Source organism: Ooceraea biroi, chromosome 1, assembly GCF_003672135.1.
Source record: "Ooceraea biroi isolate clonal line C1 chromosome 1, Obir_v5.4, whole genome shotgun sequence".
Taxonomy (NCBI): domain Eukaryota; kingdom Metazoa; phylum Arthropoda; class Insecta; order Hymenoptera; family Formicidae; genus Ooceraea; species Ooceraea biroi.
Genome location: NC_039506.1, coordinates 17,538,038 through 17,823,996, shown reverse-complemented (window position 1 = coordinate 17,823,996; position 285,959 = coordinate 17,538,038). Strand labels below are relative to the sequence as shown.

The window sequence follows — 285,959 nt, the reverse complement described above, 5'->3', positions numbered from 1 at the left end:
CCAAAACCAAATAATGTTGTCTACGCTCACTATACTCCATAAGGAAATAGTACTATTTCATTCTATGTGTACTGCGACTAGTGGTCATTATCTGCATATATAATATTTTATATTATTTATTGCAATCTCTTTTTTTTTGTTTTTTTCTTTTTTTTTTTTTTTTTTTTGTTAAATCATTCGTTCGCAAAGTAACAAAAAAGTGTTAATTTTCCTAATTTTCAACAATAAGTCAAATATACGTCAAGTTGAACTGAGTAAATTAGTTGAACTAACTACATTTATAATTATATTCAAATTTAAATATATTTATTCAACTTTATAATTATTTAACTAACTACATTTATAATTATATTCAAATTTTAATAATTTTAATAATTTATTCAACTTTATTAACGAAAGAAATAAAACCAAATCTTTTATATTGTACTTAGTTTCTTTTTGTACTTATTTTTTTTTTTTTTTTTCTTAAATTATCCAACTTTCCTGAATTTGCTCAATTTTTTAATGGTTAATACACGGCTTTGTTTTTTAATCATCGGCCTGCGGCGCTTGAACAAAGAAAATTTCTTTTTTTTTTTTTCCTTTTTTCTCTCCCTTTCCTCAATTTCTCCTTTTTTTTAACGGTTAGGTTAGGTTAGTACACCAGGCTTTTTTTCCGATCATCGGCCTGCGGCGCTCAAACCAAGCAAATTTTTTTTTTTTTTACTTAATTTTCTCCATTTTTTTTTTTTATGGCTAATACACTAGGCTTTTTTCCGATTATCGGCCTGCGGTGCTCAAACCGAGCAAATTTCTATTTTTTTTTTTTCTTCCCTCAATTTTCCAGTGGTTAAATATAACAATAAACTATAATATAATAAACCACGCTTTTTTTCGGCTCATCGGCCTGCGGCGCTTAAACCAAGCAAAATTTACATTTTTTCTCTTCATTTCCTGCATTTTCTGCATTTTCTGCATTTTTCTTTTTCTTTCTTCTTTTCTCTTTTCTCTTTTCCCTTTTATCATTACCTCTCACTATATTGTTAACCGCCTGCTTAATTCCATGCAATACCAAACCATCATCTCTTCATCATCTTACCTTACCATCGTCTCTTCCTTTACTAATTTCCAAAATTCCCCCTACTCCCTTCCATTCCTCATCCTCAACCGGTCAACTAAACCTTACGAGTAGCAATAAATCTATATTTTATTCCTATTCCTATTCCTATTCAACCTTACAACGATCATCCAATCAATATCCTCTTCTAATAACACCTGGCTAATATTTTACAGTCACGGCTTCTATTAAACCTCCATCGTACTTCCAGCCACGTCTCCCATGCAATGTCGCTGTGTCGCCATGCTATGTCGCCATGCTATGTCGCCATTGCCACATCGCACCAACCTACGCAAATATCACGCAAACAGCCAATGGGCCCAATCCGGCAATAAGAATCACGGCCATTCCCGCTCCTTAGCTTAAGCGCCTCTTCGCCCAGTCCGTCTCCCGCATTCCATAACGCTTACTTCAGCCAAAACTTCCTCTCCACTCTCCACTCTCCACTCTCCACTCTCCACCATCCTCTTCTTTCCTCGCTATCCAATCTATTCTACATTCTTCTTCTTCACGCTCCACTATCAATACGGCCTGTATGCAGGGGGCATTTCGGTAACGTGTCAGCGATCGGTAGTCCTCCATACTCGTCGCTTCTCCATACTCCGAATAAACGTACATAGGCTATCTCTCTCTCTATCTCTATCCTCGTTCCATCTACCTGCTCCCATATCGCAATCCCTGCGGACACCATTTCCTCTTTTTTTTTTTTTTTTTTCCATCTAGTCCGTACTGCAGGCTTTTTTCACGCCCATCAGCCTGCGGCGCACGAACCAAGCAAATTTCTATTTTTCTCTTCCTTCCCTCAATTTTTCCACTTTTTCCGGGTCAGCACCGCCTATCTTTCTAATCGTTACTATCGCAGCCTTTTTTTTTACCACCAAGAAAACAAACTTCATTTTTCCCCTCTTTCATTTTTTTTTTTTTTTTTTCCTCCTTAGTACTGCGCCTATTTATATCGTTAGTACGGCATTCATCCCGGTTACCACCACGTTAAATCCATTATTTTCCCATTTTCTCTCCCTTCCCTTCCCTTCCCTTCCCTTCCCTTCCTCTCATTTTCTCCTCTTTCCTGCTTTCCTGCTTTCCTGCTTTTCTTTCCTTACCATCGCGCGCGCATTTCCCTTCTTAATGCCTTAACACGGATACACGGATACACGGATACACGGATACACGGATATACCGACAGCATCTCCGCCGGTCGGTCCGTCTATCACCAGTGCAGTACATCTCTATCATGTCCATGTCCATGTCCATGTCCATGTCCACTAAAAAAAAAAAAAAAAAAAATATCCAATATCCACCAATTTTACAACTATTTTTATTCTTACGTCCCTGTTACGTCGCTCCGTCAGCTCGACCAACGGCGCCCCACCGTCTCGCCTCTGCCTCTGCCTCTGCCTCTGCCTCTCCACGTACGTACGCACGCAACCGCCGTACCAAGTGTCTTCCAGCCCACCGATACGCTTCCATTCTCCGCTCCATTTTCCGCTCAACCACCAACGTCCATTTCACCCTCATATTTTTATTTTTATTTATATTTATATTTATATTATTCCACACCGTCTCTTTTTACTCCATCGTCCTTTTTACCTAAGGCAAACGTAAGGTCAATCCCTCTTACCAACGGGATCCTCCTATCCTCCTATCCTCCTATCCTCCTATCCTCCTATCCTCCTATCCTCCTCAGCAGCACCTGTACCATCTGTCCAACCAGAGGGTCAAGCCACGCTAATTCATTCATTTCATCAAATTTCCCTAATTTCTACTAATTAACCTCATATTCTTCCCATCATATTCCAATCAATAACTCTTACAAATACCAATCTTTATCATTTTCAAAACCGAATACACCATCCAACATCATTACCATTTTTTACATCTTTTCCATTTTTTCCATTACCCACTCACTTCCACCACTTCCACCCAAATCCACCCTACCATTTTACTTCTTTCCAAAACGCAAACATATTCCTGCAACGTCTTTCAATTTCATCCAAATTATTCATTCTATCTAAATTCATTCCCTTCTTTCCAAAGGTCATGCCTTAAGGCATATTTAAATATCCCTACCCCTACACCTTCTACGGATCTTTATCAGCCAACTATCATTTCCAACGCCTCATCCACACTAATCCAGCCACGCGGTAGCGTCGCCACGCCCGGTACGTAAACCACCACCTTCCGAGCAATCGGAGCCACTACATACACGTCGCGTGCTACCAACTAGCTTATCCGCAATTTCCCCTCTAATTCATGTCCAATCAACTTTTCCTTGCAATATCTCACCAACTAAACACCTAAACACCTAAACACCTAAACACCTAATCACAAATCTAATGTCCATGCAAGCTTTCCATTCCGACCACTTTCAAAACAATTGCTGCACTCCATCCTCCGATATCCTAATCGTATGCTAAAATTCTCGCTTTCATTCTTCTCCACATTCACGTTCACACTCACCTACGTACGCTCGCACGTACACAAGCAAAGCGACTTTGTCCCTAAAAGCGCGTTCACATACGTACGATAGGTTCACGTCGCCGGACGGCGACGACGTTGCACCACGTCGCCGAACGTCCAACGCCTAATGCCGAAAGTCTCGAACGCCGAACGTCCAACGTCCAACGTCCAACGTCCAACGTCCAACGTCCAACGTCCAACGTCCAACGTCCAACGTCCAACGTCCAACGTCCAACGTCCAACGTCCAACGGCCAAGACGCGTGCTCGCGGCCCGCGGCCCGCGGCCCGCGGCTCGCCAAATCAGCTCATGTGCCGTACGATACGGCAGCTGTCAATTCTGTCAAATTTCTATTCATCAAACACCATGAAATAAATAAATAACACCTATAGCGCCTTTTTTACAATACCATTTGTCTTATTTATTATATAATAAATAATAGATCAATATTATTATCCGAAAACATTATTAATATTCAAAAATTAAATAGCGCGCGTAGCGCGCGCCTCTGTTGCTAGTAAAACTCTACATAATTATATAGAAACATATAAAATTATCTATCAAATATGTCCATACATGTCCGTACATACTTCTTTCACTCTTGTATCATTTCTCATCACATATATGTACAACAAATAAGAAGAAAAATAATTGAAAAATAAGTAGGAAAGTCATTTGCGCGTTGTCTTTTTGTAAAATTATGATTTTGCATAATTGTGACATATAATTGTGAGATAATATTTCATACATCGGGCGTGCGCGTATGTGCGGACGTATGTGCGGGCGTATGTACGGGCGTATGTACGGGCGTGCGGGCGGGCGTGCGGGCGCGTGCTGCGGCGCATGATTGTCAGACGCGCCGCTGCACTGCTGCGGCGCATGACTTTGCCAGAGACGCGCGCAGCTGGCGAATAGACTTTGCCAGAGACGCCGCAGCTAGCGAATGACTTTGTCAGCTAACCGACTCTCTAGCTTGTCAGCTAGCTGACTCTCTCCGTTCGCGAGATATCCAGCATTATATACAACATAGTTTTTCGCGATTAACTCCGGAACGGTGCGTGTGACGGAACGTTTAATAAGGGTGTTGAAAAGGGCTCGAACAGGCCGAAACAATGCGCCCTGAAAGAACTCTCTATCTCTCACCGTTCCCGTGATATCGTCGAAAAACACTTGAAAAATGAGCAAATTTACTAGAATATTTATATTTTAATTGGTCAACACCTAGTGAATTTGCTCACTTTTCTCATTTTCACTCCGTGAAGAGATACGTAATAGACCTCAAGGGCGCTGGATCGGGCTTGAAAAGGAAAATCACGGAAAGTGCATGAAAAGCGAAGAAAATGCAGTAGAATCAAAGAAAATGGAAGAAAATCAAAGAAAATGCAATTAAAAGCGAAGAAAATGCAGTGAAATCACTGAAAATTCAGTAAAATGGATGAAAATGCAGGAAAATCCCTGAAAATGTACGTAAATCTCAGAAAATGCAGTAAAAGCAAAACAAATTTGCAGTATAATGAAAGAAAATGCAGGAAAACCTCTGAAAATGTAGTAAAATCACCGCAAATGCAGTAAAAGCAAAGAAAATGCTGTAAAATCACTGAAAATGCAGTAAAATCAAAGGAAATGCAGTAAAACCGAAGAAAATGGAGGAGAATCAACGAAAATGGAGGAAAGTCAATGAAAATGCTGTAAAATCACTGAAATTGCAGTAAAATGAAAGAAATTGCAAGGAAAATCTCTGAAAATATAGGAAAATCATGGAAACTGCAGTAAAATCAAAGTCAATGAATTAAAATCACTGATAATGCAGGAAAATAACTGAAAGTGCAGGAAAATCGCTTTAAAAAATGGAAGAAAATCAAAGAAAATGCAGCGGATTCCTTGAAAATGCAGTAAAATCGAAAAAAAATGCAATAAAAGCGAAGAAAATGCAGTAAAATCAGAGAAAAATTAGTAATATTGAAGAAAATGCAGGACAACCGAAGAAAATGATTAAAATCAAAGAAAATGAAATGAAATCTAAGAAAGTGCAATAAAATTACGAAAATGCAGTAAAATCAAAGAAAATAAAGTTAAATCAAAGAAAATGCAATAAAATCAAATACAATGCACTAAAATCAGAGAAACTGCAATAAAAAAATCAAAGAAAATGCCAGAAAATAAAAGAAAATGAAATAAAATAAAAAAAAATCAAAGAAAATAGAATAAAATCAAAGGAAATGCAATAAAATCAAAAAAATGAAATAACAATAGAAAATGAAATAAAATCAAAGAAAATAACATCAAATCAAATCAAATCACATTTAAAAAAAATTGTATTGAAGTATTAGACTGATCATCACAATCATTCGATGCAAATTTAAGGTAATTATTTTTACATTAGGGGACACCTCGCCGATATTTTGTGAGCAACTAATTTGGAAAATGTTAAGTTTCATCCAGGAACATTTTCTGAATTTGTTCCTCTCGAAATATTCACATCTAGACTATTTCTTGCAAAATAAGATTAAAAATAGCGGAAAACACTGAGGGCGCAACGATACAGTAGGAATCTATAAGATTCGAAGGTTGTTCCTAGCTTAAATTTCGTCCAGGAACATTTTCCGAATTTGTTGCCCTCGAAATAGCCAAGTTTAGAATTTGTTGCTATTGGTTTGGACAGAGGCGACCTGCTCGAACAAGCAAAAAAAATAAATGAATTGTTTCAAGGTGAATATTGGAACGGAGTAGCGACAATCGAAAAATAACACACTGCAATAAGGTATAAACGTTTCTTTATTTCTATATGTATGTATTTATACGTAAATGTTTTTTTTTACAGAATATGAACCACTTGGAACTCGTGCTTTGATTTACTTTGCGCTTTCAGCTTTCCATAATTATACCAATCAACAAAGCAGCAATATATTGTTGGTTTGTGATCCAAATCCTGTAACAAAAAAAAGTACAATCATTTATTAATTGTTTTCCATTATTTTTTTATTATTATATTTTAGTAATTTTCTGGTCCTTCTTTTTAACATTATTATATTTTTAATATTGTTGTTGTTATTATTGTTATACATTTTCGCAGACAGGTTTAAATATGTTATACACACATTCATATACATTGTATATTATACGAGTGAATATTAATGGCTGTCCGAATCTTTTACCATGACAGATGGGTTACCGACTGCAATTCTGGTTAACTTAACAGAACATAGATGGCAGTTGCTTGGATCGACCGCATAGACTTATAGAGAGTGGTAGTTATTTAGAGTTAATGGCGGAGAATACGATACACGTGCTCTGTTTCTGTGTAGTTTAATTAATTTGTTAGTTGATAAGTTGTTGTGTTGTATCGGCGGGCGCACAAAACCCAATTGCCTTAAGTCAGGATAATTTTTATTTTGAATAAACAAAAAAAAAGAGAGATAGACCGACCCTCACTGTAGAAAGCAGCACGGTGCAGACATAGTGTATCTTCAGATACTCCGTAGCCAATGAAATGATCTATACATCTGCAGATAAACTTAAGACGGTCTTAAATATAAGATCCGACTATGAATACCGGCCATAGCCTGTGAGTAGACCCGTCCTTCTCGCATCAGCGCTAAAAGAAAAAAGGTGCGAGAAGGACGGGTCTACTCCACAGGCTATGTCTGCACCGTGATGTTGCCGCGCTGCTTTCTACGGTGAGGGCCGGTCTATCTCTATAAGTCTATGATCGACCGTGATGTATGTACACTTAATTTACCTGTACATCAGGATTTATGCAACTTCCATGTGCCGTTTAGTTAACCAGAGTTGCAGTCGATATTCTAGCTTTCTGGTAAAATATTGGGACCCTCCTTAAGCTCTCTGTATGTGTGTGTGTGCTTGTTTCAACTCCCTTTTCCTATGGTACACGATTTTGCTAGAAATTCTTTTTTTTTCTCAATAAGACATAGACATTATTTAATGATCACTTGTGCGGTACTGTTAACAACCAGTGTGGAAACGGATAAATCTTTTAAAGTGGGAATCGGTGCCAAATACTGTTCAAATTCGTCGTTGCCCGTTTCTTGTTTTTCTCTGGCAATGAAATTCTCACTTACGTCAGAGTCCGATTTTTTCTCCGATATACTTGACTTATCATCTTCTTCTTGTATAATCTAAAATTATTAACAGTTATATCTGTACATATGCGTATATTATAAAAGTGATAGGAAGTGATATGAAAATAATTTGTAAAAGAAAAATCTCTTGTAAGGAGTGTATGGAAGGAATTGTTAGACATTGCGAGATGCTTCGATGTTTCAGTTCTTACTTATCGATTGTTTGTAATCTATCAATGATTTTAATTTTTCGTTTGCGTACCCACATCCATTGATCTAAGAGGAGCCATGCCTGAATAAGATATATAGTCATTACGAAGATCGATAATATACACATCACAAAGTTATGAATAAAAACTGGATGCTCCAGTATTTCTTCGTCAGTAAATTCAGTGACATCGATGTATATATCGGCGTGTTTCATCTCCATTATTCCTGTCACGAGCATCAAGACAGCTGCTGTCGCGCATACTACAAAAGGCTGACAAATTTCTTCGATTTTTTTTCATTGTAATTACGTAACGTTATTTCAGTGTCTAAACAAGATCTTTTGTTACGTTGTATTATCGGAAACTTCAGTATCCCGAGCGACACAAACACGATTTTATACTATATTGTGTACCATGCATCTTCATACAAATGCTTGCTTGCGAGAGGACTCACTATCACGGGGGTATCGTGGACTATCTTTTTGACCAGCCAAAGAATCGCGAAAACCAGGCTGACCAACATGCAAATCGGGTATACGAAGAAAATGGGATTCCTTTCCTCGGGCAATGGCGGACTCGAACTGTCCTTCTCCCGCGCACGTTGATTCACGTAGTGATGTACGTGATGAAATATTTCAATGGCCGATGTAATTGCCTAAAGGGATCTTTTGTCGTACTAATTTCGTCAAAACAGATACATGTTCCTCTACGAAAAGTAAAGTTACGCGCAACAACGAGACAAGTTGCGAGTAAACGCGTATATATATAATATTATACTTGGACATGCGTTAATTCGATTCGTAACGAGCTTCCAGTAATCGATAAAATAATCGATTGAAATGTAACGTCATCAAACATCACGGAAGCCACTTTTCTTTCTAAAGCGATTACTACTCGTCAAGTACGCATCCTTTTTTTCCCTACATTTATCGCTCCGCGTTGATGTGTCCGTCGTGCGTGGCTCTGTTCAAGATGTCATATCCGATTACGTAACGACAATATCGGTGTCACGATTATCGCGAGAGCGTTACTGATTCACGTCGCAACGATGAGGAACACGGCCGAAAAAAAGAAGAACAAAAACTAGGTCGTTTGCATCGCGTACATTGTTTACGCTTTTAAGTGTATTTTATATTTGCATGTGTAATGTGTATGTCCAGCACCTAAAGATAGCGATGTTATCTTGAGATGTCACGAATCACATGATTTTAAATTGTGACTGCTTATTAAATTGTAACTGAAATAAATGTTCCCTTTGTCTTTTTTTTATTTTCTTTCCCCTCTCCCGTCGTGTACGCATTTTCTTACGAATTGGACGCAATGCAAAGTGGCATGTACGACGTGCGAAAGATCCGTTCTTCTCTGAAACTTTCTTTCATCGCTGTGATAGATAGCAGCGAGTTTGGCAGCTTCTCGAAGCTTGCAAAGTTCCAACGCGGCTTCGTCTGCATTAATCGATTCTCCGTTTCCAACTTGACTCGTCATAAAGTCTCTAATTATTCAATCAAATTATGGTCCAATTTCCTCATCAGTGTAATCCAAATATAGCGAGTAAATTTGACATTTCTTAGTTGGGTGACGAATGAAAAATTATTGAACTCAAATGAAAATTACCTGGCCTTGGTAAAACTTGGAGTTTTCGATAGACGCAACTAGTGAGCAATTAAACCAGATATAGTGCAAGCATGTTTCTTCAATTACATCATACATTCTCCCTTACATCGACACAATTTTTTATACGACTAATACCGACACGATTGCTTGTGGCTGCTAAAATTATCCAAATCTTACTTTTTTTTCTGTATCTTTGTCTCTGTCAGTCAAAACGGAAAACAATGTCTTACCGATCCGATTTTACGATAACACGATAACACATGACGTGGTAAAAGCCTTTTTGGAAATTCTCCAACGAAACGTCTACGCTTCCGACAGGAAAATGCCGAGAACGTATTACGGAAGAAGCTAGCTGGTAATGATGTGTATCGTGTATTCATTTATTTCGATGATGTATTAAATGATTTTTGACATTGCGTAAAAAAGGAAAAAAAAATGAAGAAAGGGGACCCAAGATTAATGTGACAGGCGTGTCACAAATTGATGCATCTGACATCATTTCTACTCGGATTTTCCGATACGTTGTACGTATTATTATTTCATCCCTTTCTTTTACAATTTTTTTATGACTATTGACTGTCACGTGTGTTGATTGAGTCTATATATAATAACGGATCCACCACTGGCGGAGAGCCAAGATACTTGATCGTTTAGCTCATTCATCCAACTGCTGGAATCCAATCTGTAATTACGAGCGAGAACGATGCAACGTTAGCATATGCGTCTAGAAAAGAGAGCGCATACCTTATTTAAATTCATCGTCTTCTCATATAATCGACATTCTCTCCAGGACTGTCGAAGGGAGTGCACGTGGAAGCTCCATGTAATTGCATCTATCTGAATGGTGCGTGCGTTCCTTTCTCCACCGTCGTCCAGACAACCTTGGCGGTGCGATCGAGCAGAAAAATCCAATTTGTTTCTTTTATCGTTATTACCAATAAATCTGCGGATCGACGAGATGTCAGGAAAGGAGATGCCACAAATCAATTGAAAATCAATTTTTCAAATAAAACTTATTTATTTTTTTATGAAATGGCCTTCAATGAAATTTTTCTTGCGCGGTTTCTATATCTTGCACCTTGTTAAGTTCCCTTTAATAGGTAATAGGTAATCGTGAATGAACGAGTGACGCTGTGAATGGAACACACTTTGATGATGATATCAAAACGGTACAATGATGATACGAAAAGAAAGAAAAAGGTACTTAATATTTCTGTTCTTTTTTACAATGAGACATTGCGGATATGATTACTTAATTATAAATGTTACGCCAAACTCTCAACTTTTATCATCTATGTGTTTTACTGAATGTGCAAGTATCAATACGATTCAACACTCTGCATTAGATACATGCGCAATCGTTTCTCTTCCTTGCGTTTACGTCGAGACGAATGAACGGGGGACTTTTTTGTGTCTCTTCCTCGAAAAATATGAGACGTCCAAGAAACACGAGCGTACGTCTGGTAATATAGCTAGGATTTCGTATACGGTGCTAAAAAAAGAAGAAAGAAAAAGAATCCTCACGCGAAATAATATTTTCCTACGAGAAAAGAAAAATATAACGCGAAGGAAACAAATGCGCTGTCTTCTGGATCCGTGAAAAATGGTTCGCTTAACTCAACTAACAGCGAACAGTCCCTTATCGATTCAGAATTTTCCACAGAATTATTTGCGAATCAGACAATCATGCATATAATGCACGCAATGGGTACGCAAAGTTTTTCAACTTTAAATTAATAATGCTCGTTAGCAAATACCAGCGCAAACCTACGTGAAACGTACATGAAACATCCGCGTCTCGTTCGAATGCACGCATTTGTCGGCGGTAAAAGCGCATTTTCCTGAGTTTGCTTTTCGTCGGATAAAAGGGCCGCAACGAGTTAAGCGATGACTTTCTCGCTTCGCATCTACGGGAGTTTCATCGTCGTCGGCGGGGTTATTTTCGGTGGCTGCCGCTGCCGTCACTCCGCTTAGTACCGCGAAACTGTACTTCCGGTATGCGGTATCGCGGACCACATCGTCCACTGATGACCATTCCATTTTCGACCATGTTTTCATATCTCTCGCTGCCGCCGCAGTTAACCCAGTTACGGCAACGGTGATTACTTATTGCTTTATAGCGAGGCCGTAGTTATTAACGTAGTCCGCCCGTCGTCTGCCGGTACACTGTCATACGCTTCGAACACTAGGTTCTTTGTCGGCAAAAGAACTTGATATTAATGCTACTCGGCACAGCGGAGTTGTATGTATCTCCAGACATAGATCGGTCTGGTTTGATTTCTTATTTTACGCGTGACGTTAGTACGGCCAATCGAATCACCGGATCGAACAACTCGCGAGAACTTAATATAAAGAGGCGCGATATAACGATTGCTTATCGAGAAATAATTTCAAGTTTCAAGATTAGCGTATTAAGCTCCGCACTGATCCTCGAGGGTCATTAGAAATGCTAAACGCGAACATTCTGTACAAGTAGAGATCGTCGATCAAACACGCTTAATTGACCCTCGCAAATGTTGCGAGTCGTGTCAAAGGGATAGCTACTTTTCGGAATGGATATGTCTATTTCATGTCCATCTTTCTTTTTGCTTTCTTAAATTATATTAAATGATATCAGAACGATTCCGAACGCGAATTTCGCCTTGCGATTTGTACATCGCACCAGACGATCAGACCAGACCAACGCACTGTATTCGCCATGAACGAGCCGGCGCCATGCATGCGGTCGAGTGTCGACGGGCGCCCACCAAGTCATCCACGATGCAGGAAACAGGAAATCCTGAATAGTGAAACCGAGCAGAAACGTCGGGAGCGGACAGAGCCTCCACTGTGTAGAAATTCTTGGTCGTTGGAACGAGATGAAGCAAACGTCGATGACCAACAGCCGTCTCCTCTCCGTGAGGAGGTTCGCAAATGAGAAACTACCTTCTCAGGTACGTACGTATCTATCTATCAGGCACCTACCCATCCAACTACCCGACTACCTACCTACCTACATGTCGCGTCTCTTCCAAACAGCTCGTTGCAGAAATGTATTTCCGTTTGTAGCGAACGGCGCTGATTGCGAAAGTGATCGGGATGGAAGTGCGCACGCAGTGCGTGTACGTATGAATGCTAGGTACGATACACGAATATGACTAAAATATAACATGAAAAGGTATATATACCTTCACTAGTTTACATGGAGCCAAATATTTCTCAGGAAAAAAAAAACAAATTGAGTGAAACGATACGATGTTGGATAGGAGTCTGCTTGATAAGGAAGATAAGCTAAAACAAAATCTAACGTTTAACTTTTAAAGTGTTTAAAGAAATGTTACATAGCTACTCATATACGAATCTCAGCAATTTAGGAAAGTGTTACGAGCGTGTAACGCGCGATGACACGCGCTCTAGTGTCAGATTGCGCACTGTTAAGCGGCTGGATTGTATCACCTCATGGAAATTATGAGCACGGATTTATCTTGCGAACGCGATTCTGCTTTGCGTAACGTAAAGCGCGTGACCGAGTTTATGGGAAGGGGGGGGGGGGGGAGGGCGAGAAAGCAAAGAACAGCACATAAAGTACGCACATACAAACGATATCGCCGCAACTGTGGTTTGCACGAGTCGCGATCGCTAATCGTGAAGCAGCTGGTCGACTGTACATGGCACATTAAAGGTCGATCGATAACGCGAAATTGCGTTGAGAGTTGGACAGCACGTTGCGTAATGTCTCTCTTAACACGCACCGGATATCTCCGAGGTATATTTATCAATTTTTCGACTACCGAGTCGCGAGTTTGAGCATCCGATGATCCGTATACTTCTCGCTGCGCTGTTCCTCCATGCGAAATCGTTGCGATTTACATTTTTGTCTCGAATTAGCGCGATTGATCCCGACGGAAAAATTTTCACACGTCTGAGTAGTCTTTCCGATCTCAAAAAGAATGCCAGGAGCGCGAAACTGTCTTTCCTCTTCCTCGTACTCTCTGTATTTCCTCCCATTTTCTCTCCGTCCATAGATCCACCGTAACTATCTATCTGCCCAACCGACAATTAAACTTTCAGAACGTGTCCATTAGCGCGAATTAACGCGCTACGCTAACTCATCTGAATTCCGCTGATGCAACGCACTTAATTTAGGTGCGAGCATGAAGACTGAGCACGTGTGCGTGCGTGTCAACTATGCATTGGGGAGGAGAAGGGATACGTTTGCCCTCCTTTTCCCTATCGCGGGAAAGCGGTTGAGGGAACAGAAATCGAATGGATTGAGACATAAAATAGAAGAGAGAAAGATGGAAGAGCAGAAGGGAAGGTGAGAGAGAGAGAGAGAGAGTGTGTGTGTGTGTGTGTGTGTTGCGTGTGGAGCGAACTACAGAGGGACATTTAGAGACTGATGGCACAAACCTTTTAGGCAAACTAATGCATTGAACCTGTAACATCACAGAAGCTACTCCAACAGCTCGATCTGTCCCATCCCGCATCCCCGATGCCCAACAATGTCCGTATACATGCGTGTACGTGCCAGAGGGTTCATTATGGGAAATGTATCGAGTCACACGAGACTGTATATGCGTGTGTGTGTATACATATACATGTATGTTTGTGTATACGAATATTCGCAATGACATGTGTACTCGATGACAATCAACAACGTGCGTCATGCATTTTCTGGCAAACCTTCGAGGAGAAATATCGATTTGCGAGCATATCGAAAATGAGAGTTTACGAATTAACAACGATCATTCATGTCCGTTCTATTTCATTCAAGTTGAATAAAGATTAATGAGAAAAACAGTATCGAGTATGAAAATTATGTGTGCAAACTTGTGTATGTACTTGTGCTCATACCTGTGTAATATATATATATATATATTGAGATGTAACATATGAATAGATGATCCATCAAGTCAAGATAAGTCAAAGATAACTCTAAAATTATTTTCATATAATTGACATGTGTGCGTATCATTATGCTTTCTGAATATTTCTCCACGTTTTTCGCGGATTGACGGAAACACGCATATGCCGACAGAATTTATTACAGTAAATGTACCGAGAGACGTTTCAACTCCGTATACGCGTACGCACTTATGCGCGTTTGCATACTGATACGCGAGAATGCCCGCGTGCAATTACCTATGAGCTTCCCCCCCCCCCCGTTTTCATCATCATCGTCTTCTTCCTCCGCACACCCTCCTATGCACACAGGCGAGTGTACACATAATTATCGTTAGCAAGACGATTATCAATGTAGATGTTACTTCACAGACCTATATGTGCTCCGCGAATTCCTTTAAAGATCATTTCACGCAATAACAAAAGTTTCTTTTTTTCCATTAGTAAACTTTGAGAAGAGAAAGAAGGAAGGAAGAAGAGCGAAGAAAGTTAGATTAGAATAGCGGGAGAATTTTCGCTTTCTGGATGGAACGAGTAATGTAACTTGCGCCAATACTCTGAAAACGTCGAACGATGAGATTATCGTTTCATGCGTGTATTAATGCGCATATCGCATCGCGAAAAATACACGGGGATCGAATCTCGTTCCCCAACTTCTTCAATCCGTAACGAGGCCGTTAGAATTTTCAGCAATCCGCGTCATTATGTAGAGTGATCACGATTGGTGCATCGATTTATGCCTAGGGCCACGTCGCCCCGCCCCCGTGCAGCTCCATTTATTATTCTATTAAATTCGTAGTTTCCCGTTGGGGGTCCACCCTCCTTGCCTACGGCTATCTCTCACTCACGACTTAATGCGATATTCATATCAAGGCGAACGAATGAACCCCGGCTTGGGACCGGTCTCTATATGGCCATGCCGTAATTAAGTCGGACACCGCACGCGCGGAATCTTCCCTCGCGCACTTTTTCTTACTCCTACCCCTGCTCGCCAGGACTGAAAGTGGAAAGTTTGAAAAACTTATGTTTATAACATGTGATATTTTATAAACAAAGTCGTAGCGATAATGTCTGTCGACGAACGTCGTTCTTACTGCAACTGCGGCTGCAACCTGTTGTGGTATCTCTAAAAAGGAGATACACAGGATTGCATTATATTTCGACTTTCTCGAATAATTATCCGTTAAGCTCCAAATGTACACGATCCCTCTTCTTCGATTTCGAGATTTTCACGTGCATCCAACTTTTCGCAAACATAACATCTCAAAGCTCATACTTGTGGCAGGTCTAATGTATTATATAATCCGCGAGAGATTCAGCCTCAACGACTACCGCACCGCAGCAGATGCATCGTTCGAAAAAGAAAGAAGAACGCATGTGCTGTGCATGTTGAAAGGGCGACAGCTTGAGAGGGATGGCGGGTGGATGCACGGCGGCGTCCGTTGCACACTGATAACACAATTAGCTTGTCTCGTCATGCGCGACCTCCGATAAGGGTCTACTGTATCCCGCTGCCGCTCTTCCTTCCTTCCCCCGGGAACTCCCCGATCTCTCCACTGTGGTCCTCTATCCTTCTTCTTCGCCGTCCCACATTGCCCGCCAGCATCGTGCAACCGGCAGGATCGTCCGCGTCAGGCAGGATCATCAGGCGGCAGAGAACGAGAAGATCCCCTCGGGAATATGCGGCGTTTCAGGGACGCGCGATAAGGACACCGGCTTAACCCTCTCATCCCTCGGAAGTAAAAGGCTCTTCGTGATTCGACGGGACGCGACATTAATACCCTCCGGCACGTTTTCCTCGGTTGATTTCCTCTGAGGAGAGGGGGACGCGGAAAATGCACCACGCACACGAGCAAAGTTGTAAAGAAATTTAAGAGAGAGATACACGCTAAACGATACCGTATGCGCTAAAGACTGTGCTGATCTGAAATCTCTTTTCTGAAAATTTCTCCCGTTTGCCTGTAAATTTGTTTGTTTGTAAATGTCGCAATATATACTTGTTATAATATACCTATAGTATAAAATCTCCCTGAAACAGTTGAAAGGTAAATATGTGCAATGCTCCACATGCACTTGAAACCTGCTGGAATCGGGTGCATTGCGGTACGAAATAAAGATATTTACGATATGTCATGATAGTTCCCTACATACGTATCACTGATCCATGCTAACCAAGAGACAATAGAAAATCTTTACTCAGCAATAAAGATTTCCGTGTTCTTCGATGATTCAAGATAATCGTCTATTAATGTAATTTCTCTTCCCCCTTCCATCAGCGTTCAGCGCTATATATTCGACTAGAGGCCAATGGGTGGCCGCAGGAGAGCGTACCCCGACCATAGGGGGTGGAACATACACTGTGTGGTAATAGCATAAATCCGTGAACTGTGTGTAGTCGCAGTTCCCGATGGCCGCAAAGAGGGGGAAGGAACAGGCCGGAGGCCCGGAGCAGACCGAGCGTCGGAAGAAACGACAGTCGCTACTCGACTCCTGCATTGAACGGATGGTAGCTTTGCCCGAGAGTACTTTTAACGACACGTTGCTTCATATATTAATAATCATCGCGTGCGTTGCCCTCGCAAAGGAAAATCTCGGGCCGAGCTTTGCCCCCCGTGAACAATCGTGATAATCGCGAATTTATTGCGTTTCACTGAAAGATCAAGTTTAATAAGTGTAACCTTGTAACCCTGGATTGTTTGGTTCGTTAAATACGTTATCTTCGGGACGATGAAACACCGCGGAATCCTGGATCCGGTGTGAACGTCTAGAGGTGAGAGTCCGCCGGACATCAATCGGGACATCGATTGGTCGCGGTCGCGGTCGCGGTCGCGGTCGCGGGCCGAGAGCGGAAGCACTTGTTTCGGCCAGCGCGAATCTTGGCGAACGCTGTCGAGCGATCGCGCACGATCGTTCTCCGAGCAGATCGATACGAGTTCGAAGGAAACGTATATTAGACCGCGATCGTCGCGAACGCGCTTACGCGACCAAAAGCGACGTGAAAGTGCGTGACGGTGGCGGTGGCGGTGGCGGTGACGTTGGCCTGACAGGCTCAACCGTGCGAGGGTGAGTGACGCAAGGACCGAGCCAAGACGCAGGAGAGTAGAAGGAAGAGAGACTCGGAACGAGTGAATAAACGAGTGAGCGAGTAAGAGATTTCACAGCGAATTTCTCTGATCTCTTCAAATCCCCCGAAAATCTCAAAGACTAGTTATTGCGAATCGGGTATGTAGGAAAATAAACAAGAAAAGACGGCAGAGAGATCAGACGTGCTGTACGTGCGGCAACATTTAAATTCGCACGAGTATCGAAACAAATGGAATCATCGCGATAGTTTACCATCGAGGAGGAAACAGCGACGAGAGATCACGCGGCTGAAATAAATAAAGTGCAGCCTCTGACGGACGACGGTGAAAGAGGGACAGCGAGAAAGTGACACTTGTTCGACCTGCTGAGAAATACTGCGAGAAAGAGAAAAAGCGGACGACCGGTGGGCTGAAAACGGGTCCACGCGACACGTGACACGGACGCAACGGTTCGCCGCGCCGGCTGCAGGAAGAGATCGGCGCGACCCAGCGAGGGAAGCTGCCTGCCGAAGCGAGTGTTGACACGCTCGTTTCCTTCCTCGTGCCGCTTCCTTTTCTTTTTCTTCATTATCCCAAGAAAATTGTTCGCCGCAGAAACCACGCGCGGGTTATTCCAAGATCAGCGACGAGCCAGAGAGAATGTTCTCAACGTCCAACAAGCAGAGAAGGAGGCAGGCTGCGTAAATACGCGCACGCGTCAGAGAACGCGATAAATTAATACTGTTTTGTCGGGTCTCACACGAGAAGGAGAGGGAGCAAGAGCTAGAGCAGCGGATCTGCGTTTCCCGAACGAAACCGAACGTGCGGTAAGTGCGCTGTTTCGTTCAGACACGGAGCAGTAAAACACGCGACGGATAAACGGCACGCGTGTTGCTGAATAAAATTCGATCGTTTCCTTCGGATCGATCTTCGTGCCAATGTTACGCGAATTTGTTTGAAAATTCTTTATTTCGTACAAGTGCATCCAACGTGAGCCTAGGATCTCACGCGTATGTATAATCAAGATTACGATCGATATCAACATCGATCGGCAACGTGATGCCAAACGTGAACCGAATGCGTACGAGCGATTAATTAACCGGCGGTGTGTTGCCTACGGTTGGTTTGCTTGTACACAAATGACGGGGAATCAGGCTAAAAGCACGATTGTTGATACACCGACCGCTCTTTGCGCAATTACTCACCATCGCAATGAGCGATCGTCGCTCATTAATACGAAATACATGCGCTCGGCGCGCGCGGTGGAACGCGTGCCGTGTGTAATTAAATCCTCTTGTATCCAAGACCAATTATGCTCGTTAACGGAGCACACTTTTCGGGAGCATGTGTGCTTGATGAGAGACGGCAATCAAACTTTTCTATTCTATTGTTAACCAGGCGAACTTTTTTACTCGCCTCTCGATCGCTGTTGTAACTATCGTTACCAACTCGCGACGATGCTATTGCTGTTTAACGATATTACTTCTGGGCAACCAATTATTCATTATTATCCATCTTTATCGTCGTTGTAAATTAAGCGTGCTACGTGATAAGACTGATCGTTTAATGGCAATCGGCAAGAATGCATTTTCCAGGATTACTATATTTGATAAGCGAGAAAATTTCACCGAAATGACCAAGTGCAATTAGCGATCATAAAAAATAACGAGCTTGTGACTCTAGTCTAAGTAAGAGAAGAACGAGCCTCGTTAACATTTTAGTAGGAATGAATAGAAATCACATTTTTTAATTAATCAGCTAATGCAAGTCACTAAAAGTAACTAAAAGTCACAAGATTTTCATTCGCTATTTTGAGAATCACTGTTTGTCACTGGATATATCTTCATTGCCGCGCTATATATTAGGTATACCCCTTAGGGACGAGTCCCTTCTTGCGAAAGATAATAAACGGAGAAACGATGATAAACTGCGAAGAGGGATATTACTGGCCGGATAATTTTGTAAAATGATACCAACTTAATGTCTCGGGCCATTAGAAGGGAAAAGCCATTAGCCGGATGCCAATTAATGACGATCAAATTAATGTCTAATCTACGCTGATTACTTTCTTGCCTGTCCCTCGGATTCTTTGAGATTTCCATAATGTACGCTCGCTTACACGCATAGCGGATCTTGAGGACGTTCGTGTAATCGCGCAACACTTTCCAACGAGATTCGATCGGAATCGCACGCTATTGTGCAGATTCATCTCACGTTTTTCGATTCAACGACCAAAACATACGTGCCGTCGATTTGGGTCAGTCGTGGCCCTCTTCTCTCAGGGCTTTCCAATGCCTCGATGAACCAACCGGTGTTGATGCAAGAAACCTTCGTTTCATGGAACTTCCAATATTGGACTTTCTCCTGATAGACGCTCTAAGCTACAAGTGGCTGCATTTAATGAGCCATCTTTCCGTATGCCATATAGACATGGAAATTTTCCATAGCTGTTAACTAATTGTTGTCATCGGTAGTCGAGTCGTGTAAATCCTTTTGACTCTTACCTGAAATCGAGACTTGGCTGCAGCGTCAACTTAGTTTCGACTTACGATTACTCGATTGTATAACAGCTATTGTATAACTCGAGACGCGCAAACAAATTCCACTACTTTACCTTTTATCCTGTAACAATACTTAACTCTCGATGGTGCATCTCGGAATTGAATACCACGACATTTAGCTTTATACATATTCACAGCCACACACACACACACACACATCGTGAATGAATATGAAATTTAACCACGAGAAAGCATCTGCTTTCCGTAGAACCAATTTGACTATAGAGATCCACGCGATGTGTCGTACGTGTCGTTCAGAACTGTCGGAGACTCGTAGGTTCGCTCCCCTATGGAGCAACAGCTGCGTTTAGACGATTGCCACAGAATTCGTGACGGGTTCGTAGCGGTTCGCAGGCGTACGGATAAGGGGGATAAGAGGCAGGACGGGTCGATAATTGTGACAGAAATTCAATCCTTTGCAAGCTGGACCTAATGCCCGCCACTGACCGCCAATTCAATCAAGCGCCCACCAATCGCGATCCCCGGAACGGGATTTTAGTTGGCGCGCAGCGCCGAGGGATTTCGTTACGGTCCACTGCCGCCAAATAAAATTCCGCGGAACGTGTACGGGCCAAACGAAAATACGTATTAACTACTCGATAGCGTACGTGATGGTTCCGAAACACTAGTCTATGTAAATCGTTCGCTAACATCCGCCGAAGCGCGACAACGACGTATCCGCCGATTCGCGAAATCGGATTAAAACCGATTAAAAGTGAATTAAATCGGAGGACCGCGATCAACGGCACAGGCGGCTATAGAATCACAAATTCGAAACATTTCCGAACGATAAATGTATCATTTAAGTTCTGCGAACGCGTATATACTCGGAAATTCGTATTCTGTCAAAGGTCGCTGCATCTTCTTTAACGAAACTGTTTACGAGAATATACGTTATCAATGCGGAAAGATCGTTGCAATGGCAAATGTAAATTGTATTTCCTCGTCGACGTCGTGCGAGAGGAACATTCACGCTCTCGTGGCGAGATGCAAGAAACGATGACACGCGCGTTCGTCATGTTTTCCCGCGCGGAAAGAAACGTCCAGCTACGAGCCAGGAAGTGGCGAGAACGGTTCTCGACGTTGCGGTATATCGTCGCACGTAAGATCGTGCGTGATGTCACGTTACGCGTGACACGGTGTATATTTTCGATGCCTCGCCATCGATTCGATTTAATCATCGTTTCAAGATTAGTCGGCCATTGACCACCGAGATCTCCGAGCAATGGAATTGCACTTGCGTGTACTAACGCCGCTATACAGCGCGATGTACAATATGTATTGTTTCAATTTCGACAATAACAGCCACATTTTCGCGGATACACAGATAATACAGGATAATACATAATTGCACTCGATGCCATGTAACGCGCGTATTGCTCGAGGAAATGTTTGACATAATTTAATTGAGAAAACATTTTTATACCTACCTGCTTTGTGTCCTGCGTGCCTTGTGTCTGTGTATGGTAAATTGACTGTAGAAATTAGTGAATATTATTATCGCGTTCCCACAGACAACTGAAAGGATACCGTGATAAAGCTTGCTGGAGAACGCTTATTCATAACGCATAACGTTTACGTTATGCGTGGCTTATGCGATTCGTCTCAATTGATTCGAGACAAGGTTCTCCACATTTTCTTCATAAATCGCTTGTTAATTTCCGTCGAGTTAAAAGTTTATTAACGAAATCATTTCCTTTCTTTTTTTTCTCACATGATGATTTGATCAAATACAAAATATGCGACACGTGTGTGTTGGAAAAAGCTCTTAATGTATCGTGAGACCACGAGTGAGTACGTGATGTATGATCGATTTAAACGTGAGAATCAGCAGCCAGCTTCGAATGCGACCTGCAAGGAAGTATCGCTTTCGTACCTTTCTGTATCCCGTGGTTGCTGTTTCAGGTTCAAGGCTCTTACCGCTCTACTCATTACCGTTTTGTCGCGGTCCTGCTGACGCGTGGGTAGTGTCTTGATTTTTGCCAGCGACAAATTTGGCTTCAATATACGAGAAAGGGAGAAAGGAATGTGTCGTTGCCGGGGGGATCGGAAGGTTAACAACGCAATGAATTAATCACTGGCACTGGCCAGGAAAAGGACGCACAGTTACGTAATACCAGGATATCCGTTCGTTCGTGTTTCATCAGCATTCAACGCATGCTACTACCGCTTCCACCTTGGAACAGTTTCGTATCGTATCCAACGCGAAGCAATGCTACGCGCGTATAGAAATACGAAATAGCGTAGTGAGTCGGTAAGCCGTTAAGGTTAAGCCTGAAAAACAGGCATGTTACGTTACGCGTGCGTATCGCATGCTCGATTCTCCAATTGGGAGCGAGGGACGCGCGAGACTTGGCTATTCGAGTGATTCGTCAGAGTTGGCGCACAGGCTGCGATTATGTGGATAGTCGTTTAAGCGGCGAATACCTGCCGTCCGCACTAAAGGATGATTCAGCTTGGCAGTGGCGGGCAGTAGTGGTCGAACCTTCTTTTAGAGCGGACGTACCTGTGAGAATGCGAGATTCTCGGAAGTAGCTGTAAAGGATCTCGAGTATGCCTCGACACGCCATTGTCATGGGACATGCTCGAATGCGACGTGTACAAAGGCTGGACGAACGAAACACTCTAATAGCGCTCGTTCGGTGACGTACTGACGAAGCGACATTCTTGCAGCAGATAGGGAGAAGAGGATAATTGTCGGTCGATTGTCGGAAGAAGAAAACAACAAAGAATGAAGAAATCTGAAAAATAATGTGTAATTAAAAGTTACTCGACAAAAACGTCTCTTGAAGACTGCTTCGTTTTCTCTCGTTCCATTGTAATTGTACTTACTGTTTTCAAGTGTGATTACGCACCTATCGGTAGATGCTGTCAAAGTACGAGCAAACCGTTGGACGAATTGCACCTCTTTCTCTCAGTGCTCATCGTCGGGGAAGCTTCTGATCGATGACAAATTATTATTAATCGTTATTCGCTAGTGAATACGGCTTGATGATCATCGCTCGAGCATAATCCGCCGTCGCACGTTTTCGTTTCATTTTCGATGGAAGCGAAATCAATTAGACGAGGGTTAATTATAGGGGCGGGCGCGCACGCGCACCGTGCTCCTCTGGCGTACGGTGATTAACGGGAGAAACTATTTTCTGTCGTTTACCGCGGTTTCCCGCGTGTAACGGTTCCCACGGATAGGCCGGGAGAGTTCCCGTGAAACGTATGACGTTGCTCGTTCGCCCGTTGGTAGAGCGTTCTTCCTTTTGTCTTCGTGCTCGATTCAAGGGTCGACAGGAAACGAGACACACAGACAAACAAATACATATTTAATCGAGCTTTTATAACTTTTCCGAATCAAAGATATTACACTTGCAGATAATGAATTTTCCTGGGGAAAATTTCATGTGACGTCGGTAGTAGATCGTACAAGTCGAGAAATTTGTATTATCCGTGACCACGAAGGCTCCAGTCTTTTTTTCAGACTCGGGTCTCGAAAAAGAATTTACAGATCGACAAATCGAGTTTTATTGACTCTTGTCTGAGTGGAAAAAGCGTGATGACTATCGACATCGTCGACTGTACGCGTTATCGCGATATAGCACGTAAGTCGGCCAAACCCACATCGAAGGTGATTGTCGCGCGAGGGGATGGCTTTCTCGGGGCCAGCGATTCCAATCAAATGAACCTTGTTCGTTTTAGCATTATATTGTTCTTTTCGCGTGCAATCGCATTGATTATCCACGCGAGAAGAACGAATCTCACTAATGGACTCGTTTCTTCCCTCTATCAAGTCCCTACGTTTCGGTGATCGATATCGCGCGCCGATACAAGAACGACGGGACACGGGACGACTTAACGAGGCACGCCGGGTGAAAGCAAGTCGAATTTCTGACACTGGTGTCCTGCCTCGGTCTTCTAGATTCTCTGTTGTTCCCTGTTCCGCGTAATGTAAGAGCGATTGCATCCGTATCGATAGGAATGTCGCTCGGATCTCGGGTCGCTTTTTTTATGGTTCGGTGTGATTCGATACTCGAGTCATTTTGAGACGATGCTCTCTGTGCAAGGCGGTCTGGTGGCCTTAGGCTGTCGGTCACTGACACTGTTTCGCAACTCGCGCGACGGGCTTCGACGGCCCAGCTGCTCGTGTCCTCACGTGATCGCACAGCGGAACCGAAAAGCGTTCGTAAATCCGACGCTTCGTTTCGATTCATTTTCAAGACGGTAGAATAATCGGTGGGATCATCGATTTCGCTTCTCTCACGTTAAAACGTTAACGCGACTAAAATGTGTTAAAATGCGACTCGCCTTTAAGTTCTTTGAATTGAATCTGAATTGATCGAGAAATCTGTCGTAAAATTTCATGGCGGATATGATTGATCGAAGCGAGTGATACAGTATATAAGTTTTAGAGCAATCAACTTTCGATAATACGATAATATTTCAAAAGAAAATTATTTTCTCGCTTGTTGCACTAGTGAGCAAAGACTTTGAGGGAATACGCGCGGAAGGGAACACGGACGAGAAAGATTCTCTCGTGAGGCAGCGAGTCTTGCTGAAAGAGCTCGGAACTTTTCCACGACCTTGAGGAGCTTCGGCGTAAATCGTGTCGGCAAGCGCTGAGAAAGAATCACCGGACAACGTCTCGCGCTCCGTGATCCTCTTTCTAAAGGACATTCTAAAATCGTTCTAAAAGTCGTATTTAAAGCACGGAGTATCATTTATTTCATGTTCCCGTCGTGAACGAAAGAACAGAGTCTTCTCTTGTGAGACTAAGAGACTGAGTCAATTCGTCATCTAAATCAGTTGGTCGTGAGATACGTCGAATACGATCGACAGCTCGTCTAACTCTATTAGAATTATCTCTCGAACGATCGATCTAAAAGAGACCTGGTTTTATTTTATTATTTCATTTATTATTGTTTGTTTTCTTCAAAATTCTGCCAAGTCTCCGGTATTGTTGTTATATATTTTTTTACATTTCCTGGTATCAGCTTATCTGAGTTGAAGAAAACGAAACGCGCGAAGTGCGTGTGTCCGTAATTTGTGCGCAACGTCGCTCACCATATTACCGTGCTTCAAATTCCTGCCTTGGCGGACTGTTGTAATTGCGGCGTGTAATATCGCGATTGTGTAACGAACTCTCTTCGTTCTTTTCTCGCGTCCGTAATAATTCGCGCCAATAATGACGCCAACCGCCATCGTGCTTCCGGGATGACGAGCCGCAATAAATCTCAATCGAGAAAGACAAAAGCAACGCTGTCATTACTTGGAATATTAACGATAAATGTGCTTGCATTATGTCACAATCCGTGGAGTTTGTTACGATGCGCCACGTTCTCGTCGTCTTCATTCTTCGATTCAATATTGGATAATAATGAGTGACTGTTATGATGCATACCGCGAAACGGCTTCCAGTTAGAAACTTGTGCTCTCTCTAGAGAAAGTAAAACGACTGATCATAAAGAATGCAGCTTCCTGACCGGAGAAAGTGAATCGATAAGCGAGTTTTTAATTTCAGATATTATTCATCCTTCGATCCGATTTAGCCGGCGTTATCATAGTAATCACGTTGCGAGAGATTCAAGCTGTGAGAAATTTTATTGATTTATTTCTGCTGTAACTTTCATGTTCGTAACTCGCGTTTTTGGCAAGAAGAAACTTTTGTCGTTAACCTGACACGGTTCTATCGAAATTTTTATTTCTTTCTTCGATATAAGATGATTCTCGATCATACACATCGCAAATGCATGTACATCGTGCGCCCACACACGTGCGCGCGCGCGCGTGTACCTGCACGGCGCATAGGCATAGTTGCGAGCTGTCTTGTACGTGTCTTGAAACTCGAGAAATGTAACGGTCAAAGCCTTCTACTTGTGCATAAAACTCATCTTTCTTTCAGATACTTTTTCCGATGGAAATCGGCATTGACGATGATTGCAGATCCACGGCCTTTCCTCTTTTTTCCCACGTATCTCGCTGAGCTCCTTACCTTGATCGCGAATCTCCTGAATCCTCCGATAACTCTCTTGCCTCTCACTATTTTCTGTAAGGCGACTCACTCTAATCATTTTTCATTTCATTTTTTAGCTACATTGTTTAAACAATTTTCTTATAAACGATTAATATTTTTAACATGTTTAATTCACTTCACATAACTAACAATAAATGTCAAAAGTTGATTTTATTGTATTTTGAAAGTCGCATGTCGAGTTACTGTCTATTCAAGTAATTTTTCGAGTTTTCGTCCGCCATATTGGATCCGCCATATTGAATTTTGAAAATCTGATTTCAGATTCGGATTCAGCGACTTAAAGAACCAATCTATTAAAAAGATCGAACAGTTAAAAAATATAGTTTCACAAGGTGTTTCATGCGCAATGCCAAACGAACGCGGCAATTTAGGGATTGTTTACCCCCTGAATATTTATATAAAACAAAACAAAAAAATACGTGTTCCTTAATTAGCTTTCCTCTTAAAGTTTTAATAGATTTTACTTCGATCAGATCAAAACTGATTTTTTGCAGCAAGAAATTGGTCACTTTAGGGGTAGTTCACCCCCTAATTTTCACTCCCCTTCCAACATACCTAGGCCGATTTTCGTCTTCTATCGAAAGATACTTTCATACCAAAAATCATTAAAATCGCTTCACCGGTCTCAAAGATATCGCAATTTTTCCATTTTACCCCCCATTCTGGAGGGTCGTTTCACCCCCTAAATATGTTTTTCCGCCGCTAAAAACAAATACGTGTCCCTTAGTTTTTCATGTATTATAACATATCCAAATTTCAGAAAAATCGGAGAGTGACACTTCCGTAGGTTTACTTGTTGGTGCAACACGAATATAAATACAAAAAAAAAATACTTTTTCCTCTTTTATGCGACGCGTCGCCGACATTGTCCAGGTAAATTTTCCTCATTCTCGCCATTACGAAAAGAAACGAGGACCAGCCTCTCTGCTGGACGGCCTTAACGAATCCGGACAAAAACGCTTATTGAAAGCTGAGAGATGTCTAGTGGCGCAGCGATTTCAAGGTGGACTCGAAATTAAACCGTCAACGAGATACGATGGTGGATTTCGATATACGAACCGGACCTACTGTGTTCAAAGTAAAAGGAAAATGTATGCTATACCCATAGTGCTTTGATGTACTCCGTGCTTTTTTCTCCAGCTTACAATTTTCTATCAAAGGAACCAATACGAAGGAAATAATCGACAAGAAGAAAAGCGACAACTGTACCAGTCCTTTCTATGTAACGTACTTGTCACGTATTTCATGTCGTGTGCGTTCCAGTATTCAGAAGATTCAACTGTTCTTCGTTCTCGAGGAGAACGAGATAAAATACAAGAGACTCGCGAGAGTCGTGTTCCTGCGTGGTCAGCTTCCTCGTCTGAAATCTCATTCGTGTCATCGTGCGATTTGGCACGTTTTTCCAGTATTGCGGAGCATCTCGATTATCTCGGCCACAAGTTACTCAAGCAATTCCATGTTGCATCCAGTTACTCTATTCACTACCGAGATGATTTTATCGCCTTTTGTAATCCATTTACAACAAAATCGTGCTAAACTGTAAGATACTGAGTATGATTGCCGCAAATAATTCGTTCGTCGAGTAAAGAATCTTTCTGGTCTAACCGCAAAGTTTGTCGACTCGTGAGTGATTTGTATCTCTTCGTCAACCGGAAGTGGGTCGTATCAGCGACACATGATTGTGTCCAGTTTACGAGTTTGTGCGATACGCTTTCTTGCGAGCAAAAGCCAAAGAGTATTACTAATTACAATATTATACTAGATTATTTCAAGCTAGAATCGTGGAATGTAGGAAATTAAATGAAATAATAATCGAGATCTGTTTGCAATGTGTGTGTGTGTGTGTGTGTGTGTGTTTGTATGCCGTTACACTTGGAATAATTCGAATTCTCCAATCATATTTTTGATTTTATTTGTATTGCTTACTTTCTTTTTGTTCCCGTGCCGTTCTTTTAACACCTTGTGGCAATTTTACGAAAAATATGCTATTGTCTTAAATGCAAGCGGAAAAATCGATAAGGAAGATAACTGCTCCCACGTCCATCCTAAATCTCCGGTGAACTTTTGCCAACCCCTTCTTTCCGCCCTTCCCGTCGTTTCCGCTCGTCCGTTGAGCCTCGCCTCGCAAATCGTCACCGTTGATTTCCATAATTTCCGCGTGAATGCACGCGCGTGTCCCATTAACGCTCCGGCTACATCCGGCTTTTGAAAAAAGCCAAAGAAACGACATTTCATAACGCGCTCGCTTTTGCCGTTCTCCACACGCGAGTACAAGCACGTATATATATATATATATATATATATATATATATATTCATTGTATCAAAATGAATTATAAATTATAAATATATGCCAATAATAATACAAATTTGAATGCTGGTTTAAACAGCAAACAACGTTACTCTATTGCGGTTAATGCAGCGAATATAATGTTGTAATTAACGGTAATCAACGGTAATCAACGGTAATCACGATGCTAATTATACCCTATCTACGATAATAGTTGTGTAACGTCGGCGTCGGGTCAGATTGCATGAATATATGAAATAAAGCGTCGCTTTTCTTCTATTATTACTTTCTCTTTTACGTAAGTTCAAATAGCGCGCGCTATAGCGTATCGTACAGAGAATATCAAGGATTGAAATGTAATGTACTACAGCACGATACGCGTGTAACGATATTGCATGTTACAATCGTACAATGGAATTACAAAAAATATATCCTTTCTTATTAACTGATATATATGTATATGAGCTGATCACCCGCAGAACGTGGAACGTGGAGCTGTGGATATACACAGTAGTGCACAGTACACAGTAGTGTATATTCACATTATCAAATTGTTCTATCGTGAAAATGACGCTTTGTTTTCGTGTTTGTCAGACAAGTAAGAGAGAGAGAGAGAGAGAGAGAAAGAGAGACAGTATGGAATTTAAGAGGGACCAAGAACTGTGAAGACGAATAGGGCATTATCTAAACGGTGTCTCTGCTTCAATCGCTATCGTATCGTCAGTGTATCATCAATATAAAGTTCTTGTCAACAGGGATCGGCAAAATATTAATAATAAATTAATATTACTTGAGTATTTAATTATTTATTTAACAGGAAAAAATAATTCCCGATTAATTGATTAATCGGTAATCAAGATAAGCAATTTTTCAATTGCTCGGTTAATCAGTAATCAAAACGAACAATTTCTCAATTACTCGATTAATCAGTAATCACAATAAACAATTTTTCAATTACTCCAGTAATCAGTAATCAAAGTGAAAAATTTTTTAATTATTCGATTAATCGGTAATTATAGTATAAAATATTTTTGTTACTTGATTAATCAGTAATCAGACCGAAAAATTTTTCAATTATTTCATCACTCAGTAATCAGTGTCGGATGTTCCTTGATTATTTAGTTGATTTTTTTCTGGATTATTTTCTTGATTATTTAAGTCATCAGCGTACAGCAGCAATTATATACAGAAAAAAATTAATTCAACGCAATATTTTTCTAATAAAATTAGTTGAAGCAGGATTTTTTATGACTGATAAAAAAAATAATTTAAATAGTGAAATATTGCGTTAATTTCATTTTTTTCTCTATGGAATTGGTGCCGTACGCTGATAACTACTTAAATAATCAAGGAACATCTGACACTGATTACTGAGTGATGAAATAATTGAAAAATTGTTCATTTTGATTACTAATTAACCGAGCAATTAAACAATTGTTGATCTTGATTACTGATTATTAAAATAATTGTTAATCAAAGCTGAAAATATTACTGAAAATATCGTTGATGCCGATCCCTGCTTGTCAAAGAGTCCAAGTTCAATGAACATGGAAGCGCATTCAGGCGTTACATTCTTCATCCTTTCCTCATATGTACCGTCACGTACCGTAGCGACTTTTTTCTATTTATCGTAATCTCCATTTTCCTCGCGTCACGTCAGCGATATGGCGATTTACGAGTGTCCGCTGACTCGATCTTCCATGACACGTGATAATCTGCATCAGACGGGCTGCCTCGACGCCTCTAAACGTATTAGAGCAATTATCGGGATGATCAACACGACGCGGAGGTACTCGTCATCCCTCTAATTAACCAATACCGCAACTGTACATTATCGCAGCTTGAAAGTGGACCTTACGTTACGTCATGTCACGTTTCCACGCTGTTCACGTCGTTTAATCGTGCAACCAATCTTTGTGAATTAAACCAAATCGATCATACGCGATCGTTCCTACCTCCTAGTAATCTCTGTATCGATAACTGTGAATAGAAATGTGAAATAAGATTACTTAACGGTCGCGAGAATTTGAGGAATTCGTGAAAACTGCGAGGCGATACCGATCGCGGAGCGCGAGTACTACCAGCCAACAACCCGCTCCGGTGCGCTCGTATTATCGCCTATAATTTGATCGGCCAAGTATGCGAGCTCGCTGCTCTAATTATCGCGCGTGAATTGTTACCTCCGTATGTCGCTCCGGAGCAAAAGAAAGCACTTTGGACTAAGAGAGCCGAGGCGCAAGCGTGAGCGCGCGAGTTCGACGTCGAATTGCTCGCGAGGCTTGCGAGCGTCCAAGTCTATCAGAGCGTGTCTGAGAGAGTTGCATTGATTTTTCATCGATTCCAGTTTGCGGAGGCTGGCATTAGCTAATGGCCTTAGCTAAGCGCGTTACAGTCGCGCCAATAGCCGGGATTAACTTGGCTTTTATACGGCAGCCGTACTGTATAATGTATACTGTATGGGGGTGGTAACGTGAGCGATGCTTCTCCTAAGACTGATATAATTTTTCCAAGACTACTACTGGAACATTAAAAATGGGTATCATTCTCCATCTTTACTCCATTTTACCATTCTCGAAACTGAGAGAGTTCACAAGTCAGGTCTCACAAGCTTCTTAAAGGTCGGAGAGCGCACCCCTGCCCTGTTAAGAAAAAGTAATCTCACAGCTATTTTGGGTAGAGTGTACTCTTGTATTTCACGGCGATGGTAACGGTGGCCTCTCTCTCTCTCTCTCTCTCTCTCTCTCTACTACGTAGTTACGTACTACGTACGTTAACCGTCGATCAACCTGCTGTAATTCTGCGTAATCTGGTTCTGCGCATTAATAAATCAGAAAGCCCGCATTGTTCTTCTCGTTACTTGTTCTTTAGCGTAATTATTCATTTCGAGCTTATGATCTCGCAGGAATGCGCCCTAGATATCGAAATCGCTCGTCACTCTGTAACATTCATGGGTGGGATAGTTCTCCTTTATCTCGTCAGATCGTATCTACTTGGTAAATGGCGAAATGGAACTTGGTAAATGACTTGGTTAATGTTGAGAAAGAGACGAAAGAGACCGTTTTAATGTCGATTCTCTCTGTGCTGGACGCTCGCTCGCGTGGCGGCTCGCATGAACATGGAGATAAAAATAGAAATAATATGTTGCAACCATTGCCAGGTACATGTAATTAGGGCGATATTGCAGTTAACCAGTCACTAGCCAGCCGTCGGTTTGTACAGTAGGCATTTCGCGTTATGGCATTGTGTGCTTTGGCATTTTTCTTATTTTCAGTAATGAGCAACGACCGGCGCGACGACATTCGTCACGCGATTGGCCACGCGAACGCGCGGCGAAATATCGGAAGTGAACGATTTGCCGAACCAGTTTTTCCCGCGCTGGATTTTACTGCGCTCTTCATGTGATCGCGTTCTATATGTACCATTAAAGTTACGCGCCTCGCGGACGATAAACGGATTTACGCGAGCTTATCGTCGTCGCTTTTCATTTAAATTTTCGTCATTATTATATTTTTATTATCTCACATGATGGCGTCTTTAATACATCTCGAGCATTAACTCGAGCGAAGACTACCGTCATCGTCTCTCGAGACGACGTCGCCGCTCGTTTTCTTCCGCGCTGCTCTTCTCGATGGCCCGAATTACGTCGCGGATCGTCGTAATTTATCCGCGAACACATCGAGGATCGTTTTGCGCGATCTTTCATCTCGCTTTTCAACCAAGTACAGTCGCCATGACTCACGGAAACATAACTCGCGATGAAGTCGAGCGATCGCGCGAGCGGATAATATACGACGTTATTTTATGACACCCAGCGTCGCGCCGATTAATTAGTTTACACGAAACTCTGCTGATGCTATCAAAACGAGACAGTTGGCCTCAAGGTCCTCTCCCGCGCGCTGCGTTCCACAACCGACGACGACGATGATGATCGTTAAATAACGTTACGATCCACGCGCGTTAACTCGATCCGCCACGGCCGGTTCAACTTTGTCGCCGTTTTTTATTCGACATTTTATTCGACCCGGACCATGTCCGCGAACATGTTATCACCATTTTTCTGATTGGCCGAGTACGACGATGTATTAATCTTACTCAATTATGAAACGGCCGTGTTAGGCTCGTATCGTCATTGGTACTCCGTCATTGGAGCAAATCATGTAAGAAAGAAACATGATGAGAATATCGTGCATCCGTAATATTCTAAGCGAATCCTTCGTATCACGTCTCACTCGGAGACACTGTCTTGCCCATATCGTATGATTACGGTGACGAAACGGAAAGATGAGAGTACGCGTATTTCCTGAATAAATCGCTTGAAATCGGATAAACTCTGCGACTGTGTTATCGAGAAAAGAAAGGATAGAAAAACCTTGTGCTGCACCAAAAACTTTTTCTTCAGTTCTCAGCTTGTTACGATCAGGTACGCGGTAAAGTTCTTAAACGCATGTGAGTAGACACTAAGCTGGTCTCGTAATCCCTCGATACGCACCGATACCGATATCGACAGGGTCGAAAAAACAGGTTCACAGCTCCAAGAATGTTTCTTGTCAACTATGAGGAAAGTGCATTCTCCGATGTTCCTCTCATTTCGTATTCCAAAGCCGAAAGTTCCATCTGATGAAACATTTCATCGCAAATTATGAATAGAGTGCAAACAATTATGTACGATCTTTACGACTCGGAAATAACGTTTCTCGGCTTGGTGTGCCCGTCTCGGATTCACTATCCCGAAAGTTCACGGAAGGTCTACGAGATGTGATGTTTTTTCGATAAAAACCACGTACGATATGAGCACACGCTCTTGCATTAATTACGTTTTTCACCTAATATCTTCAAATGATCGATTCGCTGACGCCGATTTTTTTCGCAGGACCTTTTTTTTGCTGACGCGCGTAAAGCGTATGAGACGCCTCGTAAATGCATTACTATATCGCTGCTCCATCGGCATGGTAACGGAGTCTCATTTCTACTTTCAATTTGCCTTGAACTTCTTGGTCTTCGTTGCTCGCTGCGGCCCGATCACTTGTTTCAGAGTTTGCATAATCCTGCATAATAGTTGCCGCGCGCGCGCGCGCGCGCGCGTTCTTTCCCAACGAGTAGAGCGATCGAGACTTCGTTAAATCGTAAAATGTGAAAAGTTTATCTCCTTCCCATACGTATAACAAATACGATAATAAACCGTCTCTCGTAGAAAACATGCGTCTTTGGTTCCTATTTCTATTCTCAACGAGAATAGATGATACATTACGTTACGTGGGTTGAAGGAAACTTGATGATTTTCGCTCCGAGCGGTTCGTATGAACGAAAGTCATTCCGACGAGTGTGCATGTAGGACTTAGAAACCACTTGACGGGATTGACCCACACGCTCCGTGGGTTGTATAAGCGCCTTCGCATCTCGGCACCTTCATCTCTCTATCCGTTCGTTCGGTTCGAACCAACGTCGAGATAAAGTCGCGCGAGATGAGAACCCTGTCAGAGAAAAGTAGAAAAAAGAAAAAGATATGCTATGCTGTGGTCATATACCGTGCCGAGAAAAAGATATTTCTTTCTAAATATAGCCGGTTGTCGAACGGATTTAGAAATCCGGTTCGAGTCACGTTTTTGAGTATAGCCAGCCTGCTGGGACAGAGGAACCGGGCCTCCCACCTGAATTCCAAACATGCGTTATTTTCTGCGCTTGGCTGTTGAACGAAACCGTTTTTATCCTACAAAGGATACATTTTTACGGAGACATCAAGAATAATATTTTGTTATCTTCGATGAGTAACGAGCGCGTCTCGCGCAGCAAAATTGCAGGTCACGAAATCGTCGGAGATCCGTTACAGCATCACAGGTTCGCACGAAAGCAAATGGCACAAACAATGGGAAGGAAATCTTTTATCTTTATTATTAACAAGAGAAAGCCTAAACACCAGCGTGTTTCCAGCATTTCTTTTGCCATCCGCTTTCTTATAAAATCATCATGATGATATCCCGGTGACGATGTTAATCAAGTGAATTTGTAATAAGAGCAGCATTGCGTGTTCTCGGGCCTACTCTAAATGCAATTTTCATTCTTTCCCTTGTCAGAATCACGGTGTTTTTCAGTCCTTCCACGAACGTTTCTTCTCTCGTGCCGCAAGTGTCGGCTTCTTAGAAGCGATGCAAACGCTTTTTCTCAATTTTCCAGAAGTCAATCCAGCAAACGCGTACTAGAGCGGTAGGTCATGGGCCACAGGAGCACAAATGAAAGCTCGGGGTGAGGTTTTCAATACCGGGAACGCGCGCGCGCGCGCGCAATTTAAAAAAGTTGTTTGTACTTGAAAAAAGATTAATAAAGTAACGAGGTATGGAATTTCGCTATTGTCTGTAATCGATACCTGTGGCTTCGGTTACACGCGACAGCCAAGCTCGACTCAAAACTTGCGAACGTTGCTCGGTGCTATTATTAATAGTAGCACAATCCATTGAGATGTGCTAGTAAAGTTACAAATTGTGATTTTCGAGATTATTAGCGTTTCCCCTAGCAATTTATTTTCACAAGAAAATGCAAACGCATTCGTTTTCTCTCGGAAGCAGAGGAAGCAGCAAGTGTAAAGTAGCGATAGAAGCAAGGTGCGAGCGTTATCTGACCAACGGCTCCTTGTATTGTTTCCCGTCGGTGAGAACGTCTTCGTAATGCATTCTTCGAGCCGAAGTAACGCTATACTCTGCGGAATGTCTCGCCTCGCGAGAGGCGGCAGCTAACCTCGTAAAATTGCTGTTGAACTTGTAGCTCTGAGAGATATAGATGTGTCTCTTCTATTTCACGTACGAGCATAACTCGAGAGAGACCTCGAAAAGCACCTCGTTATTCCCGTCGTTGTATTCGATTGAAATATCGGAAAATTCGTGCAATCGACTATTTCGGCAAAGATCTCGCGTTTTCAAAAACATTCGACCCGTATCCAGTTCGGTAAAGATACGTACACACTTGTATGTATCTGGAAGATGTTCGTTTCTTTTTTACAATTCTGTGGCAATGTTGACTAGTCGCAATAAATGTCGGCGCGGCAGCATCTAAATACGCCGCTTACGAGATTTAACCGAGAAAAGTTTCGGCCATGCTGATTGTTACCGCCGTGTCTTCCGATCTCCTTGGACGACAGCCAGACATGTTGCAAACGCGTACTGGAATTCCCGTTGCGGACCTTCGAGTCGCACACGCGATATGTCACGGACTCGCAGGCAGAAGAAACGCGTGGATCGAAACGCAGCGGTACAACATGATCGATAAAATATATTCTTTTAATGCTTTATAATTAGTCGGCGAATTTGTTTAGTATTATTTCGGCTTTCTATTATTTTATTCTCTAATAAAATGCATTGCACCCGACCTGAATTCTCCTGAAACGTTCTGACGTTCGAAGCGACATGATTCGAAATGTTGCGAACGAGCTCGCGGGCATATGATTCCATTGCGACGTATCGGCGCTATGGAGTAGCACCGATATGATGTAGCGGGAAAAATAAAATGACAAAATAAAAGAAGAAGAAGAAAGAGGAGGAGGAATAGGAGAAGGAGAAGGAGGAGAAGGAGAAGGAGAAGGAGAAGGAGAAGAAGAAGAAGAAGAAGATGAAGCAGAAGAAGAGGCAGCAAAAGTCGCCGCCATCGTCTTCGGGAGAGGAGGCCTCGAGGTCGCGGCTGCGTATAGTTCCCCACGGCGGCGGCTCCCACGAGCTCAGCCACCGCGAGTACACGCCGCTTTCCAGATCAGATTCATTGACCCCGCTGAATCTCTCACAGCGGAGACTCGGCTGATCGTGTCTTTTCCTCCGTGACACAAACGCGGCCCGCCCGCGGCAAAGCGGATCATCAGAAGGGAATGCATACGTGTGTGCGTTTGGATGATACAAGACGTTAGCGTGACCAAACACACTGTAAAAATTAAAAATACTAAATAAATAAGATAAAATTATGTAAAGCGGGAATAAATAAATGTGTTACCGATTACCGGTGTAACTACGGATTCTTTCGTATCACAGCATCACTTGTCGTAATTTTGCAAGTGTTTGCGTCTGCTGGCATCGCGACGGACGACATGCACCGAGAGAATGATAGAATGGTAAAAATCGTCAAGCGTCTTGTCAAAAGTCGACATTAGCTCGATTTGGACCGTCGGTCGTCGATCGTCGGTCACAATCGAGGCCATTTTAGACGGCAATTAAGCCGTCACGTTTGCTTTGAGCAGCATCGAGCCTAATTTCACGTTTAATAGCGCGCGCGCCAATTACGTTAACCTGGGTGCCGACACGATCTGATCCTCTCACTGAGAGAAGCCGGTCAGCCTTCGCGGCGTTATGACGAAATTTCGAATTCGCGGCTCGAATACGTCTGCTGTCGATCGCTGGTGGTTTACGTGTCTAGAGTTCCGACAAGTTCTATATCGAACAACACACGACGAATAGTCCGTATGGTACAAGTTGGACAAACTTCCAACTAATCGTGTAACACGATTGAAAAGTCGAGATGATCCGCGCAACACACATACGTACACACATGTGCGTACATACATACGGCCAGGGTCAAACCTCGAACGCGTGCAACCTCGGAGGATAAATGCAAACTCAGCCAAGTTGCCTCGGCTCCGGGATATGTCCGAGACCAGACAAAGTGCATACCGCGTCGTAGATACAGTGGAATCTTGGCGAGGATGCACCTGTTGTGCGAGTCGTAAGAGAGTCTCGGAGGTGTCCCAGAAACGTTATGGCATGAAAAGGGACAAGGAGAAAAGACGTCGGAATAATTTGCGCGACGGAAGGAATCGTTGGAGTTGATTCTCGAAAACGTCTCATCCGTCTAATGTCTGGTATTTTTTTCGTAGCGAGAGCGATTTGACATCGTTAGACCGTCTCTTATATGTTTTCCCGCTTATATATATATATAGAAGCACGTATTTTCGTCAGGTACGAGATCCACGTTCGAGATCCTTTGAGATGTTACGACAATCACATAAATTGTCACTCTGCGACCATTAATTCTTTTTCGCTGGCCTCGAGCAATCATCGCGCGCGTGGGCGCGTCCGACGAGCAAATTTTAATATAAATTTTAGATATACTATATTTATTTTGCTCCATCCAGATATTTGAATTTATAGCTGAATACACGTACGTTACGTACGTTTGCTTGTGCACCGCGATATTAAAATCGATGACAAATTCTTTTCACATCTTTTTCTGTCCTCTGTCTTGAATACAACTTCCAATCTCTTCGAGCAATATTTCGAAGCTTTGTTCCTTCGCTTTATGTTGCATTTGAATCTTATTGTAATTGTCAGAATTCACTAAAAAGGATAATTTCACCGTGTGAAGTAGAGATTATTATCTCGCGTGTATCGATATTGTCATCTGTTGATGATGCACCCACTGACGTACGGCGCTTTATGATCTTTTATCAGCATAAAACACATTGAGTGAGCCGATTATAACTGAAATAGGAGCCATAAAGGATAAGTATCCTAGTTTAGCGATCTTGTACCGCGATCGACCGGCAACATTAATCAAACGCCCTTAATAGAGACAGCTCTTGACAGAGACGCTTTCACGTGCTTACACACCGCGTCGCCGTCGCGAGATAGGATCGTTCCGAAAGAAGAATCACACCGATATCTAGCAGCGCTCGAAAGATATTCACTATTTGCTAGTCGGTATCCTTTCTTCGTTCCATAGCAGTCGGCTCTCTCGCTTGCGATAACGATTATCGATGTCTCATGTTCGAAATATTCACGGTCCACGTTCGTCCGCACCGCTCCACACCGTTCCGCCTTCCCAACGTATCGCCGATAGCGGCGATCACCCATACCGAGCGTTAATTCAACTCGGATTGTCAATATCGTGCCGCGCGACACGGAAAATCGCATTTTCCGCCGCCGGGCGAAATTATTGTACGAGGCAGCGACGAGATACGCGTAAACGGGACAAGCTAAATGACGGTACTTCCCGTCGCGGTCTGACATTCACTTCGATGTTATCGCATCGACTTTCGTTGATTGGAAAGGCAAAAGGATGAAAAAAAAAGATACGCTCGGACGAAATATATTCAATCTCCTCGGCCATTACGTACGGCGTACGCTTTATTTGTGACATCGATCGCAAAACCCCGCGTAGGACGCGCTAAAAACTTTACGCATTGTAATGAATAATTAAAAATTAAACTTGATTACACTCTATCGTTACATATATTGGTTCACAAACTATTGCATACGTTGCTAAAGCCCAAGATGATATTGGCGTTGGGTGTAACATAAAATCATTGAATCCAAAATAGAAAGTTGACGATAGAAATTCAATCCAGCTGCGTAACGGTAAAAATAGATCCGCGTGTACTCACTTTTTCTCACATGTTGTACAAGTACGTATTGTTGTACATACACTCGCAGATGTCGCATGAGACGCGCACTTTGCAGCGCATCTTTTAATACGAATATACATACGAATATACGTACGAAGTCTCCGCGTATCCTTCTCGAAATGTCCGAGGAAACTCGCGATCCCAAATTATCTCGAGGAACGATGCGTTCGGGGTTGGTATGTGCGCACCATCGGTCAAGTGACGTCTATTAAGATTGGAAACTGGGTTAACGTTGCCCAGGATGAGCTACTACTCGAGTGAAAGCCCTAGGCGGTTCAAGCTAATTCAGCTCAAGTCGCGTTGCGCAAACGTATCGCCAATTCCGGCCACTTAAGTACTTAGTAGCGCGCGGGCGCGCGCACACGGCGGCAATTAATAATTTCGTTCCTTCCATCTGTTAACAGACTGATCCGATGCTTCCAAGGACAAAGGACAGGTGACGAGCAAGACTCAGCCGAGCGTCCCCGAGACATCCCCCGAGACATCCCCCGAGACATCCCCCGAGACATCCCCCGAGACATCCCCCGAGACAACTCTGCGAGAACAAGGAAGGTTTCGTCCCGGAAACACGAAAAAGATGTCGAGTCCACGGGAGGAACTATCTCGGTGGAGAATTTCCCTCGTCCTCTTGATGTTTCTCGGATTGATTCGCAGTGGCGAACTAACGCCTCCGAGCGTATCATCCGAAACGTCATCGACCATGTCCCCTTCCAAAAGGAAATCGCAGGACATCGGATCCCTGAGCGACTTCACTTGGCACACTTGGCTTTTGGTGGACACGCAGGCCGGCATACAGCCCGGCGTAGACTCGACCGCTCTGCTGCGAAGGATAACGCCCAAGAGTGTATTCATCGCACCGGCGTTACCCGCTTGCGCGGAGGGTTATCGCGCCGATGCCATGGGCAGGTGCGTGAAGAGCGTCAACATCGACGAGAACGCGCACATTAATTTCCTTCTCGAACGACTCAACGCTCTGTACGCGAATCAAGACAGTGCTTCGCAAGCGGCAACCTCGAAGAATGACGAAAAAAAATCGACCGGTCCCCTGCAGCTCAACATACCTCTGGTACCCGATTCGAACCCTCAATCGACCAAGATCGGCCTCGAGCACGCGTTCTCGGTGAGCGATCCGATGGTCGCGCCAGCGCACGATGAGACTCAGCCGGGCGACGAGGGCGAAAGAACAAAGCCGCACGAAGAGACGACAGTGACCGTGTACGGGATGAAGAACGATACGACATTGAGCGAAAAGACGATGTTTCTTCCTGGAAATTCCAGCAACGCCAACGAGCCTGAACGGAAGACTGATGCGATGGTGGTTCCGATTGCGGAGTTTGTCGACGAGACAAACGACACCAATTTCTCGGAGATAGTGGACTACAAGATACCGATAGTTCTCAAGACACTATCGAACACTTCGAGCGTGAAGGGACTCGACGTTACAGGGGAAGGTATCTCGACGGAGAAACGACGGGACAATTCCACCACCGAACTGTCACCCACGCTGGTACTGCTGCTCTCGGCTACGAAGCTACCAAGCGTGATTCCGCCACATACCACGGTAAATGATAACGTTACTACTTTGGCATTAACGCGACCGCATAACGCGACCACCGATCGTGCACCCGTGTCGGATCTCATCTCGAATGCTACTATCGAGGACGTTATTACCGTCGACATGGCAGACACCGTGCATTCATCTACGAAAGGATTGCCTGAAGTTTCGCAGCCGATTATAGTAGATGAGCAAGCTCGGAATAACGAGACACACGCGGAAAAGAAATCAACGGAGGCGACGGCGGAGAATCCCAGCTTGAAGGAGTCACGGGAAACCGAGTTCATCTACGACGAGGAAGAAGAGGACCTGGAATATACGTACGGCACGGACGTGCCGGAAGAGGAAGAATCAACGGAGGTGGAAGGTGAGGAGATCCTGAAGCACGGCGAGGCTGGTATGACGTTTCCCACGCGAAACGTCGAGCGATTGCATCGTGATCAGCAACGGACGCAGCAACGGCGCGCTAACGAGACGGCCACGGATGGAAAAACGACGCTTGCTACCCCTGATCAGCACTCGCCGATTCGCTTAAACGATTCGACACTTGCCGAGGATAAGGATGAGACGGGCAGTAATGTCTCCAGTGAGGTCAGTATCGACGGTGACCTCATTCTGGAAACGACCCTATTGGACGTAAATACGGAGAGTCTGCTAATCACTACCAGGTCGCCGGACGTGACTCGGAAAGTCGTGAAAAGCAGTGGTAACGATGATTTTGAAGAATCGTTTGGCGAGAGTCCCGCCTCCGTTCGCAGTCGCGAACCAGAAGCCGTGTTCTCGAGAAATGCCCACGACACAATACCCGCGGCAGGTTCGCACGAACGTAAACGTGCCGAACATGAGGAGCTAGAGGCCGCACCTTCGTCATCCGAGTCGCTTTTGTCGAATCCCGAGAAGGAGCCGACGCCCGAAATTCGCACGATCGAGCAGAAACGATCCAACGACAACGCCGAAGACAACCACGCAAACTTTCCTGGTTACATGAGATTTCCGTCGAGCGAAGTCAATAGTATACACGGCCCGAGTTACAAGCAGCATTCGCTCTATCCTTCGGACGATCTCGGTTCCTACGACAGCACCAGCACCAAGAGCAGCGTCCCCGTCCGTCAGAAACCTGTTTACTATCTGGCGGCGCCGAGCTGGAAGCCGGACCGACCACAATCCGATCGTGTCCCAGCGACGACGGTTAGCGAGAGCCCGATGTTGTTGCGCTTCTGGAGCAAGATGCCACTGGTCAGGGATCCTGCTATCTATCCCGTCGATCACAATCCGGACGGTGAAACGATCGACGACGTACGGAAACAGTCCCGTGATCGATTCCTGCGGACATTGTCGTCGCGAAGGGTGGATCTACATACGGAATCGGCATCGAGGAAAATCAACAGGCTACTCACGCAGAAACGCGGAACGCCAGTCGACGGATAACTCGGTCTCTATGAAAAAACGAAAAAGAAGGAAAAGAAGAAAGTAGTGAGAAAGGGGGAAAAGTGAGAGCGAATGTTGAAATTGTGCCAAATTGAGAATTCTCTCGTGAAGAATACGAAAATCGATCGGATAGAGCCGCGCGATACGCATGGGCTTTTTGTCGAAGGAAGCTCGATCGAGTCCACTCGATACATAATCGAGGACGATCGTTAGATTTCGCGCTCCTCTTTGCGATTTCGTTGAAGGATTCATGTATCGGTAGTACTGGTACATCTAGTATTTTCTAATCCAGCGAATGTTGAAAATCGTCTGGATATTTTGACGATCTCGGAAGGAGTGATCGGGAAGTGTAGGTTTGTCTTCCGAGCTTTTCTATCGGAATGTTAGTCGATCGTACCCTGAATATCTTTTTTCGTAGAGAGTCAACCGCGATATTGTAACCGCGTTATTGTAACAACGATCGTTTCCGACAGTCCCACGAGGAATGTGCATCTCGGTAATCGCTGTACTGCGCAATCAATCGCGATAAGCGTTGAACGGAAAAGGTAAAAACAAGAAAAAAACTTGTGCAATTCCGATGACGAAATTTGCCGCATCAAAGAGACGAACAACTTTCAACGGAAGCCTCGAGGAAAGTTATATCGCGTGTTTGAATAAAGACGCAAAGGGGAGACAGTTGTTAACTCTCCTTTACGAACTTGTTGCAATTAGTTATGACAGTGAAGAAACGCTGGCGTTAAATTAATTAGCGTTGCTGATTGATTCGCTAAACGAGCAAGTGATCTTTTTTCACCGCTACAGAAATTATTAACGGCTCGTATTCTCGTCGTATGTTTCGTTACACGCCTGACGTTCTTCCATTTTCTTTTTACATTTTTCTTTTTACCGTGGCTCCATTGAGATTTTTATAAATCTTAACAAAACATTACACAAACGTTGCCTCCTAATAAGATATTTCCTTTACTGATTATATTGACCACAGTCGCTATTGGATCGTTTATTGGATAATAGCATTGCATCGTTCTCATACGAAGAGTAGCTAGTACACTTGGCGTGAATTTACGATGAAACGCTCGTGTTTTACCGCGACGCGACGATGCGAGTATGCGGGATAATAATTTCTTCGTGCCAGATATATCTGATTACCGATAATGATAATCACGCGTTTGAAAAAATCATTCACTGAGACTAATGCGAAACGTCCTGAATTTCTTATTCTCTGTACAGATTGTGCGTGCGTGCGTGCGTGCGTGCGTGGATGAATCATTGTTGGGTTAGTCGATGATAACGTTATTTGGAAAATGTAACGACGCGTAAACGGTATTTACGTGTTTGTTAACGGTATGCTGAGCTAATTTACTAATGGAGGTGTTACCGAAGCAGACTGATCTTTTTAGGATTATTATAGAGTAATAAAAATGATGATTTTTTTTTTCCCCCGTAGTACGAAATCTCAAGAATCTGTATACTGCTCTCTACAGCAACGTCGCGTATGTCTTACGGCGTCAATTTCAAGATTCCGAAGGGGGGAAAGTCGCTCTAGTTATAATCCGCATAATTCCGAGTGGAAATTTGTCCTTACAAATCGATCAGAAATTGTATCTACATTGTCTAGCCCACTGTTACATGTATATGCGTTTTCGGTATGACTCGGTTGGTCGTAATCGCGCTTGCTTGAAAGATAAGCATCAGGCGAAGAGGCTCGAGATAACTGAAATTCGCTAAACGGTTTATCGATAAACGACGTTATATTTCTACCACGATGTCACAAATCGAGTGATATACGTATATTGATGAAAATTTACTTGGTACAGTTTCTTCCTCGGTTACTCTATCTCCGCACGTAACGTCTTGGAAGGCCGTGGCCTTTTTAATTATAGCGGTCAAGTATCATCCCGAGACTCTCCGTCGAAAGCGCGTCGAACATGAATTAGCTCTCGTTAGGTGTACGCGTGTCCCACTACGTGTGCGATAACGAAACCGAAAGCTGCACGATACTCGCGTGACACCGTGCAGTTGACGACTCTACTGCTCTCTGTGTGCGTTTCAACGTGGTGTGTAACGTCTCTCTCGTATTGTTCATTGTCGATTCGTGTACATATTAATTTCATCATAGAGAAATGTATATATTATATATACGCGCGCGTAGCATAATACACAAGTAGCGTAGACACACAGGATTAGGCATTAACGGCGCGGGCGTACCGATGCGCGTTAATCGCGTTAACTGTATATTGAATCTTACTGTATTATTTATAGCGAAATCGATGTATGTAGTGTACGTTGCGTTTGTCGTGTTGTGCAAGGCCGCCTGTTGAGTAACGAAGTGGAAGGAATTATAAGAACAAACACGATACCCGTATATAGTGCTAAATTATTGTGAGTCTTTATTTTTACAAGTTGCCCAGACATTTTCAAGTGGTTATATTTAGCGGCGAACGAGCAAAGGATAACCGGACCGAAGGATATCACTGAGTCTTGATACCCTTGAAACCTCTGGCCAGGAAAAATTGTTCAGTGGATTCGTCCCTCGTTGCGTCGGGTCTGATCACCTTAACGCTGTCATAAAATCTCAGCAAATCTTGCTCCAATTCGGACGATTTACCACCGTCCCATAATTTTATGACGAGCGCACCTTGTGCTTTGCTGATTCGCAGTGCAAATTTCATAGCGGCGTATGCCAGTGCTATTATATTGTCATGGTCCAGCTGCTTCATCCCGGATGCGTTTGGAGCCATGTCGGATAAAACAACGTCGACCTTGTTGCCGTGCAATAATTTCAACAAAGTTTCCTGCGTTTTCGCGTTGGTAAAGTCCATGTTTCCCAAAACGGTTGCACCTTCCACGGGATAAAATGGCAACTTATCTACGGCGTAAACTTTGCCAATAGGACTGTTTTCTTTGCCATGTGCATTGGTCGTATTGACGGCGACTTGCGTCCAACTGCCAGGTGCCGCTCCACAGTCGACGACGGTAACACCCGGACTGAGGATATTGTGTTTCTCGTTGATCTGCAAGAGCTTGAATGCGCTTCTACACCTATAATTCTCCTGCTTTGCCTTTTCCACGTAGGGATCGCGCAATTGCCTCATCAACCACAACTGCGAGTCGTGTTTCTTGCCTTTCAAGTTACGCGGTGTCTCTTTCAAGAGCGTGCAGCAAGTGTGCACGTTTCTCGTCCGCGAAATATCCTTGTAGAGGCGATTCATCTCTATGGGCAGCTATAACCTAGCAGTGTCCGCTTGGTAAGTTGCTCCGTACGAGTTACACGCCGTGTATACTCTCGCACGAGTGATCGGAGAGAAGATGAACGCGCGTGTGTACGAATAAACAGCGGAACTAGCACCGTGACTCCGTACGCGGCCATTGCTGCTTCGATCATGCCGCGCTCTCTCATTGGCCGTCGCGTTTGTCACTATCAGCTGGCCGACGTCGATCGTACGGTTGGCACTCGTGAAAATCGTGACGTGAGATGGCTCGCCGTACGGTCGGTACGGCGTATCTCTCGTATCTCTCCTCTGAAATTCTGAATCTCGACAGCTACAAGCTGCACTGCGTTTCGCGTACGTGCGGACTCGTATCGAGTATGGAGTAATTGTCGAACATATCGAACCGATCGTTTAAAAGATAGGAATTTTACCAACTGTTCGATGCACGATCACAACGTTAAGGAGATAAAACGTGAGGTTGGCTGGTATCGTCCGAGGTGACGAGAAAGAAAGGAGAGAGAGAGAGAGAGAGAGAGAGTGCGTGTGTGTGTGTGTAAGATTCGTTAAGCGTACATGACGCAAAGCGTACGTACGCTCTCGATTACGGTTCTCTCGTAGCGGCAGGGAAAAGCGCCGCGTAGCTTGCCGGCGAGAATGGCGAGAATGTAACTGAATATCTGGATCCGAATGTTTTCATGAACGAGTGACCCATGATGAACCTCACCACGGGCAATCCGCATAGTAACGGCCTGCTTTACGCTGGCTTTAATCAAGACCAAGGTACGTCACTCGTGTCCGACAACGTTTCTCGCACGCACTCTGCTAGATCCGCTTTGCTAGCCGTGTTTAACCCAACTGTTCGCATCGTGTTTACGTTTACTACAAGTGTTAGCGTTACTTCAATCTCGATTCTGTGTGGCTTTACGCCCGTCGGTCCGTGTCCATCCACGCTGCAGCAGTAATTCGATCGCTCACGGACTGCGCGATGTTGTCCGCCTCTCTTAACCCTTCTCCTCGCATGAGCATGCACGAGCACGGGCATGAACGTAAAGTAAATACCCATAACTTCATGCACGGAAAATAAGTTGGTGCGATATCACATTCGCATGTGTGTTTATCACGCGTGTTTGTATCGATGCACATACGTGAATATTGTGAATAGTCTGTAGTCTATAGATAGTAGTAGTTAGATAGTGAGTTGATATTGCTAAAAAAAACAGGACGTGCATACGTAAATACAGATTAAAGTATCACTCCGGTTGATGTAAATGACGCATTTGCAGGATGCTTCGCTTGCGGTATGGAGAACGGCTTCAGAGTGTACAATTGCGATCCACTGAAGGAAAAAGAGAGACACGATTTCAGTGATGGAGGTCTTGGATACGTAGAGATGCTCTTCAGGTGTAATTACTTAGCATTGGTTGGCGGCGGAGCAAAGCCGATGTATCCGACAAATAGAGGTTGCGAATTTTATTTTCATTTTGATCGTTCACGACGACATCACCGTGAGAATCGAGGAGAGGAATCGTGCTGGCTGAGCAATGACGTCAATTACGCTTTCCTGATTACAGTCATGATATGGGATGATTTAAAAAAATCTCCAGCAATCACCTTGGAGTTTAATGCACCTGTAAAAGGAGTGAAATTGCGGAGGGACAGAATAGTGGTGGTATTGGAAGGCGTTATAAAGGTTTACACGTTTACGCAGAATCCACAGCAATTGCACGTGTTTGAAACTAATCCTAATCCACGAGGATTGTGCGTTCTGTGCCCAAATAGTAATAATTCTTTACTCGCTTTTCCTGGGCGAAAGAACGGCCACGTTCAAGGTAGAGGAACGACATTAATGCACTCGCGCGTATATTATTATATCTAACACTACGTGCGCAATTACGTTTATCTTACGTTTCAGTTATAGATTTGGCCAATACGGAGAAGCAACCCTTGAATATAGAGGCACACGAAACGCCTTTATCTTGTATAGCTTTAAACCTACAGGGCACTAGACTGGCCACTGCCTCGGAGAAGGGTACTTTGATAAGGGTGTTTGATACGCAAAGCGGCAGCATGATCAACGAATTGAGAAGAGGGGCAAATCATGCAAATATCTATTGGTAAGAGACGCGAGACGGAACGCACGGAACGCTCTAACTAGCGCACGCTTAACTTTGCAGCATAAATTTCAATCACGATTCCACGTGGTTGTGCGTCGCCAGCGATCACGGGACTGTACACGTGTTCGCCGTCGAGGATCAAAAGTTAAATCGTCAATCTAGTTTAGCGTCCGCTACGTTCCTGCCAAAGTACTTTAGCTCGAGTTGGAGCTTCTGCAAGTTTCAAGTGCCAGGCGGTCCGCAGTGCATGTGCGCGTTTGGTCAGGATAACAATAGCATCATAGGTAAGCAAACATTAACGTACCATCCATCGTACAACGTACCATGCATAAGCTTAATCTCACGTTTACCATTCCTTGTGCAGTGATATGCGCGGACGGTAGTTACTACAAATTCGTATTCAACAACAAAGGTGAATGCACGAGAGACTTTTACGCGCAGTTTCTTGAAATGACGGACGACAAAGCGTGATCGAAGAACGTGACGACGGTAGACTCGACCGATCAGAGAGGGAGAGAGACTGCTTTCGTGGTTCTTTGTTGTTTTCACGTATGTCCGATAAGATCGAGAGGTGCGGAGAGAGATACGTTGCAGGTATACGTACAATATATAAGACTTCCAACATGCGGGCTGTTTAGATAGAAATGTTGTCCGCACCACCGGACGATATAATAGAGGACCAAATGAAGAGTTTTATTCATTGTTGCTAATACCTGATCGTTGATTGTGCGTGTTGTATGTGCGCGGCTTTTTGAAGAAAGAAATAATAGGAGAAAGATTATTTCAACCAAGCTTGAAAAGCGCATCAGCAGAGACTGTGTCATAAACTTGTTACACACGAGCCTACTCGCTGGCACCTAGTAATAGAAGATTGAGTTTTTAATAACAACAAACGGAACAAATACCTCGGGTAACACCTGGAAGACAACCAGGTGCGAATTACTTGTTGGTACGATACTCACGTTTTCTTACATAAGGATGCTGCTGCAGCTAGTTTGAAAGCCATAATGTCATTATGGCAGAAAGCGAATAATCATTTCCCGTAGATTTACAATGAAAGCTTCACAATGCAATCATGTATCATCCCTATTGATCATATGTTTTGTAGTTCCAATTTTCGTTTTTTCGGAATTTCGTTACGTAAATGCGTTATATCCAAGTTACATACATACACGATATGTAGGTACGTATTATACATGTGTGTATACGTATAGCACTTGGCAGTTTCCGGAGATTCGACAATTGTGCGTATTTTTTTCATAGTGGAATCACGTATATCACATCATACACGTATGTACGTCGTAAGAGTATTGTAATTTTTATTTTCATGTTTTTCCATACATTTAATATGCATATACGCAAGTGATGCTACACTTTATATCGGGATATTGCCGCAAGTAACAAGAATTGTAATTCACAAAAGAAACTTGAGTTGGACGACAGATACGAAATAAAAGTAATGATGTCACGACTCGGAGTCCCGCTGTTATTTCTCTCCTGACATTTACGATTCGTCAGTGTTGTTGCATCGACCTTCCGAGCGCGTACCATGTACTAAATTCAGTCTTGCGCATGAAAGGTAACGCGCCTCATACGCGTATAGCAGTGAGATTAATTTTGGAATTGTCGCGTCAAATCTGCCAAAATCCGCCAGAACGCTGACAGCAGACAACGGATTAATCTAGTACGTACGTGCGTACTGCGGAGATGCAGTTTTCCGATTAAATCGTTCAAATACGATACTATAATAGTATCTGTGCGCCGAGTTAAAAGACTCGCCTTAACTTTAGCGGAGGGAGATGTAAAACTAGCAGACAAGTATGAAAAGCACGACCCTTTTGCAGAACCTGTTGTGAACTTTGTACAATAAAATCCTTGTAGTTTAACTATATACTTTTTATTACGAAACCTTGCGGTTGCTCTTAATGAATTTCTTTTCCTTTTCGAGATGGCGCAATGTTATTTGTCGGAATTTTACACTCGTCTCTACATTGCCGTTCCGACTTACGACTTACGACTTACGACGTCCGAAACTGTGATCTCTCCTCGATCTCCCAAATTTACCATGAGATTTCGGCCTCATCCTCGTTAGTCAAGTTGGAACGAGTTTCCCGTTACCTCGTCTTTTCGTTGTGATAATATTTTTAAAGCTCGTACGGCTTGTTCGCCGAGACCTGGATCGCCTTTGGAGCTTCCAACGGCACCGGAACAGCGTATTTTCTTTTTACACCGTGCACCTCGTGCGTCAGCCCCTTCTTCGTCTCGAGGCTCTTATAAGCACTATATACCACGAACCAGACATAAAAGCTCATGATTATCAGGAAAAAGGCGATTAGACCTGGAAATGACATATGATTATGATTTTTCTATATAATAATAAGATAATATTAATAATATTCTTCGGTGCGATAAGAAAATGTGATGGGGTGAAACACGTGGCGCAGAATTGGCGCGAATTCTGAAGCATTTTTCGCCCAAAGATTACGTACGTTCGTAAATACCAGCTCTCCCGCCTAAAATGGCAATGAAAGGACAGTCTTCCTCTACTAGGAATAGTGAGATCACTAAAGCCGATATGATGGTGATCTTGACCATCATCCAAGGTGCCATAAAATGACGATTGCTCTAAAACAAATAGCAAACGTTGACAGTTAAGACCATAAAGCATAGAAAAGTACGTGGATATCGGGTTACCGTGAGAGCTCCATAGAGGAGTAACATTGTAGAGATAAAGTGGATAATCGTGATGACGAGGCCGCAGTACATTGCATATACCATTTCTGCAAAAATTCATATGAAATATATAAAATAGGCTTTTCGGACATATTGTTACGCGCGTGTGTGCGCGCGCGTGGCTGTTGTATAATAAATAATATAACAAGCAATGCTTTCGCCGTTTGTAACGTGTTACTGTATGCGCGGATATAATAATATTTCTCTAATAACCGGTTGCGTTGTGATGCGCGAGGTCCATCTTTTTAGTATTGAGATGGTTCGACGATATCTCCTCCAAAGCCTCTCTCTCGAGAGCATCCTCGGTGTCCCTTACCACCATTTCTTGAATTCCCATTGCGTGCGCCAATGCCAGAATGAAGAATATCATACTGAATCCAGATGAAAACTGCGTGTTCACATTTTTACAAAAATTACATTCATTGTAACACACGGATTAATTGTGTTTACGAGGCACTTGCTAGAGAAATCTTGTAGAAATTGTAGAAATTACCAGTTGGAATATGGCGATTAGTATTGTTCCTTGTCTCAAATTGAAGTAATGCAAAAAATTCTTCAATAATCCAATCTTCATCTTGATCTCTCGAGTGTCGGAGAAGTCACTAGTTGCTCAAATACTCCGAAATACACACCACCTTTTCCAGAACTGCCCTGTACGTGTACGCGCGCGTGTATATATGTGTGTGAGAAAATTGATAATTATTATCTATGTAAATTACTATAAAAACAGTGGTATACGTATATGCATCTATACTGTCACTGTGTGTTTACGCTATTCACGATCCCAAGATCGGACGTGAGTCTCTCGGTGTGAGTTATCGCTCAACTGTCAGTCCGATTTTGGCACCCCTCGACAATCCTCGACGTCGTGTTCACGACGTAACATGACGTTCGGAAGTCGAAGTAGCGGTAGCGCGATGCGAATCCTACTTTGTCGCTTACCCGTTCGTCGTGGCTGCGTGCCGAGTATGCTTCTATAAGCTCTGTTAAACGACACCACCGTTCGTTCGCAATCGATAACTCTCACTGGCTCGCACGGCGAAAACGTGAAATCTGTACAAAGTTCACGCCGAGGAATCCACGAGGCGTGCTCTTGGTCGCGGATCAATCGAGTAAAACGCGTTTCGTGATTCGATGCTACCGTGGTCGCGATGTGTCGCGCTTAGAACGCGCAAAACGTCAAAGTGGCTGCTAACGCACCAAGGGGATGGAGCTTCGTCAGTAGGGTCCGCTCGACAAAGGCACGCATGCGCCACGTACATGGCACGCACCAGTTACCTCATCGACTGTCCCTTCTTCGAAGGAAATGTTACCATTAGACATTTTACAGAACTCATGATCTGAGCTTGCAAATTTCTTTTTTACAGCCGACAATTTTGCGGATCGATTGATCGCAAAGCACAGCCATTTCTCGATTAAGAGATATAAGATGGATGAAGACACTAGAGGTGTAACAAAAATCTCGGTAGAAATTCAATCAAATTTTATTTATGCGGGAAGATGGAAAAAAAGATTATAAGAGAAATGAAAGAGGGTTTAAGCGACAATAACACGCTCTTGACAAAATGTGGATAATGCGCAACGCAACGGACAACAGGCTGCTATTACGAATCTTGGTTTGAAGTTAGTTCGATCAAATCGAGTCATTTTTGTCAGAGTAGTCATAGAAACGTGCCGCGTGCGCGCGCGACCCGATGTTGAACGTTGAATCACAATCGCGGGGAATGAAGCATGCAATGAAGGTGTGTTGTGACTAGAGCTGTAGCGAGCCACGAGGCTCGTGGTGATTTGGTCAATTCGCCGGCAATTAACCAAGCTGTTTTCCGTAGAGAGCTAGTGCGGTTTTATACGGTAACTTTGAAAAATGGATCGAAGATATCAGAGGGTAGGTCTGGGAGTGGGCGCGTTTCACAATCCCCCAAGAGCGAGATATAGTGATGAAACGAAAAATCTGATCGAGCGTAAGTACTATTTACTTGTGTCTATACGAGTTTAATAGAGTCAACAGAGTAGTTAATAGATATATATATATATATATACATAATATAATTTCCTTCTTGATGACTCAGTGTTGATGGAGGAATCAAAACTAACGGTGTTACAAAAGAAAACTATTCAAGAAGCGGTGGAGAAAGGTGAATCCTTACCACCTTCCATCGACGTGATGAAAACAAATCAAGATTATGTCCAAGATGATGGAGTAAATATTTTAATGCTGTAGCGTACGTCATTATCCGAAGATGATTTTCCCTAAAGATAACCGCCTATAGCGCATTCTCTTGCTTGCAACAGATAAGACTGCCCAATACCTGGAGAAGGCGTTCACGCGACACGATCGTGAGTAGCGGTGCTTACGAGAGGGAGCAATACAGGAGGACAGCGCCTTTACGTAAGTACATCAAAATGACAGGGATCACAATTCTCTTTAGATACGATCAATTTTGTACAATTAGCCAACAAGGAGAAACAAAAGCGTCACTTGGCATGTATGATGGCTTACGGAAAGGATATGCCGGAAACACCTCGTGGGCCCAAGATTCTTCATGGGATTAGACGAGATCCGCAAACATCTGAAAATGTGCAGGATCCTCTAAATGAATGTAAGTTGTCGCGATTCGATTGTACAGAGATTACAGAATGATGTAGAAAACGAGCAACGGGTTTGATTGATCGAAAAAACGATTATATAATAACGAAAAGAAGAAACGTGTTTCTTTTACTCGCTTTCTTTGCATTTCTTCGCAGTGATACGAGGGATTCGAGAAAGGATGGATTTCTTACGCGACATGGAGAATCTCGGATTGGGAAAGAAATATCGGCCCATGATGCAGCAAGAGATTGCGCAAAAAATACGGCTAATCGAATCGATGGACAAGCGGACGTGCAACCAGTTGCGAAAGGAGATTCGTCAATTGAGCCACGAAAGACCATCACCAAAACCATTCCCACTCGGAGAATTCGATGAAGATTGATCTCCGCAGTTGCGGAATGTCTACAAGATAAAAATAAATACGTTTGACAGATCGATTTACGCGCGAGAATGAAACGATTTTTCCGCAATTGCTCATATAGTGCATGTCGCAACGCGATTCTCGAATCATAAATGCCGCTTTGCTCCGCGTTTCCGCTATGCCGCTTCGCGCAAATTCCGCGCCGGGACGCCGCAATCGTGCGCCGAGGATCGTACACGGCCACGGCGTTCCGTCTTCCGTGTTGTCGACAGTTGTGCGCCGTGCGGCGGTCGTGTGTGTCGTGGCATATCGCGTAACGTCCTCGTCGTCGTCGTCGTCGTCGTCGTCGTCGTCGCGTTTCCGTTGTGGTCGTGGTTGACGTCAACGTGACTTAACGCTATCCGCACGCGGGTGCGCGGAACTGCAAATGCGAGTGCACGTGGCGCAACCACCTTTCGAAATTATCGGCGCGTGCCGATACAAGATCTGAAAGCGTGTCGCTCTTGGACACCGCCACGACGACCGATTCTTTGCCACCGATCCCGCGCGGATGATCCAACATGGCGTCGACCGATCTGTCGTTCGGTAAATGATGAGCGTGCTCAGCCTCGTAACGTCCTCGCGACAAGATTTCCCGCGAGGTGTTAAAACGCTCGATCTCGCGCGTTTCGCGACCGTCTCGAGACATTTGCCAGATTCGATCGGAATGTTGCAACGAGATGGAAAATCTTTGTTATTTCCTTAGTCTTTCGCCTCTGTCTATCGATGTTGTCTCGGACAATGTTCGAATGTGCTTTGGCACGGAACAGTAGCGTTTTTCATTGTCTTGATTGTGAAAGACAATGAAGAAAATTGCACGTTCAAGGATGCGTCCTGTCCGTCGATAATCAGCTGATCTTTCGACCGTCTTGACGCTCGCGACGTAATCATGCGTATGACCGGTCGACTCGACGATGATAACGGTAACGGTGCGCCGCGTGTTTAACACCAGCTGAGGTATCTGACGTTAGCGTGGCAGAAATTTCACTGTTGTGAGCGTCCTTCTTTCCCGTAGCATATGGACGTGTAAGCAAATCTGACCGAGGAACGTTGCAAATTGCTTTAAAAGCCAAAAGTTATCGTATACGTGTAATGTAACAATAAATGTATTTATATGAGATCACAATTCTTTCGTGATTCTACCGGTTTACCATCAATCGTATTCGCATAATCGCATGTCGCATACATACATGTATATGTATATATATATATATATATATGCTCTCGATCGATATATGCTCGCGGACGCTTCACGAGAGCGAGCGAGCCTGTTTCCTGTTGCGTCTCTCTTACGTTTTTCTCCCTCACAAATTCCCCAGGCTCTATACCAGCGTTCTACAGAGAAGTCTACGAGAAGATCTGCTCGCCCACCAGCGGAAACGTCAAACTCGAGGTGTTCAAGTCCCTCCTGGTCAAATCGCGGCTAAACGGCTCCATTGTTAGTCAGGTACGGCCACCGGGATATCTTTTTTGTAATTATCATTTTTAATTATTTCCAATTAATACAATTTCACTTGTTATTTCGGCTCTGATCCGTTAGTTGCGGTATTGCTTGCGTCATTCTACGATTAATCGTTCTCTTACTAAAACGACATGCACTCGACGCGAGATTAACAGTTTCGGAACATCTTCCGCCTCGTGCGATAAGAATTGACGTTAACCCATTTCTGAATCTTCAATCTTTACGTATACATATATGTCGACAAGTGGCTACATAAATATACCACTCTAAATTCAAATATTCTCCAAGTGTCGCATCGCGGTAGAACTTTATCATCTTTAACAACACGCCCGTCGATGATAGCGCGTATGGACGCCCCTTCGTAATGATGCAAGATTACGTGGCAGGGTCAACTGTATCGTCGTATACAGCCTGTTGGCCGCACAACTACGCGTTCATAAACATGCGTTCCAGCATGTTCGCGACTGTCAGTAGCATTGAAAAATGTTGACCTGGCGGAATAAAGATGTACAGGAATGTAAAATAAGAAATTTCAGAATATCTATTTCTATCAAGTCGATAATGACTCTTCTTTTTCTTTCTTTTTTTGCAAAACATCAGAGCGGGCAATATTTTCTTAATTGTCTGAATCAGAGTGTGTGTGTGTGTGTGAAAACAAGTACGATACAGCAGCCGCATGTTTTAACGTACGACACACGGGTCGTCTTCCTGTTAGGTGAAATCATTTGATTGCCGTCTTCCGCATTGGAACGCAATGTACGTCTACTTTTCTATCTGAAAGTGCTCCGTAATAAAACGGTTAATAAAACATAGGAACCTTGAATCGCTTGATATCGCGAGTAAGCACGATTCTTTTCGTCAATTTTCTACTTCTCCTTATTTTCTATCTATTTCTTGCGAATATATCGATTCGCATGCGTGATCAATCTGCGCGCATTTTACATATTACGTCGCGATCACGACCGTTTTCCTCGGAGAGATACACGTCTCTCTGTGCTAGACCAAGTCCACGTACGTTCGCGTATGCTGCTCTCACTGCAGCCTGCGGTTTCCCCGAGATAGACGAGACGAGAGGTCGAGGGAAGCGAGCAAGGGTACCGAGAGAAGGAGACGCCGTGAATCGAAACAGAGGTAGAATAACGCGGCAAAGTAGAAAAATCCTCTCGGAATGCAGTTACTTTCATTTATGGCCTAATCCTTAGGCTTCATTCACAGAGAGTACCGTTATCACGGAACACGGTGTACACTCTCTGATTCTCTCTCAAGATATTATCTCAACACCGTGACAACAAGGGGGACCAAGAAATATATCATTGCCGCGATGCGATTGCGGTATACTTGAAGCGTGTCCCCTAAAACGGTTTTCTCCTGCGCTTTCTCCACAGATATGGAAGTTGGTAGACAGCAAGACGGGTTATCTCACGAGGAGCGGTTTGTACAAGGGCCTCGCGCTCGTTGCCTTCGCTCAACAGGGAAAACAACCGAGTGACAAGCTTTTGGAAAACTCTGAATCTCAAGGTTAATTGAAGCAGCTCGAACTTGATTGCAATTGCAAATAAATACGCCCTGTTTGTCGGTATTCGCAGAATTACCGGTCCCTGCGCTGGGTGATCTGTCGGAAGTCACGCTTTTGGCACAGAGACTGCACAGAGGTAATCCCGCCAAGCTGAGTCACACGTACTCGGACATATGCAATCTAGACACCATCGAAGTGAATCTCGTTCCCGAGAAGAAGGGTATCTTTCTCAAGCACGTCGAATATCAAGTCACCAGCAAGGTATCGTACAGTGTATGCATATGTGATATTATTCCGAGTACTCGCTACTTTTCCGTTTCAATGAAGAAATTCCATATCGTTCATATGAAATTTCACATTTTTAGAGATTCAATTCTGTGGTCTACAGGCGTTACAATGACTTTGTGTCGCTGTACGACCTCCTCCTGGCCCGATTTCCATACAGGTTGATACCCAAATTACCACCGAAGAAGATCGTGGGAGGTAAGCATGCCCTATCTGGTGTCAGGCCATATCTGATATCATACATAACTTTTATACGTTTACTGTAACTTGCTAACTTGGTCGATCGATCTGTAGTATCTGTAGTATCTGTATTTTTCTTTACAGCGGATTCGCAATTTCTCGAAGAGAGACGGCGCTCTCTCCTACGATTCCTCACGCTAATCGCTCGTCACCCGGTAGTGAGCGAGGACCCGATCGTACAATTCTTCTTCACGTACACTGGCGATGAGACGCAGCACAAGATTCGCGAAGTGTTTAGGCGCGTGCCGGACGAATTCGCGACGTCGGAGCTGTCGTCCAGAGCGAAGGAACTGGTGCCGCCCGAGACGCTGACCGAGTTTGCGAATAGTCGCGATCAGATTCGCGTGATACTTCTCGGGATTTCCCGGTTGAAGCACATCGCCGATGGTCTGGCAATCAGATCGCACAATTACGCGGTCGACATGGCCGAGCTCGGAACTCAACTCAACACTCTAGCTGCGGAACAACACGGTACCGGTGCTTGGATCACCAGCGGTTCCAGTCTCTGGCAAGACATGAAGAAAGGCTTCCACGCAATCTCCAAGTAAGACTATATCTATCGTGAATAAACTTGGAGCTTCGAACTTGATATATAAATATATGTATAGATAAGGACTGAAGAAATCGGAAAATTCTCAACATAATTACGATAATTACAGAGAATTCAACCTGCTGTCGACCAGAGCGCTCCAACAAGCGGTTAGAGAGGAGACCATGGTCTGCGAGAGATTAAATCTTCTGCTCGACATTTTAGTCGCACATAGAATGTTGTGCGAGAGACACGAACGAGGTGTCAGCGCCGATCATCAACGCGCTCTGTCCACGATGTTGTCCCTCAAGAAACGGCAGATGCAAGGCGTCATTCGTGGGACCGACGTACGTGCTTATTTAATATCGTTATCGTTTGCCGGTAAATTGTATTCGATGCGTAACTTATCCGGCAATCGTTACTATATTATCTTGCATGGAAGGTCGCTAAGTAGGTGTTTTTTTTTTTTTTTTTTTTTCATGTTCGACGCAGGCCGACACCGTCGAGTATCTGGAGAACAAGATGGTATCCCAAGAGTCGGTGATCGCCAACGTCGAACTGAGAAATTGTTTCTCGCTGCTCTGCATGCACATGGAGACCCAACTCGTGCACGCGCATCTCGAGATACTCGCCACCGTGCTACAGAGTCTCGTGAGCGTGCAGATCCGCGGCCATTCCGAGGTAAATGTCATTGTTCAATTCCATCAATCGATTCTCTCGCCATGTCGAACGATGTCGTTGTACTTTTCTATTGATAAACATGTTCGTTTCGCATACGCGGAGAGACGCAAAAAGACTTTGGTGAGTCGTTCTTCTTTTTTGCTTTCTTGTGTTCTGCTATATTATTTTCTACGTGTTTGCATGTCTGTTAATGGTAAATGTTTAAAGATGAAATATGACACTCGTATTAATGTCTGCGTAATGGAAACGCGTGAGCGAACGGATCGAGATCGCTAATCTTGTCCATCTTTTTTGCAGTTGGCTGAAGTGTGGAAACTAATCGAACCAACGATAACGAAATATTTACCGGAAAAATTGGCGAGTGGATCCAATGGAGGATAGCATAAGAAAATCTTCTATTTCGTCCCGCGGGATCGCGGGACCGTGCACGATCCCTGACTGACATGACCATCGACCGATGTGGAGAATGTGGAGAAAGAGACTTGCCCGCGCGGTATTTCCTAGATATTTATCGTCTTGGGTCGATTAAGCTCTCGTGTATGTTGTAACGCGTGTTTTTATACATTCCTTGTTGAGTACTTAATATATTTTATGAATTACCAATGATATTTTGGATTCTAATCGTTGTATCGCTCTGTGTACATAAAGACTTGTAGGTTGTATATACACCTTGTATAGGCTCCTGTATCTGAATACCTGAGCCAATTGTTAATATACGTATATACACATATAATACATAGTACGTACACTCGTACCTACAATTTTTAACAAACAAAGAACTCGTAGTGTGCATTTTGTGATGCACACTTTCGTAACGCGCCTTTGAAAAGTAATCTGAAAAATCTTAGGCGCGTAGCCACGTTGATCGTGGATGCAATACGTTTTCTACGTACAATGTCTCGGAATTGTACCACACCACACATCACTCTACGTAATCGAATACTCGATTTTAACAAACTTTTCGCACAAATTTAGATTTATCGACATTATTGCCTCTTTTCAGAAGAAAGATGTAAAGAATTAAGAAATTTTCGAAAACCCAGTGTTCAATCAAGTCTTTTTATTACGAAAACTTAATTTTTCTGATGACTAACAAGCTTTTAAATGCAAAAATCGACATTAGTTCTGAGATGTTCCGCATACGATACTCATGTTTGTGCAACATAATGCTAATAATAAAATATATTGTTATTATTAAATTATACGTGCAATGTTCATTTCTCATTCTCTTCTTTTCCTCCCGAAACCCAAACTACTTTCCACCTACCAAATGCTCTTTCGAATGCTGTTTCGTCACGTTAGATTCGGAAGATGTGCGTGTGGTGTTTGAAATTTCAGAGTGATACGTCGCACGCGAATGATTATTATCGCGAGGAGATTACTATTACGCGGATCCTTTTTCGTCGTACTTGAATGACAACGTCATCAGATAACGTTCTGTTCCTCGACGCGAGCAATTGAAAGCTCGAGAATAAATCCCTCGTGCGCATCTCCTCATTGTCGAAGAGTCGAGCGGAAGCTACGTAAATCCACGCGAGAAAGGACGGGCTACTGAACATTGCAAAGGCAATTTTCTCCGACAATGCCAGCGGCTTTTATTCGTTCGCATGTGCGTGCTTTGACGCCGTGACTCATCGTCAGGTATATTTCATTTCTCGCGGCAGCGTCAATGTCAAAGGGATTCCGCTCTTTGGACAAACGGTGTCGTGACTTTTCTCTCGTAAAGACGAGAGAGGAACGCGCGACGGTCAATCAGTTGCCTGTCTTGAGCGATGAACCCAACTAATTCGTCTTGTATAACGTTATACATTAGAACGATCTCAATTTCTCTCATTTCCGCGAGTTTCAGTACAGTAAAGAACAATTTCTGCAGTTTTCGTCATTTGACACTTGATGTCAATGGACATGGCTAGGCAATGGTGCAGCGAGCTGCCGAGCTCCACAAAACAGGATCGTCGAGCATCGTCTCGTTATGCCTGTGCGAATGCGGCCGGTTAAGAGGATTCCCTTTGAACGTGCTCTTTTTTTTTTTCTTTTAGCCTCGTCGTTTCTTCTCGCGCATCTTGTTTGTAGGATTTTGCGTTGCATAAGATGATACGATTAAAGTCGCGCATTTATACCTTATAATTGGACGTACGTACGGGGCAACGCGATTAGATGTAAGCCTGTTTATCCGGAACGATGTTTCGCCCGTTGAAACACGCGTACAATACGCGTTGTCGTGCGTCGTCGAGATTAAATTCGATCAGAATCCTCTGTTTGCTGAAATTGACTTAACAAGTTGCGGTTTCTTCTTGCCAGTAACATGGTAGGCGCTTAATGGATCAAATCACATTAATGCAGCAGAGCGATTGTTCCGTTCGCGTAACCGAGCTATTACAAACTTGTTTCCACGTTTTCAAGTTATGATAATGTAGCTGGGGAACAAAGTTCAACGTTATCAAGTATTGAAATTTGATAGGGCGCAATAAAGCGGACAAGTTAGAAAAAGATGAATTGAGAAATTTATAATCTCTTTTCTTTCCGTCTCGTTCTCGTTTTCCATCGTTTCGTGCATATGGAAAGAGTGGTCGAGTGCCGAGAAAAACGGCGAATGTGCGCGCAAGGGAGAATCCCACTAGCGACGGTTGATGCAAAAAGGACGGACCCGGTGTCCAGGATCGATAAGCATTAGCGACTATTTCACAAGCACAGAATCCATCCCGGTCTAGACCACACGCATACTTCTAGCCCTTTTTCATGCTTTTCACCTGCCCAGTTAACTTTCTCTCTATACTTTGCCCTCCTGAGTACATCAGCACCGAGGAGAACGTTCGAGTCTTCAATTCCAAATTGAATTTAATCATTTGTCATGATTAAAAAGAAAATGAAATAAATGCAGAGTCCTGCATTTTCAAGTTGTATGGATTGAACGGAAAACAAAGCGAAGGAGGGTTCGTGATTACCTCGATACGTTCATCCTTGGTGGGAACCACTCTCATGGTGACCTGATTTCGAAAAGCTGCAGTCGCGCAAGAAACTAGTTCATCCGTAAGTTTCGCGCTAAAAACCCATGCGGCCTGCATCGCCTTTGTTTTCATCTCGTAGGAATATTTGATTATTCCGTCTAACGATAATCCCGATAAACTCGCCAAGTGATTCCTTGACGAGAAAAGTCGAAGAGAAAAGAGATTATGTTACACATGTATAAGGATACACAGATCGAACGGTAAGAACGTGCGGTTAGTCGAGCGTCCTGTATATTTGAATACCGTAGCGGATAAACCCGTTTGTAATATGTACGATGCGATGCATTCTTGAAAATCGTGCAAATCGTTTTGCAGCAGAAACACGCGCAGCGCAGCAAGAAATTGAGGTGACATGCTCTTCATATTAATGCAACGGGTCGACACGCGGGCCGATACAAGCGCAAAGTCGGTGCGCGACCTGATTTCGTGGCGTCGCAGCTGGGTGAGAGAGTGGTTAATCAAAAGTAATATTACCTCGTTACGCGCTCGCAAACTCGCGTACGACCAGCGATACATGCCGCATATTACGCGTGCTTAATTGTCGTGCATTTCGAAATATTTATCGTTTGCCGTATTTCGTGCATCACGATGTTCCAAGTCTACCATTAAGGCTGCCGCGCCGTGCAAATTAACGCCAGACGTTATGACCTGCCTTCTTTAGCCTCCTTGAGGGAGAAAACGAGCAACGTACCGCACGTATAGAGACACGGCCGTGCAAGAGAGTGGATATTATGTTACCTCCAGAGCGTCTTGCGCAGCCACGTGTAAAATGTTCGGCTAGTGAACTCCTCTCTCATTCAAAGTACCGCTACAAAGGCCAAGTCCGACGTACCGCGATTTATTCGAAACGTAATTAGTTTCGTTATTGTCTCTTCATTTTATCTTGAATTTATTTCAAGTACATTGCACATGTCTATATATTCGTACACAAAGTCGAGGAACGTACGAAAACACCTTTTCATTTTATTTTTTATTTTTCCGAAATGTGAATGTACGCGTTCGGGATGTTGAAGCGCCCCAGATTCAAGAATGCCAAAGGATTCACGAGAGAATTACCAATTTTCAGTATTGCGAAATATGAAAATTTCTGAAAAACGTACAAGAATGAAATTTCACGAGTAAAAACGGCAAATACCTCGTTACACATCGTGTCTTTTTAGCCGGAAAAGTTTTTTATCAAAGTAATTACACTTTTGATTTTCCTCGCGGTTAATGAAGGCGCTGGACCGACGGAGTATGCAAAGAGTAAAGTGCTAATTTACCATATTCCTGTTTGCTGTGCAGAGATTACGCGAATAATGCTAAAGTTATGACGACAACAAGAGTTAATGTACCTTTGACAAATGAGCTTTTAATTGTAATTTGTACATTTTCATTCGTACACTAATAATGAGATACGATCATTGTTACGAGATGACAATCATCAGTCATAGCGATTATGGTTCACCCGTCACGAGAATAAACTGACTTTTATTGATTACAGGAATACTTGATTAACGTTACATCGCGCTTTTACCTACTCTTATCATAAGTTCGCTTTGTGCCACGTGTTTCGATTACGCAATTTATGTTCCCGCAAATTATCTGCTTGATTAAACACGCGAAAGTTTCCTGGGAGAATGTGTGAACATTTTTATATTCCGTCTCAACTTTTCTCCACTTACGCCGGCACGAATGTACTGCATGTACCAACTACAACGAAATATTTCTTTTAAATATCTTATCGATTTAGCTCATTAAGAAACTTTCTTTGCTTTACGCAAGTTTATCATTAAGATTACAAAGTCGTCGAAAGCGGCATCGCTTTTTCATTCCTTTGAACGCGATCGATCGCGTTCGTTGGTAAACGTTACTTTCCGTTTATAGCGTTCATTGTGTCAAGATGACGAGCACGGTACGATTCGTGAATCACGGACTCGCGCGCGTTTGTGCCTATCAATCAGAATTAACGGCGGCGCGGCGGCGGCGGTGGCGGCGACGGCAGCGTATATTACGCATTATTCTCGCGCTCGAATCTATCTGCTCGAGCGTGTTGGGCGAGTAGCGTAGAAACGCTCGCGCGGGTGCATTATCGGAATTATTTTAACGCACCGCATTGACCATTGGATGCATAACGGGTATTTTGTGTTAATATCCTTCCTAGATCCGAACGCGGCTTGCACATTGCTTTATCGATAATTGCAAGTTCTAGCGATCATCATTATTAGCACTGACGCGATTTCGCGCTTTCGGAATGCAGTAACACAATGATGATGACAATGTTGTACGTCGCATCGAATATCACGAGATTTAGTAAACGAGAGTAAACGTCGTAAACGATTTTTGCACAAACACAAAACAGCGTGTAACGCCGGTATCAATTGCGCACGCAGGCTTAATTAATTGCAGCGCGTTCGCTCGCGTGCAGGTCCGATGAAACGGGTAAAACTATCTGTCCGAGAGAGACACGCGGAGGTTGCATGTGCATACGGGCAAAATCAATGGCCATGGACGGTTCCCTCTGCCATTCACCCTGCCATCCCTTGCCTTGCCCTCGCCGCCCTCTTGTTCCTCTGTACCGCGATCTCTGTCTTTCTCTTTTCAACGACGATATATATCGCGATACGTATGTCACCCATTCACTCGGCTGACAGTCGAGCGGTGCACTCCAATTAAGGCTAATGACTTTACGCGTCCATGCGCGCGTCCCCTTACCTTTAATTGTCACCTCTTGTTCGCGTTTCTGCTTTACTCTTTCGGTCTTTCGCATCCTCTGTCTCTGTCTTTCTTTTTTTTTACTTTCATCGATTGCTCACATCCAGTGTTTCGTCGGCATACGAAGGCCAAGTCGCCGATAAACGCGTCTGGGGGGTTGGCGGGCGGAAATGCGGGAGTGAATTAGAGTTCGAATCAATGAGGTCCATCGCGACAAAATGAAATTGAGAACGTGAGCGTAATACGCGATAGGAACGATACCGAAGGCGTAATTTGTCTGGCGCGCGCGTTTGCGATGACGAAATCGAACATTCCAGTGGCCGGTAAACGTTACTTCTCGCGCTCGTCTATGCGTACGTACCTACGTACATCCGAAATGCCAAAGGCTTACTTATTACCACGGAGCAAGACACGGCAAATGTTCGTTACCGTTACGTGAGAATTCCAATACACTCTCACACATGGCCGCAACGCGCGCAACACTCTCTCCTTCTTTTCCTCTATCTCAAGCCATTAATAATTCCATTCGCGGTCGTTTCCTTTGATTACGAAACGAGGAGCGGGCGTTTGTCTGCCTGTCCGACCTCCGCTCGATGTGTTGTACGACACCCAACGGCATTGCTCCATCCCACCGCGGTAGGATTTGCGCGGTACAATGGCCCATTACATAATGGAATACGGACGTGTGATATACACACACACACACATATCACATACATATATGTATAGGAACCGCTGCCTCGATGCGGAACGCGAAGATCCACGTAAGGTAGATCGCCGCTACCTTTGCGGATTGCACGCGGAATTTCTCTCGTGCATTAAGGATCGCATTCCCTCATCGAGTGCAGGAAATTGTCGTTGGCGATTCTCACGATATGACATTATGCAAAACACGCAAAGCGCAGAGAGACAACGTTCAACTTTATCTTACAGATCTTAAACATATATTTTGTATAATGTTTTGCCAACTGTGACACGTACGCATTTGTCGGATACTTGCCGATACTCGTGTCTTGTCTGGCCTTGATCGTAACGAATAAAATAAGAAAGGTAGAATGAGCACGTTATAGGAATGCGAACTCTTCGAGGTTTCGTGCATGTCTATCGTATGAGAGCCGTTTTCCTTCCCGAAGCGCGACATGATCTCGGAGAAAAAAGCATTCGCGTGTGATTGACAAATCGAAGTATCTCCCTGTCGACGAGAGATACGGAATATCAAGGTGGGTCGATAGCTTTCCCACCGTGGTAAACACAGTGAACGGATGTGCAGGCGTCAGACGAGAGGCCAACCAGACGATACCAAAGCCCGAAAAAGCAACGGAAGGTGACGTGACGAAATAGGGGTGGATTTACTGGTGCCTTATTTACTCCGATCTCTCGATGCCATCAGGTGCACCAGATGCACTAGTAACCGACTCTTCGTCGATTGGTATTATTTCATCCTCGTTGTTGCATTGTTGTTACCGAGAAAGCGGACGGATAACGGAACGCATCGAAAATAGGCCTGCGGGACTAAGCGTCTTAATTGTTAATGATGACAAGCGAAGCACCGTTTCGTTGCTTATAATCCCTAATTAAACCTATCTCCCGAGAGAGATACCTCGACTTATGATCCTGTTGCAACATAGACGAGTCGTGACTGGATATCGGGAGCGTTTAACTGTCAGAGAGCAAGAGGTTTGAGAGATTCGCTGAATCCGATAATCAGCGACGACACCGCTGCGAAACGCGTTAGGTTGAAATTATACGCGCATGCGATTTCTGGAAATACGCGACGGAAGCTGTCAAAACTGTGAAACGCGAGGTTTATCCTTTGGCAGTATACGACGGCCTTATTTGCAATACTCTTTGCGACAATATTAATTATCTATCAAATTAATTATGTCACTGGAATGAATGCAACATCAACGATTTGTAGCAACGAGATTAATAATTGCAGTGATATCGGTGATAAAATTAATAATTATCATTATTTTACGTGATAATATTATGAAGTAACGGTAATTATGAATTTTAGTGATGCGTAAATATCAAAGTGTCAGGTACAGCTCACTATCACGCGATTATTTCGCGATTTACCCCAATGCCTGCTTACCAATTTTGGTAAATATCAGCGCGGAACAATTGTTGCGGATCACGGGTCATACCAATTGAATAATCGTACGACTCTTGCCGCTGTCCCCTCCTCCTCCCTCCCTTCCCCCTTTAAATATCTACGTTCGATTGTACTTTTCGTACTGTTACGATAATTTTGTAATTGCTCTACAAGGCCTCGAGTACAACGATAGTCATCATAAAATATTCATATTGAATGTCACGTGTTGTTCCATCAGCAATATTTGTAGCGACGGTCACGTCGAGGTAATATCGTTTCAATCTCGTGTTAAAAGTTACGCGATATTTCGCGATCCATCGTATCAAAAATCGTCGAAATTTTAATCGCACGAATTAATCTGATTGCCGTGACCGTCAGTAAAATGAATTAATTGATTTCGGTCGGAATAGCCGCGGTGTGTATATAGCCGCAGATTCGCGCACATGCAGTCAAATCGACACGGTGAAATACTTTGATCAATATGGAACTGACCGATGCTTAACGAAACTTTGATTGGACGTCAATCTTTTTTCAATGATTCTCTATATGTACTTTTCATTGATTGTGAGAAATTGAAAGAAAACTTAAGATAAGCGCACGCGCAACATAGCGATAAACGTGGATAAAAAAAAAGATTGCGACACTAAAAAGTAATAATTCCTTTAATTGGTGCGTATATTCCATAAGTCTACGAAATAGATTCATTCAATAATCTCGTAACGTGGTGTGTGCCGGCATGCAGTTGCTGCATCAGAAGAAGAGAAGCAATATAATATAAAGATTCCCCGAAATAAAGTTGTGCAGCTCGTTTCACAAGATCGTTAAACGCCGACGATAAAGACCTTAATCTCGTTTCCATTCTCCTCGTTCACTTGATCCATTCTTTTTCTCCGTTTTGCAGATTCGGATGTCCTAAATAGACTTTTCATTTGCGTGCATGTTGCTTGTATCCCACTTGCTTGCGTGGACCCAAGTCTGAAAGAACAGGCCTCGCATATTTCGAGATATATGGTTAAATCGCGACAAAGGTAGTGTGCGGGGGTAAAGTTTTACGGCAAAAAGAAAACGGTAAAAAGAATGGTAAAAAAGAGAATGCATCGATACGATATAATTCCGAGAGGAAAGGACGATAAACCGTCGAGGAATATCAAGGTCGACGTAAACGGTATTTTCTCGTCGTTTATTCCTTCTTGCAAACATAAAGGCAAAACAGTACGAAAAGAAGGAATATTTCGGCTCTAAGGATAAGTGAAACTTATAGCACAATAACATAAAAGCTCAGAGTTTCATTCTTTAGACTTACGATTGTATCGTTCGCAGGTATTAGAAGCGGTACGCCGGCCGCCACGGTATTTTATTCATAGTATTACATGTACGTCAGAAAGGGGATAGCGGTCGGAGAGAACGCAACAGTTTACGAATCTAACCGCATTACTGACTAACCGAACCGTTGCGTTGCTGAATTGTACAGGCATAATTCTCTCCGCGGGCAAACTTGCACGCGCGAGTTGCGGTACCAGATTAATATTAAGAAAAACAATGTGTACCGCGCACGTCCATGCATCACGATATAGTGTATAAAACGCGTAATCAAGTACGATCGATCCTTTTTCCAATTGTACACACAAACAAAGGTTTACGCCTTTTGAAAAATAAGCGGACGTCAACTGCGATAGAGCCGAGCTCTTGGCTACAGAAATAAGAATACGTGCATGCGAGCATGGGTCGCGGGATGAAATATGCTTGCGCGCCTCCCAGTAGTACGGTCGAGTCACTGGTCAGACGCGCGGACGATCCATATTGTCGGGACGTGTACGGGACAGGAAATTCCGCGGACGTGAGAACATCGCGTTCCTAATATACGAGTACCTATCTGGCACCTACGGGAAAACGTATCTCTCTCCTCTCGAGAAATGGCAGCGCCGCTAGGAGAACCGAGCCGCGTCGTCGTAAGCCCAGTGTCCTGCGACGAACGAGCAGCTGCATACAACAGCGAAGAGATTTCGGAGCACGCTTTACGCCCTCTCTATCTCTATACCTGTGAGAAAAGTGGGCCGGTTGCCGTACTCGAGACGCAAGTATACGCACCCTCCTTATCGCATCCTTCCTTATATAAATTATATAAATTATCATCTGTAATTCATCAATTGCGATCACCGTGCAAATACGATCGCGCATTCTATACCAATATTAAATCGGTCTTTTCACATGCGTCGTTGCACGGAACGGAACAGACGACTCACGAGAATGTGTAAAAAATTGAAGAATTTCGAGTTTTGATAATCCTGAGAATCAGCTAACTAAAATTTCGAAAATCTGAAGCTCAGAACGCGTACGAAATCCGAAGGAATTCTTCACGAAAAGAATGGAGTTTGTTTTACGCGAATTCCCGCGTGTTTCTTGGCGTGTCACTATAGTGAAGGCAAATTCTTTGTCGGGATGATACGGCAGATATGAGCGATCACGGCGTATCAGAATTTGATCGAAACAGCAAAAGCTCATCAGCCGTTTTGCTTTGTCACGCGAGAAGAAAGGATCCTGCTTTTCTTCGCGACCGTCGCAACGGGATATCATGGTATTCTCTTCTTCCTCGTCCCGTTCCGTTAAGCTGTTGTTCTCCGTAAATTGCGGTGGTCGCGTTCGCGACTAAAAATCAATGAGAGCTTGCGTCGAAACGCACGACGAAAAATGAACGAATAAACCTATACACTTGTTAGAAACACTCTGTTCCCGGCTGTGCAATTTACGATTAAATGGAGCTAGCAGTTTTCAAAAACTGCTGAAAAATCGCTGACTTTATTGGCTATCTGTGACGCGCCGCGTAATGCTCGTGAGCAAACCCGCGTAATTAATTAATCAGGCAATTTAAATGCGCGTACTTTACCGTGATGCGACCCCGACACATACTTGTTGCGTTCCCTATTGTGTGTGCCGACAGCGTTATATCGTCAACTGGAAAATATTGATTTAACGTGTGGCATCACGACACTCGCATGACCGTCATCGGTCGCCTCTACGAAACGACGAGTTACCGCAATTTGAAACTATTTGAAACCATCGCGCTTTATACGTATTCTTTACGTAAGAGTTCTGCCCGTTAGATTTCTAACTGATGATATGTTGTATTCTTCACTTTGTATGGACTTTGTACGCGGTCCAAAGTAGAGACACGTGGAACAGAGCTTACGGGCTATTATTCAGCATGATCAATCTCGTTCTTTGCAACTGATGGATATCTGCATAACAGATTTCTATGATTGACACGTAATATACGCATGAAATAACCGCATTCCATTTGGAACAGACTGGCGTATGGACTGTCCCGAATCTAGTCTAGCGCGCAATATCGCGCGACGTCAATTAATTAAAATTAAAATTTCACGCGCGCCGCGGCTGAATTTTTGGCGAGTCATCCGAGAGAAATTGCGGCATGAAATTCTAATTTCAATCATTCAAAATTGCCCGTGGGTCGCTGTCAGTTTCACTACGAGACGTCGCTTCGTGTTGCATATGGGGACACTTTTAATCTCTAGGTACACTCGTAGTCGTTTACGGAGATGAACGGAATTAAAAGTCGCTTGCTTCAGGAAGATAATCGATGTTTAATTCCTTCCTTTGTCCAAACTGATCGTGCAGGGGAGAAACGTTCTCTTAAATAACACAGACAAAATTAATCACCTTAATTTCACGGCGCGGCGAGTGAGAAGCGACTGTGAAACGAAGATGTTCTTATTTTGTTCTCTCTTTTCGATTTTGACGACGTGCTTTCAACCAGAAAACAATTAAGCCGATCGAATCGACGATAAGTCCATTATTCAGCCGACTTGCGGATAATCTTACAAGTCGATTCGTTTCCTATCCGCGTGACATGGCGGAAAAGAACGTTTTCGTACAGGCCGACTATGAATATAACTCGATGTGATTTTCACATTGGCCTCGTTTTCAATTTGTCCGTCATGCGCAAGTTTGATGCGCGAATAACGTCACCGCAAATGACGATGCAATGAATTATCGAGCGAGCAAACGAATTATTTCAAGGCGAGCACGACATTAAGATATGACACTAAGAAACGACGAAACGTCCTGAATTACAAGTACATTATACGTATCATGTATCGTAAATTGCAAATAAGAAACACGTTGCAGGAATAAGAGTAACCCGCAAATATGTTCTGGCAAAGAGCGTAGCAGAGCTTGGCCCGTCGAGGATTGCTGACGTTTAAATATATTATTTGGCGCGTGACGTAGAACGCGTGCGCTCTCTCTCTCTCTCTCTCTATACCTATACCTATACCTATACCTATACCTTCGTGTATCCGGCAGAATGGAATTTTATATGGCGAGGAAAGGAGGCGAGGACGACTTTTGCGACTGCGATATCGTACCTTTGCAGATGAAAATAGCAACAGTATATTGTGTACTTCAAGGAAATGTCTTCCTCCTGCGAGCCACCAAATATGTATGCAATTACGCATTCGGCATATTTATATTCGCAGAAAAATACCTTTTCACAATTACCTTGTGTTTTAAAGTAACGTCACATTCATAGAAACGTTCGGAGAAACAAAACATGCATAGAGTACATAGAACAAAGGTAGGCTATTATCTTAGCTCTGTTATCGACGTGTTATCACGACATTATTCATTTGTAATTCAATTAATGTTTATTCGCTATGCCAAGTAAATCATGTTAAAGTTACACTGCCGTCTTATGTTTTCACCTTTTCTATCCCGTGTGTATATTCTACGTTTATGCGGTATTTATAAAAAGAGGACCACGTATTCAGATTAGACTTCATAAAAAGAGACAACCGTACAGCAGTGGCGTGCGCTTGCAAATGAATTGAACGTAACGTATCCATCTTTGTGTGTACGTGTGTCACGGAGATGCGCCAGGCATGTACGTTGGATCGAAGAGAGTTGCCGGCTCGTATTTTACTGCTGCGACCGGTGATCGCGATCCAAAGGTCCTCTCAAAGGAGGCTGCTTGAGCTCTCGCCGCGCATACTTTTGCTCGCGATACTCCCTTTTCGGGATGGACGGATAAAGGGAAACGCTTGGAAAATATAGTTTCTCGATATGCGTATTCTTACGAATGGAAATACGTCCCGGTGACGCAAACAGCAAAGTTTCGTCGCCGGTGGCTGGTGCGGTACTTTCTCCTTCTACTTTCCGTTACATTGACGACAAAAATCGAAACCGAGTAAGTAGTCATAGATGCGACATGTCCCGCTTGTGTGCTGCGCGTGTGATCACACAGAAATATTAAATATTTTCTATTATTGATATGAAACGAATTAAATCATACCGTTTCGTGAAACGTAGGTGATAACAGTTTTAATTTATATGTATATTTATCAGAATAACATGTACAATGAGAAATGTTATTTACGGAAAAAGAAATAAAACAGATTTTATCGTTTCGAAAAATGGAAAATAACGATTACGTCTGTTGTGCGGCGCATGCGAATTGTAACAGGCAAAAGAAATTTTAACGACCGCATACACATTTAATTTCCGTAATGCATCAGATATTGAATTAATTATTAATTGTTGCGTATATTTTATGGAATATTAGCAATTGGCTCACGAGGCCTAAGCATAAGAATTAATTATTTGCTTTATTGTCATAATGTTATATCGGAGAATCTTCGTACGGTCACATCATTATCGGATATATGATTAATCTGTGCTAATTGCACATGTATACATACGTATGTATGTATGTATGACACATCTACAAAATGATACGAGACAAATCGTATCCAATTTCGCATTGATTAGCGACGGTTGCTGTCGATGCTGGTGCCATACGTCACTTGTGAACGCGGTTCGATATTGGTTCCCTCGGACTGGGTTGTCTGATCAAGACGGTGCATACACATATATACTGCATAATTGCATACACCTATACTGTCAATTCAGTGTATATCAGCCAAATTTGAACGTCTGTGTATACTTTATAACATAAAGCAGATGAGATAAAACTATCTTGTACTATAAAAATATATCATTGAGTGAAAAATTGTCATGTACCATTTTCGAATTAAGAATGACGTGACGTACTTAAATTTGCTATTTTCATAAACGTTAGAGTGTATACTTTTTAATAGACTGTATAATAGACGTTACTACCATTTCTCTAAGCTGAGATATTATCATTGAATAAGATTCTTTTTATTTTTTCACGTATAAACGATCGATTTTCGGGATAAAGTTAATTTTACTTTTCTAATTAATCATATCGATATCATATCATGTTAATATCTTACAAAATAGTTATCCGAGGTAAAAATAACTGTAAGCTCATCGGCAGTGCTTGACTTTTAACTTTCGAATGAAAACCTGTTTCATCTTGCTGTGATTTTTGTGTGTAAACGTATTGACAATTATATCGATCCGCGATCACACACGAGCTCTAGCTCTGGCCGGGCTAGCGGATAGGGAGATCAGATGACTGACGCAGCACGTGCCGTGACGAAAAACTACTACTTGTAATCAACTCATCAGCTGAGCGTCGATTATGTAACGGTGACGTAATAGATCACGTGCGCGCGTACACGTGTTCGTCATGCTTATTAATAACTGATATGCACGTTAGATATTTGAAATGCTATAACTTGGCGAAAAATTAACGTAATAACATGGAACAAATGCAAATCATCTGCTTTAAACGTTACTTTGCTTGTTGCATATCTTCTCATCTTGACAAGTATATATGTGCATATACAAGGTGATACAAGGTATAAAAGCGTAGAAAATATTAAAAAGTTTCATCGTCGATAATTAAAATAAAAAAAGTGGAAAATAAAATTCTCTGGCAATCGCTTACGACACGAAATAAATATAAACACGCTGCGAGAGAATTGGAATCGGCATCACAGGAAAAGAAACACCATCGAAATTTGATTTAATTTCACTTTTTAAATGAGTAACTTGTACACATTAAGGTTTTAATGGATTGTACAACAACTAATCTGATCATTTTAATCAAACTCTCGTGCAAATCTAGTGTTATCGAAAACAATACATTGCTAAATAGTGTATATGATCAAGCTGCATTATAGAATATGCATAATTAATACTGGAATTAATATTAAATATTTTGTACCCAATTGCAGTTATATTAATTAAAATTAAAACGTATTTGATGCTGATGCGTGTGTGTGTGTGTGTGTGTGTGCGCGCGCGCGCGCGCGCGCGCAGGCGCGTATATTTGCTCCTTTTTATAAATGAACAATGTGACAACTAAAATAAGTAATTTAATCAAAATTATATTGTACAGTAAATCCAATTTTATGTGTAATTATCAAACAATAAACGAAAATGTACAAAAAACGAATTATCTAGACATATGAGAAAATAGCGATGTGGAATTCCTTGATGGCATATCGATGATAAAAGATACGCGACTTTAAATCAGAACATAAAATTAAGTAAATGCCTGGATAATCAAGTAAATATATAAAAAAACTAAAAACTATATATGTAAAATATAAAATAAAAAAAAAATATTAAATCCTTGCGGTGTTACGTTGCTTGCAGATTTAAAATTTAACTACATAGTATATTATTGCTACTTCACAAGCGAAAGAATAAAAGAAAAGCTCAAAGATCGGACAGAGACAAATGAAGAGCAAACCAATTCGGCATATGTATGCCCGTTATGCATATCTTTAATGACCTATTATAGTGGCGTGTTTACTACTGTATATTAATGTGCATCGAAATTTGCATAAATAAACTCGCAGAGGCAAAGAAGGATTTTTCTCGCAGTAATATTATATGAACGTTAAAATGGTAAACGAACATAATTTAATATAATTTAATTTAAAATATTTAACAGTGCAGAAAAAGTGCACAGCAAGTTAAAATCTTTTTCGTTAAAATCCTACAGACTTCACACACTTAATTTGCCATTACAGTTAAATAACATCTCTACAATTAGAAAAAGGATCTTTGCGGGTAGTTGCACTTGACGTAAAAGCTATTTATATAATAACGACGACTAATTCACGGCTTCAGGAGTGCAAGATTTAATCGTGCGAACAACTTCCGCTGCGAAATGCTCTTTATATCTTTTGAAAAGATAGATATTGGTATATAAATTAAGATGTGATATGAATTCTGGTCTATTTAGTATCGTTACATTCTGCGCGTATTTATGAGATCAAAGTGTCCGTATTCATTTACATACTTTGTGAAGGCTGATCGAATTTCATAAAAGTTTCAGCACGGTACCGACCAATATGCGCCTACGGATATCTGTCGAGTGCCTTATGTTGTAATATGCACGTTGCAACGCCTCGATATCTGATATTAAAAGTGCTTCAGCGGATCCTTACATTTAAAGTGACGCGATATCGCGCATACCTTGATGTAACGTTGTGATATGATACCTTTCGATCGGTAAAACTTTAAGTAGAACAATCAGTTATAAACGATAAACAGAAACTATACTTTTTTTTATTTCTGTAACATATAATTCGAAAGATACGTCTTGTTTTGGAAATAAGTTGTTTCGAACTTTTGTCGCAAGTTGTCGCAAAAGCGACATAAACTTTTGTGGGATACGGGAGATGGATGAGAGCAGTGCGACCGATATCCCTCGAGAATAGCAGACGTATACGATGACAATGTGCGGCACGTTGACGTTGCTATTTTCGGAGGGACATTGGCTAAGGTTATCGCGATGCAAACTGGAAATGTTCTCAACTGAATTCGTGGTATTACTGAGAGAACATTAATGTCCCGCGACCACGATACATTCTTTTCAGAGTAAACTCTGCTTGATCGAATAAGATTCGGAAACATTCTCGAAATTCTAGGCGCATAATTCAATGGTGTATAACTGAAATCGAACCTGATTTGTCGAGTGAATGGTAGTGGCTGCCGAGGAACTATCGGTAACAGCATTATCATTAGCGCGAAGCTTGAGTGAACAGACGCAGCATGTTGCTCCGACTAAGCATCCGATCTCCTTCGCGGTACGTTGTCGCGTCGGAAATTACCGGCATCTAGAAATAAGATGCCAATCTTAGGAATCTATATCTCCGAACGTTCAATTCCACGGTCCATCGACTAATAACAAACAGTCCATCAACGATCACCACAGTGACAGCCAACAACGACAAGTCAGTCGTTTTCTCGATAATGAACCTTTATTTAAGGTATCGAGGTCGCCACTTCGCGGGAGAGTCGGACAGGCGGAACAAAGCGACGCGACAAGCCCTGCTGGAATAACTTGCTCGACGTGTGGATGACAACATCGAAAAAAGGGGTTCCCTCCACCCCTAGTTCCTAATGTCGCTCGTGCGCGCGTTTTGGAAACGTTAAGAAGACGCGAAAGTCGATACCATCGTTTCGTCGAGACCAAGTTGAGTCACTCGGTCACTTGAATATAAGCGCATGGCAAATGTAAAGTCTGGGCGGAAAAAGAAACACGCCGTGTCTCTCAAATCCTTTCTCGGAGAAGTTGGTAGAAAAAGAGAGTTTCGTGAATGATAAGATTACGTGTGATATTGCGACGTTCGCGATGATGATATCATTCGACCGTTGAGCTCATCAGTTCATCAATAACTTTTAGTTAATCAATAACTTTTAGGAAATCAACAACTCTCTCTCTCTCTCTCTGAACCATCATTAATTTAATATCTGACGAGACAATTAACGGGCAGAAAGATGTTAAAACTCCACAATTGAATTATTTTCACTCGTTAGTTGTGTGCGCGGCTCGATCGTCGCGGAGAATTTTCCATTTTTATTTTCGTCAAATTAAGTGCAAAGCTGCTCTCACGTGAAATTGAATACTCTTGTTTCGACATCGGCCATTACACGACCATTATATGACCTAATTGGATAAATTTTTGCAAAACATCATTTGTCGCGCGTTATTTTTGCAACAAAGTGATCGTGGATTCGTCTCAGGCGCATTAACGCTGATAGGTAAGACAAAATCGCGGATTTAATTGATGTCGCAAAACATCGCGAGAAACGCGCGTTACGACGCGACGAATTTCCTCTATCGGAACGAGGATTTTCTCGTCAGCGACGCGGAAATACGACAGCGAGAATCACGCGAGTTGGATCCACGAGCGAATTAATTGCGCCAAAACCGAAAAATGCAATCCACGACGTGTTATCGTGGTCGGACACGTGTGCGGCGTTCTGTGTAGCGTGGGGCCGTGGGGCGTTGCGTGTCGCGACACGCTTTTGCCTTAATTGCCACGTCAACGGTAAAGTCAACCATAAAGCATTACACGTGTGTACAATATGGAGATTTGCGCGTTGCTTCATAAACGCGTCGCGCTTGACAAAGTTACACTCTTCCTTCTTTTTTGGCAAAACTTGATAGATACAAGGTATCCGCTGTTTTACGGAAGCATACATCGTGCGAGTGACACGAGAGAAACGAGTGTTGCATCAAGAGACATAGTCTTACCGAGCAAGAAATTAATGATGAAGCAATGTATAAAAAGACATATTCGTCTGCCCGTCTGCCGTCCATGTGGGTGTACCATATATCGACTATATTAGTAGTCATTACTATAATCGGTTTAACAGTAAGTAACGTACGATTTTCTTCACAATTATGTTACGATTAACCGTATAGCGGAAAGATCCTGCCGGACACAAATGATTCTGCAGATTCGCGTTTTGTCAGTGTATGTAGCGCCATCACGAATAAAGCTTCGACGACGAATTTAGCGACTCAACGAGCACGCGGTTCGTCGCGTCGCGCGGAACACCGCCACAATCGCGAAACATGAGTCCAGCAGTTAGTCACTGTTAGCGGTTAACAATCGGATCGCAAAGTTCCCACGGTGTTGTGGCGTGTCACGGCAAAGCGAGACGCAAAGCCATCGCGGATTGACCATTCGTGCGTAGCAGCGTCGAACCAAATTCTCTTCACGCTCGTTGCCACGTTTGTTTACCGGGTCGGCAAAATTGTATCTTTACATCCTGGCACGTTTTTCTCCGAATTTTGTAGATTTTGTCAGAAATTCCTGCAAGCTTGTCATTAAAAACGTTGCGCGTAATGTCACTGATCTGATCTCGCTTCATTCTTCTGTGACGTGTTCTTTTGAGCCGCACTCTGTATGTCTGTATGCCCAGTATGCCAGATAGGATCATCGCTGCTGCAAGCGGAAATCGCTGGAAATCGGATGGCAAAGTTCTCGTGGTGCGCATAGTGTCGCATCAAACCCCCAAGCGGATTAATTTAAGGGACAGATAAATCATGGCGTGCTATCTCGGTAACCACGGCAAAAACATTCATCTTCTGGCTACTGCGGCTGGAAGCGCGAACGCGTACATTCCGCTCGGTCGCAAACCAGCTCCGTTATAATGACGTGAATTGCGTGCGACTAATTCAGTGCTACTGTACATTCGCGTATACGTTCGATATACATTCGGTTTTTCGGTATTCGGTATTATTTACGATTGGATCAATACGGGGATCGGTCGTTTCCTCATCGCAATTTCATATATTTTATATATTTACCTATGTCAAATTATTTATATCGATACACTTTGACACATGTATAAGGGCGCGCAATAATTAAAGTAGAGTAAAAATGTCATGAATGAAGCTAAACACTTGGCAACAAAGTAGAGAGATCCAAGTTTTGTCCAACATTTCACCCTCGACCTTTCGACTCTCAACACTTTGATATCACCACAAGGACTTGGCTTTCCTCGGCAAGAACTGACGGTTCTATCGTTTAAAATAGTCGCCAGCAGACCAGCGGAAATAAATGCGAGCAACGCAAGAAGAAACACTTTGCGCGATCACCACCGTCCGCCGGTCGGTCAGCAGAAAAGCTGTGACCATTAGGGGATTAACGACGATAAAGTGACGTAATAAGGAGAGACAGGACATATCGTTTCAGGGGACAATGTGCAATCCTCCGCGATCGTAATGAATTACAGCTCCTTTTAAAGAGTCTTTTATTGTCGGTGCGAGGTAATAAGGACGAGCGGTATGTTATAAAGTGATCAGCATCTCTCTCTCTCTCATTGTCAGTATGCATCTCAGTACGCTATCGCGGAAACAAATCTTGACTTACTACGAGTTACGGACGCGCGCGTCGATAAAAGTTTCGGCGTTTCATCATCTTGGTGAAACATCGGTGTCGTTAGATTCTCTCGTCGCACAATTTATTCGACGGGTTACCAGAACGAAAATCTCATCGGTGAGTTTCGTTGAATTTTCGAGCACGGTTTTCGTACGCGCGGATGCATACGAAAAATGAATGTGCGACCGCGCCGCATGTAAAACTCCATTATATTTGGCATCCTTATCACCAGCCATGTAATATTAAAACTTGCACGTGAGGATACGAATAAATGCATGAAGGTTTTATATAAACCGGATCGCATATTCCACGGGTCTCGATTGTCTGAATTCCTTTTCTTATAAAAGAATTCGAAGCCGGGTAAGCCGCGACAGCAAGAAAACGTCTCTGAATGTCTGAAACCTAAAATGTATGTTTATCGATACAGCACGTACAATGCACTAAGTCATCGAGTATGTAAGATCGATGTCCCATCATTTCATTCGAGAAATACCGATATAGTAGACTGATATGAGCACTAAAATTACAGAACACTGCGTAATATAATAGCATTTGGTAGTGAATGTTTTAGAATTATAGATAATATTAAACACTGCATCGATTGATCGGTAAATACTGCGACAGACACACACATACACGCGTCCCTCGAGCGAGTCCTTCTTTATGTTTCCCCGTAAATAGTGTCTCCGATCGTTTCTCTTCGGGATCTGTCGCCTTTCAGGGCTGGAGAGCCCTGTGATCCATTCGTCATGGCCGCAACGCGGACATTTCATCATTAATTCACACGTGCGCGTATCGTCATATTGGTGCGCGTGCGTGACGCTTACCCAAAAATCGCGCGTAACGAAATAGTGATTCCTCGCGTGAAGCAAGATGTGAAGCAAGCGACAATGATGGACATAGCTTTCTGTAGTTTCGTCCTCACGAACAATATCCTCTTTTTCATTGGCGAATGCTTTGATCTCGAGCATTATCGTTCGCTGTTGTAACATAACACGATCTCGGAATTTGGTTTTTTGAAAATTCCACTATTAATGTGTTGACAATCATTTGGGAATTGTCGAGATTTTCCTACCGAGGAGAGATTGCAGATCGGGAATTCTCTCTCGCACAGGATAACATTCAGCGGAACATTCGGACGTGTCAGATGAATTTAGAATGAATAAACGAACGAATTCGGCGCGCGCGAGTGTTGGATTCCGGGATTCAGCGTAAACACGATCGCGATCGCATCTGAACCTCGAGCGAGCTTCATCGAGCTTTTCTGGCCCGTCTACCTACATTGTGAGGCAAAGTATAGCTCTTCGATTTTATACCCACGCTTGCCGTGTTCGCGAGAGCGGACCAGCCGGCGTGCGTCCGAGATTTTTATTCCATCGCCGCGGGGAGTCCAGAGAATATTTTTTTTATCGACATCCGGTCTAACTGCACCGTTTGTAAAAGCTACCTTCCTCGACGAGCATCCCCATGGTACGTAAAGAACGACGAGTACGAGCAGTTACAACGCGTGGGAAGAACGTTTATTACTTCGCGGATGTTTCTCTTTCTCAGCGAATCTGCATGCAAACATCTCTTTGCAGACGACTAAAGGCGAATTAAAATCGTGATTAAAAAAATAAGATTCTTCGGTACTTTTCTCAAAAGATATTTTAGTACTTTCTAGTATCATCTGTAAATGAGCATTTTCCAACGGAAACAAACGGACCATTTGTTTCGGAAAATGATTTGTATTATAAAATAGCTGCAGAAACAAGTATAGATACAAGAATGATAAACTGACAGCACCGAAATTCGAAATTGTCGTAGGCTATTTTTCTCTCTCTTTCCCTCTCTTGGATTCTGCGCTGCGCAAATAAATACTCATAGCTACACGAATCCGGTAGTTTTGTCCCTATAAGCTCGATCTCTATAGATACGTTTCACTTAGAGTACCAAACTGTACCGAACGTTCGAAAAAGACGACAGGATTTTCTTGGTGAAATTCTCCGGAAATGTATAGTCGGAAATGGTCGGTAATTTTACTTGACGTTAGGTGCTGATGAGATATGATCTGGATACATTTTTACACACCAATGGAAAATCTGGCTCTACATGTTATACATACATGTACATATCACACATTGAAATATATTTTTAACATTACTAAAAAATACTCTATATATATATATATATATATAGGTACCTGTAATCCTCACAATTTGTAACTGACAATGAGACGCATTACGCATCTTATAATACTTTCTGTCGCTATTTTAAAATATTATTTTTACATTGGATTTATTCTACAAGTCCCTAACGGTTCTTCTCCATGTTTCTTTAAATTATCGTGGCCTTAGGTTTTTTTATTATTTTCAAGGGCTCCTTCTGTGTTCCGAAAATAATCTCCACAGGCGGCATGTCACAAACGCGCGCTCAAAGGGCACTCCACGAGCCACCTGACGCAACGGGTCTCGATCCTCATCGACGTCAGGCGATATTGGAGCGTGGCTCTGTCATATCCGGAGCGGGATAATAAAACGGAGACGTCGAGCGATTATTTAATTAAGTTGAAGCGAGGCGGGAGCGGGCGAAACTAAGTACGAGCGGCACGATAAATCGTAGTGCGGACTTATTAGCCTTTCATGTGGATCTCTACCTCGTGCCTCCGTTCTTGCTCCGTTGACCCGAGAGATTCTCAATTTCCTGAGCGCGACGACGACGACGACGGCGATGGCGGCGACGGCGGCGCGGCGGCATCGGCGGCAGCTGGGGTGGCTATCTGTGTACTCTGCGAATGGAGTATAGCGCTTGCTCGTCGCTGCTGCATTATTAACCGGGACTTGTTAACGTCCTTTCTTCTCCGTCTTCCGTAGGAGCGACCATCCCCGCACCGCAGTGTACACCTTCCTCTTGTCCCTCGCAACCATTGCGTACTCCTCACGGACATTGCGGTCTACCACTGGGTACACGACCTTACGTAACGGTGACATTCCGCTACGCGCGACATTAACCCCTTAACAGCGGGATTCGTCTCAGAGAATGCATACGCGTTTGGATAAAGAGAATTTCACTTTTCCTTTATTTTCCTTGCATGAAAGTTGCATGAAAGTTGGATTTATCAGGACTGCGCTAGAGAGCAATAACAAAATATTTTGTACATTGTACACGTATATATGTGCTGCGTATAATACTTACGTATAATAATTACGTATTATATCCATAATATTATACAATGGCAAAATGTATGCGTACGGAGACAACTTGGTGTTCCGCCGTTGTAATCGTTATGCAGTGATGGAATACAAGTTTTACATGAGAAGAATCGTTGTGCTTACTCATAGTAATAAAGTTTTACGCAGAATACGAGACGAGCAGATTTGAAAGCTTCCGCGTGCAGGAAGCTGCAGAGCGCTGTTGAAAACCCATATTTAATTACGCTCGGCGAACGTCACGCTTTTCCCTGCTCTCGATTTTAATAAGGATTCCGACGGAGACATAAAATTTCACGACTATCCGCTCATTGAAATTCTACTCGTTCCAGCCCGATCGGTAGACACACGTGACGGGGCTGACAACCCCTTTCTTGGCGTAGTAACCGCTTCGGAGAAGAACGAGACGAGTGTTTCATAAAAACGATCACGAATGAAAATCCAATCAAGATGGAGCTCGGCTCGGCGAGTTTGGAGATCGTAGAGGGCTCCGGAAAGGTAATGATTCTTATGAAAAATAGAAAAGACGATTAATAGTCTCCCAAGAGTTGAACACGCATCTCGGGGCCGTTTCTGTTCAGAGGAGCTAAATAGTACGATTCTTTGTAAATAGTTGTAGCATATCGCGTCTATACATATAGCGTAACATTTCGATACTCAGTTTGCAATTTGCAATTTGTAAACGACACAACATTTTCTGATAAAAGAGAGTTGAGTAATTTATCCGTTTAAGCTGTACGAAATAAAGATCCCCTTTCAGATTCAGGACAAGTTCGCTGGCGCTGTCGCTGTTGCATAAAAGAAGAAAGACTTACCATAGGGGAAGGAATGGGGGCGAGGACAAAGCGATGGAAGAGGATTGAAATATATTCCTTCGTAGCCCTGGAGGCGGCATGCTCACAGTTGCAGTTGCATCGGGCGCTAACGCTGTTCGTTTCTTCCTCTCGTCTCGTCTGTCCACTCTCAAGTCTTAGTCCTTCCGGGTAAAATCCCTTTGCGAGGGGCAGTTGTCTTTTGCGGGAGTAGGTGGAAGCAGAAAAGAAGCGATGGAATAAAGATAGGAAGAGAGAGAGAGAGAGAGAGAGACTCGATTTATTTATAATTAATATTTCTATTATAATTAAAAAAAGAGTCGTCGACAAAAAGATAATAATCTGCCAGTTCCGCTTGATAATGACGACGAGACTGCCGAGAACAAAGTTTGGATCATACCTTTCGCGAAAACGAAAAACGAGTAGCAATAGACTGAGAAACTCTTGCAGATTAGCTCAAATTCAAATAGTCTTCGCGGTGACAGGTGTGATTAGTTTCGCCTTTCGTCGAGGCCTTTTGTCTCTATGTCAGTTTTACCATGTACAGTCAGGTTCCTTATTAGCCGGAGAAATTCCAGCGTACTTTGGCACAACGACATTGCACATGCGAGTGTATCGCTACTAGCACAGTCACGCTTTTATGGTCTGATCGAACTTGCTTCAATGAGCGCCATTCTCGGGAGCATTACTCCCCCGAAGAGGGATCATCGACATACGTTGCATAACGAGGTAGAATTTTGTCTCGGACCATAGTTATTGCTCGATATTGTCGTCGTACAACTATTGTACATCAACTTGCCTTTTGGCACAACGAAAAATATTTCCATATGAAGATGGTGCTTTGTACCCAGCTTGTCACACAGTTTGTAGTGATCGTTTTTAATTAATCGACATCGCTTTGATGCGAGATTGGATTGGCGGCTGCAGGGAAATAATAACGCGATGCTAGATCCTTTTATATATAGGAATATAATTAGTTTATTAATCCGTTATAAATAAGCTAAATTTAACTGGCTTAAGAGAAATTCAATATCATGAATTGAAATACCATAATACTAAAAATAGCGCTCTATAGTGTTGAATCGCGGCATAATATAATTATCGGTTGTGCATATTGCATTGTGCGACAATTTTAGCGGCCTGTTTCAACGGATAGAATCGAGCACGGCACCGAAAATAACGTCGGCAGAAATTATTACTGATCATCATCGATGCGAACACTAGATAATATTGAAAGGGCGTTTCGCTCTAAAATTGGAACATAATTTTTCAAGCAGACGTGACGAGCGATCTACAATTTACCTTGAACGCTGCTGTTCCCAATACAAGGAGCACGTTACCGCGCGCGATCGATACATGAGTGCCCAAAAGTCCGATACACATCGCCATACAAACAACAAACAAAACACAATATTGGAGAATATTTTCATTGGAAAATCTGACGGCAGAATTGCAAATAAATGCAGATTACGATTTGTCAAACGCAAAGCGATCGACTCGATAAAGACGACTATCCGGAAAGTTAAAATTGTGCAAGAGTTTTCAGTTTTTTATGTTATCTGACGTCAAGTGACGTCAAATGATAGGTGGTGGTTGCGTTTACGAAATGTCGCTTCTCGGCGGGCAAGCCGATGAAAGGAACCACGAAATGACAAGACAGACAGAAAGAGACGAGGAAATCGTTTCTTATGCAACTACTACTGGGTTGCAAGGAAATGGATGAAGGCGGATGGCAAACGGAGAGATATATATTTTAACCGCAACAAAAGCTCACGCGTCAATCTCGAGTCACCCGGTATAAACGAACAGTAGAGATGTTTCGTTCGTTCACGTCCATTCGCCTTGTTCAAAGTAACAATTCCCCTTGACTCTCTTGACGCAATGTGTTCTTTCATCAAATGAATATCGATATAACAAAACCTTCAGTAATTATGGAGTTCTCTTATCGTTAGATTAATCAGAAGTATCTTTTACACACACTCACACACACACCATTCCTTATTCCTACGCTTATTCGACGATCGCGATACGCAACAGTCCATTAAGGAACGTTGAATGTACATTCATACGACAATCGAAAATTCTGCAAGATTCGCTGTTAATATGTCAGCAACAGTCATGCACTCGATAGCGATATCCGACAATGATAAATCTCATTAGTCATTTCGTCAGTCAGTCGATTCGGCGATCATCGGCAACGTCGTAATAGCGTCTCTCGCGCGATAACAGTTTCAGGAGAAACGGACCACGGTCTGCCACTCACGGCAATCCATCTTTACTCGTAGAGAGCATGGTGAAGAGGACCGCGAGAGAGGGTCGTCGCCGCGAGCGAGTCGAGAGGAGAGAAAACGAGGAGCGCGCGGACGACGTCCGAGACTCTAAGTGAATACTGAACAAACACTAGAACGAACGAAGAGACCTTTGCGAATCATCTGAGGGACTCTTCTTCGTCAAAACGATGTAGAAACGATGTAGGATTATGCGAAAGCAGAAATTGGAAGAAAGAGAGAGAGAGGTAATTGTAAGCTTTATCCAGATACTCGTCCGAATAAAATGATTGAAATGGATATAATTTTGTCAAATCTCAGTCTCGATACTGATAAAAACATATGGATTATTTCCATGTGTGATTGATTCGAAGGATAATGTGCCTTCATAATCGGCAAACTACATTACTACGTTGAGTATCGAGAGACCTCGTTGTTCACTTGAAGATACAATTTAATTTTAATCCATGCGAGGATCTCGCAGCACAATTTGTAAAATATCCAATTAAGATACCATCAACCGTTCCGTGGAATAACGCGACTCTCGATATCTCCCGCGATCAATAGTGACCCCGAAATGCAAATAGCGGCGACATTTGTCAATGGTGTTTCCCGCCGAACCGAGCTTAATGAGGCGAATCAGCAGCCAGTCTGATTTCCACGTTACAATCTCGCGATGGTCGCGATGCTGAAAATGGTGTAACGAGCCGTATTTGTAGTAGAAGAATGCCTTGATTAACGCGCTGCACGGATAGCTTGAAAATGCCGTTTGTTTCTCTGAGTTCCTAGGACACGCATATAATAGATTCAAAAGTGATTAAAAAAATATTTACGTGACATAAGGACATGTCGCAATCTCGAATCTCGCGCGAATCATTTTAAGCGAGCATTCAACAGGGTTGAACACTTGCTTTCCCATATCGTTGACGCGACTCAGAGCTAATCTCTCTTGATGGTTCTGCGACATTTTCTGTACGATTAACGGAAACGGAAACGATTCCCGTTCCAAGATCTGATTATAACGTAACTTCCATTATTAGTTGATTTCCAAGAATGTTATACCTACTGATTAAAAATGATTAAATGATTTTCGAATAAAACGGCATCGTCGAAGCAGTCGATCGGTTACACGTGTCGATTGATGCGTATCGTGCGGGATCGATATGATTGAAACACTAGTCGTGAGCAATCGGTTTAAGCCCGGTGAAGGAAGTAAATAGCGATGTTAAAACCATGTCCAGCCATGTCGGCAGACGCGCACCGATGATGTATTTTTAGTCGATGAATATTGTACGCCCGCGCTCTCTCGATGGACCGCCGTTGTCGAAGCTGCAACTGCCGTCGTTCCTCTCGTGCCCTCTTCGGAGTATACAAGCGTCAGGGCGACCGCGCAGTCGAGACACGGACACAACGCGGTTCCGGCCCCGCGTCTCTAACGAGATAATCAAACAAAAATCGATGGGGGCCGATGGGCCGAGCCGTGCCGGGTTCGTCATTTGAGCCCTTTGGGCTAGTGCCCAAACCAACCGTTCTCCAAGCGGACGCAAAGCCGGCAGAGCCGAAGCGTCAGCCGAGCGAACGCGAGGGTGACTAATGTGTATTTAATCGCGACGACCTCCTTGTCGATAGTTTCGGAGTTGGTGTAATTAAGGCCGTGGAACTTTGAATCTTTTCAAAGCGGAAACGTTGAATAAGCACGTGTCTGCAATTTGATTACGCCTTCGTTCGTCCACTTGGACAAAACATCTAGAATCGAGATCAGAAAAATTGAATCACGAGATCGCGTTAAAATGGAGATAATGGATATTCTTTGCTCTCCATGTTCCATCGGAATCGTGATTGACGAACATTTAATACACGTGTTCAGTACATTAGGCTCTCGATGACGATGGTTGATGTATCATCGATATACGACTTTGATTTAATCTAACACATCTATATAACGCGCGTCAAACGTAACACTTCTTTGTTCGCGAACGAGAAGGAAGAAAGAATCAAATAAAGGATATGTTTAGTATTTCGTGACTCTCGAATTTATTACTGACAGCAAATAAATCCGAGACGGATTTACACTAGTCTCTCTCTGGTCACTCGCTATTTCACGAAATAGTGATCGATGGGCAAATACGTCTTTGCCAATATCACCGGATGCAGCGCGTAAAGTACAGTAACGGCCAATAACAAAAGGATTACGACTTTTTTTCCGCGCCATGGTTGAACTTTACAAGCGCAACAACAGTGTTGCCGTGATTCGCGAGCAATAGGCATAGTTTTAATTAAAAACAGAATGCTCGGTCTTGTTAATCGATTACCAAGCCGGGAATGGAAATATTACATGTCACGGGCCGAAGCAAGACTTTAATTGGTATGAACGTATATCGCAGGTAAAAATCTCGCACACGGTGCGCAACATTGACTTAATTAATTAAAACCCGGGGTTAAATATGCATAGGAATGTGCTCGTGTATTATCTGACATTTGCATATTGATGTTGCAATAATATTCGCATAATCTTGGACGTTGGGGGAAATCATTCGTCGGGACGTGCTTCTAAGGCCAAAGGGACGCTCTTACAAATCCAAGATACATCGATTTTTATTTGACTCTGAATGGAGATTTATAGTTTGTCCTACATATCTGTTATGTACGATACGAATAATTCTATTATCTTGATTGTCTGCTTGATTGCAATAAATTGTCATTAAAGCAAACAAAGAAAACTTTCATCTTTAATTTGCTCTTGCACGTTAGATATAATAAATCTTTGCTAATTGGACCATTTGATTAAACAATAGCGCGAAAGAATTGCACGACAAATCAACCATTAATAGAGGAAGAGAGGGGGGGGAGAGAAAGAAGGAGATCGTAACAGATCCATCATCGAGAAATGAAGAAATTGGCGAAAAGAAGCGATTGAAACGATATTTTTGTCTCCATCGTATTGGGCAACGTTACGAACGCACGAGTGTAGGTGCATGGTGCGTTTGGCAGTTTCGCGCGAATTCGATGATCCGAAAAAGCGTTTACGGTCCGAAAGGAACGTAAACAAAGCTACTGTCGACGCCGGCGGAAACCTGCTTTTCCGAATTGTGCACCAATAGACGAACCGCTCTCTTCCTCTCTGACAACTCTCTCGACGTTTATTTCTATTTGGCTTCTCCGTTATAGTGTATGTTACATCAACACGAAATGCTGGTAACGCGGGGTAAATTTTTTTTATCAACACCTATTGGCAACGGATATAGTTCAAGTGTACATAAGCGATGTTACAGATTCGTTAATCCGTTACAGCGTGCTATGAAAATCGAAAGGCAGACAGGCGCGCGCTTCGTAAACTATATAAATTTCGATACGAATAATAAGCCGTATTTTTCGATACGACGCAACAATGTAATAAAGTGTGACTAACGGTTTTCGATCGTAACGCAATATAATCTTTCAGCGGGATTTGCGAAAGTCACGCTCGGTGCAAAGCCGAGCGATTGACAAGTTTCGCGCTCAGATGCGACTCACGTAGCGCCCGACTGGATGAAAAATCTCGACTATAATTCATCTCGAACTGTACTTGTTCCTAACCGGCATACGAGTATCCTCGCGTGCATACGTGTACGTGTGCACAGATACGGACGGAGATTGCTCGAGAATATAAAATCACGTAATGGAAAACGGTACAGGAGACGACATTACGGATATACGCGGTGTACGCGCGAAATTCTTTTATTTTATAAATCTGCCAGTATATTCCCATACAGCGCGGCAAGATTGCCGCAATATTGCAGCAACATTTTTCGGTAAGATTGCAACATTGCAGAACCATTGCGAAATGTTGTTGCAAGATTGCAGCAACGATAAAATGTCCGCTTTCAGAAATATTGCTACATAACATTATAGCAATATTGCAGTACTACTTTGGAAATGTGAATGAAACCTAAGCCTGCAAACCTGGAAAGACTGCAGCTTGAAATGAAACGTGATTGGTGGAATGGTGTACTAATTATGCGTACTGATTAGGCGTAAAAATTATGGAGCGGCTGCTATACACTAATCTGATTAATTCAAAAAAATGCATAAAAAAATTGTGTGAGTTTTTGGCTTTAATATAATATATATAACAACATAATGGTATATATATATATATATATATATATATATATATATAATAACACAATTCCGATAATGATACAATTCCGTGATCCGTACCTTTTTCCTCTCATTTTGGATGATTCAATCATCGTCAAAGGTAAACCGTGCAAATTGGCTTGAAACGCGCCGACTCCCACTTTCGCCGCGAACGCTTCGCGATTGAAATTATTTCAGCCCCTTCGAGGCGCATATCTGTCAACGTCGCTCAAACGTCGGCACCCTTTATATCTTTCTAAAACTTGTGAATCACATCGTTTTCTCACGAGAGAAGGCAAAGTTGGTCAATGTGTACTAGCGAGTATAACCATCATTATGTGTTATTTATGCCGTTATCTAATTCATATTATTTCCTTACTTTTCAGATTTTTCTTTTACCTTTACTACATTCGACCTCGGGATTCAAGAAAGGAACCAGAAGGAAAGGAAGGCCGCAATAATCAAGAACGTTCTGCACAGCCAACCGTCGCGAAGAGTTAATGTCCGAAAAGCGAGATTCGCGAATATTCGCGGGATCGGATGCACAGTTTCGCGAATCAGGACGCAGAACAATCGAGAGCATTATTCGTGCCTTCCGAGATGAAGAAGATACTCTCGCTCTTTTAATCTCACGACATCCACTCTGACTGTCTCCGTGCGAAACAAATCATTCTCTAGTATACGTGTATGTATGTACGCTTGCCTATAACTCGATATCTGCAGGATACATGTACGATGCAGAGCCATGTACGATGCGGTCTCATTGCGAATGAAATGTAGCACGTAGAAACGTAAGAGAAACGCATTCGAGTATGCATTCGAGAGTGATAAGAACCAGCATAGTTAATCCACGAAACGAACGTTTCCGTATCTCGTCATGTACATGTATCGTACGTGTATATGCACGCATATATACTATAAAAGTATAAATAGTGATTAAAAATTGCAACGAGTAGTTTCCCCGAACAACAAAAGTTTTGCCGAAATAATCTCGTGTCAATGTTACATAGAGAAAATAACAATTTCTTATGAATAAATTGTGAATCAATATTATACATGCGTATTTACATTCTACCCCTCTGACGCTTACGGACGCACGGATCAACCTGTGGCATTCTTAACGATTTCTTACCGAAAAGAATGACATTTTGTGAATCATGGCTGTTTTAATAGATAATTTAGAAATAATCGATGAGTGTGTATGTGGTTATACTGGATGGCGTCAAGAACAACTACCGCGTTTTGATCGGTATTGTCTGCCGATTGCGTATCGTAACTAATGACCGAGTTTTGCCTCTGTATTGTCCGCCACGGCCTAACGCTGCCGACTCACCGTGAACGCAACGAGATCAATTATTCCGGTTTCCAGCTGCACGAGGATATGAGTCGAACTCGACACGCGCGCGCGCGCGCGACACAATCATGCGGTTACGCAATTGGAATCGAACAAATCAGATTATTATTTCCGAGAGCAAAACTGTAAACGTCCATGATTTTCGAGACCGGACGTAATCCGTAATCCATACGTAATCTGTCGTTCTATCTCGAAAATTCTGCAAGCTTTATTTGTTGGTAGATCCGGCGGTTAGCGCTCATTGTGCGAGCAACAGCGTGGTATCTTACAAAAGGGGCCATAATGTTTAAGTAACGCTTGATCCGTGTAGCAAACTAACGACGATAGCATTTGCTCCGTCTCTCACACGTTTGTTGCCGTAAAATATTTCGCTGGGTTGCCCAACGTGTGGAAGCTCAGCGAGTAGTTAGAACGGTAGGAGGGTTAAACGGCGCTCGATCCAGAGTAAGAAGCAGCCAACCGTGTTGTTCCCACGACAAGTCCACGCGGCATTCCGGTGCGTTACAAATGACCAGTACGCTGGCTTATAATTGGTACGTGTCGAACCGATACCCGAATACTCGGGATACCGGATACCGTGACTCTAGGAATGTTTGCTTTTGGCTGGCATCGCCACCGCCACCGCCACCGCCACCACTACCACCACCCGCCACCTGTCCCGCAGCTTCTTGGTCCGCTGCAGCGGCATTAATTACTATTCGCGCCTCCGCGCTCAACCCTTGGCGGCCACAACTGGCCGCCCAACTATGTCTCTCGATGCGGCTATCGCTGACAAGATGGCATTCGGAGCAAACGCCTCTCGTTAGAGAACCATGCAATTATATTGCATTGGGGGCGAAACGTGGATATGAATGTATTTACTAATTCCATCATCAGCATCATTTAAAAACTCCCATGAGAAAATTACGGAAAGCTGTGACGACTATATGATAGTGTCCTAAAATCACACGGTCCAGTAATTATGATACAGTGACTCGATAGACTTCAACACTGCGGTACAACAAGATCGATCGTGTCACGCCACGAGACGGATTTTATCGCGTGTCGCGCGATATGGAGCGTATAGCGAAATCGATAGCGCGACTGGCTGTTTCTCCGAACACCGTACTTTATGGAGCGCGCTGTACATCCGATGCACAAACGGAACATAAAGGCGAATTTATGTATTTCGCTGTAGACGTAAACTGTCAAGAGTGTGCTTCGGCATGTTTAATCGGTATCTAAGGACGTTTTATTTGCGTAAAATCGCACGCGCGCACACATATGTATCTTCGTGCCAGGTGCGCTTCGCGAAGAGGTGTTTCCTCATAATCTGCGGCTATTGTTGGGTTACCTTGGGCTCCTTCTGAAATTCCTCTCGGTGGTCGTGGTGCAGTTCTGGTTACCAGCCCCGACCGACCTCAAACTGACATCGTTCGATTGCACGACGGGCACGCACGCATCGTAATGGATACTAACCGCGTGCGCACGATTATGCTTCGGCACGCTCTCGTGGTATATCCTTAATCCCTCCGTCGACCATGGATCGCAGGGCGTTGCGAAGGAATATGTTCGCGTCTCTTGTGGTAACAAGTCCGAATATGGGCGAATACGATACTGGGTATCTCTAGTAACGTTACTTAATGATCCTCGTTGAGAGAGAGAGAATGTGTGCGGTGTAAACTTTCTTACAAACTCATTAGAGCACAGAAAACGTTTATCCGGTATCAGCAGATTCTTCGAAATCAAGCTTGCGCCGGTCGTTTCGAATTTGCTAAAACATCATCAGAAACATTAACGTGAGGTAAGGTAAGGTTCTGAGAGCTGAAAATACATTTTGCACTTTCTCTGGCGAGAGGACATTTGCAGATAAGAAGCGAGCAGGAAAGATTGAGTATGATCGGACGTCGGATCGTTCATCGTGAGAAGGAAACGATGAAGAATAGTAGCAAAAGTAGGGAGAGAAAGTAATAGTAAAACGTTTGCAAACAGCAAGGCCGGCTTATCAGCTTTATTTATTGCAATGGGAAACCGCAGCCGGGAGCGCTTTCGGAGCTTTTCCACAGCTTAACTCGACCGTGGCCGAGCTTTCGTGCGGCCAGGTTGCAGGCGAGGGTCGTCACGAACGGGCAAAATTTCACTTCCATCGACGTGGAACGATTTCACCGCACCGAGGAGTTCGTAATACGGCGGAGCAGCGAATGCTATTGTGAAACTAGAAGAACCGATGTCGCAGTTCAGCCAATTTCCCACGGCTTATCTTCTCTCTCCTCTCTCTCTCTCTCTCTCCGTCTGTCTATATTTGATTCCAAAACATTATCTCTTTTTTCTTTCATTCCTAGAAATATGTCCATATCTCTAAAGTCCAACATAGTCATCCGATCGAATAGCGATTGAACGATTTAAATGATCCAAGTTTATTTGAAATCTTATAAACGGAAAGATATGGTTATACATGTATGTAAACATTTTTCCCAAGATCTTTCCTTACCATGTACCTTTATCATTGAAGCTACTAACTTCGTCATGCCTGGAACATTGTTTCGTACCACAACTATGCTGTGTGATGTGAATTTCTCTGCTCTCTTAAGCATTCATAGAGCGATGGCAGAGCACCAAATTCCTTATATAAGTATAATCTCCACGATAGTACGTTAAAAATATATCTGGTGAGACAACCTACTTGGTAATGATAATACTTTCGCGATAATAAAAATATATTAGAAAAATATAATATTGCACAGGCGATTCGTCGGGAGGGAATTATCAACGTTCACCCATGATTTCGAGGCTTGATCAGTATACATCAGGCAACTGTGTTTACTCATCTTCGCATTGATTCACGCTGGGCATTGATGTAATGAATTCATTAGAGGATCAACGTTACGTTGTGTTGCAGTTAAAGGCTATTTGCTTTGTACATAGCGGCGAGATCACTTCAAATAGAAGAGCCAGATATGTTTAACTGATCGGTCCGGAATATTCATCTTGTTACATTTCATTTCACGGTCATTGTTTACTCCTCCGTATATATACAAATGTAATACATATTATAAATACAATAATTCACATAGATACGTATATACAATAGTAAAATAATAAAATCAATTCTTAATTCTTATAGGTGCATTCGCGAGGACATTTCAGTTAATGACATAACGGAAAGATACAACTTGTTTAAGATAGAGATGCACACGCGTCAAGGAAATTTATTATAGCACAACTTTACACAATATCGCGTAAAAATGACGAATTTGATTGAGGAAATTTACGCGGCGAAGAGGAGAAAGGGGAGGAGAAAAGGAAGAAGGAGAAAAGAGGGAAGGATAACGCTGTGCGTCGGAGAGAAGGTAGCTTAAATTAGAGTTTCGCGATAAAGTGAAAATAATGCTGGGAAAGAGGAATCCGCGAGTTGATAGACCGCGAAAGAGACGGACAAAGAAGAGAACCGCGAGAGAGGTGAGTATTCGAGTACACGGCGAAAGGCGAAACACGCGTATCCAGCGAGATGAAGACCGTCGGAAGAGTGTCGAGCGCGGAAGAAAGAAATGCGAGGGAAAAAGCACTCGCGCACGAGATGGAACAAGCGACATTCCTAGGAGCGGTTCGTTTGTAATCCATACCGGTCGACTAGGAGAAACGAGAAAGCGGCTCCATTCGAAGGTACATCTTTTTTTTCATCGAGAACGATAAAACGACGATGCATTCCGTGGATAGCGCGGACGTTTAGCTTCGTTCATAGGTACGACTATGGAACAAGTAAGAAAAGCAAACTTGCTCGCTCTGTCTTAGGATGTCTCCAAACTGTCTCTATAATAATGAATAAGAGGAAACCCGGAACGCGAACAGGTTTAAAATACCTGAGCTTACTGATGACAAGTGAAATGATAATGAAGACAGATGATGAGAGGAACGTTCGTGTTATTCCTGGAATAAATTGGATCTCTTTTTCCTTTCGCGTAATTTTAGTAATTTGATAACTCAAATAAAGCGCAATAAAATACTCTAGCTTCGACCTTGCTCATTTCCCAGCATCGCTTCTCTCATCGTTGCAAGTATCCGGATAAATTCGCGGGCTTTACGCTCGCCTCGGCACGGCTGTGCTAATGCATTTTGCGTTTACATTAACGCCGATCCGCGTAAATGGCAGCGTAGAGCTGCGAAAATATGGAAACCGTGAATCGTAATGTTACGGCGCCTATTACCGTATAATGCAACTTCCGAGTTATTCCGACTTGTAAATTTGAAAAATTGCAATGTGCTTCGATATTAATGATCCGATTAAAAAAATGTTTTAAATATTCTTGCTCAATTGTTCTCGTACTTTTCTATTCAATGTATATTAATAAATAATGTTTTGTATGCAAGTCCTAGTTTGACCCTTTACTGTGCTTTTACGAAATGAAAGAAAAATTTCACAACGTAAAATTTCATAACGTAAAGACAATCTCACTCTTGACTCGTGAAAATGTTGCGGATATCTCGTCAAATATCTTGTGAAACAACTTGAATCTCGTTACTCGTGGCGCAAGAGTAACTGCTTAAATCGCAGCATGCAAGTATCGACTAAAAAATTTATAGACTGAGAATTCGTTCGAGTGCTCCACTACTTTTACGAGCGTACACAAAAATGCGAGCGCAAATATTTATGCACACCTAATTGTCTTTTTTCGCATTTCCAACTATTCGTCACGTCATGTCTAGGTGAGTGAAAGTTTTCTAAACAAATGGAATTAAGTTGTTCTCTCTGTATCACAATAACAAGAGATAGAGAGAGAATTTGTTGAAAGTACTCGAGGTCCAAGGGCGTGTTATTCGAGTTGGTCCATAGATATGTATTTAACAGCGTTAAAGTAACTCAATTATCGACGGAGATCGAAAATTCTATACAGATGAAAATTCTCGATTATCCTTCAGGTAACCTCGAGATTGCAGAGGGTACCTTTAAAGGAAAACCGCGTAATAGTTTCTTACGTCGAGTCTAAGACCGTCAGAATACCATGCGCGTCTTTGAGACTTGAAAATGACTTTCACCGTGGCGCCGTGCCTGAAAGGGGACTAAATGCAAAAATGCACAAGAGTAACGAAAATCGAAAGCTATGAGGAATACCTATGGAAAGTTGCTCCTTCTCTGTACTTGTTCCCCTGAGACATGTCTCGGAATACTTGTTTTCTCAAAATAGAATGCGCTCCTTTACACGTTGCTGCATGTACTGATAAATTGGATACATTGAAACTGATTTTTCGACACGTTTTACGCCCTTCCAACCTTGCGTCGAAATTTCTCACTGGTACCGCTTTAGGCTTTTTTTTGTTGGCGTACAAATCGTTTTGCAAACGATCTTTGCATCGTTATTCCGGAAACGTTATTCTGGAGAAGATAAACAGGACTTGCTGGAACTACGAGTTTGCGGCAGGTCACGCGCTGGAGAATGCTTGGATGAAAAGTCTTTTCGGAGACTGTGAAATTCTCTCTTCCGAAACACCACGAAAGCTCGAAAGCTAATGTTTGACTTGACATTTGAGAGAAAAGTATGAACGCAAAGACGAAACTGCGCGTTACATATGAGTATTGTAGAGTATCGAATGGCATCACTTACGATAGTAACGAATGAAACAATTAACGACGACATCGGAATGGAAGAGGGCACAATCATGAAAGAGTGATGCTAATGATGCTCTTGAACCTTATGATACTCTATGATACTCTATGACTCGGTATCATCGGAATCAGAGTATCGATACCTGCAAGCATGTCGAGGATCTCTAAACGCACCGCAAACGAGGTGCATCCTGTACCGGTTTCGGACGAGCACTCCGTGCACTCGGTTTCCTCGAGAATCGTGGATGGATATCGGTTTAATCGTCGCTGGTAGCAAAGATAGAAGCAGAGGGAAGAGACGCGCCGCAGCGCCGCAGCGCCGCAGCGCCGCAGCGCCGCATCCACCACCGGCGCGGTGGAGGAGAGCGCGAACGAGGGTGCGCGAGACACGAACGGACGGACGGACGGACGGACGCACGGACGGACGCACGGACGGATGGGAGAGAGGAGATGAAGCTTTCGGGGGTGGTCGGGTTGCCATGGCAGCTACCCCGGCCGGGCACAGCAGACCCCAGTCTTGCCGCGGCGGTCGCCGAGTACGTGCCGACGGTTTCGTTTTTCATTTTTCCTCGCGTTGTTGGTGGCTGCGCTTTCAACCGAGGAGGCCCTCGACTCTCTGTGTGATACATTCTCCGACAGGCTGCGTACTAGTTCTTGGTGAAAATCAACCCCCAGTGTGTTACGGGAATCTTGTGTGAGCGGAATCAGCGACGCGATCGTACGACGTACGATTCGAATCATCCGCCGCGAGTCCGCGACAGAGATGTAAATGCTCTCTCGCTCACAATCGTGGAAAACATGAACGACATAGGCACACAGGCAATAGCTCTCGCGTCGTCCTCGAAAAAGCTGCTCGTCGGAAGCTTCTCTTTCCCTCTTCCCTTCGGACCTTCTGGCTGCGCTCCGGACTCCGGAGCGCTGTACTCGCAACCTCGATCTCGTGCACACGCGGTGCTCGATCCCTCGTCTACGTCTGGATCGTGCCGGCATATGCCACGGGGCGTCTAACGCCCGAACCTAGCCCAGTCTACGAAAAGTCCAACAAAGAGATTTATTCATTAATTTTACCCGTTCCAATTCAACACTCGTCCACGATGAGAGTTGTATATCGTTGGGATTCCGGGCAATTGTTCATCATTTGAATCATCATGTTTGCGAGTTGTCTCGTCATCTTGACAAATAATTATCGTTCAACTCTGTCGCCACATAGCCATGTTGAGACGCCGCGAGATACATCGGTTTGTAAAATCGAGTTTGCATCATAACGTATAGCAGTTAACGGTTACCATTCGAGCTTTCGCGGTAGATCCTGTCTTAGCGCGGTATTTGTAGACCGCGCAGCGACCTACTCTTATCTTCCATTTTCCTCCAATGGTGCAGCGGAGTTTGAACGAAAGTTCCCTACGATGCGTGATGAATTCAGCTGAAACGACTCGTCTCGGCAGAGAAAGCCACATGTTACGAATGTTACGATGATCGATCGCGCACGGCGATCTGCCGTGCGATTTGCCGCTAAATTAAATTCACGAAATGCAATTACACATCAATCGCATCACAGTGATATGATCGCTGCCATTTCCTTTCTGATAGCTGATCTTGAGCTGAGCGGTGACTAAAGATAAGATATTTAGAAACGAGAAAACGTTTGTTTGAGCAAATGCCGATTCTCTGATGACACAAAACACAGAATTACATAGAGACAAAGAGAATTCTCCGCTACATCTTTTCCGGTAAAATAAATTCTATAGATGTTTTATGGATGTTTTACCCATGGGATAAAATAAACGCTCACCGGATGTTCGTCTAATTGATTGATTAATTCCGATCAAATGGCACTGCGTTAGCGTAATTAAAAATACGCTATGCTCTTTGACATTCATTTATATTAATACAGACATTATAAACGATGCATCGAAACAGCGTTCGTTACGTTTCGCGATTCTGATTTGCGATCCATAATGCGGCATACTGCGCACGAATATTTTATTGGCAGTTTATGATATAAATATTGCAATAAAATTGATAATTGATCATCCTCGTTATTGCAAACACGAGCATTGTATATATTATATTGCTTTTCGAAACTGTGCGCGCGATGAGAAGAGAACAATAATCGGCTACATTCAACCAAGAATCTTTTCTTGATTAACACGTGCACGTATCTGGATAGATGTACCTAAATAGTTGCGATCAGATGAAACATCGCTATGATATGATATGATAAAAATGCGATTGACAACATTAAAAGGTTTTTGTCATTTTTTAATCAGATGGAAACTTTTATCGGTGCAAAATGTACTTACTTACTCGAACGATTATTTTCGATTTTACTTTTCGGTTGCATCTGTACGACTCGCGCGATGAACATTTTCTATTCGCGTTCCCGAAACGGGGGAAAAGTATTGTCTACTTCAATCAATCTCTGGATTTACTTCGTCAAGGTGAATTTAGGTCGCGGAAAGGGTTTCCTCGATTGAGTTCTCTTGAATGACACGCCTGCGCTGTCATTACCATCACGAATCACATCGTTATGCTTTCACCTTCCATCGCAATTTATCCATATACATTTATCTATATGTTCTAGTTTTCAATGTGTAAGATTTGTGCATGTGCATGTAATGCGTGCAAAATCACCTAACTTTTGTGCTTGAAATTATTGACGGAATTTTCTAACGACAAAAAATTAATGATGCAAGCCCAATTACGATCCATTACCGATAGATAATTTGTGAAAAATTTCCAACATTTTATATATTAAAATACCGGGGTCAAATTATCCGATACAGTTGCGCACTCGGCAGAATCGATGACAGTGTCACGTTTGTACGGTGCGCCACGATGTTTCGTTTCTCCCGCTTCATTCGCGCAGATTGATGACAGATCGTCAACAGCTCGCGAGGAAAAGACAGAAAAGAAAAGAAAGAAAAGGAGAAAAGCAAGAGATACATATTTGATATCTCAAGACAAATTAGAGAGTAAGGAGCGAATTCCATGCGTGGTGCGAGCATCCACCAAGTGCTCGTTTTAAGCACGCTCGAGAATTTAATTGCTGGCATTCTTAAAGTTCCTGGCGGAAGTTTCTTTTTTATACCGCTACACATCTTTATCGCGTTTTGATTATGAGAATTAAATTATTATTATTATGGATTATGGGAAAAAAGGAAAAACATTAATTTCTATTTCATTGCCATTCTTTAGAGCAATGCTTTTCCGCAAACAAACTTTTTACCGCAAAATAAATAAAGTAAGAAACAATAATTAAGGTAATACTGTAAGAAAAAATATATATTTTATTTTATTGATTATCATTTCGCTGTCGTTTATTTGTTTCTATCATTTTGCGCATCGCAAACGGTAGTGAAAAAAAGAAGATTAGATTCTAAGCTCTCTCTGTCTCTTCCTCTTTTTCGTCCATATATAGATATTTTAATTCCTCTCTCTCTCTTTCTCTATTGAATCAACGGTGTCCCGCCGTTGTGCACCGTGTATGAATATTGCATAAACGCGACGCGCAATTTTCCCGGCACATCGTCGGATTGACAAATTTACCGCGAACGCATCAGCGGAACTTTGCGAAGTGGACACTTCGTTAAAGATCGCTCTGCGACTCGGTTAGCCGACTACTACGCAACTACGCTCGATTTTCTCTGATAGATGAGCGCTCGAGTTTAATTTGCAAATTTCAAATGATCCATACTCTCGGGAGAGTTATTAATATTCTTAATATTGTTTCTTGCCAATAAAAGTCACATGCATGGCTTAAAAGATTTCATTTAATCGAAATCTTAATCTTATATCATGTGTGAAGACACGATTGTAACTACACTCTACGCGCGTGTCTCTAATTGTATTAACGCGACATTTACGCGAAACTTTTGCGCAGCGAACTCAGTCTCTTTTATTATTATTATTATCATCATCCGCATCCTTCCGCAAGATATCGCACGCATTCGTTCGCGGCTGGAGGAGCTTATTTGTTATTCAAAGGATGTCGTAGGAAGAAATGCAAATGCTGCTCGGTTAGGAGTTTCAACGCTTTCTATGCGTACCGCCATGGCTTTACATTTCCCCACACGCCACATACATTCATTTTCCTTTCCTCATATCGCAACGAGCTGATTCGTGTCTCTCTCTCTCTCTCTCTTTCATCACTTTTCTTTTCTACCAAGGTACTACCATTATGAAGAAATATTAAAAATCCAACAATCAAACAAGAGCCTATCCTTTCGAGAGATTCTCAACAATTAAAGTCATATGGTTTTGATATCAAATGTGTCCGCGAGCGAACGTTCAGCTAAATTATCGCTAAAAATCGTTCAACGAATGATTGATGCTGCTTGTACGCTATCCGGTTATACGATGATGTAAGCGAGAATGACGACTCGCTTAATATGTATGCGAGTAATCGAGAAGGTGACTATAGTTACTCGTAAGAGGAAGAGGAAGGACTTTGCACTTTCACACGCGCGCGCGACTGATTAGCCGCTTTCTATGTAAATCGTATACGGTATATTGTGGCGAAGGTACTTTCGATTTTAACCCTGAAATGTGCCCAGCTTTTAGATTAGGGTGAACAAATTAAAGTTTCGTTTCCCATTTCTGTTTAACTTTATAGCGGAGAAAAAAAAACACAACGATACATAAAGTCAATAATAAACTATGAATTAACTGCATGTTGATAATTAATCGTTGGAGTGATTTGCCAGATTGCGATATATTATCTGTTATAATATACCTACAGCCTATTTACCGTATCTCTTATACCTTACTATCACCGTATCATTTGGCACTATTCATATTGATTCGGCACCAGAAACCATCGCAAGCGATCTTGATGTTGAAACGCCGCTTTAATCTTTCATTGCGAGACTATCATCATCAATCACGCACGAAATCAAAGTTTTCGTGGCATGCGTAAAACGGAATCGTGACGTTTATGGTTAACGCCTTATACCTGGCGCATGAAATATGAATCGAATTTTCGTTGCGCTCGATGTACTATCGACTTTCTGCTTTATAAATTTCAGTTATGAAACTTGACTTAACTCGATATCGTATGTAAAACGCTACCGTAATCTCTATCTACGTCCCACGGCGTAGATCGTGATCACTTTGATCTACAAAGTTATTCAAGCTTATAATTATTTTCAAACTTGTCGTCGCTACTCGGTGAACGAATATTCCACTTGAGCCACTCAATCATATTTTGCCTTCTCAATGGAGACTGAGATAAATAAACAAATATTTAGCATGCTGTCGCGTACACGCGTATTGTAAGAATAATGGCAAATTTGTAAATATCCCTTTTACAATTATCTCAACAACGCGAAATTAAGGTATAACAACGTACAATTTGCGATAGAGCTTTTTTCCTGGAGAACGGCAGGTTTAATCTACTTCGGCGGTACGTTAAACGTGCTTTAGTACGGCCAGCACTAAATAGATACCGATTATAGACGGTATTATCTAATTACGCGATTATCGGACAGAGTGCGCGGAAAGGGAGTCTGCCTCTGCTGAAGTTGAGGCTAAAGTTGGGGCAGTTTGTGAACCACAGGCTCGAAGCTGAACCTCGACGTACTGAAATACCGCTATAGGCGTTGCGAGGAATTTGACATTTTTCGCGAGAAACATTACTAACGCGCATCTATTATAACAGGAACAGAGAGATGACAGAGTTCTAAAATTCTCACGGATAGAGGTTTTTTTAATTATCAAGATTTTAATAATCAAGATGTATCTTTCTGTGTTGAGATTTCCGTTTTTTATCATAAAATATCAATAATCTATCGACAATACTTGGGAAATCATTAGTATTCGTCGTTCGTTTGAACTCAGTCGAGAAAGAGAGAAAAGAAGGCATAACAAGACGTCGCGAAAAAGACGGCGGAATCGGGTGGGAAACTCCGAGCTCTGAAGGAAATAGCCTATAGACTTTACCACAACCCGCTTAAGCGTGGCTGGGGCGATATATAGTAAGAAACTCGGAGCTCGTTAGCACGTGAAAATTGCGGGAAGATTCGCGTGTGTCGCGAGTTCGTGCGAAGAATCGACTGGAATTTAAGCAATAATAACCGAAATTTCTTCGACTTTAAATGAACGTACAATCTCGCGAAAGAGCGCAAGAAAATTTCAAGAAAATGAAAAACACTTTTTGGCTTCTTCGGCTACAAGTTTCCTCTTGCAACGTATACGTTTCTTGGTGTATATTGAAATCTGCCATTTCCGGCGAATTAATTATTTATACAGTTAACGTGAAATTCAAATTCTGGAATTAAAGATTCGTGAAAGGTGAGAAGTCGTTTCGAAAATTTGTTCAAGCTGTACGCGCAGTTTCAATGGTGCGACATCTCGTAACAGTCTGCCGCGAGGCGTACCGAAATAGGAAAACGCTTGCAAAAGTAAATAGTATATTCATCCTGGGAGCAGTGAATCGTCGCATTGTCGAATTCATCGTCTCGAACGCAAAGTTCACTCGCGCGCAACGATGGCGCCTTTGCAGGTACCATGTTGCACACATTATGTCCCGAGTTTTCGTTGTCGCAAACTTATCCAATTACTAACGAAACTTGACGACACCTAATTAACGATTAAACGCTATGAAATTATTACGACTTGAAACGATCACGTGCATACGCGTATAAAAGTGACTCGGTGTCATCGAGAGGATAACTGTCTATTCTTATTTTCAATGGTTCAATGTAGTAACCCCAGTAACGCATCAATCGGACAAACAATTCTCGGTATTCAATTATTTCTATTGAAGAATATTCGTTACACATTATTAAACAGAACGAAATCCCGCAATTGATTCTTCTCTCGCAGAAATGTTGCAGAAACATTTTGTAACAACTTGTTTGAATGAAATTTATTGAGATTATTCAAATTATAAGAAATTAGCGATCGGTTTAGCGAATACGGAAATACGGAATGAGGACCAACGATTGATCTTGATCTACATTTAGATTGATAAACGTGACAACGAAATTTGTTGTTGACCATGTATTCATGTGCACGAGTATGCTCTGTCACAAAGTCGAATTCGATCTTTGTCGAGACGAAAGCTCGTCCTCGACAATCCCGTTCCACTTACTGGTATAACGACTTTGGCGGGATTCAAAGGGGGTTACGGTAAGACCCGTCGTCAATTTCCAAGCTCCGTACGGAGCGACGGAGCTCATCGCGGCAACAACGGAGATACACATGAAAAATTCAGAGCAACAGTAGACTAAGTTTGCAAAGCTTAACTTTTCAGATGAAATCGCAATAAAACGAAATGGAAATATACACAAAGCAGTCGGATCGAAAGACAATCATAGTAGGAAGAATTTACAAAAGTTTTTTACTCCAGAGAACGAGTTGGCCGCATAAGGGCACGTCGTACGATTAATGTATTACGAACGCAGAGTACGTGGAAAGGCTTTGTTACATCGAACATACACGGATACGCAAACGTATCTAATGCACGTGTATTTTTCGCACGCTCGTTCAGAGAGAACCGAATCGTGGAACGCTAAATAAATGTCTTTCTCTTTCTTGCTTTCCATTGGACTTCTCGCGGATGTCGTCCTCGCAAAAGCGGAGAAATGGCCGAGTCAGCGCAGATACGGGGAGAGTTATCGGCAGGATTCCCGGGATTCCTGCGAAATATCCCCGAGTTTCTTACCCGACCGAATCGAGCTACAGGTCACGTGACCGTACTGAGTCGCGAGAGTATGCGAGAGGCCTGCAAAAGAGTTTCCGCGTTTGGCGTTTCGCTCGTTCGCGAGGAGAGCCAAGCGGATTTGATTTTTTGCCGAAAAGGAGGAGCTTATTGTTGATAAATGACGTTAACCGAATTTCGACAGCTAATTTGATTTAGATAAACATGTGTGCGTGTTGCAAAAGAAAGAAAGAGGGAAAATGTTTCAACATTGAAGCACAAATACGAAATACAGACGTTCTTTCGGAAGTCAGCATCCGACGAAAGATGCTACTCCGTTATTTGACGTCCGTTCTAAAACGGCGGAAGCGAGCAAGGAACGTAGACTCGATAAACAGGATTCTCGAGCTACGATCGCAACGAGAGACAGTCTCTCTCTCTCTCTTCCACTGTCTTGTTCTTCTCAACGAACTCGTAAGAATCCCGAAATTGTTCACCGACGTGTCTTCACTCCCGTTACGATACAACGAAAGCGCAGTTATATACGCATTTTAGCAAGCAAAGATTAAAGTGTACTCTTGCCGTAGAGTTACGTTTCCAAATGAATTAAATGGTTGTCAAATTAATCGGTTAAGAGTAAAGCTTGTAAACTTGCAACATGCTATATGTGATAATTATGAATAGCGTGACACAATCTACGTATCGTAACAATGTATCATCGTGATAAGAATGCGCGATGCATCGCGCAACTTGCTGATCTCAACGGGAAAGGTCATTAGCGCTTCGTGCACTTGGACTTGGCAGCAATTAACGTTTCACCCACGGTAAGACCCTCTTTCGCACCGTTCAAGAAACGGCGTGTAATTAACGGACAGCGCGTTCAGGCTTTTTTACGTTTCAACTTACGTAACTAAGATCGATGAGGCTTCTGCCATGTATTCGCCTATACGACAGATTGTACAATAAGATATGGATATGAAATTAGAAGATCGCGCGATAAAAACTAGCTTTGAAATTGTCTGCGAAAGAAGAAGAAAGCAGGGAGACGACTTTCAATCCTGTTCGTATCGTAAAGATGCCAAGTTGTCGGGGCTATCCAATGCGTCTTTCGCGTTTTCTGTTTTTTTTTGCGGATGTATAGATAATTCCAGCTCTCTCGTTTAGTCGATCTGTAATTTAGTAAACGTATTAGCATTCTTTGGATTCTATGATTGCGATCGATCGGGCATTACGATCGAGTCGCGCGAAAAGCTGATGCTCTTAAAAACGGATCTAGCGTGCATAACCTGTATCGCGATGCGAGGTTACAGCTTGTGTAATTTACGCTAAAAACGATTACGTCGCAGTAGTCGTGCAACTGCAACGACACGATATTATCTGCGTATAACGTTTAAATTAACAAACTCTATACACATAGATACATCTATACATGTACCCTCTTGGACGATGTGTATTCAAAACGATCGAGAATCTTTGCAAATTTTAATCGTTACAAATTGCATGAAACGATATTTCGCCCGAGCGTTACTTTTCGATTCGCGTTGACACGTTTCTATGCTGCGAATAATTTTGGATATGTAAATCGCAAAATTGACATGTTCCTCGATCAAGACGGAAAAGAACTTTTACAACGTTTTTACTGAAGATTTATCAAATAATATCAATAAGTATGCATTTACGTTTAAAACGAGAGAGAGAGATCAATCTTGATTTGCTGAATCTTTATAAATCAACCTATTTTATGAGAAACGCGTACCTAACGCAAATTTGAATGTCTTTGTAACGTCATTGATAGTCGATTCCAGCGAAAAGATGCAGCTACCTCTGGGATGCAAATCTTCCCTTCCGGAAGGAAGGAGGCCTCGTAATTGGGAGATGAACGTGTTACCCTTGCCTCGCGAAGATTGATGATCGCGTCTGACGGAGAGTCGGGCACCCTCGGTTCGTCCTTAAATGATGAAGACTCCTCTCGCTACGACGGACCACCCTCGGATCTATCGAGAAGAGAGAAAATTATCTGGCCGATCTAACGGCAATTTTGCTACGACGGTAAAACGACGAAGAAATTGGCTCGGTCGAGTGAACGACACCGACTTTGCCTTCGTATCGTCCATTTTCACGATATTCGTGTAAAATCAAAAACAAATTCAGTAGCAAGATACTTTTTTATTCGGACGAATAAAGGGAATCTGTGTCCGTACAACATTTGTAAACAATAAATAATTCTACAAAATGCTGATTGCAGTAATTATATAACGATTTCCTATTTTTTAATCGCTATAAAGTCTCGATTTATAATCGATCCTTACAAAAGAAGAAAAGTCTTACCATTCTGCGATTCGATAAAGACAAAGACAGATCAACAAAAAGGTGATGACTGATGAAGCGATTGATTCCAGATACGAGAGAGAGAGAGAGAGATATTTGCAAATAATGGAACGAAAACAAAATTCTAGTCGATTAATTGAGTGCCAGCGAAATCGATCGGGATGCAGTCCAGTCCCACAGTCTTGTCGGTGACTACTCGCGATGAATAAAACAGTGCGCGAGAGAAGTCGCAGTCAGAGGAGCTTCCCGTACTATCTCATCCTCTCTATTCTCCTTAGTCCAGCTGCTATTCCGCTGATCATTGAGAGCCCGAAAGAGCTTTGGTTTTCATGGACGAAACTCCGTTCGTTGTTCGCCAAACGAAACTCGCAGTCAAAGAAAGCGGCAGTAAGAAATCGAGGATAAGATATGCGTCAAAAATGTTCTTATCGCATCAAGAATATGAGTTATAGATGAAAAGTAAATAAAATAAAAATAAACCAGGTCCACCACTAGACACTAGATACACGACCGCTACGCGCACATACGTCGAACCTGCGACGTCGAAAGATGGAATATAGCGCGTTTTAAAAATTATCCGTAAAATATAAGCCGAGAAGTGATTAAGTTGAGTTGATTGATTTAAGAATTACAATTGTCTAATCACGTGTATGTTCATATATCTCTTCCTTTCGGCCCGTCATAAAGTATAAACTCTAATTTTCTCTTTTATATATATATATATATATATATATATATATATATATATATATAGAGAGAGAGAGAGAGAGAGAGAGAGAGAGAGAGAGTTTATTTAAGAATCTTTGAAATCCCCATTTCTTGGGTGGAAAATTTTTTTCCGATATTTTCTTAGCGTCTAATTCACTCGAGAGAATCAGCGGATTTGTAGGTCCGAGCACGTTCAAGTTTGTTGGTCGAAACAAGTTATACCGTCTCTGATACGGCACAGGTAGAATCGCTGCTGATATTTCCCAAAGTATTTGCGGAAGGATTTTTGATTTCCGGTAATCGTCCGAAACGTGATACGCGACCTAGGCAGGTATGGAGCGATATTACGGATATAATAATGAATTAATAATGAACGTGCGAGAATAAGAGAATGCATATTCCCGGCAACTTTTTAACATCTTTTTACACGTCGTTGCACGTTGCACTAGCGCTCTCTATTAAAGTTTCAACCGAGAGTGAGCCTGTATGTGGTCGCGTACGGTAAATTAAGAGGTGCTAATTACAACCTATATGTAGACGTATCATCTAACTTTGCGTTACGCGTATATATACCATATATATATATATATATATATATGCAAGATTTATGAAGAGTCTGTAGCGACGCGGCTCGAAGCAACGTCACGCAAATACTCCAAGTTTAGATTAGGGAAGCCTATTGGTGACTTATAACGTGAGCGAGCATCAGCATATACCGAAAGATGGATACATTTTCGATAAAAAAGCTCTGCATATAAACTTGTCGAAACTCATGATCGATACCGTGGAATATCCCAGCGATATCAGCCGTTGATGTAACCGACAGAAATGGGAGACTGTCTCGAGTCCCAGATTAGTTTACAATTACCTAACGCTGCACATTAGTGCCCTTAACATGTCAAGATTGCGTTTGGTTTCGAAAGGATCGATTCTTCATCCTTCTATTCGTAAACTCATTAGTTTGCATAGCAACAGTGCACGCTTTGCCAGACAAGGGGTCAGACAAGATCAATGGGCGGATCAAGTCTGACACGTTGATCGAGCATCGCCGTTCCACGAGTACGAGTATCTAAAAGCTTACACGCGGGGCGACATTGAAAAAGTGCTCGCAGAGACTAAGATTAAAAGAGCCCGAGTAAATAACTCAAAAAAGCCCTGGACTCGTAAATACATGCGCGCAAAGTAGGTAAAGAAGAGAGCCGGCGTTTATTTTCGGCAGTTAAGAGAAAATGCGGATAGTTCAGAGTTACAGCGTTTGCTGTAATGCGATGCATTAATTTTAGTGAGGTACAGGTGCACCGAACGCGCGCGTTTTAATTAAACGACCGTAGACGACATTCGTTGTATCGTAAAATTCGGATGCGAAAGGTCCCAACGAATCGTGTAATTGAACGAACTGTACGAGGTAGAAATGATCTTCGAGCGTCGATTCCCAATGTTTGAAAATTTTACTTTCCGAAAATGTCATTGCACCGCGTTTCACGGTTTCAGACCAAGGATTTCAGATTAAGGAGAAAATGTAACGTAAAACCGCATTTAAAACATGCGAAATTGAAGTAGAAAGAAATAGCAGCAATCAGACTCGACTCTTTTCGCATGATGCAACGGGTTTATCATTTTATTTAAATTCAGGCTGAAACTTTGTTTCGATATACCTTTGGGTTCGAACGATCCGACAGTTTCCGAACGGGCTTCAAGTTGGAATAGTTCGATCATTGGGAAATTTCGAACGCTGATCCTGTGTGCATCCGCACACAGTAGACCTGACGAATTGATGCATACGGTGACATAGGCAAAGATGACGCGATTCTTAGACGCGACAATATCGCGCAGATGCAAACCGGAAGTGGACTAGAAAGAGCCTAGACGCTCGCAGAAGTAAGACTCGCGATACATGGTGGAGTGACGGACCAAGAGAATGGACCCGTGCGAAGAGGGCTGCACTCGAGGGACGAGGCTCGTCGAGACTCGTCGATTTGATTTCGCGTCGATACGCGCTTCGCTTATCGACATGTGGCATTAGAATGCATTGATCGAGGAAGGCAGTGCGGTGAGATTAGGAGAGAGGAAGTCCGCGTGGAGAGTGGACGACGATGCATCACGCAAGCGGCGGTGGCGGGCCTCAAGAGCGGGTGCACCAGGCCCCACGACCGACCCAGCCCGACAAGTGTCCCTACGAAGTGTCCTATCAGGCGCAGATCCCGGATTGCTGCGCGGCCGCAGTAGCGGCACAGGACCCGTATCCACGTCCGCCCAGCGGCTACGACGGCAGGTGTTACGATGAATGTCATCGCGGAACGCCGTATCAGGAGGAAACCTACTCTCAGGTATACGATTATTTATTTAATCACGGTTATTTGCAACCAGCTTTAGTGTTACGGCCCACCATTGCGCACCTCATTGTCGATTCAATTTCACATCATCTACAGTTGCGAGAGTGTGTTACACCGCAATTATCCAATGGAACCGAACGGGTTCACCCATGCGTTTTATAATGAACGTGCCACTCGATCTGGTATTTATGATTATTGGCGATGGCGAAAATTCAATTTCTCACCAGCATGGAAATGAGAGTTAAAAATCTTAAGATCGTCATGATTCAGCGAAACGTGAAAACTTTTCCACGCGTGAAAATTCACTCTCTCATTCTCTGTCTCTCTCTTTCTTCAAATATCAAACGACACAAACACGTAATAAAGATAATAATGATTTATAAAGCTAAAGCGTGTCGTTCCACTGACAATGAGAAGAATGCATTTCATTTAGAACTGATCGAAGAATATACTCGTACCATAACTTTTCAACAATTTTTAAACACCCTGTATACTCTGTCACAGCACGGAAGACAATTTAGATTTTTTGCAATTAGAACTTGCCAGGTGGAAAAGAAAACGAAAAAAGACTATCTTCGCGAAATACCGTGGAATCGAAGTTTAATGCAGCGTCGCCGCTAAAAGCGTCGCCTCGCTAATCGCGATAAACTTATTTTTTCCAACAGCTCGACGCGTTTATTAATATAATGTGCTCGTGTTCGTACAATGCAGAAAGCTTGCGCGAATCGGCTTCGTAATAGCCGCATTAGTTTCGACTTGGTCCATATATCGCTGTGTAATTCATATTCACAAACTATCCACTCAGTGAAGATTGTTTTACGTCGAAGACGAAAAAGCAGTTAACTCTTGTATCGTTGATTTGTTTATTGCAAAAGAGTTTTGTACTTATCTATCGCGTAACATCGCGTAACGTGGATATCGCATAGTATTGATACGGAAGAAATACCGAGTAGGAAATGTCGATACTTGCGGTATTTGATATTAAAAAGTAAAAATATCGACATCCTATTAAATTTCAGCATCGCGCTAGCCGCGGGCCACATCGCCTGCGGATACAATTTTGCGGATGCATTACGCATGTACAAAACGATCATCCGTCTATGCCTCGACGTTTCCTTCCAGGCGTTATCACTATAGGTGACTTTCCAAATTTCGCTATATTTAATTTCCCTGTCGGATTACACGCTTTCTCTTTCCAAACCAGGATTTCTTTACGATAAAATTAAATAGAATCAATTTTTAAATTATGGAAGAAGAGCAAAGTGTGGAAAAGTTTCATCCGACTTTCGATAATATAACGTGATGTGAACAGTAGCAGATAAACAAGTTGTTTAAAGAAAGTTTAAGCAAAGAGAAAAAGAGAGGGAGAGAGAGAGAGAGAGAACGGCGAAATTTCAATTACTACTATCTTTTATCGTGACAATAGTTTTAGATTATTTTTAACGAATATTTCCCGTGCATGTAGGCACACACAAATTACAGTTTTTGTTGAACGTACAACAGCTATCACAATCAACACTGACATGATCTGGAATCATGTTCGATTGTATCTCCATTGTTTATCATTGAAACAAATTGAAACAAGTATTTGTACGCTTTCATACATGGAGAAATAATTCAATACCTTATACTCGCTATATTTAATTTCCTACATGTATAGAAAATAAAAAAACGTCTTGCCAATTGTCGATCATTCAAGTGTAATGAAAGTCATTGTGCCAAATTGGTGTCATCAGAAAATACGTTAAAATACTTTTCTCTTTCAGGATGTATCCTCGACATTCCATCGACCACAGTCTAGACTGGGCTACGAGGACCGTCCTCAGTCCCGAGTGGGATACGCCTCGGATTCCAGGTGTGCCAGCGGACTCGGATACGATGATACCGGTGGGGGTTACTTGGATCAGAGTGATCCGAGAATGTATTGCACCGGCGGTTATTGTATGGGGGACACGATGATGGCTACGAGTAGAGGCGTGTGCGGCGAGGAGGTCGAACTCGACATGCGGAGGCACATTCAGGCTTGCGCCTGCACATGCAACCACATGGGTTACGGGAATTACATGGACTATCAGGTGGGTCAAGACATCATATCGATTGATAATTCCTTCTTCGGAGGAAAATTCAATGTGTCTGAATTAACAGCGAAAGATACATCCACTGCTAATTGACGTATCGGACTCGTCATCTAACTGTTACTGCAAAAAAAAAACGAGAGTTTGAAAATTGAAAACAATTCAATTGTCCGTAGCTGGTCTTTCTTCCGTAGAAATAGGTATTTTAAGCAGCGTAATGTAACATGTTACATGCGAGGCGTCCATATAGTGTACATTTATAATCTCGCGATGTGATATTGAGTCTTGCTCAGGTCATTTTACGATAGAGATCCTTCTGTCCGGAGAACGTTTCGTGATAATGATGGTGAGAACTGTCTGTGAGCCTGTAACTTTGTAAATACTAAGAAAATGATACATCCAGACACGAAACGTAACGACGAAATTCGTTTAAAAAATATTTCTTAAAGGAAACATTTTGTGTGCAATTATGCACAACGAAATGCACGAACGAATAATATTGTTACGGAATATGAAGCTTCCACGATATCTCAATTCAGTCCGTAAATTTGAAGTGAGTTGTTCCACGTTTATAACAAGTATCTGCTTATCTATTTAACTATTTATCATCGTCACAGAAATACCGTGTCACCGTTCTAAAAAATCACGAGCTTGCCCGAGAAAGCACACGCGGACTCGCGGACTTGGACAGTGCAGTCTCGTCTTCGAGCGGAATATCTTGCGCAAACGAGAAAAAGGAATAAAGGAGAAAAGGGAAAAGAAGGAGAAAGAGGAGAGAAAAATTCATTTTGAAATGGGTGCTGCCTAACGGATCCGCGCGTCGAACTTCAGAGTCCGCGTCCTGGTTCGGACGAGTTGTGATCCTGGCCAGTTGCCAGGGGATCGCGAAGGGATCGGAAAGAGAGGCGAGGATAAATAAAAAGAGGATATGCGCGCACGTATCTATCATCGCTATACCTGTCGATGTCGACGTACGATGGTGTATGAGTGTGCATGCGTGGGTATGCATAAATGTGTCTGTGGCGAAACTACACGAGGACTTTGGAAAATCTGGAAATTTCTAGACAGACAGGTGGGGAAGGATCCATTCTCGGCGCGAGAAGGCGCGTAGCCACGCTAGGCAAAGTCGTTACCACTGCAGTGCGGCGAGTAAACTTGGTCGAGAGCATAGAGTGTACCGTTCGCGAGCTTTCGTCATGTACGTTGCTACACATGATGCGCGAGGAAGACAGGCTCTAGAAAGAGGGTAACATTTCATAAAACTTATACTCCTCCTCCTCTTCATTTTGCATGAAGAGAAAAAAAAAGGAAAACTCTAGGGTAGGATATGTGCTGGACAAGAATATGTTTTTACGTTACAGCTTATTTTTCAATGAATAGATTGTAAGCGAGAGACCGTATCTGTAAAATGACATATCGAAATACATCGTTTCGGTACAACCACTGTTTAATTAAAATAACTAGACGTGATACACAGAGTTTGAAACACGGACGAGACTATCGCAACGAATCGGACGTCTTCTCCTCCGCGAATACGCTAACGCGTTGGATACATGGTCCAGTAGCGTGTGTTAGAGATCTCAACGTTCCGAGTGTGTTTGGGAATTAGGTAAAGGGATTCCGTGGATTATATTCGAGAACTTGGAGCTCTCCTGGAGGATTTCGGATGGATTGAGATTGCTCGAGTTTCTCGGGATCACAAGCCAGGATAATAATGTCAAGGGATAGCCCAGATAAATTCATGACAGCCTCATTAAAAAATCACGACAAGAATCGCACCGACACGACATTCTGCATAGATGATATCCGGAGAGATTTTACGATATGTATACAACTATATGTACATGTATACGATATATACATATATATATATATATATCGTAACCGCGTCTGCCGATATAATTACATGTAGCGCAATTATAAAGCGGCCTATTGACGACTTGGAAACGCAATTTATTCAATTATTGTTCAATCACGAAAGAAATATCGTCTAACCGCTCGATATTAACTATCATTGGTTCGAAATGCTGTGTTGATCACGAATAAGTTATTAATCGCTGCATCGTTATCGTTAATTATATTTTAGTGCAATCGCCGAGTGATTATGCAATAAGATACTTTTCATAGTATAATTCATACTATTCATAGCTTGAATAATTCGTCTAATTTTTTAGTGTAATGCAGTTGTACGGCAAATAGGCAGTCAAGATTTTCAATCGTAATTCTTGAGTACGTAAAATTTTGACAAAATATATATACATATACCAAGAGAACGTTATATGGCATAGAAGAAATGAAAGAGAAATTTGATGAGACCAGTTTATGGATTTCACGTAAACTTATTCGTCTTCATTAGTCTCCTCAGAAATCATTGGTTTCCCAAGGGGAGTTTAGATTTACGAGAGATTTCAATGTAGGACGTATCAAAACTTTATAAAAGATAATAAATGCAAATTACAATTCCAAAGTGTTCAGCCAGAGACACGGCATCGTAAGTATGGTGTTTTCATTAGCATACAACGGAATCAGTCTGCTATTTACTTTCAATAGGAACGTCCCGGTCCATTAAATTAGTGCTATAATATAATTATATTGATTTAACGTAATAATACGAAAGTAGGAGATTGTACTATAATAAATGATATTGTTTCACTGAATGAGAAACACGACGAAATACTTGCCAATATTATCTGGTTCACGTAATGACGCAAAATGAATATTTCAGGTATTCAGAAATGTGATTGCATCGGCAGAGATACAAGATACGTGATATAACATATTTATGTGAACGGATGAAGAGAAGTTGGCATTCTCTCTTTCTCTCGATCGAATGTTCGATTCATGTTGAAGAAACTGATTTGAAATTAATGAATATGTTTAATACTACAATACTACGCGCGTACATGTATCAATGAAAAAAGCGATGTGCCAGTGCTACAATAGTCGAGATATATGCGCTGGTCGAGTATTACGTAACTGTATAATGTCACTATGTTTACCGCGCGTGTGTCTCTTCAGGAGAAAAAGTTACGTCGTGCTATTCCTCCGTTATTAACTCGGGTCAACTTGGATTAAACACGCGGAAATACGGAAAAATCCGATATCCGTTGTGACATTCGAGCGTAGTAATCCGCCATGGAAAATGCTTCAATGAACGTACGCTCTACATTTAGAAAAAAACGCGACATTACATTATTATTGCCTCTTTATCGTCGAGGAGTGACCTCCGATATTAGGTAACGCTTTAATTAGAAAAAGACGGCGCAGCGAATCCTTAATCTACGAACGCATGGAGAAACACTCACTTATAGGGTGAATGCACCGTTTGTGGCCATTGCGCCTATTTTGGCCATCTTCGTCATTTATTAAGATTTTCTAAGTTATAGGGTTGGCTGTAGTGCGCAGCAATCGCGAAATGAATATATAAATATATCTTTCTCCAAACTCCAAGCGCGACTCTGAAAAACCTCTCTGCTCCTCGAGAAGAAATCTGTCCTTATTATCTGTCCCTTTTATTATTCTCATTTTCTATGAGATATTTCATTAATCCAGCACTCGCTAGTAGGAGTTTGCAGACGGCAGTAGTAAGGACTCGAAATATTTCCAGCCGTGACTCGTCTCGTATAGGCGCGGAACAAGTACAAGTATCAAATGTGGAGAAGAGAGATTGAAGCTTATCTAGTCATCTTTTAATCGAGCTTGCGAGATCGATTCGCCTTTAGAGCGAAGATTCAAGGGACACGAGGGAGACTACCGTTCCTTGCGACTCGATAATTTTTTAAGAAATTCAATCCGGGTCATCATGAGAACATCCTCGATGCGAATGCATCCATAGAGCAATGGAATGATTCCGCGGGCATATTTTCGCCGAGAACACACAACATCACAGTGGCAAAACGAATCCGCTATCCTCACCCGCGCGGAAATTAGAAAACACCGGTGCGCCGCGGCGAAATCTATTTCTCGCTCTTCCCTTCTCTTAGAACTTTCTTCGGAGCTCCGACCGTGCCGACGACCCTCTTTCCTTCTGCGTGAGTGCCTTCGAGACGACCAAGGGTTGTGCCTTTGTTCGCACCCCCGGAAACGCTCTCAGACCGACCCTTTCTTTCCTGACGCCCTCGTGCCACCCCTGTCGTTTTTCACTCTTTAGCCACCACCGGCGAGCTAAATATTTAGCTCGAAGGTGAAAAACTGGAGATAGAGAGAAAAAGAGTCAGAGAGACAGAGCATGACGAAGGATCCTCTATCAAGGAAGCTCGACGAGTGACGACGAGCAGAGGTATGCGATCATTGGATCCAAGGCAAAGCGAAAATGGTACAAGTCGAATGCGCGACAGGCATTGTGGCGGCTAATCGAATTTTTCCAAACCAACGCTATTACCACCGACTCTAATTGAACGCCACGTCGCCATTTTTGTCACTGAGTGACCGTGCATCCAACTCGGTCTAGCATGGTGTTATCTTGTATCCTTCTCTGTCTGTATCCTGCTTCTCGATGAACCGTCTCTCTTCCGCACTTCGATCACCCTTTAATTGGATTACGGTCGCGCCGGGACGAAAACCACCTTCTCGCGCGTGCAACCGACGAATTTAAGCGACTCCAATAACAGTAATTTGCAGATTCGTTATAGCGAAGTGACTCGGCAATAATGTTCTGTTATCGCCAGTGACAGCGAGCGGCACGCGTCAGTTCTGAACCCTTTTAGCGACACGGACGAATCACGGTATCGAAGAAATTCGATTCAACGATCAACTGGACTTGAATTAAATCCGAGTATTCGCACGGACATTTTTCTTCAAAGTTACACGCGTGTGAAAGCTAACAATATGTCTGAAATGTCAGTTTCGCAGCAAGATCACTATTGTCGCAGGGTTAAAACGTTGGGAAAGCGAGCCTGTTTTTTTTCCCTTTTTGTTCGAATGAAAGACAATAGATGGAAAAAGAGCCGAGGGGATACGAATAATGGGGAAACATTAATGGAAAAATAAAGCACACAAAAGGGAGAATCGCACGACGTACTTGACAGGCAGACTGCAAGAAGAAATTTTCTCGTCGCTCGTAGAAATATTCTCGCCGCGAGAAATCAAACGATGGCGGCTATGTTTCAAAAGCCCACAAATGTAAGAATAAATGGATATCTCTCTCTCCCTCTCATTTAGACGCGCGTACACACGACATTCTTGTAAAATTCTTTTCAAATGTACTCTCTGAAAAATATGCATGTCCAAATTATGCCCGTTTCTTCTTTCGTCGCTTATGACAACAAAGTTTACGAAAAACCTGTTATTTGTGGTCACGACAGTACAGAGAGTTTGTTGCAAAACCATCGATCGCCAAGTTTGTCAAGTTTCGAAGCCTCTGAAATTTGAAACTTTTCTCTTTTTTTTGCGCGATTCACCATCTGCCCCGGATTATCCCATTAATGGAAAATCCTCGTAGGACAGATGCACTCTCCCGTAGATTTTTCCCCTCTTGCACCTGTTGCCGATGAAATCGCTTTGACTGGTTGATCGACGAATGAAAAAAGCCGTTATTTATCTAATGGCTCGAAACCGCGCGCATCTTAATCAGATCGCTCCTTAACGGAAGTTAAGAATTAAGAGCGATATCGTCTTAAACTGCGCACAATAAACGATAACGACACTAATATAATCAGATACAACTTTGTTCGTAACTTTTAATTCAATAATTTAATCATTTATCCTCTCAAATGCTAAGGTAGAAGATCATGCCAAGTAATTACAGATCAGTGGAGTCTCACAGAGACTATCACTTTGTAAATTCTTGTTGACTGTTAATTCCATCTCACCTAAAATTCAGCGTATGTATAAACTATAAGGTATAAACGTCCGATGATACGCTCAACGACATAAGTCTTACCATATTGCCTCGATAATTTATCCCAAGTGTTGTTCATTGTTAGAATGCTGCTACAAAACTAACTCGTAATAGTATTTACAATGACCAACATGGATCAATTATAGAGAAAAATTCTTGCTTGAGAATTTATTCGGCGTAACGTCATCGACGTGTGTAAAAAGGGAAACAATCAGGCATAGGCACAAAGCGCAAAGTATAATTTATTTATTTATCCCGCGAGACGGCTGCCTCTCGCGGAAGGGATCTCGGGGGAAAAAGTCGCATGTGATAAGTGATAACACGGGAATTAGAATCGCAATGATGAAGCACTACTGCTCACGAAGCGTGTCAACCCAAGTACGTGATAATATTAAATCACATGGGAATTACGTGTGAACTTTTGTTCGGGGATAGGATTCTTCTCGGAACAAGTGAGAATGGCGAAAGGATTGATTTGATAACTCTTCTCTCTCAATGCTCAAGTAGATAAGTTACTTTTAACAGGGGCAATTAAACAACTCTGTTTGCAGAAAATTTGCAATTTCCAGGAAACAACGTAGTATCTCGTTCTCATTTCTTACGTCAGAATGACAGACAACCTGCTCTCCGAGACGTCGTAATTTTACATTGTATACCGTAACGCTGTCCGTTCACGTAAACGGTGCTTACACAAGGGATGCAGATTCGGGGCTTACACGCCAGTGGGATATTATTCACATTTGTCTATTAAGATTATGTCACGCGCATTATTTACCATCGTGAGACTATTATACACGCGTTATTAAAACGAACGTAGCAAATTGCTGGAAATCTGAATAAACTCAGATTCATCGTTAAGCCAAGATGTCGGATTGGAAATTAAGATTGCATCGTGATAGCGTATTATATTATAATTTGATTATTTATAATTTGATCTGACAAAGTAAGAATGAAAAGAAAAGAAAGTTGACCAAGTCCTATCGATCACATTTCCACAATCTCCAACGTATAATGACAACTCGGCAATCTCAATCGGCAATATCGGATCTGACACGAGGTTTACAGCAATAGTCCTCCTGGACCATTTAAGATGTCACCGCATGAATGACGAGAGCATGAACGCGTATTATACATAAGGATGTGACCAATGTCCGTGTGAGGAATTTCAACAGCCATCGAGTACGCTCAACGCGTTCAACGCGCTAAGACAGAATCTAACACACTATTATTCAGATATCCCATTCGAGTATCGAACGTGTTTTCTATCGAAAGACGAAACTCGTGCAAACTAAACGGACCGGATGCAGCGCAGCTTTAAACTCTCTGTTCGTGATACACACGATTTCGGAAATTCCCCGAGGGGCAGACTCGACGGCAGAAGTGGTCCATGAGGCGACTATACGGAGCTGCCTGTTGGCGACGATTTTATCCTATTGATTTTGCGCGCGCCCCAGGCCGGAGGAGAAGAGTACGACCGAGATGAAGGACCTTGACATCAATATCGGGCACAACAGGGAACCCCCGGGGCCCCACCAACGGCGCCGGCGGTGGCGGCGCGGGCGCCGCGCATGGCTATCGGTTCCGTTTCTCCGCGCGCGCCTTACCACCCACCCTTCTCGTTGCTCCGCTCCGTAGGGCCGACCACCACGTGACGATGCGCATCGAAGACGGTTGAGGGCGAACCACCGTCGCTCTTGGTGTCGCTCGATTCCGCTCGTACGCCATTCCGCCAGCTTCCAGAGAAACATCTGGCTCGGGCGGCCGGACGTAAGTTACTGGCGTAATATGGCGCGGAGCCGTGAAATATTCCCGCTCGAAGCGTTCTCGCCTCCGGCGACGTATATTTAAATAATTACTTCTCCATCCCCTTCTCTCGTACAGCCCATATCCCCTCGCTTCCGGGCCTGCGACCATATTCCGCCCTCCGCGCGTCCTTCCGTCGTAATTTCTTACGTGATATTCGCCCCCTTCGTCCTCCCTCACTTTGCCGGTTCTGCGCGATTTCTCGCGACGGAAGAACGAGGCACAGCCGGTAACGGTAACTCGAGGAAAAATTAAAATTCCACCCGAAGAACGCGCACTGCCGGATTTTTCCAAAGAGGATGCTTCTTCTTGCATGATTCTGAGATCGCAACTATCGTTGTTCGTTGTGACTTTTTCTAACGTCCAAAGATAGCTCCGCATGTAATTGCTGAACGGTATCGTCGTCCATGATTTATGATATTTTCGGATACAGCGACAATAAAATGATGCGTAAATTTCGAAACTCTCGGCGCAAAATCAGCACGGTGCATCAATTCATTAATTTCTCATCAAAATTTATAATGCGAAATGCATAATTTCATTTTTAAAATAGATTGTTCTTGATAATTTAAATATTACAAAAAATGTTTTAATTGTACTTATTTTATATCCTCGTTAGTGGATTCATTGGACATTGGTATACCTATATACCGAAGATGCGCGTATTTCACATTAACAGAACGCATTACGTGCAGTGGTTCGTCAACGAGCTATTGGGAATAAATTAATTGAGAGCGATTTTGTTAAATTGAATTTCTGTCTTGATCTTGGGCTAAACTGATGCGGACTTTGTTTTAAGAAAAGTTAGTTTTAGAGCTTAACGTGCCGAAAAACTAACGTTTCTGTGAACGTCCCGCTTTAGATGTTTAAATCATCTTAAATAAACGCGAAATGAGTTAACAACGAAAATTGAATTTCTGGCTATATCGGCACTCTACTCTGACAGAGAGAGAAGAGCTATCATTCAGAACATTATATGAAATACACACGAATATAAAATATTATATATCCGCGTTTCTTCATACATACCCGTACACACGTAATCTTTAGCTTGAAGAGACGCGTTTCCACTATCTCTTCTGTGAAAGGTAATCACGACTCTGAGAAAACGGACCATCAGAACGAAATGGTCCAATATTCTTTTGACCCCAGGTATCCGCGCGCTATCCCAGGAATTTCAGAGTTAACTTGCGTCAAGAAGAGGAATATAACCGAATCCGGAGTACATATCGCGCGAGGTAGCCGTGCAAAGGAGGAGCGAGGTATCCGGAGGGTTTGAGACTTTATTGCGCGTAAGCTTAAATCGATCAGCAAAGTGGCCGCACGCGCTCAATCGCTATCAGAGTCTCAAGCATAAATTTGATGTACGCGCAGGAGTGCGTACGTACATACAATACATGCGTATAGCGTATACATGTGTACAGCTAATAACATCGAGTAATACGCCAAGTAGTACACCGAGAGTGATTGTGCCAAATCAAATCTCATTAACCATATGTCTATGCTAATGCTGCACACGCTACCGCAATGTCTGTCTGCGAAATGCATCCGCGCGTTCTGGGAGATTAGAATATTCCGTGTTATATAATAATATCCCGGAGTAACGTGTCGAGAAGACACCTTAGTAGAGGAGAATCAATCTATCTGATATTTCGAATAGTGGCGAAAATCTAGCGTGAAGAATACATTATCGCCAGATGAGTACCGTTTTCATCACTGGATGTAACATCTATTTCTTAAATAGTTTCTTAAAAACAAGTACACTCTCAAAGTTTAGGCTGCCTTCAAAACAGAGTTTCTGAATAATAATAAGAATGATCGACTTGTACGTCTACGTTTGACTATACATTCCGTAAAAGTTCAAATAATTGGAAAATTCAATCCTTCGTGAAACACGCATTCGACGAATTTGATGAATGCTAGGCAAACGCGTCCGTGCAACATTAAACGAAATTTATTTGCTTGCACCATCCGAGAGAGATGTTTAGTCAGGACGGTAATTTCGGAATCAACGCACAGCGCAAAATTATAGTCCATGTAATGCTATTCCGCAATATCGAATCGCGCACACAGCCATATTCTACCTTCGTCATTATTACCAGCGTTATTCAATACATTTTCATATGCAGATTGCATGAGATTTAATCAGTCGTCGAAATATATTATTTGCTCGCAAGATGAGTACTTAATATACTCGTGTGATAACCTCCTAATAAATATATTAATATCTTCTATCCTATTATTCGCGCTAACGTTTTCGAATTGCGAATTTATTGCAAGTGTAATTGCTTAAAATATTATAATTTTTATTAGGATAAAGTGGTGCGTCAGTTTTTAACAGAAAAAAGACAAGTAATACATTCTCCCTTCGTACATGAAATATATTATTCGCGGCAATGTTGAACGCTTTTTTAATCGAATTATCAGGTCCAAAATGGACGAACCGGTTGATAAATGCGCGCGTTCGTCTGGCTCCTAGGGTATACCTTAGCCAATTTGAGAGCGGCGCAATGCCGTATAACGAAATTTATGGACGCCACAGGCGCGGCCTGCGCTCGTGGCTTTCGACGGTCTGCAAGGAGAGTAGGGAGAAGGAGGATAGCAATCCCGTTGGTACTGCAATAATTATTATCGAATTTCCATTCGACTCTCGTTTGCCTCCTTATACGTCGGAAGAATGGAGGTCCAGACCGCTGTATCTATGTTAGTAATAGATCCACGCGAATCGATGCAAACGGTTTCACTAACGCGTGCCAACCCGAATCATCGTTTAGACGTTCCGATCATTATCGACACGTAAGGACTTAGCTCTCTAAAGAATCCACAAGGAATGCAAATCTCTCTAGATTATCAACGCAATTTCACAAATAACTTTTGCTCCAGGCAGAATACTTAATGTTTCAGAAAAAAAAAGAATAATTCAAGAATTTTTAGACACTATACTCTATACGTGTATACATGTACGTCTTTGGAATTGCATATTCTAATGTCTGCTGCATGTACCGTCGAAAAAGTGTGACATGCGAATGAAATTTATGATAACGATATAAGCAGTCGTTTTATGATCGCGCAGATTTTATACTATGCGGTATTTCTCTCTATAATTTTCAGTAAATTAAGTTGTACGAAAGCCCCGCGTGCAACTTAATAATATGATCCTCTTTACAAGATATAATAATGACGGCTGATTGGAACGGAAGTCTTTATTGAATTTTTAATTAAAATCACGTTATTGCTCAGCTGTTACGCGATTCAATTTACTCCTCTCGTGTTGCTCTGGCTTTCCAGGGTATTGCCAGGAAATAATAAATTACTCTTACGTACAATCACCGTACTCTTGTTGTAAAGTAAAGCAAATTTTCAATTTTAATTTCATTTATCCAACAATCCCGTTCAGCTGAGAGATGCACATTATAGATTTTATAGAAATCACTATCGAGCGTGTCAAATTATTATTTTATCGATTACATTGTCTATACAATGCTAAAAATGAAAATTGAAATTGAACTCGCGATAATAACTTGTTTCAATCGGATGCTTAATTTTCGTGATTATGTGTATTTGCTGACTATGAAATTCGTATGAAAGTAAATTGTAACAAACGAATTGTACATATATACGAAATACGTATGAATCGTCAATATTTACTGAGCTGACAATGACCTAAATCATTATCGAATAACGAGAGATCCCCTTGAATTCTTTGTACATACCTACGGACCTACCCACGATAAAATGCGTCAGATAGCGCGAGAATTGTTAGTTCCGCTACTACAAATGCAATTGCGATATACCATCGAACGAAATAATGCAGCAAAATTGAACGATTAGCGGTAAGCTTCTTATTTCCACAAGCAATGCCCTAGGGAATTACGTTCGGAATGAATCGGGTCCAATTATTCTATTCGTGTAATTATCCGATTCGGTCGAGAGCCGTAGTATAGCACAGTAATATTATCTGCGGTTGAACTTGCATTTTACGGAGTTTCCGACAATAAAATGATTCACGCGCTATAAAACGCGATTTATCGCGTTTCACCCTCTCGTATTAAGAGAAACGTCGATTTATTCGGCGAGAGTATGCAATTTTCGGTGAAATTTTACGTATATCGAGCGACCGCAAGGAACTCAATACCACACAACGGCAGTAATACATTTTATTATTCATCATATTGCACATTACAACGGTCCCGCTGCGTAACGTATAATCCGTTTGCATAATGCGACTCATACATGAAAGGGAAGGAGAGAAACAGAGAGGGAAAGAGAGAGAGAGAGAGAGAGAGAGAAACACTCTAGAAAAACCTTTAGTACCCATGCGTACCGAATGACACGGAAGAACTGTAAGAAAAATCAATATTTCATTGCACACAATAAAACTGCTGTCGAGACACAAACGAAATCAACAATAATATAATTAGCTGTCTGATTAACTCTCGTGATTGCAATTCGGCGGTGTACCTGCGACAAGCTTTATCACCAAACGTGAAAATTGTTTCGCAACAACGTACGTATCACTTGTGGCTGATCGATTAAAATTCCCGTTTAAAAAATCCGACGAGGCAGAATGGGGACAACGTTTCACTAGAATGCAGCGGATAAAGTGCAGTCAGTGCAAGTAACACGATAGACCGATAAAGGTAATATCGGCGACGGGCAGCTTTAGGTATGATCAAACGCTTCAATTTGTCGTACCTTTTGTAATCGCCTTTTTAGTATCGCTGCAATTATATCTTCTATATCGAACACATTCTCATCATCGTTCCTAAGAATGAACTCGATTAATTAAATCTTGCTGACAACTGCTCCGAATTGCAATTTGAAATAAGAAATATCAACATTATCTCAACTAATCTAAAGTTATTTCCTCTTGTCGCGTACGTTGCATTTAGAGAGAAGGGAATGCAAAGCTCACTCTATTATTATTTCATAGAGGAAACGTTTAAAAGGGACAGCAATTTGCGAGAGAATTAGATCCTGAAATCAAAATTTGTATTCTGAATAGAAAGATCGCGGTGCGATCCAACCAACAACAAGCGAGCAAGATAACGTCTCTCGAGACGTGAGACAAGTTCGAGAGCCACTCGCGACTACACAAAGCAATCTTCCGTTCTTGCGGATTTCTATCCTTAAAAAATCTTGAGCTTTACAACAAATGAATCCTTTCTCTTGCGAATGTCAATCTAACGAGATGATTCCATCGCAAGCGTATTTTATGTTTTCGGAGACTACAATCTAGTACTGTAACTTGCTGGAAATTAGCCAATCCAATAATATCCGATTGCATCAAATGAGTGGAAGACAATGGGAAAATGAAAAAGAAGATCAGACACGCCGAAGGTTTGCGACGAATTAACATTAGAGAGGAGCTACCGACGCGACGAGAGATCGTCGACCCTTGTGCGCCTGCTTGTAGGGCTGTCTGGCGCATCTTTCTCATCCACGTGTCCGACCAAATCGCGGGGACCATGACAAGCAATCGTGTCGTCGAGGCGGAAGGGAACGCTTCACGCCTCGTAAGTTACGGCAAGTATCGTTGTATAACATTGTCGAGGGCCGGTTTTCACACATCAGGTTTGTGAGCGTTGTTCTGAGGAGCTTGCTCCCACTTTCAACAAAAGTGAACAATAATTGATATTTTGGAAAATTGACATTTTTCAAAGTGTAGAGGTTTCACAGAGAGAAACGATCAAGACGGAAGCGGTCAAGATTATTAGCGGTCGAACACGCGATAAAACACGAGAAACGTTTCGTTGCAACGCCAACGTGGCGAGGAATGACGACGGTAAGGAGTGGGTCGTAACCCGATTCATTTTCTACGGACGTTTTTCATAAACGCATGGGGAACGCACGTGCGCGCGTGCGAGCCGATTCGAGATTCGGGAATGGTAAGAAGATAGCTTTTCAATGAAAGGGCGACGGATGCTGACCCGCAGCTAACGGAATGCCGATAATGTTTTATGCATCTTTCATCCTCGAGGCGACGAGGGAGGAAAGAGGAAGGAAAAAGGAAAGAAAGAGCAGGCAAGTCGGCCGGGCTTCTACAAGTTCGATCACTCGCCCGGACTTGGCCGTAGAGTTTTCCTCCCTCGGGGTGGAAAAATCGCATTTCGATGTCGATGCTACAGCGAAAGATGACGTCGGCCTTCGATCTCGGGGTCGTGCATCCCGCACTCCCACAGCTCGTTCGAACGATTCCCTGCTTGTCGCGGTATCAGATTATCGTCATGTCCGCGATTTCATCACGCGCACCATTGCTCTCTGCCGTCCTCTCGCTGCATCTCCCTCGTCCCGACAAATTAATTACGAGAAATAAGTCGCGCACAAGCACGTAATCGATCCGAGATGGCAAAGCGAATCAGGCACAGCGCCAAGCAACAACGTCGATAATGTTTTACGCATCTTTCGTTTACAGTAGTTGAAGAAAGATGCATAGGATGCAAAACAGAAGCAGCGTATCAGTCACGCTTAATATCCTGCTCTAATATTAATATCATCTTTCTTCTTCGTGCTTTATTTTTCAACTTTTAATTGTTAACATGCTCAACGCGTAAAATTATTCTTTTTAAGTTACATTTCGTCGTAGTTTTGGAGGATCATCAAAATAGATTCTACTTGACTTTTGATCGTTTGTCGAAAGTAACATCTACCTTCCTTGCATATTAGTTATTTCATATTAGTTAATTTAATATACACATTGTACAGTTGTACACGAACACGAGAATCACACAGAGATGAATTATTTATTTCGGAAAAAGTCACACTCGGGAGGAATTAAAAGCGCATTGTACAAAAGTACACTGCTCTGCGGAGGGAGGTGGGGGAATAATAATAATAATAATAATAATAATGTTGTCACAATACTCTTCATTTTGCCATTGGTATTGACGCAAACGAGTTTCCTTTTCTAGTTTTACCGTAACGCGATGGATTATTGCGAGTAACTGTTTTTTGCTAAAATCGTGAGAATCGATTGTTCCACGCGCGCGGCGCGGTGGATACGAAGGAAAACAACATCTCGGACGGGTGCAAAGTAGTAGCCATGAATCGTGTTTCAATCTCTCAAGACGAGACTCGCTCCCAAGCAAGATTTTGCAAGGATGCACCAAGCATTGTGTATTATGCGTCATCGTGAGAATGACAAGCGCGAGAACTTTGGTGAAATTTATCGCCGAGATAGGAAATGGGCCAAGGCGAGGAGAAAATATCTTTCCGCCGATGCACGGAAGCATGAAGCAGTCTATCAAAAGTATCGCATACTTTTCTCGTACAAATTATACAGATTTTCAAAACCGATTTCTTTTATTCATGTGTCGATGTGTCGAAAAAGGAGGATATTATCCTCGGAATTGAATTATGTCTTGATCGAATTGCGGAAACGGAAACGACAGACGAATGAAAGAGAAAGGCTCGCGGGAATGGAGCGTTTGCACGCGGTGCGAGAGACTTCGCTTTTCAAACGCTTAAAAGTTAATTCAACAACGCGCGCATTATTTTGCTCCGTCGCAGGAAGATATCGAAGACCAAAGTTTCAATTTAGATTTAGCCGAACAACGCTCAGCCAGACTTTCCGGAAGAACTCGTGGAATTACGTAGCGCATTAAATTATTTAATTCCAATGAAGAGATGGCTCCCTTCGACAAGAGAGCTTCCCTCTTAGAAAGACGATTCGCTCTCGTCTGCCTCTCCGCTCTTTCCCACGCTGCTGGTCGTATAATTGTTAATTAACTAAAAGCACCGGAGAAGGCCCTGGTCGTTATTAAGGCGAGTGGTCTGAAGACAAGAGTCAACGCGTGTCAATACGCAGCTCTTCACGTCGCGACGTATCGGTTGAAGGAAGCGTTGCATTTCCGTGTCGCGCCTTGTACAAAAAATATTCTCCATGCATAATCACATGGAAAACCGTGTAACGGCGTGTCAACGGATGCGAAATGATCTCGCGTGCCTTTGGCGACGAGAATGTAAATTACTGTCCGGCTGTCCGATAGACGAAGCATCGCCGTTTTCGAGCTTAGACAAAAGCTCCTTTCTGCTCCCTATTTTCTCCCCATTTTCTCCCTATCCGCGTGAGTATTTGCGCCAATTGCGGTGCGCGCTCATTACTCAAAACAAAATGTACGCGGATGTGCGAATTCGCGTGCGGCGGTCGTGATGGCTCGTGAGAACAAAGCTCGTCCTTAATTCCGGCTAAATGTCCCGTATGTTAGCGCGTCTCCCCATCGTCGACATTCGGACCGCCAAAATGGCGTAAATTCATTAAGTTTAATCCACGCGCGCGCGCGGCTGTCGTTTCGTTCTGTTGTCACACGTGGAAAATTTACATTTAACGAGCGGCTTATACAATTGAAGACAGAATGGCGAAATTAACGTCCCGGACGATAGGGATTAAAAGAGTCGAGGGAATACGCGCGCGTAACGTTTCGAAACGCGATGCAGCGCGAGATGATTATAAACGATCGGAGATATAAACTACGGTATTTGTTCGCCATGTTGTTAATTGCGAACAAGCGCGTTGATAGTTCCGAACGAGGCACAATTCTCCCGTTGACCATAATATTTCTCGTTACTTCCTTTCAATCAGCTCGCGCAAAATAGCGCCGATGGCAGGTCGGCTGAATTTCCGACAAATCAAAACTTTCTTTATATGTGAATGATTTGTTTCATCGTTGACAACATTTGGAAAATCAAATCGTTCCGGCTCTCTCGGCTTATTTGTCCGATTCAACAATGCATGTGACGTAGCATTGAATTAACGATTAAACCGATTAATATAAAAGCCAACGTTACGCTCGCAATGCAATGCTCGGTATGCAAAGTAAAGACCTTGTTGCGCGCAAAAATTGAAGAAGAAAAGAAGAAGAGAGAGCGAAAAAAAGAGTCAGAAGAGAGAATAGAAATAAGGGCCAATTTCTCTCGGCGGCGTGAACCATTAATTGCGCCGGAATGAAGAGAACGAGAAGACGGACGAGGTAAAGGCAAGAAGCTGCAGGGTGATCATAACGGGGGATATACGCACAGGCTCGAACAGGCCGTCTCTTCTTTAAAGCAGACTTCGCTCTCGTTTCGTCTCGACTACCCTTCCGGCTCGTTTTATACGAGCTGCTCAGCGGTCTTTGAATTCACGTCGAGGAGAAATTTATACGAAAACTTGACAATGCTCTCGCAACGTCGGTCTGGACCTACCGCCTTTCGAGCCCTCTCTCTCTCTCTCTCCCTCTCTACGGAATCTCTGTGCATGCGCACACGTAAGTCTGCAAAGGGATGGAGAACGTTTTCGATGGCGGGCGTTTGGCGCGACTTTGAGCCAGACATGCGACACTATGAATTGTATTTCTTATGAGAGTTTTGCTTCCTACCTTTCTCTCTAAAATTCCAACAGCTACTTACGCCTTTCTTGGCTTCGCGCCTTCATTTCAAGACGCCACAACGGCGCGCTATTAATGACGAGTACACTCCGCGAAGAGACTTAAAACTTATCGTCCATCCTCTCTCGCAGCGGCACGTTCCACTTGTCCGATTTCCAAAATTATGAACGGCGGAATAAGCGTTCTCCAAAGTCGCGTGGCTTTTATCTCTGACCGCCGCGCTACGTGAAATTTAGCGCGCTTCGAGAAACTCGTAGAAAAGCACCCTATTACAAGAGTTTGGCCAGGATCCTCGTAATGAGACTCATTTAGCGAGAATGCGTTTTTAAGAAGAAACTCAGAGCTTCTTGTCACCTCGAAGGGACTTGGAAGTACAAGTTGATCCATCCTCTCTCGCGTATTCCCTTTCTTTGAAGGCAGTTAAGACAGCGAGATTTGCGTTGACTTAACATTGATTGTGCGTTCTTGAAACGTGACGAAATAGAAACATATAAAGTAACATGTACTATTCCAAAGCAGATCAAAAGGAAAGATCAAAGCCACTGTCCTTTGTAGCGGTTAATATGTTTACGAGCTTCTTAGTTTCGTTCTTAATCACGAGGCGAAATAATGTTTTTCCGCGCATACATAAAGAACCAATTATGAATTTCGCACTTTGCGTCTCTTCGAGAAAACTTAATCACATAACAACGCGTCGGATGCTTGTGCATGTGTGAGCGTGAAAGAAGCTATTACAATTTTCGAGTGCTACGAATAATATGAAACGAAACGACGTAATCATGACAAACAGACGCAATGACTGCACTTGAAATTGAAAAAAATTTCGTATTCATGTCATTAAAATTATGAACAATGTCCATCACGAAGGTGCTGGCTTTGTCAGTTATATGTACGGAAACGCTCGTAGCTTTTGTTTTCATTACTCTCAGACAGCTGTAGATTATCCGTAGTATCGATAACCGATTCTCACTGTGCGGAATCGCAAACACGAAAACGGAGGGACGACTAAAAATGAGAATCGCGTTCGCACCGTTTCGCACTTGGATGATAATGCCTACCGTTTCTTTCATGTCACTAATGCGACGATAACTTTGACGGTTAAGCTCGTTGCTCGCCAGGGAATTTACCGGATTCATGCGCTCGTCGTTCGAGTTTCTCCCGTACGAACGTTTCGCGAAACTTCGTATCCCTCACATATCCGCATTATCGTGCGTTATAAATACGCGAAACTCAACGTTGAGGTTGAGTATGCAAAAAGAAAATGTACATCGTTGCAATAAAAGTTTAATCACCGAAAAAGAAGGAAAAAGTATTCTCGTCGTGTTGACGTCTCTCAATATTTTCTGATGATTCTTCTATCGTTAATTAAACTCTCCCTTCCTCTTTCTGTCTACGATAACAAAACAACTAAATTAGTTTCCATGATCTTGTCAATCTCACTGAGCAAGCGTGCAATTTTCTTTATTTGATTAACTAGAGCAGATAATTGAGCTGTAAATGTGAAATAATTCAATTATGAAAAGTTTGGTTGTTACGTATTGTGAAAAGAGGTACACGTACAAGTGTACTGTATAGAGAATTTCCAGAAGTCCGGCAAGTCACCCCTCGTCTTTCGCGGTCTTTGCAAGTACCTTCTGCGCTATACGCTGTGTGCTTGCAGAAAATTCGTAGCCAAGCGTTAACGTATTTTATGGTGGTCGAAAGGAGGGCGAACAAAAGTTTGCAGGGTTGCCTGCAGCGTTGCAGCAACGCCGCTCGAAGGAGTCTTCCTTCGAGGTTGCACTTCCGCCCGCGGTGGTTGTATAATATTTTTCCGTGGACATGTTGCAACCGCTGTTACCTCGTGCCATTTCGTTTGCATTATATTCGCGCATCGGCGTACTTTATCATGTACAATGTCTAAGATACGTTCAAGCAATCGTTAATGCGTGATTGTTGGACTTTACTTTCGTGCGAATGAAAAAATTCCAAATTTACGAAATATAAGTACGCTGTGACTGACAAACGAGTACAGGAAAGAAAATAGAAGATCATTGCTAAACAACGTGATTTCTTTCAGACCACGTGCCTAACAGAACTGCCAGACGTGGCGCCGTGCAACGGCACCGTGCGACTACCGCCGCCGTGCGAGGACTCGCCCAGCAGCGGCAGCAGCAAGGACCGCCGAGACGAGAGTCCTCGCAGGAGGTGTCGGCTGTTGGCGCCTGTCCTGCTCCTAGTGGCCTTCCTGCTCCTCGGAGGACTCTGTCTGCCGTTTCTCCTTCAATCTGCGCCTGCCACGCACCAGCAAAGACTGGACGTGATCAGGAGGATCCTCACTGAAGTGCCTCTGATCGACGGGTAAGTGCTCGTTATTAGACTCCAAGATCTATCTAGGAAATTCACAAATTATTCACGTATTAATGAAATAAAAAATGTAAAGCTTTTCACGAAAGCATCGATAAAAGCTTCGAATAGAAATTTTCTTGCCAATTTTTCAACTGCAATCTCATGTACAATGTATTCTCCATGTGCGTATTTTATGATATCTCATCAACATTGAACGCGTTATAAAGTATCACGCATCCAATATTACTGATATTGTTTTTGGATAGCCGAAGCCAGACAAATTCCCTCAGATTCTATCTTTCTCATTAATTTTAAGTTATTTTGTATAATAATTTACAAATATCGGACATAGAATACGTACATATACGTAAAATATTAAAATAGTATTCCGTTGATTATTTCGGAATTTTATTTCGAATAAATAAAGAAGCTTAATAAGGGAGATGTGTCTGAAATAAATGATAAATTTCGATGCTTTTACCTATTTAGTAATTCGAAAATCTAACATACACATACGCACACATACGTGTGACACGTTACAATCTTCAGGCACAACGATTTGCCCTGGAACGTTAGAAAATTCGTACACAATCAACTTGGCGAGGTGAACCTGAGCAGCGATCTTGGCAGGGTCGACCCTTGGGCCAGATCGGACTGGAGTCACACGGATATTCCTAGATTACGCGCTGGCCTCGTCGGTGCACAGGTGAATTGAACGCGTATTACTCGTTAGCTCCTTCGTTTCATCCACTATTGCGATACTGTTGCAATTTTCAGATTGATTCGAGTCAAATATAGAATTAGAAATCTCTGTTTACCATCAGCAATCAATTTTAACTTGCATACTCAAACAATGCACTCTTCGGGATATCATTGAAATATTATACGGAGTGAGTGATTTTTTAAATAGATCTTTTCATTGGTTGCGCAGAATAAAAAATCCTTTTGCACGATATCAAGGAACTAATCTTGTGCTCTTGGGACACAAAAATATATTCACACAATTGTAGCGCACAGAAATCTTTTTATTTACACTTCTAAAAGCATCCTCTAGCATTCTAAAAGCAATACTTATACTTTATTTGTGGAAAAGGATTTGTTATTTTGTAGAACCAATAAAAAGAATTCTGTGTGCTATAATCCTGAATTTTGTCGGTACAATACAGACGACTCCAGCAGTCCAGCTTCCCCTTAACGACAACTTGACGTTTAACGTGCTGATACTAAAGTTGCGGCTTGATTGAAACTATTTGATACAGCGCGAGTTTACGCTCGCAACTGCATAAAGGTGATCTAACTGCGGTCAATTGGAGCCATGCGGAAAGCAATCCAACTTGGACAAAGACGCTCGCCGCGGTGTATGTACGTCTCGCGGCATATCAGCAGATTTTACTGACAACGTCCATACGATCCACCGTAGAAATACAGCTCCATACAGTTCTGCAATGTCAAATCCGCGTGTAAAAGCAGCCAATTATCAAAACGTACTCTGCGCAAACTGAAGGACTACATATGTGCGCGCGCGCATGTACCGAGTAGAATGTTATTCACATGATTGCTAAATGCATATTTAGCAATGTAGTTTCAAACAATTCGAATTCATTATCAGGTTCATCTATATTCGTTGTAACGGATCGCCATTGGTCAGCGTACTACGTCTGTAATTGTACTTGACTACGAGTGCGCCCATTCAATTGGCTCGTGCTAAACGATGTGTCGAAATGCCTACCTACGATGCTTTGCATGCAAACGATAAAACAGAACATTTACTCGCTCGTAATGCCACTTGGCGTAACGCTGATCAGCGACTAATAGCTCTGCATGAGCCAGCAACCAACACCACCGATTAGTCGAGATCGCGGATTATCTCCATTTGCCGTGATTCTCGACGAATCGAGCATCTAGTAGCCGATAACGCGTATTCTTCGCAAATGTACACACAAATAATGATTTGCCGAGATATTGGCAATGGACAGCGAGAAGAAAGAAACGAGGTTTTAGTTGAAAGTATAATATAATGAAAGTGCGCCAACACGGTACGGTCAATCGCTCACCGTAAAGATGACCACGCGCGCGCGACGTTTCAAGTATTAAGAATAAATGTTGAACTCTCCTGGCCTGACTCTCTGATGTGGCCTCACTCTCAATCGCCATCGATAAGTTACGATCGTTGAAACGGGTCAATAAGTGAGCACTAACTCTTATCGATACAGAAATCCCCGCCGTCTGTTGGTGTCTTGCCGAGATATTGGCAAATATAGGCGTAGGAAGGAAGTATCGTCTATCTTCGTCACTACATCTACGAGATGTTGCGAAAATTTCAACTAGGAATTATCTGGGAAAGCTTACCAAATTTTATTCGTCTCCACCAATTCCCGCATGGCTCTTTAAGTAACGTATGACGTTACGACTGTAAAAAGTTATTTTGTCGATTAGAAAAGACGCATCTGCTGGTATGTAAGAACAGTCTCTTGATTTCTCATTGTAGCTATATTTACAATTATTTCGTCTTTTCTCTTTCTTTTGCTGATTGATACGGATGTCGCGGGTGTTCGCTCTTGGCTCGCGGAGGATATTAATGGTCCTCTGGGCGCGTTCCATGACAGAGGCAAGCCAATTTCGATCTGGATCAATAGCGACACCATAATCAGCAAAGCCCTCGGCAGAGCTATTCACTTAGGCCGAGGCTGCTGGTGGCAATCGCGGCGCTAATACGTCGCTATAGAACGTCGGTACCTAAACTCTCCCTTTCCCTCTGCCTTTCCTTCCTCACATATGCGCGCGCACGCACACACACACACACACACACACACACACACACACACTCGCATCCTGACTGCGTGTATGGCTGTCGCGTTCACATCGCTTGCATCATCGCCGAACTGCGCCTGCCTTGAAGATTAAGCCAGAAATTAGATCGCGTCCGAGTCACTTGACGAGAGATGATCAGCGTGACGACAAATTATCTAGGAATGCTCGATTCCATGCGAGAAGTATTTCAACGACGAGCAACGAGTAAAGCAGTAAAGTAAGGGATTGATCTCTGTTTAAAACTCTTCAACGTTTGTCATTATCAAATCGAACGATTTCATCATTGTCAATCATGTTTTAATCCGAAGCACTATCGAATATTAAAAAACATTTCTCAATTCGCCGAAGCAAACGCGGTCACTCGAAGCGGTTTGCTCGAACGTAAATCTACAGTATCAATAGCTGCACTGTGATTCTTGTACGCGTATGAGTTTCCTATTCGCCACACGAATGCCCGGCTAAGACTCGATAGCGCGACATAGCGAGCGATTAGTCATAATGGGCTGGCTCATATAATGGTCCAAAGTCAAGAACCCACGTACTCATTACGTATTCTACCGAGCTTGAGCTTGCAGCAGTCGAAACTTGGACAAGTTTGCACCGACACTATTTGGACGTTGAGAGAAGGGTGAGGGTTAGCTGGCGGACTTGGTAACGGCGCTCTGCCAGTGTCAATGGGGCCGGTAAGGTCGAGGAGAAACTTTGGGCTTCGATTATCGAGCCGCTAATTACGCCGAGTCGCGCTCACCTCGCGTGAATTTGCCTTGTATTAAAAAATTTCTCCTTATTAATTATTAAAATTACTAAAAGATACAATTTTTTTCTGTTCAACATTATAATAAATACATATTCGAAATTCTAGAATCACACAATTTTTGTCCCTTAAATCCGATTAGCGATTAGTAATCAAAGATCTCGATTCAATCACGGTAAATGGTACAATTCGATCAGAGATGTCGATACATCAGCCAAGTATCAGATTATCCAGACGCGAGTGACAATTCCGATCTGTTTCTCTTGACAGCCATCTCTCACTCGAATTCCTACGTTTGGTAAACGTACCTATACTTTGCACGCGTTATTCGAATAACGTCGCTACGCATACATTGTATCCTATTTCTCGTTTTTTTTTTACCAAAGCTTGAAATAAATTAAATATTATTTCTTGAAATTATATCGTACGAGCCCGCGCGCCCGTCCAATTATATTAAATCCTCGTAGTCGTCGTGCGAGCAATCCGCTTACCGAAATTATAACGCACTCGGCGAAATATGGTGATGCGTTATTAAGTTTTAATTGATTTCAGTAATTCAATTAAAATGGCAATAGGGGTAAGAATCATTTGAATGCTATATCGACTTTTTGTAGTGGAGCAATTTGTGCAATGTAGAAAAATCGATGAAGCGTCGAAATTGCACGATACAATAACGAAATCAAGCGGTACGGATGGCAGATGTCGATATGTCAATCACTTTTGAAAATCATTAGAATTCAGCCTATGTTCTTGTTCACCTTTGATTTCTGCGCGAAGATATTCTTGCATTACGAACATTGACTGTACCTTTGGTAAACAATACTCTTTGAGCGATATATGCACAGCGTATTTCATGCATTGCTCAGTTGCTATGACACGTTACAAATGCCGCCAAAGTATGCGTAATTACAATTAGAACAAGAGAGAAAGAAAGTGTTTTGATATAATTATTATGTACATATAATTTGATAGATAGACTTGTAATAATAATGTGTAATAAATATTGATAAAGATTAATAAAGAGAGAGTTAGCGCCTGGTCGAGCTTCTTTCAACTCGTTGTCAATGATCGATCGCGCAAAGTCGTTTATCACGAAGCCGATTTGGAACACGCGGAGAATCGCAATCGGCGACCTGATTGGTCGTGATCCACCACGATGCCAAGTTTTACGAAGGTCTGTGGTAGCAGCGACAGGTGTCGATACGTCAATCAATTGGACGGATCGATATGATTCGGCATAGCAGGTACGCGTTACGTTCTCGGCCGATGAGAAACGGAGCGTGCGGTATGAGGACCCACTGGGGCGGAGGACCGAGGCGAATTGGCCGTTATTACTAGAGGGGTATTATAGTCGGTGTTGGCGCACGCAGGACTGGTTTACGCGGGTCCATTTATAGCGGGTGCATGGCGCTCTGATGGTCTACCACTATCATAATTAGGTCATATTGGATAATGGCATTGCACCTGGTCATTCTGAGAGAACGGATCTATCTACTGCGAAAAAGACGTCGTATATCGTATCATCGAGGAGGCTTTGTCCTTTACTTGATTTGCACGCATTCCCTCTGCACGGACGAGCGAACACTGACAGAAAGGAACTTTACTCAACCTGTTCCATTTCGACCAACCTGAATTCGAGAATGTCAATGAATTAACGAAAAGCGTATTCGCTTCCTCTCTGCCTGCTCTCAAATCCCCTGAGTTATTCTTTCGTCGTATCTTCCATTTGCCGATTGTAAAGCGTACCGTGCTAATAACGAGATATTGATTATTCGGGCTTTTTGCCAAAAGGTTCATTTCTGGCATCGTGTTGAAGATGAGTTACGTCGACGATCGCGGCATGACGATTTCGGCCGACGGAATACGTGACCGTTCCGCTTGTACGATTATAATCGGGAGAGACGCGAGATATTTTTTCAACGGAAACTGGCTCGATCTCGCTGCATAAAGCGCGGAATGTAACAGCGGCGCGGCGCGCACGCTGAAATGCTCTTTTTCCTCACACCGAAGCGAGAGAGAAAGAGAAACGTTTTCGCCGCCATTATTCCTCCCGCCTATACAACGAGAACGAGCCAAATCGTTGTTTACCCGATTCTCTAACTTGGCATCGGAAGCATCCGCTTTAAGATGGCCGATAAAGTCCCGCGTACTGGCGAAATTCAATTCCTTCTGTTGAAATAACGGAGATGCAGATGATACAACAGGACAATTATAAATCTGAATTTCTATTATTTGTTTTCTTTCTTCTCAACTCGTCAAAATACTCGATTGAATCACGCGACAAATCATGAGAGACATCAGTTTGACAATCGTACTCGAATCGAATTTGAAATTCTGGACGCGTTATGAAAGGGAATAGCGAAATAACCTCTTTCTCGAATCGCAGATACCGGGGACTCCTAATTCAATTATCGAAACAATTGCGACGAAAGACGTGGCCATTGTCGCTGACGAGAAGCAGACTACGCTGATGAAACTCAATTTTTTAGTTCCCTGAGGCTGCTTGTCCAAGAGCTCTTTTGCTCTCGTCCTCTCCTAGACTTGAATAAATATTAAGATTCGATAGAAAAAAAAACTTGGTGCGCGCCGCAAACTCTAGACATTTATTGCATCTTCGTCTGTGTTCGTGTGGTCTCGTTTGTCGAGTTGAAAATACCCAGATGAAGCCTCGGACGCGACAAACGGATCAAAAAGTTCCTTCGTGTACACGAGGAAAGAAAAATATATACTTTTGCGAATACTCTGAATTATCGAACGATTATTATCCGATTATATAAGAGGGAAAAAATACGCTGCGATGGAAAAGGAACATGGACCATTTGTGTGTAAATTTCAACAACTTTGTTCGTTTTCTGAAAGACTACACATATCCATCGTTGAACCATTAATATTTTTCAAACAACAATGCACCATTTAGAACGCTATCGATCCACGGCTCGTCGAGTCCCTTCCAGATGTACGCGTTGACGTACGCAATATAAATTTTACGCACAACCGTTTCGCGTTACAGGACAGCTCCGTCGCATCGCGTCGCGCCCGTCAGCTATGATTTACTGTCGCATCTATGGGCGCGCGATTTATTTAGCAATTTTACGACCGACAGCAATATAAATAACGCGCCATAGTCACGTAAGCCCTACGACAAATCCATCGAGGGTTAAGCTGGAGTCCGCCCTTAATGGTGGGCCCAGGCAGAGCGGTAAGCACGTCCATACGGACCAACTTCGTTGCTCCTGAGTGCTCGTCCGCAGATAAAAGCTTGCTCGGAAAATGGAGGGAGGGAGAGAGAGGGAGGGAGAGGGAGAGAGCGAAGGCTCGAAAACTGAATGCGGAATCGCTCTCCTCCCCTAAACTCGAAAAGAGAACAAAGATACCGTAACTACGGAAAGATTCAAATTCCATATTCTTGGTTGTATAAATATCGTTATCAATATTATTATTAATACCAATGTAAGCGTTAGCCAAACGCAATGAGCACTCGCTAAAGAGAAATTCTTTATATGCTAAAAGTTCACGATAGATAACTCGCAAAGTCAATGTATCAAAATGACTGATAGCTGTGCTTATTTTGCATTCACTACGAAACAAGAGAATCGAAGGTGCATTAGCGCGCAACGAAAATTCACATCTACAAAGTTCAAGGCTCAGAGTACTTGTGCATAGAAAAAAAGTATTCTGAGAGAATGGCGAACAGAGTTTGGTGGCGAAATGGTTTTCTCACATTTTCCGTAAGAAGTCGAAGGAAGCAGCGCGAAAAAGCATCGCGACTCATCCGCTAGAAGCGGTGCAGAAAAGCGTCCGGGGAATTGCGAAGTAGTTGACGCAAAAGTTTTTCGCCAGTGATGGAAATTTGACTAACTGCGTTTTGATGAGAGACATGATTGATCTACGTGCAGGAGATCGCACGTTGACAAATCAGTTACTTTTGTTTCAAGTTTGACAAAATCCGAAAATAAGACAATGCGATACTCGTGGCGGAAATATGAAACGACAAATCTGGTTTTCGGCTATCCGGTGCAGCATGGAGGAGATGCGAGACAAGCTCTAAGTGAATAGCTGGATATCCTTAACAATGACAATTTTGTTCACAAACAAATTTGCCACAGTAGAAGCATGATGAAACTCCATTTCTTCCCAGTTGGTTGGGACGCGGACAGAGACGGAAACGGAATTCCTACCCCGCTTGCTCTCTACCTTCATTGCCCTTCCTCCAGCCCTCGACTTCTCCTCGAGCCGAAAACGCGGAGAAAGTACCGTGACCGCGAAAAGATTGTCAAAGTTTGCAACGAGGGAACCGCGATAAGAGATAATCAGCGAGTTGAAAGCTTCATCCGCAAAGCAAAGTTGGTCGCGCTGGACCAGCGACCCTATCGTGCTGTTGTTCGCTCCGACGTTATACCCTTACCACCTGACCTCCTACGAGGTTTCCTCTATTGCGAGATAGCGCGCTCGTGATGCAAGCCATTCCAAAAGCAAGAAAATGATTTTCTTGTAGCGAAAACGCTGTTTCGACGGAATACGAAACGAGAGAACTCTCACGAGTTGTGAGTGCACTTGCACCGCGGAGCGACTTTGTCTTAGCAAAAAGAAGTATGTATGACTTTCGCTGATTGGCGCATATACACAGTCACGAGTTTTGTGAGTTTTACATTTTACTCTACGAAATAATACGTATCGTACTGTATAGTACATCGTAAAAACGATGAAGCTTCTCACTGAACTCTTCATGTACCTCTCAACGATGCAGGGATGCAAAGAGGTGCAAACATAGCCATCGCGCAGTTTTCCTACATGTTCTATACTCGTTCATGTAAGTATCTTGACGTTTATCAGCGCAATTAAGTTTGCAAAATTTCACGTTATCCCAACGGCACAACGACGAAGCATTCGTCGACTTCCATTTAATCCACATGGTTGTTTATCCTTCATCCAGTTTGCGCAGACGCTCTCTCGCGATACGTTTTCTTCGATAAATACGTTTCCGGGACAGATTTCTCGAAACGTTGCACAGCCATCGAGCGGATATTCCGTCGGCAGCCGTCGCATGTTTTGAAGCCGAACCTCGTCAGTATTATCTGCTTTCCTTCTGCAAGAAGGCACGTAGCTTTCCGGTTGGACGGTTTTATCTGCCGTATATTACCTCCGTGATATCATTATTAACTGCGATTCGCCATGCAATCGGGGGAAAGGGTGTCCGGACGATAGGGAGATAGGGAACGTCTGATCAGCTCGGCGTTTGCTGCTCGCGACGCAAACTCCATCAGTTAGCGGCATCAGATTATTAGCGTCCCTGCGTCTATTTCGCCATGACGAATAACCCTCTATCGCGCGCATCTGCCGCGCGATCTACCGGAAAGATGTCTACACGCGCGTCCACGCACTCGTGTAAATTAGCCCGCAAAATACTGTGTGAATTATTTGGATTCGCAGCCGTTTAGCAGCGAGTGCGATGAATCGTGGGCGTTTGTAACCTCACCGATTAATTGTTCCAAAGCGATGCTCAATGTCTGACAATATTCTTACAGTCACACAAAATACCGAATCCACTGTCGTTGTTGCGACACACAACGTTGCGAGTAAAAATCCGTGATAAACTCGCGGCATCGGCATCGGTGCAAATGCACGTTCAGAAACGCTAGTCCAGAGGAGACATCCGCGATGAATCCGAGCGACGATACCTCTGCATGCTTCTACGAGAATTCGTTTTAGTCGCACAAACGTCACCTCGCATCTCTCCTTCTTTTTCTTCTCGGTCGATTCTCTTTTCATCTGTATCAGGCCGCGCTGTCAACTTCGCTACCCCGACGCATCACCCCATCCATGTCGTTATGCGATTAGTATAATAACGTTGACGTCGGGAGAGAGCCGCAGTGCGCGAGAATGCCAATCGCGTTAGACTACACCAAAATTCAATATTTACGCCAGCGCGCGGCAACTCGGCGCTAATTAGACCGCTGGGTAATTGGTAACGCTAGTTCTCCCTCAAAGCACAGTGAAATTCGGACCGAACGTATTCCCGTGTTCCCGCAGCTAGCTATCCCGCGTGCTGCGCGTCACGGGACGATATTGACGTTCGATTGCTCGACGACGCACGTCGGATGCTTGCCCGATCCGCGGAATTCGACATTCGCTGAGCACCGCGAGCGTTTAACCCAACGGGTTGAGTGGATCTATGCGCGCGCAACATCGAGATATTCCGCGCCACGGATAAGCGTTTCCATCGGGTTATCTGGCCATCCGAAACGCCTAGTAGCGAAAACGTAGTAACAAAATCCCAAAATACGTGAATACGTTTGTACCCGACCGACTCATTTGGAATGTGTGCGATACGACGAATATCTTTTTCTAGTTCTGGTCCGCCTACGTTCCTTGCGGTGCCGCTCAGTTAAACGCAGTCCAACTTTCGCTGGAACAGATCGACGTGATTCGTCGTCTCGCCGAAATGAATGCTCAACACTTAACCCTGGTTACCTCCGTCAAAGGTGAGTATTCAGCACTGATCTGCGTTCAACGCTTCGCGTGAACCGCATTACATGACATTATATGGTAGTTGTAGCACACGAGACACACACTCTCTTGGACATTCATTTTCCCAATCTCGGAATATCGGATATCCCAATATCGGAATACCCGTCAGGAGTCCCGACGTTTCGCGACGTTTGCGCGCGGTATCGCTCGCGAAAAGCAGAATCTTCAACCCTGCCAAAACGTATGACAAATTGAATCCAGTATTATTAGGAATCCTCCTTTCCCTCTGCTCTCTTTCCTCCGTCGTGTCTTCCGACAATCCAGTTAATCTCGAGTCTATCTAATCTTTCGTAAACTCAAAGAATTCTCTCGTGGCCAGCGTGCATTACATATTATTAAACGTACGTACGCTAATCGCCAGTCCCACGGACAATAAATATTACGGAAAACGACCATCTTGGAGACAGTTTCGCATTGAGACGATTTGAGAGGATAAAGGACTGCTATTAATTGCTCCGCTTCTTCAAAGTTCAAGAGGAGAGTCGTTATTGGAATCGATTCAATGGCATAACTTTGTGCTGTGAAAGATTTATCACCGATGAACGAAAGTATTAAGCTATCGGCCATAATCGGCGAAGGTTTCTACTGATGAGAAAGACCCGGCTTGTTTGTGCACGTTTTACGGATATCGATCCAACGTAATAACGATATAAAATGTGCTGCTTGAGACAGGATGTAATCCTCCCCCTCCCCTGTCCGTCAAAACTTTTCTTATCAAGATACACCAATTGTCGCAGATGCAAAAACATTTTTGCAGTAAACCTGTGCAAACGAATGATCGATGGTAGCGCGCGCTTGAGATCAAGTTACGCACATCGAAATATAGATAACAAGCGAAGAGAAGTGAGACTGATACTGGTACTGGTTCGCCTCGCAACGAAAGTCTGCCAGTGGAACTTATCGCGAGTAACCCGGTCCGGAAAGCTGTCAGCCATTTTCATAAGCTCGAGGAACTTGGCCAAATGGCAAAGAAGGTCGCGACACGAAGAAGGCAAAAGGTGGAAAAGCCAGTGGCTCATGCACGCGAACTTGTCTCGCGATGACGCTTGGGTGGTGAAAAGCGCACTTTCGAAAATGATTATAACGTTTTTATTTGTAAAACCGCTCTTAGACGTGATTGTACGTGAATAGAGACTCGTCGCGTGAGATGCAGCAATTAATTGTAACAACGGCAGAAATCTCGTTAAAACGCGGAAGAGCATTCATTTAGATTCGTTTTATTTTTGGAACGAGGCAAGCTACTTCCGAGCGAGCTTCGTTCGAAGCAGTAAAGGCGAAGAACAGTTACAAAAGGAGATTACCGGTTTTTTAATTTTCGAGATCAGTGGCCTCAGAAGATAGTATACGGCTTTCTTCTGTCGAGATAAAAGCTATCAAGTCCTATTAAATGTTATAAAATGCTTTAGCTTAGTCTTGCATGATAAAAAAGTAAATCGAGAGAACAAGCGCGTAACAACTTTGAGGATTAACATTACTTTCTTTTCTAGCTACGCGTGCTTCCCCTTTCTAATTATTCAACATTTTTTAATTATCTGAATTATTCGCACGCGCACCAAGTTGCTTCTTAAATCTGAACGTGTTTCATATCCTCATATTTTTGAATTAGCGTCTGCTGATTGCTGTGCAAAAGAATAAACGGCATGGATCTAGTAAGCGCGGCGTGAGAACGGATTTTATCGACGAACGAATAGGAAGCAACAGGACGATAAAAGTTTACGAGTCTGACGGATCCATCATTAATCCTCAGTACATACATATGCGCATACGCCCGCGCCGTCAAGATCAGCGCAAAATCTACAGCAAAGTAAAAAACTAAAATATGCGATTAAATAAATATTATAAAATCGACGCGCGAATCGACATATTCGATGTAAAATACGATAAATCAGCTGGCTTAAAATCCCACTGTCGCCTGATGTGATTTAAAAGTTTCAATGAGGCGACAGCAATCCTGGAAGCACTTCCGAAGACGGATCTAAAAGCTGATTTTTATCGATCTTTTCATTCACTCGTATCTCACCCGGAGCGACCGACCTTCTGAGATTTCATTCCCGATCTCTTCTTCGAAGATCATAAATAATCTATGAGCACCATGATTCTCCGATCTAGAGACCTCGCTTAATCTCACAAAGTGTTACTTTAATTTTGACCAGCGAAAAAAAGGAGGGATTATAAAACTCACGCCGAGAGACGACGAACAGGTACGACGAAAAAAATGAACGAAACTTTGCTCTCTGATTTACGGAAGAATTGTGATTCGGTCGACAACAAACTTTGCCAAAGATGATTCCGCAAGAGGAATACCTAACTCGTGTACTTGGATTTCCCGAGGGTTAAACGCGTTTCGTTTTCGGATTTTCGATAGCATTAAAGTAGTGACACTTGTCTAACGTCTTTTCCCGAATTAAGAAGCATCGTACCGTGCTCACCATCTGACGCGATGATCGATTGATTTTACTTGAACAATGACATATTGTAAAATGCAGAAAATATAATAATAATCATCGATGGAAATTTGCGGCGTGTATACAGGTCTCATCGAGGCACACCGAGAAGGCAAAATCGCGAGTCTGATCGGAGTGGAAGGCGGTCATTCCTTGGGGAATTCTCTGGGTGTTCTCAGGACATTTTACGGCCTGGGAGCGCGGTATCTTACTCTGACACACGCGTGTGACACTTCCTGGTGAGTATGAATCGCGAGTACCTACGCGTGAATTTTCTTCGAAATAATTAACTTGTTGTTAACGATGCAAACCTCAATCGGGTTTGTCGTCGAAGTTTACGAGACAAGCAGTTATAACTAAGCAAGAAAAAAATTATTAAGAATATTGAAAACCGAGTTACGACACTCTGTAGGAATGATTCTTGAAGATGGCTCATCCGCTACCGAGATATTGATTTATTATCGAATGTACTTCAACTTTAACACGAGTCGCGATACCATATACCGCTTGCATACTTCATTAAAGTTAGGAGATTGCATTTTCTCATTCGCGAGATCAAGATTCTGCGGGATATTTCGTTTCTTTGGCATCGCTTCTTGTCGCGTCTTCTCTTATCTCACGCTCAAGAAGTTTCTTCGTATACAAGCCGCTCGTTCATCGAGCATCCGGTTTTTTTTACTCGAGACTCGTTGTGCTTCGTATCACGATCCACTCTTAGAGGCAAACCAATTCCACGGTTGATCGGCTTAACCGAAAGCCAAAGTAACCTGAAATCTGGACTCTCGAATCGCTCGCGAAAGTTCTTTTCAGTAATTTCGGAAACACCCCAAAGCCTCCATTTATTTCCTAGTGTACTCGAAAAAGAAATTGCGAGAAAGGAACTTTGTTTCGCCAAGAGAGAGAGAGAGAAACCACGCCTCTTATCAAAAAGAGATTCAGTGTCATTGTCCTTAGGTGAATTTCTTAGACATCTCATTATCGCGTGCATGTACGTGTGTGTAATCGGTTACTAATATATCTACTATTATAATGTATCATTCTCTCATTTCGCGATCGATCTCAATTTCTCAAATTTTATAAAGATTTAATGACGAATTCTTTATTCATTATCTATTATAAGTATATTTGCAGTTTTGCACAATTTTTCAGACAATCAAACAAGGGACCAAACACAGTCATTAAAAAACAGGAAAAATTTGTCATTATACGCACTCTGGTTTTCGAGATTGCACAATGTCGCGACGGAAGAGCTTCTCCTCCAGCATTGAAAAATCGATTCTTACCAGAGGTTTATGATGCCAAGTATCGCGTGGAGTTGTAAATAAAGTTCGCGCTTTTGTGCGTCCGTTTGCGCGAAAGTAACGTTACCTGCGAGTTGCGTTTTCACAAAACATCTCATCCTACGTTATTTGCAGCTCGCAAATTGCAAGGACGAAACTTCACGTATACGGAACGATTGGTAATCACGCGCAATTCAGTTGCCATCTTTGCGATGTTTCTCTGACGAGTCGAATTTCGGACGTCGGACGACACGGACCGTGCGTGCGTTTACCGACCGCACGTATGATCATTGTATCTTTTACGAGCGAGAGGGATCACGATCTAATGGCAATAATCTCACCCCGTGTATGCCCTGCCATACGAAATAGGATTTACACCTCGAGGAGCAAAGTTAGATGCCTCGGTGCTTTCGGGATGTAAATTACGACGGTGACCGCCGATATCACTAACTCTGACGTCGCTTTAAGGTCGAGTCGTATTATACGACAATGGGCATCGCGACCTGGTTCACCGTGCTCCTTTCGAGCCTGCTTTATGTCTCCCTCGACGCCGTGACGCTTACCGCAGTAAATAAGAATCGGAGTCACACGTCGGGCCCTCGTGCGAATCTCTCCTCGGATAGTACATATTTTTCTCTTCTGACCTCCCCTTAATTTACGCCAATGCCGTCTCACGACACGCGAGGATAATCTTTCCTCGGCATTTATTTCTCAACTTCTTTTGGAATGAAGAAAACGAATTATTGTTTATTCATTGGACAAACGTGTCGCTCGAGTAATTGCGCGGATCGACTACGAATTAATTGAACGGAATGAAAATTTTATGCTTTTTATAAAGTTAGGCGCTAAAATTTTGTAATAAACATAAAATACAACACAAATATCTCACGTTAGAAAGCAGCAAAGACGTAGTAGCTACATACGACGATAGCATAATACTTGTTTGTCGGTATGTTGGAGGGGACAAAGGCGATGCACGTCTACGAAGGCGCAGCGCCTACGAGGTATACAGTCAGCGTTCGAAGAAAACTTGTCGTAAAAATGCGGTTTCATTCCTGTGGCCTGAGATTTCCGGCATCTATGAGGAAAAGCGCGCTTTTATTGGGACAATATCCGAATTGCTTTCGGACGTGTACCCAGAGCTTAATATCAGCCTCTGACCCTATTCTCTCTCATCTCTCTCTTTCCGTTTCAGTCGCGTGCCGTTCCCTTCTCCTCCCTGGGGATGTGAGATCGTCGACCCGATTGAATTTTCCACAGTTCTAGATGACGATGCCGAATCATCCCTAGCGTTTCCATCACCCGTCCGGTCCGACGATCGGCTATAGAGAATTATCCAATATTTTTTATACCATTCACGCTTTCACTCGATAACCGTACCTTGTACCTTGAGATACGATTTTTCGAGATGTCACCTCCCCTGTCTGACTGATTAATTTGTGTCTGACAGATGACATAATCAGACGGAACTCGAAAGAGCTTCGAGTTGCTTCGATAATATTCGAGACAACGTGTACACACACGTACGTAACAGCCAAGTGTCTGATTGGAGAAATAAAGTTTATGGGGATTCGACCTAGTCGAATTTCTCACGTGAAATTTATGACGACAAATGTATATTCGCACAGTGTATGGTAGATACGTACGAAGCTCCATACGCAACCTGATATTTTAGAAAATATTATTCCATCCAAGCTCACGTGTCCGAAAGGAGAAAAAGCAAATGCGAACACTGCTCGTAGCGCGACTGCTGGATTTTCGCGGTGCACAGACGCAAACCGACATTCTAACAGACATTTTCTTGGCAGGGCAGTCTGTTCGGTTGGCGAGACGAACAACACTCAGGACTCCACGCCGGGCCTCAGCGAATTTGGAAAAGTGAGTCAACGTTTACATTGTACGTTGCGTTGCGGATTTGTCTTTTTCGATGAACAGCGAAATATCACGTTCGTAAAAAATGTGCTCGCGTTACACACACACGCGCGCACTTCCGAAAGAGCTTCCGTTTTACGATCGCGACATGGAAAAATAATATCGCAGACTTTCGGCCAAGACGCGTCCCGCCGTATTGTAATCCGTGGCATGGTCGCGCGGCCACAGTCTACTTCATAATTTCATTGCAACTTTCATACATACTTATTACTATTATCTGTTGCATGCAAATAAAAGTATTGTGAAAAGTGAATCACTGGTCGTGACTTGTAAATGATGCACATTCGATGATTATTCGTGCTATTAGTAGACATCGACATAAACAATCGATACGTTCAATAGACGATTAAGCTTCACATCAACCAATTGCAGCCAGTAGCTGAGCACTAGCAGCTCAAGCCATGAAAATTGCCCAGTGGCTTTACGTCTGGAACATTTAGATAAACGAGACGTCATCGCGCACATTTGCACCGAGATATTCCGATTTTTGCGACGCGATTTAGATCGCGGCACCACCACCGTCTCGATAGCTCGAATTATTTATCCATGACGTAACCGGGGAAATGATCGTCAACGAACGCGCGACCGATCGCGTCCCACCTACATTCCCGTTTATCATTCCCGTCACTCCGCCGCGTTCGTAAAATTATATCTCGACCCACTTTCGCGCGGAATTCGTCGAGGGATTTCGAGCGTTAACGCACGGGTTCGACGATTTTGTCAGAGCGAGTTTCCGCCGTTGTACCGTTGCGCGAATCCCGAAATCCGCCCGAAAAACCGCTCAAAAGAAATAAATTCTTCCTGCATCGGATGATTTTACGCCGGGTTGAGTTTTCGTTGAAATTCATAGTCTCGCTGCGGTAACGGCAGCTTCTGATAAAAGAAAAAAAAAGAAAGGAAAAATGGAGAAAGAAACTTAATGGGAGGAATAGGGAGAAGAAGGAAGGAGAAAAACGAACGAGGGAAACGCGTGAGAACGTAAATCAAATGAGCTACCTACCCATTATCTCGCGTCTCTTGCAGTGGTTAAATCTCGCATTAATAAACGACAGGTCTTCCAGGGGGACATTTTTCGCGTGACACTGAATGTTCCGCGGTTTATCACTGACGTTCGTTACAATATGGAGCGTTCAACGAACGTGCCGACCGACTGGAATTTTTCGACAATTACAACTCGTAAATAAGAGCTCGTATTTACAAATCGTTATTTCATATTTAGGTTTTAATCTCGTTTCCATTTATTACGTACATGTACTTGTGGCTACTCTTATTTCCCGTTATACGTAATAACAGACACCGTTGTGCATGATTCACGCGTGAATAATAATTGACTGTGTTGCAATCTCCCGATATCAGTGATTCTCATCGTAGGTGATTATCGGAAAACGGTAAATACCTGATCCTCCAATCCGAATTATTATAAATTAATCCGGGAAACAGGTATTCCTGTATCCCTGCAACACGATATTAAATGCGATATTAAATGTGTTCGGTTTTGTTTGCTGCACCAACGAAAAGTCGCATTACCCTCGCATGTTTGGACTCTCGACTGGTGAGTGGTGGCGGCACACCGGTGCGGCGGTACGAAAATGCTATTGCTGGTAGCGCGGCATCTCGGTGAACGTTTCGCCACAAAATTCTGATAATCTGCGAGTTGCGGCAGTAATATCACTTTGTCTACGATGTATTTTCGTCAGACATATATATTTTCGGTAAATACAAAATCCAGTCTTTCGCGAAAAAAAACTTAATCGAAAAATCAAGGGAAGAGCAACGCTTTTTAACGCTCTCGTCTTACTCGAGATTGGAGTGTGAAACAATTATTATATCCGCAAAACTTGATAAAAGATTAGACAGAGAGTATCTACGTGTAAATGTACGAGAGCATCAACGAAAAGAATTTCACGTGCCGTTTCGAAGAAGAACATGACGAGCTCGTTCGAAAAGATAAACGGAATTATCTCAACATTTCTAGGGCTCGTATTCTCACTCGTATAGTTGAACGCTCTCTGTAACATTTTCCCGTTGTAAATACCGACATGCATTTCCGGCAATGAACGGCACACATCCCGGTGAAGAGAGTTCGTCCGCTGCATGTACATGTATGCGCAACGCGCAATTGGACGAACATTTTTGCCCTTTACTCTCTTGTTCCTTTGTCATTCCTATTGAACGACCCATATTTTCCGGCACCGTTTAGCAGGTGCGGCAGTACACGACGCATTCACGCTCGCACCTTGAATCACCGTTAATACGTGACGCCGTGGAATTATGGCGATAACTCGCGGCATTATATGTATATACGTATGTCACGATTGCAATGTATGCTTGATTTTATTGCGACTTTCGGATGCGACGATTAGTTTCGCAGCCTAGCTGCATGCGATGCTCGGCAGCAGGCGTTCAATTACGCGCGAAAATTTGCCATTTCTGCTATTTTTCAAAACGCTCTGTTACTACAATGACATTCCTTGGCTATTTCACCGGCGAATTTTCTTGACGGATGAGATACCGCGTAATCATCAGCCTCACTAAAACAACGTGCATCGCGGACGGTTCTCCTACAAAAACAATGCACAACATTCGCGTCGTTTGGATGAGATCGTGCGCGCCGAGAAAAGCAAAGTGTACACCCTCATCCTTAAAGCCAGAAAAACGAGACCATTGTGATTCGTTCTTCCAGCCACCTTCCATTGCTTCCTTTTCCAGTTGCATCGACAGGACTGCCTTTACCGGGATTCGTGTCAAGAAAATTAATACGACAAATTCCTAAATAATTATTAATAAATAATTATTAATAAATAGTTTTCTGAAATTCACTTTATGTTATAGTTAGATGAAATGTTATGCTACTTGAATGTGTTTTGCAGTTTCACATTAGTAACAATTCTCAATGTCTCGAAAATAAAATTTAATTGCGCTTGAAAAGAATTCAGATTAACGCTCATCAAAGCCTGCGTGTCGTCACCATTGTCGCACTAATACGAATGAGTATAGGGTTGCCGGTGCATCTTCGGCTAACGTTTATGACCGAAACCTCAGCATTTTCTTCATTTTTCATGCTATATTTTTCTCACCCGCACCCGCCATCCTATTCGACATTCCGGTTCATCACCTTGGACTTTGTGGAACGCTTATGACACTCGGATTGTTTCGATATTTTGCTTTCCTTATTTATACTGCAGTATTTAAGTATTTTCGGTATCGGTGTTATCGATGATCGGTGTACGAAAGTCAATGACGCTTGAATCGAGAGCGTGTCATTGCCACGTGAATTAGCGTTAAGTCGTCGTACGCGACATTTTCTAGAAAGGAAAATTTCAAACGCGCATTGGTCCTCATTCATTATTCCTCAGGCAGTCGTGAGGGAATTGAACAGGCTAGGCATGTTGGTCGACCTCTCGCATGTCTCGACAAGAACGATGAGGGCGGCCTTGCAGACGACGAGGGCACCGGTGATCTTCTCGCATAGCGCTGCCAGGGCGCTGTGCAATTCTACCAGAAACGTGCCAGACGACGTGCTCAGAAATCTGGTGAGTTCTTCAACATCTCGTGGACAGAAATGTGACAATGCAATCGCTCGCGCGCCCAAAAAGGCGAATCAATCCGTTGTTGCTGTATCACGTGCCTCCCACGATAATAGACAATCAGAGAGCGAAACGGAACTAATATATATAATATATATTAACGGCCAAAAGAGCGTTAAATGCGACTTGCGCAACTGGATTTATTTACATATTTATTTAGGTTTTTCCTCGATATCGCGCGAGTCATCGAGATCGATCAGTCGAGAGACTGCGAGCACGCTCGCGCGTACGTTATACGTTCTGCCATATGCTACGAACGACGGACGCGGAAATCAAAGCACACGTTTGCGCGTTGCCGAAAATGTAAACCGGTACGCGCGAAAGTTACTCGTCGTCGCGGCGTTCAACCACAGCGAGATTATTTGATTTTGGCTCGACGTATATTCGCGTCGCGCGGGCCAATCGGATCGATGAGGCCAAGTTCAGTATTGGTGCATGACAGTCCGAGTTCGCGTAATCACGAGATACCGATATAAAAAGCATAATGAAATATATCTATATCTGAGAAAAACCAAAGGGAATAAAAATCATATGTGCGAGAGAAAGTAAAAAAGGTTGAAAAGTAGAAAAAAAAGCGAGTTATAAAACTCGCGGTTGATTAAACGCAAGTTTTATCGACAGATCCGATATCCGCGAGATGCGTAACGTCGAAATGAAATTCGCGAAATACGAATCGTAAATCGTTGGTGCAAATCGAGCGCGAATGGCAGAGTGGTTGGTAATCCGCAAAGTTGTAAAACGTGTGCGAGAAGTGGGGGCGGGGGTGAGAAGCATGCAAGAACGCGTGGGATCTGTGTATCAACGTGCACCAAGTATCAGCGAACAAACTGTTCGAGTTGGAGTAGCAACGAACGAGATAATCGCCAACTATTCGCAATCGACGAAACTCGGAGGAGATATATCAAAATGGTTTCTAACGGCGCCCGGAAACAACGCGCCAAAACAACGTGACTATATTTAGAGAATAGGTGTTATGGAACAGCGTGCACACGGGAACTTTGAAGCATAATCCACGTCATTACCGGTAATTCTGCACACACCTCTATCTACCGCGATTGGCGTTAATCTCGTACTCTGGTGCGTCCATCGGAATTTTTGCTCGCCTGTTAGATTCGCGTGAGCGCGGCATGACGATTGGTAATTGGTATCTCTCGGTAATAGCGTGACAGTTGGCTCAGCCAAGTTAACCATATGGTATACGAAATTTTTTGTCCGGTGCGGTTATTCGAAACGGTTATTCTTTAGAAAAATTACATCAACGTTGATATCGTTCACAAATTTACTTTATCTTTAAAAGAGAGAGAGAGAGAGGGATGCCTTCTTGCAAGATAATGTACATGAAAGATTGTTAACCGACCATAAGAAGAAAAAAAGAAAGAGAGGAGGAAGACAGTTACTAATTAATTAATAGCAAGTTATCCGACGTTTCTCTTCGGCTTTTTCAAATCAGTCTAACATCTCCACGTCCGCGAACTTTACTTTCTTCCACGATCGATATTCCCTTAATTATACCCGCGAAAAGATAGTGACGGCGATCTAACCTCAGGTGGCTCGGTCCGATAACGTGTTATTAACCGCGTTGTCTTGCTGTCCTTATTAATATTGTCCATGTAATTCAAGTAACGTTAGGTCGCCCGAATTAGGACGAACAACGTTTACAATTTTCTAATAGATTCCTACAATAGAATCGAATTTTCGGGATGATAAAAAGAAGACATTTTTTTGCCAAACGAGGTTTAATTCGGCGAAGAAGGCGACATATGAATTTCCTTACGAATATGTATTCTAGTTGTATTATAGTAATTAATTATGTATGTACATACATCGTAACGCTCTTTACTGCAAATGTTACTATTCTCGTGCTATGCATTTGACAGTCGACAGAGAAAAAAAAAGAAATACGCGATTGCGACACGCATGACATTAATGCATAATTTACTCGCAGGCTAAGAATGGCGGAGTGGCGATGGTTCCTTTTTATACGTACTTCATAACGTGCAACAGTACCGCTACCATAAAAGACGTTATTGGTACGTACAACGCTACTCACCGAGCGGCACTCTCTAAGCCATGCTTTGGCAGCAAGCTATAACGTATCGATATTCGCATGTGTCAAGCGCGTGATCATCATTCCTGTATTTTAAATCATGAGACTTGATCGTAAACTTTGTTTTCAAAGTCATTCTTAAAGATAAATATGTTGAGTATTTCTTACGAAATACCAAACGAAAATCGTGCATCCATCTCAATTTTGCAAGAGTTCTGCAATTCGTCTCTATTCATTTACTTTTAATACAAGAAACATAGTTGTCTCTATCTTATTTATTTATCTTATTATTTGATTATTCGACGTTGACGAATATTCGAAACGTTGGTTGTCGTGACAATATCTCAATTATACAATAATATAAATATAATAACTATAAATATTGTTTGTGTCTTGCGTGCGTGCATGCATAAGAATCTTCCAAGTGGGTTACCTCACGCACAATCAGTCGCATTTACATCTCATGGACAAGTGCACGTGCATTTGTAATGAATGAGCATTTTGTCATTTTGACAAAAGCTGTCGCTATAACGGAATGATTAAAATCTTTATATTGTTTCAGCACACATCAATCATATACGTAAGGTGGCGGGGATCGATCACGTCGGGATCGGAGCAGGCTTTGACGGGATAAATTTGTAATTATTCTTTCACTGTGTGTGTTTATTCTTACACGACATGCAAGATGTTCAGAGACGACGTTGCTCAATCACATAATCACTTAACTCAGTCACATTACGAAAAGTGCAACACTCGATCGGGCGAGCGATCAGTGTATAATAAAATTGTATTTTTAGCTACTTGGATAGAATTCCGCTTTTATAAAACACATTTTTATAATTGCTCGTTTGTTTTGAAAAGACTATGGATCCCGGGAGGTTAATTTTACGCGGAACGCAAGAAACAATGCCGGAGGAACTGCTTTTGTTCCATGAAACTTTCGTACAAGAGGTACCCGTAATGCATAGTAACATACATATATCATCACTAACTTTCCCAACGTGACTCTCTTTTCGTGTCATGATACTTGTTACAAAGTAACAGTTTCCCTCAATTTAACACGCATCTAATGTGATTCTTAACGTTTTATTACATTAAGCGCGAGACTAAGGATAATTCATATCCACGTGACCAATTATCTTCATCAAATAGGCATGGAAAATTATGAAAATAAAGTTGACGCGTAGCATGAGGTCTCTGATTAATTGTACAAAGTCTATATCTCCGCACTCGACACTCTTGCATCCCACTTGAATGCTTGTTCACAGTGATAATCAGCCTGTTTCTGCGGGTACGATAGCGTACATGTCGATCACGAATACAATACCAAAGCAACATGAAAAATGTAGCAAAATCTCTATTACCTACGATATTAATTATATTGTAGCTACCTGGTATTGACTAACTTTCGCAAAGTCAAAACTTGTACTGTTTTTCAAAATAAACAATTTAGTTGTCACGATCGACACGACCGCGACGGCGACGCCGGCGTCGCGCCGTAAGCGTCGTTCTCTGAACGTCAATTCGAATGGACCAAGTTGGAAAAATCGTTCAAGCCTCACGAGGTTTGTTCCCTCCACAGCACTCCCACGGGCTTGGAGGATGTCTCGAGGTATCCGCAACTATTGGCTACTCTGCTAGAAGATCCGACATGGACGGAGGAAGACATCAAGAAACTGGCTGGCCTCAACTTACTCAGAGTATTCGCAAAAGTCGAACAGGTGATGCATCTGATTTTTTTTATCGAACGCAGGCTATCGTTTCTACGACTTGCGTTCACGACGGTTATGAATAGAAGATACTTTAGCTAATTGGACGCGACATGACTCGACACTTTTGCACATTTATCGTTGGAACATATGAAATTATCTTGTCACAACGCACTGTTGTAAAAGAAATTCAGAGAAAAATATCTTTTTCGACAACAGGTTCGTGACGAGTGGCACAGGGCAGCGGTGTTACCCGTCGAAAAGATCAGCCCACCGGACAACTCGGCCTGTGTCTACGGCGCATCTTGATCCTCTTTGAGGACACTGGTGCCGGGATTTCTCGACTTTGTGCGATCATCGAAAATTCTGCGAGTATCACGGTATTACTGGAGTCTGTGAGGACAAGGCGTGCCCCAAATCGTCAGAAGCTGCGAAAAACTCATTCTATGAGAAGGCTCCACGGATCCATCTCTAATCTCTCTAAAACGGCCAAACTTGATCGACGAAACCGCAAAATGACTGCCGATTTTTACTTCGAGGATCTCATCGCGCCTTAAATAAAATTTTACCGCGAGACCAATCTCTCCGCGGAATTGATGGCATCGAGGATCCTTCGTATCTCTCTACTCGTCCCCAACAGTCTTCAAAATCTCAGGATTAACGCTGTTCGCGATGGTGTGATGCCGATTACGACGAAAAATTTTTCAATTTTAAATCGATACTTTCTCCATGCTCGTAAATTATTGACATATAACATATTGCAATTGTTCGCCCGGCGTTTCCGTCCAGATTCGAAACTCGTTTCGAATATATCCGGAAACTTGACCATTGCTTTGCAACTTGCATCGCAAACGATATCATTTCAAGTATGCGGTGCATTCTAATTTGGAATAATCACAGACACAGAATACAAGTTTACGAATTGCAATTTTTGCAATCTATCAAGATACATTTAGAAAGATTTGTTTTAAACAGCTTGTATAAATTATTTCGCGAATCTCAAGAACGATCGAACGGATCCTCGGGAAAAACTCTCTTGCAAGAGATTTATTCTTTGTTTATTCTTAGCGTACATTTGATACCAATTATAGCCGTCTGATTCTCGTATCGTATTTATCACCAGCACGAACTTTACACGTTAGAATAATAAAACAGAATCAGAATGAAAACAGATAGCTATCTGGGTGTAGTACAAGTAACTACAAACAGATTGCAGCAACTATAATGCTCGATTACAAAGAATTTCCGACAGCAAAACGCTTCGGAAATAAAAGCCGACATAACACGATTATCATCTCAGGCATTATACTTGTTAGCGTTCTTTATATATACATTCAGCAGGAAGATCACAATCACACATCAAGAGGCAAATAGTACTTTTGTAATTTTTAGGTAAATTAACGAGACTATATTGTACATATATTTTGAAAAAATGTCCTGAATACTGAGAAATATTCGTTCCTACGTTATGCAAGAGTTATAAACTCATACACATTTTACATACTCATGCAAAATTTATAGATATTTCTATCATCTGAGTTGTTTCATGTAGAGAAATTTCCTTTTTAGATTTTTCAAACTTAATATACGGAAAACTATTCGTATTCAAACACTTATATAATTTTATTAAGAGAAATTATTGATATTTTGATGGTTGTTAAGAAGAAGTGACTCGAAATTTGTCAATAAAAATACCATTGATTACTGCGGTATTTGCCAACGGTATTTCGAAACTTCTTATGTCTTATATGAATGTCGAATCAGACAAGTGCACTTATATAATGTGCAAATGTAACGAAATCCTGATATAAGATTAAGAATTCGATGAAAAGAATATAAAATCTTTAGCGATTCACTGAAACTTGAAAAAATGTTTGTATACGCGTCAACAAAAGGAAGGAAAACAAAGTCTTGTTTTATGTCAAATTTCTGTAATAGCAACGCGATAAATCGACAAATTTTCGTGTCAGTGTCAATTTTCGTATCTCTTTTATTTTCGTCTTTTTCGAGAATTGATTGCTTTATACAAAATATGAAATTAACATTACTTCATCTAACATGCATCAGTAGACGACGGCACTTGACGCTTTTAATTAAATCGATTCACCAGAGAGCGTCAGCTATCAACGTGAAATGTATTCGGCACGTAGCTTGCATTACATCGCATATCGTACTAATCCGCGTTCTATTTCGACTATGCTTACTCGAGTGCATACGTAACCCGTGAGTCTAGCCGTTATCAATATACCGATGAACACTGCCATGCTTTTATCTTACAATGATCTTGACTCCTTTGAAATCATCAGTTTCGAAAACATCGCGATAGATTGTTCACATTGACAATTTAAACAATACAACAGAATTGCGTTAGGAAGACTTCATTGATAATTTCAAGTTGCAATTCACATGCGCTTACAAGTTTCTCACAACGTGATAGGTCCGATAGTACGCACTATCCGACACTATCCAGCTAACCAGCCAGCATCTGACTACACGAGAAATCTGTCATCCTGAATCGTCGTATAGTCACAAGTTTTACGAAAAAAAAATAAAACGTTAATTAAACGAATCACGAAAAGAAAACTTAACGCAATCTATATCTTTCGAGAACTATCGCTACGCGAGTTGTCTATACCGAAAATGACATATAATAATTTTCAGTATTTACAAAAGAACGTTGCATTCGCACGAATCTAGGATGTATCAACTTGCGCCATTTAAAATAATGACCAATAACTTGTGCATTTGTGAGAACAATCAATGCCTTTAACCTGCGACGTCATTTCACGAACAATGGAATGTTTGTTCATAGAAATTGTCAAAGAACTCTTGACTCTAAACTCCCGACAAACGACATGCTTTTGCAATCTGTTAAGAAAAATGCAAGAATTTAAAGGATTCGATCATTAACATACCAAAGATATGTGCAATCGTTGGCTGAATTTCTCTCTGCGACAAAATTCGATTTTCGATTGAGCAAAAGACCCAAATTCCTTTTTCCTCAAATTAAAGCTAACAAAATGCATTTGTCTCAAGAGATCTAGCAGATATGTTTAAAATGGTCAAAATAAAAAAAAGGAATTTACGATTAACCATAGTAGCGAGATACAGTTCTCTTTTACATACATTTTAGCAGCAATAATGCAAGTAACCGCCAGGTAGTCTACTATTAAGTAGCATAAACGACCAATAGGAGGATATGCATAATTTCTAATTCGTACAGAGTAAGTCTAACAAGTATGTAATTACGGCACTTTGCTCAATACCACCGATTAGGGCGTCAGGAAGATATACGTGCATACCGTTCTTTCTACAGCGTTTCTGTAATGTGTAAACCCTTGATGAATCCTTCGACTACGTTTCGATGAAGGAAAATGATCGTCACGATTATTCTTTATAAATCATTTGTAAGATGTTTCCTTCGCGCGTGGTGAAACACGAGCGAACGCTGAGACAAATGCTGTGAACCGATTTGAGTCGAAGGAATACTTAGATAATCATTCTCCGAGAGCGATATACGAGCGAGTAATATAGCCGAACGCATGGGCATTCATTCGGGATTGAGAAAAGAGATCCTATTGTCAAAGGTATCGTGAAGAACTGGAATAATTTCGAGCGTTTCGAGAATGTGGACGCGAAAATCGTCAAATCTAATTGTAAATGTCTGTTATTTTTTATTTATTGATAATATCGGCGAAATTAATTTAAATTAAACGAATCGACGTACCGTGATTCTCGAGTTTGATTTGTCTCTTTTGAAATGACGCTTGCGTTTACATTTTACCTAAGCCATTATACAAAATACAAAAAAATCAAAAAAGGAACATTAGAAGAAAAGAGACAAACGTGAAACATTCTTTTCTCGAATAGCTCGACGAATTATTCTTCCGATAGATGAAACAGTGTTCATTTTGTAAAACGTAACACAAGTAGAATGATCACAATTGTGTATGCGTAGAATTCATTTTTCTAAGATGATACATAGCGCGAATCGAACATAGAGCGAAATCAGAGGAAAAGTGCAAGAAAGTGATGAGAAGAGAAAAGAAAAGCGAACAAGAAATCTTAGCTACATAAAAACGTGTATAACATAAACAACTCACACACGCAACTGCCTAGAAACTCAGATTAATGATATTATACTTATTATATTATATACAATTAATAATATAACATGTCTAAACGCACAATAATGGGCGAGTTTGACGGGACGTAGGATGCGTCCGTTAGATACAATAGAATGTATTCAATCATGACTGAGTAGACGCGTACGTGCTTGTACTCGCAGTGCGCTATACGCCTGCAGTGTCCCAAACAACTCGGAACATATTTCAATGACAGATACTAAGGGCCAAATTTGCCATAATGCCATAATTTTAATGCTGAGCAGTCGATAGCCACGAACAATCCAAGTATTGCGAGCGGAAATATAATTAACTTTAATTTCGGAAATTTTGATTAGCCCGATATCTTATGCTAGAACGTAAAAATTGCGGTACGATAAGCTGTTTGACGATATTTTCGTTAAAGAAGAATTAGCTTTGCATGAATATTAAATATAATAGAAATGAATAATCGGTTATGAAAATACTGTACTGGTACTGGTAGTTTTGAGATACAACCGTACAGCCGGCAGAAGGAGCGAATCAGATCGTAATAGTACATATGTACTCGAGAGAGAGGGAGAGAGAGAGAGAGATCATAACGCGACACATTTCTGACCGTAGCTACGATATTTTTCACTTCATTCGATGAGGATAATGTACTCCCGATCACTTACCGCGAAACAAGTTTTGCGGTCGAATACCGATATATCGAGTAATACGAGCGACAACAAATCACTTGATTCAGTCTTTACCAAGATTGCCGATTTCGCTATCTCGGCAAAGGTATGATTTGGAAAGGTAAACCACTCACACGGGAAGGGCTCTACATATCTCTCTTTTTATTACGACTTTCGGATAGTTCAATGATGTAAATGCAAGAAAAATCAATCGCGCTGTCACAATGCTGTTTCGCATAAAACGCACGCCTATGAACACCAACGAGATATTCGCCGAGATATTGTCCAAGTTTATTTTGACTTAACAATTTCCACATTCGACCAAGATGATACTTTCAATTTAATGAAAGACAGATTGCAACTTTCACCGACTCTTGAGATAAAGACTCTTTGCAGGAGAAGTAACATCACCGACTGTCACCAAGCTAAACGCGAGAATCGAATCAACGTTGAACACTCGTACATGGTCCGAGAAAGAGCGGGTAGCCGTAAATTTTCCATTTTGCAAACTTTGTCGAGGACGTGAAACTTTCGTGCGCTCGCATTCTCGATTTATCGCTTTGTCGAACGCTCGAGATGAATCCTAGAAAAGGTGACGAGTTGGAGCATTCGGAAATATCGTTCTAAAGAGCGTCGCCGTTTATCGTTGCGAAAACTTGGGAACGAGAGACGGAATGGGAGGCGTTTAAGGAGAACTTTATTATCAACAAATACAAGTACAATCAGCAGGATGCCTCGAGCTGTTCGATGACTATATATACAGCGTGTAAAAGTTTTTAGAAAAATTGATTATGTGACAGGATGAAAGCAAGATAGAAAGAGAGAGAGAAAGAGAACGAAAGAAAAACGAAATTTAACTGTGTGTGTGTGTGTGTGACGAAAATACATTTAACATTGCAAGGATTAACATATGGCCAAATAAAGACATTATGAAAATGAAGGCGATATAGAGAAAGTTTTAATAAACTAATTCTTAATGCTATAGACAAGAGACATTATCGATACTTATTATCTAAGAAACATAGTATATATATACATGTGCGTAAATATATATATATATATATATATACATATACGCATATGTATGTGCATACATTACAAATAGACACACACAATCAGGAAGAGAAAAAGGGAGAGAGGAAATGAAAAAAAGAAACATACATGTACATGACATCCTATGAACGTAATTATAGTGTATATATTAATATGTGCGTAATTACATTAATATCTATGCAAATTAGGCATCAATGTACTTGCGCACGTAAAATGTGCATGAGACTAATTCACTTGCTATTATCCATATGACAACAGATAAATATATACCGTATGCATATGTAGGATGTCCAGAAAAAAACTATCGCCATTCCTCAGCTATGAATTCTTTGATAAAATTTTCATATCCAGAGAGAATTTTTAATTTTTTATATTCAATGACTTAAATATCTTGATGAGAAAAATTAGATTAAAACTTTGTGTCTATGTGAAAAAGATATCTTAAAAGTAGACGTTTTAAGTTAGAAAAAGAAAGATCTTTCAATTTTTTGACGAATCAAAAGCTTAACAACTTTTACTTAAAAAATCTGAAATTTGCAGTATTGAAAGAATTGTTAAAGAGAAAGGGCGGTGATAATTGTGGAACATTCCATATATAACGAAGAAATGCGTGTGTGTGTGTGAGAAAGAGAGAGAGAAAGAATATAAATGTATGAATGAGAGAAACAACTCATGCGGAAGAATGCAAAGAGATTAGAAATGCAAATTAATTGAGAATTTTTTAAAGAAAGTCGAACCACATTTTTCGAGTGTACACACACCGGTTTCGATAAATTTACGGAAACACATTTACAAGTGGTACATTTACTTGCAGTTTTAGTTAGAGTGCGAGAAAGGTAAATTTAGAACACGCGCGTACGCACTAACTTTAGACGTTTGGGTTGGTTTGATGTTAGAAACGATAGAGAACGAAAGAGAACCTCTCGAATCGATCGTCGTAGATGCGTCTGAAATGCGGCAATAAAATCGAATCGTATCATGAAATGACGAGGTTGTTTCCGCGAATAGTTAATTAGTTTTATTGGACCCTTATCGTAGGGACAGTTTGCGCATTTTTAAAAAACAATCTTTTTTTTAAATATGCTGCGTATCGGCTTATCGACGAGATATATGGCGCATAACTCGCCGTTTGCTAAGTAGCTTTACATTAATTAGACGCGCTTACTTCGCTATAAAATTCAATTTCATTCTTATACTACTATACGCCATCGATATTCTATTACAAACCATTTTAGCCAATGAATTAACAGCATTTATACTCGAACTTTCTTGATAGTAGATTACGGTCGTTAAATTTTGGTATACAAGTAAAAAGAATAAGCGATAAAGCGTGATAGGTTGAAAGAGATCTTTCGAAAACCTTTAAAAGCTTGCAAATATCGCACATGATACGTCGAGTAAATTGTTGCAGCGTATAGGCAAATTATTGAAACAATTAAATAATCTTGCGCAAACTTTGCACGATAAATGCGAAAGGTGATAAACTCGTCAACCTCGGCGAAACAAACAGATTCGATTTTAAATGTCAAATATTCAAACAAAATTGTTATTTCGCGTAAGGAAACGAGTTTTGCGAAAAGCGGCCGACGAGCGGAAGACGATCGCAACGGCAGCGATTTTATCTACGTTAATCTAGAAGACATTGCTGGAACAATGATTTGTACGCCTTCTATGAAGGACCCTAGAGTACGTTATGTTACCTAATACCCATAAGCACACATTATCTAATAAATATTATTTACAAAATCAATCAAACACTGTTGTTTACTCGATTATTGTTTCCCAAACGCCGTAATAAAATTTCTTAATTATTATAGAAACATTTTAAAGTCGATATACAATAGGACGGTAATTAATTGAAACTTTACACGAATAGTTGCGAAAAAGTAACTGATATCGGAAAAAATCTAGTGTATAAATTTCGATATTTATTGTATCTCATCACTACACGTACGAATGAATAAAAATAGAATCATGCTACGTTGTAACGTATAATTTGATCAAATTAACCTGGTATAACTTTCTGCACATCTAAATACTTGTCACGGGAATAACTAGGCTCGCATGTATAAGTACGAATCTACCAGAAAGATTGTCATTCGCACGCTACCTGGCCGCGACAGGCATAGCATTTGATACGCCGTGAAATCGACGGATAAATGCATAACAGCGGTGAACCAGCGTATAACCGCGCTCATAACCGACCGTCGAGAGAGAAGAAGAGAGAAACGCTTGCGAGGGATCCTTATCCTCTTGGAGAGTGGAGAGAAGCTCTCGCGATATAACACACATCGATCTGCCGTGTCGGCGAATGCGCACTGGTAGGCGCTGCGTCGCTCACGGATTTTCAGCGTGCCACCCCGTATAAAACCGTGACCGGGGTCACGGCGCGATACCAACAGGTGATGCCGAAGGAGGAGGACACTCCCTCGAGCGGCATCTCTTCGAGAATCTCCCCCGGGTCCCGCTGCCGCCGACGACGGTGATTTAGTACTGTTCTCTTGCTCTCTCTCTCTCTCTCTCAAACCTTTCTCATCGTTTGTCCTATACTCTATACGGATATACGGATTGCCGACAACCGCGTCAGGACCATCTACTACACGGGACCTACCAGGATAAACGCGTGGAGATCGGATCATCTCACGCCGTGTCAGTGGAATACGGGATGAAAATCGAGCAAGAGAGATACCTTGAGGAGAGACTAGTGGCGAAAGTTTCGATCGGTCGATGATTTAGTGGGCAGACCATTTACAGTGCTTCCCGCGATTCTCACGAAGCAGTTTTTTCTCGTACATTTGTTCTCCTCGCGAGGAGATACATCGAAATACTCGGGATGTAGTTACGCAAGTTAACACGAGCGCGGGATCGACTTGCGACGTGCAATGATCGAGTGTTCTCTTACACCCACTGGATTTTCGCAAGGTAAGCGACTTTAAGGTCTTTAAATAGCAACGGATAAAAGGCGATCTTCGAATACGCCAATGTACGACGCAACGATAAGCTGGATCGACCAAGAGAAAGAGGGAATAAATATTCTTTGTGATATTTTTAACGTTTCGCGACGCACTGTGTGACTCCCGACACCAATTAATCGGAATTTCATGAAAGAATCATCGAGACAGAGAAAATCTGATGTGCGTCTCACTACGAGATACTTGAATAATTATAACACTGTCGCGTACAACAAACATCTAAACACCGTATAACGTGCCGCTGTTTGCTGTTAGTTAAGTTAGAAATATATTATTCGTTCAATTTTTCAGTCATTTGCACGAGTTTGTGAAAGTGAGAAAGATTCCTACGTGAATTGTTTCGCCAAAATATCGATGTAACAAAACTACGTAATTGCGAGTGCAAACTCGACGAACGGTATAAATGTGAGATGAATGCAGAGAAATGCAAGCGAGATGCAAAGATAGAGAAATGGAGATGTTTCATTGGCAGAGAGGTACATTAAAGCGATTCTTATGGAAATACATAAGAGAATGCAAAACGGCATTGTCAATCAGATAGGACACTTGACTGCTCAACAGACTCCATACACGGACAGCAACATCTTCATTTATATATGAAATCATTGATTTCCTCTCGTCGTCGTTTTACATTCAAAGCGCAATATCAGAGCACGGTGCTCTGATTTAATAATAACTGAGTTTTTCTCCCAACTTTAATGTAATTTTCTTTTCTTCTGTTTTTGGAATTTTAAGATTAATCGATCGCCACGGTTTCTTGAATGTCGCTGCATCTTTAGCAAGCGGAGAAGATGTACAAAAATACTTTGACTTTGAAATCGGTATACGAATGACGTGTATGTGGGCGCGCGTATGTATGGGTATGCAACTACTAATTTATGCAATGTAATATAGATAATAAATATATCAACGTTTTGTCAAGTATCAACGTCGTCATCATCGACAAAACTCGACGAAATCGGCTAAATTATCACGACGGATGAGAAGAATCAAATGATAAAATGGGAGATATGACATCAGAGTACGAATCGTCTTGAATATCATCGTGTTGCCTTAATTAATAGTTTAAATTACGCGTCACGATCTTTATTGCATAAAGTGACTCGATTACACGTGGAACCTTAGCGAAGAAGAGTTGAAAGGAAAACAAACAATTCGGTAATTTTGAAACTTTGATTCTAGTATCTGACTCATCGGATGAAAAATAAACGATAGGAACGAACATTATCATGATCAAGTGTCAAGCATGTATAGATGTATTATATGTATAATATATGATACGACACATTCATTAAATATAGATTAGTTTTTTCTCTACGAATCAAGTATAGATTGAGATAGACTCGATATATCGTAGGAAAAATGTTGTCAACGCCAATTATAAAACTGCTCAGCTTTTTAAGTAGTTGGATACGGATGACTTATTTTCGCAGGAATTTTATCCAAAGTAAAATTAATGACGTAAAAGCGTATAATACGTACGATACTTTTCCGCGACGTAAACTGTGATTGCATCGCGTGGATCAACGAAACTTCGGAACGATATTCTCGACATGAAAACTATTTGTAAAAATTTGCGAAATACACGATGACGTCACTCAAAACGTGCGGCACACTCGCGACGCGCACACTGTTCTCTATTGAAATAGTGGTTACGAGTTAATTCGTCTTGCTTGTAGAAATGCTTGCACTGGAAACATAACGAATAGAATAAAATTTTATTCCCATCTGATTGATCACACAATGAATAATTATTCGTGGAAATCCATTAATTGGGCACACAAGAGACAAGTATAAAAGAATGCTGACAATCGTGAAGAATGATCGAATAAATTAGACGTAGATAAAGTAGACGGAGTAAAGTTCTTAACATGTTAAATAAATTCACGCACGTGTCTCGTACTCTCGTGTAAGCTACATGGATAGAGACGTTACATTTTATTGGTGCTTGATCAAGATATTTGTGCGAAGAATCTGATAAAAACGAAAATGGCCAACTTTTTCAAAAAGGAAAAAAAGGTTTGCGCGAGATGTCAAAGCAAACAAGGATTTGAATCGATAGAACGCGCATAAAGTTTCAACATTGAAAAACGAAATGCGAGAGACAGAATGCGGCAGTAGCATGAAGCACAATGTGTTACTGCCGCATTCGCCATATACGAGGGAGCGATGCACACCGACGACATAGTCAGATAATTCTCACGTACACATTGTGCATGGCTTCGAATAACGTCTGCGGGACTAGATGATGGTATACTAGTACGGTATACGAGCGAAGACCGATGTGTTGAAGGCACACCGAGCGTTCGTTGTACGCATCAAATTAAAACAGTGACACAGAACGTTACGCGATGAAACGTGATGAGAGGTCGAACGTATATATACGTATTTGAGCGTTGTTACGTTCTTACATTCTCCGAGAATGAAAATATTATTATATCTACTTGTTATTAAAGAAAAACTAAAAATCACGCGTAAATAAAAATTACTCGTGCAAAACCGTATCTTGTGTTACTGTTTATTTTTCTTGTGTACTGTATAGTTTTTGGTCTTTTCTGTCTTATGCATTATTAGTTTGAACTCGCACGTTTGAAAATCAGCTCCCTTTCTAAAAATTAAGTTGCTGAATTAATTCTAAATGCTTTCTAATGCTGAATACATTCTAAATCTTGACTGAAATTTTTGCAGAACCAGAACCTGCGGTACGACACTGAGGCCTAAGGATCTGGAATACGTGAGGGTGAGTAGTTTAATAAATTTAATGATCAACAGAAGAATATCTCACAATCAGATATGAGACGTGATGGACTTTACAAAACAACGTTATAATTAGTGTTATAATTTACGTAACAACATTTTACTCTGTTGCGATTAAAACTCGATTTGATATTTTACATTTTTTTCTTTGGATTACTCTTTTGCCACACAATGTGTTACAGTAAAATATTTCTTTTTTTTTTAAACGCAGTATGCCACAAGGAAGCATCCAATGGCAGGGGACGCAGAGGAGAGCCTGCGGGCCTGGGGCTCATTGGAATGTGCAGGTATACCCTCGTTGTGAAAATTCGAGGTCGATATCGAATACCATGGTATTGTATATTGTACGATCTCACGAAATTGGGACTCTTTATCGGCCTCGTTAATTGCAATTGCTATAGGGAGTAGATTGACAATGTGGGACAAAGTGAGAGAGAAAGAGAGAAGGAGACCAATAGCGTGCATACGTAGACAGCATGTACACACTATGGACACTGCATATCCATATTCTCTCTCTTTAATCATAATTAGCATCATTGTTCATAATTTCTGTCAAATAACAGACAGAAAAATTGCTTTCGATGACGAATCAGCTTCGAACGAAAGTAAACGAAACGAAAGTAAAGTAAACTAGGAATATAACAATTATGCAATGCGATAATTTAGATTACGTAAGTACTATGCTCATGGGTACCAGCACCGAGGGGCGTTACAATGCCATTACGCACCGTAACATTGTAATGTAACACTGTAAATCGTACCGATCGATTTACCGTGCGTAAACGCAATCTACATCAGTTTGCCGTTACAACTGGACAATCGTCCAGATTTATTAACTGTTAACGACGGTAATTAAATCGAACAGGTGGTGAGAGGCAAGGTGACAACGCGGTGCTTGTGGCACGCCTGCAAAGCACTCGGAATTGGGCTGCTGTTAATGCTTTTAGGAGCTTGCATGGCGACGATAGGTGAGTAGCATTACGTAACTTAAACATTCGTCTATACTGGCTACCCACTAATCGCTTAGAGGCATCTGCAAACGAGCACTGTACAAAGCACTGTATCAACTTTCTGTGGTTCATTTTTTGTCTCTGCTTTAAAAAACCTCGAAAGTCTGATGAACTTTCTAACAATCTTTTCTCGACATATATCTTTGATTTCTTGTTTTATTACCATGAGTCTATACCATAGTATATATCTATGAGATGTGAGAACATAACGAAAAAGATTATTACAACTCTTAATATACATTTACGATTACCGAAATCTTGTGACGAAATCTCTTGTGACATTTGTGCAAAGAGTAAGACATTGATACACAAGACATTGAACCGCAAAAAGTAAATCTTTCTTTTTTGTTACGCACAAGCGCCTTGCAGTTAATGCTTACTTATGTGCCTATGTGCATGAATTGGATTTTTCTTGAGGATTTTGCATATTCGTAAAATATCGACTAAAATATAATATTCATTAGAATATTAAAACATATACTTATCGAATATGCATCTCATCGCGTATAAAATCTCCTTTTTTTTATTCTTCCGAGACTCGTACATTGTAGATAAGAAAGTAGACAAGAACGTACATCCGAGCGCGGGACAAAGTTTAACTCTTTAAATAAATTTTCATTACACATTGACATCGAAACATCTTTTTATTCCAATGCTATACAGTGTCTCCTCATTCTCTGTCACTACAAACAATGCAAATAAAAATTCGTCATTTCGTTAAACAGGATATTACGCGGATCAGCTATCAGTGGCGCAGGAAATCAGAGGTAATATCACAGTAAAAGTGAAGAACGAATCGCGTGGGTTTCATCTGAATAATCTGAGTTATGCTGGTCCCGTCGTTATGGGTCTGGGAGGTAATGAACAATATATGATATAATTTACGAACGCGGACACTCACTCGTTCAATCGAACAATGTATAAATGTGTGCTGATGAAATTGCTGCACAATATGACGTAATATAACGGAGAAGAAAATCGTTTTCAAGTTTTCGAAATGAAACCGACTTTCTTGATATATCAAAATTTCCAAGCTTTTGCCCATTTAGTGTTGGCATATTTGAACTATCGCTTCAATGTAAAATACTCCAAAACATAGATAAAGATATATGATCAATATGAATTTTACAGGAAGACTGAAAACGTGTACACAAATAATATTTTTATAAAGTAACCAATATAGAGCGAAAAACTGTAGAAAAATATGAAATAGATTGCAGTGCACATCCCATCAAATGAAAATGCTCCATTAAAACGAGAAAAAAAAAAGTATTAGTTATTGCCCCCAGAGAGATTTGAACTCTCGACCCCTGGTTTACAAGACCAGTGCTCTAACCCCTGAGCTATGGAGGCTCACGCTCGAGTATCGCCGAGAAATACTGGATATACGCCACATATATTTTAATCTTGTGTATACGTTTTTAATTGCACACGTTTTTTATAAAAATGAAGAAAAGTACATTTTGAGAATATGTCACGAGTTTTCTAATTTGCGAAATAAATTTTCAATGACTTGAAGTGAATTAAAGTTGAATTAAAATGAAGCAGAATTCTTATTGCATTATGCTCTTTCGCTTCGCTTCGAATCATGTATTCAATACATTGTATTGTATCAAAGTAAGACTGTAGATTATACAAATATGTATAAGTAAGACTCGAGCACCAATTTTTCCAAAGTTTCCAATCTTATGCTGGTGCAAATGTAATACCTTTAATTTCGATAAAGAAGAAATTCCAGGACTAGATGATGACGTACATGAAATTTCATTGAAACATCATATGTAATTAACGATGCTTTCAGGCTTCATTGTAGTAGCAGCCTGCGTGATGACTTTCGAGGCACGTGATAGCGCAGCCAAAGTGGTACCAGCTCGTTATCGGTTTAATCAAGCGTCGACACTGAAAAGCTCAAAGAGTCAACGCAACAGAAGGTCGACGTCGAGCCAGACGACAAAATGGGATCATCAGCTGGGCGTGTTTAGGGTGAACCGCAGTCCGAGTCCGAGTACGCACGAAGTCTCCAGGAAACAGCTGACGGCAGAGTTTATGCAATTCTCGAAAGACCTGCAAGAAAAAGGCGTAGCGCATTCCATAAAGAAAAGTCCGAGTGCACCGACGTTGATCGACAAGAAGTCACCACGACGAAGGTCGCCTAAATACGCGGGTTGCTCGCTGTTGAATCCCGAATTACTGCAGAGACACGCTCTTTCGGTCGACAATCCGAGTTACAGCCCGCATCAGGTAATCGAGGAAAGATGAAAAGGTTCGCTTTGCGAAGAAAGCAATGTATGTATCCCCTGGATTTTCAAGTTACATATATGCTAACGAAAAACGTTTCTTGTTTATAATAATCAGATTAGCAGAGAGAGTCTAGAGCATCAGAAGATGAACGGTAGCCAAGTATCAATGGCGATGGATCTGCACATTCCGAATAAAGGTCCCGTTACGCTCAAAGTGAAGGACCGATCCGATACAGCGAGACGTCATCAGTTGCTTCGTCAAACAAAAGTAGAAGACGTCGAGGAAGTGGACGAAGCTACGCGTCCACCACCGACCCTCGTGCACTCGCCTAAATTGCCAGGTGACTATAACTTGAAAATGATATTCGTATATAGATTCTCGTATAGAGAATTGATGGAAGACCGGCAATAAATAATAAAATAACTAGAATCTTTTGGTCAGGTGCCTATTGCAGATATCCGGACGACTTTGTGCCAAGGAAAAGAAATTCGATAGACCTGAGATTGTTGGAGGAATTGACGGCGGTATCGAAAGAGTTGGGTAAGGCCTCACCGCGAGACTTCCGCAAAATCTCATCGCCAAACTTCCGTAAAATGTCCTTCGACAGGATCGGCTGTGATCGTCGTTTCGACAGGACGATGGGACATCGGAAAGCTAGTCTCGAATTCCGAAGAAGCCCGGATTTTCGCAGAGGGGACTACAGGTAAGAGTCTTTAAATCCGATTGTAAAAAAGAGAAAAAGAGAAGCTGTTTAGCCTGATTAGAGAGGCTCATTGTAGGACGCAACGACGGACAATGAGATTTATTTATTCGTTGATTGTGACTCGACAGGAAGCTCTCGGTAGACAGATTCAGCAGCGTCGACTGTACTCGGTACACGCTTTCGGACGAAACGGAGATAAAGTCACGAACGAGCAGCGGCGAAAACTTGCGAAGACAATCACGTCATCCTAAACTACACCATTCGAGATCGGACGACAACAGGAGACGATCGTTCGACAAGCATCCGAAGGATCCTCAGTCGAGTCGACACTCGTTGAATACTCAGACCATGGTGGAAGGTTCCGGGTCCGATTTCGAGCCAAAGTATTTTACAACCGTGTCTCTCGATACCGAGGAGAGCCGCGCCGATAATTCCGACGAAAGTCACGCAATAGACATCGAAGACGCGAATCCTTTGTCGTCCGAGGGACCTACGGAAGCAGACATGCTCCTCGAGGAACCGGAACTGGAAAACGTTACGGAAATCGATGTGGAAGATTCGGGAGATGATCTCGATGATCTCGTTGGAAAGTGCGAATCGCACGGATCCACGAGTGAGAAGAGCGATGCAACGTTACCGATGCGACGACAAAATCCCGTAATCGTTACCGCGGACGTGGATTCGCACGCAACCTGTGACGAAAAAGCAGCACGGATTTCGGCACAGATCAATGACGAGAAATGCGAAACGACTTTGTACGTAGAAGATGATGAGGTGTGAACGAGTCCTTTGTATTTGAGTATGAATGCAACGCGTCTCAACAACGGATCATCCCTGAAAAGATGACGACATTCGCGACGTAGGAGGATCGATGGTGTTCAACGTTACGGCGACTCGGCGAAAAGCATGTCGAATGTATAATTGGACGTCTCGCGTTCCGACCTAGGTTCTGTCGACCGATCACGATTGTCTTTGGATACGACGTTAAACATACGTTACGTCGTGAAACATGCTCAACGACTTAAGATTTAACACACGGCATAAATAATAATGAGATCATGTACGAATTGCGTTTTGTAACGAGACAATCATTTTTTATGACTCACGTTAACCCTTCGTACCGAGGTAACGAGCGTGTAACATTTGCCACATTGTTGACAAATAATTGTTACCAACAAATTTTGACGTAGCACATAGACGGTAATAGACCTAACGTGAAGTAAGATCCAAGTAGAAATGCATATGTGATTGATTGTATCAAAAAGAGATTTTTGTACTTGTATTAATGGGAAATCTAAGCTGTTGCAAATATTTCTGAGTGGTAATTTAATTTTGTGACATTTTCAAAGTACATCAGTAGATGAAAGAGAGAGTATAATTCTTCGATCTTCAAACATGTGTATGGAAACTGAACGTTTATGGATCTCAGGTCTCTTTCGATCTGTTGTTAATGCGTTTGCCGCGTGTGTACGCAAAATTGCGGCCTATTCCGTGTTTCTTCGTTAGACACGTAACCGGCACAAGATTACGAATCGTATACGAATTTAATAAGTGCGGCGAATTCAATCTCTCGATACATGCGATACACCCAATGAAGGATGAAAATATAAAGCGAGATGTATCAATTTTAATCGTATCGAGCAAAACACCTGTTCTTAACTAAGACGATGCAGCCTGCGCGTGTAATATATTTTTATATCCCAGCGATGTAATATTTCATAAATATGCAACATTAATTATACATATTGACCATCACTCATTATCGACGAAAAGGCAGAGAGAGAGAGAGGGGGGGGGGGGGAGGAAAGGATCGTTTATTATGGCGTATATCGCCATAATAAAAATATTCCAATTAAGAATTTAATTTTATATATACCTATATTTATATTTAAAAAAATCCGTTATAATAAAATTAAGGGAAATATAAAATTATGTATGAAAGCCTGATTGTTTGGATCATTACAGTTGAGTGATTGAATCGTTATATTCATGAAAACTTAATGCGAAAAATTAAAAAAAATGCAAATGCGTTTATATCAGAGGATAAATGCAGTCATTACGTTATATTGTTAACATACCGTAAATTTACAAATTCAATGTCAATAGGCACATTTTGAAATAATAATATGATTTTTTCTTAATTAATGGTATGCTATTTTTCTATCGGGAATAAAACCAAGTACGTATTGCGTACGTCATAACGTATGAAACTGCAAACGGAAATTCATCAATGTCTTTCATAGCTTTTTAACCCCACCGTTTAAAAGACGGCTTACGTAAGTCGCCAGTTAAATCGCGGTTTTACATAGCAAAATGTTAAATTTGATCTATGATTATTATTCTCCGTAGTGAATACACACAAACGTATAAAGTAATAAAATATCATAATACATAAATGATATTTAACGGAGTAAACATAATCGAACTGTGATCAAGATATTATATTCGATAAGAAGCACTAAATAATGTTTCTTGCAAATGTGATCTTCGATCGAGCGTTATCTCAAATCGAAGAAATAGATAGGCAAATGATTAAATAAAGAATTGTCAAAATTTATATATAACTCGATATTGAGAATACCCTCACGTAAGAAGAAATGAAACGTACTTTTCTTCCGCACTCGATTGTATCAAAGAATTTTGTTAACAAGGCCAATTCTCTGTCTCTAAAAGACATATTAAATGTATTATATATTCTACTTGCGTTAAAGATATGCAATGTGCAATGTGTACATATTATTACCTACATTATGTAGATCCACATAATTTAAAAGAATTATTCTGTATTTATCTGTATTGATGAGTATTTTCTGAAAAGAGTCTCCATTTGCTAAAACTTTCACGATCATTTAATCATTGCGTTAATGGAAAATCTAGACGGTGATAAACAATATTTCTTTGCAATCGAATACTCTGAGATACAATGTGAATTTTTTCGATAAATTTAACGACACTTTTTGCAGCACTGCACACAACACGTATCTCTAGAGCTGAAAATGTTCCGCATAGATTGCGGTCAATTCTACTTTGTACATACTTGATGAAAATACTGAAACGTATAAAAGTATCAGTGTAAACCTCTTAAGTCGGTATAATCCTGCATGCTAATTGTTGTAGCATATCAATAAAGGGATATTCCAGGACCAGTTGCAGCCGTATGTTTTTCAAGGAAAATTACTCCCCACGCAACATAAGAGAGTTGATTAATAAAGTGCGTCCTTAATTTGTATTCTTTCATTATTTATTAATCGCAGGAAATGTGTGAAATTAAAGTGAATCTGTTTAAGTATGCAGTTTGAATTTACATCTTTTGTCGAATTTGTATATTGTTTATATAGTTTATATAGTTTTACGGAAAGTTTACTGCAGGTGGCGGATGATGCTAAAACAGAGCAACTCGCAAACGGCTCAAAGTACCGCGCGAGCGAAAGGTAAAGTCATCGAATCGACGGAGCGAGGCTTGATAGCCGAACCATGGGAAACGAGAGCCTCATCGAGAGGGAGCCCCCCATACTCTGTGGGGGCCTCAGGTAACTCGCCACTCGCTCGAACAGTGCACTGTCGGACGCAATACTTGACGCTTGTGGTTTGTGTTTGTGTCGTTGGATATCGCTGTCGCTCCTTGCCTTTCGATTCGCGAGAAACTTGTCGAGCGTTTCCTCAGTTACGAGTGATGTTTGCGTAGCCAGATCGGCCAAGTAACGAACGATACACGAAATGTCGATCGACCGATTTCACAAGTGAGTGTAATTGTTTGCGAGGAACATTGCGAGTTTTTGTTCTTTTTTTCCGATTCTTTTTTCTTCGCATACATGCACGTGCAAACTCGTACACTCTCTCTTTTGTTATCTCTTTGCTCTTGTTTCATTTATCGCGCATTCATACGTGAAGTAAGAACTCGTCCTGAGGTCCGCGGAAAGCAAAGAAATGTCGGAAGAGGCGAGGTATTCACCTTGGAATTGAAAAAAATGTTTGAGTCGACTATGCAGTCGATCGCGCCAAGCGATTCGAAGCACCCGGACGAATAGCAGTTGAGCATGTCACGAGTGTAATATATTGAACAAAATTATACTAGTGTTTCAAAGGAAATAGATACAATTTGAGAAGTGCATTGTGATTTATCATTTAATTTTAATACATCCTTCCACGTGACGAAAAATATGAAGATGTTCAAGTTGCATCTGATTGCAAGTAACGTAAAGTCACAAAGTAGAATTATAAATTAAATGTTTAGCAAAAAATAAATTGGAAGAAAAAGATATTGAAAAATCAGAAATGTGAATTCTCTCTTGACAATCAAAAGGTGTCAATGGTAAGACGTTAGACGTCGAATGCACATTCGCATTAGAGTATGAAAGAACGATAGCAACCACGCGAATACATGATAATACAGATAAAACACGTGTTCTAAATCTAGATCTCTTTGTTGTTTTTTTAGGAATTTATCACATTCTTCTTTCTTTCGAATCATTCATTGAAATGTTGAGCGAGCGTTGAACCAATGTTTACTCGCAAAGATGAGCAGAAGAGAAACATTAATGAAATACCGAGAAACAGGACATGCTGACGCGCTAAAATTGCTTTTCACGGAACGCAGCATCGACGAGTCTATGTTGTGCATCGCTTCAGAAATGACGCGTTTCTGTTTCAACATTCCTCAATTTTCGTTAGAGCAGAGGCAAATGAAAAACAAAGATAAAAGAGGTTGGCAAATCGTTGTTAGAGAGGTGCCATTTAACGGTTATACTCGTAATTAAAGTATCACGGATGTTGGAATATACATAATCAGATGTTGAGACGCGTGGATATACGAACCACGTCTGAATATTCCTTGCTTGTCTGTAACTAACGTAGGACAAATGAAAGAATATCTGGCAAATATTTCTCTTTGTGTCAAAGGGCCGCGAGAGAAGGTGCACTGGACATTCTGAAGGAAGCTACGAGGAAAGATTGTAACGCGCGAGACGAAGGAGGAATGACCCCGACGTTATGGGCAGCCTTCGAAGGTCACATAGATGCCCTGAGACTGCTGGTCGCCCGAGGGTATGCACATCTATTTTATTCATCTTCTGCTTCGATGGATCGATTATATTATTATTTTACAATGACACCTGATGATATAAAATATAAATGCACTACGATAAGAGAAATAATGGATCAAGACCTTGATCGCGAGTTGCGGAAGCAAAGTACGCTTGACGAAAAATGTAGCTTTGTGTTTTATTCATTCGTACGAGAGACAGGTGCCCATCAGGCACGAGGTCGTCGTGCCTCGTGAGCCCCACTGATACTTGATAATTACTACTTACCACAATGGCTGCATGCGGGGACCCTCCACTCGTGCCAGCTCCAAAATGCGAACGAGTCCCCCGACAAGTTTCCGGCCGCTTATCATCAACGACAAATTTAATGTTGCTACAACGAACAATCGCCTTTCAATTTCTCAATTCTTTGCTAAATTGAAATTGTTACGGACGTTAGAAATTTCTTTCCGAACGTCTCTTGTCGAAAACTTTTCGATACCTTGTTTAGCGAACTTGCTGAAAGTTTCGTCGTCGGGCCTATCATTGTACGTGTAGGTGTTTTGTGTGCGGAACCGGAAGCACGCATTACAGGTGTCCATTGGCTGCGTAACGGCGGATATCGCGGTCGAGCGAACGAAAGACAATGAATCGCGGATACGACAACATGTCGGTCCGCGCGAAACAGGTTGCCCTTTCGCAGAAACGCGAATACCTGCACGTTGTGCATGTTAGAAGTGTTTGAAAACCGGAATCTGCAATTTATTCAAAAAGACTTGTTAATTTATTAGAGAAGATTCGGAAAATGACGAAACGACGCCATTTACCCATCGGTGTCGCGATGTTCGCTCGAGTAATCACGTTCAATTATGAGATTCGAGAATAGATGCGTCCTACTCACGATATAATTCGGTTCGGATGTCCGTTTTGTTTCTTATTTCGGCACTGCAGATTGGCAATCGGAATCAAATGAAGCGCGAGATCGATCGGATTCCGCGAAATCGGAGACGTCCGTATCCTTTGGACATTTCTGACAAAGCGTACCGTTGAATTTGAATTAAGGACAGCCAACGAATAATTAGGGAACGCTCGGACCGCGGTCGGTGACGCGCTTCACAGAATAAATATATGTGTAATTAACGCGCCAATTGTCCATCTTGCCTTTTCTTATTTTATTTGGACGGCATGATCGAGATTGAGAATTAAGATGCGGTGTGATCGATTTCGTCTCGGAAAAAAAGCATGGCGCTAATGAAGCGAAGTTTGCAGCCGGTGGAATTTACGTTTAAATGTGCGCGTACGACGCAATTTAGCAAGAAATACAATTTATATACTTGAGAGATTCGTCCATGAGAGAAATTACTTGTGAGAGAGAGACATTACGCGCACCAATTGATCGCCACGTGAGAATTTCGCAGGTTTCGCTAATGTTTGGAACGAGAGCATCTCCGCGATATGATTCATCGGTGAAATCGTATGCAACAAATGGTAAGATGATTTTATCGTTTGATCGTAGAGGCGATCCGGACAAGACCGATTATTTCGGCAACACTTGCTTGCACCTCGCAGCTGCGAGAGGCCACGAATTTTGCGTGAAATTTCTCGTAAAGTTCGGTTGCAATATCTGGTCGTTGGACATCGATCGACACTCTGCTCGGGAACTCGCGGCAATAAACGGCTGCGAGAGGATCCTACAGTTCCTGGACCTCGCTCAGGCCGATCAGGAATTGAACAATCGCAAGAAGAGCCGGCTGCTCCGGGAAAAGGCGGAGAAGGATGCGGAAAAGAGGTGCGTAGTTGCCTGCTCCAGGAGCGGCCAACTTCGACATAGACGATATACTTTTTCTCATTTGAAACCTATATATATTTGATAGCATTTTTATCGTATCGTTGTCGCTAATTACGTCGAAAATATTTCTCTGCTTCAAGACTGAAAGAGTACATGAAAAAACAAAAGATGGCCGAAATTAGGGCGGAGAAGGAACAGAAGAAGCTGATAAAGGACCGAGAACGCGCGAGATCGGATTTTGACGCAATCAACGAATTGAATGCTCAAAGGCCCGGGGTATTGACCTTTAGAGGCCGAATGAAACCTTCGCCGACTTTCAGCGATATCGTCGGTACTACTACGAAGAGGCACGGTAGCACGGTTTGCCGGAAAGCTTTAGCGAAGAAAGCTGTCAACGACTTTAAAGTTGTAGAGGTAAGAGAGACGCCGCGCCGCGGCGAGAGCTAGCAAAGCTTTTCAAACTTTGCTTTCTTTATCGTGATTGACAGGTCGAAGTGAACGGGAAAAGATCCATTCGAAGTTTGACTGGTGTCCGTCGGGATTCCGAAGTTATCTACGTAGGCACGTACGTAGACACTTCTCAGCCTCAGCAGATGGGCAGAAGAGGCAAGATCTCCGACGTATGGGGCACTCTGAGCAAGTCGCAGAGCACACCCGATTTGTTGGGTGAAAGGGTATACGAGGACAAAGAGCAAGAGGACTCGAACGTTATAAAGGACACCGCTTTCCTGCAGGAACCGGCTAGCATCTTCAATCGACCTGGTTTTGGATCGGTGGCCTTCAGAAGAGCAGTCAGTACTTGATACGATTCTTCTGACTAACGAGAAATCAGAAATCATTTTTGAGCGCCATTATGCGCGTGTCTGATGTGTGACGATAATTTTCAAGATTACTTGTACTTACGCCGTTACGCGTCTTGCACGCGCTGTAATCATCTTTATCTGACGCATGCAATCGGGTTATTGGGTTTCGCACCGTTATTTACATGATATAATCATTCTGGATCTCATAGAAATCGGTTTCTTTGCGCAACCACACAGATTTGAGTCGCGATTCAAGAGAAACAAAGAAACGAGCTGTGGGAATTGTTGCGGAAGCGCTAATGATCTTTTAAACGATTGCATCATCGAGATACGTAATCACGTAATTATATAATGACAAATACGTGGAAAATAATCTCAAGTGGGCTAATTAAGTTTCCGTAATTCCGCAATTTTAATGTTGTTAATGAAGCAATTTTCATGTTCAGATAACATCTACACTGGACAACCTACCAGTCACGCAGGCGGACCCTCAACTGCAAAACGACAGTCCTTCCGCGAATGGTTCTACAAACGGATCTATAAACAGTAACAAGTTCAGCCCGAACGGGCACAATGAGGAGATCAGTATAGGAAGTGCCGGCAGCCTGGCGCGTAGACAAAGCTTATGGGACGAGGATCTGCTTTCAGGCAAGTTGAATCTCGTACAACTGTGCGTCGCGTCTAGTGCAATCGATAAATTATTGTATGGTATGGTATGTTAATCTATAGAAGGTGAAGAGACGGACGAGGAATGGACACCTCTGCAGAGATTTTTGCTCGCTAATAATCTCACGTCGATACAGCCTATTCTGGAATCGGAGCAAATTGATTTGGAAGCTTTAATGCTACTTACCGAGACGGATATAGCGGCCCTCAAACTTCCACTCGGTCCTAGGCGGAAACTCACCAACGCAATCGCAAACCGGAAGAAAGCATTAAACACGCCGGAGAATGTAATCAGGGACAGCAGATTGTGAAATAGTACATTCCATTAATCATAGGGGATGATGTACCGTCGATCTGGCAAATCAGTTTTCATGCAAGTGCAATTTCGTACAAGAGATAAGAATACAAGTGAGAATTTTAAGGTTGCTTATTAGAGGTCTATAAAACGAGCGAGTAGAAAATTATTAAAATTACAATTAAATGATTCAACAGTTGTCAGAGTCAAGTTGATGGTGAATGGCGCTACTTTAACTTACTTTTTGCGCGCACGTATAGAGGTATTTTATACGTCTCTTTATACGTCAAACTGTTTCCATCAAACTCTCTTGTGTGCCTTGTATCTATTATTATACTATATTAACGCCTACTTTTATTATAATATTTACTGTAACAAGATATCGCTATTGATTTTCGTATACACGTAATCATTGTCAAGTAATTATTATTGGCCAAAACAATTCAATGAAAAACGGTAGAAAAGAAAAGGAAAGAAAAGAAAGGAGAGGAGAGGAGAGGAGAGAACCAAGTACCGATGGCATTGAGTAAATAATAAATATTTTATGCCATAATAAAAGTAACAAAATACACTGCCATAAAATGCCGTTGTTCGGGATCAGTGTGCGAAACTTGAATTGGAGAACAACGTCTACTGTACAAAGTGGGAGAATAAAAATATATATAGTATGTACAGCACGTGTAGTCTCCATCGATATGGATTTGAATGGACAGGAGAGAGACCATAAAGTGCAGTGTGACAAGAGAACGCAGTTTCATGTTTTTTCTCGTGATTTATTTGTAAATGATTATCTTACAAACAAGAGGCGCAAAAATATACAAGCTTCTTATGTTCGCAAGAAAGTAACAGCACCATTTCACGCCTTGCCATTGATGAACGCGCGTAATGTTCGATCAAGGCGTCATGTCAAGTGCAAGTCTCATGTCACGGTACACTCGTTCTCGCAAAAGTGCACCAATGCAACTTGCAGCATACAGTGTGCATCTCTCATCTGAATCGAATCGAAAAGGAAAGAGGGAGATACGCTAGTAAAAAATTCTTTTTGGTGCTCTGCGTTCATCGAATATACGTTTCTGCGTTTCTGCACGCGTCTTGTAACATACAAAATGTAAATTCAATTACCATGAGGGATATGATACAGAAGTGATTCCTCCCGACTCTTTCATCTTGTTGGATCTTTAGCCTACGAATACGCGATTACACTGGTTCCGTATCTTTGTACATCCTCAAGTACGTATGTCCGTGCCTTTTGGGAGAGATGGATGTCGGGGGCTTTTGTCGATCCACCATATTTACATTGATGTACATTTATAAATGTATTTCCTCGCATTTCATGCAGTTATCTGATAGACGTGCTTTTGACATTGTATGCACCTCTTTTATATATTCAATCATCATGAGTAATCTCATGCAATTTCCCTTGGAGAAATTGTCAAATTACTTTAGACGTGTTTTTGACATAAATTAAAAATTACATAACGTGTCTAAATAGTCTTAATTAACAAACCTACTTTAGCTTATTAAACATGTGCTCGAGAGATGCATCCGTATGTGTACGTGTACGTGTACGTGTATATGTAATCTGTTACAACGACCTGCAGATTTCCAGGGAGAAAGAGCGAGAGGCAGGTTGTCCTACGCAAGAGGGAAAACACCACGCAAAGATGGCAAAAGATTTTTCCTGATCTCGAAATGTCGTCTTTTGCGCTTGGGACGGCGACTACGCAAATTAAATGCCAATTACACTGCACGAAACTGCATACTCGAGCAATTTACTTTGAGCAAGTTAAGGAAAGGAAAGATGCTTTTAATGAAAGGTGGACATTATACAGCCAGGAGAATCACAAACACATGGAAACGAAGACAGGTCGGCGTCTATAGAGTTGCTTCGACGTCCGTTCGACATCCGACATCGAGTTTGGTGCGCTCGCTTACGGATAAAAGTGTACCTAAGTATGGCATCTTCACATACGATATATAATGTATTATTTCCTATCATATCGTTACGCGTTAAGAAAAAGAACGACATTTATACAAGAAGAATAGTCTCGACAGCTGGAACGCAGTTTCAAGAAGAAATGTGTTAGGATCCGCGATATGAATGTACAAATCTCTTCGGATCGATTTTTACATCATTCTCGAAAGCTTTCTTCCTTTCGTTTAATCTGCACATATACAGTAGACACTAGACACAACGGTAAACGATTCATTTGCGAAAAATAAATTTTCCACGGTTCCTGCAGCTTTTCGCTAATTCGCGAGACTCGATCCCGAACTCCTCCGTCTCATCCAGGGAAGTGTAGTTGAGAGTAGAAGAGTAGTTCTCTGAATTTTTATGTAACTGCCGATCGTACGATATATATATATATATATATATATATATATATATATATATATTATTGTTAAAGCTATCGCATAGTCCACACTATGATAATGATAATAATATCAGCGACATATCTGTTTTATAATTTATATCATTTATCGTTATTAAGCATATACCCTATATATTTACAACTGAACAATTTTTATTCCTCTCTCGAAAGACGCTCAAATTCTCTCGTGAAGCAACGAATAAAAATATACGTGATTGCTTCTATGTGATTTTCAAAGATCCAGTCAAATGAGTGCTATGGATGAGTGCCATAGCAAATACTAGACGTTGCGTTTTAATAAATCGATCGGTAACGCGTAACACGGCCATGATAATTTGCCAATTAGCATGTAAATAAACGCCTTTGAAGATTCAAGTAGAAGCAAGATGTGTGTGAAATATACTAATTAGAAATAACATACTTTTACAATTATCCACCGCCGCGAGATGAGATATTCAGAAGAATTCCCAATTATGCTCTCTTGTAACTCCGGCTAGTTTTTTTCCTTTTTCCTTTTTTTTAATAATTGCGTAATAAACTGTTTTAAATTCTCTATCGTTTTTTTGCCTTTTTTTAAAATCTCAATATTCGACATAATCGCCCTAATCATGCAAGTCTAGACACGCAAAATTAAAATCAATAATTTGGGCAACAATCACTTCATGATTCATTTCACGATAATGCACACGATGAAGGGAGAATGTGTTAAGTATCTAGAGATGCAAGACAGGAAAGAATATATAAAGAAATTACTAAGAGATAAATTATAAAATTACATGTATATGTGTTATACGAAAAAAGATTCGCAAATTCGCTGTACATTCGCATTGCAACAAGAATTTCGAGAAACGGTTCAAAGGACCGTCAAGTCGATAAGTGTGGCGTGCAGTGCGATAAAAATAAACAAATTGTCATCGCACTATTATTACTTTCTACGTCTCGTCCACTTGCTCTTCATTTGCTATTTGCTCTACTCTTTGCCATGTCTGCCCATCATCAACAAAATAATATGAAATAATCACTTTATCGATAAAAAGTTGTCTAAAGCATCAACTACCTATAATCACGATGAAAACGGTATTACATAATGACCGAATAACGATATCGTTTAACGAGAGAAGAAGTATTTTACAATCGTTTACAATCTTCTCTCTGTCGCTTCTCGACGTGAATCGTCATTATGACGTGACAAGAAAGTATCTTTTGTTCCGTCTATTGAAAATTTCGATGATACGTGATACGAACAGACCGACGATACCGACAAATATCAGGATGCTTATTAGTCATTATTTGGATATACGTATCGATATACATATTGAAGTTTATATAAAGACTTAACAGTTTGGATAGCATTACACATCTGGCTAGTTCTCATAGGTTGATTTACAGATTGAGAAAATGATCGACAGTCTCGTATACAAATTTTTCTTCTGCGGATCAAGCAAGACCAATCATCGTACAGGGGCACTTTAAATGGGGCACATTAAGACACGTTCGCGTGTTCTCGTTTCCATGATTTTGTATTGCACTAATAATAACGTAAGACGATTGACTGGAGACACGCACGCGTGTAAATCAATTTTATGTTGCGAAAACAAACATATTTAACAAATATATTACATTATAACATTAAATAAAGTATTTCACTTCACTTTTCCGTTTCATTTCAGTATCGGCCGAAATCAGCCTCTTGGTTATCAAGAGATCAGATGATTTGTTTTTCCACCATATAAAACAGAAACTTGGCAGTAGAAGCTACCAGAGATACAAACGAACGTGCTCATCTGGCAGTGCGAATCACTACCGTCTCTTTGAAACAATTACGCGTAACTGAGAGTTATATAGGGGAGCTAAACTATTATTCGTTAATCGGGTCGGTTAATTAACAGGGAGCGAGGGAGTAAAGCTACCTTACGTGTCGCGCGCCGTTACAGTACACGCATACGTTTGTGCGTTGGCGATCCCATATCCACGTCATGCGAAGCAGGTCGTTTATGATGTCGAGCCAGTTCGTTGTTAATAAAGGCCGACAGTTCGGCTTGTCGTCCGCTGCGCCGAGACATTGGAGAGCCTATTTAAAAAAAAAAAACAAAAAAAAACAGAGTGTTTGATATTTCTTTCAGAAGCAGTGATAGCTCTACCGCGTGGACATTTCTTTCTCAACTCCAACGCAATTGTACATTTTGTGCAGTGGTAGATCATACATGTAGTAAAGAATGAAATGGACACTCAACTGATGGTGAAAACTTTCCGAAATAGATACTGGAAGCGCTGATTCATCATCAATTAGTTGGAGCGATTGCTGTACCTGACAATGCGATGGCTTCTCTGAATGTATGTAACTCGGGATCGGGATCGTTGCCTGCCGATGGTGCTGGAGCAATAACCATACTTGGCGTTTGACTGTGCGACGACGGCGAACCACACACCATCATACGTGGCTTGGGTGAACTTCTGCAATACCGAGATAATTATATTACACCACTTGACTTGACATATGACGTCTAACGACAACGCCGAAAACCTTTCGGAAAATTGCAATAAAAGCAAGAGTGAAACCTGTGTGGATGTGCCCGAGGTGGCGGTGGTGGCTTTCCAGCGAGATACGCGAGAAGATCTTCCCTGCGAATCATACGCCTTTTTTTCCTAGCCCAATTCATTATTTCTCTACTACGTTTTTGCCTGCCCATTTCCACTCCGAGATCACTGCAGCGTCTCATACAGTCCACTGAATCTATTTAAATAAATAATAAATAATAAGTAATTTGCAGGTTTACACGAGGGAAAAGAGTGGTGTCTAGACTAGAGCGTTTTGTTTATGGTCTTATGGTTTTATCACTGCGTCACTTTCCTCTCGTCTTGTCTAAAGATTATCATGATCCTGCCATCGTTGAGCCGGTTCGACTCAACATGATTGAACTTTTCAATTTCTTTGTCACGTTTGTCACATCGTGTTGCACAATCGATGCCTGATTAACGGTTGATCCTTTCCTAATGGTTTGTCAGCTATTATGAGCTTGATCCACTTTGATTGCTTGAAACGCTCTTGTAGATATTTGGAACATGTCTCATATGTATAGATAAGGAAGGAACAAAAGAACAAAGTTAACCACAGTGAAACCACACTGTGCAAAGCACATGAAGGAGGAAAGAATAAAGGAAAGAGGAGGAGAGGGAGGAGCGAGGAATAGGGAGAAAGCTTTACTGTGCATTTAAGCAGAATACATTGTTGGCGATAAAAGAACCATAAAATGGATAATAAATTGTACCTTTGTACAATGACGTGACTGTGCCAGCGGCCGTCTGAAAAGGCACCCATAATGAGATACCTAGCGTGCGATCTGGAAAAAAATAGAGGAAAGGTTAGGCGACCGCATCATCGCGATCGGTCAGAATAATTATGGGTCAAGAGAGCGATTGAAGATCGATCGAGATCGCGAGAACGAAAGTTGCGCGAGTTACGTTCGCGTTCTTGTAACGTCGCGACAAAATGGATGTCACACGAAATGGTATCTACGTTACAGCGACATGGCATGGTCATGGCCGGACAGCGTTATCGCACATTCCGAAGAAAGAAAGAGAGCGAGAGCGAGAGCGAGAGCGAGAGCGAGAGCGAGAGAGAGAGAGAGAAGAAAAAAAGAAACGAATGCATCTCTCTAAACGCGTAATCGTGGCGTAACGTCGCAAGGACAGATACCTTTGTACAATTGGGCGATGGCCGACGCGGTGGTCTGGAAGCTCGTCCACATCTGCTGCGAGTAGAGTTCCTTCTCGTTGTGCAGCTGACTCTCGTAATCGGGCTCGGACTCGATCGCCTCGACACATTGCTGTTCCCAATTGCTGTACCAGAGGTCCATTATCGAATCATCCTCGCTTCTGTCGTCGTTCATCGCTGCCGATCGTGCGATCGACGCACCACCGCTCGAATAAATGCACACACGCTCGAGCCTCGACACGCTCGCACGATTCTCGATTCTCGTCGTGTGCAAGCACCAGAGCGAGCACACGCCTCGCCCACCCACTCGCACTAGCGATACGCACGTACGTACGTATGTATGTAAATGTGCAAGTGTATATGTGTAGTGTGCGCGCCGTGTGTGCGCGCGATGTGTCTGTGTACTTTAAACTAGACACTCGTCGAAGCGAGCTGGAGCAGCTATCGACAACTACGGTGACGTCGATCGCACTTGCTCGATCCGCTCAATCCACCGAGCTCAAGCTTGTTCCCGTCTTTGCGTTGTTTCGCGTTGCGACTTCACGTAACGCGACTGGCACGTATGGCCACTTCCACTGCACCTCGCTTTGCAAGTTTCTACGATCATATGATAAAATACTAACAATAAGTCCGAACTCAAACGATCATACGATGAAATACAAGGTCCGAACTCGAGCTTCGTAGATGCTAACTGATGCTAACGCAGAGACACCAGAATGAAAAGTGTGCCGTTTGGTAGAGCAACTGCAGCTGGAGGTACCAGAGGAGTACGCACGGATCCAATCTACAATGATCGGAACGATCCTAGCGCCATCTATCAAGATGGACATACATATAAAATGAGTCACCACATGTAGAGAAAATGAAAAAATAACCATGCACAAAGCAGCGCGAGCACTCTTTTACTCGTTACTTGAGATTTGTCGTTCAGTGCTGTACATATAATTCGTTTAATTCGTCCGTGAATACTCGCGAAACGTTCTGTCATCTAGTTGCATGTCTGAAAATCAAACTTGTCATTCTGTTGAATCGTTATTTAAACAAATTTCTCTGTTGCGCCGATGTAACTTTGCGATAAAAAGTTGTTGCAATCCACCGTTAAGTCGTACTATTTGAAAGTAAACTACGTTCCAGTCGTTGACTCGTACTACTTGTCTCGGAACGTTCACGGAACACGGGACTATAGATGCGATCCACTTGGCGTTAGATGTGCTTCAAAACACGTGCTATCTTCTTTTTGTTTGAAAGAAGAAAAAGGATAGAAAGTGTTGCGAAGCATTTGAAATGGCAGCTTAATAAATTGTACATAGGAGATAATAGGTTCCCTTGAGAAAAATTTATTAAAATTATTAACTTTTTTTTTACAATACCGCGTTTAATAAAGGACTTGTGACAAATTAGAGAAAATCTTTTTGACACGAAATGAAAAGTTTGATTTTCATGACAATTCTTGATTTCTAAATAACGTTGCTCAACAGTAATTCTCTTAGCCAGATGAAAGATGCTCTCTTTCTTAAACTTGGACGTTTCTATAACGTTTCGATATAACGTCAGATGAAAAATAAACGAAAAAAGTGAAATATCCTTAAGGGCTCTGAAATGCTTCGAGTCGACTCTGGCAACTGCGACGCGACGTGTTGTGACTGTGAGTGCCGAGTGGCAGGCTGGCAGACCGATGATGTCAACTTTCCAGCATTGTACGATGTACATTGTGCAGTAAACGTAAATTTTATGCTGTTGGTGGATTAAAACTGTAGGCGGGAAAAAAGATTAGATAGCTTCCTATCGGTAGAGAGATATTTTTCAGCGTGTTTCGATTAATTAGCCGTTGAATTTTGCAATTCATAGCACGGTGACAACTGTCACGCTCACGCAACAAAGATGCCTAATTTGAGCAATCTATCCCATTTTCCCTTAAAGGTACGTACGTGAGACAACGTGTCGTTCTGTTGCTTCGATCGCAGCTGTAATATTTTCACGTTTTGCATTGTGTGTTTTCACAGTGTTACGAATACGTGCTAGTTAAAGTTAAACGACATTGGTAGAAACGGGCCGTATACGTATATCGCGTGTATGCGAAATTATAACCTGTGTTTCTTGTTTCGTTATAAACTTTTCAAAGTTTATCGCTTACTGTGATCTAAACTGATATCTGGTATCCTGATATTTTTCCAGATGATATTTACAATTCACTTGATATTCATAACATGGTAAGAATAGCTTTGTGTTTATGCAGACTTGTAAATGTTCGCTCATTGCAATTTGTAATATTAAGAGAGTAAAATTCTAGGGTATGTTACAAAGAAAATTTCAATCTTACAGGGGTGTTCAAGGAAGTTGGTGTCCAAAATCTGTAGTATTTTATAACTTTCTATTCTTTGTTTGTATATTATGGGCAGTTCATAATATCGAGTCAGACGAACCACTTCAATTTGTAAGTTAATAAAGATAGAAAAGAAAAGAAGGACGAGTAATTTGTCTTATTTAAAAGTGTTATCAAGTATTTGTCCTATTTCTTATAGGCACTTGTCATAAATGTGCTCTCTATATTCCTCGACGTGGTCGTTTTAGCAGTGTATTACCCGACAGAGGGATACAGTAAGTACATGTTGGATTAATTTTCCTACCTACCTATTTAAGAAAGAGAACGAGTAATGAGATATCATAACGAATGATTTGCCAACCTATTTATGCACAAGATATATTTGCTTGGTCGTCCAACTTGTAGGTGCATCCGATAAGTTTAGTGCGGCATTTATGATTATAAACTTGATCGTCCGTCCTATCTCGAGTATGTACCTTCTGCGAATAGGCCAGGAAAGAGGTGGTACTTTAGCCACAGTGTTCACACCGAGTCCAGCAATGGGTCAGTAAATCACTGGATAAGCATCCATGCTTTTGTAGTCAATGCTGCAAATGTCAAGATTGATTTGAAAGTATGTGTGCGGTATTTTCATGTTTTCCTGCAAATCATTCCCAATGTTGATCAATTATATCCGATTGTGATGTTTTCAAGATTACTTTTGGCTTCAATGTATGTCGCATGAAACTGTAACATCCCTATGGCGGTGTAAGTCAATCAATTTAAAGCTGTTATTGCGTAATCTCAACTGTTTACAGGTTTTGGCCGAAAGGATTATGAAGACATATCTCATCCTATTCCACAGAATTCTGATTTTGAAGGGGTTTAGATAGGGGTTTAGAGAGCAGAGTTTTCAAGTCATGTAACATACATATGTGACATGATTGATTGCAAACATATGTTGAACGTCTTGTTTATATTAACCAATTAACTAGAGATTATATATATATTTTTTTTTTTCCAATTTACTGACAAGTGTTTGTTTTCTGGTCAAGCGTTTTGCAATGTATTTGATATTGATGTACATATATACATAACTCTAGCAGTTGTTCGTATTTTACTTAGTGATACATGGCAATTTCGGTAATAAGTTTTTAGAGGTATAAGCTACTTTAATCAACTAGTAATATTTCAATAATATTGCTTTTAGTCATGAATTAATTAGTCAATATTGCTTAAAACTTGAGTATTGTATAATTTTCTACATAGTTGTACCTAATATTTTCATATTTACAATTGAGTCTGTATAATATTTCCATTTTCGATTTGTGAATAAAACATTTCAACAAATGTGTCATCGAGAGACAGTTACTTTTGAAACACAATCGAATCAAAGTTCATTATTGCGTATTGTATATCCACGTATCGTGTCTAAAATATTTAATACAATATTTTCCAGAAACATTTAGTCGAAGAAAGAAACTTGTAAGTTTTTGTCGTAGAGTCGCAAAGTAAGTATTCTTGGTCGTGCGATATTAAGGAAAATGGAATGTGGAATTTTCGTATAATGATAATGATTTCGATTCAAAGAAGGCGCACAACATGGCGGTGTCGTACGCGACACGGTCACACGGTGGCGCCAGCCGCGCGGTATAAGACTCGCGTACGTGAAGCGGCGTACTTCAGTAGTGTGGGTGATCGTACGGTCAGGAGGGTGGTTTCGTGCGCGGCCACACCGCGAAACCGTGCCCACTCGCCTCGACCACGGAACGTCCACTCGTTTTCACGTCTCGTGCGAAAACATGGCGGCCAGCGACGATGAGCCGATGCATCTCTACGAGGTCTTTCAGAACTGCTTCAATAAGATCGCCAACAAGCAGCCTGGTGAGTGTGCATTGTCGCGACGATGTCGTGTCTCTCGCGCACGGGATACTCGCGCCGTGCGTGGCCCGTGTGGAAAATAAAGCGACGGATGTCTCCGTTCTTTCTCTCTCTCGCTCTTGGCCTCCCTCCCTCTCTCTCTCTCCCCCCTCTCTCTCTCTCTCTCTCTCTCTCTCTGTCCGTCTGTTTTCCTTTACTGATTTATTTCATATTTCAAGCGGAGTATCGAGCGCATCTCAATTCTGTCGCTATTAAATCAGCCGATCGAGTTTGCGATCGTGCCGAAAATTATCGCGTTGAACGACCGTTTCGTTTGGAAGCTACAGTGGCTACTTTGCTCTATGTTTTGGTTCGCTTGTCAGTGCCCTGGACAGTGCTGCCCCGTCGACGAGAACTAGCGAGTAACGACTCCCTGCCTCGTGTTCCCCGCTAGTCTGGTTACACTTTTCGACATTGCATTTTCTCTTTTTGTCGCGTTTTCTTTTTTTTTTTATACTCCCACGCATCTTTGCGGTGCTGCATCGGAATGTCCATGACATAACCTAGCGACTAGGCTGAAAAGACATCCGTTGCTGTCATGTGCAACAGTGTGAGCGATTTTATATGATGTGTGTGTGTGTAGGTCCGTCGTGTGCGTGTACAACGTGTCATATGTATGCGAAGGTGAACGCCAATAGGGTAGCTTCCGGGGGAAAAAGGCGATCGCCGTCGCGAGTTCCTCCACTCTTGTCAAGGGCGATTGGCCGCGATTATTTGCTCGCGTACGTTCGTACGCCACGTGTTAGGACGCCAATGTGACAGTAAGAAACAGAAATTGTTAATGGTTAATTGTTAGTTGTTAGTGATTAATCGCGCGGATGTAGTACAAGAGTTTATGAAAGCAATTCTTTTTTTCTGTTTGTTCTCTCATTCTCGCGGTCGGTATCCCGCTCTCTTGGCAGCCTCCGCGCGCACAAACGCCGTTTTTCTTTTATTTCTCGCTTCATACACCTGCCAGAGAAGCAGCCACGGAGCGATGCGCCGTTGCGTGCCGCAGAATCGTGCGTTACCTCTTTTCAAAGAGGTTCTCATCCTTGGTAAATTTCAATCGCTCTGACACGTGTCTCAAAGTCCTGTCAAAGAGTTTACATCTACTACTCACTTTCCGTCACAACGTCGTTACGTTTTCGTAACAACTCTTACCTGCGCGACTTATTGACTAAATTGAACGTTACGTATACAGGGCTTCACGAGTGCTTTCGTGCTGCCCGAGATTTCCCGTGCTAATTATCGCTGTTGAACGTACAAAGCGAATCGACATTACGATTCAGAGAAGGCGCGAGAGAACGTGTTTGCGCGGTAGTCCACGCGGCATAGTTGGTAACTCAGTCTGAAACGTTTGTTTGGTTTGAGACGCTGTTTGGAAGACGATGGTGCTGTAGGCCCTCTCATGGGCTAAGTTCGGCACAGCCGCTTGGAGCGGCTTGGAGAAACCGCAAAAACGCCTTTTAGACGCCTCGTCCAAGGCGTTCCCACATTTCCTTTGAAACTCTGCGGGAACTGTAAGTCGACTATTCAGTTAAATATAAATTACATCGTGGCATTTTCCATAAAATGTTGAGTTTCCTTTTTCGTAATTTCACAACTATAGGACATCATTTCGTTCTAGGACCATTAATATGAACACGATTGTCGCTTGTCGTTAAAAATGCGCTTTGCATCGCAGATCGCGCATATTGCGCCGCGATCATTTATTAAGGCTCGTATTACTTTACTATACTACACTCAACGACCCGTATTACCCGATAGTCGTGAGCATTCAATTCATGGCATGATCATGGCTCTATTCATTATTTTGCAAACAATCCGTATTTCGGTCTAATCGCAATTGTACAGAGTAACAGGACGCGTAAAAGTATTAGTTGACAAGAGAATCGTTGAATTATACAATTATTATTATCTTGAATAAGCGTTTGAGATTGTTTCATCACTCGGTTGAATCAAGCGGCCGCCCTGAAAATGATTTTGGCGCTGCGCTGCATTTCGTCGTCACGGCAATCAGATGCATTCTAGAGAACCCATCGGCAAAGATAAGCATTCGCGCCGGCGTGAGAAAATAATCTGATTTGAAATTACGCGTAATGCGGCGAAAACACGGAGGTGAATCTAATGGATGATCGAGTCTAAAATTAACGGCGTGACTCACGAGTAAATCTACCTGGGTACGAGTTTGTTTCAGGAAGTAGCGAGCTCGATAAAATATAGTTTAATAAACACGTATGATTCACGTATAGCAAACGCACCGACCGATTGAACACTGCTCTCTATTCGTGCACTGTTTCGTGAGCATTTAGCTGCCTTGGTTACTCCAATGATTGTCAGTCTCTCACATCGTCAGATATATGCGATACTCTAAAATACTATTAAAAAAAGATCAGATTTTCAATATAACGTAAAATTGTCTTTCGCGAGCGCATTTTCGCAATTCTCCTTTTATCGCGAGATATCCCGTATCATCAAAAGTATCATTGCTCGGCCGGGCCCGAGTCCATCAAACTCCACGGTGGTGCCATTTTCGAAACTCTCCTTCCTTGGAGCGAGAGTTTAAGTGAACGACCATAAATGAGCTCCAGACACAACACTCGTGACTTAGGTCCCTCTCTCTCTCTCTCTCTTTCTTCCCCTCTTCCCCCTCACCTCTCTCTCTCTTTCTCTCTCTGCGAAGAATTATCGAGGGAGTGTCACCGTGATGCACCTGCCTCTCGCTTCATCTCTCTCTCTCTTTCTGCGTTTTTTCTCACTTCTGCTTACCACCGCCTCATTCTCGGCCTTTCTTTCTCCGTATGCACGCGCCTCGCGCCCGTCCTCCAACTTATAATGGCTCATGTCGAAAACCCACATACTTAAAATATGGAGGAGGGTACGTCATCTTCCGCCGATTTCGGAAAAATACAAACCATCGCAAAGCCCGACAATTTACAAGTTTCACGTTCGAAACCTGCAAAAGTTTTTTGTTTTGTGTGATTGTGTACAAACTTTGTTTAACTATATAGGAAAGCGTAAGAAATTGAAACCATAAAAGACGAGATTATCCGATTATCGACGACATCGAATCAGTTAATTCTTCCACGTGAATCCGCGCGATATTCCACAATCAGACGCAATTTCGTCAATTAATCGTTTCGTTTATTAATATCGAATGGCACAACTTTGTGCAGAACGCGTTTATGCGAGATGCAGGCAGATCTCACGAGGGAGATAGCAGTATCGCGATTATAAGTATATTTGGGCGAATTTTATCAGGCGCGGCTTCCTTGAATGCTTTTCAATCCTCTCCTTAGGAAAGGCCAAGTCCAGAGTGCGTTCACGTATGCACGCACACGAATTAAGGGCACGGGTATAATCTACATTTACAGCGGGGACTCGATGAGCATCTGCTTCTACCCCTCTCACCCTCGACCCTCTGTTCCCTCCTCGTCGCCCTAAACTCCAATCCCTTTCCCCGCCAACGAGCATCCTCTCTCAAACTGCGCATTCTCCCAATCAGAATCGTTTCCTCTTTGTCGGTTGCATCGAGCTTATTCTCTCGTCATCTCACTCATTCCTGCTCTTTTCCTTGCGTTTTCTTCTCGCTCTCTCGCCAGTGCAGTGGTGTCGATAGGTCACGCGAATCCCTGGTCGACCCAGCGCTTTTATCACGATATTATTAATGTCAAGTGACAAGTAAAAGCGAATCAAACCTTAAAACATATTTACAATAGATGCATGTATGAATAGGATTTTCGGAAGATTCATAAAGGATATCGCGTAAATAATTTAGTCATTGTTTGACGTTGTCCACGATATATCGATACGGATACGAAGTCGAAACGATTTCCTTTTCTCAATATCAGAGTATCGCCGCGAGGTTCTTGTACACCGCGTGTGCGCTCGATCTCATCGTCGTTACTTTAGGCGGCCAGGAACAACTGGCAGCGGAAAGTAAACGACGGAAAATGGAAGACATTTTAAGGCTTTTTGCGGAAAACACGGACGCGCGCCACTCGAGAATTCCTGACTAATGCAAGTCCCTCGTTACCGAACCGCGTATACGCTATTCGCCTCGCTCCTGTTATGGTCGATATGAATTTGCCACTGCGTGAAACTCTCGTTCCTGGTCCTCTCTCTCTCCCCCTCCCTTCCTCCTCCCCTCGCAGCTTTCTTGCTCTTGCTCTCGTTACTTTGCCCTCTGTCTCTCCGTTTCTGTACGTCCCTCTTTCTCTCGGTACCTTACTCTGTCCTCTCTTCAAAGTTTCTTTCTGTTCATCTCTCGGTACGTCCCGCTCTCCCATCACTCCCATTTCCTCTCCGCAAATTTGCGATGCTTCACCGAGAAGAGCAAAAGTCCATTAGCCGTCACGAGAACTGGGTTACAGAAACGAGCTTGGCGCGATAAAAAAGATGCCGGATGGTCCGCGTATCTCCATGTATCATACATCTTTTCCAATCGCGTAAACACCTTGCGATCGGGATTTGTTCAATGTTCAATGGACACCTCAAAGATTATCGCAAATATTTTTAATAATTATTCACGTGCAATTGGACAATTGTATTTTATCATCGATATTACATGTGTGAATCTAGGCTGAAAGGGACACGTATACTTACATTTTCAAGATTGTCGATAATGAAGAATACAGTTCATCGTCTTTAAAAATCTTTTCATCGAGACACGATCGAATGGCATCCTCCGCGAGGACAAATATCTATCGTTCTAGAGAGTCGTGTCTCTTACCAGCCTGACTGAAAGCACCACCCTACAAGGGGCACCATATCCTGGTATCCCCTTGCTTCATTGGCGTAGGCACGACGGTTCTCAACCGTTGTTCTGTCGTTACGTGTTACGTGTATGAGACATCGTAACGTGTTATATCGGAAGATTTCATTCTTTGAAATTCGTGCCTCCAATGTCGATCACTGTAACGTCAATTACGCGAATAGTTTAGCGAAGCCTGCTAATTGTACGGCTGATCAACTATTTTTTATCATGACATAAAAGTTGTAACACACTTTGTCTTTCTATCCGTATCTCCTCTTGCTTCTGTCGACTTATACATTAAAATCGGAATGAAACGGTGCAATGCCACCTGTAAGGCACCTATGGCACCGACGGGCACGTGCAATCCCATGGAGAGCGAATCTGGCCGGGTACCCCGTGTATCGGCACGCACGCACGCATGCACGCACGCACGTACGTACGTACGTACGAACGAACGAAGCGCATATGCTCTCGTGAACTTTCGGTGGTGCACAGCACCGACCTGCGCCACGTTCGAAATAGACATCTGGCCAGATTTCGTTAAGTCTGGCCCATATACAATCGCGCGTAGTACGCGTACGCGTAGTACATGTGTGCACGCAAGCAAGCACGCACGCACGCACGCACGCACGCACGCACTCGCGTTGTGTTGCGTGATACATGTATGCGTCCACGCGACCGGGGTTCGAACAACAAATGTGCACTCGGGGTTCTCTCGGCGCCGCCAGCTCCGAAAAAGGGGCTCCGATTTTTTGGCAGGTGCCACTGTCCTCGAGCGCGCGACGTCACCTTCTGACTGGATGGCTGACTCAATAACTCGCAGCAAACTCGAAAGGATGTCACTCATGTCGCGTGTATATAGCAAAATTCTTTTTTATTCAAACAAACGTAATAATTTTCTCACGTAATAATTTTCCGTAAAATAAGGATGATGTTTCCTCTTCGAGCTTGCTTGCTACGCTCATTGTAGTTTCGCAGTAGTAAAAATGGCGTCAGGAGTGCCGCGAGATCACCTGTTGAATGTATACCCGAAGGGCAACCACCAAGATTCGCACTCCTGCCTTCGAACCTTCGTTCTTCCGTTGTCCCGCGTCTCGTGCGTTCCTGCGTGAATGAACGCGCGTGTCAAGAACGTCGCGTAGAGACATCGTCGTGAATGCGAGCAAGATCAAGAGAAACCGGAACACGTGTGTGCCACGTGCCGATGGTGGCACGCGCGCGCACGCACTCTGACCACTTTGGATTCTCTCCATCTCTCTTCGTCTTTTTTTATACACGCAATTTGCACGCATACACACACGCCTTTCCCGTTTCCACCGATCGATGGTGTCGTACGCGCGACTCGGGCGTACTTTTACTTGCGAATCGCCATGAGCGGTCGATCTGATCTCTTCTCGTTTTCGGTCCAACGATTATATCCGACGATCGAGAATGTTAAGCAGCGTTTCGCGAATACGTGGTAAACGTCGCCGCGTGCAATGTTTTACCAACGAGCGTGATGCGACTCGGGTTTAACCCATATTCTCGAATACTTGAATTAAATGCAACCGTCCGACGCGTGAAATTGGATTGTACTGACGTTGCAATTACGTTTTACTGAAATTTATCTCTAACGTTAACACCGAGAGATCGACATCCTTTACAATAATGTTTCTAGTCCTCCTTCCACGTCTGTAAGCACGAATTTCTTCATTTCTGTTCTACTTCTCTCTGTGGATCTTCGCGTTTCGAGGATTAAAACGCGCGCGAACTACAGGTTGAGATGCACTGGGGCCCCCGTGGTCTCCGCCAATGTCCTCCAGTGGGCCCCTTCTAGGGTAACACGAAGGGGGGCACTGGCAGCGACAGCTGCTGCTGCTGTTGCTGCATTTTCCCCCCTTTGCTTCACCACCTTCCTTCTGCACCTCCTGTTTCCCTACGCGCAAACACACGCACACGTCCACCTTCTCCTCCCTCTTGACGCCCCATGGTCGTCTTGGTCCCGCGGGCCTCTTGGCACGCCGACATCCCCACTATGGGGCCCCATGGTCGCGTGGCAGGCAGCCTTCTCCTCCACAAAATACACCTTTGCCGTTCCGTTTACTCCCGAACGCAACGGACGATTCCCTCTTCTTTCGTTTTCTCTCTTTCTCCTCTGCAGCCTTTGCTGTACGTTTGTCGACTTTGTCACACTTACCACTTTCTTTCAGCTCTTTCGTTTGCCCGTTCGCGACAACGTGATGCTCATGCGAGTATCTGTGTGCATTCAAAGTTTCGGATATTTTAACTTTTACTCACATTTCTCTTTTAACATCCGTTCGAGTAAAGCCATGATGCGAGATAAAATCCTTTCTCCGTGAACCAATTGTCTTTTATATTTGCTTCCTTCTGCTTCCACGGGACACGGGCGGTTTTTGAAATCTGCGAAGGTCATCATCGTACGTAGGTATCAGTATAGGACCAACGGATATAATGTCTGAAAATGGAGCGTGCACGTTCTTCTTAATCTCGATTATCCTCTCTTCGATGATTCATTATACGCCTGCGATTTGGATCTTTCGGTTCGTAGGGTTATCGATTTAAGAGGTGCTGCATTTCCTGCAAACATAAAGCTATCATTTCTCACGTCTTTTAGTTTGAAACGTCGTATTTCTATCTATTTGTTGTAATAAAACTTGGTTATAGAGGCTTCGCGACTATGGTTTTGTCATTAATGTGGAATAAACTTCTTGTGATACTTGAGGAATGTAGATAGAAATGGAAGGAATCGCGCCCAAGCTCGGTTGAGCACCAATGGTTACCTGAGTCCTTTTCTATGTTTTTTTTTTCGTCTTTTTTACCTGGTTCTATTCTTTACTACCTTGGTAAAACTCTATATCCCGTCTCTTCTTAGGGTCGTAGGCCCCGAGGGTGGCGGGTCCGCCGCTACCGCCGATTCTCTGTACCTCAATGATCGTGGCTTCTTTTTTCGCTCACCCTGCTCTTATCTGTAGCAGCCTCGAACACCCTTTTGGGTCGCGTGGCACTAGGCGCATTGGCGTGATACACGCACGCACGAATTTCACCATAGGATTGAACTCACTGGTGGAACCTCAATCGCAAAAGATTACTGATTTAAAAAAGTGAGAGCATGAGTTCACATTTTTATTATTATGAAGTGTTAAATGAGAAACGATACTATTAGCGTGAACGCATCAAGTAATTATCATTCTTGATAATGAGAGATTTCATCGAGAGAGGTGGTAGAGTCGAGATTGTCACTGATAGAGTTCAGTCCGATTCCGACGTCTCGCTCGTGACTAAAAAGTTTGCTTACTCCATTGCGATTCTTTTACATTACATTGCACATTAAAGATACTTAGTGACTCTTAAAGTGATCGTACGCAAAGTAGCTAGAGAGCTGCGGCGCTGATCGTCGTACCCAGATTTACACCAAAGGTCCCTGCAAGAGCCATTTGTAAAATTTACATCGAGCGTACAAAGAAAGTGTCGGACATTTGTCGGGCGAGCTAATTGAATTAAGCCCGCCTCGGCGCGCAGGTGTTCAATTATTTCCTTTACCGCTTTACGAGCTCCGCCTTTGTCGTAATACACCCCGCGAGATTTTTCTTGGCGCTAAAGCCGCTGTGTAAAACCTGCGTACGAGACATTCTCGCTCCTCGTTCTCGGCAGGTGATCCGATGAGTACCGCGAGAAACGACGATAGAACGACGATTCGATCGACGTACGAGATAACCGACTGAATTATTTTTCGGCCAAACGTACCAACCGGCTGCTGCGATTCACCTGTACGCCGTTCTTCTTGTTCATATAGTAGCTTCCTCGACTTTCGTTACGTCGGTGGATTCGAGGTATGTCTGAAAACTGACAAGTTTTTCGAGGCCATCTCCGTGAGAGTGCCAGCTCGACGAATGGATTATTTTTCAATGCGAGAAAGATCCCTGGCCGAAAGCAAAGAGAGTTCGAGTCCAGACGGCGCGCGGTCATTTAATCCAGAATCGCGTTAAACATACTCGATCGAGCGTTCTTAATGCGATCCCGATTGTATCTTTTCGCGCGGATTCCTCGCAAGGATCGTTGTTCTCAAACTTTTGAAAACTCGCAGACGGTCAGCTTCATCCGCATCACTGACGTTTCCCGGCTGGTGACTGCTTCTTCCGTAATTAATCGTTAGGCCAAACGGTAAATCCCGACATGGTGAACCTCGTAATGTCAAAATTCTTCTTGACTCTAGTCGGCTATGCCATCGACGATGCACCACATCAAATCGCGAAATCCTCAGGGCCATATTTCTGCAGTCACGAAACGCAGATAACGCGAGGTACTTGGATGTCGCGGCCGCGCACGTTCATACTCACGTGTCTATTTGTCGCTCTTTCCCTTTCTCTCTGACATTCTCCACTGTTTTTACGCGTGCACTTTTGTTTCGGGACGTCGCGCACTCCACACGACCAAATGCCTCTCTTTTTTTTTTACGAGATCGTCAACGCTGAAAGTGTCCGGCAGTTTTAGCCTCAGCGTGCACATACGCACCCACGATACTCCACTTTTCACGTTCCACGTTTTATTCGATCGCGAACACCCGCGATGCGCTCTCGGTCATTAGAGGAGAGATGTTTTTGCTTGAAAATTAACAGCATCAGAACAAATGAATTCCGAGTCGAACTTAATTAAGGTTATTTGATTAGACGTCTGGTCATGATGACGGACGTGAAAGGATTCACCGTCGTTTACGTGTCGTGTCAAACCGTTGCTTCCGACCGTCTCATCGTTCGAATCTGGAGAATCAAGCGTGAAAAGATAGAAGAAATATCACTTCTCGCGAAAGTTTTTCACTCGATATCCTGTCATCGTCGACACATGGTGGCACGCAAATTGCGATCGTTTCTCAGCGTTTCTCGGCTAGTGGTTCGTACGTACGGTCCAGATCGAGGCAACACTCGCAACCAGCATTCCCGACTAATTCTTCATCGAACAATTACCGAACGGATGACGGCGGCAGAGGCAACGCGGAAGACGAACTAGTCGTGACATGGAGGCCCGGCGCCCAGCACTACGTCATAACGGTCGAGCGGGCTTGCACCGGCTCTGAGGATGACACGATGGACCATGGTTTAGCTTGTCCTTTGATGCATGATATTGCGGAGTCGGTGCCGCACGCTTCGGCAAACATGTCACGAGCAAGCCGAAACTGTTAGGATTCATAGTTATCTCCGGGCAATCGTGTGCCGTCCGAGGACACTCGCCCTATCGTCCACGCGCGACTATACTCTCCATAATGTAATACGTATATTTGCACGCGCGCGCGATATGCGTATATGCTGTCGCGCGTGTGTGTCCATACGTAAAACGTAAGTAGTCTTTTCCTACAAGATTTTGCATCGATTTGCACATTTCGCGTCCTTTAAAAGAATTGTCACAACCCGATGAAATGGAGTAGTCGATGGACGCAGTACCGCCGGTGCGTCGTATCTCGTCGAATTAATTTCGATGCGGTGCGTCGCCTTGCAATTCTTTCCGGGTGGTTTTCGAAACGTAAATCCAGCCGATCCTCATAAATTTTCCGCAAGAGACGGTGCGCCTCGCGCATAGGTTTGCGCTCTTATACGTGTGCGGGGGTGGGCATTAATAACGGATGAAGCCCCGGACTACGGCAACCTCGTAATGTTTATCTCGTTGTTTATTCCGCGTGCGTAGCAGCCGCAACGTAGAAAACGCGCGCGCATACATCCCCGTGTGCGGATTCTTAGCGCGATCACGGTTTTGATTTATAAAGACGCATCGCGAATTTATGCTCGGCATTAATTTTACATCGACTCCTTTCGAGAGAGGGGAACTTTCTTTTCGCTCCCCCCTTTCGCCCGGCGACTCACGCGCTAAGAATATTGCGGGTTGCGAAATATTCCTTTTTTATCCTCCACCCCATTGCGGATATTTTTTCAGATATGATGCTCTCTCTTTGTTTCTCTCTTTTAATATCGTGGAACGTCTGCGCTTTTATCGGTCGAAGGATTACGCGCGAGCAGAATGCAGGATGTTTAATTTATGTAACAAGTTCCGTATACGTGTAACGGGCGTATACGTGTCATCCGTTTTTATGATATTTCGTACGAGTATTTATTCGATTATTTAAACTTTGGGAGAGTTGTCTTTTATGCGATCAAATCGTGGATGAAAAAATGCCTTTATAAATCCATTCTTCTTTCTTGATGAAAAGCACATTGCTTAGCTGGAATTTGTTTTCAGGGACTTGTTTTATTTGTTTCAGAAAAGCCAGGCTATCAGACGCCGTATGGTTCCACGATAGACAACGGAATGGTGAGTAATCTCATTTGATATTGACTTTCACACCGACAATGCGATTCGCAGCGATTTCTTTGCTCGGCGTATCATCGCGCTTTGTTCCTCCCTTAGTTCCAGGCGAGATGCTGCGGGAGATAAGTTAGAATATCTCCACTCCGAGATCTCTTTGTCGTGCGGCCGACTTGAACCTCTAAACGAGGCGGGATTATTTAAGAAATAGGAGCATAATAATTATTCCAGTCGTAGAAGCAAATTTATTTGAGAAAAAGTTGCTCGCTCCACCCGACTCCACTCTCTCCCTCGGGTACATCTCCTCGACGTAATCCCAAAACTTTACCTCGCCTGATACTTTCGGGAAGCGGTTCTCATTTCTTCACGCGCATTGGAGAGATCTTTTTCTGGAAAATAAATTACTTGTTAAACATTTTTAAACATGATGCAATATACGAAAGGTAACAACGCGCGGTTAATTGGCTCGTTCACTGTAACTGTTTCGTATTTTAGCGACTTTTTCTCGTCGTCGAAATATTTCTTGGTTCCACGAGATTGAGCGCCCCCGCTCTCTACTTTAATATCACTTACGCGTTCTCTGTCTCTCATCCGTGGCGACATATCCGTGTATACGGTGTATCAAGAGATGCGAGTCTTCCTGTTTTCGTTTTTACAAAGAGTGCATCTATTTCAGCAAAAACATGCTACTTGACAATTTGGAAACACATTACTGCACATTAATGTAATATATTGTAGCGTTTGTTCTGTTTTTATGAAATATGCAAGACCTTGTACCTTATAGTACATCTATTGAACGTAGATTAAATATAGTTTGCAAACATGTAATCCACTCATTATTTTTTATAATTATTAATTTATGTGACGTTTTACACGTGAGACGCGTCATCAACCAAGCAAGAATATAAATACTACACTTTTGATTTTTTCAAAGCGTTAGAGAGAACACGATATCTAATCGGCAGTCATGTTAAAGCACAGCCGATAAGGAATATTGATTTCGATGGATGATTTATTGAAGCTGCCTCTGAGTTATCGCTGTCGCATTTCCTCTGTTTCGCGTATACTCCTTTCGCGCATCATCCTTTCCTCTCTTCTTGCACAACTAGCGGATACTTTCATAAAAAATAATAAAAACTTACAGTAATTTTCTCTCAAGTTAAAGGTAATTGAAGAAAAATCTAAACATTACGGGATGTTCTGCAATATAACCTTTATTAAAATAAAGCAACAATTTCTGTAACTTGGATATTCGCAAATATTTTCGTGGTCTCATTATCAATGATTCGTTGCTACGATTATTGCGATTATAATTGTCGCTAGCAGAGACAAAAATGGAAAATCGAGAAAAAAAGAACATTTCTGTTTCGTTCTGTTTCAGGCATACAGCGGTGGTGCATTCGGTCCTACGGCGGATGGACCGGGCGGGGGGCCGGGTGGTGGCGGCGGCGGTGGTGGTGGTGGTGGTGGTGGCGGCGGTGGCGGCGGCAGCGGCGGCGGCGGCGGCGGTGGTGGTGGTGGTGGTGGTGGTGGTGGTGGTGGTGGTGGTGGTAGTGGCAGTGGCGGCGGTGGAGGTACTGGCGGTGGCGTTGAGGCCGCTACTTATCCCCCTGACTCGCCATATTTTCCATTCGGGACCAGGGGTGTACCCGTCACCGTAGGTACTCCTACCCCCGTCGTGAATCCGGCAACCCCCGCTGGTACCAACGGCGCACGGTTACCTAATCCCACTGGCGGTGAGTCCTTCGTGTGTTATCGCATTATCTTTAGAATTGAAGATCGAGATAATGAAATAATCAAAGTAACAACGGACACGAAAAATAAGAAATAAATTACGCAGAAAGTAATTAAAAAATTGGATTTTTCGAAAGATTGTACATTTTTATCTTTATTATTAGCCGGGATTTTCTCATCTTTTCAAAATAGGCTTTGTATTTTGATTTCAGGTGCTGCAACTGTGAAAAGAAAGAAGGATGTAAGTATTCGATGTTGCACTTGTTTGATCCGTGATGATTACTGAAAATTAGCAGATGATGTAATTACATTAATTTCGTTGCACGCGAGATTAGACTTGTCGCGCGATCAATTCCGCTTTTTTTGCGATATCATGTACACGGGAGCGACGTACGCGTCGAAAACAAGCCGCGTGTGACTCACTCGATCAATGATTAGGCACCTCTTGAATCTCACGATCGATAGTGGTCGCGTTTAGAGATTGCATTCAAACACCAACGCGCCATATGACGATCACGTGGAACATATTTTCGTATATTCAATCTGTGTAATTTTTTTAGTAATATCTCCAATTTTTGTTCTCCACAGAACCTCGAGGGAACAGAAGGAGAAGTGGTAGCGACGCAGCATTGGGTGAGTGTCTTTTACGAAGAAATACTTTACATCACGAATATTATACACGAAATTAGATTAGCTCGTAAATTTCGTTTTTGCTTGCGTCTCTTCAATGTTCAGCGCCAGCGAGAAATGCTCGGATGAGAGCTCGGACGGTACTCACGATCGTAATCTTTACGAGAGACGTTATTCAGGATGATGATTTTACCATCCCAAGGCGGTCGCTACGAAACGCCAACGTTTCATCATATTTTCCCAAAGTCTGCTCTGAAATGCTCTATCCTTGTGTAAAGCAGATGGTAATCTCAATAATGTATGACAAATTTCTTATTGCTAATGCCAAATATTGTACTTTAGATTAATTTAAGAATTTTTATTTCTATTTGGAAGAATAACTTATTTTGTGAGACTTTGTGTACAAAGAGATCACATACGCATAGAAAATTTGAAACGATCGCACGGATATATGATTACAGTTTGTAATTTTACGTATCACATCACGCAAACAAGAATCCACGAAATTAAACAACAATCGAGTTGCACTGGCGTGTCAGATTTGTTGTTTAGAGTCTCGTGTTAACCAGCGAGAACCGCAACAGCTCGTAAATGACGTGTGTAAGAGAAAAATGTAGCAGAGAGAGAGAGAGAGAGAGAAAAGTCTTTTGCAAATACATGTAATATCGATCGATTGTAAGAAATTATCTATACATGTTACTTGGCTTGCGTTTTTGCTTGGATTTGTGATTAAAAAAAAGCAAAGGAGATATTTATTTAACTGAATTGTAATGTTAACAGATAAATCACCAAAGCTCTCTTCTTTTCTTTGACGTATCGCAACAAAATTCGGATATGTCGTTATATCGAAACCAGTGTAATATACGACTCTTTCGCTTGGAATAAGTAGTTAGACGGGAAAGAGAAATTGTAATAAATAAGATGACTGTGGTGGGTAGGATAAATCCACGAATATTCCAAGGACGAAGATCGTCGCTAATTCACGGGATATGGCGACCCTACGTTCGTACAAGCCCCGCGATAATTTATTCAACGGGCAAAACTACGCGATTACGTTTCTATTAGGATATAGGCACCGATGGCGTCCTCGAGGGTGCTGTAACCGTCGTCCCGAGTGGTTCCTACGGGAGTTTCACTTATAGTTAGCACCATTGATGCTCCCGCGTATCCCTCTTTTCCGAACCCTCGTGGCGGCAGCCATCGCCAGTGGTAGTGTTAAAAAAACATTTCGCACCATTTCCAAAGAGAATAAATAACATACGTGCCGTCGCGAAATACTATCCCCGTAGTCCGTCCCGTAATTTTCGGACCGACAACGGGTCATTGACTCGCATAATCAACGCGTCCACTGCATTTGATGCTCGTGTGTGTATCGCAATAAATACGCGTTCTCCTTGAATCACACAATAAACTCTATCATAAAATCATAAATTTATTTGATTGACTTTTCTCATAGCAAAATCTTCGATCGTCAAATGAAAATAAAAGTGCAAATTAATTGCGTAAAGACGGTATTTTATTAATAACGGAAAACTCGAGTCGCGTAATTTGCGGTTTGAAATCCTGAATTTGATCAACTCCCGGTGTCTCGACGTTGAAAGAACTGATCTCAATCCGGGCTTCAGTATTTCCGACTGAAGAGACATCCGGTGGTTCCACGATGCCTCTTGTACATTCGCGCGTACATCATCCTGAATTCTTCGCGGGAAGAGTGTGCCGCGTTACAAATTTCCGGCTCTTATACCTGAGGGGCAATCTTTGGGGCGTGCGTGGAGGATCGGTGCATCGGTCGATTCAATTGGGATCCCGCAATTCCGTGAGTCTTTCTCGAAAGCTTCGTGAAGAAAACCACCGTATTTGTGTGCACGGAGGTCACAGCAGACCATATGGTGTCGCGTGCTGCGGTCGCCAGACCATGCAGCAGCAGCAACAGCGGCGACCGACCCCATCCATGGTCCCTATCCGTAACCGTGCGTTGGCGCTCAGGCCCCATCTCTCCCCCTGACTGTTTCACACTAATTCGTGGCTTCATGGAATTTCCTGGGAGCCTTTTAGCCCTTGATCCGATTCGATAGCGAGACGATGGCCGCGCAAGTGGCACGAATTTTGCACGCGTCGTCGCTCGAACATTGCCCGTTTCCCTGGTCGGCGCGATGGACTGTTTTTTTTTTTTTGCACACAGTATAACGCGTTCGTATATTCAATACGGTGTGTCGTATGGGGTCACGCATATTTTACGGCATAGTTGTGCATTGCCGCGGCCGTGTACGATCGTCTTTCCTTGATACGACACACACGTATGCACTGCTATCGCGGCGCTGCTGTGAGAGGTGCGACGAGTTAACTTTGTAGCGTAACGAGCAATACTGGTTTTACCTGAGGACAGGTGTTTGTTTCGGGTAGTCATAATTAGTGATATTTTAAAATTTTTATATACGTGCCTCGCATATTTTATTAAAGCGAGGATCATTTATTTATGTGATACGCGTTTCGAGGCTCGTTTTGCATCGCTCGAGGCTGATAAAATTCGCGTTTAATTTCTTAATCGGTGGCAACCGCTCGAGGCGAAATTTTATTTCGGTTTTTACTATTTTTGCCGCGTTATCTATACCTATTAGAGCTTGTCGTTTCGCAGCAGTGATCTCGGCCGATGCATCTTGGTATCTCGTTCAGTGTCCGGTTAATTGCACCCCTTGCGCGAACATACGGGGTTAATGAAGTAATGAAAGAGTTTTTAAATGCCCTTTCAAAGTCAAATTGCAGGCTTTACGTTTAATTGCCTCGTAAGATTCGCGATCGGGTTTACCATCGTTCTCTCGGTCGGCATACGAAACGAAAATATCTTACATGAAAACCGAAGGGAAACGCACGCGCGGTTCACTTATTAATTAATGGATAATCTTCTTAACGGCCTTTAACTCTTTTCCCCTCTTGTCGCGTTCACCAAGCGTTTCGTGCGTTTAATTGCGCGGTGAGTTTCGATCGCATTTTATTACCTGCGCGTTCCACGAGATTCTCGACGAAAAGATACGCTTTTACGTCGACTTCTCCTCCTCCTCCACATAAATCGACGTTAATTCGGCAAGAGAATTCCACGAGAATTGTTCACCAATTAAGCAAGGATTCTCAGATTCCTAACGTTCAAATTTCTCGTAACATTTAGCTGAGTGGTGTCGTGTCATTCGAGCAACACAGTTCTATAATGGTTGACGAGAATCACTCAGCATTTACCAACTATACCTAGTTTTGAGGATTTTTTTCCATGAATTCCGTAGATATCGGCATTTTTGCGCTAACATTGCGAACGACGAAAGAATGCTATATCATTTATTTAATCGCGCACCTTCTCGCTTCGTAATAATCGGTTGCGCCCGTGGGATCACTTTGAAAACGAAGCTGAACTCCGTTTAAGAGGCGCCGTAAAGTCCGACGTAAGTTCCAACGTTCCCGCCCTTTGTGAGATTACGAGACCGATTCCTCCAACGTTTCACGCGTTCTCAGGATTTTAAATTATCGGTTCTAATACCCCGAAGATCGCTGATACACATGCCCATGAAGACTGGAAAATGGCTCCTTGTTTTACGTATTAATGTTTCATGATGAAAGCAATGTCCTTAAGGATATTTTAGTTAATTCGCAAAATGTGTAGTATCGTGCAAGAAATCATTTTAAAAGGAAAAAATCAGGAAACATATTGACTTTACTTCGTTTAAGTTGTTCCGCCGCAGAAAGACAGGGCAAGAGGTCCTTTGAGGAATCGTGATAAATTCACGTTGAAGATTTTGTGAAACAAATGAGAGAGAGAGAGAGAGAGATCGCGCGCGCGCGCGCTATTTTATTCTCAGCGAGTTCGTAATTCGCGTAGCGGAAAGAGATAATCTCGATGATTGCGTAATATGAAGCCGCGCGTGTTGCGCGAGGAATTATTTATCAGTGGCCGAGAACGAGATTTATCGAGCGTGAAACACGATGTCGATGAATAGCACACCCTGGGATCTCTCTTTCTCTGTGCGGCGTGTATCGCGCGCGCGGATCTGACAGGAGTATGTCCTGTCTCGTCAGCGAATCAATTATCGAGAATCGCGTGCGAGGCGAGCACAGCGAACAGCGGAAGAAAGAGAAAGAAGAGGAAGGGACGAAAAGAGGGACGGCTCTCACTGCTAGAGACGTTCGTTGAACGTTGTTTGACGGGCACCTGTTGCTGGTAGCACACCAACGAATACCTACCTCTCTTCGCAGTATGCACTCTCGTCCAACCGCGTCGTTCCTCTCACCCTCCATCTCCTTCTCTTGCTTTGCCCCGGTCCTTTCGTGGCACACGCTACTTTATCCCCTCGTGTGCCTTTGCGCTCGCGTTTACTCAGTTACCTCGTGTTACCTCGTGTTTCTTCCGGAAGCGAGCACGTGATGGGAAGGAGAAACGATCCTACACGGAGTAGGAAACGAGCAGAACGAGGACAACCGATAGAATCACATTGGCGTTGTCTGCAAAGTATTTTAGTATGATTTTCAGGCCGTCACCGTCTTTATACGCTATTATTGGAAATAGCGGGTGACGTAACGCGAGTAGCGCGCGCGCGCTGGGAGAAATCTGGCCTTTTTTTTATTTCCGTGGCGCGAGTTTCGTCATGGTAATAGTCATGCAAAGGTCGTAATTTCACGTATTGAAATCGCGCGGGATGCATGCGAGTGCATTTCGCGATCAATCGACCGGTCCGTTATCGGAATCGGTAAGTGGTTTGTAGCGCAGTATTGTCTGAATCCTTTTATGCTCCGATCTCATCCTTCTTCCAGTTCTTTTACTAACTCTCGTGGCGACACGCTCTCTCTCTCTTAGATAGGCTGACAATTTTATTACTAATCGAGCTATATGTATCTAGTTTGAGACACCAAGAAACTTGCCTCGTAAGAGGTGGAAGTGAACAAACGATGCACAAAGGCACGTATGCGAGTAACCGTATCGCACAAAGACGTGTAATTGGATTGTGTTAGAGTGTGTGGCGAACGCAGATCGATACTTTTTTTCGCAAGTACCGTTACTTTTAAGGAAATTATAGCTTTCCGTCGACGTGCCTGTCTACCTATATTCTCGCCGTCGATATTCTCGCAGCGGTGTAACGTGATGATTCGACATCAGTTTATTTGTAGCTTCGATTATTTTCACCACTTCTCCGTTGCTCGTCTTGTCTTTCTCGGTCGCGCGCGTCTCGTGCAAACTCGCCACAGTGTACAGAGTACACACAGCGCCTCGGGTTTATGGAGTGAGCCGTCGACTTACACCGGGTAAACCACCCGACCGACGAACTGACGGTAGCCGTTGGGGCGGTAGAATCGGCCTGGATGAAGAGCCAGAGAGAGAGAGGAGAAGAAGATCGCGGATACGATCTATACATACATTTTCTGCCTTGAAGGCACAACGGTATCATATACGCTTGCTATTGTTTGTCCGCGCGAATTAATTCGTCGGCATCGTAGCAGTGCATCGTGAGAAAACATGATTAATCACTGGTAACTCGACAGAAGAAATGATTAAAAGCATTTAGTAGAAAAGTGTAATTACAGGTAATTTGTCTAGCGCATCGTTTGTCAAAGCTTCGTTACACACCAAAGTGAATTTTAATTTCTAATACGGAAGAATGGGCTATTGTAGCATTACAGATTACAGCGATGTACCATACATAGAGTACACGAAATACCGCACAAGCCGACCAAAATGCACGCGTGAGCGATAGTTTACGGTCATTGTGGGATTATCGCGATAAATTATTGCGTGTATCGCAACTGCGCTTATCGGTATGCCGATAGTATTAATTGGGTCGTCGAGATTATTACCGGGAATGTATCAATAATAATTACCAACGCGCCAGGGTGGCAAATTTCCCTCGGAATCGTAATCGACCATCTTTGCAATGGAGGAAGAGGAGGATATTCATAACAAATTGCAAGATTATGGTTTTGAATTTGAATAATCTTTATTCGTTTAATGAATTATGTACAACACACTAGAGAGAAAGCTTTTTTTACGACGTTGCGCAAAGGGAGACGTCAGGAGATATCATCGCGCCAACGAAACGTTTCACTCTCTGCGAAGGGTTGGAGAAAGAGAGAAAGAGTGACCCACATACGGCCAGTCGTATGGCTAGGTTTTTCATGGTGCGTACACGACATTTAACGATCCCATCCACTTCTGCTGCCCTTTCATCGATCACCGACGCGTACGATTAATCTATTACCTTAGACTAGCACGAAATTTCGAGTGGCCGCTATCTATCGTTGCCCTTCCAAGGGTCACGTGACTTGTACGCGGGGGTTTTCTACTCTAGTAGGTACTCGTCGTGTACCCCACGATCGTTTTCATGGGGGATTAACGACCGCAGTGAGAACTTGGAGCCAATTAACATATCAATGACGTTAAACGGATTCTCTCATACCAATCTTTTACCAGCTTCGTATATTACGTGAATATATATATATATTATAAATATATATATTTTATATATATATAAAATAACGAATTACATTAAGATTCTTTGCGAAAGAATCTTAATGTAATTCGTTATTTTCTTTACCAACATTTTTTGAATGTGCGATTGTGCATGTACATGATTGTGATAATTTCGGATGCTGCAACTCGAATACCAGATTCAATATATCTGATGGTAATATTTTACGACTACTTTGTAACTTAAGATACGTAACGCGTTATATTTAAAATTTTCAACGCTAAACCAAGGCATATACGGCGAAAATAATTTTTCCCAGGGGATGAGCTCGCTCTTTTTCGCGAGCAATCGAAGCGTGCGAAGATTTCGAGCCGCCTCTCGTACGCAGCCATATATCTTTTCATTGACCGTGTACACAGAGTCGCGTGTGTGTGTTTGTTCTACATACGTGGCAGTGTTTGTTCGATGCGTAGAGCTCAGCCGAGGGTGCGGGATGATACGAGCTAAATCGAGCACTACCCAAGTGTGCTTCATTTGTGGCGTAGCAGCCTGTGAAATTCGGGGATAATGCTCTCGCTCTCTCTGTCTGTCTTCAATTGCTTCCCCCGATCCGCCACTCCCGATGGTTTACGATGATTTGTCGGCTGTCCAGCCAGACGTTATCGAAAATTCGATGGCAATCTTCCGCGATGATACTGATCCGGTTGTTTCGGGGTTGTGAGATTATGTACGAGCCTGGCGTGCTACGTGGAGCGAATTATTTGTATTATGTTAGGTATATTACACGCGGGTGTCTGAGAGTACATTGGTCCGATATGTGCGTTGGAATCTCAATGAGTTTCGGATAGACGTGCTTGTTATATTTTACGTAGTCGAATATGTAAATGATGCAGTTTGATACAGCAAACTGCACTTGTAAACCAACAACCGAATTTTCCCTGAAACTTTATCGAAACAACAGACTCTAAAATTCCATACAATCGTTCCATATATCTATTTACTTGTAAATCAAACGAGCATAAAATGTAAAAGCTCTTTCCGAGGCTATCAATTTAAAAATAGAACCCAAGAGTAATTAAATTAATCCAACAGCGCCGTACGACTCGCGGATTATAACCCGTTCGGAAATGTGAAATGACAGCTTCATCGAAGCGTGAAACCAGCAAGGTCTGGGGCGGAAAGGTACAGGTGAGGACGTTCTGAAAATCGAATATACGGCCGCGGTGAACGAATCCGCGGGGATGAAGCGGTCCACCCCTGAGAGGTTTCGTACCGGCGGAAAGCCGTGAGATCGTGTGTGCAAACAGCTCCTAGAGCAAACAAATCCAGCATCCCGTAGCGAGCTTACATTATCTGTTTCGGCGTGTACTTAAAAGATGCCACGTCTTTTAAATCTTTCCGCAGTAACTGCATTTGCATTACATATTATGCATTTAATTTCTCTTTGTACACATTGCGTGTTACATTAAATCGATTTAATCGATTCCGACGTAATAATCTTTTACTTGGAAACAAAAATTGATATTGGAACAAAAACACTCTGCAATAACTCGATGTTGCATTAAAATTTATATAAGAATTTTTCAATTCTTCGGTAAATAATGGGTCCCCAAGTTGGATCAATGACTTCACGTTAAGTTACATGTGATTTCTGTGATCGAGAAAACACAAAAACCGTTTTCATCTTCCGACTTGAATTCTTCATTAATTTGAAGGGGGAGCCCTTGAAAAATATCTGTGCGGTGCATAAAGAGACTGATTAGAATTTTATTATCGCAAACGATGGTGAAAGAAAAAAAAAGAGGGAAAACCTTTTCTCGAAGAGTAACATATGGCGCGACTAGCGAAGCCGCTCTCCTACGGCTTTTGAAGTTTCGGGGATGAAAGAGGCCGCCGTTCTTGAGTTTACTTGACTCTTGTGCCTCCTCCTCCTCGGCCCGGAGGATTCTCTCCGAGGATACCCGCCTCTCATTCCACCTCTTCCTTCCTCCTCTTTCCATGGAGACCTTACGAAACGAGCTACAATCCCTCGTTCTATCCCTCTGAGTGCCCCAAAGTTGTCTTTCGGAGTCTTGGAACGACTACCGTTACGGAAGACGTTGGCCAAACATCCGTGTGAATCCTTCAGTCAAGCTGGAAGTGCTACAAGAATAAGCGCGCGAGAACAGAATATTTCTTTCGAAATATCGTTTCGGGAAAATTATTCTCTTTTCTATGTGTTAGATGAATGAAGAGCTGCTATAATAATAAAGCCGTTGATAAATTTCGATTAGACAACTATTATTGTTATTATCATTTTATTATCATTAACCAATTTTGGTTTGGTTTTATTGCTGCTATTTATCGTACGTATCGGCACGTGAAAAGATGATATAATATGATATAACTTGATAATTTTATACACTTTCCACACATGAATGACGCGCATGGAAGAAATTCCTGTTAAAATGAAATGTAATCAAGATGATACCCGTCTCGATTCTTGTAGAACGCAGCGATATTACAAGAGCGAAGATATGTTTTAGTAACAATCAGGGGTTCTCGAAAGGGACAGAGATACGAGCTTGGTCCTGGTAACATCGAAGGGCTCTGGGCGTATATATATCGAGCCGCAGGAAGTTGTCCCGGGATTCTTTCGCGTCGCTCCCCCTCGGTAACTTAAGGGTCCTATTTCGTGAAGTGGTTTCCGTCCGCCTCCTTCTCCTACACGCTCGAACTAATAGAAATTTCGGGGCTCAGTACCTTCGTATTCGGGTAATGCACCCTAAGTACTGCCATATAAGATAACAGTAAGTGGGCCGAGCTCCGGGACGACGGATAACGTTTCGCCTTAATATCGCGCGCGGCTTTAATCACCGTGAATTTAGCGCGTCTCGTGTATGTTAATAACTTAAGTCTTAAGACACAGGCGGATACATTTGTTGCTCGCGTAGGCACGCGTAGTGTAGTCGACGAACGAATCGCTGAAATTGAAGGCTTCACTCGGCGATGCACGTTACACTATCATCTCGCTGGGATTTCCGAGCAACGATGTCGCTTCCGTTCGCGAACAACCGCGCGCTCGTATCATAAGCGAAGACTGATATGAATCGTCGTGGATAGTGTGTTTCGTGGTGGTTTGGTATTTCTCTTCCGAGTATCGACTATAGTTCGAGTCTTGGGACATGCACTACGTACACTATACACAGGATGGGTAGACTAAGCGACGGAGGTTGGTACTAAATCTCACCCTAAAGCATCCCTACCGAGCCACCCCTAACTACGCTACTAGTGCTCCTGCCGCCCCTCGTTCAGTGTCTCGCATTGGCGTAGGTATTTCAAAAGTTGCCGCGTTTTGTTATTATATCCAAGTATTTCAATAATATTATCGTCATTTTGGTGAAAATTCTTTTCTTCCGAACACTGACCAAGAATTTTCGAACGGGAAACAAATAACGAAATCATCATGGAAATTGAAGCAGAAACGAACAAACACGATTTGCTCTGGTACGTATTCTCAGACGAGCAAAGGATCGATAGGATAGGATGGAGGATACGTGGAGTAGAGAGGCGCGGGATGCGCGATTGAAAGAAAAAGATGGTACGCTGTAAGCAAAATAGATGCGTCTCTCCTGTTTGGTTCTCGTCTTGTTTTGAATTAACAAATTTATATTTGAACGAATCGATTGACAGGGAAATACATGGCCATTCAGCCATTCGATTAGGGCTAATCGGGATTAATCTCGCGAATCTTACAACACGAGGACGCACGCGTCTGTCGTGTCCGTCCTTGTCCTCGAGGAAATTGAATGGAATTAATTCGGAGGATTACACGTGGTAGGCCTGATAATGATGAACCACCGAGATTTTTTGAGCACGTGTTTGGTCGTGCGTGAAAATTTGCTGAAACATTCAATCTCGTTAATTGGCACTTTTGCGCTGAAAATTATTTCGCATAATTGTTTTTTGGTGTAACGTTAGAGACATTTATGATCGTTTAAATGTATAGACAATTATACATACAGAGAGACATGATCGGGTTTTACAAAATTTGCAACAAGAAGCGTTACTCTAGATTCGTAATAACATTATGGTAAAAAGTCGAAAATGAATGAATGTAATTTTCGAGATAAGATTTCAGGAAGCGCGTCAAGCCCATTTATTTCCACAGAAAGTACCTCACAACGCGAAAACTCATAGGGTATTACTTCCATTACGCCACTTGGTTAACAAGAGGTCAGGATTAAGCTGTACCCACTGTAGGCGCATGTTCCCTATAGTCGAGAACGATTTCGTTTTCCGTTCAGCTTACGCCAGTGGCGCGGCCCCAACCCACCCCTATATACCCCGTCGCCCTGCAGTTAATGTGTTCCAGGGTGGAACCCTGCCCCTCACCCCAATTTCAGTTCTCCTTCTACCACCCGCCCACCCTCTTCCTTCGCCCCTTCGAACTCGCCGAACCCGGGATCTCGGCTCTGCCTCCGCGAGCGAACATTTCTCTTTCTCGCTTCCTTCCATTAGTCTTTCTCCTCCCTCTCCCTCTCTCTCTCCCTCTTTCTCTCTATCTGTATCTCTCTTCTCTCTTTCACTCTATCTTTCTTTCCATCTTCTCTTCTCTTTCTCTCCTTGAAGTGCTACGATCCGCGGCTCTCTTTGTTTTAGAAATTAGAAGAGGATTACCGGATCCCCCTTTCAGCTGTGTGCGCTGTTATTAACTATTACCTTTTAGCCATTCACCCTCGGACACGATATCTACGAAAGGGTTGTGTCGAGGGAAATTAAATCGGTTTCTCGCAGAAATTTTGCTTCGTTTGCACTTTTTACCACGTTTACCTTTGCGAAATATTACCATTTTGCTCTCTTTCTTCTCACTACGCACAATTGTCTGTTGTTTGAAGATGTATCAGTTGTATAGTGTTAAAACGTTCAGGCTTGTGCATCATGACGAGCGACACGGAGACGCAAAGTTCCGTTTTCTTGTCGAGCGAGCACGTTTTTGTCGCGTTCCCCGCGCGCCTCGAGAAAATGGAGACGAGGAGAATCGACCTCCGACAGTCACGATCTTATTATTTTTTTTCACGCTCTCCCGAAAGGGGGATCGTGCAGCAAGGGGGGGGGGACAACCGCGCGAGGAAGAGAGGCGTCCGGGTTGACGACTCTCCTTCATCCTTTTTCGTTTCTACTTCTCTTGGATCTTCGCTTCTTCTTCTTCTACTTGTTCTTCTTCTTTACTCTCTTTTATTCACTTCGTCGTCTTTATACGATCTGTGACAAGGTGTAGAAAGAGCGAAGACGTGATGTCGAGAAGGCGCAGTTTACACAGTTGGCCAGGCGAGGTTACCTAATTATTTGTTGGCTGTCCAACGAATAACGAAACGCCTCGAGACATAACGTCGTGTCTCTCTTTTCTCTCTTCTTTCTTTCTATCGATTTTCATTATTCTCGCATTCCCTGGCGAACACCGCACGACCGATATATCTCTATGAAACGACATAACAGAATCGTCGATCCAACATTAGCTTCCGTATAATACTAGAGGCTATAAAGTGGTGATACGAAATTTTTCCCTTACACACAAGAAAGATCGTATTTCGTATTGGTCGAAGATGGTAGACAAAATGCTCTGCGATCCTGTCCGAGAACACCATATGTCACTGATCTCGGGTTTGCCGCGCGACACGATCTTCTGATATACCTAAAAGTATCTTTCGAGATTTACAACGGCCATATTTATGCTAGTCAGAAGCAACACGAGTGCCCTGAGTGATCTCTCTTGAGACTCTCCTTACAAACATGGTCACTGTGAAATTCTTAAATACGCCGCATTAGCCGTAGATATGTCGATCGTGAAAATTCGCAGGAGGCAGAGCGTTCTCGCGCGAGGCCACCGCGCGATGATCGATACTCGGTGCCGCTGCGAACGACGGGCTCCCGTTCTTATCAGCGATCCGACAAACGAACGTTACGTAATTATTTAATTAAAGTGTGTTATTATTTGCCCTAGCGATTATACCAGAACCGTTGGCTCGTTTATCTCGTTAATATCGCTCAGATCGGAATTTAGCGTTTCGTATTTGCTTATTATTCTTGTTATCACAACAAAAACATGTCTATAAATCGATATAAAAATTGCTTTTTCTACTTTTTTATCTTTCCGATAGTTTTTTCAAATTTAGTCAGAGTGATATTCGTGTCACGTGTTCCTTTGTAAATTTGCCAGAGAAAAAGTGGAAAAACTATTGATATAACAGTGAAAATCATTTATTACATTTTAACGAGCATCGGTTACATGATTACGTGTGACAAGTGTTTTGAAATGAATTGCTTTTCAGTGTTGGTAAGGCTATGATTGTTTACAGAAGTGTATTCGTCAAGTCGCCTTCAGGATCTCGAAGAGCAGGTATAAGTGAACTCTAAACAGTAGTGATGTGCTTCATTGTGTTTCTAATGATTTTACTGCTAGTATACCTAATGGCCAGTCGGCAAAGAGGTCGGTGAGAATCTTTTTCCATCTTCCGTCCTGACCTGACGGCCTGTCGTCTGTGACTTTATAGCTCATTTGTGTCCGCATTTCATCGTGCTTCCAACGTGAACGTTTTGTTACCGGTAAATGTACTTTATCGTATTTCTAAGAATTTGGAGACGAGAGACATGCGCTCACTGCTCTCATTGGTTTACGCTAGTAAAATGCCGATAATTAGCCACGTTGAAATTAATATCCTTCCTCGCTCGCGTACGCTCGTGTCTTGAATCGAAATGAGATCAAGTGTCTTGAAAATAAAGTGGCCGTTCACAATTGATGTCAATTGTCGTCGCGTTGTAACAGCGAGCTATTTAGCTGTTGTCCATGTAAATACGAACGCTCGTATCGTGTCATTTCTGTCGAACATCAAATTTAAAACGCTGTACAGTCGTTAGAATCGGTTGCTCGTAAGGCAAGCTCAAAGAAAAGTCGACGCCTGATATCAGTCTGTTGCTCGTTGATGGTTTTCGTTGGATCGATTTTTTGAACGCGGGTTACTCGTATCCGGTGTTCGGTGAAGGGAGAAAACTGGAACTCTCGCTCGTTTGCCAAGTGGGTTAGATCAGGTCGGGTGAGGGTAGGTAATTATAAACCTTCGGCCAGTCGCGTGGGTACGACACTAAAATTACTCACGAATTTCCGTCTAACGAGGCACCTTTGGCGCCACGAGATATCTCGTTTGTCCCTCTCCTCTCTCCTCCACCATTCGCTCCTCCTCTCCTCTGACAGATTTTCCGAAATCGCGCGAGGTCGTTACGGGATTCCCCACGCGCGCACGCGGGCGACGAAATGAAGATATTCTCGGCCACGATATCATTAAACTTTGCCGGGCGCGGTAAACAACGCCATTTAACTTTGCGCAAAAGTTAAGCACGCCACCTTAAAATTCGTCGACGATTCATTATATAGCGACGAGACTCGCGCATCGTGCTTTTAATTAACTGCGCGTCGGTGGGGTAGTTTTGAAGAACGAATGTGCAGAGAAAGACTCGCTACACGAGCCGCCAACTATTTCCCCGTGTCGTTCCCGTGTTATCATCCCATGTGATCACGCGCGCATCATAATATTAAAATAAGCACTGCAAAATTACGGAAAGCCGGAAGATTGATCGTGTTTTTTTATTAGTGTGTTTCTCTAACATATTTTCGATGATTGGGCGTGCCCACGTCGATCCAAATAGAGTGTGATAACCACGAATGATAGCGGGGATCGAGATGGCGAACGGATGTCACGGTAGTACGACGACTCTCGTCCACGAAGGCCGATCCTCCGGCTTTGTTAGCGGCGCGCGAAACTTTTTATCTACGCTACTTTTCCGCGCGCGCGCATGCACGCACGCACCCACACACTGCCGTTCTCCACTTCATCTTGCTCTCTCCTGTGCGTTCTCTTTTCGACTCAACAAGTGGACCGATGTTTTCGGCACTGTGCATAACCCGTGGAGAGAAAACGGGAGAGAAGAGAGAGATTGAGAGAGAAAGAGGAATAGCCACCCACACGGTCTCTCGCATCCGCTTGTCGCCGATATACTACGAACGCCTGGCTCTCGGCAGGCAAAAACGGTGGCCATTCGCGCTAGGGGTTGCTTCCTGCGAGAATATAGGGAACATGAAGGAACGAGAGGGGTAGTCTCGAACGAACGAACAAACCAGCGAGAGAGAGAGCGAACGAGCGAGCAAGCGAGCGGCGACCATGGTGCTGAGAGTGGGGCACCGCGCGCGGAAGGGATGGAGGAACCCTCCGCTGTGAGAGGCGAAGAGAGTCGTAGTGATCGCCTCCCCTCGCGACGCGTCAGTCTCGTCGCGCGCCTCGTTTAGAGTGGGTCTCTCGTGTGTTCGTTCTCGATTTTTGGTAAATGTACGCGATTTACACGAGTGAACGCGATCACGTTCGTTTCTTCTCTCGCGATACTTTTCGGTGCGTCACCATTCGTTTGCGAACATTCGTTTGCCGATGTGCCTGCACCCGTAACGTGATCGGAGCGGCGACCGACGCCATGCAGCCAGCGCAGCAGCGGCGACCGAGCGCTCGTGCCTCCTGACGCGTCCCGACGCGTTAATAATACGGTTAATCGTTTCTATGCCTCCTTCGAGGATGATGGAGGTATCGATGATGGCGCACCATTGATTGGACCACGGACTGTGGTTGTTTCGTGACGTGCCGCGTGTTTTCCTTCCTTCTCTCTCCTTTTCTTTGTCTTTCCGCATACGTGCCGGACAGCGTGACAAGTGCGTGGTATGTTCGACCTGTCGGAGATTGGACGCTGCAATCTCTCCGATCGTTCTCCATCTGCGGGTACCGCGAGACGGATTCTCGTTACGTGACGACACGCATCGATTTTCCCGGTAGATTCCCCCAGTGCGCTTCCCGGATTGCAACGACTGCGACGATGAGAACGATGCGGAATTGCACGCCGCGAAACTCGGACGTCGTTAAAGTCTGACGTAGGGAGAACGTACCGATCACCGTGCGTTCACGACACTCTCAGCCGCGGATCAGCCGCGAGTTTGCACGTGTCGTTCGTTGATCTCGTCGTCGCCACGAGAGAATGCAATCCAACGCGTTACTGCGCTCCGACATCGGCAGCACGGAGAAGCTGATGGGCAACAACAATAATCTTAATAACAACGGCTCGCCGGGGACGCATATAATGTTTCCGATGGAGGACGAGGGCCTTACGCAGTTGGGCAGCGTTTTTCAATCAGCTTACCAGTCAATCGTGGACGGCACTCCTCAGGTAAGCACTCGAGGGGTATCCTCGGCCATTTACCGATCCAATTATGAGGAAACGATAGAAGAGAATTTTTCGTTATTTGGCCATTTCTAACATTTTAGAAGATTGTGAAAATTCGAATTATTAAATTGATCGCAATTTTTCGATTGCATCGAATGTAATTTTATCCAAACGATATCTCTCTTCGACGGATTCGATCGGTATTCCGCGAGGAATCTTTTTGAGGGGGAAGCGAACGGGAGCTTCCGCGGAAAATGTAAATCTTCCTTCCGAATTCCCGGCAGCGTCTCGCGCGCGGGAAAGGTATTTTCCTCAAAGCGGATTGCGCGCGTCAGTCGTGAATAGAGGGGGCCGTACACGGTTTACGATTTTCCCCGTGCATCCGGTGGAGAAACGTGCGGGGCACGCCGTCGGCACGGGACGTCAGAATTACGTCACGAGTATGGCCGTCCTCACGTGGGCGGGCTCGGCGTCGTCTCCTCGCTCTTTTTGTGTCGGACGCCCTTCCTCGGTTATATAGGGTGCTCCAGAAATTTTACGACGCGGCACAACGTGTGACCGCCAGAACGTGAACGTTACGTCGAATTTAATGACAATCTTTCGCAAATATCGGACACTGGCACAAACTCGCGAACTGGTACCACAAGGGTCCATACGTCGATTAGAAATTGATGGTTTGCGCCAACTTTCAAGGTAATTTGAATAAACGACAGCTTGGCTGTGTAAGTGAGTTTAAATCATACATTGGTGTAATATTGGATCCTTAAATGTCGGAGGGCGATCGACGCAAGTCGAGTGGTTGTACATTGGTTTGGAGTACCTATACTTTTGCAAAACCGATAGGTCGAAAGAGACGCTCGGTGCTCGCCGGATATCGCGTTTCCTCCGAACTAGAACAAGCGGCGATATCGTCCCGCGCTCTGGAGATGGGATAAATCCTCTTCATCCTGTTGATAGAGCACATCCTTTCTCTCCTGCGTTGCGGACTAAATATTGCTTGTAAGTTCCAGTTTTACAATGTAATCTTTTGATTACAAATTACTGCTGTCCATATTGGACCCGGAGCAGAATTCGCGTTTGGCATACCTTGCGCGAAGGGTATAGCCGTTATAGGTCTGAAAGGTCTGGCGTCACGATAACACGCGGCTGACTCGTAAGAATTTTGCGAAACGAGAAATTCGCGCTCGCACGAAAGAAAGAAGGGAGAGACGACAATGTCTATCCCGACATTGCGAATCGGCGCAAGTATACGGCGAAGTGACTCATCATCCCCGCATTGTTTCGTTAAATGGAATTTCTATCTAATTTAAATGCGGCTTAGCTAGAAATAATGCGATTATGCGTTAGCTTATTCTGTTTGTTAATCTCCTTTGCACACCATTGTTACCCCGACGACGGGAGAGGGATACGGGTGGCGGAGGGAGAACGCGCGATGAAGGGAGACGGGAGAAACCCCCTCGTTCCTCTCTCTTCTCTCTCACCGACTTGTCTGACTGTTTTGTACGGCACTGTACATTATTTCAGTACAGACTACACGTACAGCCGCTAGATCCTCTCTGGCTTATGGACTGTTCGCAGCGGTTCTCCTTTTCGACTTGGGATTGCAACTTTAATCTGTATCCACCGTTCTCTGAATTACATCTCGATTACATTCGGCTCGTTCTGCACACTCGAGGCCTCGATTTAATCAATTTCGCTATTTCGTACGAACTTTCTTACGAACAGTCAGAAACTTGTAACGTTACCACAAAGAGAGATCTAATGTGGTTACTTGATTTTTGGGACACAGACATTCGATATAATGGCACGATTACGTGTAATTATTATTTATTCTCGACTCTGGACGACCCCTTTTTCGTCGGTCTACGATCTTTAGGATTGGCCGACTCTTTGGCTCGATCGACTCTTATGACTTATTAATGCTAACGGTACAAAAGTGTCGTAATTATGCCCGTCGCGTTATGCCGAGCAAAAGATGTATTTAATGACGCGAAGCGTTACGAGACCGAGTAGGCCACGCATTTACACTGCGTTAGATCGACAGCTGTCGGTTCATTATTTCGATATCTTTGTTGCTAATTTAAATTTGCTTAATTGCATGTTTCTAAGAAAATAATGTGTCTAATGACGATTGATCGAACGAATCTATTTCTGCGATGCGTTACATCACCAGCGTAGAACAAAATGCAAAACTGTATTAAAACGATTTAATGTGATGTAGTTTGTGGAATAGCGCGAATCTGGAAAATGAAATTTGAAAAATTGGACTGTTTGTGATAAAGGAAAAATTTGCAAACCTTTATCCTTTTCTTTTTTCTTGGTGATTGTTTCGATCGTCGGAACCGCATCGTCGCCGTCGGGCGGTTCATACGAGGGAAAAGTAAGTGGTGCGTCGCTACGAGAATTCCCCGGGTCGTATTTCGCGAAAGTCACTCTGGATTAACTGCATTAAAGTTTCCCCGCGGTACCCTTAAAATATTGCAACGGCTTAAACAGTTTTTTAACGCCGAAACTTTTGCCTCCCTCGATTTATTCGAGAGCGAAATTATCCGTTATTTACTGACGAGAGAACGGTAGGGAGAAGGTCGGTAGTGGAAATGTCCCCCCCCTCCTCTCTCTCTCTCTCTCTCTCTCGTTTCTCATTTTTTTCGTTTCCCTCATCTCTCGGCGCGGCGCTTTCGTGTGTCTGGCGAAACCAGTTTTTGATCGCGCTGGGTTAAGGGCGGCCATTTCCGGTCCGTGCGCGCCTTCCACCATCCCTCTCTTCCTCCACCTCCGCGTCCCTCATATCCGGTACGGCACTTGCAACGTTTTAAACTCACTGCTCTCTCTGGTACACTCGGACTTTTTTTTCCGAGAGCTTGTCGGGCGTAAAATCTTTCCCGACGCGGCTACGGGACGACGAGGGGAGGAAACGGCGACGCTCGAAAAATAGGCAAAAAATCCACCTTCATTATGAAACGTTATCTTTCTTTACGTCCGACTTAATTAGCTCGCCGCGTCCATTTTGGGGTATTACAATGCACAAGGCCGAGCAACCCCGAGCGAAAATTAAGTCGCCCCGAGCTGTCGCACGTGAATCACTTTGATAGATTAAGCTGCAACGATAAAATTCAAATTGAATCTCATCGTCAAGTGGTTACGCTGACAGACTCGTTACATTATTGTACGCATTACCTTTTCAATATTCAATAGCTTCCCTTTCCCTTTTTTTTAAGATGCGACACTCTCGTGAAAATATTTCCCAAAAAATTGCCGCAACGATCCAAAGAAATTTCCGTAGCATATGCTTCGGCTAATAAGTAGTTATGTATATGCGATAGACGTTTGCGTTTATCCGTACGACGCCGCGCTGAGACCTGCCATTTCGACGTTATTAATGAAGATACATATTACGTGCCTCGCTGCGACGGCGCGTTTCTCTATAAGCTCGTTTCAGCTGGAGGAAGATGGAAGTAAGAAAAATAACACACATCCACCTCGCTGCATAATAAATGGCTTGTCATAACTGCCCTCATTTTTACGTAATCCTATCACAAGGATTAGCAAACTCAATTTCCTTATATTATCACAGGAGGAGTAGAAGATCGTGACAATTTGGAAATTGCGCGATTCTTGTATGCCTCCTTTTTTGAAGAATTGTCAAACTAAGCTACAAATCGATGGAGCGAAAGCTCGGAAGAAACGGGACGAAAGAAAGAAACGGAAAGAAGCACGAAAGCGAAAGTAGCCGTCGATCGTGGTGGTCCAGCAGCGCGCTCGCTTCAATTAAGACGAAAATTTGAGAGGATCGTACGCGCGCGTGCAGGCCAGATCGGCGAGATTATCACGATCGTGAAAGCCGCCGCCGCCGCTGACTCGTCGCGGCGTTTGGCGTTTTACGAGCGATCCACGCGCGGCGATCGTCAGAGAAGTAACGCTCGCGCGCGCACGCTCCGCCCTGGAGGTCGGTGTAATTGCCTCGAGAAAAAAAGGAATCAATGAAATCGATAGGCCCGTTACGTCGGCCCGTTTCACCTGCCTTCCCACGGTGCGTATTACCAGTGACCAAATTTACTTGGAGTAAGATGTGGCGCGCCGTGCTATATATCGACGTTACACGAGTATATTTCTCGGCATAAATACGGTATGTCTGAAATTTCGGAAAAAAATTCTTGTAAAGTCTTGTGGCATAAAGTAAAATAACTGACGATGTGAAACCTGTGCGATTAACTGTTTTATCTCAAGTAACATTTGTTGCGTTCGCTGGAAAAATGTGGACATGAGAACCGCTGATCACGCGAGTGCTACTTTAAAGCGGCAATGAATAGAATTGATATAAATGGGACGGCGACCTGGCTCTGGTCTCAAAGTTGATAGTTTCTTTTTCTTTCCCTCGTCATCGAATTGGTCGACAAGTGCTATTTTATTACATCGCGATGAGTTTGTTACCGTGCTTTTGCTTAATCGTCAATGGTCGATTAAAAGAAGGACGGGACGAACTTGCATTCGCAATGTGGGCGTGCTGAAAAGGGTGAAATCTACAAAGCACTGACCGCGCGAACCAAGCATTGGCCGAGCAACCGCGGGAAGCTAGAAACTAGAAATCGCGGAAATTCCATGACGGTGGCAGTTCCGGTCGATCGTCGTCGCCCGTCTCGTAATCTATGCTTGGGATTAGCATTAGTATCCCGACACGTATGTGTAACCCATATGATCGCGCTTGTAGCTACAAGCTACGCGCGCGTGCACGCGTGCATACATATGTGCATACACGGACACGTACGTGTACTGCCTTCTCTCTCTCTCTCTCTCTCTCTCTCTCTCTCTCGCTCTCGCTCTCGCTCTCGCTCTTCGCTTTCCACAATTTGCGCACAATATACATACATGCACACGCGTAAGCAGATACGATAGATACGCGACAGACAAACATATTCGCGCGCGGCGGCGCGCGCGAGGTATAATTAGACGCGGCCTAGAGCCGTACTAATAGCGGTATCCTAGGATCCCAACACAAGTCCGCCGATATATCCATTGCTAGTAACCATTATCCCCCGGCTCTGTTTGCGCGGATACGTCGCCTCCGGGACACTCTGCACACGCGCGCGCGCGGAAGCGTGCATCCGCGTTGTATCTACCGTTACATGCGTTGCATATTCCATATACATGTGTGTACTTGTGTGTACGTTAAGCGTATGCACGTTATATCTACAAAGAGCGCGTTTGTATCTGTGTGCGGGTATATGCACGCTGGACCAAACGATCCTAATGAAGTCGCGCGCGCGCACTGTACGATTATGACAATTAACGTGGATGAGACAGAGAGGTCGAGAAAGAAGGAAACGGAGATCGCGTCGGAGCGACGACGATTGCGTCGAGTCCTCGCTCGCGTTCCCGTTTGATGTGTATTTTCGGGTGGCTCGCGCTATAAACGCGAAACGCATAATCATAAATTAATACCGGAGCAGTTATACGACTGCGACTCTATTCCGCGTTGCATTTCGAATGCTTATTAAGTATTTAGATTCTCGTTTCATGCGAGTTTTACTTTGTGACTGGCGCCTAATGTGCTCGGTGATGATTTACTCGCTGGTGCGGACAATTCTTTCCTGGGATCTTTGGGATTAGACAAATCTGTCAGATGCATAATGTAGGCTCCATCTAGTCGTTTGTGTGTCATCGGGTAGAGATTCGGTGCCTTTAGCTTTTCTCGTAAGTTCCTCTTGTATCCCGATTATCTTCCGACGAGACCATCCCCCGAACGTTCGAATGTATATGTGCTTGCGAAAGCGCAAGCACGTGCATGCGACATATACATATACGCATTTCCGTGATTCCTCCGATGTAATATAGCAACGCTACATACGAGCTGCGTGTGCTGATCGTTGCAGGTGTGTGTAGGTGCGCGCGCGCACGCGCGCACACGCACATCTGTCTCTGTATAAGCGAGCACTATATGGACACCATATATACGTCCGATTATTAGCGTGTCACACACGCTTGATTTGGTAGCAGGCTTATAACGCCCGCCATAGCGCCAAGAGGCGCCAGCTGGATGCGTTTCGAAACATACCCCTGGACGTGATCTTCCCTCTCGCGTACGTTCGCCTCCCGATCCTCCGTTGGTCCAGCCTCTGTTCGCGCTGATGATGATGACGTTGATGATGATGCTACGCATCACGATGAAATAATCGAGATTTCCCAAAGAACAAAGTTTCTGCGATATTATAGCTGCAATATTTTGTCACATGTGTAATTAGTATTACGAATAAAATTATATAAAATTAAATATCGTATACAGCTATACATTGTAGCAATGCGTACAGATTTTCATAATTGCGCGCAATTAAAATCAGGGGCAGCACAGACTCGTGCACGCAAATTCTGATTATGATTCGCGACGGAAATTACAGTCACGCTAATTGCACGATGTCACTCGTATATCGATACACATTGTGCGACGGCTTGCACGATTCGCGTGCGCCAATAACACAGCGTGGAGAATTTATTAACACGATCGCGGACCTGTAAATTCGGGGCCGTTTAACGGCCTCGCCGAACGGTTAACGCGACAGAATTGAGCGTCGCGATTAGCATTTCAATCGACGATCGCGTGAATAACTAATATGAATTTTCTTATCCTAAATGCCGCGTAAGTGGGCGTCATCCGTGATGACGGCACGACAAGATAGTCGATAATCCGGCGACTATCCGTGCCGCTTGGAGATTTCCGTACCGTCCATCGGTCAGTCGAATACGAACAGATAGATGTACACACAAACTACCATGCCGTAATTACACGCTCTCCAACCGTAAGATATGTCTTCTAATAACGGTCCCGATCTCTTTCTGTTTCAGGTGAGTTAACAGTTCCTCTCTCCATCGTAATCTGCCGATTAGTAGCGAGCGTTTGCCGGTGAGAAATTTATGCCCATGATTCTCTTCTGTTGAGCGTTTCTCTTTTTTTATCTCTTCCAATTACAGTAATCTCTTCGTTAAAATTTTTAATTTCACGCTCTTTCAATTTTTCTCTCAACTCTTTCGCACCTAATTATGAGTCGGATTTTTTATTAATTTGGTATATAAAGCTGCATGTGCATAATATCGAGATTTTTTCAAAGACTCGAAGACGAAGACGTTGAGTCAAGTTTGGGTCGAAACGTAGTAGCGAGACAAGGGAGAGCTACTGTGAAAAAAAAAGAAGATAAAGATACACAGGGACCCGAGTCCGCTCCAGGGCGAAAGAAAACGATGGAAACATGGCGACTTTCGGGCCATATGGCGTTTACGGGTGCCCAAGCACCGTAAACTTTCATGGATGTAGCCTAATATCTGCTTCTCTCGTTCTTTCTCCGTCTCGCTCATCACTGTCGGCCCTTTTTCTCCTGAGAACAGGAGCCTTAATCAGCGACCGCCAGACTCTTAAAGAATGACGAGTGGTTTCGGTTGAAAGTCACGAAACGAAGGTTCTTCGCCCTTTGCGTGTCTAGGTCGGGCTCGCATGGTTTGAGAGGCGATTTTATTTCCCGACCCGTTTGATCTGCGATCGATCTGTGCTAAATGTATCTCGAGATCTTATTTTATATTCTTTTTCTATCGTGTGCATTTGTGTCAGGCTCTCCGCTTGAGGCTCTTTATATTTTTTCTGAAATTTCATTGCTTTCCGGAAACATCTTTCTCATTAATAAGTGTTTTAATCGATGCTCTCTAAACTTTCTCTCTCACTCACTCGTTTGCTTGCTTGCTTGCTTGCGAAGCGTACATTTCGTACGTACATGCGGTAGAATACACAATGTGCCGATTCATATGCACGCACACAAATGGACACTCCCACGTGCGTATATATGCGCGGATCGCATCCACACGAGGGCATTCTTGCCACCGAAACGGGTTTCACCTTCGACCCGAGGGATCGATCTGCATAGCGGGTAGTTCTCTCGCATAATCGTGCAAAACGCGCCGGCGGACATGCACATGCAGGCGGGCAGCCGCCGGGTAGGCAGGAGCGTTCACATGCACGCAGGTGTTGCATGCGTGGGTATGCGTGTCCAGTGTGTGCCGCCAGAGCTCCATAATGCGAGCGTGTAAGCCAAGTTGGGCATCCCAGAGAGGGTAAAGGCTCTCTCTCTCTCTCTCACACACACCCCTGCTTTCTCGGCATGGGATAGAGCTTAGATTGGGTTGGCTCGAGCCAGTTCCGATTTCCGTGCTGATCTCGCGATAGATCGTGCCTGCCTTCGTGCCTGTCTCCGTCTCGTATAGCCTTTATACTGCCCGTTGCCTTTGTCGGATTCCTTGTTTTTTCTTATTATTTATGATTACATTGTAATTTATGCGAAAAATTAAACTGATTTTCTGAATAAACGTCTCAATCATTTATCAATAATTTCACTTGCAGTATTTCAGTTATCTTTGCATAAAATCAGAGAGTGTGAATTGTCGGTACGGATAATTTTACGGGGTGCAGTAGGGCACCCGGAATAGAAGCGCCCTGAGCTAGTTTCGATTTCCGCGGAGATGACACGGTAGATCGTGCCTACCTCCGTACCTGTCCCTAGATTATTTCCTGGTGATCCACGAGCGAGTTTCTACGTTTTTACGTGAGGCTCTTGCCGTTATTGTCTGCCGCATCGTAGCAACATTACATATTCGATGAGTCCGAAACTTTTCGCGACTCTATATGCGATCAACGAGAAAGTCACGAACCAAGTTTTACCTCGCGAAGGCGCGCGTTTATCATCATCGTTTTTTTTACACAGCCATTTTAAGTAGTAGTCGTTGAGCAAATCGATCCCGAGGACTGTTTTGTCAGAATGCATGTAATTTCGCCAAATACGTAATCGATTGCATCATAATAATGCAATACATTGTTTACACGAGGCGGAAATATCGAGAACGAATATCGCGAGATGTGCGAGATTACGCGATCTCACATCAATCGCGTCAAGAATAGCATCTGATTTATTTTGCAGATAAGAAATTGTGCTGTAAAAATCACATTGTTAGCAGGTTCTGAAAATTCATTTATTTATCATCTCTGATGCAGATCTTTATTTTTGAATGACAGAACGCGATATCGAAGATCCCAGAATATCGATCGGAATCGCTTCGCGAATGGCTAAGGAATTAAATTCGTTTGTTGGAACATGCGATAAGATAAACTCTCACATGCAGTTGACTCGATGAAACGGAACGATATCCGTGATAGAGAAATGATTTCTTCGCGATGAAGAAATACGCTACACCTAATGGTGCATCCAGACAGCCACGTGTATGTCGCTCGCAGGCAGGTCTCTGATCGATCGCTCTGGGATTACCTTATAGACAATCGCTCACTCGCCAAGTAATTTCGTGAAATTGCATCGTTCCGCATCGCTCGGGCGATAATTGTCATCGATAGAGCGATTCCGCGACGAAGACTTGCTCGGCTCGTCTCGCGTGGTCGTTCCCGGGTGTTGGTGTACCGGGTGGCAAAATGGAACCACCGCCATTCTCGATCGGTCGACCATGAGTCGTCCTCGCCGTCTCTCTACTACAAAATTATTGACTTTTGCTATAAATATCGTTCACGTCGCGAACTATAGCCGTGTCCAACGTGTAGCATCGAGATGGCGATTCTTCACCTTTGCTCAATTCTTTCCGTGGTTCCTACAAGAAAGCGTCGCTGCAATTGACGGACGATATCGTGATAAATCTAGTAATTAAAAAAATAATGTGATGTAAATATCACGGGATGTCGACCTCCTTCCATTTGGACCAATCAATACGCAGTCTCTTCTCACGCGTTCCCATTTCCCCGAAGACACGGATTTTAATTCGAGCTGCGTGACCGGTCCCTTGAAATTCGATATGAAATTACAAGACACGGTTTCCGAGTTCCGGGCCGGTGGCAATGATGGCGGAGATGGTCGGACACGAAGGACCTTTGCTCTCTTTTCCGTAGGGTACCAGGGAATTATTTCGCGGTATTTCGTTGGTCAGAATTATGGTCGCGCGTTGCACCCATGACTCGGTCATTTCCTCAGCGCCATGTTGTTCCTTCTCCTCTTTCCTATTTTCCTCTTCATATTCTTCTTTAGATATGGCTTTTCTTAACCGTCCTTATAATACGCCCGACCTACCCATCCATTCCGTCGAGCGATAGGGCGTTGTCCGACTAAGAGAGTTCTCCACTCCGACGAGAAGAACTCTGAGGAGAACTCGAGAAGAAATACGGGAAAAAATATGAGCCTTTGTCACTTCGGGAAAGACTCGTCTCTCGTTGATATACACGAGGTCTAGACCGAAATGACTTCGTGTCGCGACGCCGTATATGTTTCTTTTTGTCAGCACAATTTGAAAGATAGATGGTTTACCGATCGACGATACCGTGTACACACGGAGCGATCGCGCAAACAGCATCAATATGCATTGCTAGCGAATAATCGGTTACGAGAAATTCGTTTCTCGAAAATGTAATGCGATAATACGAATTCTACGCGAATGTCGTCGAAGAAGTACTCGGCAGAGATCGATCGCGTTACTTTGAGCATGACTTGATGCTTCCTTTTTTTCTCGATATCGTATTAAGATAAGCGCAATATGTTTGCGGTAAAGGTAAAACATTGTACATCCGAACAATCTAGAGACTTGCTGCGTTGCTCTCTTTACACAGCTGCGCCCAATTCGGGCTTGCTTTGACTATCGATGAATCGACGTTGCGTAATCGTCACTTAATAATAGAATGCCATCGTTTGGTTACAATTATTGAAATGCTTCATCATTACGTAACAGATAGTTTTGATGTTTCATATTTATCGATAAATATTAATGAAATATATACATTCGCTCCTAATGATACAATATAATTCTTTGTATTTTAACCGCCTCGAGTGAAAATGTTTGACGAGATTTTTCTGGAATAATCTGATTTTTAGAATTACCGTTGTATTTTTCATCATTCTGCAAGAAATCCAGAAATCGATCCTCTTGAGAGAATTTTAAACCCGGTAACCCTGTCTCCGAAGAAAAATCTTGTTATTTCTGTTCTGTGCATAAAACAATGACATCATTAGCTGGTCGAAAACCGGTTACTTGCTTTTTAAAACCCATAATCCTAGGTGGAAGACCTGCCAGCAACGAACGAACGGGCGGACCGGCGGACGAATGAACGAACCCTCCCTCGAAATAGTGGTGCGCGCGCGCACGAGTGCGGCTGCTCTACCCCCTCGTGAGCATTGTTTCGATGGTGCGGCATTGCCTTCATCCTGTACCTGTTTCAAAAAATCATCCGCCATTCAGAATTTGTTTGGATGTACCATCTAGGGATGAAATTGATTTTCCATTTGCAAGGCAAACTATAGTGATTAATAGAAAAATTCGAAGATTATCGGATATTCGATAAGCACGAATGAATATTTTCGAGAAATCTGTTACTATCGTTAAACTGATTGTCAAAAAGAAGGTAATATAACTCAAAGAATGATAATAACGTTCTTAGTGTGTATAAATTTTAGTTTTATTCCATTGTTACGACACGGCGATAAATTTTGAAATTTAATGCCGACTTTGGACGCTTTGCGTTGAGTGTAGTTTCGATTTCGCTGTTATCGGTCTCAATTTCGTGCGTTATTTACGTGCGGTACTTGCGATTGCTCTCGTATTTATATTAATATCGACGCAAGAGCAGTATATTTGCTTACTCGTACGCGTTCCTGCACGCAGCCGCATACACGGGCACGCGCTTTTTTCTTTTTCGTACGTGTGTGCATGCGACAGAGACATGAAACGATGACGATGCGTGTGTGCGCGTGCATTCACGCATATATGTGTGCTAACGGCGCTTACACATGCCCATACGTCGTCTCCGTAGCAGCTGTCCGCCAGGTGCGTGGCATCGTCGACCAATCGGAGGTCTCCCTTGACCGGGGGGTGCTCAACCTTCGGTGTCCTCGATTACCTGCGTCCGATCCTGCGGGATATAACCTGCCAGGAGGCATTGTCCATCGGAATAAATCCACCCTCGCGAAATATCCGTTCGTGTGTGAAAAATATAACGATCCATCGGTGGGGAAGCACCATGAGATTTTATAGACGCGTGTCGGAACGTTGACGCGTAACGGGAATGAGCAAAGTGCCGCTCTTTGTCACGAACGTAACAGGATTTTATTTGCAAATTGTCAGATTGAATGTAAAAAGGTTTAATGCAAAAGTAATGATCTAACTTTTCTCCTCTCGGCGCCGTTGTCCGTCTCAATTCCCGCGATGCCGCGCGAATCAGAGTGTTACTGTTAGATAACAGCAATAACTGCAAATTACCGGCATTAGACGGGACCGATCCGCTCGCGAGAGGAGATGATGCACAATACTCGGGCACGCGCGTCTATGCACCGGTACGTTGCAACGACCGATGCACTTTTATTCCGCTCGCGGCGTTCTTTCTCTCTTTCTCTTTCTGTTTTTCTCTTAGCGTGCATGCACGCACGCGCGCGCGCACGACTGGAATCTGCAGCTGTACGAAAAGTCATTTTCGTGGTTCGTGGATGGTCGTCCGGCCGTCCACGTGGCCGGTTGCGAAATCGTGGACAAACGGCTATCGAGAAAACCCGCGCGATCGCGTTTTGCACTTTGAGAAATGGACGCATACGACAGCGAACCATTAAAGGAGAACGCGTTACCGTGGCCTATCCGTGGCGAATTGTCCCGCTCGCCGTGACAATGGCGCGTTACCCCCCTTGTCGGCGGGGCCATAAAAGTGAAATAGAAACTAGCGATATTATCGCTGGCGAGTTTTCATACCGCGCAAACAACGCCACATCGCGATAGTAATGAACCGCGATTTATTAGCGATCGTCTCGCTCGTCGACGATACGAGATTAATGCATTGGATCGTAATACTGGTACAGTTTGAAAAATATACCTTACCGACTAGAATAATTACATTGTTGAGAGAAAGAGAGAGAGAGTGGAAGAAGACGACATCTGTGTTAGACAGAAAAATGCATTCTCTTCTTTCTCTCTTGATGGTACAGCGGACAGTTTGCCGTTTAGGGGAAACGTCGGTGTCTTTGAAACGCCCGCGCGAGATCGCTGGTGATTTGCCGTGGAAACGTCAGTGGAAATGTCGCACACGTGCACCACGAGATGTATCCAGTTTAGGCCACTGCCGCGTGGAACGATTAATGACCGACGGCGGAAAACACGGGAGAGAGAAAGGGCCCCCGGCCCGGCCCGGCCTCGGGAAATGACATTTTCCTTCTCCGCGCTATCCAGCGAAATGCAAATTGTGAGAACCGGAGAGTTGCGGAATCGTATCGCGAAACGCACCGGCGCTATTCTTGCTCGTTGCCTTATGTTGCGTGTCGAATGTGTGCAGAGTGAACAATGTATGCCTGAAAGGTTTGTTAGCGGCGCTGAAAATGTCATTTGGAGAAAGTCGAGTATAGATTACACATCGTACGTACGATTTCGTATATCCACGATTTCGATCGATGAAAGAAAAGAAGCATTCTCGTTTGTTGTTCGTTTTTTTCGGAGGTATGGGCAGAACATTTCTAACGAGATCTCGATTAGAGGAGCATTATCCCATCGTAAACGCCCGTTTTCGGCTCAATCGACGTAATTTACATCTCCCTGCGATTTGCACCGTGAAATCGCTCGGTTTGCTATCAAACGATCAAAACGTTTCGCGCATCGTCGGCCATAGCTAGGCAGATTAATGACAAGCTTTGATGCGTACCAGCAATTATTAATTACGTGCATTACGCGACGCCGCCGGACTCGGTGTACGCACCGTACGATGCTCAATCGCGTTAACTGTTGGCCTTAATGCACCAGGAAATGAACTTGCCTTCGGTGGTCACGTGGCATTAGTCTGATAATCGACTATTCAATGATATCTGTATCGCGCGAGAAGGAGAGGAGGACACGAGACGTTGAATATTGGAAATTGTCACGCTGAGAGAGAGATAATATGGAGAGTAAATTTGCATTTTCGCTCAGCGTTATAAAAAAATGCAGATAGATGAATATCGTTGACCATTACGATGCGAGACATTATATGATTCCCAGTTGGCTGCGTGATGTATTACGTAAATAAGTGACAAACTGTCACGCAGGGTGCGTCGCCATCACCGTTGTCGTCGTCGTCGTTGAAAATTAATTCGTGCATCCGTGCATTGTTCCGTCCTTTCACTATGGATTATGGAGACCTATTCGCGCAACCCCGAATGCCGGGATTATTCAGCAGGCCGCCACTTAATCGGGCCTCCTTAATTAGCCACCAATTATTTTATCCGCGGCTACTGGTACTCTCTACTGGGAGCACCGTCGGTCCGTGAACACTTGGGGTGGAATCGGCCGATGAATTATTTATCGCACGTTAGACGGGTCAAGGGTACTTTGCCGAGTCTGCTTCGTGCCAAAAGCCATTAGCTCGAAATGATTGTGGTAATTTCTCTCCTTGGCTTGCACCTTTTTTTCGATTACAAATTTTCTTTGTATTTTTCTTGCTTTCATAAGAAAGCTCTTTTCTATTTATCAGTGATTACTGTTTTGTCTCATCATCTTCATCTTTGTTGACTATTAAGATAATGTCTGCAAAGGCAAAACATGTACGAGTAAAAAACGCAACAATTGCCACGATTGTTTCGGTTACACATCGTTGGCTGATTTAAAAACGTGATGATAGGCGTGATCAGAGTGATATCATCATTTACTGTATCCTTTGGCAAGACAAACGAGTACAAATGGAAACTGAATCTCTTATCTTATTCTCTTAACCGGGTCGGCACGTTACTTAAAACGTCGTTTTTCGTCTGACACGTTTCGAGGTCGAAATCGATAAGAATCCTTTCCCCGGTCGTACGTGGAATCCCATTAGGATTTCAGTTTGGTGTCTATGTACCCGGTGTCCCTCGGGGATTCGTAAGCACGATGGCGAGGAGAATCGGTCGGGGCCGACCCAAGGGGGTTGGCACTGACTACTTGACTGACAACCAATTATACGAGCGAGTTGGTCAGGCAGACGTCGTTTATATCGGACGAAAACCTCCGGATCTCCTTGGATTAATCTCGGCGAGGGGCTAGAGAAAACGTCTTAAGAAGGATTATGTGCCGGGAGAGGAAGGACAGTCACGGCTGTACGCCCGACACACGGAGATTTCTGGCAGCGTAGGAAAGAATCCGCCGATATTTACTGATCCAACCGAGGTTTTATCTACGTAAAACGTGAAGCGGTGCTAAATTGCATTATTAAAAATTCTATTTAGCCTTACCTCGCAGCATTGCGTGATGTAAAGGCGCTTGGACCACTCTCGACGAGGTCAGTTTCGATCGAGTAGTTGAACCAGTTGAATCAAAACGCGCATCGTGTATGCGCATATATCGGTCGGCTTAATGCACCGCTTATCGCGAAAAGAGTGTTAGAGCTCTCGGAGGAATCGTGTTATCGAACAGTGTAGGATAGTCTCAAACGACATGAGACTGTAATTAGCGGCGCGGTAAATCGGACGGTATCATCGTTGTTTCTAAGAAGCACGCGCTATCATTTTTGTCAGCGGCGTTCGCCGATACTTTGTCTCTGTCCATCTTCTTCGTCGGTGGATCTAGAATCATGGTAAGAGATCGAGATGAGTATGGCGTGACGGCAAAGGGGGAGAACGAGAGAGAGAGAGAAACGAGATAACCTCGGGGTGTAGCGTGATAAAAGTTGCCTGCCGTTTATTTTAATGAAAGCGGCCGATAGTCACGGGTCAGCGAAGGAGCGCCATGTTGTCTGGTCGCTTATCGCACTTTTCGTTGATTGACGCGCGACAGGAAGAGGCCGGCAACTATGATACCGAATCCGTACTCTTGTCACGCTTCGAGCTCTCGTTTCGCTTTTTTGCGCTCTCGCGCGATTTTCCCCTCTTATTTCTTGTCGCGTCGCGTTCGTTGGAGAGAAGAAAAGTTTTGGGCGATATTAAAACGAAGCAAGTGTCGGATCGCGGCAAGTAGTAGAGCAGCTTAAAATCATAACTAATCAATTATTGTCGCAACAGATTTTCGAGCCTTAAAAATGATGGCTTAAAACTTCATTTTTGTCAATGGCATGAAAATTTCGAAATGTTCGCTTATCGGCACACGTGAATGCGTGTACGACTCTCGCACACTCTCTCGCTAGCGGATAACGAAATTATTATATAATTGTTATTCACACCGTGCGTGGAAAATAAAGCCGAGTATCGCGAAAATAAAGCAGACACAAGCCAGGCCAAAGTGTCCAATAACGAGGCGGTCACTCGTTTCGGCAAATCGCTCGTAATTCTCGTATCGGCGCAAACATCATTTTTGCACCCCGGGGGTCGCGCGAGAGCGGTTCTCAACTATCTCTCGTCCGTTCCCTCGCAAAAGAGCGCGTCGCGATAATAACCGTCCGCGCGAATAACAATTTTCCACCGCAGTTTCTACCCTCGAGCACGCGCGTACGTACGACGGCTCTGAAAAATGGTACAAAAATTGTCGAAAAAGAGTCGATATCAAAAATCCTATCGCTCGCGGGCAAGCGTTCCAAACCGCGTCACCGTACTACGTGAAAAACGTCGGGACCATCGCAGCGAATGTTTAAAATGACCTTGCGATTTATGCGTTGCATCATTCTGCATTAACGATTAACGATGGATATTTTCCCGATACTTTTGTCGTTTGCGTCCGGTCAGATCGCATTTTTTTCGTCTCGATGCGACTCTTGCATGGCATTAAAGTCACTTTCCTCACGGGCCGGGCTTAATTGTGATTATTATTATTATCGCGGCGCGCCGTGGAACAAAGTGCGGGTTCCCGTGCCGTGATCATCGTCATTATCTCCTTATCGTCCCTCGCATCGCATTACCACTCTCGTTTACATCGAATGCACGCCTGTTCATTATTACGATCCGCGATAAGGATCGTTTCAATCTATATTTTCGTAAAAGGAATTCGAACTCGCGCAATCGTATTACTCGGAAGAACGATACTTTTATTGCGTGGAATGTGTTACTTCTCTACTGAAACACCAAAATTATTTGGAAGAAAATAAAGTAATATATCGCAAAATGGGGGAAGCGGATATCATCGTAAATGGATTACAATGGATTTAATTGGTGCACGGGGAATCATCGTTTTATCAACGATGGTGAATCGGTCCGTCTAACAACGGCAGATGAACGGCGACCAAGAAATTATACTCTCGTCCATATTTCGCGATGCATCGCCGAGCGAGCGGAGCCGGCCGGGATTTACATATTTCGGCGTGCGTTTGACCGATAATAATGTTTCACCCCGTTTTCAACGAATGGCTCCATTACCGAGGGCCGAGGCATCGTGGAGTTGACTTTCCGTTATTATGCGCTTTGAAAAATCAACCGCCCACGCACGTGATAGCGTACGTGGTCGCGCCGCGTATCGTCGTACACACAATGCGGTGCGTTTCGCACACGCGGAGCCATTCCTTTGTATCGACGCTTGCATACACGCATGCACGCACGCGCGCACGCACGCACACGACAAGCGTACGATAAAATAGGGGACGACTGTAACTTTTCACAGAGGCGGCAAAGTCTGCGCGAGCCATTGATCATCAGTCCGCCGGGTATATATCGCGCGTGAGGGGTGGTCGTCGGTTGTTGGGCTGAATTTTGGGCTATTTTTCGGTGGTCTGATGTTTGTTAAAATGGATATTTTATTGTCGTTTGTACCGTCCATGGCCACTCCATTCTTCCGCGCGCCCGCGAAAGCATTCGCGCGCGTTTTCGTTAAACGACAAATCAATACCATGCAGATCCCATAAAGCGGTAACCAAGTAAAAGCGATTTCGCTCGCACGGGCAAACGAGTGATTTCGTTTTGACACCATCGCCGATATGGAGCATGGGCACTTGAACTTTAACAGGATCCCAGTACCATTCCCAGACTTTTGGGACCCATTGGTCCCAATTGTTGGCAGAAAAATTTGCAAACATTCTTTTTCGACTATAAAAAAAACAATATTGATGAAGGAACGACACAAACAACCGCGGAGCACTCTTCCTCCTAATAACCTCGGGAAATGAGGACGAGGGAATAAGTTGGCGCGGCATATTCTTGCGAAACGGGGGAAACTTTGTCGGCTTTGGTTAAATATTTAAGTAACAGAGCATTTCACTCCCGGGAGTATAGTTGCGAGGGTGCCATCGGGGGAATGAGAGGAATGGGCGACACCTCGGTGTGCGCCGCATCCCTTATCCTTATCCGTAAGATATCTCGCGGAGGCGAGGACGACGGCCCCGACAAAGTCCAATCGCGGTTTTATTGCCCCCTCTTAGAAGATGGTTTAAGTACGTTTCTGTGTCCCGCGGAAATTCACGTTGCGAGGAAATGCCTTTTGAAAATTTCGACCTCTTTCATCGTTCTACCATCTTTCCGTCGGTTCTTTTGTTTCATCTCGCCCTATCTCGCTCCGGATTTTCCCTCTTTTTTTTTTACATTTCTTTACGTCCTCCCTGGCGAAATTGTCGAAATTAATCCGCGCTTTGCCGCACAATTTCGCTTTAATTAATTAACGTTAAACATTAAACGTTGTAAAAACTGAAGCGCGCGATAAATTTGACCGGAAACTGACATGCGAGATAAGTAATTAAAATTTTGGAGACGCGCTCAATAGATAATTCATTTTGATTCGACGATTTGAAGATTCTTAGCTCGCTACATACAACAGCCGATAAGTAACGATGATTAAATAACGAACGATATGCGCACGCTCAGGCACGTTTATCATATATTAATATTATAATTGAAAGCTACAATGGCGAAAATGTGCCGACCGTAAACGCCGCGCCGTGTAACTCGCCGTGTAATTCACGCTGCTATCGATCCTTGTTCCAGCAGTGTGTATTTACGCAGGTAATTTACGAATTTGGAACGAGCCGTTAAGCGTTACCTTCAATTAAAAGCGCGTAATACCGAGAGGCCGCGACGAGGCACTCGAGCGCGCCGAAACAGTTGTTGCTTCCCGATGTGCAAAGTGTCGTTGATGTTTCAAAAATGATACTCCACTCGATGCGATGGTGTATAATTGAAAAATCAGTGAAGCGCCCTCGACACCGTTGGCCGCGCCACGCTCGTCGAAAAACGCACCCTCGCACGCGCGTGCACTCGTGCTCGAGTACACTCGTTGGTCGATACCTCCAATTGTTTTTCTCCTCGAACAGTCCACACCCGTAGCGTGTCCCATATGATTTTTCAGTTTACTATATTCAGTCGCACCGTTTTCGCGTTTTCGCGTCTTGCAATCGCGTTAAAACTGTGCGGCCTCGGTATCGCAGCCGCAGATAATCGAGTCGCGAATCTTGACGCTCTGATTCTTTATTGAAAATAACGTCGCGCTTGTTCATGATGGACGATTGAGAATCAGACCGCGACTGTCATATGCAACGTCAAGCGTCAACTTTGAATACAACCGTCAAATTACTAGAGTTCCGTGGTCAGCGCGAGTAAAAGCGACCGAAAACACGAGAAAATAATAAAAACAGATAAATAAAATAAAAGGGACCTTTGTGCTACACGCAATTAATTATCCACTCTATATGCTAATCGCGCGTTCGTTCGTTCCGTAGAGGCGTGCCATTGTCTCCTGAAAAATTAGAAAGCCCATTTACGGCCTCCTATGCGGTCTCATTAATTTGCGAAAAAATTTGCGCGGTGCCCATGGAAGAGGGCCCCCTATGTAAATCGAGCGAGCACTGTGCACCGCGCGATCCATAATACGTCAGGGATGATCTACGCCCGTGCGCAAGTGCGCCGTGTCAAAAAGAAATTATTTAGAGATGTGTGCGTGTCTTGTTTATGCAAATAGCGGTGCCGGCGTGGTTCTCGTGGTCGAACACGGATGTTCGAGCGACGTTTCGTGGCTCTTCGCGTATTAACGAGCAGCATCGACATTCGTTAGTCGAACACTAAACTCGCAGTACCATGATGCTGTCGTCTTCGAATCTTCCATAGGAACAATTCTTCTGCAGTTTGATCGATCGTGATTGTTGCTTCTTGAGCGATTACTGCCATCTTTTCGGTAAATTTTATGTTATTTTCGTTTCGACCAAATTCGACTTCTCATTAAACTACTCAGTATACGTAGAAGCAAAAATAGAATATGATTAATGTTTTATTCAGTTTAATCGACTTATTGTTAGTCGCTCTCCTAAGCGGTTTACGGTGTAATTTGAATATTTTTGTCTGTCCCACTTACGGCGTTCTGTGGTCGTATTGAGTCGAAGTATTAACGTCAATGAATCCGGCGATGATCAATGTTGGCCCAGCTTCCATCGACGATAACAAATAATAAAAATAGTCGTCGAAAAGCATCGAGTCACGCTCAAAGCGATAATAATATCGTGGCCCGGATTGATCGGTCCGCACTTAACATTTGTGCAATTGCCGCAGGTGCGGCTACAATTTCACACGTCATTATTATTTGTTATCATTTAATTAATCGCTCGGGCGAGCATTTATTTATTTACGGTGGTGGAGCGCGCGTCGCATCGATCTCTCGTGCATCGTGTTTCACCAACTCGCAACGAGAGCAAGAGCGAGAACGAGAGTAAGAGAGAAATGTGCAAGAGGGGCGAATTAGCACGGCCGCGTCGCGACCGCATTAATTATTAGTACATGCTGAAACAAAATTAGGCGCTGTCATAGGCGCGTAATTTAATCGCGTGCAGGGAAACGGTGTAATAAAGTCGGGCAAAGTGTGTCGATCGATCTCCCGCGGGAAATAATTGCCGCGGAAAAATTCACCGAATAGTTTCGCGCTTTCTCGTACTTGATTTTACCAGATACGCGATTCAGATATACACCTAATTTATTATGAGTGAATACGTTCACTTTTATCCTTGTCAGCACCAATTATTATTAAATCTCGCACATTAATCCTCATTTATTACCGTTTCTGACCTGAATTTTCTCGCTGCTCAGCATTACGGTTAGATTACGTTAGATTAGATTCTTTATCTATGTTGTAACGACGTCCGATTCTTCGTCGACTAGGAAATGTCTTGAAATAACGGATAAAGCTCGAGGCGGGCGAGATCTCTCGAGTATTAAGACGGCACAGCGGCATTAAGTGACTTCACCGTTAGCCCGGTGCAACAACTTCCTCGTCCCGAGGAGTTTCATCGAAACCAAATCGATTTGAATTCTGGATTCCGGTCTGTGGTACCGTGGTATGATTCTTGCCGATCGAAGCGCGTGCAGCATTCCAAGATCCAGCCGAGTTGAGCGAGGGCGAACGTCAATGCGCGTATACACGCTCGTGCGTGCCGGATTTATACGCGCATCGACACGATACAGCGTGCACTTGCCGTATATCGCGCGGCTGGCAAGTGAGCGCACGAGCGATTTATTACGTTTTTGCGGCCGACTCGGCGCGCAATATCTCGTGTCGCGGTAATTGAATATCTGAAAATGTCAGGAAACGTATAAGTCAGAGTGCACGTTGAGGGATCATTACGTTCGCCAAGTAGAGAGATCATTGTCGTCCTTATAGGACATTGCATTTCGGATTGTTCATTCGGACTTTTCCATTCGTATTGACATCGATCGCGTATATTGGTTTCTGGTTTTTTTTTACACGTATGCATCATTATCTCGATGTAACGAGATTGTCGCGCATGATTCTTGCATGGCGCTTCCGCATTACTTGCGCTTGGAGTTGGAAAAAAGGAAAAATGACCTGCCGCGGAAAAAGAAACTTAAATTGCGATCCTTGAACGGTCGATGCGCGGTGTGCCCTCTCCATTGATCGACCGCGTGGATTCGAGAGCGTTCAGCGCACAAATCATCCTTCGATCGTCGGTCGGATGCACCTTCTCGGTGGAAGCAGAAATTGCCGACGATAAATAATAAACTGAGCCGTGTAATTTGAGGTAACGGGTTCTCTCTCCTCCGTCTCTTGCTCCTCTCTTCTCCTCGTTCTCTTTCCTGTTTTCCTCTCTTTGCTCTCTTCTCGTTCACCATGTATACACGTGGACAACATGTTCGTGGCGCTTCGCGAGGAGACGCGTGCTCGGCACGCACAGGTGCGAGCAGAGATTACACGCTCTCGCGTAAACCGCGCCAGAAGAGATATTTCTGCTTTACACAAAAAGCTGCTCGCAAAATTGACATGAGAAAAGGTATCCTAGTGTTGGTCCTCTGAAACACGTTTAAAGGAAAGGGATGCATAGCGAAATATGATTTTATTTTGAGCTATTAAGAAACACAAATGCCGAACACAAAACTATGCGGGTACTAAAAATGTTAAAAAATGCTCTCTCCGTTATGGGATTCTGGATCCTCAATCGCGCGATCATCTCGTACCTTGATGGAGAACGTGTCATCGTTTATCTATGCTTTACACCAACTCGAGGCAGCACCAAGCCAGTAAAATTATCTAGAATGATCATAGATATAAAATTACCACGCGCTATAGCGCGGCTAATTACCGCTATGATCTATATCCTGGCTAACGACGCGGACGGTACATAGTGAACTGTAACTCACGCGAGCGCGCGCGTGCGTTATCCAATAATGCTCACTAACCGTAAAATTATCCGCGTCATTTTTAAACTATGTAACATTATCGGTCGCGGGATTCTTCCACTCTTTTTCTTCAAGTCATCGTCCAGTCGCGGTGTACGGCGCGAATAAGTTCAATCGGGTTACGAGACGTTATAACGCTTTTCATCTGCATATCAGTTACTGGTCGTTTCTGCGAGCTTAATCATCCACATGAACTCGCATACAAATGCAGTCTAACCAGTCTGCTACGTGAGTCGAAAGATGGCAAGGAGTACCGAGCCGTAAGATATTTATCTCGCACCCGCACGCGCTTCGTAAATTCGCGCGTCGCTGAACTTTTATACTTTGCCTTTAATACACTTTACGCTATACGAACGGCCTTTCTTATCTCAGCCTTATCTCAGCGATTGAAAGCGGTATAATTTTAACGAGTCTAATTTTCAACGCTATATTTGCAAACTATTTTATAGTAATCGTGTCAGGTTTTGTATATATATATATCACTAATTATTGAAGTGATTTTCTTTTGTTTTCCAACACGGTTGAATGTTGTGCACGGGCAGCATTACGGTTCCTCGCGATTGTCATCATTTCGATGGTTTACCGCATGTGCGCGCGCAAGTTTCATTCTCGAAGGAGATGACGATAGTGAAATAGCCATTAATTACCGAGAGTACCGGTACTAGGCTTCTAATTAGTGAAAACCCAGTTTTGCTTTTGTCGTTTGCCATCGTCCACGGTAACCCGCGCCTTCCTCACCCTTTCCTTCGGCATTTCCTCGAACTTGTTAATTTATGAATGAACGCGAGTCGCGAGTTAACGAGCAACGAAAATAAAAGTTGGGCGTGGTGAGTAAAATATAGTTGCACCGGACACACTTTAATCTCGTGTTCTTTTCTTCTTCGGCTACTTTTTCCGCTCCGCGAGATCGCATCGCCGAACGAGGAAACATTCTTCATACTTTTTGCAATTGTATTTTTCGAAATGTCTTTGCGCTCCGGTAAGCATACGCGATAGAATTTTTCACGCACGGACTATACATCATTCGCACTGAAGGATTATTTATTACGTACTTGGTCACTTTCTCACAGAACCGAGAAAAACCTGATGAACTGATGGTAAGAAAAATGATCGGCACCGAAAGGATTGTCAGACAACAATGAAACGATGAGGCGAGTAAGGCAATTTCCGACACCGTATATAACGCTGAGGGAGTGCGGTTGTGATCAGCTTTGTGTCCCGCTCCCCTCTTGAAGGAAAAGCTTTTTTCGCGCTACCCTTCCTACCCGCCTCATCCTGTTTCAATCTAGATCTGCTGCGGCGCGTATAATTCTATCGACCGATCAAATAATTGAAACGCTTTAATTCTCGATGCACCATTCTCGCGCTTCTCCCTTGTCCCACAGCGCGCGATCCTTTATCTACCCTACCGGGGGTATATTGGGGGCAGTACCGATTTCCCGATGAAGCGAATCCGCAATACGGTTCAAGCGGACGACGAGCTTTGTCATCATCGCTAAACTTTTTTAGATTGAGATTACAGTGACGACGAAAGCTATGTAATAATTGCTTTTTCATTGCGTCACTGAGTAACAAGGAGAAATCTCGCGTATAACTGACCCGGCAAGCAAATTTAATAAACTTATTTCATTTGCTGGATTTATAATATATTTTGAATGAAACATTTGCATTTTTAATTAACATCTCTGTGTTGATGGACACGCGTGAAAGATCGGCAAAAGAGGACGGCAACGTGGGTCCGACGAAAGAAAACGGGACGAGTAGGTTGAAAAGGGGGAAATGGTAACGACGCGTACTCCAATCCCGAGGGTGCCGCGCGGCTCCTCGATAGGGGCGGCCGTTTTCGGGGGCGAGCCACCCCTGCCTGGAATCCATGGAGTATACAGTATACCGAGCGTGTAACGTCCCACTGTCGTCCGACCCAACCGGCCCCCTCCACACGCACGCATATGCACATACGCACGTAGATACACTCATGTACGTGTGAAACACACATACGCTCATGAAACACGCGCTTGCTCGAATGAGGGGGGAAAGGGAGGTCTGTCCTATGATTTGTAGCTGCGCTATAATGCCTCTAGCCGGCACCCTCCGCTTCTCTGCGGAAGCCCTCCTGCTTCCGCTCTGTAACGCTTCCCACTCTCACCCTCTACAAACCGTTCACGAACACGCTAGTAGAGCGGAATACACATGCGATTCTGCCCCTCGCACGAATGTAGCGACACGTAGCAAACGCCCGTTGCCCGTTTCGAGAGTCGGCTACGAAGCCAGACGCGAGGAGAGAGTCTCGACTTTTCGTCCACGCTTTGGCGCGTTAGTATCGGCGAAACTTTCGAGTCAGAATGTACGGTAATTCTGACCCATATATTCTCGCTATTGAAATTAGTAATTAATTTTATAACTAATTATTAATTGATAAACACTTTTCAGATATTTCAATGAACGTATAACTCTTGCAGCGGGTGTGTCCGGAAAAATTTACATCAAAGAAAAATTTACGTACGTTAGGTCGCATTAAAAAGTACTTTATCCATTTATCAATACAATTAAAATCCAATGATAACAGCAACATCCGTATCAAATTGCAATATGGAATTGTTCGCCTTTGCGAACATGCAACTTGAATTTTTCATTACGCTCGCGATACGCACGATTCCACTGTCATTCGAATAAATTCATTCGGTGATATTACCGTTGACGAGCGTTCGGATGAAGAAGGAAACGATGACACACGGCCAATGCAATTTAATTAGCATGGAAAATTAACTGGTCACATAATCCGAAATGCATAGCTATTTTCGAGCGTACACTACTGCCACTGCACTTGTGCAGTGGTCGCGCGATCATTCGTATAGATTCGACAGTACTATTTACAGATAATTCACGAATCGACATGATGATCATCTTAGCCAAATATTGGATTCATAGTTTTTCGATTATGATGTTGAAATTTTTAATCTGATGATTCTATCGAATCGAACATTTGCGGGAATTGTACCGCCGATAAATTTAATCGGGTGCTGCTTCGCTATTGCACAATTAATAGGTGGAGAAACGAGTCGTTCGCAGATTCTCACATGTCCTGAATAAAATTCGTGGTAGTCGAAATTCGAAAAAAGAAACAACTCTTTATTGCTCTTGTATGAAGATTAAATTATTGACTTGACGAAAGTGTTTACAAATTGATTTTCTCTCCGCGCGCAAATGCAATTATCGTTGGATCATGATGGAAAAATGCAAAAGAAAGAAGAATGCTAGTGTAACTTTCCCCATTCGGGGGTCTTCCGGATATCGGCGTTTGTGTTGTAAGTGTAATGCGAGCCGGGTAACTCGAGGTCTTCGACAGTTTGATCCGTACGACAAACGCGCGGCGGCGAGGTTTCCGTTTATTGGTACACCCGACATACGAAGCCGTAAAACTCCCAAAGATCAACAAGGAGACGAATTTATGGCAGTTTCGTAGCACGACTGCCGTCGAAGAGGAGAGAAGGAAAAGAGGGCGAGGATGTGAGGGTGGCTGGAGAGAACATTTGTGAGAGAAGTTTTAGCCGTATTGAAGAAGGCCAAAGTCACTAGCTATCGGGTGCCTCAGAATTAATCGAACTGACAAAACCAGAAAATAAGATGATTGAGTTAAGTAGAAGTCGGCCAGATAGTTTAACGAAAGCTCCAACTGTAGAACATGTAGTAGAACATGATGGATTTGGAGAGATTTTTATCAATGAAATTGTCGAGAATGCTTTTTGTTCAAGTACTTGTAACTGGAAGAATGAATAAAGAATTATTTGAAAGTATCCGCGCATACGCGCACATCGGGCCGGAAATGATTTTCGACAAAATTTTTTCCGACGTATCTACCGTGAATGTCACGGAAACCGACATACGATGGAACGTCCTGTAGCGAGAGCGATAGAGACGGAGAAGGGGGATGAGGGTGAGTTAAATCGCGAAATGAAGATGGCTTTACTGTTGTTAAGCGAACAACGGAACGAGAAAACCCGATGGTACGGTTGCTGCGAGTAAAAAGGAGATGAATGATACGTCGGTACGGTTACGGGACAAAGATGGTCACAATTCGATGGTACGCTCGTCAGTGTTTCTCAGCTTGTAAAAGAGAACATTCTCGTACTACTGCTCATCTTATTGAATATCTTACGTTTGACATACAGCTGGCTGTGTGATAATTGTTTTTCCGCCTACTTGTAGAGGATCAAAAGGATCTTGTAACTAGGGACGTAGCTATTTCGTACGTTCGATATTATTATTTATTCAATTTAACGTCTGATATAATTTGAGCATGGGATGTAATTAAGTTTTTTTATTAATAACATATTTAATCGACTCTCGGAGGGGATAGATGTAGATATCTCGTGTCAAGTTTGCAAAGTGTTCGGCAAGAGATACTGAGTGTCGCTGGATATTCGCGACGGGCTTCTGGATATAAAGGGATCCTCCTCTTCCTCCTGTGCTCGACGAATAGCTAGCTACTTTACCATCCGGCCGACCGAGCGAGCCGAGTTATTAAATTTTTAATGTGTCTAAGTTGGTACAGTCTCCCTCTTCACCCTCTTCCATCCTCTCTCGTTTCGTTCTCGAGCCACTCGACCCGGCGATTCAACCCCACGAGTGAGAACGAGTATCGGAGGGCTGTTCGAGGGGGATAGAACGAAACGAGAAACGAGCGAGGGTGAGCGAGAAAGGGAAATCGAGGGAGGGATCTGTGTGTTGTCTGTCGCAATAAATTTATGAATTGTTCCGCATTACACGGAAGCTCGCGGCCAATCGAGTTAACGCACGCCGCGTTGGGGTCGAGCTGGAATTTTTTCAGTTCTCCCTGAATTCGTCGACTATTCGATACTATGTGAATTAATAGCCATAATTAAGATTCAGGCTCGGATATAAACAGAAATGCGTACTAAAGTCTGAGTGAAAAGAAAGAAATAGAAATGCATCTCGTGAGATGCATCGTTTGTGATTAATGTGTCACAGGTTTAAGTTAGTCTTTTAAAAACAATGGGCATATGTTACTCCCGTGTCAGACTTGCTCGCGTAACTGGATAGACACAAGATATCCACCTGATGACTGTGCGTTCGCATTAAACACTTGACGTTGGTGTCAAGTGGCGGCTGTCAAGGATTGTTTGCGTGTCATCTACGTGGAACTCGCGACCACCTCACCGTTACAAACCACGATCGTCTCGATGATAAATCGATAGAAACGCGCGCGTCTCGACACATTGAATAATAGGTTCCGGATGTTTTGGAAATTCTAATAGTCTCCGACATTCGATTATACGGCGGAGAATGAAGGACAAACCATTTATTATTTAAGGATTGTTAGCTCTTCTGCAAATTGACGCGAGTTACTTCATGAAATGTCGCTGCATTTCGTCGATTTCGATAATTAGTGTCAATTTAGATGATAATTAAATCATTTAAAAGACAAGTCGATAGCTGGAAGGTTTCCAGAAAAAATTATACTGTTATTGTTCCTCGCGTCCGATTCTTCGCTCTACTCATCTGAGCTCGCATATTACGACAACGAAAAAGCACGCGATAAGAAGCGCAGTGGTCCAAGGGTGACGTCAGCCCGTCAGCAAAAGAGTCGTATATCTGCAGGCAAAAGTTCGCGGGAAAGACATCACCATATAAATTCGCAGAAGTTGCAGCGAGATTCGACGTTAGTCTATCTAAATGCGCTGTGGAAGGTTCATCTTTGCCTTGTTCGTTTCTTTATTCACGCATCTGTGAAACTCTATCTGGTCTATCGGTAAATTCACTGCATGCGCGTGATTTAAATGTTTCGCGCTTTATGGCATATAACAATGAACGCGACTGCAGCACTTAATTCGGGAAGCTAGACCGAATTTGAGCGATGACAGAGGGAGAGGAAGAGAGAGAGAGAGAGAGAGAGAGAGAGAGAAAGAAAAAGAGGGAGAATAGTGGCAACCACTGTTAAATAACAATTACAGTGACAACGGAGGGGAAAGCAGCCGCCGAAATGTCCGTGTAACGTCAACCGGCGGTAATTTAACTGCCGCCTCCATAAACAATCGTAGCTGGGGCCATAATTATTATTGTGCAGCAAGCGCGAGCAGCGCACAGGACCACGGCTGGCTAGAGCACATTGTACGCGCGCTGCGCGCAGCGACAGTTAAATCGCTGTCGTTAAATGTCCGGCTTTACGAGTGTCGTTGAATCGACGTTCTGTTCGTTATCGCCACAAACTGCCCTCACCCTCCATTCTCTTTCTCCTCCGTCCCGCGGTCTTCTTTCTCTTTTTTCTCCCGTTCTTTCTGTTATCGAAGTCAGTCGCACATACTTTTGCGTCACTCGGTGCGTGGGAGACTTCCGGTCTCGCGACGGACCAGTCATTGGCTTCAAAATGCCACGTTGCGGAAGTTGTTCGTGGATTCTCAACAGCTCAGCTTGCAGTGAATGTCACAATTTTCTCGGATTCGTTGGGGATGAAGAGATACCAGAGTCTCGATGCACCCGCCATGCGTGATCCGCTGCTTCGAAGATGTTACACATTTTTCGCCAAGTTTATACACGTGTTTACATATCTGCGCGATGACACCACAGTAAAATATACAGAAGTGGATGTAGACGCGGAGATTTAGCAAGATTTTATCAAGAAGGAAGTAGGGATGGCGGCATGGCCTTTACGACTCCGACGTTAACGTCGGAAACGATCAGTGTTCCTTCGGAGGCCTTTTCCATTTTAACAGGATGAAGGTCCCATGCTCTGCTCGTTTCTGTATATATTACAGGGAATAACATTTTCTTCCTTCTGTCTCCGAGTAGCAATGAGTTGTCCCCGTTTCAGCGTATCGCGTACAGCGAAGTGCGTTCTCGGTTCTTTTCCAAGTTCGGACGCGACGATTCTCTGTCTCTCGGCAAAAGTTGTTCGCCGTGTGCCTAATGAATCTTTCAAAGTACGAAGGATGTTTGTGCTCTTTTTCCTCGCGGATACCATAAGAGGCCGGCTGTCAGAGGACAAAAATGGCTTGTTATCCCGTTTCGAAAAAAAGTCGCTCGGTCACAAGTCGTCCGGTAGACTCAGGGAGAACATTTTTAGATGTGCAGATTTTTAATCGATATTCGATTAAATCAATCTATGTCCACACGTTTAATACAACTTTTTAGAGCAGGTGTTAACATGAGATTAAATAAAAATTTCGAGAAACCTCATTGTCACCGTGAATTTTAATTTAAATCTGTTTTTTGTTTCAGGTAAGTTCAACACTCATCATCAGATAAAAATGGTCTTTTGGAGCGCGAATTGTGCACGGTAACCAGATTCACGTGAGTTGTTCACTCGGTTCCTAACGTGAGCCTGAACACGTGGGTAGTCGCGATCACAACCACCGGGCGTGCTTAATTCATTCAACTTTCTAACATCGCGCCAACGCTCGTTGTTTTCCACGCAGGCGCGGACGCGGAAATATTTGTCACATTTGCGTTTATGTCGCTTCTTTACGCTGCTTATGCAGCTGTAATATGCAACCATGTTACGTTTATGTACAATATTTACTTATTCGGTACATTAATCTTCGACCGCGCCTCGTGGAACGATCTGTAAATCTCGTCGGCAAATCGTAGGATCTGTTGTAAGCTTTGAGAAAGTCGTAGAGTTTTACATACGTTACGTAATATTGTAATAGTAACATCGTAAACGATCGCATTTTGTTCGCGACAGATGGAATCGTAGAATGAAATCGATGTCGGCAAAATCCGTATGGATCGTCGTGCAACTAAATGACAGTGACGCTATTTTTTCTGCGGTTTAGAACTATCTAGTTCCCAAATAGATACGGTTTAGAACCAGACCAGGAATACTCCCAATCAACAACTCTTTGCGCAATCTTTTTTTATACAATGTGTTTGAAAAGCTCTCTCGGGTCTCTCAATATCGATAATTGGGATATTCTTGTGTCCACTATCCACGTGGACAACTTAAGATAACAAGGTATCCGTTATGTTTAAATCGACAAACACTGTGTTTTAATGTATAAATAATGGATTTCGTCTCATTAAACAAATTAATGAACGCTAAAAGTTAATAATTAATAGTCGCGCGTGACGTATGGCGAGTAGCAAAGGGCGCGTTAGCGTCCTGTTGTTCCCGTCGAAAATGCGGCGAACTGTTCACGCGGGGTACGTCAAACGCAATGTTTAACGTGCGTGAAATCTGCGGTAAATAACGTGTTTATTTTATGCAACTGGTATACAATGAATTATTTGTGTTACGTCAAGACACGTGGTAGATAGGTGGAAGCCGTGATTTTAATTGTGCTTGTGCAAAATCCGGAAATAATTAATGACACGAAATCTTCCGCGATTGAGGCAGTAGATAAAGCGAACGACCTGATTTTCAACGAGAAGGTTTCATCCGTTTGACCGTTGTCTTTTTATTTCTTTTTCCTTTGTCTCGTTGGCACGCGTACGCTGCCAAAGCGACAAGCAGTCTACATCAGTTCATTCCTCGGTGATTAAGCCCTCAGCTCGATGATAGATGAATAGATCGATAGCGATCTTAAGCTGTTTAACTAGACGTGTCGCTCGCAAATATCCCATATGTCGGAGCACGGGTGCAAGATGAGGATCCTTACCTTGTTCCGTGAACTTTGCTATTAGTTTTTCTCCTTTCTTATGCTGTGTTCATATCTTTTCTTCTTTTATCTTTGCTTCTTCCTCGCTTTCTTTCTCTCTTTGGTTCTTTCTTTTTCTCTTTTTGTTCGTCTTTGTAAGGCACGCCATCCTCAGCGACAGGCCGTCTGGCTGGTTCTCCAAGTCTCCTTTCTTTCTCTCTTCTGTTCTCGGTATTATGATATTAGAAACAAAAATCACAGCCCAAACGTGCAGTCTCCCGCGTGAACGTGGGTACCTCTTGGACAACGCTGTCTCGTCCTACTCGCTCGTTCGATCCCAGCTATCAACTTCCTCCTCCTTTCTTTATCCTCTCTCGTTTCTTCTCCATTCCTGTCCCTTACCCCCCCCCCTCTCTCTCGGGTATGTTGCATTACCTTGTGTCGGCGGCAGGCAGTCTGGTCAGTTTACTCTTCAGTGACTAGTCCACCTCTCTCTCGTCCTCTCTCTTGCCTCTCTCTTTTCGTCTCTAGTCGTCCGTTCTTCTCTCGCGCACCTTCACCGTCGTCACACTACCCACGGACACGTTCCTTACCAGCGTGCGTGTGCGATACCTGTCCTGCATGCGTGTGTGACACGCTCCTCGCTCCGTCTCGCGTTCGCCAGCCTTTAAAACCAGTACAGTATCCGTAGAAAATGTACCTACCTCTACCATGAACACGCCCTTTCGCCGTTTTGTCATTTTTTCTTGCGGATACCAAGATCTCAGTGCAATTAATCGTAAAATTCCTATCGCGGCACGCCTCGATTGAAATGAGCAGAAAAACGAGATCGTGCTCCAAGACCTCCCAACTTAGTTCGGCGATTCACTGTGTAACGTAGATATGTTACAAAATGAAGATTACAATTGCTACGATTGCAAGATTCTTATGTAATATTCTTCTTCGTCAAAGTTTGCATCGTGCGATCCATCGCTCGAATAGTTTACGAGATTCTTCCGTTCTCTGTTCTTTGATGGAGATCGAGAGAGAAGGACGATGACTCGTTTCGCAATGCGATCTCTATGCTCGATCATTCCGCGCAGTACAGTCCGGCTCGTTAAAAGTGAACGTTCTCGTTCCGCTTGTTTCAAGTAGAGCCGCGACGTCGAGCTCGAGGACGTCGACGACGATGACGCCTATACGTTATGCTGCGCCTATATAACGCACGCGACGGCTAGATTGAAATCGGTACGGAGAAGAAACCGAGCCGAACTGGTCGCACATGAATGGGACCATAATCATGCGGGAACGACGAGTCGCATACGCTTAGACGGTCTTTGAACCGAAAGAGAGAGGGACGGAGAGGGGAGTTTTTTTTTCATTATTCCTCCCTCTCTTCTCCATCGGGTGGGTCTGTGATATAAATTCGTACCCGCTTCGAAAGTATGTAGATTTTATCCGATCGTAAATGTCGGCCGATCTCGTACCGCTCCGCGTTAATTTCGCGTAGATCGCGAATCTACTATCCTGTTCTCCGATCGAGCATCGACGATTTGGCCGATTACGATCAAAGTTGGAAAGTGATTGTAGGAAATCTCAAGAGAGCCTCGAGTGTTTCTCTGATGGAAAAACTTATTTAATTCGATACTCGTCGACCTCATTACGTTTTCTTTCTTAAGAATGACGCAAAAATTGTTCGATTTTCCACTCTGATATGACTAACAAGTTACGCGTGAGTAAGTAAATACACGCACAGTCTATCCCAATATTGGCACGCAGGATATTATGTATTTTGCATAATGCTTTATTCTATCCTGGTTTCAACTTGTCTTCGTTGTCACGTTTTGCCAGAGCAAATTGGAGCTCTTGTTGCTTCACTCGCAGAGATACTCTAGGTCACGATGAGATCTGTAAAATGAACCCTGACTTTAACTTGTATCATTACGCGTTGCTACAACTCGATTCGAAAGGATATGTCGTCGTCGTCGCACAGGCATCGGGATATCTAGGTGAAGGTGTGCGATTAGGCACTTTGCGGACTGTGCAGTGGTACGGTTACCAGTTTCGTTGAGCAACTGGTAAGGCGTGCATTCGCTCGCCCGCTTGCCTCGTTGCTCGATTCGCTACCGCACTTCACCTCGCGATCCGATCTGGATCGACGGTGGACCACCTACTCGTTATCTGTACGCGTTACCGCACCGATTGCGCGATTAGTATGTCCATTATACAGATAGGGGAAAAGGTAAGAATTGCGTGATACCCATTATGTCACTGAACCGTAAAATGCGATGTTTAATTCTATACATTACGTGGCTTGAATTTCAGCCATGATATAAACACAAATTATACGTAGAGACCATTTCAAATCTTTACATTTTTCATAAAGATTATGATCTTATTTGATAGTTGCGCTCGAGTGTTTAAAATTTCTTTGTTATTGCTTCTATGACTGTGGTAATATCAATGAAGTTTGGAGAAAGCGTCGAATGTTGTGACGACAATTATTCCTCGTTACAATTGATCCATCAAGCATCTTCGTCCACCGACTTAAATTTCGCTAACAGCGATTTTGTTGATCGGCTGAATAGCCGATCCGTCACTCTGCTCGGACGGCGTTCGCGGCCTGCTCGAGCTCCGAGTTGCGTCGAGCCTCTGCCGTTGGCTTCCCTACCTGTTGCACGTCGGGTCAGGCCAGTTTTTCCTCGGGTTTACCTCCCCGTTTCCACTTTACCGGTGGTCGCCGGGAAGCTCAGCTGCTACGGAGGCCAGCCTTGCGTGCGGAATCACCGTTTAACTCTGCAATTATATATCTATGTTTTGATCAATAATATCGATCTTTGTATGAAATTTCAGATCATCTTCGCGCTAAATGATCGTCAAAAGCGATCACTTAGTTTTGCTAGTCATCGAATTATAATATATGCTGTTAGTATTTGTTCTTCCTTCTCAATTTTACAAGCCGTTTGCAATTTATTCGTATAAAAGAACGAAGCTCCGTCGGACTTTGAAATGGCAGTCGCCCGTTGTTAGCATCGCTAGCAGATTCCGCCCCCGCGGAGAATCGATTCTGTGGGTCGCGGAAGTCGGAACAAAGGAATCGATTCACCCGGTGGCGGCCACCTAATCCTCACAAAGCGCCTCACGCGTCGCCACGAAGTCGAAGTTTACTTTTCGTGCTCAAACATAACTCGGGGGCTTTCGGAAGCGCGTTTGCGCGACGGCGAATGAAGAGCAGGAGGGAATCGGGACGAAGAAGGAGGGCAGACGGGCCAGGGAGGGTTAAACACACATAATCCATCGTTTTCCGCTGTAACTCGTAACTCCTGCTCGTATTTTCCGTCGTTTCTCTTTCCTCGTTCCTCCTTCCTCTTTCTCTCCCCATCACAACCTCCTCTCTCGAAATCCCTCCGCGGATAAACTATTTCTGTATTCCTGCGACGGTGCGCAACGAGAGACGAGGAGAGAAAGAGAGATGCAACTGCATCTTGGAAGCTTCGAGAGAGTCGAGTGCAGACACACATACATTACGTGTAGTAGTAAATTCACTCTTTTACGAGTTGACGATATAGGAGATCATCTTGAAATCGGCTTGTTAAAATCTTCAAGATTTTGTTAAATTTCGGATTAGCGAATCTGATTTGACTCGTCGGTTTTGTGCAACTCGTGGGTTTACTCGGAGAAAACACAACGCTTCAGCATTGAGAAATTCTCCTTTAATTCTCCTTACAGCCCGAGATAGATGAATTTTTTCGATTTTTGATAAGGCGAGCTATTAAGAATTAAACGTTTCGCAAATCCTGGTGAGCCGTATCGACTGCGAAAAACGCTGGATCGATAATATCGCAACTGATGGGTTGGGAATAATGCTCGATGTCGACGAGGTATTTGACCCCTTGCGAAAAAAAAGAAATGGAAAGTAATAGGCGATTAAGATATCGTACCGATCCAAGATTAATGATCCAGTATGGAACGGAGAAGCAGATAGGCATTACTGTAAACAACGTTCGTCTTCTCGAATCAATATCCGATTGCGTTCACGTGCTTCCTTTTGATCTACATTATTATCGAATGAACGTTGTGCTATATGTAATGACGTAAAATTAGAGTCTTTTTCTTTGAAATACTACGCGCAAGCAGTCTTCGCGTAATCTGTGCAAACCGCGAGAGTGCTCGATTATTTAATAGCGTCGAGAAAGGCACAGCAACGACTACGTCAACCTCGTAATTTAATTATCAGTAGAAATCGTAAAATCAAATCGCAAACATGAAGCTTCCTTTTGATAATGTCAAAGATGAAACGTTTCTCAAATTTCATCATTATGCAGACGTATTATCGGTTAGTTTCTTTGGACGCAGCATCTCGATCTTAATTCCCACGACTTTTTAGCACGCAGACGTTGCTCGACTCTCACGCGGAGTGCAACGTTTGCAGTTTGTCTGCGGCGGAGTGCATATGCGCGAAATGAGACTGCAAGCGTCTCTGTCGTGAGATTGAAACTACGAGAAGCGGGAGAAAGATAGAGACTGTGTGCGTGTGTGCGTGTGTGCGTGTGCATGTGAGAAAGAGAGAGAACGTGCGCGCGCGCGCACACACACACGGAACGCGAGAATGCATCGATGTACAGACGAACTTGTACGTGCGTACCCACAAGGGGGACAAGCACACTTGCTCTCTGTGTATCGTCTGGTGGAGGGGTACACTGGACCCCAGCCTCCTTCGTGCCGTGTGCGGTGTGTAGCCTATGAGTCGGGTAACACAAAACCAGTCGTCTCTCCACTGGCTAACCAGCTGGCCGTTGGCTTCTAATCTTCTCTCTCTCTCTTTCACACACACACTTCTTTCTCGATTGTTTCCGCCGTGGGACATTCCGCGTGTGTGTACGCGCGTACGGTAATCGCTATTTGGCAATTCTGTGCGCCGAGGAGAAAAATCGCCAATGCCGGAACGAAGGGTGCAACGAGTCGCTCGGATCAGTGGACACTGCAAATCGCATGTTGCGGCGGAGAGTCGCGTGTGACACCGTGTGATGCAATTGCACTCTCGCGTCGATGCGAGTTCACGTATTACGATGGTCCGTGAAAGTGTCGAGAAACCGAGTGCACGTGAAAACCGTCGAGGAGTTTTATAAAACTGGCTGTTTCTTTTTCGTGTCGCGATTAAATACATGTATCACTCGCGCCAAAGCCACTTGAAAATTTTTATGTGCAATGCCATCGAACGCGTGATATATTAAACGCGTTAACGACGACGACTTGCATCGTTCCACGATGGGTTCGTCGAGTTGCCGAGGACTCTACCTTGTTTCTTTTTTCGAGGCAGGGAATCAAAGATGAATTTTCCATCGCCGAACTCGAGCGTTTCGCGCTGCAACTTTCACTAATGATTAACGATTATCGCTACGCGAGCTAAAGGAAACGTTGCACCAATTTGATCCGTAATAATCGGCGTTCGTTGCTGTGGCAAGCTCTTGATTGAGCGATTCGCGCTCGACGCGAACGAGCCCTCGAGTTTCACTGAATGTTAATTCGTCGTCTAATGTATCTGGTGGTGTGATAAATAGCGTCCTTGTCGACCAGTGACGTTTGACGTCAAGGCCATTTTGTCGTTATTACAGTTACTATTTGGACGGTGACAGAATCCGCGCGATCGCCAAGCGAGAGAGAGTACATGCCAACCGAGTGAAAATTTGTCTCAACGAATATTGGAGGACGTTCAAAGGAGTCTGGGTCGAAATGTACACTATCGGCGACGAATCGCGACGATAAAATCGCGACTTGAAGAAACTATGCGCAACAATGGTAGATCGAGATTCGTGTCAAGGCGGTGTGCGGTGCGTGGATAGCTGGTAGGTGGTTGTCAAACGTGTCGCCGTGGCGGGAACCTGCAATTAGTTTCATTCAATTTTGCTGTTCGAGGAATCGCGTTCGTAAAACAAATTCGACCACATTGACGTTCAACCGTATAGAACACACTCAGCCAAACTTGTTTATCACGAGGAGAATCGAGATGGATCGAAGCCTCAAAAACAACGCGGATTTCAAGATGAACCAACAGAACTTTAAGCTGACCGACTTTGGAATCGACGTAAAATCCAACCACGAGTCGAAGAACGCGGGTCGGAGCAATCGGTGCAAAGTTGGACAAAATGCTCAAGTCAATCACCGATACGTTCACGCGGAGAACGCGCGTGTACAGCAGATTCCGATGAGTCCGGGACTCGCGAGTGGATCCAGTTTGCTGCAGGTCGCGTGCAATCATCCTCACGCCAGTCCGTGCAACTCGTTGATGACGTCCAATCATCACAGGAACAGCCCGAATCAACTCGGGCAGATACAGAATGCACCGGTCGCGGACCGATTTCAAGCGTCCAGTCCGAGCAACCTGTCCACTGGTTCGATCGTGCAACTCGGCTCATCGCCCAGTTATTGGAAACAGTACGGCGGCCAAGAAAGCGGGGTAAATATACGGAACGAGTTGCAACTCTTTACATTGTGACATGCAACTGAGATACCATGAGAATACCATCTCTCTTCCCTCGATCTTCGTTACAGCTTCGAAAATAAATAATGAGCAAGGAAATCTTTAAAAAACGATGATTTAGATTGCCAATACGTGAATGAATTACCTAATAAAACATTAATAAAAAGTTTGAATTTTGAAATTTTATACCTTGGAGAATGTAACTACTTAAATCTGCTGTTATCATTTAAAATGCAACGCGACGACACACGACAATTGCAGGCGAAAGCGGAACGATATTTGGTAGAGATCGCGTTGTAACAGGAAGTATCTCTCGAGGTTTAGCCTCGACCTAAGCTCGAGCACGGTTGGTTCCCGTATCTAATGTTTGTCTCTCTCCATGTAGAGTTGTATTCATGGCGCGTTTCGCTCGCAAAGCTAATTAGTATGTGCCGCTGTGCCGCGTATTAGGCGGTGGTCACAGTTGCATACGAAAAACACACACGAAGACAAAACGTTCACAGGAAACACTTGTGAAAGAATATTTTCACGGAATTCCAAGACTCTCTCGTCCGTCAGTTTCACCTGTCGATGTGTTTGTTTCTTATTTATTCAAATCTGTTAAATCACTTAATATAATTGCTATTTATTTTATATACGCAACATACAATATACATAATACATTAGTATACATATATAATACATAAATAAATTTTTTCACGAGCGAATTGTTAAAAAGTTGAGTGTACCCGTTTTGTTTTCTATTGGCAAGAACATTCATTGCTTGACCCGTTGCATACGCAATCGCGAAGAAAATCGTAAGACGCGGAATTAAGGGGAAATAATTGAAAACAGCTCGGAGAACCAATTGTAGGCGATGACTCAGATTACATCGTATTCGTGCGGTCGTCGATATCCGTTGCTGGCTTGTAGGTAATTGAAAATTCTTTTTGCGACCGAGGGACAACGTATCGTCGTGGCCGAGCATCCGGTTAATTTACTGTAAGCGGATACAGCCCGTTATCGCGATTCAATCATAACTCATCCGGCGTATGTATCTTGTCTCTCTCTCAATTAATGGGAATTAATTGATCACGGCGGTCGTTAATGCTCGCAGGTGTATTCCACGATGAGAGATACAAATAAACAGGAGTGGCCTCTCTTTCTCGGCCGGAGCTGAGCGTTCCGATGCGCGTCGTCGACAATTATATTAATTAGATCGTGAGATCATTAAAGTGCCTGCCATACCTTTGTGCACCATCGTAAATGCATCCTTACGTCGGCGTTAAGATTTATGACTGTTGTCAGGCTGTGTATCGTATTTAAATAATTACAGGTTGCGAAATGAGAAAAAGCCAAGTAGTCCGACATGACAAACTCTACATTTTTTGGGTGAAAATTATTTTTTTCTCGATACGATGTTGCAATATTTATATAATAATAAAAAATTGTATAATTGTATAAGTTTTAAGCTGAAACGTGTAGTAAATGAAAAAGATTTTTAATAAGTTTCTTTTTTCATTATTGTCATGTAATTATTCAGAAACGAATTATTAAATCTCCATAATTTTTATTCTTTCATTATTTTTTTGGTAAAAATAAACGATTGCACTTTTCTTTAGTTTGGCAATCTCCTCTTTTTCTACGACTGTTAATAACAGACATTTTAATAACAGACATTTTAGGTTTCAAGTTCTTTGTCAGCTTCTCTCATAATGTCAATTAAAGCTGTTGACAGCGATTGAAGGAAAATAAAACTCAACGGATAAAAGAGGATAAACGCGCGAGTGTGAAATTTGTAGCGAAGTTAAATATCGAATAATTTCGTATCTCGTTGAATGTCTCGATGCGTTTGGAAGGTACGAAGGATTCGACTTCGAGGACGATGCGGACAGCCTCTCAAGACTGGTTTCCGCGGTTAGCATCGGGCTTTCGCAGATTTCCGTCCCGATAACTGTAATCGTAAAGCGAACCATTACGGTAATCTTGGCCTCGTTCATGCAGATTTGCTTCTCGCCGCTGCGCCATTCCAGCGAGCTTAAATTCCCATTCGCGGTTCTTAGATTTTACGCTGTAAGGATTAACGACGAAAGATGGTCGCGGGAATTTTTTGTCCGTAGATCCTTTATCGTAAATTTTTCGATTATTTAATAAGCATTGCCTCTTGGTAACCTTGAAGGGACCGTTGCACCCGCATCAAGGATGGAAAGGCGCTGCATGTTTCTTCGTTAATATCGAATAAGCATTTGTAATTACAAAACGGTGGTTTCGGCTAAGATTGTTGGCTACAGATGTGAGGACGTAGGCGATCTTTCTGTATGCTATACACGAAGGGTGAGAAGTGTTTGTTCCTGTCGACGTACATCGACGGATGGAACTGCACACCGCTTATAATTCTGCGCAACGTAGTCTTTTATACGGACATGAATCACATTCTCGAGAAGTGACTCGGTTCTCCCTCGGTATGGAGCAGCAGCAACTCGCATACGCGTTCGATATATTTCTCTACCGGGTGATTCTAGAGAACGTGCGCCAACGTGCAACGGAGTCCGCGGAGAAAGAGCGATTCCGCAGATTTTATCCTTTTGCGGCTATCTGACTTTACATGGTCTCAAGTCGCATTCTCGTTGAATGAGTCGACTCGATAGTAATGGAGAAAGAAACCCCCGCTCGCCCGTTCGCCTGCTCTCATTGTTCCACGCAGCAAACTATTGTTCTTGCATCGACGCGTGGCGAGTTTCAACGCGCCTTTGTTTCCTAAATTTGTGGCCATCTCTAGATCCCATCCATAAGCTTGAATCAACTTGAAAAATATTTTCCAAAAATATTTAAACTCGAAATTTTCATCATTCCTATGTCTCCTCGACGCAACTCTTGTGACATAAATTTTTGAGACATAATCTGCTTTCTGGCTCGACGGCAGTCAACATCATTGATAAAACAATGTCAATATTTGCGCGCTTAGGAATACGTTTCCCCATGTGACTCGAAGAATTCGTCAGAAATCCTGAACGTGCACGATGAGTCCCTTTAGAATTGGACGATATTCGATTGCGCATTGTGTCGATCACGACGTATCATCGTCGCGATGATAAATTATTAACCGGCACAAGTCATCCGAGGGGGAAACTGAAGGCGCGAGAAAGCGCGCGCGTCTCTCACCGATCAAGCATGTACACGTAGATAGGGCTTCATCCGTTAAAAAACTATCACGTAGCTCGCGTATCAACCGGCTAATTGTTGATTATGCAGCCGTTTGTCTTGGCTCTCTCGTGGTGTGTATGCGCCTCGGCGACACGCCTAATAAATAATGTAAACCGCCACGGATCTCTGGGTCTCTTTTCACGTGCTGCTGCTTCTGCTGCTGCCACTGCCGGTCGCAGAGGAGGAAAGGCATCCGCACGGAATTACATATGCACACCTGCCCTGCGTGTTATAACGTTGTAAACCGACGTGCCACATCCTCACCGTCGGCATAGCATCAGCAGCAACGGTATGGGTAACGTCTGCGGAGGCGGGTAGACCGGTCCCGTGTAAATGGACTTAAGCCTCTTACGTCAGGTTCCCGCGGGTGGGTACCACTGATAATTAACAATTAGTGGGTACCAATTAAAACGGAGCTGCGACCGGCTGCGCGTGTACGGACCACGGATCGCTGGCGATCATCGGCCTGTTCAAAGAGAGATTTACATCTTTGCGTCGAGCTCGCGTGTCACTCGAGGAAAGGAATTTCTCTGTAACAATTTTTACGATTGTTATATACAACATACACGCTATTTTAATATTGATGATTATTTCTTCGATCATTTTCCTCGTAAGTTTTAATTTCGTTATCGCGTAGCAAAGTTTCAAAATAGCTTCTTAATTCGTGTACTTATTGTTTTTCGGTTTGATTGAAATCTCTCGATCACATTTTCCCTGTTTGCACAACCCGGCTCGATGACGACACGTATCGCTTCCTCTCGGCAGCGATTAATCCGAAAAACGACGTTTTCTATAAATGAAGCCGCTTTGTCTTGGAAATATTCGAGACAGCTCAGCGAAAATTACACGCGACTGCGCGTTTAGTCATCCGACGATTATGGCGTGCTGAAGCATGGTATATAAAAATATCCTCCTCCCACAAAAACCATGAACCATGCCGACTTTTAACGTAACTGAGTGACTGCTAAGGAAGATACTAAAGATTTTTAACGTCTGCAGATTTTACAGATAAATTGTTGTGAAAATTTATATGACATATTCTCTAATGAATGTTGCATTTATAATTATATCTTTTCTAAATGATCTTTTATTAAAACTGGAAATACAAGTTGGGATTTATTTTATAAATAATGTTGAGAGAAAAAAATAGTTTTACAATTTGTACAATTTGCTGCTTATCCGCGATATATTATCTAATGTCCACGAACATACGTGCTTTGCGTATATCGTCCAAACCTCGTCTTTCTCTTCGGATGGTTCTTTGGGTGGTCGTGATATCTTGATGCTCGTAACGATACGATAAGCGTGATTCTGTGAAATCGGAGCTCTCAGTGAATTCTCGCCAAGGGAATGCCGGATGGTTTCATGCAACGTTGTCTTTTCGTATTTTATTTTTTCACAAAGTATAGTCGCTCATTAAATTACAAAGTACGGTGAAATTAATAAAATTGAAATGTTAGTAGTATCAACGACCAACGGTATTACATAATTAAGTATATGTGACAACAACAGTTAATTCAGTTACAACCTCGAAAATGATGCTAAACATGATGGTGTCCTTGTACAAATGTAATGTTTCGTTTATCAAACAAATATAGTCTGAATTTCTGACGGTCGTTCGAAACCGTCAGAAACCATCAACGTAACCGGATGTCGTTCACTGTCAGTACATGTCTATTCCATCTACGGGTATTTCCTTTACGGCCGCCCGCTTCTCCGCCATGGGAACCCATCGTGATCCCGTAGCACACGGGAAAGCTACAAGAGACATAAATTTACAAAAAGAAAAGACAGTCATTACCATAGCGTGCTAAACGACTCTTATCGAGCCATGAGGTTCCCACATTTCTTCCTGCGGTCTTACGAACGCCCCTATGCGTCGTCGCAAATTAAGATTTTGCACAAGTATCCAGCACGCCAACAGTTTAAAATCAGCAGCGTGGCATCATTACCGGTATGCACAAATGTCGAGCGGAATGTATTTCGAAGATCGCAAGTAATACATTAGATTGCAACGTCTGATGTGCCAATATCACAGATAAATATGCTGTCAATCATAAAAATATAAATTACTTTATTCCGTTGATAATGTGGCGCCGTCGCAGTGGATAAAATTATTCGCGACACCACGCTTGTAGTGTGGTGATAATTAAATGATAATTAAATAATATGAAAAGTAGGCGGAAGAGAAGCGGAGTAAATGGCGTAAGAAAATATTCAGGATGAATAAATCTTTTGAGCTGGCGACGCGCTATCGATTCGTTTGGTCAATGAACGCGTCTTTTATCGGCCGATGGAACAAATTTCGTTGCAAAAGTCAGAATTACTCTCTATTACTGATATCGTCGACTGTACTTGTGCGTGACGCCAGCAATTTGTGTGGGAATTACCAATACACAGCGGCGCGTTCGGTGCACGCTCGCGTGCGTTTACGCGCGCGTGTGAGGCTGTCGACTGGAATTATCTTGCCGTCATCTACGACATACAGGCCCTATTAACTGCAAAGACCGTTGCATCTATTCTTTTTACAAATGCTCCGTCATTAAACCATTATGCCGACAAAGGAAAAAAAGCGACGCGTACCATGGCGAATAAACGGCTCCGCAGCCGATAAGGCTTATCTATTATAAATTCAACCAATTACGCTTGGATTTATATTAACGAAGTGTCCGTCTCGACGCAAAATAATACGAATCCGGTTTCTGTGCTTGGAAAATTAGTAACAATGGATCGGATTGATCGATCGTTTCTGTCGCGTTTCTCGTAACATCCGTCGCGGGAAATGTTGGATGATATGAAACGTTTCGACGATACTTTGTGATAAAAATACTTTCAAAGGAATCCCCAGGGTTCACGGCAGCTAAATAAAAAAAAGGAAAAAAAGTCGTTACTTCGTTAGACAAGGCACTTGGTTTCGTCTACTCACTTGCTCGACAGGCAAACGTCTCACCGTGATAATTAATAAGGGGATAATCGGCGATCCATTATCTCGTTCATAGTGACCCTCCGCTTTTTACATCTTCTCCCTACCTTCTTCCTCTTTCTCTGTGCTTTGCCTCGTCTACGCTACCCTTAAGCTTATTTCCGCCCACGTGTACTTAATAACGATCGTAGGGAAGAACGAGCGTGAGAGAGAACAATCGCATAATCGATTTTCAAATTTTTAGCGCACTTGTCACAAGCATTTTGTGTTTTAACTAGTATCAGAATTATTCTTAATTATTATTAATTACTTGGTTATTTAGTTGGTAATTTGTACTCTTTACGTTCTGTCGTGTAATATATCGCTTTTCTCGTTTACAAAGTAACGGATTACCGTGATCAAGTCTACGAATAGACATTATAAGGTTAAACGAGCAGGTCAGACGAGCTTGTTGAATCATAGTTACGGACGTAAAATCTCCAAAACGTATGCGGAGGGATGATCGACGACGTGGTTGATCGAAAACGTGAGACGGTCATCACGTGCTCAATTTTCCGAAGGTTTTATAACATCCGTCTCGTAAGGAGGGTGCGCACGGACACCCTTCTGTCCTATTTCAGATCCTCGAAGGCTAATTTCCCTGACAGAGACATTTCCGTTTGGTTGGTTCAGTTCGGCTCGGTTTCTCGTGTCCCCGCGTCCCTTGCCTCTTTCCTTACACATCCCCCGATGCGTTATAAGACGGGGGAAAAAGGTAGAACTAAATCAATGTAGGACATTTATATTGGTTGGAAATCGCTGACTCTCCAGAAGCCACCGTGGACACGCTGGACCGGGACATATTAAGATTTCTGATCCGCCATGTCGACCGCGGCGACATTTTTATCTTTGCGTGTCTTTTCCTCTCTACACGGGGAGGAAATAAAACGTGAATTATTGTCCACGCGGTGTCTCTCGCCATGCTCGCGCACGTGGTCCAACCCTGGTCCGACACCGGGGTTAAAGTGGCCGTTACGGTTTTCGGTGAATAATTTAATGGTCCGTTTAGTGATGTCGGCTCGTGAATATCGAACGTCTCACGCGATATGCTTAGTAAACATTTTTGCTCGCTCAACTGAATTTCGCACGTGTCCACAACTAATTCAGAAATCTTTTAATTGTTCTATTTTTCTATTTTTATTAAATATTAAATATGAATATATCCGCGCGTATGGTAAACCATCTATATGTTCATCTATCTTGTTTGAAATTCGAAATAAAGGAGAAAAGGAAAAGGAAGAAGAAAACGTAAAAATACAAGTCGCGTTATCACAGTATCGCGAGGTTGATCGCGATGTCAAAGCAATTCATTTAAATCAATAGGTCGAGAGGCCGAGCAGAGCGCAACGTATCAGCCCCCCGATTAGCATCAGTTTCGTCTCCCGTCTCTCACCAGAGATGTACTCTTATTTGTAAGACCATTATCGACCAGCCTCGCCGATAAGACCCGATACTTTTATCTCGGGCCATGATTATTCCTCGCCTCTATCTCTCCCAGATACATCGGGCCTGCCAGATACATTGCGCGCTCTCAAAAACGATTCCATTTGTCAAGCATACGTCAGCAATATAGCGTCCGCTCTTTCCTCTCCATCTCTCTTTCTATCTCTCCCCGATTTTATTTCACGTCGACGCAAGCGGAAAGACAGAAAGGGAGAATATGAGTGGACTCCGTGTGTATGTGTTGCGATCTTGCGATCGAGATAAGTGCCCCACGAGCGTGTTGCTGATCGATCGTTAATGCGATCGTAATAGCGTCTTTACCGGAGCAAGCTGGTCGGCAAGTTTTCCCGGTCAAACGTGCCACGACGAGCTTAAACTCCTCTCGTGGAACGTGCATTTTACGAGTCACGGTGATACTTTGCGCACTTATCTCGCGCGCGAGCTCCCATGCGGCGATTCAGATATCACGCGCGGCTAGATCTCTCGGCGTTGCTTCTCGCCTCGAAGCCGCGCGTGCGAGTTGATCCGAGCTGCGCGCGTAGCTCCCACCTCGTTCGTACTTTCGATCGGAGCTGGTGAACACGCGATATCGGTGGCGGGCAGTCAGCTGCATGTAGTCAGTCACGTCGGTTGTCGGTGTCGTTTCGTCGCATTCGTTTCCAGCGAGAGTTCTTCGCCGCCGTCGCCGTCGCGCTCATCTCGCTCATCTGCAGACACGCACATTTGTTCAGATTTTTGTCCAGGATCCGCGTACCTCAACCATCATCCATCGATCCATCATGAGCTTCGAGCAGACGAGTTGCAAAGTTTCCGTCTCAGCAAAGTTGTACGATTCTTTCATGGCACCGGGAAGGCGTTAAATTCAGGCCCAGCGTCTCATAGTCCTCACGTTAGCGAACGGAAGTTTATTCGCCCGTCCTTTCGCCACCTTCCGCGAGCGCGACGCTTTTCAACGTGCTGGAAACGTGCAGGACGAGAGGAAAAGGGAGACAGGAAGAGAGAAGCATCGTGAACAAAGTTTTCGGCGCGGTGCAGCCGGATAAAGCAGCCAGCACCGTAGAATATTTTAACATACATCACGACGAAATTGGGACGGGGGTATGGTGCGCGATAGTTGCTCTCTCTCCATCCCGTTGTCAGCTTCTCTTCCGCTTCATCTTACTCTCATTCGCGCGGCGACTAACCCGTTCGTCGTTGGATCGACATGCTACCACTTTTGTTGTGGTGATAATCCGTTGCTCTGTATGTGACCTGTCGTGTGCGACGTCAAGTCCGATATATATCGTCGAATCAGCATACTCGCCCCCGCCGTCGGCATGTTTGTCTCTCCCACGGACTATGGCAACTATAAAATGGTAAATTTACCGAAAATGTAAAACGGAGTTGAGTCTCTCGATTATATATCTGGGACACCTTGGAACGATCGATAGAGTCACGTCGCATGCATCGCTTGCATCTTTCTGTATAATATGTCGTTTTTCTTTCCACCACGAATGTAGTAATTCCGTAATACTATGGCAGATGGATAAAACAATGCACATGCGAATTTGCATTCTTATTCACCTCCACATAACACGTAATACTTGCATTTTCGATAATTCGCGTTATTGATCCGCGACTTTTCTGAAAAAGAATTTTTCCTGGTTTGCTTCGGACCTTGGCATTCGTGAAGGATGAGTAATCAGAGTACGTTGGATAATCTCGAGTGTTTGCGATAACGCGCTTTATTTCTCATGTAAATGATTGGAGCGTATCGGATTGAGTATCAAATTTTTATCATGCGTCTTGCATCACGTTTTACGTACAAGTTGAGCTACAAGCGCGAGCTGCCGATCTTCAATCCCAACAGCAATAATTAATTTATCGTCTCCTGCATGGCCTTCATATGGCATTGAGCTGAAAAATTGAAGCGCTATACAGTTCGTGAAGAATAGGATCGTCAAGTTTGTCATGACACGACGCACACCGAGCATCGTTAAATCGAGCCTTCTGCTCGTGTCCCTATGAAGATTGACGGCATTAATTGGATCGAGGAGGACGACCTAATCTTAGATTTTTATTGATGGTCGCGTTGCGCAGAGTTGACGGTGTGCGCGCATGTACGTGTGCAACCGATTTAACGAGTCTGTACCGATCTTCTAGCCCGGACGCGCGCGTTCCTCTCTCACGTCTATATCGCTGAATTAATGACTGCTACGAGCCGCGATGTTGGTCGGTGTCGTAATAGTCGGCTGAGTCTATCGCAAGATCGATGAAGACCATACTACGGTATAATACACCAAAGGTGTCGCAAGAGCGGAGATGCAACTCTGGGTCGCGTTCGACGATAGTCGGTGGAGGAGTCGCGAACTGTAGTCGCAATTGCGGCAATTTTCGCGTTACACCAGAACTAAAATGCTGAAATGTGCGAGTCGATGAGAACGATTTACGTCTTGCAAAATGGTGTGGCGACGAAAATTATTATCCATCACGTTCCCGTTCGTCGTCGCTGCGTTTCGACCGACGAGTCTCGCGCGATTGACCGAGTCGTGGAATATTGTTTCTTTTTTTGTAAAATTTCAGAGTTATGTATACGCGGTAGTTGTAATAAATATTTGTTCATTGTTTGTTGCAGTATGGCTCGGATGAATTCGGACAGGACTCGCCAAGATACACGTCGCCGAAGGGCGCGTTGTATGCTGACTCTTATTATATCGGTAAGTAGCAAAATGCTTCGTTTGGAATTGAGCAATAAAATAAAAGGCGGATCAAGAAGATACATTTATTTATATAATAATTATAATATTTATAATAACCGTTAATCAAGACTGAAAACAAAGTTCATGACAACAGATCTGTTATTAATTTTCAATTTTGTACAACTAATCGAAATTTATATATAATACATATAATATACATACATGGATTGACATAGATTGATTAAGCATAGATTGTTAATTCACGTCTGTTAATAATCCATAACATTGGGATCCTATTATGGTAGGTATAATTGAACGGCATGGTGCGAGTCCGATAGATCGATCGTTATCTGGAAATCAGCAGCCATCGCTGCAGGCGCGCGTATGTGCGTATGTACGCGCGCGTACGTATATATACGTATATATCATTTGGAAATCGCATAACGATCCGAATGGACGATAAAAGGGATTTTACGAGCGCTCTAATATTCAACTGTTTAACGTTCGCTCGTAAAATTTGCCGCTCTGCCTGTCGCGCGTAAAAACAATAACAATCTCGTTATTTGTTCAAGCGGCGGTGGGGCGTCGAAGTTCGTTGCAGGATTTTCGCGGATATATCCAATGCTGCCATCGAAAAAAAATTCCACGGAAAACTTTGCCGACGAGATATTGCCAATAAAAGCAATTTTCTGTACTCGGTCTCGATATCCGGCCACTGCGAAACGCGCTACTTTGTTGCTAAAACGACATTTATCGAAGCGCCAGCGTCTTAATGTCATTTTAATAATTTTTCCGTCACTGAGAATCGCTTATAATTGATTTACGCGCAAAATCCTTTGTGTCGAAGTAACTGTAGCTGCTTGCTTCAAGTAATCTGTTAGCTAACTGCGACTGCTTACTTTTGTAGGAAGGTAATTGTGGTTTATACGGTTTACTTTGTGGATTATAACGGATCTTTGAAAAATTAATGGTCATCTCTCTCGCACATGAATGCAATCAACAGTGTGTTACGTTCGGTGCTTCGCGGATACTTGTCATACACATGCTCAAACTTGTGCAGTAAAAAATTACACAAAATTAAAATAAATATTTTAATCAATTAATAACAAGAAACAGAACGCAAGCAGGCGATATAAAAGACACGTCGGTGAAATGAAGAAAAATTTCTACGAGATTAAGCATGCAGATATTTGAAGACAATCTGCATGATGATTTATGGATTTATGAAATCGGCAAAGTTTTCACCGCGAGATTCGTTATTGTAGATCAAATGAGAAAAGTAATAGCCCAAGTACGGCGCTTTCGAAATACGTGTCGGCGCTCGTGGCACCCGGTAGCTGACCGGAATGGCTTATAAATGGGGGAGGCTACGACGAGAGGGGGGCGAAAAAGTTTTATCAGACATCGAACACCGGTAGTTGGTAGGAACGCCCGAGTAGTTTGGCTTAGTTTCCGTTTTCTCGTCGAGGAGCGCCCGGCACGGGAATTATATCAAGCAAAAGTATCAAGAAATACGTTCCCGAAGCTTATTGCTGTTGTTTTCAACTGAAATAATGGTCCGCGCCGGGTACGCTGTTTCTATTGGTCCTTATACCGGGTGTGTGTTTCACCGCAAATGATGCCGACCAAGTGAGACGTTAGGAAGCGCAAAATTTCTACTTGGCGGAAGTCCAGCCAAGTTGTATAATATCACGAGATTGTTCTCCAAATAATTACTGCGGAAGGAATGACAATGTCGCTATCCGATTAGGAAGTTCAAAGCGGAACATCGTGCTAATCGAGTCAAGTTGTGCAAATATTGCAACGTGAGAGTGCCGCCGGGCGTTTCTGACGAGTGAGAAATTCGGTTAAATGCCGCGACGATGCACTTTAGCACGATTTGGACGCTCATTATCCAGGCACGTGCGCGACATTTTCCGTTCGCTGAACGCCACGTGTCGTACCATTTATCGTTTTCCGCTCCAGTGATGTAAAAGGTGCACGGGTAGTCAACGTGAGCCTATCGACTCTCTACACCGCAGCAATTCAATTACAGCGAGCGAAAAAAAAGAGAATTTATAAAACCCACGTACACACGATGTACTTGAATCTTCCTCTCTTGGTTACAAAGTGAATCGGACATTCAATCACCAGCAATTGGACATGATTGATCGAAATCGGGTCTCTCTTGTTGCAGATGGTAATACTGCAGGAACTGGTCCTGGTGATCCGTGGACGGGTAGCGGCGGTGGTGTTCAACCCCCATACAGTGGATACGCACCATCTCACCTGGCGCAGTCAGCCTACTCCATGCACCTACCCCACGACCCTATGGTAAGTGATCCCTCCTCTCCTCCGCCGCCTCTTGTATGTTTTTCTTTCTCTCATTTCTGTGCTGGCTACCTTTTCTCGCCGTAGCCGAACTCGAAGAAGCGATCAATCACGAGTGACTCGACTACTGGCTCGTTCGGAGCCGCGTCGTGAGAACGAGGCCCCTGAAACTTTGTAATAGACACGGGGATATTCTTTTCCCCGAATTTTCTGTCATTGGACACGCGAGTTAGACGAGGAAGTCGACAGATTAAAACCTAAGCGAGTGATCTAATCTTGGTTCTCCGGAAGATCGATGTGCCTTCTCGAGCGTTCTTTTCGCTTCACTCCAGAACTTGTCAAGTTCTTGACTGAAACCTCGCGCGCGCGTTGTCAACGGCGCGGCGCATCGAATTCAAATTTGATCTGACGATAGAAGATTGATTTCACGCCGAAGGCATCAAACTCGATTTTTCGCAAACTTGCTCATACCGCGATTAACTGTGGTCGCTAAATTCAGTTCGGCTTCGGAGGATATCTGCTAGCGTAGACTCTTGTTCGATGAACGTGTCGGCGTGCGTCGAAGCGAACGGACGGTTGTTTAAAGTGCTCGGACTCTTCTCGAGCGCGATTCCGCCGCCGCTCGGTCGAAAACATCCTTCCACAAATACGCAAACTTTTCGGAGATTTATCGTGCCGTTGATGGCTTTCCGCGGAACGTGATAAATCCCGATCGCGCGGTGGAACTGCGCTAAATTTCGCCGGGAGCTCGTCGATTTGCTCTCTCTGAAGCCCGGTCGTCTCGAGGACAAGCGCTTCTACTACGGTCGGCCATTACTCCGCGACTTAGCACCGTTGACTTTAATCCTCTTCATCAACGCCGTGATCCGGCGTACCGGCTGGTGGAGTCTTCTGCTGTCTTATTCCGGACCACCCCACGGTCGGCAGCCTGGGTCGCGTGCTCGCGAGGAGAGAGAGAGAGAGACGCGTTCTCTCTTCATCACTTCACTACAGTTGAGAGACACTGTTGACAGTGCTCCATGCTACCCAGAGAAACGTCAAATGACTCACTGGCGTCTATATATAGCCCCGACCCTCCCGCTACTCCGTGTTTCTAGTCAAGTGCAGCCTTCGTTTGATTTACGCCGTTCATGGTTACCACGAAATCCTTCTCTTCGTGGCACCTCGTACCCGCGTCTCACCCGGCCTCTTTCTCTTTGAGACAACTACAGGAGGCTTCTGCTGACGGCGTACGACATCGTGATCGCGGATGCCTTCGATGAGATCATCGTTAATGGCTGCGAATGGCAAGTTTGTTGATGTCATTTGATTTTTCTGAAACGCCATCCTGGAATCTCGAATATACACGACAGGGATTATTGTATAAACTTGCTGCGTTCTCTAGTCGTAAAATCCAGCCTTTAACGAGATGTAAGACAAACCGTTTTATTATCTCACTAGCGCAGCTACAGCGAAGTCTTTTGACCTACATGACGTGACAAGAAACGTCGTAAAGATGTTGCACGATTTAGGGCAAACACACCCAACGGGATGAACTCGAACTGGTCGCGAACCAAGATTTTCTTTTTACTAGAATTTAGATTTTCTATAATTACTAAGGATCGAGAAAACATTTACGATCTCTCGGTTTAATGATCCATCTTCCGAGAAGACGGTTCGCGTTCATCGAAGAATTCATGCTGATGTCCCCAGTTTTTCGATGTATCCATCCCGAAATGCGACCTCGTCGCTGATGCCCGTCATTGCTTCTTTATAAAAGCGCCAATTAAAGGTGATGTTTTACAGGAAACGTAGGCGTCCTGTAGACCATCTAATTTGTTGATAAATACACTGCGCTTCATAGAGCGTCGGTGGTGGTTTAAAATTAGACTTTTACGAGCGGTTTCAGTAGGTGCGAGAGAGCGCTATCCTCCGCTCGGCGTATCCGATATCAAAGCTGGCTAAAGTGATCCATTATGACCAGAAAGACGCGTTTAAGAAATCGTACAAATCGTCGAGCGTCGCGCGACTCCTCGAAATCACTCGAGGGTCTTGTAACGTGGACCTTTATCGTTTGTTACTACACGAGATAAATCAGTCCCTCTGCTCCACTGCTCGCTCGCTCGTTCGCGGAGAAGGCATTTTCTCTAGGACCTACCGAATTCCTGAGCGTTTTACGCAGTGGTTTCTCAGCGATAAAATCTACGAAGATGAAGACCGACCGAAACTGTATATAGCTGTTGCATCAAGAATAGATCAATTCGTCGTTAAACGACTGGCCTCGTTGTCCACGTGTTCTACAAGCGCAAGTGTTACGCGAGACATCTCTAGAACCTATCACATCTCTCCGACTCCATATTTCTCCGATTAACTAAATCTAAAGGTGTGAGCATGCATTCCCGCGATTTTGTCCGAGAGACGAGGATCATATCGAGGTTCGCGTTTGGCGGTTTCAGGCATACTCGGCGATGTCGCCAAACGGGGAATCTACAGCGCCGATTCTGGGCTCAGCGGTGACCAATGCGGCTTCCCTACCGCCAATGTCGACATTCCGGGGTAGTGCCGCGGTCGCGGCAAACAGTGGCACAGGGGCACCGTCCCCGGTAACGTTGCAATATAGCCATAGTCCTGGTGCACCGACGACCGCGCCTTCCGCGCCCAACACTGCACCCGCGACGAACCAGCAATCCACCACGGACGACACCCTCGGCAAAACCTTGGCATCCGTCGTGAGCACCCGAGTATGTGTTTACCCTCTCATTATGACTAGTTCAAGTCTCGCTTTAATCTTGATGAAAATTAAATGACGTTGCAGTAACGTTGCGAAATGATGTGTTGCCGAATTAACGTAACTTGAAAGTAGACGTTGAAGCTAAGCTATACGTTACTTCGCGACGGATTCTCGACGACTGAATTTGTGAATGTCGTATCACGATCGCGATGTCATTATCGCGACGTTTTCACAGATCTATCCTACGGACCAATCAGTATCCAGTTATAGCAGTAATCCATCTACACCTGTCAGTTCGCCACCGCCTTTAACCGGTTCGGCACCAAGTTGGGCACCCGGAGCCGCGCCGGTCTCTCCGCATTTCACGGCGGATCCCAATCGTGGTATTCACATGGTACGTATCGAGAGTATCTGAATTTCTATTAATCCTCGAGATTCCATGAACCGATACGGCAGCAGTCGCGCAGGATCTTTTCAACGTTGCTTCTTCGCCATTATTCCTACTTTACCGCATTTATTTGTAATCGTGCGTTTATCGTAAGAGAAAGATTTCTTTTTGTGTTTACCGACGTGGCAGATAAATTAGGACGTAATTAACGATATCGTTGAAAGGCTCCTGAGGCGCATATACATTCACGCTGCGTCGAGTGCTCGAATAGTCCGGTCACATGCGACACACGTCGACAATATCTCGGCACACACAATTCTCTTTGTTTTGTTTTAGGGGGAAGGGGGGAGAATCGAATAAATCATAGAAACTGATGTAAATAGAAAGAGAAAGGCTGGAAATGTTACTTTCCAGTTGTGACATTGTTTCAAATTTAAACGTTATAAAAAATACAGTCGCTTTCCGCACATAATCATGTAGCACTAAAGTTGCACAGATAGCGTGATTGCGTTGCACCGATAAATCACCATTTTTGTCTGCTATTCTCACGCTATGCGACTGTTTATTGATTTTCTCCCCCTAAATCTAAAAATTATCAAGTTCATTGTTCCTCCTGTTCATTTTTTTTACAGATTTTGATTTATTTTGTCCTGTTTGTTGTGAACGTTGTGTTGATTTGGTTGTTTCTCTTTTTTTTTGGTTTTGTTGTTGCGTTGGTGTTGTGTGTGAAGCCGGCGCCTGAACAGCAGAGGCTAGACGATGCCATCGGCTTCCTTCGCGACCATGCCGAGGTGAGGATTGCCGAATTTCAGTTTTTCCCCCCTTTTCAAAGACTTAGCTTCCTCTCATATTAACTTGCGCATGTTGCCTTTGTACCACGATCACGAAACAAATACACATGTCCATTGCACTTCTCGTTGATTACGCTTTCGATTAATCGTGATTATACATTGTGATAAAGTCTTTAATTTGTACACAATTTATAATCATGCCTTTACTTTTCATGAATACAAACGCGTTTTTAATACTTAATCGGCACTAAGTCGTACTAGATGATTCCTAAGCAGTCTAAGCAACTGAATTGATTTTTCTATCTTGATACTTACGACTCTGCTTCCTTTCCAAGATCTAGCATAATTAAGTATTCGATTTCTCGATCGCGAAATACCGATAAGCGTAATGAACAATTTTGAACTTCTCTATTGGAAACTTTTCTAAACTGAATTCTAAGAGAACTTGATGAAAAGGAACGGCTGTAATCTTTAGCCAAGACATTTCTTTAAATAATACTTGACTCAAGTCCATCTCGAACTATTGGCGTGTAATCGGGTCGAAATTTCGGTATTCTGTTGGTACAGGGGACCCGAATGGAGGAACGACTAGACGATGCCATAAACGTCCTGAGGAATCACGCTGAGAGTCAAGTCGCCCTTCACCTCGGCCCGGTTGGTCCACATGGCGGCATATACTCGCATACCTCACCACCGCAGTTGGAACATTTGGTAAGAATTTCGACGATCGCCCACGAAATGATTATCCAACTACAATTATAGTCTCTCACGATATACTTTACATCGTGTTTCGCCTCTTACAGACGAGTCCACATCCTGCGGTAACGGTAACGCAACCTCAGGGTTCTTACCCCGGTCTTACGCCTACGCCCGATACAGACGGTTCCATCAAGATCGAAAGGTTACCAGTTTCGAATGCCAGTAAGTTGACCCCGAAGTGACGTTTGGGAGTGCAATATAATTTACAATGTAGAAAAAGCCAACTTGCCGACGTCGATAATACATTTTTCCCTTAAAGTTATCGCTCCTTTCATGTTGAGAGGGTTAATTAATTTTTTAAAACATTTAAAAACATTAATGAATCGGCACGCTACTCGGATCGCGCAATTCCATTCTTGCATCGTCGCATCATCGAGTAATCACTTTTCTCATGTTCACGTTACGTATTCTGATACCGCGAGGAGAGAAAAAAAGGGAAGGAGTTCCCAGGTGTTCTCCACACAACGGGCTTGCGCGCGGGAGCAACCGAATAAGGAAATATTAGATAAATCACGCAAAGTCTTTGCTGTCCGATGGTCGTGCCTGCATTATTCTTGCGAGTGTGTTTAGTTATCTCGCTTTTCGTTTCTCTTACCGCCTTGTTGCGTTTATCTCAAAGGTTGTTCAGCCTTTTACCATTGGAGTCATTATGCCGACTCGAGGGGGAAAATTTATAATCCTTGTACGAATTAGGAGATCTTGCGAGATCAGCTAGTTAAAGAAACGTTCAGCTAGGAAGGACGTTTTCGCGAGTCTCGAGACTTTGTATCGCAGAAATGGAAATTCATGAAATTTTATCTGAAATAATTTCAGTGATAAACGTATCGACAATCAGATGATTGAAATTCTTTAACACGGGAAAATACGCAGATGTTTGCACCATAAATTTTTCTTCATCTAGATTTCTCGGTGCGCACCACCGAGCACATGTAATAAGGTAACACTCTTGTTCCGCATAGTCCTGCGATTGATTTATCTGCCGGGTTTAACTTTTAAAGAGACGCATTCGCGAAACACGTGAGCTATAATACACTCGCAAAGTGCGGTGAATTATCAGGCGAGAGAGCGTTTAAGGAGACCTTAATCTGGATCAGGCTCGAGCGAAATCCCGTAAAGCGCGCTTCCTGCTTCTAATTGGATGCTTTTCACGGTTTCGTGACTAAGCCTCCCGCCCAAAGCTCGAGGATAATCGAAGATCGTGATCGCCGTCTTCAGCGGAGGTCGGTCGCGTTCTTTCTCCGTTTCCGGGTAAGTCTGGAATCCTTTTTTCTCCGCCCTCCAAGTTGCATCAGATAATCCGCGACGACGCTCGGATGAAGTTACCGTCCTGACGTCCTTTTAACTTCTTGAGATATGTTCCGCTACAATGCTCTTTAATTATCTCCTCGAAATTGGAAATAATTTTTGCCACGAAACATTTCAAATGGATTCGATGCTATCTGGTTTTTTCTACTATGTAAATTGTATGTTATGTAACAATGTGATTGTCAATGTGAGAATCTTATGCGGCAGTATTAATTATCAACAGAATACATCCCCTTAGAAAAAAGAAAAGATCCGCCCGACAGTAGTGGAGGCGAGACGAAACCATCGAGTAGCGAACTCGCGGCAGCCGGCGTAATTGGGACCGCTACGGTCAATTCGACGTCGCAGGGAAAAGGGACGAAGAGATCTCGCAGATAGTAAGTATCTGGAAAATCTCTCGTAATGTTAACGATTAAGTTTTCCGTAATTTAGAGATAGTCGACTTACGATGATAAAAATAAAGACTGCAACTATTCGATCACACACGCATTACAACACATGTGTTGTGTTTTATCCTGGATCTTGGAGTGCAAAGTAAATAAATAAATAAATAATATGTATATTGTGTGTATCAGTATAAAACTGCAAAAATTGATTTGAAAAACGGGTGAATTAATCTGAAAATGCTTATATCTCGAGCTGACATACACGTTTGCTCTCGAACTAACTTGCTTGTGTCTTTGAACAACTGTTGTTCGAGCGCTGACGAAGACTGCGACGATCCCGACACCAAAGCGGTGCGTGAGAAAGAACGTCGCCAGGCCAACAACGTGCGTGAAAGGTTAGTGAACACACGCACTTTGTTGCATCTTGATAGAAATAATTCCATTGATTCTCCAGTCTCCTCCTTCCATAATCCCGAGATATACGCATCACGCGTCACTTGCGATCGTATGATGTAAGTGACGCGCATCCTCATCGCCAAATCTGACACGTACGACACATCCCATCGACATTCTCGGAGAAAATATCTTTATTTAGTCGTATGCATGCCTGACGAGCAATAAAAAAAAAAGAGAAAACCTCGAGATATTCGAGTTCGTAATGACGAACGATTGATATAAGAAACGTGGCATGTTTACGGCTTATGCAACACCGAGTATCCCGAAATCTTCCTCCATCCGTTGCACTGTACAAGGCCCGTATTCAAGCGTGAAAATTAAAATGTTGCTGGTTAAGGACAGAAATGAGACGAGACAAGATGAAATGTTAACGGCTCTCTCGTGCGTACCTACAAATCAGTCTCATTTTAATTCACCTGCGATTCGGTCCCTAGGCATGCTATTTCGTTTAGATGATTCTGCACCTGTTTTGCATCACTGAACATTGCAGTAAATTGTTCAATTATATAGATTTTTCTGTTTTCCCTAATCGCATTTTCTTTTTTGCCTTTTTGATCAACTTTAAACAAAAGAACATGTCATATTATTCTTTTCGATGGATAAATCATTTTGTTCACACACGTTTCGTTCACGTACATGTGTCAGTAAAATCTCATTTTGTATCTCATTTTGATTGTCGTATTTCCGAAATAAAAGTGAATTATTAGAGATTAATAGTTTTCATTAACGTGCACAATTACACATCCATTCTGATGTTAATTGCACATTTTTTTAATTTCTCGTTACTGTCATTTTATTTTCTTACTGTATTTTGTTATTATTCCTTTCGGAATGTGTAATCATATGTCACACTGACGATTGTATAGATATCTGCATTCTGAATTTTTTAGGTAACAACATCAAAGTAGAAGATCCACATTTTTCAGACCACTATATATAATATAATAATTATTCTTTGGCGTACGATTGTTCGCCATCGATAATTGTTTGTTCTGTGCAAAGAATACGGGCCTTTCGATTCGTGACCTACTTACTATCCACAATATCAAAATTATGAAACCACCTGCGTGTGTTTATATCGCTTAAATTGCGACAAAAAATCGATATACGAAATTCGCTCGAACAACAATTAGACAATTAGCCATCAGCAAGTCAAAAATTATTTTCTGATCATTAATTTGTGATTGCGTGCGCGCGATCACGCTCAGGGTTGATTTGGTTGTTAGCTAATTTAAGTGATTTAAGTAGGCTATATAATAAGTCGTTACGTAAGTCAGGTGATTAATCGCGTATTGTTATTGCGCAACTGTTGTTCGAGCGCTGAGGATGAAGATGATGATCCCGACATGAAGGCGCAAAGGGAGAAAGAGAGGCGGCAAGCAAATAACGCTAGGGAAAGGTAAGATCAGTGATATATGCAATGACACGTGCAGACGAAACAAACGAAGTTTAGTTGTTCGATAGTAACATGATTTGAGACTTATATTCTGATCGGTAGCAACAGCGGCCCGTATTCTATGTATATGTGACATAACAATGTATCATGAATACTGAGAGTATTCCGATGACGACAAAAGTAAATGGCAATTTTTGTATATTCATTCTTTCATCAAATTGGCATGTTCTGAGATATGTGTGTGTGTGTGTGTGTGTGTGTGTGTCTCTCTCTGTGTGCGTGCGTGAGTGCGTGCGTGCGTGTGTGTGTGTGTGAAACACTCTCTCCTATATTTATACGTGTATATATATTGCATGCTTGGTATCGTACAAGACAAAGTTTTCACATTCTACTTTGCTACAAACTGCGCTTTCCTCTATAGTATGCTTGTTGAAAGCTTAATTGATAAGTGCGTAAGTACGTACGATTCGTTTCAATTCCGAAATATTGCAACGTATATTTAAAGAACGTACTCGTACTTAAATGGTTCTTAATCAAATAGTGGCCGTTCCAAGTGTTGAAAACTCTATTCTTTCACTGTAGGATACGTATCAGGGACATCAACGAGGCTCTAAAGGAACTTGGCAGAATGTGCATGACACACCTAAAGACAGACAAGCCCCAAACGAAACTTGGTATTCTCAATATGGCTGTTGAAGTTATAATGACGCTGGAACAACAAGTCAGGGGTATGAATCAACTTGCGTGCCAGAATCACTGTTGTCACATCCTATTAATCTGCATTAGCACACATGTGTCTAACATGTTTTTTTTTTGTTCAGAGCGGAACCTTAATCCGAAGGCTGCGTGCTTAAAAAGAAGAGAAGAGGAAAAGGCCGAGGATGGTCCAAAATTACCAGGCCATCTTGCAGCGCACATAGCACATCCACATTCTCATCCACACGCACACTCCCAACCGCCCTTCCCTGCATTACCCGTAAGATTTAGCAAACAATAAACTCGTACGAACATTAGAGATGCGTGATAAAATCGCGACCTAATTTATACGTCTTTGTTTTAGGGCCCACAACCTTCCCTTCAGCACAATCCACCGCAACCACAGTAGCAGCGGCTCAGCGGCGGTGTCATTCTGTGTTAAGGGGTAGATACATCTTAAAATAGATCAATTTACCAACGTGACTTGCATATTCATACAAAACTTTTTTCTGCTTTTATGAGTTTTCAAAGTTCTCAAAGAATTGTACATATTACGTAGGACGTTGCAAATTGATAAAAGAATAAAGAATAAAGAGAGTTTTGTTTCAATTTGCATTTTTCCTATGTCGATTATTATTTAATATCTATGCACTTGTACTATTTCTATCCTCAAATTTGCATTACTTTGAAACTAGAATATATCGAAATTAAAAGTTCGATCGAGCATTACGCGTTTTCAGTATATTATAGCAAAGGTAGCGAAAGTGCGCTAGAGAATACGCATAAAATCTTATTCGATCGTGTTTTTGCACTATAATAAAGAAAAAAGTTTTTTATGTTTATGCAAGCGTAGTGTAAGTAATTTTAAGAGGTGCCTACCCCCTCAAGGCGGCTTGAAATTATTTTTATAAATAGCGAAAAGAAAAAACAAAGGAATATGGTTCCTCTCTTTCGAGATATATAATGTGTAGTACACGATCGAGGTTTTATTAACGGTCGAACTTCGCTGCTGACTCATGTTAAATTGCCCACTTCTGTGTATACACTACCGATACCGTTGCGTTTACGTTATAGCGCGCAATAGCTAGGAAGAGAACTCAAGTTGGCGGCAAAGCCATTGACTAAAGATGAAGATAAAGACGATATATTTCCGAATTAGAACGAAGCCATACTTTCGCGTTAATGGAGCATTAATGGAGTTGTTACGAAATCATCAAATGATTGGAGACTGAAAGTTCTGTGTCCGTAATGTAACATTATGTAAAAACAAAGTTTAAGTGTACGGCAATGTGATATGATGATAACATATCATATAATCTGAATCTTTGCAAAGTAATATCATCTTTTTCTTACGGCCGAGTATGCATAATCCGTTGCCGATGAATTTAACATACGGATTATATGTATGTATCGTCTTTATAGTCATCATTAGACGCTGACGGTACTGTACATAGAAATTATTGTTTACGAATGTTCAGAATGTGAATTGAAGATGCTAGCGGTTCGTTCACGCTCGTGAGAAACGCCATTTGCAACTGGTTCGCGATGTTACGAGAAAATCGTATTCCGATACTTGCAGTTTTTCTTTTAACACGTGCAACTTGATTAGAGAAATAAAGATTAGCTTGTTTTGTTGGCATTTTGTTTCTTACACTGCTTTACTCAAAAGATTCGGTCAGTACTGTCCAATCTTGCAAGAGAAGCTGCAACTTTCAGATCGTAACGAATGTTTCTTATGACATCGCGTTGTTTTAAATACTCCAACTATTAACATCAACATTGTATAAAAGAAAAGAAGAAAATGAACACGATCGCAAAGATATCCTACTTAGGAAAATAAATTATTAACATGTATTTATTTTGCTACTGTTACTGTCGAAATGTTTCCCGGCAAAAGTCAATTATGTATGCCATTTGAGTGCCATTTAGAATTTGGTTGATTTTGACGTAAAGTTGGATTAAAAGATTCAGCTATAGCTTTTATTTAGCGCATCGTATTCTGCACGTTATTGTATACAAATTATTCTTATTCTTATTTATAAAAGTCATTTTAATTTCTATATTTTAAACTGTATAAAATATTTTTATTATAATTTTAAGTAAATAGCGTGAACGATCCGTATCCAAAACCGGAGAGTACATTATAAGAAATAACGTAAGAGATGAAAAATTCGTGCATTATCATTAACAAATAATTTGTTAATCGATTTATTTCAAGGATCGTGCGGACGATCTGTAATTTAAGAGTGACGGAGGACTCCTAATTTAAGACGTTTTAGAACATTTTCTTGAATTATATATTATTAGCTATATTTTTATCATTTACGTTTTATCATTTTTTTGCTATCGGGGTGTTTTGGCACAGATATCGTAATTCCGAAATGAACTGTCCTACACGTTATTGAAGAAAGCACCGAGTAGTAAAAATATGCAGCAGAAAAATAAAAATAAACTAGAAAATTTAAAATGATTGCTCCAAATACGCCGTTTTTTTATTTTCACGGCAAAATTTTGTTGCGATAATTACGTGCACTGCGAAAAACTTTTTCTTATTTGGTGCTACATTGCTGGAAAATAAGATATTCTTTGATGATGGAAAAGAAGATGAGATCTACTGGTTTTGGTACATCATCGAATCACTCTGGAACTTGTCGGACGTTCGTGGAACTCCTCTTCCTGCGCTATTTCTTTGCCAGCGATCATTCGGGCAAAAAATTTCTGTACTTATGTGTACGCGGTGAAGTGGAATATAGAGAGATCAAACAAACGGAATAAATAAGCTTCATAAGACTTTATTAAGATCGTTACAAATACGATTTAGCTCGCACAAGTACGGGAAGAGTACCAATCAACCTGTCATAATCATGATTAATTATTATTATTATTATTATTATTATTATTATTATTATCCGTTTATTCGCCGACGAAATCTTTCGTGAGAGAAAAGAAAGCGGAATACATTTTTGTTTTTGAACGAAAATATAGCTCAACGTATCTGTACCCAGTTGCCATGTATTTTAATTTATTTAGAGATTCTTAAATAAATTTTATTGAGAAAAAAGAAATCAACGGAAATATATCGAGTGCCCGTGTTTACTCCGCCTCTCTTTTCTGCTCCATTTTCTGTTTCTTTCTATCTATCTCTGTTCGTCTATCAATTCGTATACATGTCGCATTTCTCTTTTGCACAATTTACGCGCGTAGCTATATTTTTCTTCGAAAACAAAGCTGTTTCCCTCGAAAATTATGGAAGATTATACAAATTACATGTATATTCCTGCTCAAACTCTATAATGTTTCTCTTCACGGACTTTGAAAATCTAAGCTCATATCGAATATATCAAACATACATATCGCATTTATATTTATTGTACATACGTGCGGAAACATTTGCCTAGTTTTGCTTAGAAATGCTTTTCGTTTCTGGTCTCAATTTCATCGTTCGAATTAGATAACATACGAATAATCCATACGAATTTTTTGCGATATTATATTTGAAATGATTAACGCTGCACATAGATGAAAAATTCTGTTTAAAATTTGTTTCATCTGTTAGTTTCTTTTATTTTCTGACCGAAAACTGCAATACTCTTGATAATGTTTGTCTCGTTTGCGTAACAACATGGAATATACTTTGCCAACTCACAGCTGAGCAGTGCAATTGTAACATAAAGATCACTCTTCGTAACATTGCGAATCGGAATACAATCATACAGATTAAATACTGTTAATACTCTGATATAGCATTTCATACGATAATGACATACACGCTGTAAACAGTTGCAGGCATTCTTTTTTCAACATTACTGGAATTAATTAACAACGATAGTAAAAAATATAAATCGATCCCATACTGATACTGAAGTTTGGGTGAGCTATTAAACTCGCGTTTAAATGTTTTGTAAATCGTAGAGGAAAACGCATTGTAAAATCACATTCGTCCTCGATCAGGATCTATAAATCATTGTAGGCAAATCTGATCGGCAAGAACTCGCACGACCTCGCTCCATGTTTAATTAATAATTATTAATCATGCTCTGTTGCCTCGGTGACACTTTATAAAATTACATTTAATAAAAGGTACGATAGACGGGAAGAGAGAAACAACAACATAATAAGATAATTACACTGTACATTGCGATTAAATTACAAGAAGCCGCTCACAGACACTAATAAAACACACTTGTACTCGCGAAGGTAATCATGTAAAATAATAACGACAATAAATAGCTCGTAAGCCAGTCTAAGCTAGACACTTGTCGATAGTCGTAGATAGTCAAAATGAAACAGAACGAAGAGCGAAGAGGTCTACGGACGGGGGGTCGAAGTCGATATTGTCGACCATGAAGGCCCCTTCACACAGACCTTTGTACATGAAACGAAATAATTACGCTCTTACTACAATACCGTTCTTTTGGAACATGAGCATATCGAGGAAAAGGAGCACCGCATTTTCGTTTGGTCTAACGAGTTGGTTGTAAACTCCGAGATAAGGAATCAATTTATTATTACTGTTAGGCGTAAATATCGATGAGAACGTAAGGAATTATTTGTTGCAGTTTCATTATGTAACGATTCAGTTTCATCGGTACAGTTGCGAATCTTGCGATAATTATCATATCATGTAAGCTGTGTATCTATATTAGACATATATATTGTATAATATGTAATAAAAAAAAAATTAATGCGTAAGCGCGTTGTTGTAGGCAGTTTGTGTGAATGGGCCTGGATGCTGAAACCGATCTCTTCGACCCTACATGCGATTTCAGAAAAATGCGATTATTAATATTAATAAAGTATGAGATTAATATAAATACATCAACTGAGCAAGAGAATAAGCGAGAGAGTGTGAGAGAGGGAGAGAAAGAGTATGAGAGAGTGAACAAGTGTACCGATTGAGAAAGAAAAAAAAAATGTAATTATATCACTAGTAATATTATTATCACTAATATAATAAATGTGCCATTTTTTCCATAACCACGGTGTCACCTGACGTGGATCCAACGCGATTTGCCATACGTTTCTGTTTGTCTTCTCTTTTATTTTTTTCCAATATAATTTGTACAGTTGCCCTGCCATTTGCTATCGTTTGCTTTTTTCTTTCTCATTCGTTTGTATATTATATACTTTCAGTATTTTAGACAATATTTACATTACGTTTCACGTTTCGCGCTCCTATGGTACACTACGATTTTCATTAAAGTTTCATTATATTTCATTATAAGCAGTCATGTAGAATTATGATTAGCTACCCGTATACACAACATGTAGATATTTCTAAACGAGTACAGGCGCTTTCTGTACTTGCTCATTGTTTTTACCACCACAAAACTACAAACTGTCGCAGTACGTGCAAGTTATTTGTAGTTGATACTTTGGACTTTGTATTTCTTGTACCTCATGTTGTATCAGACTAGGTCGTCGTACTATTTTTTTTTTAATAAGTCCGATAATCCTTTTCTTCTTCTTGAGAGGGAGTATAGTGAAAATAAATTTATTAATTTAATCCGCGACATTGAGTGAATGTAATACCGATTTAACAATTTATTATTTTCCCCGATCGTTATCGGACGAAAACTATTATTCGTTATTACATACGATAAAGTTTGTCTCGTGTTTCGATAACCTTAATTTGCCTATTTCTCAATTCTTATTGCATGCGCGGTCTTGTATAACACCATTGCAGAATTATTTGCATGACCGCAATGTTGACGGTCTATCGCTGTTCTCACGAGTCTACAGAGTGTTGCAATGAGAAAACTTAGTTACGAAGTCTTATTTCAAATTCCACTCAGTGATTTTTAATCTAGAACTCGCAACTTTATATTACTTGTGTATTTTTCTCGTTAAATATTTTTCATTGCTTTCTCTTGTCTCTCTTCTTTCTAAATATAAAAAATAATCACAAATTATATAATTTGGTTTACTCGAGGGGGTATAACAGAAGAGACAAATTTGACGTGTGAAAATAAACAATTTATTTGAAACAAGGAATTCAATACGAATTCTCATCATCATTAATTTCATGTCTTAATATCGCTATAATAAAATATCTTTTCAAATAATGACATAATAAATACGAACAACCTAACGGGCTACACCTTTACGCTAGAGTATAATTATGCAATTATCCCCATTTTTTCCCTGTTTTTTTTGTTACATAAAGAAATTAGTAGTGCTTGATTATGTACAGTGAACGTCTGTTTTTTATTCATATGAGATTGATCTATTATGAGAAAATAAGTATTTTCTTCTCATCGAATGACTTGCATTTAAATTAACTCCTGCAATATCACACATGGTATTATGCAATAATTTAATGGAAATAAGTAAGGTATTTGCTACATTTTATTGGTTTAATCGGAAAATCCATGCGGATTGTTTCAACGAAATTCAAATTATTGGAACTAAAAACTAGGAGCACAAACTACAGCGCGCCTGCAAAATAGCAAACCGTTCATCTATTAATGATTGGCGCCCGCAGAATGATTACCTAAGAGTTTGCTCAACTCTTTTTTACAGGACAGGTTGCCATTACACGGGCGTTTTTAAAAATTTTAACGTTTAAAAATATTTCAATTCTTCAATAAAATGTGATTTTTATTACATATAATTATGCACAATTAGTTAAGGCGTTATCCAAATTAAATTGATTCGAAAAAACTGTGGTTATTAATGTAGACATATTAAGAAAATTGCAATCAAATTATCACGTTTCTCGAATTATTATCATAGTAAATGCTCGCGATATCTATTCGACGTCGTTCAGCACGTGTCGTGTTCAGTATGTCAAAGTTCACTGCATAGTTACTCTCTGTTTCCTTTATACACCTTTTACTATTTTATTTAGCCAGAATAAAATTAAGTTAAATCCAGTTATAAATAATAGACTGTGTTTTATATAAGTATAGATTACGTAAGAATTGTTTTTCTTTGACTTTTTAATTCTAATTTACTACGAAGACAATTATCATTATCTTATCTCACAGTCTAAGTATTACAACAACATTACAACGATAAAGATGTCACAGTCATCACACTAAAATTACACAAAATTTGGCTTTACTTTAATCACTAATATAATACGATGCATTTTATAACAATTTTCTTGATGTTTTCTTAATGTCTTTACGTACAAAAACTATGATCGCGAAAGCACTTAAAACAATCTTTGCAAGTGAGATATCATTTACAATGCAGTTATGATTGTTACTGCAAACAGCAACGTACAAAATAAATCCTTACCATAATTTCGTCAGTCTTCTCTTTAAGACTATATAAGCTGCCAGCCGGAAAAACACAAAGTAGATGAATAGAACGGCGACGTCAATCCAAAACATAGGTTTGATCATGTTCAACTCTTCCAGCATTGCTGATGGCATTCGGTAATGGCAATAAATCGCAGAACTCGGACAACTTAGCTTTTCTCGATGATATCCGTACACTGATTGAAGCAGACCCTCAAAGGCATATCTAAGATAATTAATGTAGCTCACGTAGTAAAGAACTATTGGCATATGATTCAAGAAGATCAGAAAACCGATGAAACACAATAATGTGCATATGACGATGGAACCGATGAAGGTACCGTTAACGGGATCAAAGATCGCACCAAAGCCTATACCCATGCTTTCCGCGCTAATACTCGTCAGAATCACAATGAGCAGGAATCTGTAATACCGAAACCACTCCATGGGTTGGCCGGTTAACACATAAGAGACGCCCGAATAAAGAAGGCAGAAGAATACTTGTAGCGGAAAAGTGGTTATTATAGTTGTTATATAATACGTCTTTAGTTGGTACCAGTTATTGAAACGCTCCTTCCTGAGAATGTCCATTTCAAGAGGGAATCTGAGTACGGCCGGCATCATGCTGGTGTAAGCTATGTATACCACGGTGAAGAACATGAAACTGACGTTGCTAATAGTCTTGCTACCATCTGCGCCAGCGTGCATATACAGCAAACCCAATAGGAGAGCCACGAGGAAATGGAAAAACATTTTGATGTAGGTCGTTGTCCAGTCGCGGTACAGCAGCAATACACAACGACGTAGCAGTACCCGAAATCTCATCATCTCCGAAGGCGGATTTATCGCAATCCCTTCTCTGTCGTTTGCGAACGACAATCCTGATTTCGTGAATGTGTTCGTCTGCAAAGGTGTCTCGTCTCGCTGGCAATATTTCTTGGCCGCAATGACCAACTGATTGTTATAATTCCCGTACTCTTGATTCACCACTTCCAACATGTAGTCCGCAGGATTGTGATATTTAGGACACTGAAAGCCTTGTTTCGCAAAATAATTTATTGTATTATTGGGCACGTCGGCGTACATGCAGTGACCGTCAGCTATCAGGTAGATGTAATCGAACATATGATAGAGCGCAGCGCTGGGTTGATGAATGGTACAGATAATCGCTCTACCACTTTTCGCGAGAGTCTGGAGCGCAGCAATGCACTGCGAAGATGCTAACGAGTCCAGGCCACTGGTCGGCTCGTCCAGAAACATGATCGGCGGATTGTCGATCAGCTCTAGAGCGATGCTTAGTCTCTTCTTCTGTCCGCCGCTAAGTCGATCGACTCTCGTGTTCTTTGCCTTCGATAGATTTAGGGTGTCCAAGATGTCATCAATCAGCGTTTGCCTGCGTTTCTGCGTTATGCTGGCGATTTTCAGACAGGACGCTAGCATCATGCTCTCCTGGATGGTGAGCAGACCATACATATTGTCCGCTTGTTGGACGTAGCATGAAAGTTTCTTGCACTTTTTTCGATCCAGTTTACCCTGCCTACTGATATACTCCATCGTTCCGAGCAAGTTTTCTTCCTGAAATCCGGTCAGGATGTTCAGTAATGAGGATTTACCGGCACCAGATGGTCCCATGATTGCCGTCAATTCTCCGCACTTGAAAACACCATTCAGGCCCTTCAGAATCTGCTTCTTAGGTCCACGATATCTGATCTGGACTTGATACGATAAATCCTTGAAATGGATGTCGACTGCTCGTGTCGCGTTTAGCGAGACAGATGTGTATTGCATCGGCATATTGATACGATTGAACAACTGAGAGAATATTATGACTATCTGGTTGTTACTGGCTTTTTATTTCTTCACTTCCGCTTATCGGCGGGTTAAGCATCAAAGAAGTTATCCTTTGTTTCGGCGGGGTAAATTATCAACGTTGATTGACACACATTACATTACATACATGTCATGTGCGTGATACGATTGTTGTAATCGCGTATCAAAAGTAGGCGATTCAGTACGGACTTAACTAATACTGGATTCTGTTCTCAAGAGTTCTTCGGATCTCAGTTAATAATTATTGTAATATGAATACGATCAATATAATATAGTCTGTGAGTTTCCTTTTCGAATCTTTTTGCTAATGCTTTCTGTGAACAAAATGTTATTTTATGTTATGTAATCAATATTACTCCTGAATATAATTTATAGTGATATCTATATTTTTATTGATTTATTCGTGTAATTATTAAATCAGATATTGTTTCATTACATAAATGATTAACTAGTATCGTGCAATCTATTTAATGTCCCTTCTTACACTGTTAGATGATTTTTCTGTGCCGCGTCATTGTTTTCTGTAATATTTCTCGTGTTCCTCATCCATCTGCAACACGATAATTACTTTATTATACTTTGATTTCCATTCCAGCTTGTGTCTTAATTGACATTGAATTTCTTACATCATGAACGATATTTCAGTTGAGTAAAAGAGGCGCGAAGAACGTTTTATGCGAGTAATAATTTATTAATTATAATCATATTTATTCTTCCACAAGCATAGTTGATTTCTAATTGTATTATATGTGCGGTAAGTTATTGATAAATAAAGGAAAGCAAAATAACAAATATTGCGAAAGATATTCGTCTTTGGAAAAATACCATAAAGTAAACCCATGGTGTTATCCATACTTATTTTAATGAAACTGTAGATTAATACTAATTAATGAGATTTTTTAATGTGAAGAATTTCTACGGATATTTCTTACGAGTTTATAAGTGTTTTTAAATAGTATTTTACGCAAAAGAAACAGTTAGAAAATTAATAATTCACATTATTACAAGTGGATACAAAGAAACTACGTGTATTGGAAGTTTTAAATATATGTTATGTATACAATATAGAAAATGTATACGAATAAATTAGCATCCTAACATGATGAATTACGCAATTTTTTGGTAATTGTAATTTTTTGTAAAGACTTGTAAAAAACAAGCTATATATTTCGGCATTATAACAGCATATAGTTTTCTTGCAAATTTTGTACACATATGTATGTAAATGAAACAAATAAAATGTTTGTCTGAAAAATGTTACCAAGGTGCGTTGTTATTAAATATTATGTAACAATCGGAATTCGCTTAAATATATGGTTGTAAAAAATGTGTCACGATGACAGACAAAAATGGAATTGAACGTAATATCTTGTAGTCGTCTGAGTCAGAATTTCTTTGACTGAATTGATACAAAGAAAGAAACTTGATCTATTTTCTATAACACAATAAAGTTTTATGTACTTCTTATATTCTACTTCTTGTACTTCTATAAACTTTACTTACCTGCATCAATGACGAAATGTGATGCTCCGTGTTAATTACTGCATCAATATTCAGATTGATTTGATTATAAGCCAGTGGGCTCAGGTGAACAATGTTTTTGTAACTTTTGTCGTAATACTTGAATAATCCGTTTATAGAAATAGCGAGATTTAAAGATCTAAATCGTAACGATAGACGATTTCGCGACTATCGTACGATCGGGCACATGTACAACTGATTAACAATTCAAACTGAACAAATACTTGAAAAAGGCTAGCTACAATGTGTGATCCGAATCGCGAATGAGACACATCAGTCACCGACCATGTTAATCCACTGAATTCCGGCAAGCGAGTGAGCGATCAGCTTAAATCTGTTGGAATATACGGCGCGATTTGTTTTCGCATTGATGGTTGAATTCTTGGTTACATTCAGCCATGAAGCCTCTCCCTCCTCCCTCCCTCCTTTGCTGTTAACCTTTGCTTTGATTTTTAATGCCTCCAGCTCTCGACAAAGTCAGTTAAAATACATCTTGGCATGCTTGCATAACCTGCTTTAATATTATTCTTGTTTTGAAACTTTTGAATTTTATACTAAATTTTAACATATGTTTACCTTGTTTTACCGACGATTAGGTTAATTCGCACTTTTAGATTTCCTTAAATTTGATGTTCAAAAATATTCACAAATAACTTACGTATGAATGCACAACGTTCCACTGGAAGAGAAACATTTACCAGAAAGATTTTTCGATAAATTCAACATCAACGAAGAGATTACTTTTTATT

General features: G+C 42.8%; 14 protein-coding genes and 1 non-coding gene across 50 annotated transcripts; 9 read left to right on the top strand and 6 right to left on the bottom strand.

Moving 5' to 3' along the window:
• Positions 1 to 6,328: 6,328 nt before the first annotated feature.
• On the bottom strand, positions 6,329 to 11,427 carry LOC105274999. 2 transcript variants are annotated; one of them, XM_011331577.3, is made up of 3 exons: positions 7,897 to 11,426; positions 7,635 to 7,691; positions 6,329 to 6,484 (listed from the first exon to the last, which is right to left on the bottom strand). In XM_011331577.3, the coding sequence occupies exons 1-3, from the start codon at positions 8,080 to 8,082 to the stop codon at positions 6,371 to 6,373; spliced, it is 357 nt and encodes a 118-aa protein (XP_011329879.2). In that variant the 5' UTR covers positions 8,083 to 11,426; the 3' UTR covers positions 6,329 to 6,370. The 2 variants fall into 2 exon arrangements, with proteins under 2 accessions (XP_011329879.2, XP_011329878.2); XM_011331576.3 differs by lacking the exon at positions 6,329 to 6,484 and having other exon boundaries at positions 7,474 to 7,691; positions 7,897 to 11,427.
• A 5,359-nt stretch (positions 11,428 to 16,786) lies between these two features.
• Positions 16,787 to 43,997, top strand: LOC113563164. Its single transcript, XM_026974453.1, has 2 exons — positions 16,787 to 18,227; positions 39,049 to 43,997. Exon 2 carries the CDS (start codon positions 39,222 to 39,224, stop codon positions 41,625 to 41,627), a length of 2,406 nt encoding a protein of 801 aa, XP_026830254.1. The 5' UTR covers positions 16,787 to 18,227; positions 39,049 to 39,221; the 3' UTR covers positions 41,628 to 43,997.
• Positions 43,993 to 44,985, bottom strand: LOC105274997 (rRNA methyltransferase 2, mitochondrial). Its single transcript, XM_011331573.3, has one exon. The coding sequence runs from the start codon at positions 44,834 to 44,836 to the stop codon at positions 44,096 to 44,098; it is 741 nt and encodes a 246-aa protein (XP_011329875.1). The 5' UTR covers positions 44,837 to 44,985; the 3' UTR covers positions 43,993 to 44,095.
• A 167-nt stretch (positions 44,986 to 45,152) lies between these two features.
• Positions 45,153 to 48,421, top strand: LOC105274992 (WD repeat domain phosphoinositide-interacting protein 3). The gene is made up of 6 exons (XM_011331560.3): positions 45,153 to 45,616; positions 46,120 to 46,296; positions 46,408 to 46,665; positions 46,749 to 46,950; positions 47,011 to 47,234; positions 47,315 to 48,421. Exons 1-6 carry the CDS (start codon positions 45,547 to 45,549, stop codon positions 47,419 to 47,421), a joined length of 1,038 nt encoding a protein of 345 aa, XP_011329862.1. The 5' UTR covers positions 45,153 to 45,546; the 3' UTR covers positions 47,422 to 48,421.
• LOC105274993 lies at positions 48,248 to 50,863 on the bottom strand. 3 transcript variants are annotated; one of them, XM_011331562.3, is made up of 6 exons: positions 50,626 to 50,863; positions 50,177 to 50,334; positions 49,897 to 50,071; positions 49,645 to 49,730; positions 49,440 to 49,575; positions 49,095 to 49,288 (listed from the first exon to the last, which is right to left on the bottom strand). In XM_011331562.3, exons 2-6 carry the CDS (start codon positions 50,255 to 50,257, stop codon positions 49,095 to 49,097), a joined length of 672 nt encoding a protein of 223 aa, XP_011329864.1. In that variant the 5' UTR covers positions 50,258 to 50,334; positions 50,626 to 50,863. The 3 variants fall into 3 exon arrangements, with proteins under 3 accessions (XP_011329865.1, XP_026830284.1, XP_011329864.1); XM_011331563.2 differs by having other exon boundaries at positions 48,248 to 49,288; positions 49,897 to 50,054; positions 50,177 to 50,863; XM_026974483.1 differs by lacking the exon at positions 50,626 to 50,863 and having other exon boundaries at positions 48,248 to 49,288; positions 50,177 to 50,257.
• A 160-nt stretch (positions 50,864 to 51,023) lies between these two features.
• LOC105274994 (UPF0193 protein EVG1 homolog) lies at positions 51,024 to 52,655 on the top strand. The gene is made up of 6 exons (XM_011331565.3): positions 51,024 to 51,425; positions 51,513 to 51,644; positions 51,753 to 51,883; positions 51,976 to 52,072; positions 52,137 to 52,283; positions 52,429 to 52,655. The coding sequence occupies exons 2-6, from the start codon at positions 51,548 to 51,550 to the stop codon at positions 52,653 to 52,655; spliced, it is 699 nt and encodes a 232-aa protein (XP_011329867.1). The 5' UTR covers positions 51,024 to 51,425; positions 51,513 to 51,547.
• A 225-nt stretch (positions 52,656 to 52,880) lies between these two features.
• On the top strand, positions 52,881 to 58,588 carry LOC105274995 (sorting nexin-8). 5 transcript variants are annotated; one of them, XM_011331569.3, is made up of 9 exons: positions 52,882 to 53,219; positions 53,993 to 54,120; positions 55,521 to 55,653; positions 55,722 to 55,924; positions 56,017 to 56,134; positions 56,261 to 56,720; positions 56,836 to 57,052; positions 57,198 to 57,386; positions 57,684 to 57,825. In XM_011331569.3, exons 1-9 carry the CDS (start codon positions 53,195 to 53,197, stop codon positions 57,765 to 57,767), a joined length of 1,557 nt encoding a protein of 518 aa, XP_011329871.1. In that variant the 5' UTR covers positions 52,882 to 53,194; the 3' UTR covers positions 57,768 to 57,825. The 5 variants fall into 5 exon arrangements, with proteins under 5 accessions (XP_011329873.1, XP_011329871.1, XP_011329870.1 ...); XM_011331568.3 differs by having other exon boundaries at positions 52,884 to 53,219; positions 57,198 to 57,506; positions 57,684 to 58,588; XM_011331570.3 differs by having other exon boundaries at positions 52,884 to 53,219; positions 55,722 to 55,912.
• Positions 58,589 to 95,062: 36,474 nt separating this feature from the next.
• On the top strand, positions 95,063 to 159,680 carry LOC105274991 (dipeptidase 1). 5 transcript variants are annotated; one of them, XM_020030236.2, is made up of 13 exons: positions 95,064 to 95,275; positions 107,052 to 107,586; positions 109,359 to 109,667; positions 128,734 to 129,014; positions 129,552 to 129,708; positions 138,917 to 139,049; positions 141,628 to 141,778; positions 144,628 to 144,697; positions 148,108 to 148,284; positions 150,284 to 150,368; positions 150,948 to 151,023; positions 151,968 to 152,106; positions 152,314 to 159,680. In XM_020030236.2, exons 2-13 carry the CDS (start codon positions 107,353 to 107,355, stop codon positions 152,401 to 152,403), a joined length of 1,902 nt encoding a protein of 633 aa, XP_019885795.1. In that variant the 5' UTR covers positions 95,064 to 95,275; positions 107,052 to 107,352; the 3' UTR covers positions 152,404 to 159,680. The 5 variants fall into 5 exon arrangements, with proteins under 5 accessions (XP_019885794.1, XP_011329856.1, XP_011329859.1 ...); XM_020030235.2 differs by lacking the exons at positions 150,284 to 150,368; positions 150,948 to 151,023; positions 151,968 to 152,106; positions 152,314 to 159,680 and adding an exon at positions 106,543 to 106,664 and having other exon boundaries at positions 95,063 to 95,275; positions 107,093 to 107,586; positions 148,108 to 150,239; XM_011331554.3 differs by lacking the exons at positions 150,284 to 150,368; positions 150,948 to 151,023; positions 151,968 to 152,106; positions 152,314 to 159,680 and adding an exon at positions 106,543 to 106,664 and having other exon boundaries at positions 95,063 to 95,275; positions 148,108 to 150,239.
• Positions 159,681 to 160,294: 614 nt separating this feature from the next.
• LOC105274990 lies at positions 160,295 to 170,759 on the top strand. 2 transcript variants are annotated; one of them, XM_011331551.3, is made up of 9 exons: positions 160,295 to 160,852; positions 163,591 to 163,642; positions 163,871 to 163,946; positions 164,525 to 164,627; positions 165,395 to 165,526; positions 166,471 to 166,910; positions 167,025 to 167,250; positions 167,352 to 167,613; positions 167,742 to 170,759. In XM_011331551.3, exons 3-9 carry the CDS (start codon positions 163,872 to 163,874, stop codon positions 168,391 to 168,393), a joined length of 1,890 nt encoding a protein of 629 aa, XP_011329853.1. In that variant the 5' UTR covers positions 160,295 to 160,852; positions 163,591 to 163,642; position 163,871; the 3' UTR covers positions 168,394 to 170,759. The 2 variants fall into 2 exon arrangements, with proteins under 2 accessions (XP_011329853.1, XP_011329854.1); XM_011331552.3 differs by lacking the exon at positions 164,525 to 164,627.
• On the bottom strand, positions 165,950 to 166,022 carry Trnat-ugu. The gene has a single exon. It is a non-coding gene; the product is annotated as a tRNA-Thr (tRNA).
• A 248-nt stretch (positions 170,760 to 171,007) lies between the features above and the next one.
• Positions 171,008 to 177,676, top strand: LOC105274989 (Usher syndrome type-1G protein homolog). Its single transcript, XM_011331550.3, has 7 exons — positions 171,008 to 171,353; positions 172,513 to 172,656; positions 174,151 to 174,423; positions 174,564 to 174,837; positions 174,912 to 175,214; positions 175,673 to 175,874; positions 175,956 to 177,676. Exons 1-7 carry the CDS (start codon positions 171,331 to 171,333, stop codon positions 176,201 to 176,203), a joined length of 1,467 nt encoding a protein of 488 aa, XP_011329852.1. The 5' UTR covers positions 171,008 to 171,330; the 3' UTR covers positions 176,204 to 177,676.
• A 1,396-nt stretch (positions 177,677 to 179,072) lies between these two features.
• Positions 179,073 to 183,068, bottom strand: LOC105274988 (UPF0472 protein C16orf72 homolog). Of its 3 annotated transcripts, none has more exons than XM_011331545.3 (5): positions 182,257 to 182,449; positions 181,829 to 181,900; positions 181,119 to 181,293; positions 180,868 to 181,013; positions 179,089 to 180,630 (listed from the first exon to the last, which is right to left on the bottom strand). In XM_011331545.3, exons 1-5 carry the CDS (start codon positions 182,447 to 182,449, stop codon positions 180,488 to 180,490), a joined length of 729 nt encoding a protein of 242 aa, XP_011329847.1. In that variant the 3' UTR covers positions 179,089 to 180,487. The 3 variants fall into 3 exon arrangements, with proteins under 3 accessions (XP_011329848.1, XP_011329847.1, XP_011329849.1); XM_011331547.3 differs by having other exon boundaries at positions 180,490 to 180,630; positions 180,794 to 181,013; positions 182,257 to 183,067; XM_011331546.3 differs by lacking the exon at positions 181,829 to 181,900 and having other exon boundaries at positions 179,073 to 180,630; positions 182,257 to 183,068.
• A 566-nt stretch (positions 183,069 to 183,634) lies between these two features.
• LOC105274985 (type-1 angiotensin II receptor-associated protein) lies at positions 183,635 to 185,681 on the top strand. 4 transcript variants are annotated; one of them, XR_893161.3, is made up of 6 exons: positions 183,635 to 184,194; positions 184,450 to 184,484; positions 184,597 to 184,708; positions 184,797 to 184,872; positions 185,003 to 185,210; positions 185,395 to 185,681. XR_893161.3 is itself a non-coding variant. In XM_011331530.3 (6 exons), exons 2-6 carry the CDS (start codon positions 184,450 to 184,452, stop codon positions 185,463 to 185,465), a joined length of 432 nt encoding a protein of 143 aa, XP_011329832.1. In that variant the 5' UTR covers positions 183,647 to 183,971; the 3' UTR covers positions 185,466 to 185,535. The 4 variants fall into 4 exon arrangements, 3 of the variants coding, with proteins under 3 accessions (XP_011329832.1, XP_011329830.1, XP_011329829.1); XM_011331530.3 differs by having other exon boundaries at positions 183,647 to 183,971; positions 185,003 to 185,140; positions 185,395 to 185,535; XM_011331528.3 differs by having other exon boundaries at positions 183,648 to 184,194; positions 184,278 to 184,484; positions 185,003 to 185,140; positions 185,395 to 185,535.
• A 164-nt stretch (positions 185,682 to 185,845) lies between these two features.
• On the top strand, positions 185,846 to 277,054 carry LOC105274987 (transcription factor 12). 19 transcript variants are annotated; one of them, XM_026970160.1, is made up of 18 exons: positions 185,846 to 186,460; positions 197,482 to 197,531; positions 198,907 to 198,994; positions 199,100 to 199,261; positions 199,472 to 199,500; positions 199,848 to 199,892; positions 263,352 to 263,433; positions 265,592 to 265,728; positions 268,161 to 268,445; positions 268,671 to 268,829; positions 269,555 to 269,614; positions 270,173 to 270,325; positions 270,418 to 270,535; positions 271,902 to 272,055; positions 272,370 to 272,459; positions 274,499 to 274,644; positions 274,738 to 274,892; positions 274,977 to 277,054. In XM_026970160.1, exons 1-18 carry the CDS (start codon positions 186,379 to 186,381, stop codon positions 275,019 to 275,021), a joined length of 2,040 nt encoding a protein of 679 aa, XP_026825961.1. In that variant the 5' UTR covers positions 185,846 to 186,378; the 3' UTR covers positions 275,022 to 277,054. The 19 variants fall into 19 exon arrangements, with proteins under 19 accessions (XP_026825961.1, XP_026825955.1, XP_011329843.1 ...); XM_026970154.1 differs by lacking the exons at positions 185,846 to 186,460; positions 198,907 to 198,994; positions 199,100 to 199,261 and adding an exon at positions 273,833 to 273,919 and having other exon boundaries at positions 197,105 to 197,531; XM_011331541.3 differs by lacking the exons at positions 185,846 to 186,460; positions 197,482 to 197,531; positions 198,907 to 198,994; ... (1 more) ...; positions 199,472 to 199,500; positions 199,848 to 199,892 and adding exons at positions 214,617 to 215,572; positions 273,833 to 273,919.
• Positions 277,055 to 280,566: 3,512 nt separating this feature from the next.
• On the bottom strand, positions 280,567 to 285,565 carry LOC105274984 (ATP-binding cassette sub-family G member 1). Its single transcript, XM_011331526.3, has 3 exons — positions 285,193 to 285,565; positions 284,174 to 284,239; positions 280,567 to 284,003 (listed from the first exon to the last, which is right to left on the bottom strand). The coding sequence occupies exon 3, from the start codon at positions 283,651 to 283,653 to the stop codon at positions 281,854 to 281,856; it is 1,800 nt and encodes a 599-aa protein (XP_011329828.1). The 5' UTR covers positions 283,654 to 284,003; positions 284,174 to 284,239; positions 285,193 to 285,565; the 3' UTR covers positions 280,567 to 281,853.
• Between the last annotated feature and the right edge of the window lie 394 nt (positions 285,566 to 285,959).

Excerpts from the sequence above, each read along its gene's own strand:
- LOC105274988 (XM_011331545.3), bottom strand. The coding sequence starts at position 182,449 with ATGAACGACGACAGAAGCGAGGATGATTCGATAATGGACCTCTGGTAC. Across the intron at positions 181,901-182,256 it reads CATCGCCCAATTGTACAAAG|ATCGCACGCTAGGTATCTCA; the intron begins GTATCTGTCCTT and ends ATTTTTTTCCAG. Across the intron at positions 181,294-181,828 it reads AGTCACGTCATTGTACAAAG|ATTCAGTGGACTGTATGAGA; the intron begins GTACAATTTATT and ends TTATTTAAATAG.
- LOC105274989 (XM_011331550.3), top strand. The coding sequence starts at position 171,331 with ATGTCGATCGACCGATTTCACAA. Across the intron at positions 172,657-174,150 it reads AGACTGCTGGTCGCCCGAGG|AGGCGATCCGGACAAGACCG; the intron begins GTATGCACATCT and ends GTTTGATCGTAG. Across the intron at positions 175,215-175,672 it reads CGGTGGCCTTCAGAAGAGCA|ATAACATCTACACTGGACAA; the intron begins GTCAGTACTTGA and ends TTTCATGTTCAG.
- LOC105274991 (XM_011331557.3), top strand. The coding sequence starts at position 107,353 with ATGCATCACGCAAGCGGCGGTGGCGGGCCTCAAGAGCGGGTGCACCAG. Across the intron at positions 109,668-128,733 it reads GGAATTACATGGACTATCAG|ACCACGTGCCTAACAGAACT; the intron begins GTGGGTCAAGAC and ends GATTTCTTTCAG. Across the intron at positions 139,050-141,627 it reads CCTGGTTACCTCCGTCAAAG|GTCTCATCGAGGCACACCGA; the intron begins GTGAGTATTCAG and ends GCGTGTATACAG.
- LOC105274992 (XM_011331560.3), top strand. The coding sequence starts at position 45,547 with ATGATGAACCTCACCACGGGCAATCCGCATAGTAACGGCCTGCTTTAC. Across the intron at positions 46,297-46,407 it reads GATGTATCCGACAAATAGAG|TCATGATATGGGATGATTTA; the intron begins GTTGCGAATTTT and ends TCCTGATTACAG. Across the intron at positions 47,235-47,314 it reads GGATAACAATAGCATCATAG|TGATATGCGCGGACGGTAGT; the intron begins GTAAGCAAACAT and ends TTCCTTGTGCAG.
- LOC113563164 (XM_026974453.1), top strand. The coding sequence starts at position 39,222 with ATGTCGAGTCCACGGGAGGAACTATCTCGGTGGAGAATTTCCCTCGTC.
- LOC105274999 (XM_011331576.3), bottom strand. The coding sequence starts at position 8,082 with ATGCTCGTGACAGGAATAATGGAGATGAAACACGCCGATATATACATC. Across the intron at positions 7,692-7,896 it reads TCTTAGATCAATGGATGTGG|ATTATACAAGAAGAAGATGA; the intron begins GTACGCAAACGA and ends TAATAATTTTAG.
- LOC105274997 (XM_011331573.3), bottom strand. The coding sequence starts at position 44,836 with ATGAATCGCCTCTACAAGGATATTTCGCGGACGAGAAACGTGCACACT.
- LOC105274984 (XM_011331526.3), bottom strand. The coding sequence starts at position 283,653 with ATGCCGATGCAATACACATCTGTCTCGCTAAACGCGACACGAGCAGTC.
- LOC105274987 (XM_011331531.3), top strand. The coding sequence starts at position 252,676 with ATGGATCGAAGCCTCAAAAACAACGCGGATTTCAAGATGAACCAACAG. Across the intron at positions 270,536-271,901 it reads GTTACCAGTTTCGAATGCCA|AATACATCCCCTTAGAAAAA; the intron begins GTAAGTTGACCC and ends AATTATCAACAG. Across the intron at positions 272,056-272,369 it reads ACGAAGAGATCTCGCAGATA|TTGTTCGAGCGCTGACGAAG; the intron begins GTAAGTATCTGG and ends TTTGAACAACTG.
- LOC105274985 (XM_011331527.3), top strand. The coding sequence starts at position 184,156 with ATGCCTAATTTGAGCAATCTATCCCATTTTCCCTTAAAG. Across the intron at positions 184,195-184,449 it reads TATCCCATTTTCCCTTAAAG|ATGATATTTACAATTCACTT; the intron begins GTACGTACGTGA and ends ATATTTTTCCAG. Across the intron at positions 184,873-185,002 it reads TTACCCGACAGAGGGATACA|GTGCATCCGATAAGTTTAGT; the intron begins GTAAGTACATGT and ends TCCAACTTGTAG.
- LOC105274990 (XM_011331551.3), top strand. The coding sequence starts at position 163,872 with ATGCCACAAGGAAGCATCCAATGGCAGGGGACGCAGAGGAGAGCCTGC. Across the intron at positions 166,911-167,024 it reads CGAGTTACAGCCCGCATCAG|ATTAGCAGAGAGAGTCTAGA; the intron begins GTAATCGAGGAA and ends TATAATAATCAG. Across the intron at positions 167,251-167,351 it reads GCACTCGCCTAAATTGCCAG|GTGCCTATTGCAGATATCCG; the intron begins GTGACTATAACT and ends TCTTTTGGTCAG.
- LOC105274994 (XM_011331565.3), top strand. The coding sequence starts at position 51,548 with ATGGATCGAAGATATCAGAGGGTAGGTCTGGGAGTGGGCGCGTTTCAC. Across the intron at positions 51,645-51,752 it reads AACGAAAAATCTGATCGAGC|TGTTGATGGAGGAATCAAAA; the intron begins GTAAGTACTATT and ends TTGATGACTCAG. Across the intron at positions 52,073-52,136 it reads CAGGAGGACAGCGCCTTTAC|CCAACAAGGAGAAACAAAAG; the intron begins GTAAGTACATCA and ends TTGTACAATTAG.
- LOC105274995 (XM_011331568.3), top strand. The coding sequence starts at position 53,195 with ATGGCGTCGACCGATCTGTCGTTCG. Across the intron at positions 54,121-55,520 it reads ACGGCTCCATTGTTAGTCAG|ATATGGAAGTTGGTAGACAG; the intron begins GTACGGCCACCG and ends CTTTCTCCACAG. Across the intron at positions 56,135-56,260 it reads ACCGAAGAAGATCGTGGGAG|CGGATTCGCAATTTCTCGAA; the intron begins GTAAGCATGCCC and ends TTTTCTTTACAG.
- LOC105274993 (XM_011331562.3), bottom strand. The coding sequence starts at position 50,257 with ATGAAGATTGGATTATTGAAGAATTTTTTGCATTACTTCAATTTGAGA. Across the intron at positions 50,072-50,176 it reads TAATCGCCATATTCCAACTG|TTTTCATCTGGATTCAGTAT; the intron begins GTAATTTCTACA and ends GTGAACACGCAG. Across the intron at positions 49,731-49,896 it reads CGCGCATCACAACGCAACCG|AAATGGTATATGCAATGTAC; the intron begins GTTATTAGAGAA and ends GAATTTTTGCAG.